The 225,156-nt window shown below is 32.6% G+C and overlaps 23 protein-coding genes, 1 long non-coding RNA gene and 3 other non-coding genes across 44 annotated transcripts; 16 read left to right on the forward strand and 11 right to left on the reverse strand.

The window, feature by feature from the left end:
- Positions 1 to 444: 444 nt before the first annotated feature.
- Positions 445 to 82,880, reverse strand: LOC143204069 (very long chain fatty acid elongase 7). 3 transcript variants are annotated; one of them, XM_076416515.1, is made up of 5 exons: positions 82,814 to 82,880; positions 8,121 to 8,311; positions 5,523 to 5,597; positions 5,328 to 5,467; positions 445 to 1,293 (listed from the first exon to the last, which is right to left on the reverse strand). In XM_076416515.1, exons 2-5 carry the CDS (start codon positions 8,283 to 8,285, stop codon positions 960 to 962), a joined length of 714 nt encoding a protein of 237 aa, XP_076272630.1. In that variant the 5' UTR covers positions 8,286 to 8,311; positions 82,814 to 82,880; the 3' UTR covers positions 445 to 959. The 3 variants fall into 3 exon arrangements, with proteins under 3 accessions (XP_076272630.1, XP_076272629.1, XP_076272628.1); XM_076416514.1 differs by lacking the exon at positions 82,814 to 82,880 and adding an exon at positions 16,641 to 16,765; XM_076416513.1 differs by lacking the exon at positions 82,814 to 82,880 and adding an exon at positions 15,459 to 15,586.
- Positions 40,663 to 41,288, reverse strand: LOC143204086 (prosaposin-like). Its single transcript, XM_076416539.1, has 3 exons — positions 41,126 to 41,288; positions 40,822 to 40,919; positions 40,663 to 40,750 (listed from the first exon to the last, which is right to left on the reverse strand). The coding sequence occupies exons 1-3, from the start codon at positions 41,166 to 41,168 to the stop codon at positions 40,706 to 40,708; spliced, it is 186 nt and encodes a 61-aa protein (XP_076272654.1). The 5' UTR covers positions 41,169 to 41,288; the 3' UTR covers positions 40,663 to 40,705.
- LOC143204087 (prosaposin) lies at positions 41,993 to 43,497 on the forward strand. The gene is made up of 3 exons (XM_076416540.1): positions 41,993 to 42,151; positions 43,250 to 43,344; positions 43,405 to 43,497. Exons 1-3 carry the CDS (start codon positions 42,109 to 42,111, stop codon positions 43,447 to 43,449), a joined length of 183 nt encoding a protein of 60 aa, XP_076272655.1. The 5' UTR covers positions 41,993 to 42,108; the 3' UTR covers positions 43,450 to 43,497.
- LOC143204084 (prosaposin) lies at positions 48,028 to 53,344 on the forward strand. Its single transcript, XM_076416537.1, has 3 exons — positions 48,028 to 48,186; positions 52,896 to 53,002; positions 53,179 to 53,344. The coding sequence occupies exons 1-3, from the start codon at positions 48,144 to 48,146 to the stop codon at positions 53,221 to 53,223; spliced, it is 195 nt and encodes a 64-aa protein (XP_076272652.1). The 5' UTR covers positions 48,028 to 48,143; the 3' UTR covers positions 53,224 to 53,344.
- Positions 53,425 to 53,496, forward strand: TRNAC-GCA (transfer RNA cysteine (anticodon GCA)). The gene has a single exon. It is a non-coding gene; the product is annotated as a tRNA-Cys (tRNA).
- Positions 58,689 to 63,287, forward strand: LOC143204081 (prosaposin). The gene is made up of 3 exons (XM_076416535.1): positions 58,689 to 58,849; positions 62,982 to 63,085; positions 63,186 to 63,287. The coding sequence occupies exons 1-3, from the start codon at positions 58,807 to 58,809 to the stop codon at positions 63,237 to 63,239; spliced, it is 201 nt and encodes a 66-aa protein (XP_076272650.1). The 5' UTR covers positions 58,689 to 58,806; the 3' UTR covers positions 63,240 to 63,287.
- LOC143204082 (prosaposin) lies at positions 70,141 to 72,442 on the forward strand. The gene is made up of 3 exons (XM_076416536.1): positions 70,141 to 70,301; positions 72,160 to 72,263; positions 72,324 to 72,442. Exons 1-3 carry the CDS (start codon positions 70,253 to 70,255, stop codon positions 72,366 to 72,368), a joined length of 198 nt encoding a protein of 65 aa, XP_076272651.1. The 5' UTR covers positions 70,141 to 70,252; the 3' UTR covers positions 72,369 to 72,442.
- LOC143204085 (prosaposin) lies at positions 82,012 to 82,783 on the forward strand. Its single transcript, XM_076416538.1, has 3 exons — positions 82,012 to 82,170; positions 82,466 to 82,569; positions 82,675 to 82,783. The coding sequence occupies exons 1-3, from the start codon at positions 82,128 to 82,130 to the stop codon at positions 82,717 to 82,719; spliced, it is 192 nt and encodes a 63-aa protein (XP_076272653.1). The 5' UTR covers positions 82,012 to 82,127; the 3' UTR covers positions 82,720 to 82,783.
- A 1,012-nt stretch (positions 82,881 to 83,892) lies between the features above and the next one.
- LOC143204070 (solute carrier family 66 member 3) lies at positions 83,893 to 85,401 on the reverse strand. 3 transcript variants are annotated; one of them, XM_076416518.1, is made up of 5 exons: positions 85,324 to 85,401; positions 84,759 to 84,882; positions 84,473 to 84,695; positions 84,299 to 84,419; positions 83,893 to 84,248 (listed from the first exon to the last, which is right to left on the reverse strand). In XM_076416518.1, the coding sequence occupies exons 2-5, from the start codon at positions 84,770 to 84,772 to the stop codon at positions 84,100 to 84,102; spliced, it is 507 nt and encodes a 168-aa protein (XP_076272633.1). In that variant the 5' UTR covers positions 84,773 to 84,882; positions 85,324 to 85,401; the 3' UTR covers positions 83,893 to 84,099. The 3 variants fall into 3 exon arrangements, with proteins under 3 accessions (XP_076272633.1, XP_076272634.1, XP_076272632.1); XM_076416519.1 differs by lacking the exon at positions 85,324 to 85,401 and adding an exon at positions 85,183 to 85,205; XM_076416517.1 differs by lacking the exon at positions 85,324 to 85,401 and having other exon boundaries at positions 84,759 to 85,059.
- A 448-nt stretch (positions 85,402 to 85,849) lies between these two features.
- On the forward strand, positions 85,850 to 97,061 carry Nup153 (nucleoporin 153). Its single transcript, XM_076416552.1, has 10 exons — positions 85,850 to 86,042; positions 86,418 to 87,021; positions 87,073 to 88,383; positions 90,000 to 90,286; positions 90,343 to 90,459; positions 90,548 to 91,145; positions 91,202 to 91,553; positions 91,618 to 92,248; positions 92,307 to 92,422; positions 94,228 to 97,061. Exons 1-10 carry the CDS (start codon positions 85,974 to 85,976, stop codon positions 94,298 to 94,300), a joined length of 4,158 nt encoding a protein of 1,385 aa, XP_076272667.1. The 5' UTR covers positions 85,850 to 85,973; the 3' UTR covers positions 94,301 to 97,061.
- Positions 96,989 to 105,869, reverse strand: wcy (WW domain-containing adapter protein with coiled-coil wacky). 2 transcript variants are annotated; one of them, XM_076416565.1, is made up of 11 exons: positions 105,627 to 105,860; positions 105,479 to 105,512; positions 104,630 to 104,849; positions 104,014 to 104,165; positions 103,227 to 103,434; positions 102,989 to 103,121; positions 102,828 to 102,936; positions 102,325 to 102,769; positions 101,019 to 101,197; positions 100,817 to 100,944; positions 96,989 to 97,207 (listed from the first exon to the last, which is right to left on the reverse strand). In XM_076416565.1, the coding sequence occupies exons 1-11, from the start codon at positions 105,665 to 105,667 to the stop codon at positions 97,171 to 97,173; spliced, it is 1,686 nt and encodes a 561-aa protein (XP_076272680.1). In that variant the 5' UTR covers positions 105,668 to 105,860; the 3' UTR covers positions 96,989 to 97,170. The 2 variants fall into 2 exon arrangements, with proteins under 2 accessions (XP_076272680.1, XP_076272679.1); XM_076416564.1 differs by lacking the exon at positions 96,989 to 97,207 and adding an exon at positions 98,857 to 99,711 and having other exon boundaries at positions 105,627 to 105,869.
- A 364-nt stretch (positions 105,870 to 106,233) lies between these two features.
- On the forward strand, positions 106,234 to 126,077 carry LOC143204093 (uncharacterized). Of its 10 annotated transcripts, none has more exons than XM_076416549.1 (12): positions 106,234 to 106,493; positions 106,696 to 106,794; positions 106,942 to 107,026; positions 107,671 to 107,776; positions 107,853 to 108,109; positions 108,167 to 109,025; positions 109,346 to 114,425; positions 114,506 to 115,180; positions 115,247 to 115,375; positions 115,433 to 124,109; positions 124,562 to 124,662; positions 125,347 to 126,077. In XM_076416549.1, exons 2-12 carry the CDS (start codon positions 106,719 to 106,721, stop codon positions 125,364 to 125,366), a joined length of 16,065 nt encoding a protein of 5,354 aa, XP_076272664.1. In that variant the 5' UTR covers positions 106,234 to 106,493; positions 106,696 to 106,718; the 3' UTR covers positions 125,367 to 126,077. The 10 variants fall into 10 exon arrangements, with proteins under 10 accessions (XP_076272664.1, XP_076272665.1, XP_076272660.1 ...); XM_076416550.1 differs by having other exon boundaries at positions 109,346 to 113,969; positions 114,051 to 114,425; positions 115,247 to 124,109; XM_076416545.1 differs by having other exon boundaries at positions 114,506 to 122,773; positions 122,828 to 124,109; positions 124,562 to 124,706.
- Positions 126,078 to 126,486: 409 nt separating this feature from the next.
- mRpL42 (mitochondrial ribosomal protein L42) lies at positions 126,487 to 127,013 on the forward strand. Its single transcript, XM_076416592.1, has one exon. It carries the CDS (start codon positions 126,564 to 126,566, stop codon positions 126,936 to 126,938), a length of 375 nt encoding a protein of 124 aa, XP_076272707.1. The 5' UTR covers positions 126,487 to 126,563; the 3' UTR covers positions 126,939 to 127,013.
- A 97-nt stretch (positions 127,014 to 127,110) lies between these two features.
- LOC143204123 (huntingtin-interacting protein K) lies at positions 127,111 to 127,676 on the reverse strand. Its single transcript, XM_076416593.1, has 2 exons — positions 127,357 to 127,676; positions 127,111 to 127,262 (listed from the first exon to the last, which is right to left on the reverse strand). Exons 1-2 carry the CDS (start codon positions 127,585 to 127,587, stop codon positions 127,134 to 127,136), a joined length of 360 nt encoding a protein of 119 aa, XP_076272708.1. The 5' UTR covers positions 127,588 to 127,676; the 3' UTR covers positions 127,111 to 127,133.
- A 162-nt stretch (positions 127,677 to 127,838) lies between these two features.
- Positions 127,839 to 133,185, reverse strand: oxt (Xylosyltransferase oxt). Its single transcript, XM_076416560.1, has 7 exons — positions 132,324 to 133,185; positions 132,129 to 132,271; positions 131,918 to 132,075; positions 131,172 to 131,863; positions 131,019 to 131,118; positions 129,826 to 130,387; positions 127,839 to 129,773 (listed from the first exon to the last, which is right to left on the reverse strand). Exons 1-7 carry the CDS (start codon positions 132,929 to 132,931, stop codon positions 129,334 to 129,336), a joined length of 2,703 nt encoding a protein of 900 aa, XP_076272675.1. The 5' UTR covers positions 132,932 to 133,185; the 3' UTR covers positions 127,839 to 129,333.
- On the forward strand, positions 132,959 to 136,299 carry LOC143203403 (uncharacterized). The gene is made up of 3 exons (XM_076415521.1): positions 132,959 to 132,964; positions 133,393 to 133,473; positions 135,943 to 136,299. The coding sequence occupies exons 1-3, from the start codon at positions 132,959 to 132,961 to the stop codon at positions 136,204 to 136,206; spliced, it is 351 nt and encodes a 116-aa protein (XP_076271636.1). The 3' UTR covers positions 136,207 to 136,299.
- Positions 133,560 to 135,184, forward strand: LOC143204114 (uncharacterized). The gene has a single exon (XM_076416582.1). It carries the CDS (start codon positions 133,795 to 133,797, stop codon positions 134,707 to 134,709), a length of 915 nt encoding a protein of 304 aa, XP_076272697.1. The 5' UTR covers positions 133,560 to 133,794; the 3' UTR covers positions 134,710 to 135,184.
- Positions 136,300 to 136,609: 310 nt separating the features above from the next.
- On the forward strand, positions 136,610 to 141,190 carry LOC143204117 (ras-related protein Rac1). Its single transcript, XM_076416584.1, has 4 exons — positions 136,610 to 136,931; positions 137,075 to 137,327; positions 137,408 to 137,542; positions 139,789 to 141,190. Exons 1-4 carry the CDS (start codon positions 136,897 to 136,899, stop codon positions 139,942 to 139,944), a joined length of 579 nt encoding a protein of 192 aa, XP_076272699.1. The 5' UTR covers positions 136,610 to 136,896; the 3' UTR covers positions 139,945 to 141,190.
- A 492-nt stretch (positions 141,191 to 141,682) lies between these two features.
- LOC143204129 (uncharacterized) lies at positions 141,683 to 142,432 on the forward strand. Its single transcript, XR_013007524.1, has 3 exons — positions 141,683 to 141,800; positions 141,856 to 141,958; positions 142,303 to 142,432. It is a non-coding gene; the product is annotated as an uncharacterized LOC143204129 (long non-coding RNA).
- Positions 142,433 to 143,043: 611 nt separating this feature from the next.
- LOC143204125 (chromosome transmission fidelity protein 8 homolog) lies at positions 143,044 to 147,857 on the reverse strand. The gene is made up of 2 exons (XM_076416594.1): positions 147,713 to 147,857; positions 143,044 to 143,407 (listed from the first exon to the last, which is right to left on the reverse strand). The coding sequence occupies exons 1-2, from the start codon at positions 147,730 to 147,732 to the stop codon at positions 143,107 to 143,109; spliced, it is 321 nt and encodes a 106-aa protein (XP_076272709.1). The 5' UTR covers positions 147,733 to 147,857; the 3' UTR covers positions 143,044 to 143,106.
- hay (ATP-dependent DNA helicase hay) lies at positions 143,512 to 147,617 on the reverse strand. The gene is made up of 12 exons (XM_076416561.1): positions 147,403 to 147,617; positions 147,131 to 147,346; positions 146,950 to 147,076; positions 146,616 to 146,893; positions 146,382 to 146,559; positions 146,178 to 146,328; positions 145,965 to 146,123; positions 145,107 to 145,229; positions 144,870 to 145,054; positions 144,327 to 144,810; positions 143,792 to 143,944; positions 143,512 to 143,724 (listed from the first exon to the last, which is right to left on the reverse strand). The coding sequence occupies exons 1-12, from the start codon at positions 147,503 to 147,505 to the stop codon at positions 143,530 to 143,532; spliced, it is 2,352 nt and encodes a 783-aa protein (XP_076272676.1). The 5' UTR covers positions 147,506 to 147,617; the 3' UTR covers positions 143,512 to 143,529.
- A 160-nt stretch (positions 147,858 to 148,017) lies between the features above and the next one.
- On the forward strand, positions 148,018 to 148,089 carry TRNAP-UGG (transfer RNA proline (anticodon UGG)). Its single transcript has one exon. It is a non-coding gene; the product is annotated as a tRNA-Pro (tRNA).
- A 26,191-nt stretch (positions 148,090 to 174,280) lies between these two features.
- On the forward strand, positions 174,281 to 190,372 carry LOC143204111 (ficolin-3). Of its 2 annotated transcripts, none has more exons than XM_076416579.1 (6): positions 174,281 to 174,469; positions 180,779 to 180,983; positions 189,101 to 189,272; positions 189,355 to 189,701; positions 189,762 to 189,995; positions 190,053 to 190,372. In XM_076416579.1, exons 1-6 carry the CDS (start codon positions 174,413 to 174,415, stop codon positions 190,250 to 190,252), a joined length of 1,215 nt encoding a protein of 404 aa, XP_076272694.1. In that variant the 5' UTR covers positions 174,281 to 174,412; the 3' UTR covers positions 190,253 to 190,372. The 2 variants fall into 2 exon arrangements, with proteins under 2 accessions (XP_076272694.1, XP_076272693.1); XM_076416578.1 differs by having other exon boundaries at positions 174,282 to 174,469; positions 180,779 to 180,992.
- A 461-nt stretch (positions 190,373 to 190,833) lies between these two features.
- LOC143204097 (valine--tRNA ligase) lies at positions 190,834 to 195,729 on the reverse strand. 2 transcript variants are annotated; one of them, XM_076416558.1, is made up of 17 exons: positions 195,680 to 195,729; positions 195,570 to 195,625; positions 195,274 to 195,457; positions 195,040 to 195,221; positions 194,689 to 194,985; positions 194,462 to 194,638; positions 194,176 to 194,404; positions 193,964 to 194,122; positions 193,665 to 193,911; positions 193,508 to 193,613; positions 193,325 to 193,449; positions 192,753 to 192,912; positions 192,408 to 192,703; positions 191,570 to 191,761; positions 191,390 to 191,507; positions 191,006 to 191,331; positions 190,834 to 190,930 (listed from the first exon to the last, which is right to left on the reverse strand). In XM_076416558.1, the coding sequence occupies exons 3-17, from the start codon at positions 195,360 to 195,362 to the stop codon at positions 190,871 to 190,873; spliced, it is 2,763 nt and encodes a 920-aa protein (XP_076272673.1). In that variant the 5' UTR covers positions 195,363 to 195,457; positions 195,570 to 195,625; positions 195,680 to 195,729; the 3' UTR covers positions 190,834 to 190,870. The 2 variants fall into 2 exon arrangements, with proteins under 2 accessions (XP_076272673.1, XP_076272672.1); XM_076416557.1 differs by having other exon boundaries at positions 195,570 to 195,719.
- On the reverse strand, positions 192,109 to 192,180 carry TRNAH-GUG (transfer RNA histidin (anticodon GUG)). Its single transcript has one exon. It is a non-coding gene; the product is annotated as a tRNA-His (tRNA).
- A 172-nt stretch (positions 195,730 to 195,901) lies between the features above and the next one.
- Positions 195,902 to 197,525, forward strand: Su(P) (prostaglandin E synthase Su(P)). The gene is made up of 5 exons (XM_076416580.1): positions 195,902 to 196,304; positions 196,359 to 196,568; positions 196,623 to 196,825; positions 196,895 to 197,162; positions 197,222 to 197,525. Exons 1-5 carry the CDS (start codon positions 196,002 to 196,004, stop codon positions 197,420 to 197,422), a joined length of 1,185 nt encoding a protein of 394 aa, XP_076272695.1. The 5' UTR covers positions 195,902 to 196,001; the 3' UTR covers positions 197,423 to 197,525.
- Positions 197,526 to 198,212: 687 nt separating this feature from the next.
- Positions 198,213 to 207,123, reverse strand: LOC143204095 (uncharacterized). Of its 2 annotated transcripts, none has more exons than XM_076416554.1 (10): positions 206,984 to 207,123; positions 202,722 to 202,921; positions 202,168 to 202,657; positions 201,836 to 202,108; positions 201,162 to 201,778; positions 200,974 to 201,102; positions 199,463 to 200,464; positions 199,102 to 199,391; positions 198,824 to 199,043; positions 198,213 to 198,764 (listed from the first exon to the last, which is right to left on the reverse strand). In XM_076416554.1, exons 2-10 carry the CDS (start codon positions 202,914 to 202,916, stop codon positions 198,384 to 198,386), a joined length of 3,597 nt encoding a protein of 1,198 aa, XP_076272669.1. In that variant the 5' UTR covers positions 202,917 to 202,921; positions 206,984 to 207,123; the 3' UTR covers positions 198,213 to 198,383. The 2 variants fall into 2 exon arrangements, with proteins under 2 accessions (XP_076272669.1, XP_076272668.1); XM_076416553.1 differs by lacking the exon at positions 206,984 to 207,123 and adding an exon at positions 206,739 to 206,878.
- Positions 207,124 to 225,156: the final 18,033 nt, after the last annotated feature.

Raw genomic sequence — 225,156 nt, forward strand, 5'->3', positions numbered from 1 at the left:
CCAACAAATTCATGGACAAAGGTTGCAATTCGGGAATGGCTTGCAATATATAAATTTAGTTTTGAGGAAACCATGCTAAAGAACTATTTAGAATAGTTACTCAGTAAATATAAATGAAATGTTTAATTGCTTATTATTTAATTTACTATTCTTGAAAAAAAACATGGTATATCAGATACTTGAAGCAATACTAACTGTTTTGCAGATATCACAAATACATTAGGAAGAATGCAGTGATTAAATTTAGTTTTACCAAGAGACATGTATACAGGTAGCAACAGAATAAACTAATGAAAAATACAGACATCAAAATGACTTGACAAGATCATTTTTGTTCCATTATTTTATTTAGATTAGAATTTAGTTATATATTTTATCAAGAATTGATGCGAACATTGCTGTTCTCGTCACTGTTTTATTGAACGAGTTTCAATAAAGCGAAAGTTTTTGTACATTCATTAATATTTATTTTCTTTACATGTATTAATCTAATAAATTATTGAACTTAATATATCTTTTTTTATTTGTTTTATTACATTAATAAAACCCTAAATTAAGTTCATGGAAAAAAGGTCAGAGACTATTCATTTGTTGTTAGGCCGTACGAAGTTCGCCTACTTTTCAAGTTATTAGTAACTATTGTTTTTATAGAGATTTTTATAGAGAATACGCTACCATTGGTTAATTAAATCATATAGCAGTACAGAATTGATAAGATTTTTAAAATATACAGTTGATTAAGTAGAGACCATATATTTAACGTAAGTTTATAGTTCACTCCAATATTTTTCACGGTCATAAAGTTAATTATTCCCTACTTAAGTTCCATAGCAAAGCAATATAAATTTAATAATAATTACCATTTCATTTTGCACCGATGTCGTAATTGGTGCCTCAATATTCAACGATTTGGGTTTCTAATTAAAATAAATTTATGTTAATAAATAAGCTATTTATTATTATTGTTTCTTTTTGTCGTCATTTGTTTTCCTGTAGGCAGTCCTGAAAAAGTCCAGGAACAACGAATAAAATATAATGCCATTCGGAATAATAAAGATGGACGTCCATTTTGGGTAGTCGCAACTAGGAAGGAATATCAAGAATTCATGAATTATCACTACGCAAAATTGGACCAGTTGTATAATGGTTAGGTACTTTTTCCACCATAGGTACTTTCTTACTTCCGGTCCCAAGATGGCCAATAAGTAGTAGGTGTAAAGGAAACAATGAACTAGCGTATTTATCACTCCAAATAGGGATCCATGTCCGCTGGGTAAATACTTTACTCCTATCCTAAAATATCAAATATCATTATAACAATTATCAAATAACAGTTCATATATAATAGTGGTGTATATGCATAAGTCCTTCCTGTTTTAGATTAAATAGTTCCACTAAAATTGTTCAGTAAAGCGGCAGCTATCTTTTAATAGATAGGTTAGACAAACAACAATAGATAATGTCAAAGTTTCAAAAAGTTTCGAGATTTAGAAAGATCATTTGAAGTTCTTTTTGAAGCCCCAACATATATGTATTATTTGGTGACGACAGTAGTTGTATATAGTTACGACCACAACACAAATTATTAAGTGTAATAATATAAAAGTAACAGAATAAAATGGGACATCATTAGACATTTATAAGACTGTAGAAAACTAGAACTAGCGGTCAACGAGATCTTCAAATGGACTAGAGACTGGAAAATGCAGCTTAATAGCTCCAAATCAGTCCGTGTTAATTTTGCGTTGCGGCGAAATAACAAAAACCTAATTATATCACTAATTTCTTAAGGAAAATCAGTTAAAAACCTCGGCATATATCTCGACGGTAAGTTAAACTGGAAAGATCATGTTAAACAAAAAGCAGAGCAGATTAGACTCAAAGTCAATCAACTGTATTGGCTAGTCGGAATATGAGCCCTAAAATAAAAAAAATTGGTTTATCAGTCAAGTGTAAAGCCAATTTGGACATTCGCAAAACATTAACGTTGAGAACTATCGACTGAAATCGACCATCGACTGTTTAGTAATTGACTACTTTTTACTATCGAGTGTTTCAGTCGCTATTTTCGGGGTATTATTAATAAGTAATAATTAAAATTGTGAATGATAAATAGTAAAAAATATTGACTATTTTTATGGAAATAATAGGTAATATTTCAAATACTCTCTCGAATTTTGTTAAAAAAATATTTCCGTTCAATAATAAATAAAACATTTACTTTATTTAAAAAAGTTCTAGTAGTTATTGTGTGACCATTTTAAATTATATCATGAATTGTTTTGTTTTCTACGATTATGTATATGTTTAAGTTCCATTGTATTGTCTATATTTATTATAGTATATTATTTGGAAATAGCAATTAACATATTAAAATACGATAAAACATTTGTGGGGTTCATTTCATAGAAAAATTCCATTCCTTTTTCCATATCCACACAACATTCAAATATAAAAGTAATTCTACTTCGTTTAAAATGAAAATTGCATATTAATAGTATTCAGTAATCATTTTTTTCCTTTTCTTTTGAAAAGTTAGTACGTGAAGGAATATGTACATCTCCGTCTCGCTCATACTGTCGTTGGAAAATATAAGAACATATAAAATCTCCGTCCTTTCATCTCTCACAATATATACAGGAAAGGTTTCGTATATATTCGTCTGACATCACGAGTAGTAATTACTATTTTCAGTCGCTAGTTTTTTGACTATCGACTGTAGCGATTATCGACAGTTTCGACTTCTTTCAATCGATAATTCCCAATACTTATATATCAATATCAATCAATATCCAATATCAATATATATATATATATATATATATATATATATATATATATATATATATATATATATATATATATATATATATATTGATATATATATATATATATATATATATATATATATATATATATATATATATTGATATATATATATATATATATATATATATTTATATATATTGATATATATATATATATATATATATATATATATATATTGATATATATATATATATATATATATATATATATATATATATATATATATATATTGATATTGGATATATGATGATTTGGATAGCAATATTCATGACCAAATACTATGTCGTAGATTAAGGATTTCAAGGAATCTAAGGAACATAGGTCAATGCAATCAAAGAGTATGATACTGAGTATGGAGAGCCACAACGAGGGCATTGGGGAAAAGTGAGACCCCTCAATATGAGAATAGGGTTGAATTTATAGTACAATATCCTAGAATAAGTCGGTATAGGATAATTTGGCAGGATCTGGAAACAAAAATAACTTGTTGCTATCTCCCATTAAGTCCCAGCTCATTTGAGTCATATTATTTAATTTGGATACAACATAAAAAATATACATTTATATTGTATGATGTGTCGATAGTGAGAGCCATTTGAAATGACGTCCTTGGCTAAGAAGTCAACCGTTTCATTTCCTTTAATACTTTCATATATAGGAATCCAGGCAAGAAAAATTTTCTTTTGATTCTTGAAGCGTGTTATGCGATTTTATGTTTAATAGATTAAAAGACAAGAGTTTGATTCAATCACATTCAACATGCTAGAGGAATTAGGAATAGAAATAGTGACGATTTTGATGTGTTTCAGAAGGATGAAAGTTAGGGGAAAAAAAGTCCTCTAAAACTTCTTTAAAACTCAGGATAGTTGGCACAATTATCCTGTATATCGATCACTTTTAGTTTGTTTACAATACTCAATATTATCATATCAAGAGACTTTTTAAACAAAAGGTGTTTTTCCAGAGAAATTCGCTCGATCATTATTTTATGGCGCATATTGACACATGAAACCATTATATTCCTATAGATTATTATATATATTATAGAATCTGATGACTAGGTTGTTTCTAAAGCTTCGAAAATTGTTGTCTTGAAGCCAATGAAGTCAGAGAAAATTTCAGACTGATTTTCTTACTATTTACTATCGACTGTTTCAGTCGTACTTTTAGTTACTACTTTTGGTTCTACTGGTGTCATTCGACTGATTTTTAACGTTCTGGCTCTGTCGTCCTAGCCAAAGTGACAAAAATGTATCCCAGTTTATACTTACATAGATTTATATGTAATACAGGTAGTTTTATGATTCTTTTGGTAGTTTTCTTGTAAATAACAACATATTGTTTATTAATACTATAGCATTTTGCTACGCTATTTTTCAAGATTGTTAATGTAATAGTATAAAAAGATTTAAAATTGGGAATGATAAATAGTAAAATATTTTGACTATTTTTATGCAAAATAGATAATACTTCGATTACTCTCTCGATTTTTATTAAAAAATATGACCATTCAATAATAAATAAAGCATTTATATCATTTCATTCAGATCAGTTTTAATTAGAATATGGATTAGTTTGTTTTTTCTATGTTTACTTTTTATATAGTATTTATAGTTATTGTACATCTTTAGTTTTTGGTTTTGTTTTAAGTTCTATTGTTTTGTCTATATTTATTATAGAATATTATTTAAAAATAGCAAATGACACATTAAAATACAATAAGACATTTGTGGGGTATTATTCCAATCCATAGAAAGATTCCATTCCTTTTTACAGATCCACAGAACATTCAAATATAAAAGTAATTCTACTTCGTGTAAAATTAAATTATAAATTACATGTATTATTATTATTAAAATAGTATTCGGTAATAATTTGTCCCTCTCTTTTTTAAAGAAAGTTCGTGAGGGAATTTATACATCTCCGTCTCTGTTATACTATCGTTGGAAAATATAACCAAATATAAAATTAACTACCCAAGCAATTATCTCCATCCTTCCCTCTCTGACAACACGAATTAAAAAAAAAAGTCGAACCGTGCATTTGCATCACTAGTCTTTTGACTATCGAATGTTTCGACTGTTTTCAGTCGATAGTTCCCAATGCTAATAAAAAATTATTCACGTTAAGCCCAGTACACGAGCAAATTCGACTCTGTAACGAAATGTAGTTATCTAGATCTGGTAGAACCTACCTACTAAAACCAGATGAAATATCAATAGAAAAACAAACACTACAACCTTTTTAAATCGAAGTAAAATTTTAGCAGGGAATCGCCAGACTGAGAGGCCAGACATGGGATATAAATTTTTCAATTTCTATCGATCGAATGTGGCACAAACCTTTAAAAACTATTTAAAAATAATGAAACCTAGTTTCTCCTAATTACCTGGTTGATATTTCATCAAAAAATCTTTTTAATAATATTTTTAAGGCTAAAAATTTAATAAAATGCCCAACAGCAAGAACTTTTACATATATCCATTATATACACTCACCAAGTGCCTAAAACCATTATGCTGTGATGCCACACGTGCAATACTGTGATTTGGCTTTGTTTCTTTCGAAATACAAAGAATACCGTATCCAGAAGATCCACTATTTTGATTAAGAAATACGCATGGCATAATCGAATTCCCTGTAAATATAATAACTTCGAATGAAAAATATCTCATAGTTAAACTAAAATTTACCCATAGAGCTTTTTCGGAGTATGAGGCATCGAAAGGTTCGCACATCCAATTATACGTCTTCCAGATCTTTACACCCTTGAATATAAAATAACATCATGTTGGATTAAAATTACGTATATAGTACAAAAACAATAAAATCTATAAAAGCATTTAAGTCTAATGAAATTAATCATTAACAATTTGAGTACTCATGGCACGGATCCGGGCCGCCTAAGTTTAGCACCCGACGCTCGAAATACGGATCCGTGTCACTTGCAATAATCTAAGAGCTAGCAACGGTTTTGAGAGAGAATTTCAGGTAATCTTTTGACATATCATCTCTTTCACATTCTCGGGCAGCACCTGGCCCATCAGGCTGCTGGCAAGGGTTGCGTATACCAGTGCGAATCGTATCTGTACATGTAAAGTAAACAATTTTTAAATTAATCCAGAATCGGTTTTTTTGTCATGACTTTTGATAGGCTTCACAGAAATATCTAATTCATTTCCGGACATTTTCATGATTGTTTATAATGCACCAGACGCTACTTTTTATTTATAAACAAAAATTCTAATTATTAATTATTCATTCAAATCATTATTAGATCGAATGTCAAAAGATTAGCTTACCTGAAATTCTTGTTTTCTCTACGATACTAGCTCCCATACTATAATACCATTGTTACTATGATTAATAAGCCAGAGCTGACAACAGAGCATCGCGTGTCGAATAGCGTGCAGTAAAAGTTTCCTGGCGTCGAAAAACTATCTTCGCTTGTTATTTTTGCTAGTGAGCCTGGGAAAAAAAACCTACCTACATTAACAATAAAAAATGAGAAACATTTTACCGGTGCTGAGTTATGGGCTACTTTAGAGGAATCTAGTAGTTATGAAGAAGAAATATTTATAGACGATGATTAGGATATATATATATATATATATATATATATATATATATATATATATATATATATAGTAGGTAGGTATCAAACTAAATTGTGTGCATATAACAGAATATAAAATACGTGTAGTACGGGGGTTCACATATGATCCAGACAAATACTCTGACCCGTTAATTAACTATTGAAAAAATTTATATTATTTGTCCTCACTAGTTACACAGTTTGTCCATCTTTCCGGAAGTTTTTTGATGCCGGTATCGAAGAATTCCTTAGACAATTCGGACACCCATGTGCGCAAGAACTCCTCTACCTCGTCGTCGGTGTTGAATATTTGATCTCCCAGGGCTTATTTCGGTGCTTCAAATACGTGATAGTCACAGGGTGATAAATCCGAACTGTAGGGAGGTATTCCAGTACCTCACACCTTAATTCCGATATTGAATCGAGCGTGAGACGCGCGGTATGAGAGCGCGCGTTATCCTGGAAAAGAATCGCGCTTCGTGCTGGAATGGTTCCCCGTTTCGAGCGATAAGCGGGTTTCGCACGTGTTTTCAGAAGGTTAGAGTAGTATGCAGCATTAATGGTACGTTGGGTGTGTAGGAAATCGACGTAGAGCACGCCCCGCCGGTCCCAGAACACCTTACACAGAACCTTACCCGCGGACCTGGTTGTCTTCGCTTTGACTGGCGCCCCTTCCTCCTTGTTCCTCCACTCTTTAGACGACATCTTGCTTTCGGGATTGTAAGAGTGTAACCATGTCTCGTCTGTAGTGAAGATTCGCGTTAAAAAACCGTCCCCCTCCGCATCGTAGAACGTCAGCAAGCGGCGACAAACTTTTAACCGCGTAAATTTTTGCTCGAAGTTCTACAGTCTAGGAACCCATCGCACCGTTATTTTGCGATATTGAAGGTGTTTGTGGACGATGGACTCTACACTACTAATACTGATACCGAGTTCTGCCGAAACGTCTCGAACATTCATCCTACGATCCTCCAAAATGAGTTGTCCTACGCGGCGAGTGTTATCTGGTATGATGCTGGTTCGCGGTCGACGATCATGCGGCTCATTCTCGACGGTTTCGCGGCCATCCTTGAATGCTTTGGCCCATTTAAACACGGTAGTTTTACACAGGCACTCACTACCGAACTGATTTCGCAAACGCAGAAAAATTTCCGTCTTTTTAACGCCTTTCCATACTAAGAAACGAATGACAATTGCGCTACGGCGGACGGCACTTGAGATTCACTCATGGCGGTAGCACGCGCATGAAACATGCGCTCCCGACGAAAAATATGCCACACTGTTCATAAGAGACCCAGCTGTCGCATACTCAATGTCCATGTTTGCCTCCATCATATTTGAACCACCCTCATAGATAACATAGGTTAAATAAATTTCCTGTTTATTTTTATTTAGATTATTAATTATTTAATTATTTATTTACAACGATTATTATGCAAATCGGTTTAATTTCTTGCTAAAAATATTTTATTTTTCTCTTTTTAGTGTTAGATATTTACCCAATATATTACGCAGTTATTTTATTTAATATTACAATGGGTAGACCAAGTAAAGGTGCAGCTAGTATGAGGAAAAGAGGAAAAAAAGGAATGAAGAAACGGTGATTGAAAATACGGAGCGCAATATGCATATTGTTGGCTTTTTGGATACCAATTTAGTGTTAAATAATATGCTAAAGAAAAAATTTAACATATACCTCTAAAAAAATATAGAAATTTACGATAATCTGAACTATGTTATAAGCGATGATGGGTTTTTTGAGCTCGTAGGGCTTCTTGTTCTTCATGTATGCTGGTCCCCATTTTAAGACGAAACCCAAGTACAAGGCTACGATTACGATAGGTAGTATTGGATTGCTCATAAACAGCAAATCTGCCGCTCGTGGATCTGGAAGAGAGGGAATATATTAAAAAAGTTTATATTTTCGGCACATTCTCAACTAAGTTCTACCATACTAGGTTGTTTAATACGTTTCGTCATTCGATAAGGAAACTTTAAAGAAGAAGCTAGTATCAAATAAGTGTATTGAAAACATTTCTCTTGGCCACTGCATCAAACAGGAGCTTTCAAATGGAACTAACAGGTCAATTGAAAAGTCCCAGGCCTACCATAGTGAAACACATTTTTTTGGCAAAATTAGTTTTTTGTTTTCAACATAATTCCCTTCAACGGTGATACACTGATATAGCAACTCTCCAACTTTTCAATAGCATTTTTGTAGTACGATTTGTCCTTTGCTTCAAAATAGGCCTTCGGTTTCAGTTTCCAGTTTCGGCGATCACCTCTTCATTCGACGAAAATTTCTTCCCAGCGAGCATTCTTTTAAGTTCTGCGAACAGGAAATAGTCGGTGTGGGACAGATCTGGAGAATACGGTGGATGACGAAGAAATTCGAAGCCCAATTCAAGCATTTTTTCCATCGTTTTCAGTGACTTGTGACACGGTGCATTGTCTTGATGAAGCAGCACTTTCTTTTTTTTCAAATGCGGTCGTTTTTCGACGATTTCGCCTTTCAAACGGTCCAATAACTATGTAATAGTCACTGTTGATGATCCTTCCTTTTTCAAGATAGTCAATGAAAATTATTCCATGTGTATCCTAAAATACACGATGCCATAACCTTGCCAGTCGACTGTGTGCAGTCCACTCGGATGACTGTCGATTGGACTTCGGAGTGAAATGATGGAGCCATGATTCATCCATTGTCACATATCGACGCAAAAACTCGAGTTTATTACGCTTGATCATCTTCAAACACTGCTCTGAATCATCAACTCTTCGTTGTTTTTAATCAAAACTGAGCTCGTGCGGAACCCACTTTGCACAGAGCTTTCTCATACCCAAATATTCGTTAATGAAATAATGTACACGTTCAGTTGATATATTTGGAGTGCCTGCTATTTTATTCATTTTCAATTTACGGTCATTCAAAATCATTTTGTGGATTAATTTAGTGTTTTCGTCGGTAACAACCTCTTTTGGGCGTCCATTGCGTTCATTGTCTTTGGTGCTCATTTCACCACGTCCAAACTTAGCATACCAATCCTTGATGGTTGATTTTTCTGGGACAGTGTCCGGAAACTCGGCATCAAGCCAAGTTTTTGCTTCAACTGTGTTTTTTCCCTTCAAAAAGCAATATTTTATCAACACGCGAAATTCCTTTTTATCCATTTTTTCACAATAACAAAAGTTGCTTCACTCAAAATGCTATAATTCACAAACTAATGATCCGACAGCTGTCAAATTTATACACGCATCTTTTTCAATTGACCTGTTACATATGTGTATCAGAACAGCTGTTGCAACAATTCGTATATAATTTTCGCAATCGTCTTTTTACGAATCAAATTCCTTTTGTATTCTGAAAATACTACAACTTAATTACTAAATCGGATTTATATCACCCGTTAGCCTCATATTTTAAAAAAATAATAAAAATAATAATTTATAAAAAATGAAACAAAAATTATTAAATTTACCTATTGATCAATTTCAACAGTTGCATCTATATTACTTCCATTGTTGGCTAATCAATAATTCAAAAATGCATCATTACGAAAAAAGAGCGAACCTTATAGCGCCATCTCTTATCGAACCTGTTTCCGATTTCTTCATAGTTAGAAACATAACATCCAATTACATGGAAGTCGACGAAAACTCTAACCTATATAATAAAATCACCAGTAATTCTGGCACTGAGTGAAAATATAATAAGGAAAGAACAAAATCCAACGTTAACTAACAAAGGAACAGACTGGGAAGGATTCACTGAAAAATCAAATACAACAAATGTACCCCTTAAGACAACCGAACAATTAAATTTTGAAGCATAAGAATTCATTGTAGATATAGAAGAAGCTGCTTGGAATAATATTCCAGAAATGACGAGTAGAATTAAACGATTTAATCATCCGAAAGGAATTAAGAAAATGGTAGTTGAAAAACGAAAGCTACGAAAAAAATGGCAACAAAATAGAATGTCTGAAAATAAAAATATTTTAAACAATATATCCCAAAGGATGCAAAGGGAAATAATGTAAATTAAAAACAAACTCATAGATAACTATCTAAGAAACTCTACAGATTACAAGGAAACAGATTATTCGCTCAGAAAAGCCACCAAATACCATCATGTTTACACCAGTTCACCTATAAGGGACCTATGTGGGTATTGGACGTGTAGACCATCTAGAAAAAATTTTCACGAACCAAACAAAATTGATATTGAGTACAAGTTGCCGGACATTATTAAAGTTAGTATTAATCCAAAGAAATTAAAAGGCTATGACCAAGAAAGAGAATTATAAAACTCACCGACTTGATCAATGAAGAATTTTAACTAAAACATGTCTCAGTAATTTAGAGAATGGCTGAAATTTGTTGAAATTAACACGATACCAAAAACTCCTATTAAAAAGAATAAAACCGATTATAGAGAAGAAAAACCTACACATAGGTTTTTTAACAAATACTCGACCTCATGGCTACATTTGCTGATGCTACTGCGATTCTTGCTGTCGGAGGCAATAGTGAAGAAACCACACGAAAAGTACAACAGGCAAGTGCCAATGTAAATAATTGAACCCAAATCTTAAAATACAAATTAACGAGAGTAAATATGTGCATATGCGGTTCGCGTATAATCAGACCACACCAATAGCAATAAATAATAATATAATTCCATATAACAACACAAGTATCTCGGTGTCTTGATGCAAAACTTCACTGGAAGGAAAATATAAAAAACTAAAGGACAGAACTGCAGTTAAAATATAGGAAAATGTATTGGTTAATTGGAAGAAAATCACAATTATCAGTACGTAATAAATTGCATTATACAAGCAAGTGTTGAAAAATATATGTATATACGGAATTCAATTATGGGATTGTTCAACAAAAACTAATATAAATACAATACAATATTTCTAGAACAAAGTCCGGAGAAGTATTATGGATGCACCGAGATACTATACTTATAGGTACACCGAGACCTTCAGATAGCAACGGTCACCCAGAAAATCAAGAGTTAGTCAATAATTGCAAGGAGACGCAATCGATTCTCATGTCAATATCGAAGAAATTGTTACATTTTTTTCGTTAATATAGCTTCAACTTTCTAAGTATATGATAGTTATAAAAAAATCAAAACTTCAATATATATATATATATATATATATATATATATATATATATATATATGTAGAGATTTTTCGAAAACTTTCGCTTCGGTTATTTCGAGTTACTTCAACAATTGAGGACCGAAAATTGTTTACAATTCCATTCCAACATCTATGTATAGCGTTGGTCTATCAGCTTCTATCTGGCATCGACACAGGACATATCGTAATTTTCCTCGCTTGAATAATTTTTGAAAAGTAACCGAATATGGATCAATGGGTAAAGAGGCACGAACTAAGTTATTTCGTAGAGATTAGGCAAGAAAATGGAAATTTCATATAAATAAATAAACAAGTGAAAATAATACACCTTTTGCATCTATCTAAGCCTTGGTTTACACCACATTGGAGTTGACTAACGTTTTCTTAGCTGATTTATTGTCTGTTTGTGATTATAACGTCTGATTTATTGACCAAGGGCTTGAATAAAATCCAACACTTCTTATTGTTTCAATATTCTTAAGAGTTAGAAATAGTGAAGAGAAAACGGCCCTGTATGACTTTTTTGATGAAATGTAAGGTATACTTTATGGCTCAGGTAGTGCAGATTGATGATGAAACCATGATGATGTCGGGTTCAGGATAGAAAGATTTTGTGAGCCACAGAGACCCTGGGTTATGACGGGGATTGTCGTATTTGGTTTAAATACCGGGGTTTATGAAGGGGTAGGGATTTGATCAGATTGTTATCGTATTCTGAGGCGCCTCAAGGGGGCGCCTCACACTGAGCATGTTCGTGAAGCCTTTTACGAACACGATGCCTGATTCTAGGTGTGTATTAGCGTTCCTCATAAACCATGGGGCATTGAGTACCGCGCAAAATTTTTTGGATTGGACCACTTGGAGTAACGCAAGTTGTCTCTCAGAGACGTACCGCACCTGTGCTCCGTAGACGCAGACTGGACAGACCAGCATTTTTTACAGAGTCGCTTTCTGGGGGATTGGGAGTTTTCTTTCTCTGCAGAGGAATGGAAATAGTAAGCTGTACACGCCATTGCCTTTGCATATAGAGTGCTGAATTTGGGCTGACTATTGAAACCTACGGTCAAATTGAAGGCCGAGATACGATACTCTCTAGAGCCAGTGGATATGGACATTTGCAATTTGGAGGCGGTATGCGCGAAAATCCTTCTTGCGATGGAAACCTGATTGAACTGGACCTGGAGCCTGTCGCGAATAGCATCGGGACTGCAACCGGTGGTGTGTGATCTGCATAAAATGCTGTGTGTGATTGCTTAGGAAGTGGGAAATCAGCCATGTGAATGTTGAACAGGGCTGGCGCCAGTGGAGTAGCTTGAGGTACTCCTGCAGAGATTGGCTTCCAAGATAGACTGCATCGCCGATCATTTCTTGAAAGGATCTATATTCCAAGTATGAATGGATCAGGGAAATTAGGTCATCCGGTAGACCTAATTGTTTTGCTTTAAATATTAGACTGTTATGCCATATTTGATCAAAATCTTTAGCTACATTTAGAAAGATGGCTTTAGCTTTGCGAGCTTTTATAAGTGCCTGATGGATGGTTGCTACGACGCGGAGGCTTGAGTGTTTGGCACAGAAACCAAATTGATCGTCAGGGATTATGTGGTGCGCATCAGTGAAGCTATTTAGAGTGAGTAATATCGCTCTTTCGGCAAGTTTAGAAGAAGTTTGTTATAAATGATATGTAATAACTTTTTTTTCAAGTCGCATAATTAAAATGACGTTTAGCGATCTATATAGACATATCGAGAGATGATTTATTGAACAGGTTCCTAGAGGCAATAACTCAAAGCAATACTGACTCGCTCACTAATCTGGACATTCGATTCGAAGCATCTGCATTCTGCTGTAAAAGTCGTTGAGATCGCTGCATTTTTTACCGCATTAATCTTCAACAAAGCGTTTGAATCTAATGGACGTCACCGGAATAAACACTGGCCTAAATGACCAGCGTTCGTCTGGAAACGTAACGGTATTATAACGGATTGATGGTGAGATCATTTTCTTGCTATGAATTATATACAATATTCAAACAAGTTCTTAAAAAACGATTTTTTCAAATTTATCTATATCTCAAAAAATAGTTAAATAATTCTACTCAAATTTAAGCAGTGTCTTTAGTACATATAACAGGTGGCAGTCCCGCTGCCATTTTGATTGCGCGCCATCTTGGTTATGTGACATTTAGCTCAGTTTCGCTTTAAACATTGTATTGCGTAGACGTCCAAATTTTATAATGAATAAATATACGCCAGAAGAACGAGCAGAAATAATGACAATATCTATTGAAAATAATCGTTCCATTATTGCCACTCAGCGGGAATTACGTCAAAAATATCCTAATCGTCCAGTACCTCAACCACAACTTATCGTTTACATGCGAATTTACAACCGTACGGTACAACAGCAGAAAGGCCTCGTTCTGGAAGACAACCGACGTCTCGTAACGCTGAAAATGTGGCTCTGGTGCGCGATAGTGTTGCAGAATCTCCAGAAACATCAATTCGAAGACGTGGTTCCCAGTTAGACATTTTTGCGCGCAGTTTAAGGGGAATTTTGAAAACTGATTTGAAAATGTTCTCGTACAAAATTCAATTAGTCCAAAAATTGCTATCGAGAGATCCTGATTAACGAGTTGAGTACAGTAATGCAATCCTAAGGCTGTTTGGTGAAATTGAAGATTTTTCGTCTAAATTGATAATGAGCCATGAAGCCCATTTTCTTCTCAGTGACCACGTCAATAAACAAAACAATCGATTTTAGGGAACATACAATCCTCAATTAATTCATGAAATATCATTGCATCCGCTTAGTCCCTTTTTTTTTAATGACCAAGGTGTTGCAATTACTGTTACTGCTGAACGGTAATAAGACATGATTCGAAATTTCAAACAAGCACTAGAGGGCATATGGCTTCAGCAAGACAGGGCAACAGCACACATAGCTCGTTCAACAATTCAATTATTGAATGACGTTTTTCTACGAAGACCAATTCGGCGAACTACGATTTAACATGGTCAGTCATATCTCCAGATTTAACAGTACCAGACTTTTTCTTATTAGGTTTTTTAAAATCAAAAGTTTATGTGAATAAACCCCAAACGATTCAACATTTTAAAGACAAAATTGAAGAAATTCAGCCTCAGATGTTCCAGGACGTCGTGAAAAACGCCTTAAAAAAAGCCGAAAGTTGCATAGCGAATCGTGGCCACCATTTAGCTGATATACTTTTTCAATTATAACGAAAAAAAATGTAAAGACCAAATAAACTTTATATGAAAACAAAGCTTACTTATCTTTCCTTTGAGTAAATGTATAGGTAATCAAAATGATAGCGGGTCTTTTGCTCCACGTTGTATATACTTTGTTGGTTTTTTCTTTACCAGAAAAATAAACCCCAAAAAAATTTTTAATAAATTTCTAAAACGTAAAAAATATGTTTTGGAATTATTTGTAACTTTAATTTAGTTCCATGTAGAGCATCGTGTCCCATAATTAAAATGGCATTTAGTTCTTTGATTTCAACTAAGCAGTGTCATGACAGCAATAGAGCAATGGAGAATGAATATATATTCCTTCTGAGTGATGTATTTTATATTATATTGTATGTATTATATTCAAACATTCACAAAGATTGTTAAAGTGTCAGTAAAAATGCCATATTATTTATAAATTATTTTCTTTTAATACTTAATACCAAAAAGAAAGTGTAGTTTCAAAAACGTAAGAGTAGCCCCCTAGAGAAGATCGAAGCAAGATGAAAATTCATTATAAACCTAATGCATTATAACATATATAGACCAATCAACTATGTAACACAACATTCTTGTTTCCTAATATTTCCAATACCTTGCCTTAAAAGAAGAATCACTTACCAGCTATTTCATTAAAAAGGTAATTCCATGTACGAACGCATTGACCCCACATTTTGCTCGATAATGTAATCGTCGTGACTGATGGTTTTTCACCAAATCGTATTATTTTATTTGACGAGAGCCGCTTTTAATGAATAACAAATTCGCGGCATGCTTAATTTTATTCTATTGTCTAAAATAACGATGAATATGTAACGATCAGTCTATTAGATAGAAATATTTCACATTATTAGCATATATTTTAAAGGATTCGTTTCAAATTTGCCCGTGAAAATATCGAATTACTTTTAAGAAAAATTCGTTTGGCGAAAACGGTTCTCCGCGAAGGATTTTTTGAGGTAAATCAAAGCTCCCTAATATAACGAAGCTGACAGTTCTTACATAATCGTACTGATTTTAGCAATAGTTTTGTTAGTATCGAGAAAAGGCAAGTAGCTGTAAATCAAGTCTTTCTGTTGATCCAAAAGGCCATATGTAAAATAAGAAATATGCTACATCAGTAAGATTAAGTCAAAATAAGTCAGTAAGTAATTAAAAACACATCAGTTTATAATGTGGTATGTAACTAAATAAATCTGTTTTTTGTAAAAACTTGATATGATTATAAACAATCCAAGAAAGGACAGTCAGTTGTATTTGTTAAAACATTAAATACATATTAACACATATTAACACATGGCCTAAGTCCCAGACGTATCAAAGAAAACGTGGTTCTTTTTGTTCAAAATTGGCTCTATTGATCACATAATCTCCATCAAGAGCCACACAATCATTCCAGTGCCGCTCTAACATTACAATACCACTTTTTAGAACGATTTATCTTTTGTCTCTAAATAGACCTATTACCAGTTGCTGTCCACTCAAATGGTAATCGTTTTGATTTCGGAGTGAGGTGATGTCACATATCGACGCAAAAATTCCAGGTTGTTACGTTTAAAAATGACCAAACACTGCTTAGAATCATCAACACGGTCTTGTTTTTTATCAACAGTGAGCAAACGCGGCACTCACTTTGAACAGAGCTTTCTCATAGTCAAATGCTCATGCAATATTAAACCAACACGTTCTTTTCATATATTTACGATATTAGCTAACTCAGGTAACTTCATTTTTTAATTATTCAAAACAATTTTGTGGATTTTTTTGATGTTTCCTGGTGTTACCACCTCATGGTGTTATCACCTCGTGTGTTCTGCATCATCGGTGTTACTACGACCACGTGTGAAGTCAGTAAATCAAGGTATTGTTGTTTCTGATGGAACGGAGCCCTTATATCATTTTTCAAGCCATTGTTTCACAGAACGGCATTTTTCCCATCAAGAAGCAGTGTAAATTAAAACACGAAATTCTTTTGGATCCATCGTCTGAAAAATAACAAAAGTAGTGTCACTCTTAGCACAATAACACACAAATTTATGGGTAGAATATCATGAAAGTTGAATAGTTTTCTTTTGAAGGTTAGGACCAACTGAAAAAGCGGTGGAAGCAATAAAACTAGCACCATCTATGTGTTCGGCCCGGGTCTTTTTAACCCATATGTTATATTAATCGGCTTAGCGAAAATTTTTCCTCCCTTTTTCAGGAGCACCCTAGCCTGGGGACGTGAACTTTAGCACGGTTAAACCATATATTGAGAAAGATTGCCTAATATAAGCCTAATATTTTCGTGTAATAAACTCTCCTGCATAGTATAAACCACAGAAATGAATAAACTATATGAAACTATATTATCTTCGGTCAATTCTTTTCGGGTCGATCGGTACGGTCGATCAGACCAAAACAACCAAAAATCTAGAATATTTAGATTTTGTGTTACATTAATAATTCTATAGTAATAATAATGAAATTGCTACGTTATTCTTGATGATTTAACATCCCGCAACTTTCTGGCGACTCTCTAAAAGCCTCGTGGGGAAAACGTCATACCCCCCTTAAAGTCAGCGGAGACAGGAACTTTTGCAGTCACCGACCGCGAAAAGGCCGAGCTCCTCGCTAAAACCTATGAGGCTCAAATGGAACGCCTCCCTCCTGCTACAAATATAAACGCTGCTGACAACAACGAAATCATTAGGAATTCCAACTCCGTTCGTTCGCAAGTGCCACCGAGTTATCTTTTAAACCATCTAGTCACTCCTAAAATACTCACTCAAATGATCAGCAAGATTCGGAATAAGAAGGCCCCGGGTTTCGATAATATTTCGATAGCCCAACTAAAAAATCTTCCCTACAAGCAGCTCGCCGAACTAAGTAATATCATCAACGCCATTCTGAGGCTGCAACACTTTCCATCCACATGGAAACATGCATTCATCGCAGTTATCCCCAAAAAAGGAGCTAAGTCATCACCTTCTGACTACAGACCTATCAGCCTACTAAGCTCCATTTCCAAGCTGGCTGAAAGAGCAATTCTTTATGCCCTCAATGATTTTACGAAGACAAACAATATCATTCCAGATGAGCAATTCGGGTTCCGCGCAAAACACTCAGCCGTTCATCAGGCCCATCGGCTGGCCGCAAAAATCAACTGTGCTTTTAACCGACGTGAAAGACTTGGAGCGGTCTTCTTGGACCTAACCAAAGCCTTTGACAAGGTTAGGCACGAAGGCTTAGTGGCGAAATGCATCCGATTAGGTCTACCTGATGACCTAACAGCTCTTATCAAATCATTTCTGTCAGGACGATCGTTCCAGGTGAAGATTAAAGATATTCTCTCTAGCCGGAAAACCATCGACGCAGGAGTTCCACAAGGCTCCCCACTGGCACCCGCTCTATTTAATATCTTTCTTTCAGATATCCCTAGGAGACCACAAGTTGAGGCTGCTTTTTACGCAGACGACACTGCTTACTTTGCTTCTTCAAGAGTAGCACCGCACATCCGAAGCAGACTCCAAAAACAACTCGATGAGACGGTCCAGTGGTTACATTTCTGGAGGTTGCAGGTCAACCCACAGAAAACCCAGGCCATCTTCTTCCACAAGAAGCGTTTTGCACCGAGCATTTCGCGTCTTAAAATCGAGAACGCAGAAATCCCATGGTCAGAAGAAGCCACCTATCTCGGTCTTGTCTTCGATCGCAAATTTAGGTGGAATTCCCACATTCAAAAGTCCCTCCATAAAGGTCAAGGTATTGTTAATTTGGTGTTCCCGCTTATCAACAGAGCCACCAGGCTTCCTCTATCTATAAAATCTCTCCTGTACAAGATGCTGGTTCGATCAGTCATTCTATACGGCTCCAGTGTCTATCTAAAATACGTCTCCCCTAGCCAGGTGGAACGTCTCCAAGTGTTTCAAAACAAAATTCTCAGGAGAATTATTAATGCCCCATGGTTCGTCAGGAACAATCAAATTCATAGAGAAACAGACGTCCCCCAAGTTCACGATTTTATATCCGAGGTTTATTCGAGATATTTCTCCACTCTTCGTCTCTCGGACAATAGATGTATTACCGAGCTGGCCGATATTTCAGGCCAATAACTCATTCAGCTCTTCGTAGCCTTATTCTATCACAGCCGACACTACCCCGTCGTGCTCTAACTCCTAATTGTCTCGACCTTCTCCGGCGAGCGATTAACTCATGTACCGCAAGCTGCGTGGTATGATAACGACGCCACGTCCTTGCCTGGCCCTTGTGCCTCTTAACGGTGTTACCGGTTACGGGCACCCTCCACATAACCAGTCCAACTCGCTTATTCTTGCGGGTCTTCCCGACCAGGTATCCGTAACAGGATTCCCCTACCCGGTTCCAGGCCAAAAAAAGAATGATTTAACATACATTGGTTTTAAAATATGGAAGAACAAGGATAAGTGCAAAATGTAAGGTTAAACTTTTAAAAGTTATAAAATCCAAACAGCATAAATCTTATTTATAGTGGGAATTGTAGCTGCCAAATTCATAACACATCATTTTCAACGACCTGGATAGGAATCACTGTCGTAACTGGTAATAATTAGACATTTATTTTAAACATAATATATTTTAGTAATGTTTTAAATTTTATTTTATAGCTAAGATGTAGCTAGAATTTGTTGAGAGTAAAAATTGAAGAATATGAAATTCAAAGAATCAGAGAAGAAGAAATTGGACAGCATTTTGCTAAAATATAAAACCAGTGTACAGTGATACTTTGAAATAATTAACTTTGCTAACAAAAGTAGACCTGGATCAAATAACCAAAATATAAAACTATCAACGACACTAATGATCTAATGATAAGGAAAATACAATGTATTATTATATAAGAGTATAGGTAATTAAATTATTGTTTTGTAAAAATAGTTATATATTAACTAAGATGTCTTGCAACTTTAAAGTACGATCATCCATTCGTTTTAGGTTAGTAAATGTACAATATGTTAATCGAAAGCTCGAGGTGGTTAATTCATTTTGTGGGTATGTGTTAGTAGCGAAAATATTTGGCGTTTTTAGGAACATTTTACTGCTTTCATATATAGTAGTGGCTTTTTCGTTTGGTTTCAATTATATTGTGTTTGATTGAAACGATTTTGGTATTCTTTATGATAATGTTTATTTATATGGTTCTTGGAGTTCTTGTTAATTGTTCAAACATGTAAATCATTTGAATATGGTGTTTCTATAAAAATAAAAAGGCGTAGAGAAATTATTTTTATTATTTCATTTCATTCTATAATTTTTTAAATAAAATGTGTTATTTCAAAAAAATTTCAATGTTTACTTCTCTCCTTATATATAGCTTCAACATTAAATCAATTATTTATCATATTGGTATATTTTAATTTATAATGAATAATGATGATGTCTAATATGATGTTTTTATAAAAATAGAATACTGGACATATATTAATTATATTTTTATTATTTCGTTTTATTCGATACTTTATTAGATAAAGTGTGTTATTTCCACATTTTACCATTTTTATTTGCTTCCTGAACCTATATATTTACCTGCTTAATATATTCGACATTAAATCTAATAATCACGATAAAAAATAAGTAAATAAAGCTGTATATACGCGTGCGCCAAACTCGGAGATGCTGTGGAGCAATGTATCAAATATTTTAGGCTCTAGCCGAGGCGCTGCCACTCCAACTCATACAGTAGATTATTCGTCGTTTCTGTTGTACGTAAATCAACTACGAACGCGAAAATTGTTTAATCAAAATCTGGCAACCTTGTGCTACAAAATGCTGGCAGGAAATTTTGAATCAGAAGAGAAAAAGTTCTACATTTTAAGCAGTGTTATTTAAGATTATGTGTTATTTTCGGCTATTCCCGTATTATTGGAACTATTAAAGAGTTACCGCAAGTTCAGATAAAACAACGATTAAGAATATTATGATTGCGTAAAATTATATTTTACATTTTTTTTAGACAGAACAAATTAATGTGTTCGCTTTACCGAAAGGTATATACAGCTGGGAAACAAAAGCCCGGCATACACGAATATTTCAGCCCAATATATCTTAACAAAATTCGAGAACAACAAAAATGGTCTGTCCTCTTTATTTACCAGATACTTAGAATCTCGAAATCTAAGATTTAATTTGATGTCTGGTGAACAGAGAACAAGTAAGAAAAAATGTTCTTGGTTAAGGACTCATAGTAATTGATATGGTTCTGGAGGCATAGTGTATTATTGTATTAGAGGTAATTCAAAAGATTATTAAGAGTTTTCTGTAAGTTTTAGTGGTACTAACTTCTGATTCATTCCAGGTTTCTTTAATAAATGTATTTCTTAACAAAGCACTAATCGAATATTGCAGCTAATAAATACTTATAATTATTAATTTGTAATAATTTGTGCATCAAGACTTAAAATGAATGTCGCAAGGAATATTAACAATTAGAAAATATCTTCATAGAATTTAAATTCCTAAGTTGTGGCAAGTATAGAATAACGTTCCCAATATTTTTGCAGTATTTTAATAAAAGTTAGAATTTTTTTTTCTTTATTAGATACGCTTGGTACAATCTTAATTTACAATTAATTGATTACTACTTTTCCTGTGTACTTGGATTAATTCTCAATCAAGACGAGTGCGAGAAAATACATCAATATGTATTCCTCAATTATAAAATTATAATTATTTATTAATTATTAACTTATAGCTATAGTTTACACTAAATTTATTCACTTTATATAAGTTCGTATGGTTTTGTTCGCTTCAATCTCCTGACATCCTGCGCGCTGTCCAGCAGTTGTATTGCTTCCACGTTAGTATGATTTAGTAATCTTTTTTCGTGTTTCAAGGCGAAATCCTGCACAACTTCGCAAATCCATTTGATTTCCAGGTCATCGTGCAGTTCTTCATTGGTTACATAGCGATAGGCATTGGTAATCAATCGAAGAACCTTGTTTTGACAGCGCTGTAGGACTAACTGATTTGAATTTTTAGTGCAACCCCATATTTCCACCCCATAGGTCCAAATTGGCTTTATAATTGTATTATAGATCAACCTCTTTGATTTTAGATCAAGTTGAGAGTATCTTCCGACTAACCAGTATAGTTGTTTTATTTTGGTTCTAATGTGTTTTGCTTGTCTAACGTGATGCTTCCAATTTAATCTACCGTCAAGATGGATTCCAAGGTATTTAGCTGATTCTGCTTGAGGAATCGGGCATCTATTGAGTGATATAATTAAGTTTTTATTATTTCGCCTTAATGCAAAATTAACGTGGACAGATTTGGAGCTATTAAGTTGAATTTTCCAATCTTTCGTCCATTTGTAGATTTTGTTGACTGCCATTTGCACATTTTCTATTGCCCTAGGCAGAGATATATCTTTTTCCATAATAATAGTGTCGTCAGCAACTAGGTTCAAAGAAGTGTTTCTTTTGTTGTTGGAATGTCAGCAGTGTAGAGCAGATACAGGAGAGGTCCTAAGACGCTACCTTGTGGAACTCCAGCCGAGATATTTTTAATTGTCGAGACTGCCATTTCGTGCGATACTCTAAATTTTCTTCCGAATAAATATGACTCCAGCAATTGACAATAGTTACGCGGTAACAATTTGCTCATCTTACAGATTAATCCCAAATGCCAAACCCGATCAAAAGCTTGTGAGACATCCAGGAATATTGTAGGGCAGTATTTCTTTTCTTCAAACGCTCTTTCAATAGTCGCAGTTACTCTGTGCACTTGATCGATTGTTGAATGGTGATTTCAAAAACCAAACTGGAAATCTGGTATTGTTACCAAATGTTTAACACGTTTAAATATCAGTTTCTCAAAAGTTAGAAAATAACAATAATATAATACAATAAAATACGAATAATATAAAAAATGAGAAATCCAAAGGTTTAATCAAAACGACCAATACTTACCAAAATAATACAAAACAGTTTTCATTTAAGTGACTTCATATTTAAAAGAGCTACATAGTATATAATAACAATAAATTATATATTTATTCCCTTTTTTAAGTATATTTATAATTTATTTCTACTATTTTATTAGTTAGTTAAAATTATTTTACCATTCATCAATCAAAATTTGTTTATATTTATCCCACTACCCCGCTATATTAATGTACAATATTATTTATCATAATATAAAGAATTATGAGTCTCCTTTTTACCAACCAGGGTTAACGTGACCAGTGAACTACAATCTTCACTATTAAGCCTGCCGGCTGGCCAGTGGCCGTCTTAGAGACCATTCCAGTAAGATATCCAGTCTTACCCAGCCTGGTTACCTTCATGACTGAAAAAATTATTCCTTAGATTATGAAAAATCAGCAGATGTTCAGTCGATATTAGAAATATGTATATGTGTGGTAATATTAGAAGAAAGAATTATTACATATTTTTTCTGCTATTGTAATTATGTTATATCATTTAAATATTGTATAATTTAAATATTGTTAATGGTGTATTGTGTAATTGAATCTATTATAATTCATTAGTGAATGGCTATAATATATTGAATGTTTATTAATTAATAATATTATGTATAACAATTAGTAGTCAACTAAAATTCTAAACCGCAATTTATTTCAGCAAATGCCAGTATTTTTAAATATTAATAATTGTCTCGGCCCAACAGGCCATTTCAGTGAGAGAAATAACAATTAAATATCACATATTTTGACGGATGAGAAAAGTTAATAGGATCTCAAAACACAATTTATGCATATATTTTCATACAACATGTAATAATGGGACATTTTTCATGAATATTCAGTGAAACCAGTCACATAATGTACTTAATATCTTAATTATAATAAATTAAATTATATTATTGGACTAATGAAATGTTTCCGAAATGTTTAATTCAAGTGCCCTCTGATGGTTAGGATAAGCAAAACTTGGTTTTGTTTTGTTTAGAGAACTAAATAAATTAATAAATTAATAAATTAATAAGTATGTAGTATTCTTGTTTGTATTTGATATATGGTTTATAAAATATTCGTCATAGTGGGCGCCATAATAAGAAAGCGAATAAATATTTCTTATCAAACTTTGACTAAATCGTACCATTGTTATATTATTCAACAAGAAAATTTATTCGAGAGTCAAATGAAATGCAATCCATCTCGTTGCCCACCTCAATAGACGTTGTCCATCATAAACGACACTATCCCCTCTCTGAAGAGGAAAAACTTTTAATCAGTGCATCTTCCGAAGAGCATATACTCTCCCACAGACCTTCAGCTCTCCATAAAACGTCTGTCTTCTAAAAAAGCTACACGTCCACAGTAAACCATCTGAAAAACCTCACTAGCAAGCAACTATCAGAGCTTGCCAATATCAGACCAACTCCATCCTGAGGTTAAAGCCAAATTTCCCAAAGAATTGGAATTGTGCGCTTGTCGCTGTCATTCCTAAAAAGAAAGCAGAGTCCAATCTATCTGACTACAGGCCCATCAGCCTGATCAGTCCACTTTCCAAACTTGCCGAAAAAGCGATATTACACGTTTTAAACAACTTCACAGACCAACCTTTGTCGGATTACTAGCCGTATCCAACAAAAAAAAATAAAAACAATTATTAATCTAAAGAGGTACTGCCATCACACAGAGTTTTTTCGGTACATTATGGCTGATATCGGTTTTAAATGCTGCTGTATAAATGCTAACAGCTAAGCCATTAGCCGGCTTCGTTGGTGCAGTGGTTAAGGCGACAGGACGGTCCTCCTACTGTTGCGATAGTCGCTGGTTCAAATACTGTCCTTATAGATAACAGTGGAAAATCCGACAGAGAATAACCGTCCCAGTCACGCCAATAACCAGGCTGGGTAAGACTAGATGTCTTCTGGGATGGTCTCTAAGTTGGTCATTGGCTTAACTGGACGTTAAACTATATGTCCAGTCCAGATAAATCACCGTTGCTAAAAAGGAGACTTTAAAGTATTATAAAAAAAGTTAAAGCCATTAGAACAGCTATTAAGAGTTGGGTTTTGAAAAAACTAAACTAGCATACCCCCTTAACTTATGAACTTAACACTAACTATATTAATATCAAAGCATTAGGCTTTATTTCCAATTATGTGACTTTTTCTCAAATTTAAAGAACATGTTTTTGTAAATAAGCTATAAAAAATAATAAATAAAAAAGAGCATCTCATTAAAAAGACATAAACTAAAGAAATATCAGTAGTGCGATAGACACCGGCCAGTTAGGGCTAGTAACTTAGTGGCTCCCACATAGGTTTTCGTTATTCTGTCAAAAATATTAAACATATTTCAGGACACTACCTTCTTGAAATTTTCTCCTAAAACATTAGCTTCAAAAGTATACCGAGTTCAATACAATTAGAAAGACAAATTCAAGAAAATATAAGTAATTCTATATTGATTAGAGGTCTACTAACGTACAAAATCTTCTAAAGTCCCTTTAAAATAATGCATTCCAAATATGCATTCATAACTAGTGCCGAAAAACTGTCTACTTCTCTGCCAACAATTTGATGTCGGTGTCTCTAATTCACCATTGCAGAACATATGTTTTGGCCTAAAAGATTGCCATTCTTCCATTTTTCAAGTCCCAAAAACTTCGAATCTTCGAATCCATAGAACCTATGCAAATTATACACCCAAAATATCAATGTTCACGTACACAAAACATGTAACGCTGTATTTTAATTTGTCCATAAATATCCATATATTTTATGAAACAATAAAAAAGATTAGCAATATTTTGCATTCAAGTATGTTATTTCATCATGGAGACACTTAATCAAAGGATCTCACAAGACCTATCCGTACCCATGTATTTGTATAAACGACATAAATCCTGTGAAATTTTCAGTAAATATATTAGGCAATAACTTTTTCTAATATTTATTTATACATATATACGTTTATACTAAAGCTGTCGGTCAATAAAACAAGTTATTTATGTTAGGACGTTGTATCAGATAATTCAAAAATCAACCGCCATATTGGCCAGATACTTCCCTTTCCATTTACCGCTTGTCCTGGTTATGTTTATGTCTGATTCTGGACGAATCTAACCCAGAACAATAAGGCACCAATTCGTTAAGATCCTAAAAATGAATAAATAAAATCAATGAGCAAACTTACATAATAAATATCTAAACAAAATAAATATCTTATAGACAAATAAATAAATAAAATTGCACATAGATAAATGCAATCCTGAAATGAAGCTATATAAGGAAATCAAACAAACAAATTTGGACAGATTTTGAAGCAAGAAATCACACCTCAATGAATCGTCAGCAGCCTGTATAGTTTTATTTGTAAATATTTCTTTTCTAAAAACATAGCAAGAGAAAAGGAGCCCTTCTTAATTGGCCAAAACTTTTTTTCCTCCTGCAGCAGGTCTCGCTGCGCCGAGGTATCTATCTTGCTATCTAAAAATGGGAAAATATCTTTGTAATAAAATGCATTTATAATTTCTTGGCCATTTCTAATAACATCTTTCGCGAGGTTATAAACCAATTTGTTCCCAGATATGCCCTTGGGGATGATAATGTTTTGTCAAGAAATAGTGAAACTCGTCTACTCCTATAAAGGACTTAGAACCATCCACATAAAGGAATAATTTCTAAAATGTTATAAATTATGGTTATGATTGATGGAAGATAAATGCCGCACCTAATATTTATTAGATTAAAAATAATATTTAAACAATGCCTTCGCCATTTCGTCAACACAGATGGAGGTCAAAATTCAAGATTAAAATTAAATTCTTAATTATAATTTACACCAACAAAAATTATAGCACAAACCTACAAAGAGAATTTATCATAAAAACAAAATGTGCCAAAAATATGTAATAACGTTTAACTGAGTAAAGTTAAAGCGATTTATTACACAAAAATACATCATACATATTGTACATAAGTACATCAGCTATTTTTTTTATTTTAAATGAATTAATGTTAAATTAAAAATTAAATAAATAATGTAATTAAAAATGAAGTTAACTCGCAACAACTTTTTTCCGCCTTACATATTTTTATGGCACCGTAGTGGATCCATCAAAGAATTTTATTAAATTTTAACAATAAAAGTCTAATAAAGAAATAATTATTAAAACTTTTATTAATCGCCTTCGCCATATTGTTTAAAAAATATATTCCATAGAATATATGGAATTAAATCGTGGTATCCGACGTGTTTTTACTTACTCATTTGCAGTAAATAAAGTAACTTCGTTGCATTTTGATAATGAAACGTTAAGAAGAACTAAAAATTAGTATTAATTATTAATTAATTATTATAAACCATTAGTTATTATAAGTACCTTCGCCAAATTATCTAAAAAAACAGCTATGAAGGAAACATTAGAACAATATAAAATAGAATACAATAGAAACCTGCGATAGCATACGACTTTATAGACATATATTTAAAAATCATATAAAAAGAAAAAAGAAGAAAAATAGGTCTATAAATCCAAAGTGAATAAATTATTTCTATAACCTTAACGTTATATAATTATATCAGTGTGTCAAATTATATTAATTATATTATTAATAGATGCTTTAAATTTATAAATGGTTTTTAGGGCTAACAGAATTCAAATTCAATTATCAGATAGCAAAGATCCCCCACGGGGCTCAGATATTTTATCTGAGTTTGGGAAGTGACGCCCCCGGTGCCCGAGTCACCCTTAAGACAAATATTACTTATTTGATCATTACTTGTCAATAACGGAGTTTACAGATTACCTCCGACACCTCTGTAGTGTTTATGTTTACTGTAGCATAGAGCACTACTACAGCGGAGCTGTCTTTAAGATATGACCATCGTAACTCTTTCTAATTCCCGTAATACGGTCGAAGAGATCCTGCATATCATAAGTGAGTCAACCGAAACAAAGTGATGACAAAGTTTGACAAATTCTTTGTAATTAAACGTCTAGAAGTAACCTATACCAAAGTCCCTCCCTTTTTAATTAAAATAGTTCTTACAAGTCAAGTTGGTGAAAATATCGAAATTAGTGAAAAAACTAAAAAATTAGTGAAAAAACTAAAAAATGGACCGAACTCGTTTGTTAAGGTAGAATCTAGAAGACAATCTGAAAAGATGCTCCAACTAACAACTTTTCATCACTGTGGTGTGGTTATATCTTCTCAATCCTCGCTTAATTTCTATAAAGAAATAATAACCAGATCAGATCTCATGAACAGTTACAGAAATTAAAAGAACTACAACAAAAAAGGATGGCGAAATTATCAATACACCAAGCTTAATATTAACATTTCGAAAAACCTCACTTCCATCTAAGGATAAGACGTTATCTTTATCTGAGGGTTGGGTCTTTTATTCCTAACCCATTGCGATGTTTCACTTGCCAAAAGTTCGGACATGTCTCTATCTCCTGTAGTAACAATCATATCAACCCTTCATGTGGCCACAATATTCATGAAGGTACTTGCTCCATCTGTATGCACAACCTGCAATGGAAATCCTTGCCAATCAGCATCCTCCAAGATATAAGTAAAGACATTGGAAAAAATATGGTACCTGGTAGACCAAAACAAGGACAATAACCCAATATATAATGAATCTAAGTCATTTTTTAGCAGTACAATCTGAGCACTGAACTTCATCAGAATCTATCTTCCGTTAATGAAAACAAAACTAACAATCTTCCCCGTCCATCTTCTAATACCAATGCTAAAACGAGGGTGTATTCACAGCTATTTATGGGTCCTCTATAATAGAAACTTATACGCTTCAAAAATCCATCCATACTCTCGGCAGAACTAACAGCTATCTGAAAGGCTCTACAGATTCTACTGGAGGTTCAGTCCGGTGATTAGTTGATTTGTACTGATTCTTTGAGCTTTATTCTGACAATTGAAGATGCATTTTTTAATGCATCTATAACATCTACCACATTCTTATTAGACAAAAGAGAAGAGGTAGGTATCAATGGTCCGGGTCTTCGGTCATGCGGGCATAGAAGGTGAAAGTAGACTCCGTAACCAATTAATCCACCCTAAGTGGCAGAGATTCCCTTGTCTCCGATACTATATGTACCTATATCCTATTATTACAACAAAAATAAATAACCTTGTTCAATTGAAATGGGACTTGTTGGAAGGTGATAATAAATTGTGGTTCATTAAACAAGATTTTTTGCTTGTGTAACATTGTTTACTAAAAGGTATAAAAAGGCATTGTAAGGTAGGTTAATGGTGGGATATTGTTGCTTCTAACATTCCTATCTTATGACGGCCGATACTCCCCCTTTGTGTGACTATTGTAGACTAGTAAATACAGTCCGACATGTTTTGCTATTATGTGAAGCTCTAAGGTCAATTATAGATATATAGAGATAAACATAACATATCCAGAAATCTCGAAAGTCTCTTTACTACAACCCACGTCAATATATTCTTAATTGTTTACATAAAATCCATTTACAATATTCTATTTAATCCAAGTTATTATCATTATTTTATATTTGCTCTTACGTTAATTTTTTATATATGTTGTCTATATGTTTATATTTCTCCACTGCGTTATATTTTACACTTAATTTTAAATATATAATATTTATTTACGTTTTATCTTATTTTATATATTGATTTATATATTTAGTTATTGTTTTACTTATACAATTTGTGTTTGTATCGTATAACTACTTTATATATACATTTTCTGTTTTGTTTTCTTCCACTAAGCATAATTTAAAATCTATATCAGAGTTCTAATTAAATTAACATACGTTTAAAGTCGCTAACTAACACAAAAGGCTATTAAAGCAGCAATCAATTTGTGACCCTGAATATCTATTGTTTTCGGCATTTTCAAACAAAGTAAAATTATATATTACGCAGCCACGTAATGAATTATCAAAATAATCAAAGGACTAAAATAATGTTTGCCGGTTTATAACCGGCAGTAACTATAGCTAATATTTTAAATAATTTAGCGTACATCTGACAACCAGACGGCGACCGGCTGTCAGAGGTATGAAAAATTCTTGAAAGCAAGTGATAAGAAATTTTAACTCTTACCTTATATTTTTACTCTATCTTGTTATTGTGGCTCTATAATTAACTGTAGTTTTTAGGTTTACTATAATGTTAAAAAAATTATATTTGATAACATTTTTGTTCAATTATTTTATTTAGATTAGAATTTTTTTGTGTGTCAAAGCCAAACTGAACTAAAACTCAGAGTTAATTCGGCAACGTTGCAATATTTCGACGTCACAAATATCCATGATGCCTTTCTAAAAAAAAACTTTGAATAGATTATATGTAATCTATGTAAGAGTATTCTAACTTAACTGTTACTTGTTATCTGTTAAGTACCGATGCTGGATAACTGTAGTTTTTAGGTTTACTACAATGTTAAAAAAAAAATATATTTGATAACATTTTTGTTCAATTATTTTATTTGGATTAGAATTTTTTGTGTGTCAAAGCCAAACTGAACTAAAACTCAGAGTTAATTCGGCAACATTGCAATATTTCGACGTCACAAATATCCATGATGCCTTACTAAAAAAAACTTTGAATAGATTATATGTAATCTATGTAAGAGTATTCTAACTTAACTGTTACTTGTTATCTGTTAAGTACCGATGCTGGATAACTGTAGTTTTTAGGTTTACTACAATGTTAAAAAAAGATATATTTGATAACATTTTTGTTCAATTATTTTATTTAGATTAGAATTTTTTTGTGTGTCAAAGCCAAACTGAACTAAAACTCAGAGTTAATTCGGCAACATTGCAATATTTCGACGTCACAAATATCCATGATGCCTTTCTAAAAAAAAACTTTGAATAGATTATATGTAATCTATGTAAGAGTATTCTAACTTAACTGTTACTTGTTATCTGTTAAGTACCGATGCTGGATAACTGTAGTTTTTAGGTTTACTACAATGTTAAAAAAATATATATTTGATAACATTTTTGTTCAATTATTTTATTTAGATTAGAATTTTTTTGTATGCCAAAACCAAACTGAACTAAAACTCAGAGTTAATGCGGCAACATTGCAATATTTCGACGTCACAAATATCCATGATGCCTTACTAAAAAAAACCTTGAATAGATTATATGTAATCTATGTAGGAGTATCCTAACTTAACTGTTACTTGTTATCTGTTAAGTACCGATGCTGGATAACTGTAGTTTTAGGTTTACTACAATGTTAAAAAAAAATATATTTGATAACATTTTTGTTCAATTATTTTATTTAGATTAGAATTTTTTTGTGTGTCAAAGCCAAACTGAACTAAAACTCAGAGTTAATTCGGCAACATTGCAATATTTCGACGTCACAAATATCCATGATGCCTTTCTAAAAAAAAACTTTGAATAGATTATATGTAATCTATGTAAGAGTATTCTAACTTAACTGTTACTTGTTATCTGTTAAGTACCGATGCTGGATAACTGTAGTTTTTAGGTTTACTACAATGTTAAAAAAATATATATTTGATAACATTTTTGTTCAATTATTTTATTTAGATTAGAATTTTTTTGTATGCCAAAACCAAACTGAACTAAAACTCAGAGTTAATGCGGCAACATTGCAATATTTCGACGTCACAAATATCCATGATGCCTTACTAAAAAAACCTTGAATAGATTATATGTAATCTATGTAGGAGTATCCTAACTTAACTGTTACTTGTTATCTGTTAAGTACCGATGCTGGATAACTGTAGTTTTAGGTTTACTACAATGTTAAAAAAAAATATATTTGATAACATTTTTGTTCAATTATTTTATTTAGATTAGAATTTTTTTGTGTGTCAAAGCCAAACTGAACTAAAACTCAGAGTTAATTCGGCAACATTGCAATATTTCGACGTCACAAATATCCATGATGCCTTTCTAAAAAAAAACTTTGAATAGATTATATGTAATCTATGTAAGAGTATTCTAACTTAACTGTTACTTGTTATCTGTTAAGTACCGATGCTGGATAACTGTAGTTTTTAGGTTTACTACAATGTTAAAAAAAAATATATTTGATAACATTTTTGTTCAATTATTTTATTTAGATTAGAATTTTTTTGTGTGTCAAAGCCAAACTGAACTAAAACTCAGAGTTAATTCGGCAACATTGCAATATTTCGACGTCACAAATATCCATGATGCCTTTCTAAAAAAAAACTTTGAATAGATTATATGTAATCTATGTAAGAGTATTCTAACTTAACTGTTACTTGTTATCTGTTAAGTACCGATGCTGGATAACTGTAGTTTTTAGGTTTACTACAATGTTAAAAAAATATATATTTGATAACATTTTTGTTCAATTATTTTATTTAGATTAGAATTTTTTTGTATGCCAAAACCAAACTGAACTAAAACTCAGAGTTAATGCGGCAACATTGCAATATTTCGACGTCACAAATATCCATGATGCCTTACTAAAAAAACCTTGAATAGATTATATGTAATCTATGTAGGAGTATCCTAACTTAACTGTTACTTGTTATCTGTTAAGTACCGATGCTGGATAACTGTAGTTTTAGGTTTACTACAATGTTAAAAAAAAATATATTTGATAACATTTTTGTTCAATTATTTTATTTAGATTAGAATTTTTTTGTGTGTCAAAGCCAAACTGAACTAAAACTCAGAGTTAATTCGGCAACATTGCAATATTTCGACGTCACAAATATCCATGATGCCTTTCTAAAAAAAAACTTTGAATAGATTATATGTAATCTATGTAAGAGTATTCTAACTTAACTGTTACTTGTTATCTGTTAAGTACCGATGCTGGATAACTGTAGTTTTTAGGTTTACTACAATGTTAAAAAAATATATATTTGATAACATTTTTGTTCAATTATTTTATTTAGATTAGAATTTTTTTGTATGCCAAAACCAAACTGAACTAAAACTCAGAGTTAATGCGGCAACATTGCAATATTTCGACGTCACAAATATCCATGATGCCTTACTAAAAAAACCTTGAATAGATTATATGTAATCTATGTAGGAGTATCCTAACTTAACTGTTACTTGTTATCTGTTAAGTACCGATGCTGGATAACTGTAGTTTTAGGTTTACTACAATGTTAAAAAAAAATATATTTGATAACATTTTTGTTCAATTATTTTATTTAGATTAGAATTTTTTTGTGTGTCAGAGCCAAACTGAACTAAAACTCAGAGTTAATTCGGCAACATTGCAATATTTCGACGTCACAAATATCCATGATGCCTTTCTAAAAAAAAACTTTGAATAGATTATATGTAATCTATGTAAGAGTATTCTAACTTAACTGTTACTTGTTATCTGTTAAGTACCGATGCTGGATAACTGTAGTTTTTAGGTTTACTACAATGTTAAAAAAAAATATATTTGATAACATTTTTGTTCAATTATTTTATTTAGATTAGAATTTTTTTGTGTGTCAAAGCCAAACTGAACTAAAACTCAGAGTTAATTCGGCAACATTGCAATATTTCGACGTCACAAATATCCATGATGCCTTTCTAAAAAAAAACTTTGAATAGATTATATGTAATCTATGTAAGAGTATTCTAACTTAACTGTTACTTGTTATCTGTTAAGTACCGATGCTGGATAACTGTAGTTTTTAGGTTTACTACAATGTTAAAAAAAAAATATATTTGATAACATTTTTGTTCAATTATTTTATTTAGATTAGAATTTTTTTGTGTGTCAAAGCCAAACTGAACTAAAACTCAGAGTTAATTCGGCAACATTGCAATATTTCGACGTCACAAATATCCATGATGCCTTTCTAAAAAAAAACTTTGAATAGATTATATGTAATCTATGTAAGAGTATTCTAACTTAACTGTTACTTGTTATCTGTTAAGTACCGATGCTGGATAACTGTAGTTTTTAGGTTTACTACAATGTTAAAAAAATATATATTTGATAACATTTTTGTTCAATTATTTTATTTGGATTAGAATTTTTTGTATGTCAAAACCAAACTGAACTAAAACTCAGAGTTAATTCGGCAACATTGCAATATTTCGACGTCACAAATATCCATGATGCCTTACTAAAAAAACCTTGAATAGATTATATGTAATCTATGTAGGAGTATCCTAACTTAACTGTTACTTGTTATCTGTTAAGTACCGATGCTGGATAACTGTAGTTTTAGGTTTACTACAATGTTAAAAAAAAATATATTTGATAACATTTTTGTTCAATTATTTTATTTAGATTAGAATTTTTTTGTATGTCAAAGCCAAACTGAACTAAAACTCAGAGTTAATGCGGCAACATTGCAATATTTCGACGTCACAAATATCCATGATGCCTTACTAAAAAAACTTTGAATAGATTATATGTAATCTATGTAAGAGTATTCTAACTTAACTGCTACTTGTTATCTGTTAAGTACCGATGCTGGATAACTGTAGTTTTTAGGTTTACTACAATGTTAAAAAAAATATATTTGATAACATTTTTGTTCAATTATTTTATTTAGATTAGAATTTTTTTATGTGTCAAAGCCAAACTGAACTAAAACTCAGAGTTAATTCGGCAACATTGCAATATTTCGACGTCACAAATATCTATGATGCCTTTCTAAAAAAAAACTTTGAATAGATTATATGTAATCTATGTAAGAGTATTCTAACTTAACTGTTACTTGTTATCTGTTAAGTACCGATGCTGGATAACTGTAGTTTTTAGGTTTACTACAATGTTAAAAAAAAATATATTTGATAACATTTTTGTTCAATTATTTTATTTGGATTAGAATTTTTTTGTATGTCAAGGCCAAACTGAACTAAAACTCAGAGTTAATGCGGCAACATTGCAATATTTCGACGTCACAAATATCCATGATGCCTTACTAAAAAAAACTTTGAATAGATTATATGTAATCTATGTAAGAGTATTCTAACTTAACTGTTACTTGTTATCTGTTAAGTACCGATGCCGGATAACTGTAGTTTTTAGGTTTACTACAATGTTAAAAAAAATATATTTGATAACATTTTTGTTCGATTATTTTATTTAGATTAGAATTTTTTTGTATGTCAAAGCCAAACTGAACTAAAACTCAGAGTTAATGCGGCAACATTGCAATATTTCGACGTCACAAATATCCATGATGCCTTACTAAAAAAAATTTGAATAGATTATATGTAATCTATGTAGGAGTATCCTAACTTAACTGTTACTTGTTATCTGTTAAGTACCGATGCTGGATTTGGATTCGAGATCTACTACAAAAGAATCATGAAACTGACATGAATGTACCCTGCTCCGGTGCATACTGTGGTTTTAGTCTAATAGTGAAAGAAATGGTTCAAACTAATTTCGTAAACTGATATAATTTTTATTATTTAATTAATATATTGTTACTAGTCGTTTCCGTCTAACCTACAATTTGTCTTTATGCTAACTTAAATCTAGGTATATAACTAGGAGGACCCATCGGCCCTAACTCAGTCTCTGGTGAAATAATGTTTATATATGTCACAGCTGAATTTTTTAATATATGCACCTCACTACACAACATTACACAAGATCAGATGGTTTGATTCTTTTGAGTCTGTGTCCTGTTCTTGTGTTATCCAAAAGTTGCAATATTTCAATATTCGTATGAGAATAGAGTCTTTCCTCATGCCCCCTTACAATTCTCTTGATTTCTTAACTGGCTGTGGGTATCTGAAGGTCTCGATGTAGGTAATCAGTCCTATAGTATTTGGGTACACCCACAATAACTCTCAGGACTTGGTTCTGAAAAATTTGTATTTTATTAATGTTACTCTTTGCTGAACATCCCCATAATTGAACTCCGTATGTCCATATAGGTTTCAATATTTGCTTATATAATAGCAATTTATTATGTACTGATAATTGTGATTTTCTTCCAATTAGCCAGTACATTTTCTTATATTTCAATTCCAGTTCTTTTCCTTTCTTCTTTATATGTTCCTTCCAGTGAAGTTTTGCATCCAGATTCTTATATCATAATTGATATAATAAAGCAACATAAATTTTGATCTCAAATGAAGAAATGCAAAAGGCAACCTTCGCAATAGTGTTCCATATAATTTAAATAATAATAATGATGCATATCAATTAAACAAATAATTTTTACAATTGTACAATGAGTCATAGCGAACAATCATTTTTTAATCTAATTGTGAAATAATATAACGTCATAGTAATAATTAAAGCACTTTATTCGAAAATCTCGATTACCGATCTTCCGATGATAAACTAATATGTTGCAAGGTAGACGGCATTCAAATAACGTTCGTAAAAATTACTTTTCGCGTATCATACTCGTACAAAAGATATTACCGTAAATTTAATTTAGTGCATTCACTAATAGAATAACATGTTTTTAACAAAAAAATTGAACCCACTTCTGACAAAAATTCCTACCTAAACCTATTTATCTATTTACAATATTATTTTAACTACTACCAACTGACTACTTTGAAGTCGGTGTCGAACCCAAAGTTATATTAATTTAGATTTCTTTGTTGGTAATTTAATTTTTAGTATATGTCACAAAATTATACTATTATTATTGTATTGTTTGGGCTCGGCGCCGAATATTGTAAATAGGTAAATAGGTTTAGGTAGGTGCTAAGCTAAATTGTGTGTATATAGTAGAATATAAGATATGTGAAATAGATAGATTAAATAAGGTTTTGGTTTATTTTTATTTAGTTATTACAACGATTATTCTGTATATATTTTATTTTAAAATGTTTTCTTTTGTGTTAAAAATCTGAGTTTGACTTTTTTTTAATTTTTAGTGAGTTCCTTATTGATTTTTTGAAGTCGGTTCAATTCTTTGTTAAAAATATTTTATTTTTCTCCTTTTAGTGTTAGATGTTTCCTCAATAAATAACGCAGGTCAAGTAAAGGTGAAGCCCATATGAGGAAAAAATAGGAATAAAGAAACAATGATTGAAAATAAGAAGTGTTTCAGGCTCCGAGGTCCGCTACCTAGTCTACATGATTTGACAAATGGTCTAACAAAACAACATCAAAAAGTTATTATCTCCGCGTTTTAAACATTACACCATAGAAGCAGTTGTTTACAGTGTTTCTACACGGTCTTATACGCTATATAACTACTAACATACTTAAAAAGCAAACTGAATGGCTTTTGCACTAAACGACTTCCTATTTTCCGTCACATCAGTTCAGCACTAACATTATACATCAATATCTGATTATTTCAAATGAAAAATATGGGAAAACTTTGCATTCTAATTAATCATTTGGTTCTAATGGAACCATCTCGGAAGTGCACTCTTTCGAATAAAAAAAAGAATTTTGAAAATCGACGCACAATTGACGGAAATATCTGCGAACACACATTAAAATAAAATTATATATATAAAAGATTACTGAAGCCTACCAAGTTTCTAGGAATGTTGCATTATACTATTGTTTTAACTAATTCTCATTCTGGTTTTTAATGTATAACCATGTATGTTCAAGATATGTTATGTAAGCTTGAAGATTTTCAAACTGAACTCTTAAAAATAATGTTATATGTTTAGCTCTAAAGTCAGAAACTAAAAAATTTAATTAAGATGAGAATACGGAGAAAATCCAAAGGCGCATTGGTTTGAACATATAACAGGTCAATTAAAAAGTCCCCGGCTTGACACACAGATGGCGCTACTAGAATTAAATCCATATGTTGTTTAGTTAGCACTAACCCTTCAAAGAAGCGTGTATAAATTTAGCAGCTGTCGGATCATTAGTTTGTAAATTATAGCATTTTAAGTGAAGCAGCTTTTGTTACTGTTAAAAAATTGGATAAAAAAAAATTTCGTGTGTTGATAAAATATTGCATTTTGAAGGGCAAAAATACAGTTGAAGCAAAAACTTGGCTTGATGTCGGGTTTCCGGATACTGTCCCAGAAAAATCAACCACCAAGGATTGGTGTAGTAAGTTTGGACGTGGTGAAATGAGCACCGAAGACGGTAAACGCAGTGGACGCCCAAAAGAGGTTGTTACCGACGAAAACATTTAAAAGATCCACAAACTTATTTTGAATGACCGTAAATTAAAATTGAATGAAATAGCAGGCACTCTAAAGATATCAACTGAACTGAGAAAGCTCTATGCAAAGTGGGTGCCGCGCGAGCTCACTTTTGACCTAAAACAACGACGAACTGATGATTCGGAGCAGTGTTTGAAGATGATAAAGTGCAATAAACCCGAGATTTTGGGTAAATATGCGACAATGGGTGAAACATGGCTCCATCATTTCATTCCGAAATCCAAGCGACAGTCATAAGAATGGACTGCACACGATGAACCCACCCCACAGCGTGGGAAAACAAAACAGTCAGCTGGCAAAGTTATGGCGTCTGTATTTTGGGAATAATTTTCATTGACCACCTTGAAAAAGGAAGGACCACCAATAGCAACTATTGCATAGCGTTATTGGACCATTTAAAGGACGAAATCGCCGAAAAACGACCGCATTTGGAGAAAAAGAAAGTGCTGCTTCACCAAGACAATGCACCGTGTCACAAGTCAGTGAAAACGATGGCACAAATTCATGAATTGGGCTACGAATTTCTTCCTCATCCACCGTGTTCTCCAGATCTGCCCCCGAGCGACTATTTCCTGTTCTCAGATCTCAAAAGAATGCTCGCTGGAAAGAAATTTTCATCGAATGAAGAAGTGATCGACGAAACTGAAGCCTATTTTGAAGCAAATGACAAATCATACTACAAAAATGGTATCGAAAAGTTGGAAGGTCGGTATATTCAGTGCATCACCCTTAAAGGGAATTATGTTGAATAAAAAAAACTACTTTTGCCAAAAAATGTGTTTTACTATCGTAGGACGGGGACTTTTCAATTGACCTGTTATATATCATTTCTGCGCGACTAGTAAATTGCCAGTTCAGTAAAAAACCTAGTATAAGTATTATTACGCTTGCATACTAAATCCGTCTTATATATATTTAGTTTTAAACTTTACATATATTTAGCTTCTCTTATCCAAATCTACATATGTGTTATGCAACATTTTTTTTTCTGTTTTACAAAGAACGAAACCTTGAAAAAACAAACAATAGATATCTGACCCGGCATTGATGCGCAGTAAGAAACAAAATCATGATTACGATTATATATATATGTATAATATTATAATCGTTAATACATTTCTGGGTATTTCTTTATCTGAAGCATTACATGAAAAAGATTTCTTAGTACCTCACCATCAAAAAAAAATCGTTACGACTAATGAAAAATAAATAGAACTAATAGTATTCAGATTTTAGTTTGTTTAAATATTTATTTAAATATCATCAATCAGTTAATTAATCATGGTGTAATATTCGAAACTTTTATTTTTTCTTGTTAAATTAAGCAACGTTTAAATAAAATACGGTCCGTGATTTTTTTACAATGGATACATTCTGATAAAAAATAATTAATTTCGGTTATATTGCATTAGAATAATTGCTGATGATATCTATCGAATTTAATACTCCAAAGTATGTATGGACTAATTTGTTAAATAATTTTATCATATCAAAATATCAAAATTATTTGAGAAACTACCGTACATTTTGGTTTTACCGTTTACAGAAACACCATATTTCTAGTTCGGATTTCGAAATCACCACTCGGCAATCGACCAAGTGCACAGAGTAATAACAGTTGCTGAAAAGTCATTAAAAGAAAAGGAATACTGCCTTGCAATATTCCTGGACATTTCAAAAGCTTTTGACTGCGTATGGCATTTGGGATTAATCTACAAAATGAGCAAATTATTACCGCGAAATTACTGTCAACTGATGGAATTATATTCTTTCGAAAGACAATTTATAGTCTAGCCTGTAGGGACATCCTCAACACAAACCTATTTATACTGAAGTTCCAAAGGGTACTGTCTTGAGACAACTCCTATATTTTTTCTATACTGCTGATATCCCAATAACAAAAGAAACAGTATTTGGAACATTTGGCATGGCAAAAGATATATATCTGTCGAGCGGTCAACAAGATCTACAAATGGACTAGAGATTAGAAAATACAACTTAATGGCTCCAAATCTGTCCACGTTAATATTGCGTTATGGCGAAATATTAACCTCGAAATCTATCTTAACGGTAGATTAAATTGGAAACACCATGTTACACAAGAAGCAAAACACATTAGACTCAAAGTCAAGCAACTGTACTGATTAGTCAGAAGATACTCTCAACTTGACCAAAAACCAAAGAGATTGGTTTATAAGTCATTCATATAGCCAAAATTTGGGGTTAGACTAAAACATCTGAAGGAATGTTCGTCAGGTTGTTTGTCCGAACACTCACTTCTATATTTGGAAGAAATTTGCACGAGAACTAAAAACATTGATTGAAGGAATGCTGGTTTATTTCGATATTGAGTGATACATGTGGTCGACGGGAGAATTGACAGGATATTAGGTTAGGTAAAGGAAGTACGGTAGCGCTGTGGAAGTGGTACTGTTACAAGAGGGTAGAGAAAAGAAAAAAGACGTCTAGACGTTAATTAATCGTTATGCTGTATGACTATGAAGCGAATTTAGTGGTATTATAAACATTAGAAATATAAATGCATACAATTTTTTTGCGAAAAAGTAATTTATCTAACTAATTAACTATATCTTTGAAATTTAAAAATTTTACGGGTTATAAAGGTCGCCAGTCTTTACATTTTATAACATTTAATATTATAATATTAATTTGCTATATTAGATATCATATTATTATATTTTATTTACAAAGTGTTTTGTTACAAAATTGACAAAAACATGTATAATCTATAAGATCACGAAGGAGATAAAAAAAACAACAAATTATATCAGAAAAAAAAATTTATTCATCGTATAAAATATTAAATTAGCCTTGTCTAGACCAAACTCTGGTTTCGCAGTATTGTAAAGTCTGGAAAAAAATTTACGTTTTTATTTATATCAATTTACACTTATGACTTATTAAATTATGATGATACTTACATTACAACTAAGTGCGTTTTCTCTACTGAGGCACCAGTAACCCGGACCTCTGGTGCATTTATTAGCGCCCAGTAGTTGGGGTGAACCGAAGACCACCACTACGTTGTAAAAATAAGGTTATTAACGTTTTTAGTTAATACTAAATGAAGAGCTACTAAATAATGGTCCGGTTTAGCATTAAATAATTATTGCATTATGAACATTATTGTTTATTACAGATATATATTAAATTTCATGAAGGAATATAATATTGACATGTGTCACTAAAAATTCTTTAAAAGAATTAAATCGTGTACGTACTTACCAAAAATGGAGAGTATAACATAGATAAATGTTAAGAATTGCATGGTGAATGTAAACTTAATTCAGAGTATATAGTTAGTTAAATTGATTTGTATTTCTTTTGTTGTTGCCCCTTATATATATATATTAACCTGCAAAATTAACGGTGTTGTCATATGTATGATTTCAGACTGGTTCATTGATTGTAGAGTATAAATGCACGTATGTACAGTAACAGTAAGCAATAATTATATTATAATCTACTAAGAATGGATAGGTCAATGATAAGGTAAAATTTTCATCTTGTGGTTGGTTCAAAAGAAATGGCAATGACAATATAGTAATCCTCATTAAAGATATTAATATGACATGGAAATGTATGGAAAGTTCGTTCATAACTCTACATTCCCATTTATTGTGAAAACATGATAATTTGTCACTCTTCCTTTATCTCCTTTTCCTCTGTACTATTTGGTCTGAAAGAGGTCAGGAAAGAGAAACAACAGAATAGTGCGGAATGATATAAGTTACGATAGTTATAGAAATAAAAAAATTACAAACTTTGGAATATGTATATTTTTTCTTATAAATACTGTACAATGCATTGAAAACGAAACGCAAAAACTGTAAATATTACACAAAAAATCTGTAAATTATCAATACTCACAATAGTTACATTTCCAATAAGGATATATAGACATTGCCACTTCTTTAAAACTAAACACAATATCTAATTTTAACTTAGAATATTAATTATCCAATCTTAATAGATTATAATATAATTATTATGTACTTTTTTAAATATATTTCGCATATGTCATCATTAACTGTTCATTCGCGTAATGTAAACATTACGGAGAATCAACCAATATACAAACAATTAACCGAACTGAAATCATACATCTGGCAACAGCGGTACTATTTCAGAATAGTATATAAAGGAAGAAGCAACAATCCCCATACCAATCAGTTTGCTGAATAGTGCTTATTAATCTTATAATCACCATGCAATTTTTAACACTGATCTGTATTGTACTCTCCATTATTGGTAAGTCTGTATACTATGTATTAAATTTTTAAATTCAACAGTTATTTTCTCCGTAAATATAGCAGTCATTAAAAGAATTATTGTCATATTCTAGATATGGATTTACAGTATATAACAATCGTCGGTCTAATGTCGTATCTAGATGAAGATGAGATTATTTAGAAGAAAACATCTCATATCAAAATTATTGCATATAATATGACCAATAAAGTATTATGATCTCTAAATTAAAAATCATTTAAAATTTCATTTTTTATCATTTAAAACTCTAAATTAAAACGTTAATTTTCGATATTTAACATTTTCATCAGTGCTTTAGTTATCACATCTAAAATCAGAATCCTAATCTAGTAGTAGCAATAAAAGAAACTAAATATCAAATTATCTGTAACTTCAAAAGCATCAAAAGTAGTACCAGAATGCCTCAGAATCGAAATGATATTTATTGAAATACCATATTTTTGTTCTTTGATTAAGCTTAAATTGTTAGCTATACCGGAGACTTCTCATCCAATGTTATTGTGATACAAAACATGAACAATAATATTTACGTTATTAATAACTAGTTCCATCAGACAAGAGCCAAAGGTCAATCAACAAATATGGAATCAATTTTTGTGATAAGTTATCTTTCACAGAAATGAAACTTTCTTCGTGTGACCCATTTAATTCCAAATTGGTATTGGTTAAAACATAAGTTGCATCAGCTTATAATATAATATAAAGAAGAGATAAAATGAATTAACAAAAGGATAAACACTGGATTATTAAAAGTATAAGATTTATAATAAATATATTACCAACTGCAAGTTTATTACAAAATATATCATAAATTCAATGCATATTCGTCAGGGAGACCAACATTAATTGCATTTTACTGTAAGACCAGATAGATTATTAATAATAATATTTACTGACAAACATTATATCCTTTTAATAATTATAGTAGACATGTAATATAAACAGCAAACTTGTGTTAATTATTTAATGACACTTATTCTGAGAAAAGAAGCAGGATCTTTAGTTAGTAGCTCAGTTAAATCTTCTGTAATATAACGATATAATAAAAATATTAATAAATCTATTTTTATAATATAGTGGCAGCCTTCGGTTCCCCACAATTGGGTGCTAACAAATGCACCAGAGGTCCAGGTTACTGGTGTCTCAGCAAAGAAAATGCAGTTAGTTGTAATGTAAGCATCGCCATGTTTATGAATCATATCAATGTAATATAAATAAAACCGTTTTTACAGGCTTTACAACACTGCGAAACCAAAGTTTGGAATAAACAGGGCTAAACATAATTATAATTTTAAATGATGAATAAATATGTTTTTGTGACATTATTTATTGGTTTTCTTTTATTTCATTTGTGATAAATATTAGGCCCTGGACCTACAGTTTAACATGGACTCCGAACCACGGTCCTCGGCATCAAGCATACCGACCGGCCGGTGACCAACTTAGAAATCACCCAGCCTGGTTACTGACGTGACTGGAATCAGTTTCCTTGTCGGATTTTGCACCCTTGCCTAGAACAATCACAAAAAATAACAAACATAAATTTACGACCATGGCCAATTCGAACACGCGACTATCGAAATAGTAAGAGGGCCGTCTGGTCGCCTTTATCACTGCGCCAACCAAGCCGCCATACTAATAAATAGTGAGCTAATTTTAGTATGAACAGATTTAAAAACACAAATGCATTTAATTTAATGGTGTGTTATACAACGAATATTTATAATTTATATAAATACTAGCTGACCCGACAGACAATTGCCTTCTCTGAATTATGAATATTCAATTCAAATTAAAAATATTTCATCAACATAGTAACATATGGCTGCAATACGCTCATGAAGATAGTGAAGGTTGGTGTAACTTGCACTTGAACAGCTCATTCGGAACTCAAGCTGCCGTTAATCATGCGAACTAATGAAACTCCAACCTGTAATCTTTCGAGGAATTTTGCGATAACCAAAAGTAAGGCATAGACAAACGTAGTCGTAGACGTCAATTTAAAAAAAGGAATTTCCAGAAACCAGGTCTGGTTCCATGTAGTGGCTCTGGTGGCTGAACATTTGGCGCCAATCTCATTTGGCCATTGACGCAACATAATTAAGGAGCTTCTTTATTAAACTTTAATAACTTGCCATGTGGATACACTCCAACAACAAAAGAAACGCTTCTTGGAACCTTTGCTGATGACACAATTATGATGGCAAAAGATATATCTCTGCCTAGAGCTATAGAAAAAGTGCAAGTAGCAGTCAACAAAATCTATAAATGGACGAAAGATTGGAAATTTCAACTTAATAGCACCAAATATGTCCACGTTAATTAGGCATTGAGGGGAAATAACAAAAACTTAATTATATCACTCAATAGATGCCCGATTCCTCAAGCAATATCAGCTAAATACCTTGGAATCCATCTTGATGGTAGATTAAATTGGAAGCATCACGTTAGACAAAAAGCAAAACACATTAGAACCAAAATAAAACAACTATACTAGTTAGTCGGAAGATACTCTCAACTTGATCTAAAATCAAAGAGGTTGATCTATAATACAATTATAAAGCCAATTTGGACCTATGGGGTGCAAATATGGGGTTGCACTAAAAATTCAAATCAGTTAGTCATACAGGGCTGTCAAAACAAGGTTCTTCGATTGATTATCGATGCCTATCGCTATCTAACCAACGAAGAACTGCACGATGACCTGGAAATTAAATGGATTTGCGATGTTATCCAAGATTACGCCTTGAAACACGAAAGAAGATTACTAAATGATACTAACGTAGAAGCAATACAACTGCTGGACAGCGCGCAGGATGTCAGGAGATTGAAGCGAACAAAACCATACAAACTTACATAAAGTGTATACATTTAGTGTAAACTATAGCTATAAGTTAATAATTAATAAATAATTATAATTTTATAATTGAGGAATACATACTGATGTATTTTCTCGCACTCGTCTTGCTTGTTAATTAATGCAAGTACATAGGAAAAGTAGTAATAAATTAATTGTAAATTAGGATTATACTAAGCGTATCTTATAAAGATGTTATAAAAAAAATGTGGATACACAACATTCATTGGTCCAAACGCTACAATTCTCTGTGAACTGTAATCGATTGATAACTGACTGCAGGTCAGTGGGGATTAAGAGCAACATTTCTACAACAGTTTGATATATTCGTATATATTCATGATTTACAGCATTGTGAATTCTGCGACATAAGTTGGTACGCGTATTTTGAAGAATCAAATTCAAGAAATAATTGATTATCAAGCAAAAATAACAATTTTCATTTACATATAATAAAAATTATCATTATTATATATCTGCACATTTGTCTAGACCGCATATTTCATATACATATTTATCAGAAATACCAACATTTACTGCATATTGCTTTTATATACAATTCACAATCAAACATAAATGTGAAGCTGTTATCAATAATAATAATATTTACTAACACCTATCAGTATTTTATTTATGTACCCTTTATTAATTATAATACGCGTATACTACAAACAACACTATTGTGATAACTATTTAATCATTATTATACTAAGAAATAGATCCTGATTTTATTTAACAGTAAATAAAAATATTAATAAATTTGTTTTTAAAATGTAATGGTAATCTTCGGATTCCCAAAACTGGATGTTGCAAACAAATGCAACAGATATTCGTACCGGTGCAAGAACACCCAAACCGCAATTAATTGCCGCATAAGTATTATCATAACAATGAACCATATCAAATTGATATAAATAAAAACGTTAATATATTTCCGGGCTTCAACATAGGTCAAATGAAAAGTTCCCGGTCTGACACATAGATCTACTAGAACTAAATCCCTATATTTCTCAGCTAGCCCTGATCATTAGTTTGTGAATTATAACATTTTGAGAGAAGCAACTATTTTTATTGTGAAAAAAATGGATAAAAAAGAATTTCGCGCTTCTTGAAGGGAAGAAATACAGTTGAAGCAAAAACTTGGCTTGATGCCCACCCGGACACTGCCCCAGGAAAATCATCCATCAAGGATTGGTACGCTAAGTTTAGACGTGGTGAAATGAGCACCGAAGAAGATGAACGCAGTGGACGCCCAAAAGAGGTTGTTACCGACGAAAACATTAAAAAATCCCCAAAATTATTTTGAATGACCGTAAATTGAAATTGAATAAAATAGCGGACACTCTAAATATACCAAGTGAACGTGTACATCATATTATTCACGAATATTTGGGTGTGAGAAAGCTTTGTGCAAACCCACTTTGCTAGCTCATTTTTGAGCAAAAACAACAACGAGTTGATGATTCGGAGCAGTGTTTGAAGATGAACAAGCGTAATAAACTAGATTTTTTGCATGAATATGTGACAATGGATGAAACAAGGCTCAATAATTTCACACCGAAGTCCAATCGACAGTCATCCGAGTGGACTGCAGACGATGAACCCGCTCCAAAGCGTGAGGAAACGCAACAGTCGGCTGGCAAGATTATGGTGTCTGTATTTTGGGATGCGCATGGAATAATTTTCATTGACTACCTTGAAAAAGGAAGGACCATCAACAGCGACTATTACATAACATTATTGTACCGTTTGAAGGACGAAATAGCTGAAAAACACCCGCATTTGAAGAAAAAGAAAGTGCTGCTTCACCAAGACAATGCACCGTGTCACAAGTCCGTGAAAACGATGGCAAAAGTCTATGAATTGGGCTTCAAATTGCTCCGTATTCTCTAGATCTGCCCCCCAGCGACTATTTCCTGTTCTCAGATATCAAAAGTATGCTCGCTGGGAAGACATTTTCGTCAAGTGAAGAGGTGATCGCCGAAACTGAGGCCTATTTTGAAACAAAGGACAAATCGTACTACAAAAATGGTATTGAAAAGTTGGAAGGTCGCTGTAATCAATGTATCACCCTTGAAGGGAATTATGTTGTATTAAATAAACTAATTTTGCCAAAAAATGTGTTTTACCATGGTAAAAACGGGAACTTTTTAATTGACCTGTTATTATGGGTCAAACACTTGGTCTTTTAATCACGATAACGCATTGTCTATCAATTCGATCTCATCCGTCGCTGCAGTCATAACTTTTGCCCCCATACGACATTATCCAGTCGTGTGTTAACTCAAGTTCACGAATCAATAGAATCGCCGGGTCCTCGTGCCCAATAACGGCTACCCGATCCCGGATACCATATCACCAAAATTAATGCAGTAACAGTAGCGATCGACAGGGGTCAACTGTGAGGCGGTTTCGGTTTAGTGTACTGGTAAGCCCAGAGGCAGTCCCACATAACCCGGTCCAACTTGTCACTCCGGGGCAAGTCTCCGCGACCAGAGATGCGTCATGCATTCCATTGCCTGGTTTTAGGCCAGAACAAAAAAAATTGGCTTTCAATTCATGTCATTTCGTAAATACCATAACCGCCCGATTTAGCTCGGAAAGCCAACCGACGATAGAATTTAACTGTTTCGAAACCCGGATATAAAAATAATAAAATAAATTCGAAGAAAATGTCTGTTTTTGGATCGCAATTGTATAATCCGTTTATATCTAGCATCTCTGGAAAAATCTACGTTATCTTTATACTAAACAATAACGTTCAAATCCAGGAAATACATTGTAAACATTTTTTTTATTTCAATGCTTTGGGTTTACGTGTTGGTATTACTTTAACTTACAGTTAAATAATAAATAATACCAGCCGGAGTTTAAAGAGACTTACAAACAATAACAATAATTATGGTAATACCAAGAAACGTCTATCTTATTATAAGCAAAATATTTATAAAGCACTTATCTAAAAAGAACAACCTAATACTATAATTCGATTTAAATAGGAAATCTGACAACGCTCGAACAAATTTCGCTAAATTATATATAAGTTCAGTTATAATTTTTAAATACCGAGTTGTCTATTGGAGTCCGAAAGGTACAGACGATTTAATCGAAAAGATGAAATTCGCTATTGTTTTAATGTTTGTTTTTGCCATCTTTGGTAAGTGTGAGATTTTATCTATATTTTTATGGGATTAAGATACAGTGCTAAGTAAGATATAAATGTGTATTTTTCGAATCAACAACTATTTTAAATATTAGTTAAGTTGTTGCAGTTTTTAATATTGGTACCTAATGGTCTCTATTTTGACAACGGTTTCCAATAAACCTTCTTATCTATGCTATCACATCTTAACAAGTGTCAAACATTAATATAGATATTTGCTTGTTACATATGGATGTTATGTAGTATCGATCAAATAGCCAGTACATTTCTTGAATCGAATTCTTCTCTATGTATTTTGATAGAATGAATTCCATATGCAACAATTTCTTTTAGTTCAATATCAATTTTTTATCTTGTCTTACTGTGAACAATCTTCTAATAGCTTCGATGTCAACAAAATATTGGATATTTTGATAATAGTGAATGATGATCCTTGCCTATAGATAATGTTTTAATTTCAACAATTCCCTGATATAACTGATCTAAATAATATCTTGGTCTTTTTCATATTCTTCATTAATCCAGTAGCTTTGTGGATGTTTCTTTGATATATTCTATATAAGTGGAAGTAAAAATGACACTGATTACTATTTGGAATATTATTTGATGCATGTGAATTGCAGTGTACTCTGTTTTTCTTTCGTCTATGCTATCACATCTTAAGAGGTGTCAACCAGCAATAATAAATGATATGCCATAGTAACTTTAGTTATTGCATATGAATGTTTACTTGTGACATATCGAGTATGTAGGAAATCGCCAATACATGTTTTAAACCGAATTATTCTCTGTGTGTTTCACAAACACTAACATATTTTAGTTATATTTGTCATGTGAAGAAAGGTGGTTGCATTTCCAAGTACTTTTAAACTGACAAAGAACTCTTAGATCTCAAAAAGTCCTGTACAAGATAAATCCAAGAATATATACATTGAAATATTTGTGTAACAATATCGTTTAATTTAGTATATATTTTATCTTGCCTATTCTGAAAAATACTCTTATAAATTCGATGCCAATAAAGCATTGGATACTATAATAGTAATGACTGTTGATCATTTGTCCCTAAATATTCTTTTCATTTCAACAATTCCCTGATTTGTTAACTAATTTTAATAATATATTGGTCTTTTTAATGTTCCTCATTAGTGCTGCAGTTTATATCATGTAAAAATAACCATTTCATGGGTGATTCTTTGATATCTTCTATATCAGTAGAATTACAAATGGCATTGATCACTCAATTAAATTATAAAAGATTAATATAAGTTTTCTGAATTTTGTTCATACATTCCCTAGCCAATACTATTTTCTATGCTAAATATTCTATTCTCATCTTTTTCTCTTGCTGTGACCATTCAATTTCAGCCTAGCATCAAGATACCAGAACTGAAGCAAATTTTTCTTTGAAATCCAACAAATGAAGTTCCAACAATCCAGTTAATGAAGTGGCTTGCATTTTAATTTAATTCTTCACTAACTCTGGGATACTGATTGGCTGACTTCTAAGAATTCCTATAGCATTGCCACAAAAAAATTCTGTCAGATGTTCAGTATCTTTAAGTGTCAAATATTAAGTGACTATTAGTAAAAATTTATTAAAATACAGTATATCGTACAAGTGTCATATCCTATATCAAAAACGCCTTAATAACACTACATTACAACCGTTCAGAAAGAACGAAATATAACTTTGGAAGATAAACTAAACCATATATTGAATGTTGATCATGAAAGACCCTAGAGAACTAATCAGTAATAATATTAAGATATATTGACATTAATTCTGTGACATCAAAGATCATTTTTAAACAATTTTATATAATAATTATTAATAACACACATAATTTCCAAAAACTGTTTCATAATAATGTGTGATTAGTGCCAGTTCAAAGTTCATACTGGACATTTTAATATATGAAACAGGTCACTGCCTAACATATTGAATATAAGTATAAACAAACCCACTATCACCGGACGTTATAATTTATATTTAAAATAACCGCAAACTTAGATATAATATTAAAATATATGGTGGTAACATTCCTAACAGTATATATTAGTCATTTTTATCAATTTAATTATCAGTATAAAAATTAGAGTGCTGTTAAGCACAAGTACATTGAGAAATAAAATCTAATGTGATAATTGGTTATAGATTGAATTTGTTAAAAGTAATATTGTAAATAAATTATGATTTTATCGCCATTTTTTCACAATTTGAATATTAATATAACGCAAAAAGCTACTTATTCAAGAGTAGTATTACTGGTTACATAAACACACATTTCAATTATAAATAATTTTGAATTAACAATACAGTAACAAAATCAAAAATATCAAAACAAACAAAAAACAAATTTAAAATACTAAGTATGTATATACGATAGATCAATAACCAAAGGTACATAAAATAAAGCAATACGTTTTTTTAATATTCAGTGTAATCTAAAATAATCCATTACTGATTTATATGGAGGGTTGCATAATATTAAATTTATATTAGATATCTATTAATACTAAATAAAATAATTTTAATAATTATATAATAATTATTAGATGATTTTTATAGTTACCTTTAAATATTTTCAAATTATATATAATATCGTATTATAATTAGAGTTGGGTATAGTCGACAAAATACGCTGTTATATAATATGGAGGGTTGCATAACAATAACGTATTATATTAGACAATTTATTAAAATCTAACTCTAAGTTTTAAATATATGTATTAAAAATGACTAGAAGAGAGAGAATAATAATACTAGGTATACAAACACAAATTTTAATGCATCTTTCAGCTAATTCATAGATTTCTCCTCTACAGAAATGTATTTTTTAAATGCAGTTAGGTACAAATTAATCTTGAATACTGATATTATCAAAGAAAGTGGATCATAATGTACTCACTATTAAATGTTTCATCTTTCATCAAAAAAGGCGGAGGTTCTATATTCGGCTGTATATAACTTTTTATGTGTGTTTGCCGATTTGTCCGTCAATTGTAGGCAGACTTTCAAAATTCTTTTTTTATTCGAAAGAGTGCACTTCCGAAGTCGGGACCTGTTAGGGGGGAAGCGGGGAAATCGAGGGAAAACCTTAAATTTCAAAGGCACTTTCAAAATTTTCACATATCATTTTATCTAAAATAATCAGATATTTGGATATAATGTTGTTGCTGAAGGAATATGACGAAAAATCGGATGTTGTCGGTATAAAAGCTATTCAGTTTCCTTTAAGTACTAGCCATATCATATGAAAAGTCCTAGAAATATTGCAGGAAACTGTTTCTATGATGTAACTGTTAGAACCTTAAGCTTACTCGCGGAGTTCGCGGGTTCGATTCCCAACGGGTTTAGCATCTTTTCTTGTTCTAATTTGGTTAGAACATTTGTTAAATTAACTAGTCTAACGGACACCGGGGTCCGAAGAGTCCCTTATTTTCAATCATTGTTTCTTTATTCCTATTTTTCCTCATACGGGCTGTATTTTTACTTAGGCTATCCATTGTAATACTTAATAAAATAACTGGCGTAATTTATTGAGTAAGTATCTAACACTAAAAAGAGAAAAATAGAATATTTTAAACAAAAAAATTGAACCGACTTCAAAAAAAAGGAACTCACTAAAAATTAAAATATAATCAAACTTACTGTTATATTTTATTATTAATTATTAACAAAAAAAAATTAAAATAAAATATGGACATAATAGTGGTTGTAATAACTACATTAAAAAAACAAAAACCCCATTTAACCTGTCTTCTACACGTATTTTATATCCTATTATATACACACTATTTAGCTTAATACTTACCTTAACCTATTTATCTATTTACAATATTAGTTTAACTACAACCAACTGATAAGTTTGAGGTCAGATCCGAACCCAAACAATACAAAAATAATAATATAATTTTGTGACATGTACATAAACACTAACTTCAAACTGATCAGTCGGTAGTAGCTAAAATATTATCATAATTAGACAAACAGGTTTAGGTAAGTATTAAGCTCAATAGTGTGTATATAGTAGAATATAAAACATGTAGTAGATAGGTTAAATAAGTTTTTTGTTTATTTTTATTTAGTTATTACAACGACTATTATTTACATATTTTGTTTAAAATGTTTTTTTGTATGTTAAAAATCTAATTTTGATTATTTTTTAATTTTTAATGAGTTCCTTATTTATTTTTTGAAGTCGGTTCAATTTTTGAACACAAAAATTGAATGTACTTGTTTAAATTTATAATCCTGCCTAGCGCATGGTTTCCTTTTATCGTTTTATCACTCTGTTTATTCCAACACACCTTTATATTTTCTTTATTAACTCTTAATCACAATTGTTATCTTACTGTTGTTTACTCCTCTAACATTTTTTGTAATACATATCTCCTTTTATATGTTATGACTAAGTCATCTGCACGTTCTAAAAATTGTACTTCTATTCTTACTCTATTTCTATCTATAATCTCTCTCTCTCTCTATATATATATATATATATATATATATATATATATATATATATATATATATATATATATAATACATAATGTATGTATCCAGGAAATGTGTACAGTCATATCGACCGTTACAAACAATAACACAAAGATGCAAGGTTTGGTAAATAGGGATAATACAATGAACAAATACTTATCAAATAGAGTAAATGATTGTTATAACTATTCACAATTTTCAGGCGCTGTTTTTGGTGCTGCGCCACGTGGACAATTAGTCGGGGCCGAAAAATGCACATGGGGTCCCAGTTATTGGTGTGCAAGTCGCCAGAATGCTGTGTCTTGTAATGTAAGTTATACATTCAACATTCCGCTAGCATTGGTACCTTTTGAAGTCTCTTCAGATATTTAATATATGTCTTTTTTGTTGTAATACCCATTGGTAGGCATAGCTCGTTCATGTATCTATATAATACTAGCGCTACAATATATGTATGAATTACAATATATGTTTGATTGTTTCAGGCCCTACAACATTGTGAAACAAAAGTATGGGGCAACAAAGGCTAAGCAGAACCGATGAAATTACACAAATGTAAAACAACATAAGAAATATAAAGTTGTATGATTTACGGATTTGATATATAACGATATAAATGTAACTTTTAAAATGAAATATGAATTAAAATAACATATTTTTTTAATTAATTATACCCTATATAATTATTTATTAATGGCTTATGTATGAGACGTAGGAAACGTTTTTCAAGTGGGGGTATAGCTCAGTGGTAGAGCATTCGACTGCAGATCGAGAGGTCCCCGGTTCAAACCCGGGTGCCCCCTCAGTAACTTTTTTTTATACAAGTCGATTTTTTTAATTTATAAATATTTAAATTTGATAACCACAACAAATTTCTATAACTCTACAAGTTAAATTCTACAACATAACTAAGAACTATCTCTTTCAAACGAAGAATAAGTCATACTAATTTATTGGATTCTACAACACATAATATTAATATTAACAAACAAAATTAAAGTTACTCTATCATTGATAAGTTCAACTATTACATTCTTAATATCCTCAAATCTCTAAGGCTTTTGATTTCTCATTCTTTCCTTCTCTCGTCTGATTTAGATTTCTTATAATTTACAAATATTACAGTAGAAATAATAAACAGAGTCAAGCAATGCATCTGGAAAATTGACTGGGCTCTATTACTATAAAATTTTAATTAGAATGGACCAAACAGCATATAGAACATCCTGTTATCAAGGCATTTATTCGCATACCACCAAATATTAGAAAGAGCTAAAGCTAAGCTCGCTTTTTCTTCTTCACTGAGTCTTACAATATTGATACTATTGATATACATATTAATCGACAATATATTCAAGAACGTAGGTATTATAATATATTATAGCTTGTTAGTCATTTTCATGGTGATCTTTGTGATCAATAAATTATACAGATTTGGTGACAAAATATATTTTTGAGCTCGAAACGTTACCGAAACATACTCGTTATTGTTATATATTTTAGCGTATTGCAGCTGCACTTTATTTCAGACAGAGGAAAGAATCCATAGAAAACTTAGGGATCATTATTCATACACTGTTAGGAAATATAGGATATAATAGGTCAATTGAAAAGGTCCCGGCCTACCATAGTAAAACACATTTTATTGACAAAATAATGTTTTTTATTCAACATAATTCCCATCAAGAGATACCATTTTTGTAGTACTATTTGTCCTTTGCTTCAAAATAGGCCCCAGTTTAGGGGATCACCTCTTCATTCCACGACAATTTCTTCCCAGCGAGCATTCTTTTGAGATCTGAGAACAGGAAATAGTCGCTGGGGACCAGACCTGGAGAATACGGTGGATGAGGAAGAAATTCGAAGCTCAATTCATGAATTTTTGTCATCGTTTTCACTGACTTGTGACACGGTGCATTGTCTTAGTGAAGCAGCTTTGTTTTTCTTCAAATGCGGCCATATTTCGGCGATTTCGTCCTTCAAACGGTCCAATAACGTTATGTAATAGTCGCCGTTGATGGTCATTCCTTTTTCAAGGTAGTCAATGCAAATTATTCCATGCGCATCCCAAAATACAGACGCCATAACCTTGCTAGACGACTGTTGCGTTTTCTCACGCTTTGGAGCGGGTTCATCGTGTGCAGTCCACTCGGATGACTGTCGATTGGATTTCGAAGTGAAATGATGGGGCCATGTTTCATCCATTGTCACACATTGATGCAAAAACTCGGGTTTATTACTCTTGATCATTTTCAAACACTGCTCCGAATCATCAACTCGTCGTTGTTCTTAGTCAAAAGTGAGCTCGCGCGGCACCCACCTTGCACAGAGCTTTCTCACACCCAAATATTCGTGAATTATATGATGTACACGTTCAGTTGATATCTTTAGAGTGTCTGCTATTGAAGTCAATTTTAATTTACGTTCATTCAAAATCATTTTGTGGATTTTTTAAATGTTTTCGTCGGTAACAACCTCTTTTGGGCGTCCACTGCGTCCACCGTCTTCGGTACTTATTTCACCACGTCTAAACTTAGCATACCAATCCTTGATGGTTGATTTTCCTGGGGCAGTGTCCGGAAACTCGGCATCAAGCCAAGTTTTTGATTCAACTGTAGTTTTTCCCTTCAAAAAGCAGTATTTTATCAACACGCGAAATTCCTTTTTATCCATTTTTTCACAATAACAAAAGTTGCTGAAACTCAAAATGCTATAATTCACAAACTAATGATCCGACAGCAATCAAATTAACACACGCATCTTTTGAGGGTTAGGGCTAACTAAAAAACATATATATATTCAATGCCTGTTTGAGCCTGAACTATGTTCCGTAATGTTTTAAGGTTGCTTGAACGATTATGCTTAAAAAATCTGACAAACTGGCAGGACAAGTTGGATCTTACAGGCTCCTTCCGCTGCTACCTGCGATATCCAAATTATTTGATAATCTGCTGTTGAAACGCATTAAACCATTTACAGAAATACCAGATTTCTAGTTTGGATTTCGGAATCACCATTCGACAATCGACCAAGAGCATAGAGTAACGGCGGTTATTGAAAAGGCATTCAAAGAAAAGAAATACTGCCCTGCAATATTCCTGGATGCGTCACAAGCTTTTGACCGGGTATGGCATTTAAGATTAATCTACAAAATAAGCAAATTGCTACCGCGGAAGTATATTACTGTTGACTTAAAACACCTCTAAATACTTAAACCTATTTCGGCTCGAGTTTCATAAGGTAGCATCTTGAGTACATTTGTAAATCTGCACTATACTGCTGATATCCCAATAATAAAAGAAACAGTACTTGGAACATTTGCTGACGACACAGTTATAATGGCAAAAGATGTATCCCTGTCTAACACTATAGAGAATGTACAAGTAGCGGTAAACAAAATCTACAAATGGACTAGAGATTGGAAAATACAGTTAATTATATCACTTGACGGAGGCCCCATTGCTCAAGCAGAATCAGCCAAATACCTCGGAATATAGCTCGATGGTAGGTTAAACTGGAAACATCATGTCAGATAAAAAGCAGAGCAAATTAGACTCAAAGTCAAGCAACTGTACTGGTTAGTCGGAAGATACTCTCAACTTGACCTAAAATCAATGAATCAATGATATTAGTTTATCAGTCAATCAGAAAGGCTTATTTGGACCTATGGGGTGCAAATATGGGGTTGCACTAAAAATTCAACCCAAAACAAAATTATACGATTAATTACCAATACTTATCGCTACGTAACCAACGAAAAGCTGCACGATAACCTCGGAATCAAATGGATGCACGAAGTGATCCAAGATTTCACGCTAAAACATGAAATAAGGTTGATAAATCACGGCAACGTGGACGCAACTTGACAGCTACTTGACAACACGTAAGAAATCAAAAGGTTGAAGCGAACCAAACAACACGAACAAGTTTAGTGTATAAGAGTATTTTTAAGTTTAGATTAAGTAGAATAATTTTATTATAATTTAAGAAATACATATTTATGTATTAATCCCGTACACGCCTTGCTTGTATATTAATACAAGTACAACAGAATACTACTAATAAATTAATTTATAAATTAAGATTGTACTAAGCATATCCAATGTAAGATATAATTAATAAAATGTAACTAAAGAAAATTTATTATTTCAATTTATGTATTTATATATAGACAGGACATGGATTTTTCAAAATGGAACATTATGACACTCTTCGAAAACTCTATAAAACTAATAAAGAATGTAAAGATAACAAAAGTTGAGGGATAAAAGTTAAAGGTAGAACAACGTTTTATTAGGTTTTGTTAGTCATAATATTTTTTAATAATTCATTGCAGATATATTATTGTTCATAGTGGAAACAGACATGGCTTCATTTATGGAACTGAATTAGTGTTTGGTTACTCCGTCAATAACATATATGTGAGCATACGCCGTTTATTGACAGTAAGCAGTTGGGATGCGGCCTCCTTTGAATATTCCAAGAAATATGGAGATCCCCTCCCCACAGCTAACAATGTTGAGCGGCCGCCAAATCAGGGCAGTCTTGGTACGAGTGTGGCCTGAGGAAGAAGGAAGAGTCCTAATTCAAAGGCAATTTAATGAGCTTCTGAGCTGGCGTCTCGAATAAACCATAATAGAATCCAGTAGTTTTGTTATAAAAACCACGTGCCCACCCTCCATTCTCACATACATACGAAGCCTGAAAAGATGCACTGCAGAAAAAAGCATTGTTTACAATAATACCTTCGGTTTGAGTATATAAGAGTATATAATTACTATTATATAAGGGTGTATAACATCATATTATCTGTAGAAAATCGTATTGTAAAGGATAAAACATTTCTTTGCATAGACATGTTTGTAATTGCTCCAAATACACGTACGAGCATTAGGTTAGAATATATGAGGAGAGAATAAGTATTAACTGTTTTGTTTATATTTCAAATATTCAATACTTTTATAAATTTTATGAAGAAAATGTAAATACACAAAGACAATAACAGAAGAAACTAAGGTGAAATACAGTGATTAAAATTATAGTCGTTTTAACACGAAACACGAGAACGAAAGAAACAAAAACTAAACGTAAAAAAGTAAATATACTTTCATTACCAGAAAAGTAAAACACATTACATTGATATATAATTGTTAATTAAATATATTAGGCCACCAAGGGATACTAGAATATAAAGAAAACGCGCCTAGAGCTTCACCTCATATGAAAATATGAGTATGAAAAGGAATAACAATGTAAATATAATAAAACAATTCTAACCTACAAACTATTATACCTGTGTCTTAATTGTAGTTTTGAGTCCTTCGTTAATGTATGCGTTAGATGTACTGTAATGTTAAACTAAATTATAATTTATAACGTTATTTTTGTTTCATTATTTACATTCGTATTTTGCCGTCAGGGTCAAAATAAACCAAAACTTAAATTTGATGCGGCAACGTTGCATTATAAATTTTGATGACGTGCACTGGCTGTTTTATTGAAAGGACTATAGATCAAATTACAGAAGTGTAAACAACTGGGACTGCCCAACTATTCTATTAATCTCGTGTAGCACCATTATATCGGATTACTAGCTTAAATCTGACAAAACTGATTCACACTGAAACCGAAAACAGTGGAAAAATTAGACCCGCAACAGCCACGATAGCGAAGCAATTCAGAAGATCTATAAATATCCGAAATGACGCTTTATTTATTAACTCGTCATAACCCAAAGTCTACAGCAATGAATCAAGTAAATACTAAATTATATAGATTTCACAGTCGATATTCGATAGTAAATATGACATACTTAAGTCTAATCACGATATAGATTAACGCTAATTTCTTCGTCTCAAGGACTATTCTACGTACACGAGAATCTAAACTACTACCAAGAAAAATAAGAAATTACTTTTGTCGCGTAGAGTAAACAATGTCATTTCGTTGTCACCTGAAGAAAAACCAGTTATTCCACAACAAAAAGAAAAATTGCTTTCCTGAAAGGTGGCAACGTTGCTTTAGACTCATTTTCACTGTATAAAAGCGTCGCAGGATATTGTATTTTTTAACAAGATAAGTTTCTGCTATTGACATTAGCTGAGCGATAAACCATGAAACTCGCTTTTGTATTAGTGATTGTCGTCGCCATTTTTGGTGAGTACCTTTTATACAATTTAATAAGTCGTATAAGAAATGATTTTATGTTCTTGTGGTTAAACACTGTATTACTGATGAACTAGTTTGATATTTGATTGCGATACCTGACCTTCGTCTATATCTAAGCTTATCATCTTTCGTTTGGTTTTTTATTTATTACGTTGTCCCAAGTCTCTAAGTTCCAATCTAGGTTTTCCTCTTCTTTATGTTCGGATAACCATTAATTGGTTATAGTGTAGTCATTTTCTGTACGTAGTTCTATCAAATTTTGTCATCCTCAGTGCCATCTGAATCCCATTTAATACTTATTGCACTTTTATAGAATATATAATTTCAATATCTTATACTTATAGGACATAATTAATAACTAAATGTTCATCCTATAGGTCCATCTATTTCAATGCATCTCCAGAGCATGGAATAATTTTTATTTGTATTGTTTCTTACTAAATTACCTTGCTCTATTCATATATTTCCATCTTTAAAAGCTTAAAAGTCTAATTTTCCTTGGTATTTTCTTATAGTTATTTCTTTCCACATTATCTTTCACAACTTCGCCCAATATTTCTAGACTTTCGTCACGTATTCTCTTCAATCCATGGTAAATACACCATTTTTTAAATAAAATAAGATATAACTTAGATTAGATATGTTTAGTACAATCTTATTTTATAAAGTTCATTTGTTATTATTGTTGTGTTGTACTTGCATCAATATACCAACAAGACGAATGTAAAATACATACATCAACATGTCCCCAAATATAAACTAAAGTTAAAACTAAATACTTATGACTCTATACATGTTCATATAGTTTGGTTCACTTCAATCTTCTGATTTCAAGTATGATGTCAAGTAGCTACATTGCTTTTACATTTCTGTGAATAAGTTAAATAACCTTATTTCGTGTTTCAAGGCGAAATCTTGGATAACTTCCGAAATCCATTTAATTTCAACGTCATCGTATAGTCGAAGAACTTTGTTTTTGGTATCATTGTATTACTAGTTGGTTTGGTGCTTTAGTGCAACCCCATAAGCCCTAATAAGCTTTATAATTGAATGATGAACCAATCTATTTGATCTTAGGACAAGTTAGGAGTATTCTCGAACTAACCAGTGCATTTTTTAAAAATTTTGAGTCTGATCTAGTGGTTTTTGTCTAACGTAATGTTAAATACAGCATTCTCAGTAAATATGTTTTCTGAGCAATATTTTTTTTCAATAATAGTACTGGCTGCGTATGGAGAAACCTTTTAATATTCATATGATATTACATTTTAATATAAAATAGAAATATTCATATATAAACAAAACATTCAGAAGAAATATTTGAGAAAACAAACAAAGAAACTTTTAAAAAAGAGAACAAGTCCGACTGATATTTACAAAAAAAAAACGCAAATTTGAATTGAAATTGTCTAGATTTAAATCCAGTAATCACTAACATATATGGTGTTAATTAAATTAATGACAATAATCATTTGTTCACTGGTGTGCTCTGTTGATTCAGATATAATGTCATTCGAGACATCTCCTTCAGAAAATAAGCAATTGAATGACCATGAATACTTAATGGCAAAAAATAGTTCGAACTCTTATTCGTTGATACACAAGAAAATATGGCTTCTGTATTTTGGGATCTTAAAGTTACTTTGAACAGATATCATCAATTTTAATTCACTAATTCATTAAATCATGACGCATTCCATCGTGTGTCATGTGGCAAGGAAATATTCCCGAAGAAAGATTGATTCAAACGGAAAAGCTTGAATGAAGAACAAACAACGTCGGTTGAAATTTGTAACAACACATATTCTGAATTATGTCTACATTTAATTCCATTTGAAATACAATGGGATCAATTGGAACGATCCTTTGAGCAAAATGGTGCTAATCTTTTCATCTCAAAAATATCGTGAGATAATAGGTAACGAAAACTTCACAATCAACTATTAGAACATGTAGTAGATATAAATTATCCACTTAACAGGTCAACTGAAAAGTCTCCTGTCTGACACATAGATGGCGCTACTAGAATTCAATCCATATGTTTTTCAGTTAGCCCCAACCCTCAAAAGACGCATGTATAAATTTAACAGCTAACGGATCATTAGTTTGTGAATTATAGTATTTCGAGTGAAACAACTCCAAAAATGGATAAAAAGGAATTTCGCGTGTTGATTAAATATTGCTTTTTGAAGGGAAAAAATATAGTTGAAGCATAAACTTGGCTTGATGCCGAATTTCCGGACACTGTCCCAGGAAAATCAACCATTAAGGATTGGTATGCTAAGTATAAACGTGGCGAAATGAACACCGAAGACGGTGAACGCAGTGGACGCCCAAAAGAGGCTATTACCGACGAAAACATTTAAAAAATCCTCAAAATTATTTTGAATGACCGTAAATTGAAACTGAATGAAATAGCAGGCACTCTAAAGATATCAACTGAACGTGTACATCATATCATTCACGAATATTTGGGTATGAGAAAGCTCTGTGCAAAGTGGGTGCCGCGCAAGCTCACTTTTGACCAAAAACTACGACGAGTTGATGATTCCGAGCAATGTTTGAAGATGATCGATATGTGACAATGGATGAAACATGGCTCCATCATTTCACTCCGAAGTCCAATCGACAGTAATCCGAGTGGACTACACAAGATGAGCCCGCTACAAAGCGTGTGAAAGCGCAACAGTCGGCTGGCAAGGTTATGGCGTCTGTATTTTGGGCTGCGCGTGGAATAATTTTCATTGACTACCTCGAAACAGCGACTACTACCTAGCGTTATTGAACCGTTGGAGGGACGAAATCGCTGCTTCACCAAGACAATATACCGTGTCAAAAATCCATGAATTGGGCTTCTTGGGCTTCGAATTGCTTCCTCATCCACCGTATTCTCCAGATCTGGCCTCCGGTGACTATTTCCTGTTCTCAGATCTCAAAACAATGCTCGCTGGGAAGAAATTTTCGTCGAATGAAGAGGCGATTGCTGAAACTGAGGCCTATTTTGAAGCAAAGGACAAATCGTACTATAATAATGGTATCGAAAAGTTGGAGGATCGCTATAATCAGTGTATCAACCTTGAAGGAAATTATGTCGAATAAAAAAACTAATTTTGGCAAAAAAATGTGTTTTACTATGGTACGCCGGAGCCCTGTTATGACCGGTTCTGCATATCCAACATTAACTTTTAAAGACTATTAACTTCTTTGGCTACATGAACATTTCTTTAAAAATTTCACATATAATGCAATTAAATAATAGTAAACTTAATTCGTCTTTAATTATAAAACCGTCAGACCTTCAGTTTTTATATATTATATGACTGAATCGCGTAAGTCTTTCGATTTTCGCAATATCTTGGCATAGAGTCGCTCTCCTTGCTCGTCGCTCGTGTCGCTCAAATTTTGTGGGAAAAAATCAAGATGTGATTGCAGAAAATGCATTTTGGGAAACATTCGAGCTCCAATCTTGTAGTAATTATGGAATAAATTGTCCATCACTTGCTGGTAATTTGGTAATTATACACAATACTTTGAAACGCTATCCATACTTTAAACAATTTATAAACTTTACGTCAGCTATTAGTTTTCGAATATCAAGTCCGACAAATATTCCTTGATAAATTAAAAACTTTTCTGCCATAACGAAATCGCGTTCATTGTTCACCGATGATGAATACGAAGTTCTTAAGACATTGTTTGCACTTGTACCTGGATAAATTGGCAATGTTGGCTGTCCGTGCCTGTAACTGGCTTCGATACTGATAATACGTCAGTATATTTATACTGTGCTATTTTTATTTTTTAATTTATACCGACGACATTCATCGAGTAAAAGTAGCAATCATTTACATGATTTTTTGTTCTCTCCATAACGTTGGTACAGAAATTGAAAAGTACACATTTTCACCAAGTGATCACTTGTATAACTTTGTTCATCATGCGTTATAAAACAGCTTCGATGCCCATGGCTTGTCAGTGTTTACTACAGCAAAACCAAAGTACATTTGTTAACTCTCTTGTGTTAACAACTCTGATTAAAAATAACTACTATCAGTGCTACCAGAGGGAGATTTTTAATCACATTTTTTATCAGTTGTAATCAATAAATTTACTGTTTTAGCTCTTACATTTGCTGACTCTTCTCCACCACTAGTTGGTGCCAACAAATGCACGTGGGGTCCAGGTTATTGGTGCGCTAGCAAAGAAAATGCGGTGGAATGCGGTGTAAGTTTATTGTTTCATATGTAAAAATGGACAATTAATTGCTTAAACGACTTAAAAGAGAATTAAGAAAACCAATATTACAGCTAGTTATTTGTTTCAGACTCTAAAACATTGTGAAACAGAAGTATGGAACAAAGCTTCTAAATTATTGTAAATTGTTCAGAAAATTATATAAAGGATTTTAATAAATGGATTAGCAGAACTTTTTGTTTTATTTAATATATTTAAAGTATAGTTCTACTAGTATATGTTATATTTTCACTTCACAAATTCTTTGAAATTTATTATTTATTACAACTTTTCATGTGAATTAACTCTATAAGAGTACATCGACGCACTTAACTCGACTTTTGACAATAATTTACAATTTGGCTGCTATTGTCGATAAGGTTATACCATACTAAAAGGGTATTCTACTAAAAGCTATTGGATTTGTTGGAGGAATTGCTGACAATTACCCAATCAGTGTAATATTAGTCCATAAAAGAGATAAAACGAGTAAAGATGAGTATATACATATGGATTCTATACATGGATGTCTATACATGAATATATATAAGTATATACCTACAGTATAATATGGATTCGCTGAATTTAGGCAAATTTTAAATAAAGCCTCAAAATAAAACATACAGAATATATATTTTTTATTTAAATATTCGAGGATAGCCTAAAGCAGAGTCTGTAAAATTTGTGTTCATCGACATGCTTGTAATAGCCCAGAAAATACAATAAAAATTTGCTACGTACACATGTTGTAATGGTTAATGTATGAGATATATGAACGAACAGAAACGAATTACTCAAAGCCATTAACCTTACAAATTGTAATTATCACTCAGGGCGCGAACCCACTTACTGGCCCACAGACAGTAATAAAGTTCCAGATCTGCTGGACATCTACATTTCAAAAGGCATCTCATTAAATCAAATTAGTACAGGAAGCTTGTGCGATCTAACATCTGGTCACACTCTAGTATTGCTAACACTGGGCGCGACAATCCTAAGGAAAGCAAAAAAGCCTAATCTTACCAACAAATATACTGACTGGGACAAATTCAGATTAATACTGCAGGAACAAATCAGTTTAAAAGACTTAAAACTATAGATGATCTTGAGCAACAAACCAAACATATAACTGAACAAATTCGGTCAGCTGCAAAAGATGCTACCCCAATAGCAAGAAAGAAATCAGAATATGAAGTACTTTACCCCCTCGAAATTAGAGAAATGATAAAAGAAAGGAGAAAAGCTAGAAGAGTATGGCACAGAACCAGAAATGCTGTAGACAAAACTACTTTTAATATAATTAGTAATCAGACGAATCAAAAGATCAAAGAATATAAACAGAATTGCTTTCAAAAGTATGTAAGTCGATTAAGCAGACAAAGAGTATTCACTATGGAAAGCAACTAGAAGATTTAAAAGACCAATTATTCGAGTACCGCCAATTAAAAATGATCGAAATGAATGGGTTCGACGCAACGATGAAAAAGCTGAATTGTTCGCACAATACTTAGCTAACATATTTCAACCTAATGATGTAGAATCTACCATGGATACATCTCCTGTTTATCAACCCGATGTAGATCTAAATCTAATTTCTCCATTGGAAATTACCACTGAAATTGATAACCTCAATCCTAAAAAGGCACCTGGTATAGATGACATTTCAAATGGATTATTGAAAGAACTGCCAAAGCAATCATCATGTTGACATATATATTTAATGCCTGTTTAAGGCTGAAGCATGTCCCGGAATGCTTTAAGGTGGCACAAATAATTATGCTCAAAAAACGAATCTTACAGGCCTATTTCGCTACTACCTGTAATATCAAAATATTTGAGAAACTAATATTTAAAGGTATTAAAAATTTTGTAATAATATCAGATTTCCAGTTTGGTTTTCGAAATCACCATTCAACAATCGATCAAGTGTACAGAGTAACTGCGGCTATTGAAAATGCGTTTGAGGAAAAGAAATACTGCCCTGCAATATTTCTGAATGTCTCACAAGCTTTTGATCGGGTTTGGTATTTGGAATTAATCTATAAGATGAGCCAATTGTTACTGCGTAACTATTGTCAATTGCTGGAGTCATATGTTTTCGGAAGAAAATTTAGAGTATAGCACGAAATGGCGTTCTCGACAGTTAAAACTATTTCGGCTGGAGTTCCACAAGGTAACGTCTTAGGATCTCTTCTATATCAGCTCTACACTGCTGACATTCCAACAACAAAAGAAACACTAATTGGAACCTTTGCTGACGACACATTTATTATGGCAAAAGATATATCTCTGCCTAGGGCAATAAAAAAAGTACAAGTGGGAGTCAACAAAATCTACAAATGGACGAAAGATTTGAAAATTCAACTTAATAACTCCAAATCTGTCCACGTTAATTTTGCATTGCGGCGAAATAATAAAAACTTAATTATATCACTCAATGGATGCCCAATTCCTCAATCAGAATCAGCTAAATACCTTGAAATCCATCTTGACGGTAGATTAAATTGGAAACATCACGTTAGACAAAAAGCAAAACACGTTAGAACCAAAATAAAACAACTATACTGGTTAGTCGGAAGATACTCTTAACTTGACCTAAAATCAAAGAAGTTGATCTATAATACAATTATAAAGCCAATTTGGACCTGTGGGGTGCAAATATGGGGTTGCACTAAACATTCAAATCAGTCAGTCATCCAACGCTGTCAAAACAAGGTTCTTCGATTGATTACCAATGCCTATCGCTACGTAACCAACGAAGAACTGTACGATGACCTGGAAATCAAATGGATTTGCGAAGTTATCCAAGCTTTCGCCTTGAAACACGAAAGAAGATTTCTAAATCATATTAACGTGCAAGCAATACAACTGCGGGACAGCGCGCAGAATGTCTGGAGATTGAAACGAACAAAACCATACGAACTTACATAAAGTGTATACCTTTAGTGTAAACTATAGCTACAAGTTATTATAATTTTATAAGTGAGGAATACATATCGATGTATTTTCTCGCACTCGTCTTGCTTGTTAATTAATCCAAGTACAAATGAAAAGTAGTAATAAATTAATTTATAATTAACATTGTACTAAGCGTATCTAATAAAGATGTTATAAAAAAAATCAGTTTGTTGATCATGTGAGACTCCCAAATTATCAACAAAGATATATGTAATGTATAATATTTTTATGAAATTTTAGCAAACCGTTTAAAATAATTATCTCGGTTTCCTGAACTCGCATATCGGCTGCACTAAGCGGTTTCTTATTGAAGAAAATCTTGTACGATTAACTCAAGTACAAGACGTTAGAGGTTGACGAATCTATCCAATAAATAATAAAAATAAACCTAAAGTTATTAATTTAAATTGAACTTAAAAAAATGAGTATAGTTAATGAATGTGACACCAAATTAAATGCATTTGTCATCTGTCATAAACAAGATATGCATGAGAGATACCATGGCGCATCAAGATAAATTAAGGTAAACCTGTTCATAAAAACTGAATAAACAGAAATATGACCTACTAACCTGATAATGATGACTCAAATGATTGAATTAATACTATTTAACATAAGAAAATAACCGAGATACATGAGCTACGACCTAGGTGTAATGTGTATATTGAAGTAATACGTTAAAAATAAGTGATTACATAATGTTAACTTTACGTACTTTTCTCATTTTATAGCATATCTTTGTTTATACGAGGGTCATTATTTATATTTCGGGAATTGGCAACACTATTGTCAAGGCTGACGGTTCCAGCGTAAAGTTTGACATTTTTGACGATATACGTAATCGGAACATTTTGTTGAAAGTTTCGTCTCGGCAAAAAATGGAACTGAATCGTGAATATCTTCGTGAGATGATTTTTTACGATTTTCGACGTGGATTATCACAACAAGAGTGCATCAATCAACTTAATTTGACTTTTGGCGATGAAGCTCCATCAAAAACCACCGTGTATCGCTGGTTTAGTGAATTCAATCGTGTTCGTAGTTCGCTGTCCGACGAGTTTCGTGAAGGTCGTCCAAAATCGGCTGTTGTGTCAGAAAACATCGATGCTGTGTGCGAAATGATTAAGAAAGATCGTCATGTCACCTATTGTGAGATTAAGGCATCCCTAAGCATTAGTTCCACCAGCATATATGCGATTTTACACGAACACTTAGCTGTACGAAAGTAATGTTCGCGTTGGATCCCACACAATTTGACAATCGCTCAAAAAAATGCTCGTGCCGATTGGTGCAAAGAAATGCTTAAGAAATTAAATCGCGGTGCTTCGAAAGACGTTTATAAAATCGTGACAGGAGACGAATCATGGATATATTCGTATGAGCCCGAAAGTAAGTAGCAGCAGTCGACTGTATGGGTGTTCCAAGATGAACCAAATACATCAAAAGCTGTTCGCGCACGAAGCACTTCCAAGAAAATGGTGGCCTGTTTCTTCGGGAAAACTGGTCACATTGCAACAGTGCCTCTAGAGGATCGTATAACACTAAATTCTGATTGGTACACAACCATTTGTTTGCCAGAAGTCTTCGGTGAAATAAGGAAAACAAACAAGAGACGCCGGATTGTTCTTCATCGTAACAATGAGCTCTCACACATCGGCTCAAACAAGAGTCTCTTTGAGCACTCAAAACATCGAATTGATGGATCATCCGCCGTACAGCCCTGATTTGGCACCCAATGACTTCTTTTTATTCCTATCCGTGAAGAATAAACTGCGTGGTCAACGATATTTTCATCGCCCGAACAAGCTATTGAAGCGTTCAAAAATCATATTTTAAAAATAACTCATTCAAAATGGAATAAATGCTTTGAAAATTGATTTAAGCGTATTCAAAAGTGTATCTATCATCATGGCGAGCACTTTGAACAGCAATAAAAATATATTCGCAGCTTAACCATTTGTTTTTTTTTTCCTATTCCCGAAATATAAATACTGGCCCTTGTACATCAATCCAAGGTGATTATTTTAGATCAAAATATATATCAAAACTTTTTACGTGCCGTTAAAATTAGAGCATTTCCCTCGATTTCCCTCCTTTGCCCACAAGAGATCCCGATTTGGCTTCAATGGAACCACCTCGGAAGTGCACTCTGAAAATCGGCTCACAATAGACGGAGAAATCGGCGAATATACATTAAAAATATATATACAACCCAACATAGAACATCCTCCATTTTCGAATTCAGCTGAAGAGTCTATAACGCATTAAAACTGACAATAAAAAGTGCATCTTCTACAATAATCCCAAACGCGAAAAATCATTGGTTAGCCCAAGAAAACCATCAACATCAAAGAATTCATGGCCATCAAATCTTACTATGCGTTATAGTTGGATTAGCAATCATCAGACATTAACAGGTCAATTGAAAAGCCCCTGCCTGACACATAGATGGCGCTACTAGAATTAAATACATCTGTTTTTTAGTTAGCCCTAACCCTCAAAAGATGCTTGTATAAATTTAACAGCTGTCGGATCATTAGTTTGTGAATTATAGCATTTTGAGTGAAGCAACTTTTGTTATTATGAAAAAAATGGATAAAAAGGAATTTCGCGTCGTCATAAAATATTGCTTTTTAAAGGGAAAAAATACAATTAATGTAAAAACTTCGCTTGATGCCGAGTTTCCGTACACTGCTCCAGGAAAATCAACCATCAATGATTAATATGCTAAGTTGAGACGTTGTGAAATGAGCACCGAAAATGGTGAATGTAGTGGACGCCAGTGGAAAGAGGTTGTTACCAACGAAAACATTTAAAAAATCCACAAAATGATTTTGAATGACCGTAAATTGAAATTAAATGAAATAGCAGACCCTCTAAAGATATCAGCTGAACGTCTACATCATATCATTCAAGAATATTTGGGTATGAGAAAGCTCTGTGTAAAGTGGGTGCCGCGCGAGCTCACTTTTTGACCAAAAACAACGACGAGTTGAATATTCGGAGCAGTGTTTGAAGATGATCGAGCGTAACAAACCCGAGTTTTTGCTTAGATATGTAACAATTGATGAAACATGACTCTATTATTTCACTCCTAAGTCTAATCCACAGTCATCCGAGTGGACTGGACACGATGGACCCGCTCCAGAGCGTGAGAAAACTTAACAGTCAGCTGGCAAGTTTATGGCGTCTGTGCTTTGGGATGCGAATGGAATAATTTTCATTGACTACCTTGAAGGAGGAAGGACCATCAACAGCGACTATTACATAACGTTATTGGACCGTTTGAAGGACGAAGTCGCCGAAATATGGCCGCATTTGAAGAAAAAGAAAGTGCTGCTTTACCAAGTCAATGCACCGTGTCACAAGTCAGTGAAAACGATGGCGAGAAATCCATGAATTGGGCTTCGAATTCATTCTACATCCACCGTATTCTCCAGATTTGGCCCCCAGCGACTATTTCCTGTTCTCAGATCTCACAAGAATTCTCGCTGGGAAGAAATTTTCGTCGAACGAAGAGGTGATGAAACTGAGGCCTATTTTGAAGCAAAGGACAAATCGTACTACAAAAATGGTATCGAAAAGTTGGAGGGTCGCTATAATCAGTGTATCACCCTTGAAGGGAATTATGTTGAATAAACAAAAACTAATTTTGCCAAAAAAATGTGTTTTACTATGGTTGGCCGGGTTTTTTCAATTGACCTGTTATAACTTATTTACAAAAAAAAAACTTTCTATTGCCATGTTTTTCAAACACCGTATTCGGAATTTGTATAGAATCTATGAAAGAATCATGAAAATTACTTCTATTAATTAGTAATTAGCCTGCATCAGAGTATATACCAGTAAATTAGAGTAAATACCTCTGAGCCAGACATAATTACAAAAGAATTATCCAGTCTAAGAAAGTACAGGAAAATGATTTAAAATATGCAACACTTAAAATCTAATTTCCTTTAATGTCGTATGTGATTCCCATAGAGCGGATTACCGTCATAGTATAATAATTAGAATTTAATCGTTTATGTTTATTTCCACACGATATTATAAACATTTTATTTGTTTACTTGTTTTGAAATAATGTTGAGGTGGCAAGGTTGTCAGTGGCTTAGGCGTATAAATTAATAGACGATCAGAAACGACTAGATACACCTACATTACAAGCTCGCCTGAGAACACACCGTAAGTTTTTTTATAGAAATGAAGATGAACATGTTGAGCATATTATTAGTCTGCCTAACACTGGTTGGTAAGTGGAACAAATATTTTTCTCATTCGTTTTCAAGTATTCCAACAGTAATTTCCTAATATTCATATTTTAAAGTTAATTAATAATTAATAATTAATAATTCATCTAAAAAATCAATTTTATCCTCATAACTAAATGCATAAAATATAATAATAAATATTTTGTTAACAACCTTTATATAACAACCTTTTATAACTAAAGAATGTTTTAGTATAATAACATGTCAATTGAAAAGTCCTTGCCCTACCATAGTAAAACACGTTTTTTGGCAATTCCCTTCAAGGGTGATACACTGATTATACAGACCCTCCAACCCTTCAAATTATTCCATGCTCATCCCAAAAAACAGACGCCTTGCGGCTTACAGGCGAACCTTTCCAGCCAACTGTTGCGTTTTCCCACGCTTTGGAGCGGGTTCATCGTGTGCAGTCCACTCGGATGACTGTCGATTGCTCTTCGGAGAGAAATGATGGAGCCGTGTTTCATCGATTGTCACATATCGACGCAAAAACTCGGGTTTATACACCTGATCATCTTCAAACTCAGCTCCGAATCATCAACTCATCGTTTGCACAAAGCTTTCTCATACCCAAATATTCGTGAATGATATGATGTACACGTTCAATTGATATCTTTAGAGTGTCTACTATTTCATTCAATTTCAATTTACGGTCATTCAAAATCATTATGTGGATTTTTTTTATGTTTTCGTCGGTAACAACCTCTTTTAGGCGTTCACTGCGTTCACCGTCTTCGGTGCACATTTCACCACGTCTAAACTTAGCATACCAATACTTGATGGTTGATTTTCCTGGGGCAGTGTCCGGAAACTTAGCATCAAGCCAAAACTTGCTTCAACTGTAATTTTTCCCTTCAAAAAGCAATATTTTATCAACACGCCAAATTCCCTTTCATCCATTTTTCTACAATAACGAAAAGTTGCTTAACTCAAAAATCTATAATTCACAAACTAATGATCCGACAGCTGTCAAATTTATACACTCATTTTTTGAGGGTTAGGGCTAACTAAAAAACATATGAATATAATTCTAGTAGCGCCATCTATGTGTCAGGTCGGGGACTTTTCAATTCACCTGTTAATATCTTATCCATATACAAATTCGATATAAAATAGTTTTAAAATAGTCAATTTTGTTGAGGTGTTTCCAACAGATAGTAGTAACAATAATTTTAATGTCCCAAATATACAGTAAATAAACCAGTAGTACTCTCATCTTCATTTATTGTAAGTCCAAAAGGATGACCATTTACGGGAGGTCTGTATTTAACACAATATATTCGGTTTGTCACATGCTAAAAATGAAAGATGACAATTTATAGCTTCAGTTAGCAAAAAAAATGGGAGCACTATACAAGTTTTCATTGTTAAACAACATTAAAATTTCTAAAATAAAAAGTCTAAAGATGTGTACCAAAAGTTTATAACGATTGATAAATTCAAGAGGGATGCTCAACACTTTTCAGGCTATTATTAAAATCTTTCTAGACAGATCTTTGGTAAATTTTAGGTTCTCGCTTCATTTTTTCATTTTTATTTTTTCGCTTTCGTTGGATTTAGTTACACTATGTTACTTATAAATGGTGACTTTGATGTCAATAACAAATAACGGCCTGGAGAACTTAAAAAATTAAAACTTATGACGTACATTGGCTGTTTTAATGAGTGGGCTATAGCTTTTAGATGGACACCTAAAACTATTATAATTCTTATATCTGGCCTAATTAATTTCTTATTGAAACTACAGCTTTAGAATCCTCTAGTGACATTTAAGTACAATACTTTTGGGACTTTTGCGGCCACAACTCATGTTACGATCGTATTGTTAAAATGTTTCAGTTGCGACTTTTGCTGCTACAGTCCCAACAATCCCAGGGAGTGAAAAATGCAGTTGGGGTCCCAGTTATTGGTGCGAAAGCAAGGAAAACGCTCTCTTATGTCAGGTGAGTTAAACAACACAAAATATATATGAAAAACAAACCTCCGACAATATTATTTTTCAGACCGTTCATCACTGTGAAGCCCACGTATGGAATAAGGAAAATTAGTTCGTTATTTGAATGCGGAAATGTACCAGTTTGTTATATTATTGCTAAATACATCGTTATTTGCTTAAATCATATATATTGTTATCATTCAAACCCAACCCAGTTCAAGAAATTGTGGATACATGATTTGTACAAATATTACTTGCTTTTTTTTGGTTGGATGTCGTCATTTCGCGACTATACAATAGTACGGTGTTGGTATAAGTGTGTATATAAAATAATAAATAAAATAAAATTAATAACACAAACAGGGAGGGGCGTATATACAATTTAAAAATGGATACAAATACAAGACTACAAACACAACCACAAGAAAATAGAGGCTCTATCCTGGCAGCATAGATCAGCACCCATACCGAAGTGGTAATGGTTAATTGGTCAGTGACACTTAGCATAGGCTAGATTCTATGGAGAAAATCGATTTCTCATAGAAATCCGAGGAGTCACTCTGTATTTTCTCCTGTTAAGCCATTTCTAAAATTTTGCAGCCCATACATAGCTTTAATCTGTAAACCGTGGACAGTCGTTCAGTATGTGGTAGACTGAAATAAGGGCGTGGTGACAAAATTTAGAGTTAGTAAGCTGGCTCGAAGTCATCAACTGACCATGCGAGAAACGACAGTGATCCAATCTCCTTCGATTCAGAGCTAGGGTATGGTGAGGAAGAGAAGGAACGCGAATAAGGAAGAAAATATCAGCTTTAACCTCAAAGTGTCTATTGTGGTTGGCCTTCTAGGCCCAATGACATTGTACCTAATTCTGGGTAAAACAAGAAACGAATGGGACATGGTCATTAGGGATACAAATATTTGTGATAGGGAGGGGAGAAGAGGCTGTCGATTTAGCCGCACTAGCTGCGCGCTCATTTCTTGGTATGCCAACATGAGAAGGGATCCACAGTAAACTTGTCCTGTAGCCATTCAGATAGAGGCTGCGAATGATTGACAATGAGTCGCTGATCAGGGGACGGTTGAACTTCTGCTCCAGGAGATTTCAGGACATTCCAGAGCATTTTGGGAATCGGTAAGGATTAGCCATTTTTGAAGGATTGTGTTATGATATAGGATGAAAGTTTGAATAACGCGAAGAATTCAGCGATCAATATTGAGAGCTTTGTTCTGTTGTTTGTTGAGAGCTTGCGGCCACGGTAAGAGTGGAGAAGTTCACAGAACTTGGACCGATTGGGTAGTGGACAGGAAGGGGCTACAACAAACCAATTCCAGCCCTGGAAAGAAGATCAGCAATTTTATGAGAGGTACGAGGTGGAATAGTTAGGGATAACATGGTCCAGGCCAGGTGCATGACTGCAAGTGGAGGTCAGCTTTAAGGAAGACGGCAGAGCAAGCGATCTCAGAGCGAACTTCTGTGAAAAAAAAATCCCAACGGCAAGAAAGCGGTGAGGTGGATGTAAGACTGCACAAGTTAATTGCAGGCGAGGATCGGAAGGCACCCAGGAAAATAGGATATATTACTCCTCAGTCGTCTCCGGTATTGGCGCATGCGCACTATCCTGTATAGAATAAACCACAGAAAAGAATAAACCATATTGTCTTCCTTTTCTAATAGCGGTCCTCTATCTAAATATATCTCTATCCTAAATCTAGAATATTTAGATTTTGTGTTACATTAATAATTCTATAGTAATAATAATTGAATTGTTGTGTTATTCTTGGTGGTTTAACATACATCACTACATAGTATAAAACAAAGTCGCCTTTTCTGTCCCTATATCCCTATGTGCGCTTAAATCTTTAAAACTACGCAACGGATTTTGATGCGGTTTTTTTCAATAGATAGAGTGATTCCAGAGGAAGGTTTATATGTATAATACATGCATAATATACTAAGGCAACATTGCTAATTTTAGAGGTTTCTAACGTGATGTCATAAATTAACCTATTTTTTTAGGCTTATTTAGCAATTAGCAAAAACGCTGCCTAACCCTACGAGTTAGATCAAATTAATGTACTACAGTATTGTACACCATAAAAAGGTCTACAAAAAAGTCCGCGATGGTATATGTTTATCTTTTAGGGATAACCCACATTAACCATTTTTATTGTTTACTTTTTACGTGAGAAAATAGCTTATTTACGAAGCTATTTTAAGCAATACGGCATTAATCCTTATCGAATTAAGTACCTTAAATACAGTGTGCAATTAATATAGATCAATATGGTTCCTTACAGCATGTAAATTAAACAAATATTTTCGGAGATATTACAAATTTAAAATTTGCGTTTAAAAATGTGTAATGTAATAAAAATTGTATGAATTTAGATATTCCAAAGATAGCAGGAAATCTTCATAGTAAGTATAGGGGAAGAGGAATTGTTTTACTCCAAATTTAATGCGTGCAGGCCAAGGGCAGTAATGAATGAACCAAAAATACTGGATCGATTTTAATCATGTTTTCATTGAGTGACATAGGCATATATATTTTATGCCCGTGCAAAGTCGGAGCGGGCCGCTATGTTTTTATATACAACGTTCATATTTTTTCTGTAGTGTATTTAATTTAGTATCAGAATTGCACCCGTGCGAAGCCGGGGCGGGTCGCTAGTTGGTATTAAAATATGGAAGAACGAGGGTAAGTGCAGAATCTAAGGTTATATTTTTAAAAGTTATAAAATCCAAACAGCATCAATTTTATTTATAGTAGGAATGTTAGTTGCCAAATGTTATAACACATTATTTTCAACGACACTGAATAAGTATCAACATACGCCAAAATTTAATTATAACAAGAACAGAGAAGAAAATGATTATTGTTGTGTCATTAATGAGATTTGTCCATCAAGATTAGTAGCAAAAATTGTAGTAACTGGTAATAATTATTTAATAATGACATTTATTTTAAACATAATATATTTTAGTAATGATTTAAATTTTATTTTATAGGTAAGCTCTGGCTATAATTTGTTGGAAGTGAAAGTCGAGGGATGTGAAATTCCGAGAAGAAGAAATTAGAGAGCATTTTGCTAAGATGTAAGTGTACAGTTATACTATGAAATAATTAAATTTGCTAACAAAAGTAGACCTGGATCAAATAAACAAAATATAAAACCACCAACGACACTCTAATGATCTAATGACAAGGAATATACAATGCATTATTATAAAAGAGTATAAGTAAATATATTATGGTTTTGTGAAAATAATGATGTATTGACTGAGATTTCTTTCAGCTTAAAAGTACGATAATCCAATCATTTTAGGCTGATAAATGTACAATAAGTTAATCGAAAGATCGAGATAGTCAATTCAATAATGGGGTTTGCGGATTAAGAATAGAAGCGATCATAATTGATCATATTTGGAGATTTTTAGGAGAATTTCACTGCTTTCATACATAGTGGTGGCTATTTCATTTGGTTTTAACTATTTTGGCTGGGTTTGATCTAAACGATTTTAGCCTTTTTATGGTAATGTTTATTTATATAGTTCTTGAAGATCTTGTCAACTGAACAATTTTGAACAAATATGTAAATAAATTTAAATATGGCGTTTTTATAAAAATGGCAAGGCATATAGAAATTATTTTTATTATTTCATATTATTCAATAATTTTTTAAATAAAATGTGTTATTTTAAAAAATATTATCTGTTTATTTCCCTCCTATTAAATCAATTATTATTTCGTTTTATTCAATAATTTTTTAAATAAAATGTGTTAGATGATGCTAATCATAGAACGCCCAAAATTACATTTTTGACATTCATTACTTTTGTTATTTGATCTTAGAAACTTATGATGATGCTTTTACGCCAAATGGTGTTTTTGATGTCAATGATAAAAACGACCTGGAAAACCCAAGCAATTCAAGGAAAATCACTTACAAGACTCATTGGACGACCTCCCGGCTTTGTTTTAACTTTCGAGAAATCCTTAGACAGCTTATTAGTTGATTAATAAACACCTATATACAATGGGTAAGATCAAAAATGTGGTATAATGGATACTAAGCCAATTGAGTGAAAATGTAATTTCACACCACTTCAACATCAGAGTTTCATTGCTTGACAGGCAAAAAAGAGGAATTTTCTATGTCCAAGAAGTCACGGGTTAGTCCGGCAGAGCGATCCACATACAGACCGAAGCAGTCATTCATGGTCATAAAGTCTTGCTGTAGTGGAATCAGCATAGTGTAATGGATTACGAGCAGCTAAAATCGAAATGAATCAACCAAGAAGTCAATTAGACAAACTGAACGAACTTTAGTTGCAAAAAAGGACCAGCAATAACAAATAACAGGTCAACTGAAAAGTCCCCGGCCTAACACATAGATGGCGCTACTAAAATTAAATATGTTTTTTAGTTAGCTTTCACCCCGAAAAGATGCGTGTATATAATTGACAGCTGTCAAGAAGTTTAGACGTGGTGGAATGAGCACCGAAGACGGTGAACGCAGTGGACGCCCAAAAGAGGTTGTTACCGAGGAAAACATTTAATAACATAAACATTTTAAAACATAAAATCCACAAAATGATTTTGAATGGTCGTAAATTGAACTTGAATAAAACAGCAGACACTCTAAAGATATCAACTGAACGTGTACATCATATCATTCACGATTATTTGGGTATGAGAAAGCTCTGTGCAAACTGGGTGCCGCGCGAGCTCACTTTTGACCAAAAACAACGACGAGTTGATGATTCGGCGCAGTGTTTGAAGATGATCAAGAACAATGGATGAAACATGGCTCCATCATTTCACTCCGAAGTCCAATCGACAATCATTCGAGTGGACTGCACACTATGAACCAGCTCCAAAGCGTGGGAAAACGCAACAGTCGGCTGGCGTCTGTATTTTGGGATGCGCATGGAATAATTTTCATTGACTACCTTGAAAGAGGAAGAACCATCAACAGCGACTATTACATAGCGTTATTGGACCGTTTCGCGGACGAAGGACGAAATCGCCGAAAAACGGCCGAATTTGAAGAAAAAGAAAATGCTGCTTCGCCAAGACAATGAACCGTGTCACAAGTCAGTGAAAACGATGGCAAAAATCTATGAATTGGGCTTCGAATTGCTTCCTCAACCGCCGTATTCTCCAGATCTGCTCCCGGCGACTATTTCCTGTTCGCAGAACTCAAAAGAATGCTCGCCGGGAAGAAATTTTCGTCGAATAAAGAAATGATCGCCGAAACTGAGGCCTATTTTGAAGCAATGGACAAATCGTACTACAAAAATGGTAAAGAAAAGTTGGAGGGTCGCTATAATCAATGTATCACCCTTGAAGGGAATTATATTGAATAAAAAAAACTAATTTTGCCAAAAAAAAGTGTTTTACTATGGTAGGCCGGGGACTTTTCAATTGACCTGTTAACAAACACAATGTCAAGTTCTGGCATAACAAAGCTCAGCCACGCGTTGTAAAAGTCGCGAACGATATGCTGAAACTCGAATGGAAGTTATGTCGCGCTCAGGGTACTGAGTTGTACGCTACGTACTAAATGCTTAAGGAACGACACGAAAATATAGTTTATAACAAAAAGATAATCATAAGAAATCACTCTAAATCGAAATCGATACTTTTTAGTAAACAGTGAATGCAAACTAAAGTCATGGAAAAGAAATTGAAGCCAATATAATCAGGCCCCCAAAAGCATAGAAATGTATAAATCAAATACCCGTCCCATAGGTCCATGGGAAAGCAGTAAACGCTTATTACAAAGTACTTCCTCGCAGTCTTCTCAGGCATACAACAAACATTCCATCTAACCTGGAGATACCTAATTATTGAACAACTATACAATGCCGTACGTTTAAATGTCAATATCCGTCATTTTGCTGATGACATTACGCTCTTTTGTTCATCGTCTAGCTCTGCTGCCAGATTATGCAGACTTGATATTATCGTTCAATCATTGGTCTGCCTTTTCAAGTTTTAAAATATCGGCCTCATGATTATATATCCATCACTTATTTTAAAATTAGAAACTGTCAAAGACATCACACCCTCATCCTGGGTAATAATTTTTTATTAGCAAAACTATATTCTAAAATATTGGGCGTCAGGATGGGACTACCATCACTCTTGGAGTGAACAGCTTGAACATTTTGAATCAAAACAGCTAAGAATCTTAATATATTTATCTTATGTTATTAAGAAAACCAGCAATTGACCAATATTTTATATTAAGAATCTATAACTCAGTATAGGATGTTTCTTATATCTTTCAGCATCTGCCGAAAGCACGAAGAACCTAGACAATACAAAATGCTGCCTTGAGAAATGCCATTTCCTATCTATCCAATCCAAATATCTATATATCTAAATCTAGGCCTATAACAAACGTATAATGCCTCCCGTCTATTGAACCACTCCAATTTTAAAAAATGAGATTACCTTTCAAACAAAATGTAATAATCATTGCACAGAGTGTGCACCTATGACTGTGACTACAGTCACAGACACTTCTATAGTAGCCATGGACTTTACCCATTATTATAAGTTGGACACTAGCGTCTTATAATAAACAAAATTTAAGTTTTCAAACATTTCAGAAATTATTCCTTCAAATCCTATTAAAGTACACAAAATATGAGGTTATATATATATATATATATATATATATATATATATATATATATATATATATGAATGGTTCTAAGTCAACTATAGAAATAGGTGCTGCAATAATATCTCATAATAAATTCTACAGGCTGTACTCTATTTTCACTATTCTTACTACTAGATGTTCGCGATACATAAGGTTACAAAAATCTTTCCCCATTTGTAAATCGTAAAATAGCTAGCATAACGCAGATTATGTGGGACCTGCTGGAAGAGGAAAAGAAGCATTGGCCCATTAAGAATAACTTCTTTTCTACAGCTATTTCTTTTAAAAATTAAATAGGCTGCTGAATGCTCACTGCCAATTTACCCATTCGTTCCTAATCGGTCCAACTGAGAAGCCTCTTTTTATTTCTAATTATGAAGAACCAGTATTCCATATTTTAACAAAACGCCGAAAGTTATTAACTATCTGATTCATTGAGAGATAGAGATAGAGATCCAACGCACCCAAAACATATTTCTACAATTAATTACCAATGCTTATCGCTACGTAACCAACGCAGAGCTGTACAATGATCTCGAAATCAAATGGATATACGAAGGGATCTAAGATTTCGCCGTAAAACATGAAATAAGGTTGCTAAATCACAGCAACGTGGAAGCGATACAGCTACTGGACAACACGCAGGAAATCAGAGATTGAATTTATGAATCAAGATTGAAGCGAACCAAACCATATAAACTTGTTTAGTGTCTAAGTGTATTCTATCAAAAGCAAAAGCAAAAAATCAAAATACGAGTATTTTTTCAACTCATAATTAGTATGCTGCTTGAAAGATATTAAAAAGGATAAAATATTTTGTATAAATTGCCAATTACTGCGAAATAACAAAGAAAAATATCAAAATCTATTTCTACACCTTATACTTCAACCATCATCGCTATAATAACTATTTCTATAACACACTGATACGATAAACTGAACAACATTGTTGTTGTTTCTTTTACATTTTAAAAGGCATATAAAATTATACAAAACCACAGAGACGACACCATCGTCAATTTATAATACATTACATGTCCATTATAACAGACACCGAAAACAATCATTTACATAAAGATTATTATCTGTTTACTAACGTTAACGTTGAAGACCATTTAGTAATTTAAATAAAAATAACAAAGACGTTATTCAATTAAAATTAATTTGTGTGCTCATTTGTCTTATCAGAATTATGTTTAACATTGTAGGTCTACGAAAATATTAAAAAACCCTATAAGATAATAACGAAATGAAATTTTAAAAAATATATAGGTTTTATATCAAATTAAACTTTTAACAAGAATTAATATGCATAACGACAGTAAATATAGTTAGATTAAACTGATAAAATTATAGTTTTAGATAACATTATGCCTATTAACCTGGAAGCGACGAAGACCCTTTAAAATATCAATAATAATATCTAATAATATTTTTCAATTATTGTTCAATAATAATATACTGCTATTATTTACGGTAGAATATACGTATAATTAAAAAATAAACTTATAAAATATATAACGTATATAATAAATATATGTATGGAAAAAGCTCTGAAAAATATCAAAATAAACATCTGAACTCAATGAAATATATCCTAAAGTAATAAGATTTTTCAATTATTGTTCAGTAATAATATAATTATTTACGGTAGAATATACGTATGATTTTGATTTAAATTGAAACATCAACACTATCGTTATAATAGAACATTCCAATTAAGAATACCAACAAAAAAGATTTCCCAGAAAAATTATAAATAATATAAATAGATATATAACGACAACAAAAACAAATATTGTATATGTTAATTAACCTGAAAAGAATGTTAAAAGCGGTTAAAGCTGTGAAAAATATTAAAACAAACGTCTGAACTCAATAAAATACATCCTAAAATAATAAGATTTCATAATAATTGTTCAGTAATAATATAATTATTTACGGTAGAATATACGAATGATTTTGATTTAAATTGAAACATCAACACTATCGTTATATTAGAACATTCCAATTAAGAATACCAAGAAAAAAGATTTCCCAGAAAAATCATAAATAATATAAATAGATATATAAGGACAACAAAAACAAATATTGTATATGTTAATTGACCTGAAAAGAATGTTAAAAGCGGTTAAAGCTCTGAAAAATATTAAAATAAACATATGATCTCAATAAAATACATCCTAAAATAATAAGATTTTTCAATAACTGTTCAGTAATAATATAATTATTTACGGTAGAATATACGTATGATTTTGATTTAAATTGAAACGTTAACACTATCGTTATATTAGAACATTCCAATTAAGAATACCGACAAAAAAGATTTCCCAGAAAAATCATAAATAATATAAATTGATATATAACGACAACAAAAACAAATATAGTATATGTTAATTAACCTGAAAAGAATGTTAAAAGCGGTTAAAGCTCTGAAAAATATTAAAATAAACGTCTGAACTCTATAAAATACATCCTAAAATAATAAGATTTTTCAATAATTGTTCAGTAATAATATAATTATTTACGGTAGAATATACGTATGATTTTGATTTAAATTGAAACATCAACACTATCGTTATATTAGAACATTCCAATTAAGAATACTAACAAAAAAGATTTCCCAGAAAAATCATAAATAATATAAATAGATATATAACGACAACAAAAACAAATATTGTATATGTTAGTTAACCTGAAAAGAATGTTACAAGCGGTTAAAGCTCTGAAAAATATTAAAATAAACGTATGAACTCAATAAAATACATCCTAAAATAATAAGATTTTTCAATTATTGTTCAGTAATAATATAATTTTATTATTTACGGTAGAATATACACATAATTTTAAATTAAATTGAAACATCAACACCATTGTTATGCTAGAGCAACTGTAATAATTATCCTAATGAAGATTCCAAGCAAACAAAATTTCCAAGGAAAATGATATTGTCGTTTTCCCGTAATATGTGCTTATTTTTAAATACATGTTTATAACATTAAAAATTATGGAATCTTAATAGAGATTTATTAATTATATATTCATGGTATTAAATTTATTATGACCTATGAAATCATTGTCCTTGAAGAGATCTGGCAACGTGGTTTACTCTTAACGTATATATAAAAGCTGAAGAATTAAGAAAGAATTACAAGAAAACTACGCTGGTACCATAAACATTTATTTCAAGATGAAATTTACGGCTTTATTTGTGTTCATCTTCGCATTAATTGGTAAGTGTAATAATATGTAAAATAATGTAAAAATAATAATATTTTTACTAATTATGAAAATTATTTTTTACTTTAATTCTTTAATATTGACACAAGTTAATATATAGTAACACAAGTGTATTATAGTTAAAACAATAGTTAAAAATATACCACCATTTTTAAAAATGCCACTAAATAAAGGAGAATGCAGTAATTAACTTGAAACCCATTCCCTAAATATTAGATCGCAGGAATGCTTATTTCAATGTATACTTGGAATGATATTAAATCAGCTTAAAATATATATTTATTACAGCAATTGTCCTATGTACTGAAGCCCCACCTGTGCTTGGCGCTAAAAAATGCACATGGGGACCCGCTTATTGGTGCGATAGTAAAGAAAACGCAGAAGAATGCGGGGTAAGTTCTAAAACAATTTACCACTACTCGATATACAATTAAAATGTGAAAATTATTTTAATTTAAAAATGTTATACTGTTTCCTTACAATAATTATTTTTTCAGGCCGTAGAACACTGTCAATCCAAAGTATGGAATAAATCCACTTAAAAATTATTTTGTGCGTCGAAATGTTATATCTCAAATAAATATATAGGTAATTAAAGGTATAAAAGGTAATTTTATTTAAAACCGACTGACATACCTCAATATTAAATAGAAAAATTCACAAAGCGTATCACTCACAAATTTTAATACTAAATTAATTTATATTAATGTAGATAACCCACACTACACACTACGTTACAATTGCATTTAGGGCTCTATCGCCCTATCGAAGGGTCAAATCGAAATATATCGATATCGATTCAATATGTATATGTATGTATATATATGTATATATATCAATATAATATGTATCGATTCAATATTGATTACTGAATCCATTAAAATATTACATGAAATGTGAAACAGTATTGAAATAATGGAAAACAAAATAATAATAAAATTAAACATGAAATTTAAAAAATGTATGTTAAGTACATAATCGAATTGGGCTAGATCTAAAATTATATATATATATATATATATATATATATATATATATATATATATATATATATATATATATATATATTATTTATTATTAAGATTAATTAAAAACTTGATAAAAAACAATTTATCAATATGTATAGGCCATTATATTTCTAAGATAATGATTACTTTAAAGGAACAAAGTCATTACTAGAACCATGCTACCACACAGATAAGAAATGCTTCAATTTCCTTATATAGCGTGCTGTATATCTACCTATGTTAAAATACTTTTACGATTACATTTAAAAATTACCAATTCTTATTTTGAATATTCATTACTAATTTCACATACCTAATACCACCCAGTTGACATACTAGACATACTTTGAACATATCAAATATAAAAAATGAATAAACTTATCATATTTTCATCATTTATAGTAGATTAACTAAATTAAAAATTTACAATTTATGCTACATTTTAATTCGCTTTATGTTATGTAAATAATTACAAATAACAGAATTTTCTCAATTTATAATAAGTTCCAAATGTGCCAATTAAGAATATAAATTATTTTTGTAATATTTAAAAAAGCTGATAAGAATATTGAAACTTGATTACCAATAAAACAAAAATATTTGAGATAATCATATCTGCTAAGACAAATACTCCAAATAATAGCTTTTAAAATAATAGGAATATAAAGCAATCCATCTATTTATATATCAGTAATAATATCCAAATAATAACGACAACGACAACATAATTATATTATAAAACAAATAAAATACATAACAAAAAATATATAATTTTTTAGAAATTTACTTAATTTAACTTGGTAACAAAAACATCACAACATATCATATGAAAATATTACATTAAAACCTCCTAAATTACTTCTTCCCAAGAAATATGTATGTTTAAAAAAGCCGATAGTTTTTTCATTTAAAAAATTAATCGGATTTCTTTGACAGAGAGTCCTTTGGAGGATTTTTATAAGCTATTGCAGCAATCATCACAGATGAACTTAAAAATGTATTTAGGGAAAAATTAAGCAGCAGTGATAAATCTGCTGACTCCATGGTGATAGTAAATACCCTTGCTATTAAAAAAATATTAGTCTAAATTTTTAAAAAATCTATGTATACTTACTAAAATTAGTGAAAGCTGAAATAAGCCATGTTAGAATACTAATGGATTGGGCATTCTTTGTTCTTAATATTTCAGCAAGCTGAATGACTTTAGAACTTGCTCCAACAGGAGTACATAACGGCTAAAATAATATCCTCTTAGGATTAAATCATAAAATTATTACACAAAACAAACCACCAAGAAGGAAAGTAAGCCCAAAGGAACCACTCCTATAAGAAAACTAGCAGCAATAGAAAAATATACCATTGATGCAACTAGTGTGTATATATTTAGAAAATCCTTATACTTTAAAACGAGAAATATTAATATGAATTCCTGTATTAAAATAATAGGGTATTCCAAATAAGACAGAAGTGCATATCCATTCCTAAAGTTATATGATATCATTACAGTGTAACTAAAACAGTTAATTTAGAAAATATGTAATCTAAAAATTTATAAACCATATGAGAAAACTTACTTGGAGAGTTCCATCAATAAACCAATAAGGTTAATACCTTTAGCATTTTTAACTTTTAACAACTTTAATATTTGAGGAATTTTTAAAATAAAACATATTGTTATTGTGATGATACTTAGAAAATCTGAAAATAATTGTAAATAATTTGTTTTAAGGTTATTCAATGACATTTTTAAAAATCAATTGTTAGTTATGTAAAAACTGCAGTAATAATTTAAAAACGGCTCAAACACATTTTATGATTACTTAATACAAATATATTGTGCTATACTGTTTTAAGGTTATTAATAGGTAAGTGTGATTAGTCTAGTTCCTTTATTTTTAGACTGCCGTTTAGAATCATTTATTAGATAAAATTAAATGATAATATCAAATATCTTCAATAATTTCTAGTAGAATCATGTTAAATAATGATTATTTATACCCAAATCTAAATATTTCTAATAAAAAACTATTTTATCAATGCAACTCATTTTACACTCTCGTTATGCTAGTTGCATACATATCATATCATTTATTTTAAAAATATTAAATCAATAATAATTTTTATTATACCGATAATTACCTGATAAAATTAACAAAAGTATTAATTGCTTTATCTAAAAATTACTATTAAAAAAAATACCTGTCGATACAATAGAGCTACCATCTTTGTACTTACTTTTGAACTATACCTTTGGAGGTAGGGGTTTCAACGTTAGGAAAAATATCGATATTACCCTATATCGATATCTTAAAAAAGGACGGTATATCGATTTCGATATTTAAAAAAAAAATATTGACATATGAAAGAAAAAATATATATATCTTTTCCAATTAATTTAGTATTTTTAAAAAACCGTTAAAATGAAATATCAAAATACACTAAACCCTTAAAATTAAGTATCATGTTAAAATGTTTATTAAAAATAATTAAATGGTTTTTATAATGTTTAAGAAATATATCTAATTTTTTTGATAAAATATGGAAAAATAGCTTATGAAAATATCGACATATCGATATATAGGCCAAAACAATATCGGCCAAAAATATCGAATTTTTTTAAAAAAATATCGATATACTAATATATCGATATTTTTTCGACATCCCTAGTTAAAGGGTCGCCATCTTTGATCCTCGTGTGGTGAAAGTGTCTGACTAAAAAAAGATGCTAAATAAGTTTGTTAAGCTTTGTCGGGAATTTATCTATATTTAAGTGTTAATCCAGTGCAAAAATGGAAAAGGACATTAACGATAGTGATTTTCAAAACTCTTCTATAAGTCGTGATTACGAAAATGAACAGGTAAGGACGTTTTTGCGTTTCAGCATTGGCGCGTTCTAGCTGCTATTAATAACTATGTTATTTTATTGTACTTTATACCCACTAGTAATTCGTAAATATTGTGTACACCTTGTTGTATAGTCGTTTTTCGTATATAGATGTAAAATTGGCATAATATGATAACCTAAATACCATAACCTTGGTGAATATAATTTAAAACGATGTTTTTGACAACGCTTTGACAACTTCATTTTCCAAAATTTAAATTTTTTTAATATTCAGGAATAATATTTAATCAGTTTCTACAATTTTTAAATTTACCACAAATTATACTCAGTTATGCAGAATGTGGTAAGTCAATTTCAGTTCAGCTCATTAACCTTCCTCTCATTTTAGTCTTTAGTTGGAAAATTCAAGAAAAACGTCTCGGAGATCATAAACAACACGCCTCTTTCAAAATGGTTTAAGAAGAGTGATATTCCATCATCTTATCTTCGAAAACGCCAGGATGATTCAGATGATGAGACTGACATACAAGAATTCCAACCTCCTACCAAACGTACCAAATTGCCACCTACTAAAGAAGCTTTAAGCATTAATGTTAGCCAAGTTTTAAGTCCCATTTCTAAAGTCAATGATATCAAGAAGCCATATAATTATTTCCCTGAACCTATAGCAGGGCCTAGCGGATACCAGACTCGTAAAATGCTGAACAGCACCTCTTTTACTATAGAAAATAGTTTTAAAACTACCAAGGATAATGAACGTCCAAATATAAAAATTAATGAGATGTTTAAGAACTCTAAAAGTATAGTTAGTGATAGGTTAGGTGCTAGTAATAACAATAAGGAAACTAACAATTCAGATAGTGAAGAATCTACTAGTGGTTATTCCAGTGGAAGAATAGGTAGCAAGGAAATTGTTAGCCAAGATAGCTCAAAACAGACCTCACCATTGGAAAATAGTCCAGTCAAAGCTAGGTCCCTATTTCAAAATTCAAGTAAGTAAAACATGTTTCTAAGAAATCATCATTTACTACATTTGATTTTAGGTACTGGACGAAGCCTATTTCCAGACCAAACCTTATGTTCACAAAAAAATACTACATTAAGTTCAAGAATGCCTTCATTTAATGCCTCAAATTCAAGATCAAGTTTTGTTGATCGGACTCTATCAACCAAAAAAATTTTAAACTCGCCTTTCTATAGTGGTCGTACTATATATGGTGGTGCTTCAGCTTATGGAAGAGCATCTGGCAGAACCCCACATGACCTGAAAAAAGTATTAAGACACAGTGTTAACATTAAGCCTGTAAATAGTAATTTGGAAAAAGTTGTTGGTGTGCCACTTGGGAAAACTGCAAGGAGAATTTTGGATACTTTAGAACAGTATAGCTCACCAGTGAGTGATGCAAAGAAAATTCCTATAACTTCAAAAAAAATGCACAGTGAAGGAAGTCTAACTAAATATATAGGTGCTAATCCATACACAGTTAGAGGACCTAGAAGTGCTTCTAATAAAGAACTTCAAGTACCAGCAGTGACAGATTTATTAAAAATGAAAATGGATCAGCAGAAAACTAGATTACAGGATAGCACAGAAGCTGTTCGACATATTGCAGCAACATCTAAGAGTGTTTTGAATGAGACTAGTTATCAATTGGCTGTCCATAATGATAAAGAAAAACGTACTGGTAAAATTAAAACAAAGATCACTGCAGTTAGACAAAAAGCACATGTGGAGGAAGCAGCTCCTATAGTAAAACTCAACCCTGTGGCATTACCTATTAAAGAAATACCTAAATTTGACTTTGTTGTCCCTCCTCCTACAATAGCGAGTGAGGTTAAAAATGCTGAAAAACTACCAGTAAGTAGTCTGTTTACGACGCCCTCAACTGTTATCGCAACGCATAATGAAGCCTTTAAATTAACCTCAAATAAACCCAAAAAGCCTGATGATTCTAAAAATAATCAGTCAACTACTAGCCCAATTATGGATTTTAAATTCTCTGCGCCGTTAGTACTCGCAGAATGCATGAAACCCATCAAAGCACTGAATAACTTTAAGTTCAGTGAACCACTAGTAAAGAAAAGGAGGAGCATCCATTCGCAACCTGAAAATAAAGAGAACGACGTTTCGGACCTACTAAAAACCAGAAAAAACAATGGCGACGTTTCAAAATTAACAAATGATGTGATTACTCAAAAAACAAATACAAACAATGGAACTCTGATGGACAAGTTTAAACCGAAGGAGGGAACTTGGGAATGTTCAGTCTGTATGATTAGAAATCAAGCAGACAAAACAAAATGTGCCGCGTGTGAAACACCAAGGTCATCGCCGAACAAAACTGTTGTAGCAGGTAATTAGTTTTTATTACATCTTGCAAATTGGTATTTTAATTGATTATTGAATGTTTATTTTGTTTCTATAATCTTTTCTAAGATTTAGACCTAAGTTATACACATGCATTCATTACGATAATCATAAAGTCTTTTTATAATAATTTTATGAGTTTATTTTGTAGATATCTGATATTTTTTGGGTTACATGATTAGTGGGAGAACATTTTTACAACTCTCCATATCAAAAAATCACACGAATTTCGTGTTTCGCCTAATTTTATAGCGCTACGATAAGGTTTCAACGGGTATTGAGATATATATAGACAGAATTTTATCAATTTCTGGATGTGCGTGAATGAATAATTTTCTTCATAAAAAATTGGAAGTTTATTACGAAAAAGTGTAGTCTTATTTTTTATACAAACTGGAACGACGATTGAAATATGTAGCTTGTGGTTAAGCATCAATGTTTATCGAATACGACTGATTATCATTTGCAAAATTACTTTGTATTTTTTACAGTACACAGTACACCGATCTACCATTATAATTTCATTTGGTTTGAACTTTCATTTCTGTCTTTTGACATTCTTTGCCTTCGATATTCGACAAGTTCTCCGTTCAACTTATTAAAACCATCCAAGATTATTTATCTCACATAAGACAGCGGTTTCTATATCCTTCTACGAGCAATCAACCTGCAGATGTGCTCAAATTGATGAAGCAAATCAAATTTTACTGCGGTCATGGTTTTCTGCTCAATATTTTCACAAGAAAAATGTATGATACTGATGCCAAAACATTGATATTTCAAGGTTATATTATTGGCAAATGTTCAAACTTACGATTACGTTTTACATGAGACAATTGTAACCAGAACATGCTGGTAGCGTCTTTGTACAACAACGGAGACATTACACGTACATTTTGTTATATGCTGTTTTTCAATAAAGGTTGGTTGAACTAGATTGTAACAATAAACGAAAATCTCTGTAATTGATTAACATAGTTCAAATGTCCGTCTCGAATTTTCACAGTAGCACAGATCCAACTGGTTCCATTTTCAATTACTGCTTCCAGATCGGTCTATTACGGCTTCAGATGATAAAAAGTCTAACGAGACAAGATCACGCAATCATGGTGACCAGTTTACATCACCTGTGTGGGAGATTACATCATGATATCCGCTCGCTGGCACACAGCGTTATCCTGTTGGAACCACATGTGGTCCATCGGTTAACATTGTTCTGCAGTGCTCTCTGTTAACGGTGATACGTAAAGTATAGGCCAACCAACTACCGAGTAGAAAGTTGAGTAGTTTGACGTTAACTAGCAGAATTGGCGTATAAGGAATGAATGACTATGTGGCAACTTAGCTCTTCACTAAAAAAATGCTCCTTGTCGCTCAAGATTATTTTTAAATTAATATTGGCATCCTATCCAGTACTCATTTTGATTATAAAATTGTTCATTTGGACATGCTGTTTAATCGTGTAACTGGCCATGATGATTTGTCACCAGTTATTGAATAATAAACAAGACGTCAGAAAAACCATATGCAACGAATTAGATTATGATAATTTTAAGTATAACACTATAATATTATTTGCTAATTATTTCTTATGGTTTACAGATCCCAAACCATCACTTATACCCAGTACGCAACCCACCACATCTTCAACGTTCTCGTTTGGTTCTACATTTAAAACCCCTTCGGACCAATGGATTTGCGATACGTGCATGATCCGTAATAAGGTGGACGTCACAAAATGTGCCGCTTGCGAAACGCCCAAACCGGGATCTGCCGGAGTCAAAGCGAACATCGCGAGCAGTTCTACTTCTACCTCTTCGTTCGGAGCGATCGTCGCGCCATCTGGTACTTGGGAATGTTCAACGTGCATGATAAGAAATAAAGAGGAGGTATTATATCAATTTGTAACGTTAGACAACTCTTAATAATGTGGAATGTATTGTAGGTCGTAAATTGCGCCGCCTGTGAAACAGCTAAGCCCGGAACAAAAGGCCAAGCCGTCACGACAACTGTTTCGTTTGGTGCGGAATTCAAGAAGAAAGATAACGAATGGGAATGCGAGGTAGGTATTTTTAATAACTAATTTAAAAATTCTTACTTTACATAGCTCAAGTCTGAATGAATTAACATTTCATATTTACTTCTTTTAGGTTTGTATGATTAGGAATAAAGCAGACGCATCTAAGTGTCAATGTTGTGAAAGCCTCAAGCCGGGTTCGTCGTTAACAAAGGTGGCACAAGAGAGTGGTTCTAAAGGACCTACATTCAGTTTTGGTATTGACAAAGCCACTGCTGGTAGTTTTACATTTGGTATTCCACCAACGGCGCAGGCCGAACAAAGCGCTCCCAAGACCAACGCTTCCTTAGTATTTGGAGAATCGAAGGTAGACGGTTCCACTACTAGCAAAGAGCCACCCAAATTTTCGTTTGGTTTATCTGCTAAAACGGCAATCGAAAAACCTAAAGATGAAAAGCCCGCCGCTACTGCTACCGCTGCCCCTAAAGCTGACACATTGACCGCTAGCGTCAAGGATAACGACAAAAAGAGTACTTCAAGTTTCGAAGTGGCAAAAACCACGCCAGCCTCCAGTTTCGTCTTTGGGTCTGCTGTTAAAAACGACGCCGATTCGAAGGACGAAAAGAAGGAAGAAATGAAACGTGTCAATCCATTATTGAAACCTGGTGAAAAGCTGCCTGAAAAAGCAGCTAGTTTAGCTACGGCCGGGTTTAGCTTTGGATTATCTAAAAGTAATATTCCACGTCTATTTTTAATGTATCATTACCTGTATACTTAATATTTTCAGCTTCAACTCAAGTAACGACAAATACGGCTCAGAAACCATCCGAGACCCCAGCTGCCAATGAAGAAGCTCCCAGCAAGAAGGTGAAACAGGTCGAGACCGTGGAACCCGTGAAGCCGCCCGCTTTTACATTCGGCGCGCCAGCTAACGGGGACGCGAATAAGTCCTTGGTCTTTAAAGCGGACCTTGCAAGTAAATCGACGTCGTCGCCCGCAGGATTCGCCTTTAGTTTTAAATCACCTGAAGTCTCAGTTAATAGTTCCGGCGTCGCCAATGCGAATGTCGTAACGTTTGGTTCTTCTACCGCTACAACTAAAGCATCTAAGACTCCGTCGTTTAGTTTTACTTCTGGAAGGTATGTTGAACTCGTTAAAGTCGTGGTTTTAAGCAGAAAAATTAATCGATTGTTTATTTTTCAGCTCGGGTGCGCCAAAGTCGACGAATGGATTTAGTTTCACCCCGGCAACTCCCGCCTTGGAAGTGAAGAGTGCTGCCGGTGCTAGTGCTAGCAATTCCGATACCAAGACTTTCGTTTTCGGAAGCGCGTCCCGCCAGCCGGCAATCAATTCTTCGGCCCCGTTGGCCGCCACGCCCACCGTCCCCACATTCGGAGCTACTCCGGTGTCCAAACCCCCCATGTTCCAATTTAGTGCGGCCGCCAGTGACAATAAAACTCAAACCAGTGCACCGCCGTCCTTCTCGTTCAACGCCGATAACAAGCCCGCGACCCCGCAGTTCTCGCTCGGTAGTTCGGCCGTGGCCCCCGCGCCCTCTTTCGGCTTCGGTCATACATCGACGCCAGCCTTCGGTTTCGGGTCCTCCGCTGCTCCGACAACCAACCACTTTGGGTCGGCCGCGAAGCCCGAAACAAACAACGTCTTCGGCGCGGCTACCGCGTCAAGCACCGCTTCAAATGGGATATTTAATTTCGGATCGACCTCGTCCAGACCGCAGAAGGCAGTGTTCAGCTTCGGGTCGTCCACCGAGACCAACGGGCCCAGCGGGAACGCGCCCTTGCAGAGCGGGTTCAGTTTCGGGTCCGAACAAAATGTACGTTCATAATTACTGGTAAAATAATGTAATGTTAATGTTTCATTTTTATTTACAGAAATCTTCAAGTTCAGGAGGGTTCAATTTCTCTGGCACCAGCGCACCATCATTTGATGCTAATGCCAAGCCAATGTTCAATTTTACCGGAAATAATGTCAATACGCCTACATTCTCGTGAGTATTAGTAATAAAATTATATTGATTATGATGATTATTGATGAATATTGATTAAATAATATGATTCAAGTAGTGTATTATCAAAAATTTGCTTATAGTCAGGTTTTGTAATTGATAGTTTATATAATGGACTGAGGGAAAAGTAATTTCGTTTTTTCTAATCTAATTGTTGACCACTTTTCTGATAAAATCATAATACCATCACTATAGCACTTCCGAGATTACATGTCTTTTCAGCTTTACGTCATTAAGAAAGTCTTACAGAGACAGGAATAAATAATAGATGGACGGAGTAAGGTCCCGTTCCAATCTCTTAATTTTTGCTGTGCCACTGGGTGATATGCGTGGTGTGGTGTGGTGTTATCCACGTTCTTCCAATTTCGCCAAACACCTGGTATCACCTTCCTTAACGTCAATACGGGCTTTGCAGTGTTTTGGCAAACTTCTCCGAGTTTCGATCACTATCTTTTTTGCATGCTATACGCCCACCATCGTTTGTCTTTAAAATGTCTCGATTTTATTTCATTTCAGCGGCGATTCACAAATGAGAACTCTGTCGGTTAATTTTTTTACTGGTAATTTATGTGGAACCCACATGTTGAGCTTGTTTTGGTATCCAGTCGTATATAAATGATTGAAAGCTGTTTTATTTCGGCAGCGATGTAGCGCGATGAAATATTGCCGGCCCACGTCGATATTTAAGAATTTCATCGACTTTTTCTAACGAAAACTAACTAACAAATTCTGACATTAACGTTCGCTTGGGTACCATGAACACCGCATAGTTTTCGATGAGCCAATGCTGCATTTTTTTCTTTTTTGAGTGTAAAAAGCAAAATATGACGAAAATAAAGCTCTGAAATGTCCAATATTAAAGCACAATAATTTTTAGTTTAATTAAAGATTATATTTATAATTAACCTTTGTATTCGAATGTTCTAAGACTGTTACCTCTCATGCGCGGTATATAGTATGGATTCATCAAATAAGTACTACTACTGATACGTGTGTAACGTCATCTATTATTAGGAAAACCAACATACTTTTTTGGCCAACTTAATATTAGGAAAAAAGGAATGAATTCTTATCAGTTTTTTAAATAATATACAAGATACTATTAATACAATATAATTTTGTACTTTATCCATCTTTCAGTCAGAATAAGTTTGTCATAGTCTGAAGTCAGTCTACGTGAGTCGTAAATTCTTGGGGTGATGGAGTCCAGTAATAGACTAATAGAGAAATAAACTGAAGAAGTTTCACGATGAGTAGAAGTTCTTGGGTTTTACTATATTACTTTGAACGTTGAACTGATGAACTTTGAAATTACTTTAATTCGTGTGGTAAAAAAAAGATATCCATATTTTGATTGGTAACGGTTCATTTTACAGAAAAACGCTAGTGGTAAACATTGTCAACTGTTTAACTAAAGCAAATAACTTTCCTAGAGTTTCCATTGCCAACTCTATAAGATTTATTTCTCAGCTTAATTCATTTTTCACCTCACCAACTATACTACCGTCTGGCTTCAAATTTTCAAGCCAGTGAACAAAAGGTCTTATTTATGGTCATTAACTTTTGAATTTCTGAGTCAGTTGGATTTTGTACGTCGGCAAGGTGAAGTCCTCGAGTATTTCTACACTTTCACGGACAGCGGCCATGTTCTCGACCACTACGGCGGTGTTTATAACATAACATAAACACGCCTACTACTGTTATAGGCAAAAATCGTCTCAGTTGAAAGACTTTAAATGTACTATTTTAATAGCACTAAATAGTTTATCACAATTTCTTTCGTTTAGGGCACCGCCGGCGCAAGAAGGAACGATGCCCAAAAGGGTAATAAAGAAGGCCATTCGAAGATCAGCCCGATAGGTCGTCGAATCGAATGGACAATGTAAATAGTTAGCGGTAGTGAGAAAGGGAGTATGAAACGGGACGAGTATGAGAAGAGTGTTAAAAGCGAAAGAAAGATGAATATGAATTTGCTGATTACTTGCGAACCGTCGGGAGACACTTTCTTTGCTTTAGATTAAATTACTCTTAGGATTAGGTAAAACTAGTAATTCTATATAACAAACTAAACTAAATCAAATTGAAACTTGGGACGATCTTAGTAAATAAAAAAGACTTACGAGAAATAATTATCGCGTTGCTGTTCTGTCCGAACTGACGCAGGAAACAATATTTGACAGCCGCCAATCGACTGTAGAAAATGTTATTTCAAACGGATTCGGGCTTAAATAATCACGATGTGCGAAAATGTAACGTTATTAGAAGTCTGATATTAAAAGAGACGACAAAACAGCAATCTTCGTTTATCGAATCTTCCAGGTTTCAATCATTCTAGGTGTTAAAGTTAGGCTAAATATTTTCATTGTGTACCATCTGTGAATATTACACTGGAATGGCGATTTATTTCGGATGTTTGTAACATAGTGTTGAACTTTTTTAAAAATTTTATAATATGACTTATTGTGGTGGGAAACTAAAACATAGAGGAAACAACATTTTGCCTCCTTTAGACTTCTTTCAGGTTAATAAAAGTTTTATTTAATGTAGTTTTACTGCGTATTTTCCTATATTTTTTTATATGCGGAAATAATAATAGTATAATGATATAAAGTCGTTCAGATTCATAGAGGCTATGTTAACTTTCCACCTATGTTTGTGTTTTCTAATCGTCGATAAGAAACCTACCGAAAGGGTAACAGCGCCAGCACAAAAATGTTCACGGATGGGTGACCTGGGGCTGCACCACCACATGTATTTGGAGACCCAGGTAATGTGCAACTCCTACATTGTATACTTGTATAGGACGGGGTTCATTATATGCAATCTTTATATATCCTGTTGTGTGTTACTCACCGGTCACTTTTGTTGAACAAAGGAAAATAGTTCATAATTTATTTTTTAAACGGAATTATTTCCTTAATTCCCATTATTTTCTGCAGATCTATCATACACTTTTATATTAATGGGTATTAAATTAACCTGATTAACGAACGAGGTAAATATATAAAGATGGCATGTTATAAACTCAAACTAAAGATTATTTGTAGGTTAACGTAAAAAAAAACAAATGGTCTGATCCATAGAATGTAGAATTTTTATATGAAACGTGTCTTCAGTTGGAAATTTTTCATCGAAATGATGAGTTCTTTTGATATTTGTATGATAAAATGTTCGGGGCTCCATGAAACAATAGGTCTGTCAATATGAGCTGTTCAAAATCAGAATAAAGCACTGGAACAATAAATATCACTATTACAGATTTACAATATATTTTTTTTATTGACATCTATATGGTTCAATACATTATAAAGGTGTTTCTTTTGCTATACCGATTCCAATCAATAGAGTTCCGAACAATCTTAAAAACCGTCGTATATGGGCTATACGAGGTTATAACCGCCGATTGTTAGGCGCTTTAACTGTGATATTCTTGTGGGTCAGGCCCATCTTACATATATATTGTAAACCGTCATTATTCCTACTATACCCCATTGTCGTTGGCCTGATTTTTTCTAAGTTTTAGTTGAAGGGACGCGATAAAGGTAGACATTTTTGTATTTTTTTTACGTACATATACATACACTTTCATTTCGGACATCATTGTTAACTTCACCTAAACTAGAAAAATAATGGGACTTTCGGTTCGCTTTTCAAAGGTTTGTCATTCCAATTAGCGCCACTAATTTGATCCAGTGAAAACGATGCTGAGACTATTTGAAACTTGACACTAAATTACGTTGCGCACGTCCATGGCTGGGAATCGATATCAAAAGAAAAAAAAATGTAAAATACTCATTAGTAATTCGAATGATCAAATATATCGGAAAGCTTGCCAATCAAAAGTAATCTCACTCCTTATAGAGAGTCTTGGAAATAGGGAACTTGTCAAATGCGGTATTAATATTCTTCCCGTTCTGTTGATCTAATAGCTATGAAAAATCCTTGCATTTTATTCCGAAAATGCCTTCATAATTTAATGATTCGTTGGGCCTCAAGTAACAATATTGAAAAGAGGAGTTAGACTGCTTAAAATGGGTAGTTTTGAGGTCCTAAAATAATTTGAATTGAGTATTTGGGGCAGCAGCTTTATGGTTCCGAATTCAATATAGTACAAAAACATGTTTTATTATTTTTTTAACCCGATATTTTTGTTTTAACAGTGGACCTTCCTAACAGTTTTGCCGCCGTAAAAGAAAGATGCCCTCATTTCGATTTTAAATACTTCTTGAAGATTATTTTAGGTCGTTCAAAAAGTACTTTAATATACTGTAAATATTATATAAGTGGATTTGTTTAGCTGGAAATTTCATGTTTTCATTTGTCTTATAAATCAGTACTAACCTAAGATGTATTTTTACTATTTTTTAAAAAATAGGAGTGAAGTTTTCAGCGTTTGTGCCTTTATTTTTTTATTTATACTCTAATATTTTTACAATAGAATCGTACAGACTTGGCCTAGTCTTTTAGCCTTCAATTATAATAGATCAAGAGTCAGTTAAGTTTTAAAGTTATTGATAGGCATTCCTAGATAAGAAAAAAAACACCGTGTTTTTGTTTAAACCGATATTTTGTTGATTCTACATGTGTTTTTGGTTAAATAAATCAAATTATGTTAAGTAAACATAAATTTTAATTGATCCTTATCAGTAGACATCTGTTCCCTGAAATAACTCCACTATCAATAACGTATACGCTTTCTCAGCTGGTCTGTAACGATTACAAACATGGTTCTATCTATTCCTGTTTGAGGGACCTAGAAAAGTACATCTGAAAATAATACAACAATGCAGCTATAGTTTCTCCATAAGTCCAATTAATGCTATAAATAAAAATGCCACTTCTTGATTAAAAAGTTTTAATGTTTGGAACATTGGATTTTTATATGTAATAACAGACATACACTTGAAAATACATGTAGACAACTATAGAAAAAAAACAGCAAAACAAGAAGTGTGTGCACTCGTAGGCATCTTTTATATTTGAATGTGATCACTTATTTATAAATTATCGATTTCTTTCTTTTCTGTCTATTTGGGTCAGCATTGTACAAAGTATTTATAATAATAACTATATATATATATATATATATATATATATATATAGGCGGTATTTGATTTATCGTCAACATTATAAACAACGCGTTTTTGTCTATTTACATAGGCAGTACTTCAAATACCGATTTGTCATTATTAGAAATACCCTGCGATTAACATAAAAATAAATTAAAATTATCTGCAGTATTCTCCCACATTCAAAACGTCAAAAAATATATTTCTACCCTAAAAATTACCGTGGTGTAATTTTGAATGTGATTGAAAACTCCATAGTTCTATAATCCACAAAATGCAACAAATGGGCTGATTACTAAAAGTGATATATATTTCAATAACCAAGATCGATATTAGTTGATAAATGATGGTCAATTAATGAATTAATGGAATAGGTACAATCGATCCTAGTTACAAAACAAAAAAGTCAACAGTGTCTTATCACAAGATAATTTGTAGCTTTTTGAAATGTTACTTGAAGGTTCTCCACCAGAAATATGATTTTCTTTTTATCTGGATAGCATTACAAGTTAGTATCTATAGAAAAACAACGGAGCATTATTTACATGAGGCGTTATATCTGATTAATGGTACAGTTTTAGTTTCGATCAGAAACAGATCTACGCTAAAATCAGAGAATCTTGTAAAGCTCCTCCCTCCCCCTTCCCACCCAAGGAAAATAAATAAAAAGGATATTTCACTATAAGAACTCACTAAACACAAGTTCCTTATTACTGATATAATATACTACGATATAAACTACTTAAAACCGAAATTAAATACTTCTAGTCATATTACCAGTTTCATGGCTTAATAGTAAAAGATCCTTTTTATCAAAAAAAAACTTCACTTAATAATTGAACATTGCCATTGTCCCTAGAACGGCCGTAAAGAAACTGTTAAGGTAAGCGCGCACATATACGCAACGTCAACTTTTTTGCGTATTTATATTATTTTAAATTTATAAAATATTATGTTCTAAAATGATTAATAATCGATCAATCGAGAAATGCTTAAGTGTATACATAAAAATATTGAACTAAAATTTCACGGGCATGTCAAAACAGGAAGGAATAATGAATATCTGATAGCTGCCTGTTGTCATTTCAAATTCGTATTTGGCGTTGACGTATGTGAGACGAAAAAGATTATTCTCTTTATTTTAAATCACATCAAGTATCGACCGCGCGCCAGTGATGGTATTCCTTAAGGGATTATGTAAAAAGAATAAAATTAGTGAAGCAGCAATCCAAATATAAAACACAATGACAAAAAGTAGGATCCGTACAAACGCTCGCTTACCTTTACACCCACCCAGGACTCGTGTATATTTTCATTCCCGGTAAAGAAAATAAAAAGTCGAGAAAATAAATAGAAAAAAATATATTTAACAATAAAATAATTACAAGTAGATCAAGAAAAAATTATACACAGGTATACTTAACTAACAAAAATTATAAATATTTTTATTATTTGGATACATCGTTGAAAACGACCAAGTGAATTGGATCTCCAGGTAAGTTATTTCGTTTTAAAATCATCATTCGATATTTATAAATAAAACTGATTCATAATCATTTGGATAAGGATAGGAATTTTTAAAATAAATGAAAATATACACAGTAAGAAAAACTATAATATTTTCTATGTATTAATTTATCTATAGTCTAAAAACATAAAACCGATATAGTACAAAGTCATTTTCTTGATTTCTAGTAGACATAGTTTCTGTTAGCTATACAAAAAAATCATAGTAAATTTTGCTCGGACACGTACTAATGAAAATAATTTAATTAAAAAAATATACACCAAACTGGGTTATTTTTATAGTATATATGAAAGTCCAAAGTTTCCCGATAAATGTCGCTTTACAAAGATCGTTTAAAATAAACTATACATATTACATACGAAAACTCTCCAGAAAATAGTCGATTAAAAACAGATTTTAGTTTGTCGAAAACAATGAACAGACTCATTCATGGTCCCAGATGGAAAATATTACTTTACAGATTTGGCAGTAACTAAAATCACCGAATAGGAAACCCGAGTATCATATGTGCTATAAAAACCATTATATTAATTGCAAAATTAATCACTAAAACATAACGTTTAGCCCACTTTTATACACTAAATTTTATTACACACTAAGAATCATCAGACATAAATGAATTTTGAGACTTCAGTTCTTCTAATTCTTTAATCTGTTGACGTAAAAACAAAATTCTGAAATGAAAAGAAATTTTATTATATCACACACAACAAATTTCGTTAAGAGAATCGAAAAACTCATCTCTCATACAAAAATACACTGTTGGGTCAGCACCAAAAATTCATTTATTACTAGGGGTCGCAAAAAATAGTTTATACTAAAATGCCGGCATTAATTTCGCAAAATCCAGGATTTTTAGCATTTAGCAAAAATATACAAAAATAATAAGTTAAACAAAATAACCATTTATACCATTTGAGTGTTCCTGTTTCTACAGAAGAGTAGTAGAATGGTGGCAATGGTAATTGAAAAGCAATTGCAAACCCAAGAGTCACACCAGCAAACGTTCAGTGAAATAACTCTTATGACAAGGGTTTTTCTAGAGTTAAATATTTTAACTTAGCCCACAAATCAAAGGTTTTACTCCTCATCAAGTCACTTATATAATCATTTAGGCATTAACTTGAATGAGAAAAGTTTAGAAATGTTATTTTACCCACATTACTACTTTACCCAACCAAATTATTTAATGAAGCTTATACTTAACAAACAGATATAATGACATTTATGAGAAAAATACATTAGAGTACTTTAATTTTTATTTAGTGATAAAAAAAAGTTCAATAAGACACAGGTCAGGAGAGCAACAAACAAACTAGTTTAGCAGTGTTAAGGGGGTACTGTTAATGTAGTAGTGCAGATGTTCACTGATGACTAGTGTGATTGTTGTTAAAATAATTGTATATTATATCAAAAACAAAGTAAATGTGGCTTTGATTAAAATTAATTTTTATACAGAAAAGAATCTATTTTATTATTCCACGGAAATAGTCCAACCACTAAACTCTCATAAAAATCGATACTTAATCACTAACTTAAATGTATATTCTACGTCATTTACAAAAATTGTTCAATATTACGACCCCTAATTATTACGAGAAATATTCATAGAATATAAAATACCCACAAATTTAAATATCAAAATTTACCATACAATCATAGCGCATTTGAAATCAGTTACAACTAAGTAAATAAGTGTAGATGGTTTGATAAAAATTAGTAATAAGCTGCAATATTGATAAGAAATTAACACCGAGCAAAACAATATCTATTTCTTACCTTTGTTCTTGTAATGTGGCTTGAATTTCTGTAAGACGTACTACAGACCGTGCAGACTTCAATTCAGCCGATACTTTGGAACATTGTATACTACCCATAATGTGTGCTTCGTCAGCTAGCTTCTGAGCCTAACACCAGACAGGAAAACATTTTACTTTTCATTCCAACCTCTTTTATGTAAATTACAGAAAATCCTGCTTACCTGCTTTTCTAAAATATCAGCAGGCCAGCCTCTTACATGATTAACTAAATCATCCCGATAATGATTGGCTAGCGAGGGTGTGATGGTTGGCCCCTGAGGTCTCAATGCCTGTAATGAACTGGATACTCCCTGCATAGGAGGTAAACCTCCGGCCGGCGGACTCCCTGTTGATACTGACACTAAAAATTAAATTCAACACTGATTTTTTAATTTTTACGCAATATTATTATAATTGTTTAGTACAGGGGTTCCAAAATTTCAAGGTAGTGAGTACATCAAATACTTTTTGTTTTATGCAACTCCACAATTTATGTAAGAACGAATTTCTTTTTTAAATAAAATATTTCAATTCCTTACTTTTAACTTTTTACTTTCTTATCTTTTAAAGTAAGGAATGAAATTGGTTCATAATTCGGTGTTGAAAAGAAAAGAAAAGAAAGTAATCTAATGTAGATTTCAGAAGTATTCAGTTATATTATATGTTAATACATATATAATATAACCAATACGTTTGTTTGTAAAAAATTACATAAAATTTAATATTGTCCTTTCTATAGAGGCAATCCCTTCTGCAGAATCACACTCTTCACACACTATTTTAACAAGGAGAACAATCTTAACAAGGGGTAGCCAACACTAAGTAACATGATCTTTACAGCTTTATCAAAAACTTTCTTTAAATCCGATGGAATTGTTTTTAAAACAATGAAGTATTATTTTCTCCGATGCACAATATTTCTTACTATTGTTGCCCAAAATTTTAGATATTGAGATATTACTTCCTCAGTTATATAGCTTTTGAAAGGTGTATATAGTATAACTATTCTTCGCTAGATGTACCGAAAATATATCTTTCAAATACAAATATCGTTGGACCAGCTACATCTATACTTTCATCAAGTTCTACTGCATATTGGAAGAATTAAATTAGTCTTTGAGTTTACCTGCAATATGGTTAGACATTTAATGAATTCTATGAGAGAACATCAGCTATTTTGAACATGGCATAGTTCAGTGGCATTTCCATTATCACTTTGCACAAATGTATGCAATTTCGACATTTCATGCATTTCTTTGGGTCTGAACAAAAATGCTTTCGCATACCCATATAATAATAACACTGAATTCTTCTCATCAAACATTGTAGGCTATTTCAAAATATTTTATATCAAACTGTAAAATTATTTAGCAATAGAGAATAGGAACCTAGGAATTTAGGAACCGCCGATTTGTGTTATCAAAAACAGATAACAAACCAGCCTTACAATGATTACACCTTCTATAGTTTCACAAAATCGAAACTCACCTTTTGAACAATCGGGTACCTCGGAATGAGTGGGAGTGGGCGGTCCATCGCCAGCACCTCCCGACGCCTGACTCGTATCGATGCTGAGGGGCTCGGCCTTTTTACAGTCGCCATCTAAACCGGCTAACCTCGACTGGCCAGCCCCCAACGATAACCCGGGTGTGTTGGACCCCCCCGACTGCGATGCTATCGGGACGTTCTGAGGAGGAGATACTCCCGTCGCCAAGGCGCTTCCAACCACCGACGGATGTGCCGTGGTTAACAAGGTAGGCATGGTAGTTGTGGTTAATAGATTTGGTTGGGCAATTAGGGTGGGTGTAGCAGAAGGAGTGCTGGTGGGGTGTGATGAGAGTCTTGGAAGGGCATTAGCTAATAGTACAGGTCCCATAACAGGTTGCTCAACAACCAGCGGAGTCTGATGAGCAGAACTTGGACCATAGGAGACCTGTAAAGTAATAAAAGCGTTAAGTTCCACGGCAAATTTGAAATCGCTTAGCTGCTACCTCTGATGTAGGTGTACTGTCCCCTGGCGAAATGTCCATATCCTGGGCAGAGGATGAGGCTGATTGCACTGAATTATCAGGATTTGAATGCCTCCTTGAAGTGGAACCCCTAAAATCACGCATGTTGATGATAAATGAAACAACCACTTAACCACACTAACCATTCGGATGAACCATCCTTAAGTGGGCCCTCGGGGGCTTCCCGACTAGAGCTGCTGTTGCTCCAATGGCGCGACGTATCTTTACTATTACCGCTACCATTTGAGCCCCGAGAGTTGGAATGTTTCTCGTGACCTATATAGACAATAAAACACATCACCGAGTATACAATAAAAGTATCTTTAAAAGAAACACAACAGACAGATATAATGGGATCCTTCATATACTTAATTCACTTACGCATATTTGATCTACTTGATCCATCCCTGTATCGGTCGTCTCTATCCCTTTCTCTACCTCTAAACCTATCTCGTTCTCGTTCAATCCACTCCCGGGGTTTCTCCCACTGGGATACTTCTGTCTTACAGTTGTAGTAATACTTTTTTCCCGAAGAACTCATATGTTCCGACCAGTCACCTATTTTCGTAACTCTATCCCTGTCATCTCTCTAGAAATGGAAATTCATTAAATCAAACCAAACAAATGGCACATCATTTAATTAACTGAGCACTTCAAGATGGCCCTTTGCATCAAGATATATATTTAATGGTAACACCTACAAAATATCCATAAGTATATATAAAATACACAAAAACTCGGGATATTTAAGAAGTTGTATCGTTTGAGAAACATTATAATTTATCATGAATGGATTATAAATTAGTTTGTACGTTGATAAAGTGGATGTATGGATGAGGTATTGGGTTTATTAATAAAATCATTTTCGAATTAACTTTTAACAACAGAAACAAAAACAATTTTTTTTTTGAGATAGAAACTAAACTGTTAAAAAAACCTAATTAAACAAGGAAAATCGATCGATTTAAGAAGAGAATGAATATACAGTTAAGTTTTAATTCAACGGTATTTGCTATTTAATAAAGATTTGCGAAAAGTGAATTAGATTGTAGAACCTTGAAATATTACTCATAATAGTTGATTTAAAATAACAATATTTCTTTAAATATCTGAAAAAATTATTTTTAATAAATGAGTTTTAATAATAAATAAAGTTAACAGATCATACCTTATCGACACAGTTGTTATGAAGAGGTTTGCGATCTCTGGATATTTGCGATACTTTCATGGGGTGTAGAATACTTTTATCATCGTTTCTATCGCTGTTGGTTCTGTGATCGGACTCTCTACTTCTTTTATCTTTAGGGGATCTAGCGCAATCTAAAAAGATGAAAATTAAATATTACCGTGTAAAATGTACATATCATATTTTTTAAGTATTTTTTTACTTATAGTTTCATTACAACATTAAAACAATGGGAATCTGTAAACAAATTAATATATATAAATAATTATTATATTATGTAAAAATACATTCACTTGGTTAATAACTCAGTATAAAACTTATATATTGTATTTTAAATTCAATAAAACCTTATTTGGTAAAATAGAGCCAGTAAAGTATTAAAATAATATAATCCATAGATGAAACACGATTTGATTTATACTTGATGAATAACCTACTATAAATATATATGAAATAGTTATATTTTTTTAATAAGTTTTACATAAAAAATTTCCAATCCTAATAGCTCTTTAAAGAAAATTTGCTATTGCTTTTGGGACTAATAATGTGATTAATTCCAGATTATATTACAAAAATTAGGCACAAATTTTGAAGCTACCTGAGTACTTATCACGTGACATTTTGTAGTCTCTATTTTCTCTCTCCTTTTCACGTATTTTCTGTAGATAGGAGTTTTTAGATTGATATGACCTGTCACGATCTCTTGGAGACTGGGAGTCTGGGCTATCTGATCTATAATTGCCATTTGGTGAATCTCGAAATTTTTCATACCTCTCACTGCTCGATGGGTAATTTTTAGATTGACTGTATTTTGAGTTCTACAAAAAACAAAGCATTAAATTATGAAGCTTGGGTTAGACTTTTAAGTGGAATTTATTATTTGATTTACATTTTTTTCTCTTGCACTGCCCTGAATGGATATTATTATTTAAAATATTTGTTTGATCTAAATGAAACTAAAAACAAAATCTTTTCGACTCCATGTCCGATACTTTAAATTATATTATGCAATAAATAAGAAATACTACCATTTAAACAAAATTTCAGACTAGTTATATTTAAACAGAACAGTTTAAGAAATAATGTAGGTTAGATCCTATATTAGTCAGCCATGTTTATTTTTATGTTTTAGACTAAAATAATAGTTTGGCTTGAACAAAAATGTTTAAACAAAGTGACAAAACGATGAAAACCCAAACGAATAGTATAATTATATTGTGTAACTGTCCTTTGATCACAAAAAATCTCTGACAAACATAAGGGATTGGTCGGAATTGCTTATAATTCCGAAAAAACTTGAACCAAAATTCAACTGTTAAGTAGTTTGTATTATTTTGTATCTGATTAAAATGTATTAATGGAAATAACTTCCAAGTTTTGAACAACAAAAAAACTGTTGCCATTATTTTAAGTACTGTCAACAGATTTCCTTTCCATTTATATTTACCTGATAGGGATGGGCTTGGTGCTTCTCGAAGTACCTAAACAAAAGAAATTAAGGAATTTTAGAACACATTTAAGAACCATTGATTTAAGATGACAACTTTACGGTCACCTCAAAATTTTTGTGTCAATAAAACTATGCGAATGCATACCCATCGCTCATCCGTTGCGTTTTCCTTGCATGCATTACCATCAATGCAAGAGTCTAGAAAATGTTTGCGGCTTTTACAATAAGCCCTCGCGTAAAATGATGTCATAAAAACAACAGAGACCTTTTAACCGCTTAGAAACTGACTTTCCTCTCAGACGCCATGTCACGTAAGGGAACAATTTTCAGCTGAAGGTAAATGCTCCTAATATTTCTTCGTAGCCTCATTGGTTGACGTAAAAATACCAACTGTCAAATAGCTATATTTCAAAAACCCTACTAATATAAAATTACTTATTGTACCTTTCTTTTGATTTATTTTATACTTAGTTTAATCACTAAGGCATCTTACTACAATACGTCTGGAATATTAACAATATTTTACGCATTTTCAAAATATAAACGCAGTATACACAAACATTTAGGGAAATTATTTGTATTGGTGGTACTTGCTCATTTCAATTTTTAACGTAGTAAATACCTACTCCATCGTAATCGATATTCGGCTATCTTTCTTTTATTAATGTACATCCATATATTTCTATCCCTTGTTACTGTTTTATGGTTGTTTTAGTGACTAAGTCTTCTTTGACGTCTGTCTCCCCGCCTTCATATTCTTACTAAAGACCATAATGGCTAACACAAATGATCAAGTGAAGTAAAAACAAGACTTTGAAACGTGTTTTAAAGCGTTCGTCAAATAAGTTAGTGATATGCAACATAACGTGAAAAAACATTTATTATTTACTGTATAATATATTTTATAAGGTTTTGTAAACTGCAATATTGTGTGTTTGTGAACGTGACGATTTAAGTGCAGCCAGTTTCTGATCTAGATTCCTCGACTATTTTGGTCGTTTCAACCTCTCAAGTGCGTATTATTGTAGTTTTATATATTTTATACGTTTTTAAATAATTGTAAAAACCGTTTGTTATTAATTTATGTAAAAGTTTTTATATAGAATGTGTCTATTTACAATTTGAACACACAAGATGGTTTAAATAATCTTGATATTAAAAGAGATTTAAACGAATATAGTGGATTTATAAAAGAGAAATAAATTCTTTTTTAGGTGTATTAACTTAAAACTTCAAAATGATGGGGAGTTACCAGTATGAACAGTCCAGAACAAGTAAAAGGAACAACACTCGACAATCATCATGTACTTCAGGTATGCAGTGGTAACATTAGCTTTTTTGTGTGTAAACAATATATTGAACTATTGTTTTTTTGTTATATAATTGAAATGTTTTGAATGTAAACAATGTTTTTATTATTTTTTGTAAATATTATAATTTATTATTAATTATTTTTGTAGATATCACAGATGAGAAAATCAAGAAAATTTTACATATGCCTCCATCTTTAGAAAATGCCAAAGCCCTTTTACAGCATATTAAGCGGTATGTCCATGAAATCATTTAAAACAAACTCTAATTTAAGTGGCCCTTGAAGATTTTACTTTTTATCCCTATTAAATGTATTCTGCATTTTGTGTTTAAATTGTCTTCGAGGGGTTATAGTAAGGCACTTTTACTAATTTTTTTTTTCTGTAAAGGATTATAAGAAAAAGTATGGATCAAGACTACCAGTTATTTAATTCTGTTTTATACATTTTGATTACTTAAGGAGTTAAAATATAGATTATTACTACATATCAGGTTTAACTGTTTTTAAATCAGCTGTAAAATTATTAGTTAATAACATTAATTGTGGATCAATGAAGATTAGAAGATTAACAAAGAAAGAAGATAATTTGAAGAAGAAACAGAAGAATCAACAACTTGGAACCTTCCACAGCTTAGAAGACCTTTGATGAAGAAGCCCCAGAATTGATTTCTGTTTCAAGAATGACATTTGTTTTGATTAATAATTTTAAATTTTTAAAATTTGATATTAAATTTTGGATATAATAGTGCATAATTTCAAAAAAATACATCAAAATGCTCAATGAATTTGAAGAAGTAAATGGTCTATTTTATATATATTTTTATTTTACTTAAAAAGATTAGCAAATATTAAAATTTGTCTTTTTAAAATCTTCCAGAAGTATATTTGAAACCAGAGATCATCTAAGAAGAACCCCAAAATTTGTTTTACGAGTTCATGATAGTATTATGTTAATACATGATTACAACTGTAGACTTGAAGAAGTAAGTTGGTTTTTTATAATTTTTATGACATCCCATGTGTTTTTACAAAGTTATATAACAACTGTTGTTTTTTTAGATAAGAGGAAGATACTATTTGAATGAATCGTTCAAGGAATTAATTCTTTTTTACATAAAATTGGAACTAGGCGTTTTAAAAAATTCAGAATATAATAATGATAGCTATTATTATAATTTGGAACAGAGAATTCTGGCCTTGTTAAAAACAATTTTTGTAAGATGTTCTACGAATACCCAAGAAATTTGGACAATGATACTAAACCTCCTTGTAGAAATTCCATATGATGTTCCTGAGTACTTTAATCAAATTATAGAGTGAGTATTTTATTGTTACATTAATTTATAAGGTAATATTATTTGTGTTTATTGCAGGCATGTAAAAGCAAAGATCTATCAGAGTACTTCCATGTTCAGTCCTTTAGACAACATGAAGAGACCCTCGCAACTAACTTGTTATAGCAAGGAATCTAATTCAGAAACACCAAACTCTTTTACACCTTTTTCAAGATATTCAACACCCAGTGCTAGAGATCTAGGTGATGTTATAATTATATTGGATGAAAATGATACAGGACAAAGAGTAACAAATACCAAATTAAAGGGGAAATTTCCCTTAAAAAGAGAAAGGTGGCGAAATCCTATTCAGAATGAACCGAATGATACTGGTCAAGGAAGCAGCAGGTTGAAAAATGGTATGCTACAACAGACTGTTCAGCCAAATGGAGTTAATATGCAGTGTACTAATGCCTCTGAGCCATATAGGAAAACTAAATCACCAACACAAGATGAACGTGATGATGATGTTCTTTTAATATCTGATGAAAGTTGTGATTCACCAATAAGTAATGCTCATGTTCCTCCATTGACTAATCACCTGCCTCAGAATATATTTCATCGTCCATTTTCAAAACACAACTACCTTCTAGAAGCAAATCCTGTGCCTAATGATATAATTGACTTGTCAGAAGACCTTAGTGACTCAAGTGAACCTGAACAGACAGATGTAACAAACAATCGTTTGACTAATAATAATACAATACAGTCAGAAATTGTACAAACTTGTGTAAATTCAGTAAATAATGTTAGTGGTAGTATATGTGAAAGTGCAAATGTGATCTCAGACTCGGACAGAACAGCTTTAGTGCAAACTAGTGCTCCATTGACTAGTGAAGTTTCTATACCAGGCATCTCAAAACAAATAGAACATTGGATAAATGCTAACATTGGCCAGGTGAGTGTTTTTAATACTTAATTGCCTTTATGCCAGAAAATAAAAGCATTTAAAACATTATTAGTTAGGGAAAACAACAAAATACTCAAGAATATATTAATAAAATTTGAAATTATTTTTTAATGTAAATAGATATTATTTATTCATTTTATAATGTTTATATCTCAATAGATCTTCATATATTTTATCTATGTTATTAAGTTTATTTATAATTATAATAATTATATTTTAGCTTTGTTGAAATATATAAATTTTGTAAGTAATTCTAAGGAAAAAAAACATAAGGCAAATGAAGGCATTAACTATAATCTTGTTTACAGATTACTATTCAAGAAGGGCCAGATAAAGTTGTGATACATTTATTAAAACATTCAGATATGACCAGTAGTGAACAAGAAACAAAAAATAGTAGTACAGATAGTAGATTAACATCAGAAGCCATCATTAAAACAAATGAAGGGTCTAATAAAACTCAAGAAAACTCAAATGTCAGGGAAAATACAGAAGGCTTTAGAGAAACCAATAGCGAACAAAATAGTGATGCTGCAGTCAGTGATAAAATGATTTCTTCAAATACATGCTATAAATCTACAGATAAGGAAAATCAATCAATATTTGACTGCAATAAAAATAAGAATCTGCTCCGGGTACGAAAAGATTTGCAGCAAATTCCCAATTCTTTGTTATTAGAAGATAAAAATAAGAATACAAGAGTACCAAGTTGTTCTTTTCTAAGTGATGTAATTAAGCAGCCTATAAAACAATTTCAAAAAAATGAACTAAATAAGGTGGGAGAAAAGAACTCATCTGTAGGTAGAAATATATCAGTTCATGTAACTAAACAAACTGAAGATCTTCAGCAATCCATAAAATCATCGGTTAGTACAAATAATGCATATCAAATGCACCAAAATAATCCAGAGGATAATAATTCCCTTCAAATTGCTATTGCAAACGAATCACAAGTGAAAAATATATCTGTTGGTACTGTTTGTGAAATTCAATCTAAAACTGATGATTTTGAATGTGAAAAAGGTACACATGTTACTATTCATCTTGGTGAACATACTGAAAGTGCTGACGGAAGTAGAGATCAGCAGGGAAATCAAATATCAACAGATACAGAAGGTGGAGTAATTGATTTGGACTCATCATCACTTTTGGACACTTCTAATGAAAGTAATGATATGGATATTGAAATTAGCAGTAAAGAAACAAGTGTTCAAATTACAGAAGGTGATACTAGTCACAATAGAGATTTAAATATTCTGATCCCCAATACCAGTGAAAATATATCATTCAAGGATAATGAATATATAGTAAATAATCATTCTAATTCCCTTCAAGTAGCACCAATTAATATTTCAAATAATGTTCAGGCTACAGCAGACATTAACAACATTGAGATACAAAACAGTGTGAATTTTACAGAACGGGAACAATCTAGCCAGAAGGATCAATTACCAGGGAGTTGCCTGGAAAATATAAGTTACTCTCATTGCATTACAAAAATAGCTCTTTCTAAAAATATAGAAACCAATGAAGAACCTGAAATAGACCGGGCAGTGATAGGCTCATTTGTAGTTACAGAAAAAGAACTGAATACAATACAAACTCAAGAGGTGACATCAGAGCGAAAACAAACCCATATAGGTAAAGAAATGTTGAGTATTGAATCTGAGAAGAAAGGTATGTTAGTACCAGAAAATGAAACATGCATTGACCAAAGTACTGAGTCCAGTGTTGACATTTACACTAATGCAGCTGTAAAACATGTATCGGAATTCCGTGATAAACTTATCACCAATAAGGAATTAATTAATAGTGGACCAAAAGAAGATTTTTCAGCTGCTATTGAGGGCCACTTGATCGCTAATGATACCAGAATTGAATCAAGAATGGTTGTCATATCTGATAGTGACCAGTCTAAAGTAATTGTAGCTGATACTCATAATTTAATATCTCAGGAAATATCCTTACATACTGAAAAAAATAGTGAAGAATTATCTAATCAGGCTTCTGTACATAAATTAACAGAAAAGTGTAATTCAAAAATTGAAATCATATCAGATTGTAAGTCTGATAAACAGAATATTAAAAAAGACCTACAGATAACGCAATTAAAATTAAATAGTCCAGATCAAGCAACACCATTGAGTAAAGATTTTAGTAACAATGTTATAAGTTCACAAGAAATAAACTGTAATGTTTCTTGTAACCAAAAGGTATCAGAAAACAACGAACATATTCCTAATTTAAACATTAATAAAGGAGATATTGATTTAGTTAATGGATCCAATATCAATACAGAAGAAATAGACCCTGACACAAGGAAAGAATGTTTAAATGAATCTATAACTACAGAAGGGAATGAAAAAATTACTTCTAGTACGCAAATCGTGAAGAATGCTACATGTGAGCAAGGCCAAAAGTCTGAAAATTATGGAGAACATACTGATCAATTTAATGGAGATACACCACCAAATGTTAAAAATACAGAAGAACCATTTTTACCAGACCGTATAGAAAAAAATATACTTTGTGATACTAAAACATATTCTATTGAAAACATGGAAAAATCAAGTAATCCTGAAGATTCTAGTAACCTGAATAACTGTAATGATCAAGAGGTTGAAAAAAGTTCTGCTGTTCTCACGTCGGAAACTTTATTTAATTCATCAGAAACTCAATTCCAACAACATGTGGAAATCATTAGTGATAGATATGAAGCTTCTGATTTCTCCACACATATTGATCAGAGTATAGAAAAAAATCTAAATCAACTATGCTATGATGCAGTTATATCTCACTCTGGGCCGGAAGCTGCTATTGATAGAGAAGTTTCAAATTGTAACATCGATTTATCAAATCCTATTCATATTGATGCTTTTAATAGTAATACTGAGGTAAGCATAGTTGAAGCAAGTCATAAGTTAAACATTATGGATAAACCTATAGAAGAAGTAGCTTCTGTTAGTAATAAGTCAAATGTCTCTCCTGGCAATATTAATACCTTCAATAAAATGAATAAGACAAGTACAGTGAACAATTTAGGCCTAATTACTAATATGGAAATTTCTTCTGCTGACAGTGATGTAATTAACAAACATAAAACAGTACAGTTAGTTTTGGAGGAACTTCTTGATAATGTATTTTGCTATGAAGGGAACAACATTGAGAAAATACAGAGTTTAGAAAATACAATTGAGATGACAGTCCAAGGTGACATGAATAATGAGTTAGTACCAATATATGATTTGACAAGTAAATTAAAAACAAACGAACAGCTTGCAGAAACTGTTGAAGCATATAATGACAATAAATATGGAAAAGAAGCCAAAGAACGGAGTTTTCATCAGGAAATTGAGACACCACAGCTTTGTACTAGTGTTCTTATTAACTCTAAAGTGTCACAATGTCAAGAGACAGAATCAGTGACAAAATGTAAATTAGATGAAGAAGCTGTTGAAGCATGTAGTGATAATAAAGTTCAAGAAGAAACTGAAGAACAGAGTTTCCATAAGGAAATTGAGACACTACAGCCTTGTGATGGTATACTTAATAACGCCGAAATATCACAGCGTCAAGAGACAGAATCAGTGACAAAATGTAAATTATATGAAGGGCCTACAGAAACTGTTGAAGCATGCATTGATAATAAAGTTCAAGAAGAACAGAGCTGTCATAAGGAAATTGAGGCACTACAGCATTGTGATACTGTGCTTAATAACTCTAAAGTATCACAGTGTCAAGTGACAGAATTAGTGACAAAATGTAAATTAAATGAAGAGCCTGCAGAAACTGTTGAAGCATGTAGTGATAATAAAGTTCAAGAAGAAATGGAAGAACAGAGCTGTCACAAGGAAATTGAGGCACTACAGCATTGTGATACTGTGCTTAATAACTCTAAAGTATCACGGTGTCAAGTGACAGAATTAGTGACAAAATGTAAATTAAATGAAGAGCCTGCAGAAACTGTTGAAGCATGTAGTGATAATAAAGTTCAAGAAGATGCAGAAGAACAAAGTTTTCATAAGGAAATTGAGACACTACAGCCTTGTGATAGTGTGCTTAGTAACTCTAAAGTATCACAGTGTCAAGTGACAAAATATAAATTAAATGAAGAGCCTGCAGAAACTGTTGACGCATGTAGTGATAATAAAGTTCAAGAAGAAGCAGAAGAACAAAGTTTTCATAAGGAAATTGAGACACTACAGCCTTGTGATAGTGTGCTTAATAACTCTAAAATATCACAGTGTCAAGTAACAAAATATAAATTAAATGAAGAGCCTGCAGAAACTGTTGACGCATGTAGTGATAATAAAGTTAAAGAAGAAACGGAAGAACAAACTTTTCATAAGGAAATTGAGACACTACAGCCTTGTGATAGTGTGCTTAATAACTCTAAAGTATCACAGTGTCAAGTGACAGAATCAGCGATAAAATGTAAATTAAATGAAGAGCCCGCAGAAACTGTTGGAGCATGTAATCATAATAAAGTTCAAGAAGAAACTGAAGAACAGAGTTTTCATAAGGAAATTGAGATACTACAGCACTGTGATGGTATGCTTAATAACGCCGAAGTAGCAGAGTGTGAAGAAAATGGATTAGTAATTCATAATCACCGTTCTGATGACCAAAACGACGTCAAATTATCACAATCTGAAGAATCGCTATCTGCTAGTGATAAAAAACAGTCTACAGAGCCAGTAACCACTAATGCTCATAAATATCCACAGGAGTTTCAAGATTTAGCGGACATTCTTGCTGAAAATGAAAAAGTCAGACCTAATACAGTAGCAGATACAGGTAATATAAGTAAAAATGCTTGTGAAACTATACCAGACAAGGTGCAAATTGGCGATAAATCTGTATCAGAAAATGAGAAAAATATAACCAACACTACAATACCCGAGATTAATAACGAATCTATGAAGTCACAGAGTGAGTTATTTTCTATCAGAACTTTTAATCATCGCTTTGAGTATGAAGCAAATATTCATAATGAAATTTTGGATTTTACAGTTAGCAAATCTAGTAGCCTGAATTCGTGTGAAGAAGTAACCATAAACAAGAACAAAACAGGAACATCAATTGTTACAGCTAATGAAAAGCAATATGTACTAATACCCGATAATAAATATTATTATGGAAACCCCACTCATTTTCTAACGGACATTGAACGGGAAAAAGGTGGATACATGGCTAGTAGTCCATTAAATTTGGCAATGCCAAAAGTATCTGAAGACGAGCATGCTGCAAATGTGCCCGTCGAAGTTCCGAATGCCGATAAATTTAAACAGGCATTCAAGGAAGATAGTACAATGGAAAATTATGACTTCAATAATACTGCTTCAACTGTTTCAAGATTAACTAATAATATACCAGAAGAGCCTGCAGGTAAAGTTTTTATATGTGTATTAAAATTTATCAGTATATACTAATGCAAGATAACGAACGTTAATATAATTTTTTTTCAGGAGTAACCCCGCTACAAATGCCGCCGATCGAAGACGATATTGAAGAAAATAAAGGCATCTGTTTATTAGCCGCCACTGCGTCTTGCCAACCCAAAATCCCCGTACCGGAATCCAGTTCTTTTTTAAAATTTTCCAAGGATTATATTTCCTATAAGGTTTATCAGAATATTGAAAGCTGTGATCAAGAATCCTCTCAACTATATAATTCTGAAGCTACAGATGGAAGTGACTCGGACGGTAAACTTCTAATCGATGGTACAGCATCTGAACAATTCGAAGATACTGAACACAATAATAATCCAGTACCACCTAGAGTCATTAACGGAGAAGTGTCGTTGCCGATTCAAGATTATCTGGAAATTACATTAAATACAGCACCTAAGAAGAGCCAACTTCATGAGATGCCCAGTCCACGACCTAAACAGAAAACTAAAGCGCAGATAAAGCAGCTACCGCCTACCCCTCCATTACTAACTTCCAGCGATTCAGACGATAATGTTCCTCTAACTCAACGGATGCTCTCGAGGAGAACACCATCGCCGCGGAAAGGAAGACCTAGACTGAATACTCCAAAATCAAAACAGGATCATAGTAAAATCACTGAAGAGTGCATACCAGATCAAACGAATATCTTAAAGAAATCTGGCCGGAAACCAAAAGAGAAGAACACAAACTGTGAGTATCGCTCTAAACTTCGTTCTCGATCAGGTAGTGAAATTGTAACTGATTCTCCAAACACAGTGGCGTTGGATTGTCCTGAGCTCAAGGAAGAGGATTCATCTAACTATCTATCGAAATTAAGACGTCGCTCCGGATCAGTAATTGATGATCATGACATAATTCCAAAAACGGCCGAGTCATTAGTTCCGGGTACTGAAAAAACTAAACCTTTAATCCCATTGAAAAATAAAAACTCTGCTTTTAAAGGTCAAGATGTAATATCTGTTCCAGTAGATGCCTCGCCAAAGAAAAAACGCGGCCGAAAACCAAAAAATATACTTCACATTACAACCGACCCACCTATTACTCTTAATAAAGTGGAAAAGAAAAAACCAGGTAGGAAACCAGCAAGAAAAAATGAATTGGAATTAAATCTAGTAGGACCAATCAACCATCCTGTTCAGACCAATAATCAAATTATATCTCCAACTAAGACGGTTGTTACCATCCCCTCTGATTCTAATATATATCCAGTAGTATTACCAACAACTTCACCCAGCACCACGCCGAAAGATAGGTACAAACAAGCTCTTAAAGCTCAAAGAAATGCCATGGCAAATGCGGAAGTTAATGAAGCACCTTTGCCATTGAAGTGGAAAACGCGATTTTTCACGAAATCAAAAAATACAATAAAAGAGACAATTGAAAAGCTGCAACCGCGACTTGGAGCGAGTGGAACTGATATTAATCCATTGGATGTCAGTATAACTGAACAAACTACCATTACACATTGCAATGGGCCAGAGATAGAGGTAAATTCAAATATTGTTGATGCAATTCCGTCATGTCAGGATTCTGCTGCCATTCCGCACACTGAATGTTCTGAAAATGTTAAAATTGACACCGAAGTTCCCATTGCAAATGAAGTCGAGGTTAAGGAATATTCACTTGTTACTGATGATATACAAAAGTCTGAAAATGTTCAGTATGTAAACTCAGAAGTAGGCTTAAATGACCCTTCTGACTCAGATTTAGTTTCTATAGCTCAGGAGGCAGCAAAAAGTGCTTATGAGGATTTTGATAATCAATCGATAGACTGTTATGATTCAAAGATTGGTAATGATAATTACTTTGAGGTTACTCAAAATTCTCTTACCACAATACATAATGAAATTTTAGTTACCACGTCTGCAATAGATAATGAAGAAAAAATTCAAGTAACAACATATATTGGTAATCCAAAAGTAGCAGATGAACAGAACATTAAGGCTGATACTGAGGTTATAGAACAGACAGCCATAGATCTTGAAAAGGATTTACCAAAGGAAACGGCAGATAACTTGTCGAGCAATGATGTCAATGGAGATTGTGAATCCAGTTGTCAAGAAGTTCAGGTAGAGCCAGATTTTCAAATTCCAGAAATATCACACAATTTAACAATTGAATCAACTGAGGATACTAAGACTGATATACTACAACATGATACTGAACAGTCCATAGACGATGACTTTGAAGCCTCTTATCATCAGCTGTCTGTACAAGAAGAAATTGTAATTAGTTCCTGTGAAAAATCTCTATTACCTAGTAGTGAAAGGGATATAGTAAAAGAAAATACACCAGAGATCAATGAAAGTAATTCACAAAATATATTAGGTAATACAATTGACAATCAGCGCCAATCTTTAGAAAAAACAGATTATTTAAATGAAAATAAAGACCACGCTGATGAAAGCAAACCACAAAATGTTATCCAGCATGCTACAGAAAGTTCAGAACCTGAGCAGTCACAACTAACCTCCAAAGAGGATTCTGAAGAAATTAAACCTTTAGAGCCTGAAGTTGATGTAAATTTACAATCTGGAAAAGCTAATGAATTGGTGGAAAAGCCATGTGGTAATCTAAATAGTTCACATGATTTATTGAGTGAACAACATGACTTAAGTTCACTTGAGAAAATGACCACTGCCGATACTTCAGCCATAGATAACATAGTTCAACCTTCTCAATCCACCGAAAATGAGCACAAAACTGAAGGGGTCAGTATAAAAAATAACAAAGAAAAACTCCGCAAAGAAGCAAAAGATCCGAAAGTCAAAGTTCCAAAAGGAGAAAATGAACGGGAATCATTATCGACGAAGAAAGAGGAGAAGAAAGTTACCAACAACGATGAAGACGTAAATAAGAAGAAAGAAAAAAACAGTAGAAATAAGCATGTATCTAAAGAAAGGAGACATACAAGTGAAGAAAAGAAAAACAAATCAGAAGATAACAGCATTAGTGACAAAAAGAAATTTGGAAAAGAAAACAAAAGGGATAAAAAATCAAGTAAAAAAGAAATTATGCCACTTGAAAATAAGAAAGTAGTTAATGAAAAGGACGAGAAAAAAGATAAGCTAGCAAGTGGTTTAGTTTCTCAAGATAGAAGTGCAAAAATATCTAAGAAAGAAACTTATTCGAATATAGAGGCGCAAAATTTAGATGATCCTGTTAAGAAAAATAAAGAATCTGGACAAAAAAATAAAAAGAGAGATAAACCCTGGACGGAGCATAATAAACATAATACAAGCGATAATGTAAATAAATCTAAACAAAATGATAGTGATAGAAAACGTGTGAGTGATAGATCAGAAAAGAGTGACCCCACCGGAACTACTGAAAAAAATATGTCTAAGCCTAATAAGGAACAGAAAAAATCGTCTAAAAAACAGCAAGATACCAAAGCAACTAAAGAAAAGAATGTATGTGTTAGTTCTACAACAGAAGATAAACACCAAAATAAAGAACCAGAAACTAAAAGGAAGAAAAAAGATGAAAAAGAAAGTACATTGAAAAATGATGAATCCAAAGCAGTAAAAGAAAATAATATACATTCACCAACAGAAGATAAAGTTAAAAATAAAGAAACCGAAGCCAAAAGGAAGAAAAAAGAAGAAAAATCAAGTGCATCAAAAAGTGATATGAAGAAGTCTTTGAAAAGGGTTGAATCAAATTTGCGCAACAAAAGTAAGGAAAATAATTCTTCACTTTTAAAAGAATTCAAATCATCGAACGCTGACGTGGAAACTGAAGAGCATATTCCAAATTCAAAAGATGGCCAAAGAGATATTAAAACCGAGAATGATTCGTCTAAAACCAGAAAATCTAGAGAAAAGGATAAACCATCACCAAAAGTGGCAGAACGACGAACCATAAGTGCAGATTCGATGAAAATTCAAGATAAAAAGGATGACTCTGACTCCAGTAAAGATAAGAACAAAATTGAAAAACGAGAAAAAAATAATAAAAGTAAAAAGGACCATAAACACCGAAATGATAGCAAATCTACAGTTAAAACTGCCGTCGCAAGAACTGAATCTTTAGATAGAATAGATTACAAACTGGAGGAAAGGGGAGATAATAAAAGCGTTGAATTAAAACATGTTCACAAAATTATACCAGAAAAAACAAAACTCAGCGTTGATGGACAGGATAATATAACTACCAACTCTGATAGTAAAGTCACAATTAATGAACTATATGTTAAATTAGATCGTAATAGTTTAGATAAAAGGGCACCTTCCAATTTACCGATTGAGGGTAGCACTAAAAATGAAGTTATGAATGTAGAATTGCCCAAAAGGGAAAACAATACTTCGAATACGACTTTATCTGCGTCACATGAAATTAATTCCGCAAATGAAAATCTAGCGACTCATAGAGATAAAAAGCGAAAATGTGTCGAAAAATTAAATTCAGTTGAAACCTCAGCTTCACCAGATGATAAAACCGATGCAGCAGTTGAAGAAACACGATCGGTTAATAAAAAACGAGAAGATGCAGAACATTTGGATTCAGTGGAAACTTCAACCTCAACAGATGATAAAAATGTTTCCGAAATTGAAGAAACAGCATCCATTAATACAAAACGAGAAGAGCAATCCTTACCAGGAGAAAAAATAAATCCAGCAATTGAAGAACCAGTTTCTAGTAATAAAAAGCCCAAATGTGTAGAACCGGCTGAGACTTCCAAAACCACTCCATCGGGATCAGAGGATAACATTAATTCGGCAATTGAAGAAACAAAATCTACTAACAAAAACCGAAAAACTATAGAACAATCGAATTCAGTTGACCCGGTTGGAACTCTCAAACCTTCTTCATCCATGCCGGAAGCAACAATCAATCCAGCAAGCGAAGGATTGGTTTTTTCCAATAAAAAACGAAAAAGTGTAAAACTGGATTTAGTTGAAAATTCAGTTTCAACAGATGATAAAAATGATTCAGCAATTGAAGAAACAGTATTTATTAATAAAAATCGAGATGTTGAGCAGTTGGATTCAACTGAAACTTCAAAAATAATTTCATCCGCAGCAGAAGAAAAAATTAATCCAACAAATGAAGAAAAGATATTTATCAATAACAAGCGAAAAATTGTAGAGCAGTCGGATTCATTTGAAGATATTATAGAATCTACCCCACCAAAAAAACATAAAAAGAGAAAAATTACGTTATGCAGAGACAGTCTTATCGAAAATATGAACAGTACTAAGATTAATAATACCAATATTCAAGAAAATTCTACCATATTATCATCGGCTGAAATTGATGAAAATCCGAAAGATATTCAGAACAATGTTTTAGACGAGGCGAACATTCCTGTTGAGGATGTTCATGACACATCTCAGCAATTCTTTCAGGACCTGAGAATTTCTGCCGAAATTGAGCTGCAGAGTGAAACCATTATTGAAGAACATATTACGCCAGATAACGAAATTATATTGGCTGATATAGGTGTTGGATATGTGGATGAGAAAGAAACTGATGATACAGACCAAGAAATTAAAATCAACGAGCCGGAACCGGCCGAGTTGTCATCAGTTTTAGAAGAAAGTGTCCAAGTGAATGAAAAGACGACTTCAATGGTAACCGACCAATTTGAACAAGAACATACCGAAAACAAATCAGAGGATAATATTAGTAGGGTCTTAAACGATAAATCAGAAGAAGAAACATCTCGCACGTGTGATGTTAGTTTCGAACATACCGAAAACAAATCAGAGGATAATATTAGTAGGATCTTAAATGATAAATCAGAAGAAGAAACATCTCATACGTGTGTTGCTAGCGAATCGTCTTACCATGAAGCCTGTGATGCAGACTATCCAAAAGATAATATTGATGAAGCATTCAAAGAAAAATCTGAACAAGAAATATACCAGACAAACGAAATTAATGAGATATCTTACAATGAAGAGCAACAAGCTACAGACTCTCACCCTATAGAAGCTGGATTAAAAATGGATACTGATAACCATATACCTAATTCTGAAGGAATAACATCACAAGACAGTCAAATTTTCACTAAAGACAGTGAAAATGAAGATGATGTCGATAAAGTACAGAGTAATAACAGGAAGAGGGTTTTATTAATGGATGGTACTGTTACAGACGATAATAACGTTAAACGTCTTAAAATAGATCCCGAAGTTTTCAACGGTGACCAACAGTTTAATGAGGTTAACAACGCTGAAACACAACATGGTGATGACCTAGAAATCAAAGATGTGAGTGAATCAATACAGATAGAAGGCCATATTGAATCTGTTACTGAAAATTGTCCTATGGAAGAATCTGAGATTGTAAAAATATTACCTTCTTCAAATAATAGTGATATGCCCAACCAAAAAGAAGATATAAATAATATGGATGATTCAATAACACCAGAAATTTTAGTTAAACCTGTCAGCATTGACATTCCTTCAGCAGAGTGTAATATTGCAGATTGTCAATCGCCAGCTTTAGGCGTTGACGAATTAAAATCTGTTGAAGTACAAAATGAATTTACTACAATAAATCAAGTAAATGAAAGTGGAAAGCAATTATATGACTCAGAATTAAAAACTACAGGAAGCCAGAATGAACCTATTGTTGACAGTCTGCCTACATATAATGATGAATCACAATCTGTCTCAGTTACATCAAGCGATAACACTACAATTCAAGTACCAGATGAACAACCAGATCAATCATCACTTCATACAAATAATCTGGACACCATTAGTACCTCGGTTGCCCCTCTTATGGAAACCACGAGCAATATTGAAATGCCGATTGATCAATCTACGATATCAGACCTAGAAATTCAGGCAAATCTTGTAGATGTGAATAATGCGCCAACCGATAACATCGAAATTAACATAAATTCCGACAAATTTCAATCAAACACAGAGAATTCTGCTGTTGGTTCCGAACAAGTCATTAATGGAATACCACGAGATGAATGTATTAACATGGAAAATATTCAGAAAGAAACTACATTACCACGTGAACAGACAGAAATTTCCCCGATGGATGATAGTTCTCTTAATACTAACAGTGATTACCCCACCATACCGACAGAAGATGTAACAGAGTCCGGCAGTATTTCAACTAGTGAACAATATCAATATTTGCAGGATAAGTGTTCTCCGAATATGTCACCCGCCGAGAGAGTGGGCACTTGTTATCGAAACCCTAGCCCTCCAACTAACACGGAAGAAATGGATTCCTGCAAAAGCTACCAAGAAAAAGCCGATGAGTTATACCTGTTCAGCATCGGTACTGACATTCAGAAAATTCCGATTCTGCCTGACTTCATTGTTAATAGAGATGACGCTTTCCTTGCTCTTGACCGACCTGAAATGGGTGTAGCGACATTCTTCGAAAACAAAACGCAATTATATAACAACACGTCGTCTGATCATTTTGGTTCCGCTCTCTCGACTGGCAGCAACAGCAGTACTTTTGGCACTCAATCTACGGTTAGTTCTGACATGGTTAAAAATGGGTTGATCGATAGTTCCCACAAAGCGGATAAAGTGGTATCCGCCGAAAACAAGAATATTAATACTAACATGAGCACTCAATATCAAGTAGACGGTTCCTGCCAAGATAATCTTCAGAAGCTTGCCTCGAATTTTTTCTCACCCCCCTTGAATAACAACATGAACCCGCCATCAGCGGTTAATTCTTCTAATTTCATGCAAAATTCCTTGTCCAGTCAAACTAATTCTGATCTGAAAGTTGGTTCTAACATTGTTCAAGTCCTTACCGATGGATCTTCTACTAAACCTAGTGACGATTCGTGTGCAAATCAGCTTACCACTGAGACCGAGCTCTGCTACGATGAACTCCTGGACGACTGCAAGTCGTATATAGAATCAGAAAACGTGCTAGCCAAATATATGTTGAAGAAATCGACACAAAAAGACATCGATAATACCGCCAGCGGTTTAGGGAGCAAGGACTCAATGGATATCAATTCATCCGGTCAGAATACCAACAAAGTTACCAATGGAGCATCACACACCAGCGATCACACCTACATGATGAACTTGCTGTTTACGAGTCAACAAGAATCTCCGGATATTTCGTCGGAGTTTGGCTTAGATCAGCCGGAGAGCAATCTCCTGGAACTAATGGGCACTGAGACTACATCCGGAGAAGTACTACCAGAGCTCGAGCTAACCTTTAACAGTGCATCCAGCAGTATATTAGGCGACTCTAATTCCTTCCCCACCGAGAATGAATGGACGTTTTGCGAAGCCACCGCCAATCCGGCCGAGATTTTGCAGAATCTTGACGGTTCATGTAAGGTAATCGTGAAACCTCAACCGCAGTTATCTTATTCAAGTTTTTATTCAGATTTTTCATCTCTGGTACCGGAAATGTGCGATAATAACTTCCCTCAGTGTCCGAGCAAAGGTAGACCGAACCCCGACGGGAAAAAACCGATTGACGTCGTCGATTTCCTGGAAAATGGCCTGGTCCCGAAAGAGAACCCTTTGAAGAAGATTCGTCTGCAAAAACCGATCGCGGATAACGACATCAAGAAGAGACCGCCGATTAAAAGGCCAAGAGGTAAAAAGCCGTCTCCCAAACCGGTGGATAACTTTACCATACCTCAAAGGAATTGGACCAAGACAAGGGTGCCCACTGTATCTCCCACGAGCAAACGTCTAGCTGCCGAGCGCGAGGATTTATCTAATATAGAAAAATTACAGAATCAACTGCCTAAGAATTCGAAGATTGTGGGTGTTATTACGACACAAAACAATGAAAACCTGCCGCAATTAGTACCACTCACTCTGGGAATCACCACAAGGTCTGGATCGAAGAACGTTACTAAGGAGAGTTCATGGCAAGTTACTCCTGCCACCCAAAGCATTTATATCAACGCCGTTAAAGTAAAACCCGACGTTCCCAAAACTGAAACACCGGCAACGGTCAAAACTCAAAATTCACCTAGAGATAACAAGCCTTCGAATGATAAATTGAATACAAAACCCGAGAAGATATCGTCACCTACCGCTGCACGAACTCAACCAGCCAATTTAAAATCCATCGGTGTTAACAAACTAGACCTCAAAGGCAAGACCGTCTTGTTGAAACTTCCCAAAATATTGACAAACTCCGATATTCAAAAAACACACTATGTCAGTACAGAGCCATCAACTATACCTACTGCGAAGTCAGCGGGTGCAACCAAAAATCCTGCGAAGAAGACGGTGCGACTGAAACCCATCCATTCGGAGTCATTTATTTCTAACACGAGGCTTGGTTCGAGAAGACTTCAAGAGATACTGAAAGAATCAGTTGATACGCAAGTGAAGAAGCCCGAACCAGTAAAACCTGTGGTTAGTAACATGAACGAGGTGTTCGATAATTTGTTTCGGAAGGGGGTTATGAATCGAAATTTCAAAACAAAAATTAATAATCAGGACAAGGTGAAGGAAACTGCGGCAACTACAAAACAACCTCCTAAGGAGATCGTTCAACAGAAGCCAGACATGAGATCTAGAGAATCTATCAGTACGGCTTCCGGAACACACAAGTCACAGAATCACGTTGGTTTGTCCTCGAACACCTGGTCACCGTATACCCCTCCCAATTTTACAGGCGAATCCTCTTCGTCTCCAAAGAACAAGTAAGTGCATCTTTTATGTTATTTTAAAATAATTCCTCCGATTCTATACTTATTATAATGGATTGCGGAAAAAGTAATTTCAGTTTGAATTAATTCTTTTCATTAATGAATGTTACAACTAAAACACTGAACCAAGCAATTTCCACAAGCCCAGTTTGAAGCCAGCTTTATACCACTTAGATAGTTTTCCAGAGGCCATAACAAATGATAATTGGGCGTATAACTTATAATAAGATGTTTGTAGTCTAACTTCTTTCTTTTCTTGCTCGCACATCATTGTCGTAATTTTACTTTCATATCGAGAATGTTCCGGTATCTTTCAGAGGTGCAATAATATAGCTTCATTGAATAAGAACCCGAACATTAAAAACCGAATTTACTTTATCCCCATTCGCGTATTTTTTGTTAAATATAATAAAATTACTAGATGTATTAAAAGTTTTTCCTTTCAGTTCTACATCAAACAAATCTTCCGATGATCAGTACTTATGGTTAGAGGACATCAAATGCAAAATGGATTCGCAGTTGCTGGTTTTACCGACAGTTTCCACAAGTATGTTACGCTTTTAGGGAGTTGTATTTAAAAAAAGTTACAGGGTAATGTTGGGTTCCGCAGTAGTTTTGATGAATGATTAATTTGACACGTTACAAATGCGCTTTAATGAATTGAAGATTTTAGTTTTTACACCAAGTTGTTTAGTGTCATTTGAAGCATCACATTTTCTATTGAACTGATAGGATTATCCAAATGTGTTTGGAAATCCTATGTTTCAATAGTTTTTTTAACTTTTGTTCTGATGCACTTGTCTAAGATATATATAATACTTTAACAATAACTGAAACTCATTTTGTTTTTATAATATAAATGCTGTGAACGTAAATTTTGGAGGTTTAAACCAGCTTTATTTAATTTAAAATTCGTTTAAGCATTAAGACATCGGATTTAGGTATCAAGTCTGCAAGATATGATTTCTAGCTTCTCTGGATGAAGATTGTCTTATATATTTTAAAGCCAATGTACATTAAACAATAACAATTTTAATAAATTAATTTGTTTTGTTCAAATGTTCAAACAATAACTAAAATATGACTGAATGTAAACGACAATTTATCAATATTCATTGAAGTATGCAAAACAGTAATATATTTATGTATAATTAATAATAGGAGTTACCATTTGATACTTTATTTATACTAATTTATATATGTTTATTAATGTATTTATTTTCATTTGCAGATAGCACTTATTCTAAATAATATACACCTTCATCACAGTCTAACTGTGAAATAGGGCAATTGGCACAACTCGAGCAGTGCCGTCAAAAAGTTGATAACAGCTCCCAACAGCGATTAGGGAGTGAAAAAATTTCCCCGGACTCTCAGCGAAACGTAGAGGATGAAAAACTAGATTGCACGGAACAAACTGTTGTTCATTTACCGCCGATAATTCAAACTGATGGAACTCAGCATGTTTTATGCTTTATTGAAAACCGTATCTTGTCTGGAGCTTACATACCATACTATTGTTATTTATCGTTGCCAGCTCCATCAGCCAACCATTAATATGCTTTGTTTTAGTGGTTTCGTTTAATACCAAATATTAACACTTCTAATTTTTAATTTTCGTCTTTAAAAACGGAAATTTACGTTACTAAGAAGAATATGTACATTTTTAAGAAAGTTGTGTGTACAACTTTATTTTTAAATATATTGATTGGTCTCATTGGACAAGTTAAGCTGTAGCAAGTGAAAATGGGTACATATTAATTTACTTTATATATATATATATAGAGAGAGAAAAAGAGTAATACTTCTAAGCTTTTTATTATGCTATTTATTTAAAATACTTTATACATTGTAATATAGTAATGTAATATATAATTGTACATATTATAGCACATAATGTTTATAAAAACAATTTGAAAATGTATTTGTAAATAGTTGAATAAAGCCATTGTTCTGAAGAAATGAGTTAACATCATACGTTATTTATTTAACCAAAGTAATTATTTAAAAATTAGCAAAATGTTGGTACTAGTATTACTGCATCCTTTACATAATCATCATAGAAAAATCACGTCTAAGAATCATATTCTCATTAATTTAAGCTTGATTGAAAATTTGTTTGAAATGTTGCATATATATCATAAAAGGAAGATTTATTTTCTTTCTGCATATATAGCTATTTTGTTTCAAAATTAAATATGTTTATGAAAGATTCTTCGTGTTACATTTACTATACTATAGAAGATTGAGTTTTAAGGGAATTTTTTTAGGATTGTGAATTCAAGATAATCGATTCTATTTTTGTATTTTTCAAGTATACGCATAATTTACAGGAACTTACAACGTCACAAATTCGAATTCTGTGCGCGTGCCAGGCCTAGCTTGTTATTTTTATAAACTTCATTTTAATAAATTAGGTTATGTTGTAGTATTTAAATCCTTAGTACAATGTCGGGGAGTTTGTTAATCGTAAATCGTTGTAACTTAGTTTTACGAAATACGTTACTTGGGAATATTAGAAACTGTTCGTCCAATTATAAGATAGTGTCTACAAAAGATGAAACTACTCTGGTAGCATGGCATCCTAAACAAGACTTCCCGTACGAATGTACTAGACCTCTTCCAGTTGAAAAAGTCGCTGAAAACCCTTCTGTCCTCAAGACACAATTGACTCCGGAACTATTATCGATATTTAATAAAAAGACCCCCGAACAAAGTAGGTTAGAATTAATGAATATTACATATACAACAAAACACCGATGGTTCCCTCGTGCCAGAGACAGAAAAGCTAAGAAAACTCCAATGGATAGAGATTACTTGTAGGAACATATGTTGTACAGTCAATAGTATTAATTTTCATGTATGGAACTAAAAATAAAACTTAAAATTTTTTAAAAATGTTTTAATATAAAATATTTCATAAATATAGTCATTTCTACTGGGTGATCAATTTTACACAATGCAAATTTTTAAATACACCATCAACAAAAGAATGTTGTCGCAATACTATTATTGCCTTTAATTTGTTAATGATATAAGAGCATTAACAACATTTCCATGGTTTTCTCTCAAAGTTCTCTCAGCTTTGGTTCGAGATATTTCCATCTCTCGAACTATGAGATCAACATCTTCTTTCTTAATAGAAACCTACAAATATAATGTATTAATGCATAAAACAATAATGTATAAATTAGTTATTACTAATAATCAGGACCATTAAAGCAGCTCATTTTGTGCTTACCTTTAAAAGCTCTTTTTCCCTTGCTTGCTTTTCTAAAGCAGCTTGATTTCTTCTGTCACCAATCGCAGATATCGCATTAGCGAAGTCCTGTGTAGAAATTTCTTTTTCTTCGGCATAATCAGTAACTTTTTCCAAGTCCGCCGCCCCACTGTCATATTTTGCCTGTTTCTTTTGTTGCGATTTTTCCGAATTTTCGTCTGAATTTCCATTTATGGGATCCTCATCGGCCATTTTCGCAATTTTACAAAAATGTTGAGTTTTTCAAAGAACGCGTTTGATCGACACAAAAATTCGGAATAGGTTAGGGTAGCCAGGAAATGTCAATAATATTTATTTTGTATGACTGGTTGACTGAATATGAAGTATTAATGAATACCAGATATGATCAAAAAATAACTATGCACGTTCTTTATATTTTGTAGTTACAGTTGAAACTACAATTAGGAACATGACCAATACTTGATTAAGTAAAACTAATTAAATTTACTTTTTTCATTTGTATTTATTTACAATAGAATTACAATGGCATACAATACAATTAAAAGCTTAATTTTACTTGAGAATGAAATAAATTGATAAAATGCTTTTAAATCACATTGATTTAACTAATTTACCAATGTATTTTTCAAAATAGATAAATTATGTGCATGGTATATTAGATTCCTGTAATAAATGGTAATAAACATGATTAAAAAAATGTACAACAGTCATCTTGAACCACCTAGGTGTTTCAAAACGTTTGAGAATAGTTATTAACTTAAAAAAGTACAGTATACATTTAATAAAACAAATGTTAATTGCTGTAAGTGGTCAGTTGAAAAATAATTGTTTTTATCTCAAAAAATATGTATATACAGTTATTGATTTTAAAATTTAATTGATCTATAATGACATAATTAATCTAGACAACTAAAATCAGAAAGACCAAAGTACTAAAATTCATTAAAAATAATTCATATAAATTAGTACTTTAAAAACTACTAATTTAATAAAAGTGCAAAATAATGTTAAGAAAAATATTAACAAATTGGATATTATTAACATTACTTCACTTCTTTAGTAGTAGACTTGAAATAAAAAATAGTTTGTATTTCAAGGCATGTCGTAGGAACAACAAAAACAAATAAGCATCTGCTTATAAATAACACTAATTTTCTAAATAAGCTAAATAAGAAAAGGAAAACCATATGGAATGGAATGCTTAAAAAATCAAAACGAATATTGAGCTTTGTTATCTAAAAATTACCCTAAATTAAACTGACGTCATATCCATTAATCTATATCAGACTTAGTTTTTAGGATTGAGCACCATGTTGTATCACAATTTCTCTTACAAGTTATAAACGATATTCTTTTATCTGCCACTTAAATTAGTACATATTTTTAAGTAGATGAAAATAAAAATATCACATTCAACATTTAAATATCATACAAAATGTTGATGTAAACAGACCACATAATTACTTAGTCAACTATCATAGGTAAAAAATATTATTGACGTATATTGTCTTGTAAACGAAAGCGCGCACTTGATCGCACAGGAGGAATGGTTTTTTTTGTCATAGTTGTACTTTATATTTAGTCTATATATGTTATTCATTCACTATAATCCCGGAATATCTTAAGAAATTTAAAATAAAGCGAATGATTAACATCAAATATATTATACATACTAATCGTAGAGGCCGAATGTCAAATCCGATACATATGGATATGGAAAAGCCCCTTAAATACTTTTGACATTTTTGTCAAACTCTGGGTTCCATTCGATGCGTACAAGTGCGTGATTTGCTCAAAGATCTAAATTTGTAAGTTAAACAAAATAAATACAATAAATAATTAAAATTAAAACAATACATGTGAGTATTCAGCTTTACATATTTACCCTTATTATTTTCATACCAAAACATTTTGGATAACACTTTGTAGGATATTATTTAAAATTGACTATAATAGTTATTATTTTTCATACACAACTTACCATATATCAAACATACCAGTGGTCTCATTTACCTTTTCAATGGCACTTTTTGGATCAGGCGATAGACTGCTCCAAGCAGTAACTCGGCAAGTACTAACAGTACTTCCACAAATGTCTTCACTAAATTTCGAGTTCACACACATCTTTTCGATTGAAAAAAACGAAGCGACCAAGGAATCTATCCATTGTAACAGTGAATCGCCTTGTTTTTGAGAGTTCGTTAACGCGTCCTTTTCTAGCACTTCCCTTTGCGAAATATTTGGCAGGAATTTAGCGTAAGCGTCTACGACGTTCGAATTCAACGTAACGCCCGTATAGATGGACGATATTTCGAAGTTGGTCACGCCGTTACGATGTAGATACTGCATTGGCATAATAAGAAAGGAGACCTGGGCCAAGAAACTATCTTTATAGAGTATTTTTGCTTTCCAAACACCTGTAATACAAGAAAAGTTAATCGGCGGTTAACGGAAACCTTTAAAACTTACCAGGTAAATGAGGTTGCTTCAGATTTGGTTTAACGAAACCGACTAACGACGCTTCATCCACCGAGAACGTAGAAACATCATGAAGTAGCCCTATAGGGTCAATCCAGAGGCAAGTTAAATTGTATTGCTTGTTGGTCTTTAAGGAACTAAATCGGTATATCAGCACTGGATCCGAATAAGGCGAAAGCATTCGCAAGAAGTTTCGAGATAGTTGTTCTTTTTGATCATAATCGGAGTTAACAGCGAGTGTTACAATATTTTCCCCTAACGGATTCGGTTTGACCACTATAAGTTTGTTAATGGGCTTGATGGCTACTTCAATGCTAATACTATTTAAAGAATTGTTATAAAGAAACAAATTATACTTATGGTTGTCTTTGTAATGAAACGTGTGAACTTCCAGCAGTTTTACTAAGTCTAAGGAGCATGCAGTTCCATTAGATAAATTTTGGACAGCTTTTCTAGATATGCTGTTTGTCAAAGTCATTAATGTATCGTCAGGAGTCGTTCCAATATCATAATGGTGATAAAGATTTTGCCAATACGAATACAAATTTTGCACCTAAAATAATAAGTATATGAATTAACAATCATATGAAAAAAAAATGAAGTTGAGAAAAAATAATTTCAGTTTTGGATGGCCTTAAAGTCGCATATTTCTAATAATAATTAAAGAACTTGATCATCTTAGCCGGTGAATCGTTGAAAATCTTAAAGATGAACAAATAAACATATTTCATCTCACTACATCAAAACACAGTTTTTCGAAAATGATACTAAGACATTGGTAGAATTGGAAACGAATTTTCGAATCTAAATAATCATTATTTCCTATCACAACAAAGAAAGGTCATACACATCTTTAGTAACTCAGTAGAAATTAAGAAAGATTAGCTGTGAAGTTTTGATGCATCCACCCTATAGTGCGGAGCTTGCCCCGATTGACTACCATTTGTTCTGGCATCTGCAAAACCTGGATTTAAAGAAGCCTGGCGAAAATTACTTTATTGAGTTTTTCACAAAAGAAATCTCAGAAGGTCTACAGTAATGGAATTATGGTTTTATCAAAAAAGTGACAAAAAGTTATTGATCAAAACGGCATGAACAGTGTTTGAATATAACTTATATGAATAAATTTGTAAAAAATAAAACAAAAACTACTTTTTCCATAACCCATTAGAATTAGCACTTACCTGCTTAGAAGGTTTGTCCAAATTATGCAGCCATAATTCTAACTGCAATATAACCAACTGGTTAACAATTGGTTCAAATTTTCTGGCAAAAAACAGAGGCCTAAAACCAAAACTGTAATTAAATATCATAATATACTGAATTGATATGTATACCTTGGCAAAGTATTTAAAATTTTTGACCAGTCCTCAGGTCTAAAATCATTTGGGCTACACCCACACCAGTCCACTACATGCTTGTACTGACACTTACAACCTAATTTTCGTTTCCAATTGGTTACATGAAGGTTATTGTCTACATAGGAGTTACAAAATTTAGAATTTCTTAATACTGTATGAAAAAAACTTTCTGCCGGTAATAAAGTATGTTTAAAGATTTTTAGAAGCCCTGTAACTAGATCATCGGGGTTTGGCGGTGCGACATACTGAACAAAAGAATGTGAAAGAGCTATCCAGTCACTGCCTCCATCAACCTGAATTCCAGTAGGTAGTTTTCTATTTCCCACTCTCCACATTCTATATTCACATTCTATGAATGTTTTATCCAATCCCTGTTTCTGTATGAATCTCTGTACCTCTCTTCCATGAGATTTTACAAAATTCTTCTGTCTGTTTCTACTGAGAAATCCTGTTAACTTATCAATACTCTTAACAGGGAAATCAGATTCACTCAGATTCAATACAAACTCCCAATTCCAATCTTTCATTTTGAGTAACTCATACATACACGATCTTAACATTTCAAGTAGTGAAGCACCACCCCAAATGGTAGCAAATCTAGTTCTAGTTAATCTAATATTGGGATAGGTCTCTAAAGCTAATAGTTCGCGAAAAAGGTAATCTTGCCTCTAAAATGATCGAATATGAATATCTTAAATTTAAAATATACCTTACTTCCATACCACATCAACATGTATATAATAGTAATGATTTACATGATACAGGATTTTAATTAGTCTTTTAACTTGTCTCAGTGATCTACCATTTAACGTTAAAAGAAATACTATTCTAACTGATTTACCATAGGGACCTGTATCATTTGCAACTTGAGGTATAAACTCTGAAAGTAGTACATTTTTAAATTAATGTCCTCCCAACAAACAATACACTTACTTTTTATGCCTGTCTGATAAATATTAATAGTATAATAACCACCACAGGTTGCATGAGGATCTCCAGGACATTTCATATTACAAGAAGAGTCTGGTATTTTGGAACTCAATACAGGTTCCTCAGATCCACAAAAACATTCGGATCTGAAATTAACACCATCAACTTATTTAATTAAAAAAATTATTTAAATCTAACCCATATTGCACTCCTGCATATGGAAATCCAGATTGTAAACAAATATTAATGCAATAACTTGGGGAGTTCTCATTTTTATTAACTCCAAAATAGCCATTAAGAAGTCTAAAATTCTTCTCATCTTTGTAGCAACCTAATTGTTTTCCCCGAATAAAACTACCAGAAGGACAACTAGACTTCAATTCTTGAGGGTACAATTGATTTTCATATGAAAGACATGATATATTTGCTATCACTTGTTTACACCTTTGAGTTTTAGCTCTATTTAAAGCTGAAAGGGCCTGTTTCTCTGTAATATGACAAGGCAAATCAAAATTAAGGTCCTCTAATTTCAGTTGAATAGAGGCATTGCCACTTTTCTTAGTTTGCGGCGCAAGTAAATTGGTTTCATCATCATCACTTCTCCTTGCTGAATTTAATGCTTCGTTATTGGAACCAGAATCTCTATCAGAATCTGAGGGTTCCCATTTCTCAGGTTCTTCAGTTGTTTTATTTTGAGCAAAAAAATTTGCTACTAGTAGAATGTGAAATGATAAAATTACTATTCCTATAATAAAACATGTTCGGTACCTCCGGAGGTACTTATTTTTAGTATTATTTTTAACCATTTCACTAAATTTGGATTTGTTTATATGATGTTTGTAATATATGTACAAACATAACCTTGGCTATAGGAAGTTACCAAGCACTTAAATAATATTAAATTAATATAATTTTAATACTGCAATCTTAAATCCATATTATTTTTGATGTAGTTAAGAGAAAAATACATTTATTTAAATCGGCATTTTGACAAAACCAATACATCTTAAGATTGCCATTAAGTTAGGAAATGATCCCGGATTATTAACAAAACTCAATTGTCAAAGTAATAAGTCTACAGATTTAATTTAATTAGGACTACTTAATAACTATAAAAGTTTTGAATTATTTTAAATTATAGGCAATATTTTTATCTATATTGAACATAAATTTATATATTGTATGTATCAATTTAGCAGTAAAATTAATATATAGTATTTCTAGCATTATAGTTTTCTATACATGTTAGTTCTTTTTATGTCAATAGTGGCGCTCTAGAAATTTAAGTCAATCAAAAAGTCGCAGCCATTTTCTTGTAAGCTACAAGGAATTTCTGGATAAAAATAAGGTAAAATAGTCTTCTAAGCTTCTGTAAATTGTTTATTTGTAACAGTAATTGTTTAATTTGTATTTATATTGTTTGTTGCGTAAGCGTATTTTATTTATGAAAGTATATTGTGATTATTCAAACGTCATTGATTCATTGATTATCTAATACTGTAAGTACTATTTGATCGATCGTGTTCTGTTCTGTTTTTGACATAGTTGGGTTAAATATAATGTACACCTATTTATCTATTAAGTTCCCAAAAACCAGCAGTTTAGAAAATTTTGTATGGTTTAGCAGTATTTTTATACCTGGAAAGTTCTCTTGTAGGTTGCGACACAGATGAACCCATCATCTTCAAGTTCTTTATGGAACAATCCGCCCCCTCCAGGCACGGAGTTCGACTCTCCCGAAGACGACAGCAATTTATCAAGCCACAAAAATGAATCACCTCCAACTAGTGATAAACCTAACGATCATACAGATAATTGCATAAAAAATATTGCTGTTGAAAACCGCGAGGATGATCGTTCCTCTGATAGAAACAGGTATAAGTCACGTAGTCGCAGTCCTCATCACAAGCGCAGAAAACGTTCAAGGTCACATTCTAGAGATCGTCACAGGCATTCGCATTCACATTCTAGGAGGAGACGCAGAAGATATTCTTCATCTCGTTCTAGATCTCGCTCTCGTTCGCGTAGCTCCAGCTACAGACATAGACGACGAAGGGGGAGCAGACGACATTATTCCAGATCTAGATCTAAATCGCATTCGAGGAGTTATTCTCACTCGCGATCTCATCGAAGCGATCGAGATAAAAAATATTCTCGTTCCCCCAGGGTAAAACGGGATTATCGAAGTAGCGAGAAACGAATGGTCGACGATCTCATAAGAGACGCAGACATGAAAATAGAGGAAGTTGAGGAGGAGGAAGTGGAAGAAGAAGAAGAAGAACCTGAACAACCTCCAGTACCTTTTAAAAATGATGGATCGTTTTTGGAAATGTTTAAAAAAATGCAGGAGCAGAAAGTTAAAGAGGAATCATCACAAAGTGAAGCAAAAAAGCCAGTATTACCAGTTTTTGGGAAAAGACGCGGTGGAAAGGTTTTAAAGACTGGTATGGTACAGAAAGTAAAAAGTGTTGATGAAGAGAGAAGTGATGCCCAGGATGCCTGGTCAATTTACATGAACGAAGTTAGAAAATACAAGGAAGCTTATTGTAATGATGATTCTAAAACAAGACCACTGCTTAAGTGATGTCATAAATTCCTAGTATTAACAGTTATGTGTATGCAAGTATATTTCATGATTTATAATATATTATAAATGTATAAGTTTGAATATTTTTCATATTTGTTTTCTAATCTACATTGTGATCTAATTAAATATTCTTGACCTTCAAAGCTGAAATTCACTCTTTTTGCAGAAGTTACACTGACAAGTGCTTACTAAATATGTAAACTATTTAGAACATTTTTATGGTTAAAAATTAAAGAAATTATTATTAATTATTTTATGAGTAGATATATTTATTTTCTTAATTTAGATATGATCTGTAAAAATGTAACTATATGTAGTTTACAATATCCTTTTTTGTACACATTTAAATTTAGATTACTACACATTTTAATTATGAAAATAGGTCTTAAGTTAATATTGTTATTTCTCTAAAACTACCTGCTGGGACTGCTATTGATAAGGGGTTATGTCATAAACTATGTCAAAAATAGAATATTTCTCTGTTGTTTTATTCATCATACCTTTGAATTTAATAATTTAAAAACTACAAATAATACAAAGTAAAATTGTATGATTTAAGTTTCTTTTAATAATACATATAATAACAACCTTTAATTTAAATTTGTTTAATTATAAATATCTAGGATAGCACAGTTTTTTTGTTCTGAACTAACGCTTGTTTCACTTGTTATTTCTGAATTCATTTAATGTTTTAATTAATTTACTCAAATTAAACTCCTCAAACAATTTTATAACTTATGTGAAGTGTGTTGCATTTATGTACGTAACTAAAATATATTTATGTATATTTTCCACATTTGCCTTATATTTATAATAGTCTAGACTACTGCTGTCAATATTGCTGCAGCTGGCTTGGTTGGCGCAGTGGTAAAGGCGGCAGAACGGTCCACCTACTGTTGCGATAGTCGCGGGTGCGAATGCTGCTGGGGCATGGTCGTAAATTTATGTTTGTGATTGTCCTAGGCAAGAGAGCAAAATCCGACAAGGAAAATGATCCCAGTCACGCCAGTAACAAGCTGGGTAAGACCGGATGTCTTCTGGGGTCACTAGCCAGCCGGCAGGCTTAATGCCGAGGACCGTGGTTCGGAATCCACGTTAAACTATAGGTCCAGTCCAGATAAATCCTTGGTATTACAGTTGTAAAATATTTAGTGTTTTATTGACATTTAATTTTTTTAGTGGGTTTAACAACCATGTCATGAAACGTTAACAGTCATTTATCTGTTTCAGGCATCATGTCCACTTTGGAGGAAATTAAAACTATTCCATTTGACCCACGTTTCCCGAACACCAATCAAACACGCCACTGCTATCAGAGCTACGTGGATTATTATAGATGCCAAAGAATCAGAGGATCCAACTTTGCCCCTTGTGACTTCTTCAAGAAAGCATTCTTGGCTTCTTGCCCAAACTCATGGGTTGAGAAGTGGGATGGTCAAAGAGAAGAGGGTACATTCCCAGGAAATATTTAAAATGCTGTTTAGTACATATTAATTTTAGAATTTATTGTAGATTTTTTGTTAATAAATAATCTAATGGACTTGTTCTTAAATGTGGCAGAATAAAGTCATTTGATGAATGAAATAATAGTTTCCTACCATCATAAAGATAGGCATGTCCCTGTAAAGATCGTCGTGAAATATAAATATTTTGAGACTCGATGAATACTAACTCTGCGGGAACAAAGTTATTTTTGTCATTTTAATTCCCTATTAGGCAACTAATTATACAAATCTATAATTGTTTCAATTTTGTCCTTTACTAAATGAAATTAAGTTTTTAATTATCTTCAATAATGTTTTATACAGTTATTAATTATAAAATTAGTGTTATTTAATCTAAGTATTTGTAAAGATATATGTAGAAATTTTGATTTCTAGTAGTGAAATCTGTTGGCATTTAACCTGTCAGCTGTCATAGAAGAGCCCTGTGGTGTTCGTCATTGTGGCGACTGTAAAAACAGGGAACGGCGTGTGTAATTAATCTTCTATATTATTATTGAAAAATAATTCAAACAGTGGCAGTTTTGGACTCGTGTATTGACAGTAACCGAGGATATATGTGTTCCTATAGTACTATAGTGTTAGAGTTAGGTTGTCCTTGCTTTTGACGTTACACACCCAGGTTTCTTAAAATCGTACTATTTAATAATCGTTTCGGGATAGACGTCAGATATCAGACACAATGCAAGCTATAAAATGTGTAGTTGTGGGAGATGGGTAAGTATTATACTCACAGGTTAAACTTTGTTTGGTTGTTTATATATTATCATTTTTGTGCATTTTTAAAAAAATATATAAGCACTGAAGTTACCTGGGTTTGTAAACAAACATACCACACTTACACAGCTTTTCTTTTATAGTGCTGTTGGTAAAACATGCCTTCTAATTTCATATACAACAAATGCTTTTCCTGGGGAATATATACCAACTGTTTTTGACAACTATTCTGCTAATGTAATGGTCGATGGCAAACCCATCAATCTAGGACTATGGGATACAGCTGGTCAAGAAGATTATGATCGGCTAAGACCATTGTCATATCCACAGACTGATGTCTTTTTAATTTGTTTTTCTTTAGTAAATCCTGCTTCATTTGAAAATGTTAGGGCAAAGGTAAGATATTTGCTATCTCCAAAAATTCCCCTATCTTTAAATATAATATTAGGACTTAGTATTGTAATATTTTGTTATAGTGGTATCCTGAAGTGAGGCATCATTGTCCAAATACACCAATCATTTTAGTTGGAACCAAATTGGATTTAAGGGAAGATAAAATAACAATCGAACGGTTAAAGGAAAAAAAATTGCAACCCATTACTTATCCACAGGTAAGAACTATATTTAATTATATTTGTTTATATCAAATAATTTTCAGCTATTGACATTTAGTGTTTTATTTCCATTATTATTGCAGTTTACTTTAAATTATTCATAAAATAAATTTTGATTAATTTCATGCACATAAATAAATTGTGTCTCTTTTATGTACATGGGAACCTTGAAATATGTTTTGATTTAGGTAATCTATATAGGACTTTATTATTGCTAAAGCCACTGAAGATCAAAGAACAAAAATTGATTAATTTATTTTGTTAATGTTTTTCTTCAAACTATAATAGTAGCTCTTTGTTGTATTTATGTCTTTTTTGCAGTGTCTAGTATCCTCTAAGTATTATTACATGTCCTATATATTTAATTTATATCAATGATAATTATCATTATTTCAACTGTATTTTTAGTTTTGTTGATGCACACAATTTAAATTGCTGTCAGGACACCCACATGTTTCTTAAGTTTTTATATTCTCCAATTTGCCAAAATAACAGCGTCAGTGGATATTATGCCAATGAATAGGTCAATCTGAACAAATCATATATGTTTTGTTTAGAATTATATAATCTATAACTGGTTTATACTATTTTAATATATAATTGTGTTGTTCAGAATTAATTCATTGTAAAGTGTTAGAGAAAAAATACTAATTTTATTATATATGGTTCATAGGAAAATAATGATGATAAATATGATGCATTAAAAATTCATTAAATAAGAAACGTAAAATTATAAATCCATTATAATTTTGGTATCTATGTATGGTAATGGTTTTGAAAGCTGTCATCAAACTAATTTTTCTTATCGCGTGTTATCTCAGTATCAATGCTGAAAGTATCGAATGAAATTTACGATTGCAAAATGCCTTATCTCCCACTGGTGCTGCTTTTTTTCCGATGAATTACGGGTCTGATACTATTTTAGCAATATGCGTCACCTTTGAATACGCTTTTACGTTTATATTAGCCCATTCTGTTATTGTAAACAGTTTATTTTTAAAATATTTTTATATCAAAAAAAATCGAACGCTTATAAGTATGATCCGTAAAATAAAAAAAATATTCTACAAAAGGGGACATGCAAAAGGAAAATAATAAAAATGATACGATCATATGACAATCAACAACACATGTTATGTTTTACTGAGGGATAAACTTAATCATTAAGCAAGGCACAGTTAAAATGCAGTATTGGATTTAGACAGCACGTCGTCTTTTTTTCAATTTCCTGTTTTTTTCCTTCTCTAGCATTATAAAAAACAAGCATTAATTTGGCGCTTTGAGTACAAATCATATTATTCCATAATTATTAAAATTTTAAATTAACTATACTAATACAGTTTCTGATTAACCAGCTGAGATTACTTATTAAATAAACGTTTGGGAAAGCGATTAGTAGGAACAGTAGATAAGAAAATAAAACTAGCAACCAGTGAGGTATATATAGATTTAAAAAATTGCGATAGACAATCAGATGTGTGCTTCCTTATCTCGCCTAAAACAATATTAATTTACCTTTAAAGAAGATTAATCTTATAGTCGTATAATTGTAAATAATTTAGTTGTTTAATTTGGCTTATACTGAATTGTTAAACATCATTCAGACCAAGTTCATTGAAATTTGTTGAAGCAAATTTCAAAAGTCTACTTCCTTTCACACGATTATATTTTATTACGAGTTTGTTTATAAAAAATAAATGTCATAATGGGTAAATTACTCATTTTTATGTGTACTGATTTCATATAATCAATGTTTTTTTTGCTGTTTTGAATTATGACGATTAATCTACTTTTATTGTAATGTTTATATATTTATTGTAATGCTAGATAATACTTTTTTTACTGTGTATATTTAAGGTATTCGAAAACCTTTGTGTTTTTAATATTAGTGTACGAGGTTCATTCAAAAGGTAATACATCGGTCCGACCTGCACGATTTTTTTTGCTGTTTTATTGAAATATGTCTATTGCAAGTATCTATAAATTTTGTTGAAGGAATAACACGTGTTTTGATACCGTTGGTGATTATGTCCATCTAATGAAACTGATTACAATGTTGATGTCGCAAAACTGCAACAGTCGTTGGTTTTCACTAAGCGCATACAAAATTCCCCGAAGACATTGATCTAGTACAAGTTGCTGACAGTGTTGACATATCAGTTGACTCATGGCATTAAATTTGTTTAGTTATTTTGTAATTTTGAAGTACTTAGGTATATTAACGATTAATTGTTGCTGTTTAGGGTTTGGCCATGGCGAAAGAAATCAGTGCGGTGAAGTACCTAGAGTGTTCCGCTTTAACCCAGAAAGGACTAAAAACAGTGTTCGATGAAGCCATTAGAGCAGTACTGTGTCCTGTGGCGCCACCTAAACCGAAACGTAAATGTGTCATGTTGTAATCTATTTAAATAGAATTATTATTATATTTCTGTTAATGTTAACGATTTTCTTATATATATATATTTTTAAAAAAACTTCTGCCTTTTCGAATTATGTCCATGTCATAGCTTTCTATTATGACCAGCCTACAGTCTCTAGGGTTCTAGGTATACAGTAAATCGACAAATGACCATACCATTCGACGCCTCTGGTATATAAATTCAAGTGTGAATACAAAATAATTCGAAAGGACATCGAAGAAGCACAACTTCCTGACTAGTACTAATTAGTCAAAAACAAAAAAATAAAACGTGCATAAATGTGATTCAATATTCATATGTGACGTTTCAAAGCCTTACCAAAAGTCGCCTTTCCAGAAAAAAAGATCATTTTGGTACCGTTTTGAAACACTTTGTATTGTGCTATCATTTTGATTGCAAAACGAGTTGTTTTTGTTTATATACCCATTCTGCATTTATCCATAATCTTTCTTTTTGTATAATTTTTTTTACACAACTTGCCATACTACAAATTAACGTAGTTAATTTTAACAGGCTAAATAAATTGACTATAGACATAATTTTTGTTATATGTGAATTTTTACTATGGGCTTATATCGTTGTTAACAATTTCGTTGAATCAGAACAATTATCAGTTATTGTTCGTTATGGAATACATTTAAAGAGCTACGCTTTAAAACCCGCTGTTGTTTTCGTTCAAATTTGTTTCCGAATGATTTTTCTTGATGTATTATCAGTGTAACACTAATATAATATATTTTTAAGTATATTATTTTGGAGTTTATTAGGGCAAGTCAGTACTAGACGGTCACCAAATATTACCATTCCTTGGTATGATGCAATATTCTGAGTAAATTTATGTACGGAACAAGGTGGCTCTTAGTGCTGATATACGGAGTTGTTTATTGGTTAGTTGCGAGGTGACTTGAAAGCTGTAATATCGTTAACACGTGATAAAGACATTTGTGTTTTAAAGTGCGCGCACACCCCCAACAACTCTGTATTTTGTATGGGTTTTGTAAAATATTGAACTCTATAATAATAATACCTAACTGCTACTGGTATCATCTATGATAATTTTTTTCTTTTTTTATATATTTACTTTTTTCATATAAACGATTTTTTTTAAATAATAAATAATGAAGATATAAATAAATAAAAATACAGATATTAAGTTGTAAAATAACTTGTAAAGAGAAAAATTTATAACAATTATATTGATTAAATAAAATTTAGTTGTATTTTACTTTACATTTTATTCACTTATTTCCCACCCTATACACAGCATGTCGTTCAATAAGTTTTGTGTTCCACAAGAAATGTTGCTCTTTTATTCATCGTTTTTTAAGGATAGCATATAAAAGCGTGCCTTTGTATTCATGGAACAGATCGTAAGCTTAATATATTATTAGAGGAGAATTTTCCCTCATATATCAATAAGATATGTGAATTATAAAGTTGTACATATTCTATTCGTAATATTTAAACACACATTCACAAAAATGTTAAGGCCAAAGTTTAACAAAAACGCCAACATTGTTTAAACGAATTTCCAAGTAACGTAATCCACACTTGTTGAATTTGACTTTATCTATGTAGTCCTAGATGGAATTATACCTTTAGAGTCCATCCGATACACGGATAATTCTTGTCTATATTTTGTGATTTTTTATATATCGCAAGTAGCATTTTAACAGAGCGGGTTTCAGAAAACTGTGCTAATAATGCTGCCTTAACTAATGGAACACAGACATATTTTTTGTATATTGTTAATATTATTGATGTTACTAACGATGGATAAAACCAGCATGATCTTGAATCAAAATTAGAGGGGTGACTATAGAAATCCAAGAATGGTAAAACAGTAAGTTCAGATTATTATATTTGAAACTTATTGTGATACATCATCAGAATAGACCTGGCTTGATGACAATAAATTATTTTTCATCAACCCTTCCACACAGCTGAAACCATCACCAAAAATTGGGGAAGTTAAGAATCTACCCTATTTATGGTATGTAACTTTCTCCGACTTGGCTATTGTTTCTTGGAATTTATTTCAAACCATAAAATCGCCACAAAACATATATATTTGTACGGGTGCGTTGGTTATCTCTTATTCAGTTGTCATTAGTGGTTCAGTAATGCATTGTAATTAGTTCTTATGGTATTTCCGCTGATAGTGTTTCGGAATGTTTATAGAACAAATTTTTCGAATGTTTTTTTTACAAAAATATGCACAAAAGCTACTTTATTATAACGCAAATAACAAGATATTACACATAGTTTATGTATGATTTATTTTCAGTAAACATTCCAATTGCAGTCCGCAATTACAGTATACTTTTTTAATTTTAGTAACACTGTAAAGACTGTTAAAGGAATATGTATTGAGAATCTTCATCAAAATAAACATAAGATATTACTAATTGTATATAATTAGATATACTGTCAAGAAGTCTGCTCATCGATATTCGAACCAAGAAACTATCACTAAATTATTAAATCTTAGAATGTTTAAAGTCAAACAAAACGAGACCTTTAGAAGAATTAAAAAAGTTCCACCACCGCCATATGTATCAACCTTTGCTACTGGGGACAACAGCGTAAATGCTGCCAGAAAACTGCAACACGCAAGGACGATTAAAAATCAATGAGATCAAATTAGTGTATCTTGATTCAAATATCCCTTATAATGAGTGAATAAAATTATAACTGAAAATTGATATATAAAAAATGTATTTGTTAATTTCCATAATTAGTACATAAAAAGTTGCTGTTATATAAACACGTTTTAAAATCTATATATAATACCGAATCCAGTTATGGAGGTGTTCCATTCTCACAGTTTATAACATAATACAGGTTTTTCAGAAAAAAGTTCTAAGTAACCAGATACCGCAGCAATAGTATTTACATTAAGCGAGACATAAGGAGAGACTAATTCCTCTTGTTACCGAAGTATTTCAATTCTGGATAGTTCTGAAATAGGACGAAGCAGACATCAAAACCCAAGCCATTTCGTGTAGAAAAAGTCTAGTTAATAGAAAATGCACAGTTTATTATTTAATTTAAATACTGTGAAATGAAAAAAGTGGATATTCAATAAAATTTTATTATAAACCTTACAAAATATTTCAGTCGACATATATATTTCTTATTTCACACACCAACAATCGGTTTAGGTCTAGTTTTAAAAATAATCTTCTTCCTAATAACGCATTTGATGGTATAATCGGTGGAGTCGTTTTTCTGCTTTTTTTCTAGTAGGGCGAATGGCTTTTCTAGTTTCATTTCCTTTCCGTACATTAAATGATGCCCGATTATTAGTAGGGGCGTGCCGGATTTCGTAAAATGCAAGTCACCGACAAATTTCCCATCGAAGGCTGTTTCCGAATGCGATTTCAGGTCACCCTGTAGTTCAATGAAAGCGTATTCTTCATTGATAACGCCGTCATCGGGTCTAAAAATACATCGTTATATTATATCCGTGAAGAAATTGAAAGTTGTGAAAGGAATGACTAGGGTTATCTTAATTTAAAAATCTGTTGTGAAATAAAACTGCCATTTAGCAAGGGGTATATATTAATATCGGAATTTTTTGAATAATGGGTGCTTATTGGTGTTTGCCGATTTCTTAAATTCATAATAGACTGCGTCGTCTGCTCCGGACATCGATCCCATGTGACCCACTCTGCGACTGCCGCTGGAACCGCCTCTAGAACCACCTTCGCCCGGCATTTTCTCGTCTTCGCAATCAATATCACTGGCAGCTAAGACCTAAAAATTTATTCATTGTCATAATCATATTAGATTATAAAAACGACGATAAAACTCCGATATTTACTTGTTGAAGTAATAGTCCCTGTTCCTCTCTTGTCTTGTACATTAGATCTGGCTCCTTGTCCATGCCCGCTAGTTTAGTGATCACTTTGTAACTGTAACCTTGATTCACCAAGAATCTCTGACGTTTTCTAGAATAATTCATTTCCATTGTATCCTAAAATAGTTAAAAAATTATGCTTAACAGCAAAAAGTAACTGGACACAAACAATTGAAAGAGAGCTATGACGTATAAGAAAAAGAATTTGGCAAAATGTCTAGCTAATTGAGAAGCATCAAACTGCTAGCACGAATCATTAAAACCTTGCTACTATAGCTCTTTAGTAGCGGAACACTAAAGATTTAAACAGGGATGATTTACGATGGATCAGATTTCAAATTATTCAGAGCTGAAGTTATGAAGAAAATCTAGACCATCTTGTATGTAAATTAAAATATAAATAATATATATATATATATATATATATATATATATATATATATATATATATATATATATATATATATATATATATATATATGTCCTCATGAATACAAACCTGCGACACTAAAGTATAGAAGAACGCGTTATACTCTTCAGCTATCGCGCCTTTTTTTGCTCTCAAAATACGACCCAAACGTTGCGCTTCCTGTCTTCTGGACCCGCCATGCGAAGATATTTGAATAAGCACGTTGGCTTCGGGCAAATCAAACGATGTATCGGCAACTTTCGAGACAAATATGGTGTTGACTTTAGGATTGAATTTGAAATTCTGCAGAATTTGGATCCTTTCGCTTTGACTAGTAGGCCCATAGATGTAGGGCTTGTTCATTTTGATAGCGTAGTGTTTAAGGGCGAATACATTATCTGAGAAAACGATGGTTTTGTCTCCACGTCTTTCATGGTAGCGTATGAGATATTGGGTAGCGCAGAATTTGTTTGGATTCATAACATACAGAAGCAGCCTCTTGCTGGTTTTGCAGACTAGATATTCTCTGTAAAATTCTGGAGTCATTGGACACCACACTTCCGCACACTGTACTCTGAAATATAAAATATTCTACAGATCTGGTGACTCCGGGAATTTATGACATGTTCTTACCTTGCAATAAATCCTTTTTTCTGTAACTCCAACCAGTTGGCTTCATACAGCTTTGGTCCTATAAGGAAATTTAAATCCGCAATTTTGTCATCTTCACGAAGCAATGTAGCTGTAAGTCCTAGTTTACAATGTGACTGTACAATAGTGAGTACTCTACGGAACATTTTTGCTGGAATGGTGTGTACCTAAAGTTATTAAATATAATTAATGCATCTTTATATTTGTATATATTTGTACTTCATCTAAAACCATTATGCCCCATTCTTGTTCTTGCAGCCACTTCATGGTTTGTTCTGCTTCCCATGACCTTTTTTGGGTATGAGTAATCATAGAATATGTGGTTACTAATATGCTACAACCCTAAAATAAACATGAACATTTTGTTTAATTTCTACATATTACTACAGATAATTCCATATTTGTCTCCTCAAAACGGGGAAAGTAGTCAATGGATTGCTTTACAATCTTTATACAACGTTGTGTTTTAATAGAATAATGTTTCTATATGTAGTTTTTATTCCGACATGCCAACGGAAAATCTAAGTGTTTTAGGTTTATTTATAATTTTTAATTTATTATGTTAAACGTCGTTATGAAAAGAAAATTATTATTACTATTTCAATTTAATATTAGTAAGATAAAATTCTTTTCAATAAAAGAACTTCAATAAGATAATTCAATTGGATTAAAAATCAAGTTACATCTGACAAATGACTATATATCTATTCCCACTCATTTGTTTTTAGTATGTCAAACATGAAAATGTCAAATTAGTGATTATATTGTGAAGTGAAGTGATCATATTATTTGTTACTGGAAAAATAATGGTGAGTTAATTTCATACAGAACTTTATAATGTATTTAATTTTTATTTGGAAATCATTCAATTGTTAGTATTTTCTCCGGAGTTTATATTTGCCATAGGTTAACTCATATTATATGGAACCATTGGAAAGCATTACAGATTATAGATTGAGGTAATTTACACAATATGTAATAGAATTAAATGCATATTATCTACATATTATTCCTTTGAATTAATTACTAAGATACTACAGAATATTTTCAAAGGAATAAAAAATAGGCACACATTACCATTGGTTTATCTTTGGCTTCTGAAGTAAATCTACAAATCATGCTATCATCTGCTGTAGACCACATTTTAAACTGTTGCTTCCATTGTTCTACTGACACACCTGAATTACATAATACTAAAGCTCTTTTTCTCACTGTACAACATGCTGTTACACCAACCTACAAAAAAACGATACATAATATTCTATAATAAAGTTTTATGATAAATCCTACCAATGATTTGCCAGCACCACAAGGCAGCACTATAACACCAGATCTAGCCCTTCCATTACCAAACATTTTCCTCAAACTTTTTTCTTGATAAGGCCTCAAAACTGCAGATGGTCTTAAATCTATATTAATGTCTGCATTAACAGTATCATTCCTAAAATAAACTTTTCATAGTGTTTTTAAACAAGTTAAGATGCTTATAAATACCTAAAATCATATTCAGCTAATAAAGGATATTCCAATTCAATACAACGTTTTTGTATAACTTCAATTTTCTCCTGATTTACCTCAAATGATACAGTTTGAAGACTGGTGTCTTCTTCTTCTTCTTCCTCATTATCCATTTTTTCATAGAAGTTTGTTATATCATCAGGAACAGGTGTACCTGATGGACACAGGAGTCAATTGCATAAAAATAACTCTATTTGATTTATAACCAACCTTCACTGTTTGGATCAGTGGAGGTTCCGGGTTTAGCTCCAAATGATGGTATATTTTTTTTGTCTTGTACCTGAGTGATAAAACCGTCTCCTTCCTCTTCAGCTGTTCTTCTTAATCGGCATTCTTGTATAACTGGATCCTTCAATAATTTCTGAAGAATCTCTGGATGAGGACTTTCAACAAAATATTTATTATGCTTTAATACTAATTTAACTTTGCCATATGATAAGGTACAAAGCTTGATAAATTCAACAATACCATCTGGTACACTTGTTTTACTAAAATATAGAAATAACAAGAACAACATATTTATTATAATTTTGGTATAACATACCTTAATCTTTTCAAATATTCAACAATATCATTTGTTTGTAAGCCAACACTGACAGCAGCATACAGTGAATAAGCTGTTAGTTTATACTCATGTATATGTTCTGGCCGACAAACAGGCTCAGATATAGCTAAAAAATATAGGTAAAAATGTAATAATTCATTTTATTTAAAATATTGTTTACCAATGAGAAAATCATGAGCATGTTTATACACAGGTGAAAAGGATTCCAAAAAAATGTGCCCGTTAGGTGCAACCCACAAAGGTCTAGAATTATTATCTGGTTTTAATATCATTTGCGATCTATAATCCTTCGAACCAAATTCATCTTCTTGTATTTTATCGTCATTTTTTTCTGCATCACGAGCTGCAGCTCCCGGAACTGTAGCTTCTTCCCCTTCTGTGTAGATGTAATAATTAGAAGAAAATTATTACATATTTTATAGTTTTACAAACCAGCAACATCATCGTCTTCAGGAATCCACGTATTTTCTTCTTCCTTCTTTCGTTTTTTAGAGGACTTATCACTTTTAAAACCGGGTCTTTTTGGGGGACCCATCTTGCAACCGTGTTATTTTGCAACAAAATTGTTGCAAAATATTGCATATACGTTGCGCTAGGTTATGTTAGGTTCATTGTATAGAAAAAGTTCATTGTGACATATCGCGTAGGTTATGTCGGAATTGCAGTACAAAATAAGGCGGCAAATGTTTATATTAAAGCAAAATATAGTGGTATTATGTTAGCTATGTGTGTAAATACTTACAATTTAATGAATATTGGCATATTGTTGGTAAGTGTTTCTAAAGTTTAGGTATTAAAAAATATTTAATTAAAATAATACCTAGTAGAAAAGATACAATTTAAAAATTTCACAAAATATAACCATTAATTAAGTTAACACTGCCATCTTGTAGATACTTCTAGTATTATATTGTGGTATTAAATATTTTTGTAGGTTACTTACAGCATAGAAATCTGTACGTCCTTTAATTATATATAAATTTCTCAATAGGAATGTATGTTAATTGAGTTGGCTAAATATACACATATATACAACGTGTTTATCGAGGCTCAGTGGTCTAGGGGTATGATTCTCGCTTTGGGTGCGAGAGGTCCCGGGTTCAAATCCCGGCTGAGCCCAACTTTTGTCGTTAAATATTTAAGATCATATTCATTTTATGTCACATTACTCATCATTTTTCATGAATATCATAACTGAATATTTCGAAGTAATATAAAATATGGCAATAATAATCATTACTCTAAAATAATGATATAGAAAATTACGTTATCGTATTTTAACAAAAACTGTTACCGAAGTTGTCTAGTAAGATAAGGAACAAAACAAAAGTAAAGGTGAAAAAGGCATCGATATTGAAACTTGATTTACTTGTCTGTAGATATTGTCCTTTATCATGAGAACTTTTACAAATGTTTTTCAAGTTTGATCGTTTATTTTCTTTCAAATTGGTATAAAGAAATATGGTTAAAGTCAAAACTAAATGTTTTCTTAATAGTTTCTCATCAAGTGTAGGGACAATAAAACAAACACAGGCAAAGAACGATGAAGGAGTCACGAAATTCTCATTAGTATTACTATTTTTTTATATCTACTTCAAAACTATATTATTTTACGTTTATTGTCAATAACCTTTCGAGGTTATTATTGTCGTTGTTATTTCTTAATTATAACGGTCCAATTTTTATTTTTTAAATTCAGTTTTCAATTTTTTTTTAATTTAATACTTTAGTATTGAAGTCGTAAAAACATATTATTGAACATATTTTAAAACGTATCATTATTGTTTACTGCATCTTCTGGGAAGTTTGATTATTTGGTTAAAATAATTCGAATAAGGTATTTATTGTATATCTTATTCGAACTAATTTGTTATTTCTCTGTATATTAATATTGTAACATGAAAGAACCGCTTGATACGGATAAGCAGTCCGAAAAATATATATTATCGAAGGTATTGAAGCTTGCACTATCATGATGGGCGTTTTTATCTTTGTCAAAAACAGAAATAGAGATATATCGATTCTAGTAGATACAAGAGTTGATGTTTCTGTTCCCAGAAAGTAGCTTCTTGGGATTATCGCTAGGACTATTGCTTATCTGTACACCTAGTTAGAATTATACACTGGCCAAATTATAATTTGAATAAAAGTAGGATATATATTATACTTTAATAAATAATTTGTATTTCAAATAGTTTGAAGTACTTCTTAGACTCTTACATTATCAAAACTATTGTTTTTAATATTTATTTTTGGAAGCGATACGTAATCATTGTTATCTTTTGAATATTTCATGAATTTTATGACGCCCTAGTGATACCAACATTTATTGTAATAAGCATTTGTAATTGTGAAACATACTAGACGATGTCTTTCTTGGTATACCACCTCAAGGTTGTTTATTCACTTCAAAAGCACAACACGAGGTTTAGGAATGAATAAACTATTTTATCATAGATAGAGATCTGTCCACAGTCGGTGGTTATAAATTATTGACTTGCTATTATCACAACTATCACCATTTTAGTTATTTCTTATGCTTCATATATTTAATTTAATATGCCTAGGCTGTTTTTTAAATTCTTTATTATTATATTAATTAATTTACGTTATTTTCACGTTTTTTTAACACGATATTGAATTAAACAATTGTTACAGCTTTTAAAAATACTTTCCAATTTTAACGCAAGAAAATTTAAAGCAAACACATAGGCAAAGTATTGAATTTATTTGAAGTCATAACAAAAACTACCAGTGAAGTAAAATATGCTATGAGTTTTTTGGTTCTTCAGTTAAACGTGTAGTTGGTAGTCTAAAACCTCCAATTTGCTCTGAAAAAGTTTTGACTTTTGAAGCTTCAGAAGGATTTCGACGTGTAGAACTTATTAATATATTGGCAGTTTATAAGGAATTTAAAATGTTTAAAAAATTTTTATGATAATTTAAGAACAAATTAAAAGGAAAATGTAATAAATGGTGACTAGTGTTAAAACGATAATCACAACGACACATATATTGGTCATATTACTGATTAAGATTTTAAAAAATAATTAATTTACTTTCTCTGCAAACATTTATATTAGAATGCTTGCTTGTATTTTGGTTAGCGGTATTTATTGGTGAATATAAGTATAAAGGTAAGCAATTGTTAAGCAACCTATCCCAACTATTCAGTTAGACGATTTTGGCATTTCTCAACATAGAATAACAGTTTTCCATATCATATTATTCGGCTATTCAATATGTATTATTAGCGTCTAAATAATGGAAATCACTAAATTGCATTTTCGACTTTCATTATTTTTCTTTAATTCTAAAGAATCCGCCGCCAAAGCCTATCAAATACCATCATATCCCAATTGGTGGTTTTGGTTAGTGATAATTTTGATAATAATCAAAAATAATAGCCTGGACGACCAAAAAAGTTCGAATAAAACAGGTCAATTGAAAAGTTGCCGGCCTACCATAGTAAAACACATTTTTTTGGCTAAATTATTTTTTTTTATTCAACATAATTCCCTTCAAGGGTGATACACTGATTATAGCGACCCTCCAACTTTTTGATACCATTTTTGTAGCACGATTTACCCTTTGCTTCAAAATAGGCCTCAGTTTCGGCGATCACCTCTTCATTCGACGAACATTTCTTTACAGCGAGCATTCTTTTGAGATCTGAGAACAGGAAATAGTCGTTGGGGGCCAGATTTGGAGAATACGGTAGATGAGGAAGCAATTCGAAGCCTAATTCATGGATCTTGCTGAAGTAGCATTTTCTTTTTCTTCAAATTCGGCCGTTTTTCGGCGATTTCGTCCTTTAAACGGTCCAATAACACTATGGAATAGTCGCTGTTGATGGTCCTTCCTTTTTCAAGGTAGTCAATGAAAATTATTCCATGTGCATCCCAAAATACAGACGTCATAACCTTGCCAGCCGACTGTTGCGTTTTCCCACGCTTTGGAGCGGGTTCATCGTGTGCAGTCCACTCAGATGACTGTCGATTAGACTTCGTAGTGAAATGATGGAGTCATGTTTCATCCACTGTCACATATCGACGCAAAAACTAGACTTTATTATGCTTGATCATCTTCAAACACTGCTCCGAATCATCAACTCGTCGTTGTTTTTGGTCAAAAGTGAGCTCGCGCGGTACCCACTTTGCACAGAGCTTTCTCATAGCCAAATATCCGTGAATGATATTATGTATACGTTCAGTTGATATCATTAGAGTGTGTGCTATTTCATTGAATTTTAATTTACGGTCATTCAAAAATTTTGTGGATTTTTAAATGTTTTAGTCGGTAACAAACTCTTTTGGGCTTCACTACATTCATCGTGTTCGGTAGTCATTTCATCACGTCTACCAACTTAGCATACCAATCCTTGATGGTTGATTTTCCTGGGGCAGTGTCCGGAAACTCGCCATCCAGCCAAGTTTTTGCACTTTAACTGTAGGCCGGGGACTTTTCAATTGACCTGTTATTGCATGACTCTTTTTTCTATTCTGTTTTGTTCCATATATAAATTACTTCTTTTTTTTTCTGTCTGTTCAGTCTTCTTACTTCGGCCGGGCTTTTCCTTCTTTTCTGAGGTATTTTACTGATATATTCATCCCAGGTTCACTTAGGTCGCCCTTTGATTTTCCTCCTCTCCATCTTTGCTTCGTATATTCTCTTTACCTTTATTGTGTTCTCCGTGCTATTTATATTTGACAACACCTACGTCTTGCAACCGAATGTTAGGGTTCTGTAAATCACACGTGGCTTTTGTAAATCTTGTTCTGTAAATCTCCTGGCTTCCACTATTTTCTGTTTCTAGATACAGATAATTAAATACTTTTACTTGTTCTATTTTTATTATCTATGTTTTTAATTTGGATATATTCTGGTTCTTCCCTTACCCTGAGTTGTATATGTTTATACACGTACAACCGTTTTATCTATTTAACATCTCTATTATTTTATCCATTAATATTATAAACATAGTCGGACTTGAATTTCCGCGTTCTAGTGTTTTCTGTAATGACGATATTGGTATTTATCCTGTATACTTTTGGAATGATTCTTACAATTTTATTATTTACATCAGTTTGTTGCAATATAACCTACAGTCTTTCTCTTCTAATTCTATCAAATATCTTTCCCAAATCAGGAAAAGCTGGATATATTTTTTTTTTGGATTTTAAATGATTTTCTATAATTTGCTCGTATATCTTTATGGTTGTGTACAACAGAGTAATCTCTCTATAATTACTACAGTTTCTTTTATATACCTTTTTATGCATCGGAATAAGAAATCCTGTGGTAGTTGTTCCTCTTTCTACTCTCTATTGTAAATATCTTTTACTTTATTTTTCAATTCCCATCTCCTTTGTGGTCTCACTTTCTTATCTTGCTGCTTACTATATTTTTTCGTATGTTACTTCCAGTGGACAAAGCAATTCCTGAAAGTATTCTTTCCAGCTCTCCATTATTTTTTTATTTATCTTCAGTTACTATGTCTCTTTTTTATCTTTTATGTGTTTATAATTATATGACGTTTTTTTTTCTGCAAGTTTTTAAAACTGAAAAAAAGTTTTTGTTCTTCTTTACTATTTGTTTCGCCAAATTGCGCCCATGTTTTCTTTTTTCTCTCTTCTATCATTCGTTTTATTCTTGCTCTCCTTTTTTTTATTACAACGTTTATTGGGCGAAGAACTCGCTCAAACTATGAGAAAACCGTCAGCTACAGATAGTATGATAATGGCTAGCAATAACGAGTAACAGTCATCCTCTTGTTTGACCATGTTCGACCACATGTTGCAAGATTTATGGGGAATACACTGATGCAGCTGGAATGGAAAGTTCTGCCGCACCTAGCGTACTTACCAGACTTAGCACCTTCTGATTATCACTTGTTTAGATCGATTCAGTATGGCACATGGTTTCGAAACGCGGAAGAAGTACAAAAAATCGATAATGTTGCCATTTTGCCGAAGGTAGGGAAAGCAATTTTTATCGATAATTGCTTTATTAAAGTTAAAAATTTATCAACATACATGCTAGCACCAACTATCTACGAATATTGGTATATATACGACAGAACCGATTTTTTTAATAGCTATAAAAACTGTTATGTAAAACGATATGACATTTATTGCCTCATTTTTTAAATTTGCAACAGATTTGTTTTTAGAATTCCTACCAAGAGCGCCACATCTCTGCCTAGACTCGGTTCCTGATTAATTACTAAACATCCTTAAAAAAAATCTTGTTAATTTTAACAATAAAAATCCCATATGGTCGGTACCGTTTGTGAGATTTTTGAAGGCTGCCTGCAATGAACGAAGTAACGCGAGACGAGTTCAGATGTTAACAACGCCATTTTAACCATCCGATATTCAAATTAATTTGTTTGTTCTATAAAATATCGGACACTAAGGATTTTACTGTTAATTTTGTGCAAATAAACTATTTGGAGGTTCTGGGAATTTTAAGAAACACCAGACATAGAAAGGAAATTATGGATTCTACATGCTTTGAATCAATAAATAGGTTTTATTTACAGCTTCATATTTAACAGTTAGGTGTTCTTAAAAAAATACAAATGCACGTGTATATTTGTTTTTTTAATACTGTTAGTTTGTAATATGTTACTACTTCCGTATACATACATTTACAATAATACACTCCTGTTGTGTGTACAATCGTGTATTTGAAACCATATGAATGATGTACCATGTGGTATCATTAAGTCATGGGAATTTTGTCTATATACAGACTAGTTACACTAATATTTAGGTTTTGGTCATGGCACCATCAATAATGATACTCTATATTTTTATGGGTTTAGAAAATAGTTACTGTTGGTTAGGATCTGATTGCCATGATGCCAAATATCAACTTTTTTCGTCATATTTAGTTTTATTTAGTATAATTTAGTAAATATTTTATTTAGTTGCCATAATCTATTTTTTTTTAATTATTTGTAACTAGTCGTTGCTGACCAACCTACAACCTACAACATACAATTTGTTTTTTACAATAACTTAAGGTCATTCAGCAGTGACATGTATAAACATTATTTCACCAGAGACTGAGAAACTTAACCGCCATAATTCCATGGCTGGATAACGTCACGTACCTAGGTCTTCACTTCGACCGGCGGTTCGGTTGGCATTCCCAAATCCAGAAAGCAATCCAAAAAGGTTCGGGGATAGCAAACCTGCTATCTTCTCTGATCTGCCCTTCTAGCAGACTTTCCATCTCCATCAAATGCTTATTTTACAAGATGTTAATTCGATCCGTACTTCTCTACGGTTCTAATGTCTACTTCAAGTTTGTTACACCCAACCAGGTCAAACGGCTTCAAGTTTTCCAAAATAAGCTTCTCAGGAGAATATTAAACGCTCCATGGTTTGTCAGAAATAATCAAATACGTAGGGAAACTGACACTCCAGAAATCAAGCACTTCATATCTCAATCATTCCACAAACAACAACTCAGCTCAAGTTCTTCTGTCTGGTCGACATGCTGGGAGCTTAGCACCGCGTCACCGCTAAGCTCTCCCCCTTTTCCAGGCTGAAACGACCTCATCCGTCGCTACAGTCATAACTTTTGCCCCCATACAACAGTACCCAGTTGTGTGTTAACTCAGGTTCGCCGAATCAATAGAATCGTCGGGCCCTCGTGCCCAATAACGGCTGCCCGATCAGCGGGTGTCATATCCCCAAATTTAATGCAGTAGCAGTAGTGATCAACAGGGGTCAACTGTGAGGCGGTTTCGGTTTAGTGTATTGGTAAGCCCAGAGGCAGTCCCACATAACCCGGTCCAACTTGTCACTCCAGGGCAAGTCTCCGCGAGCAGGTATGCGTCATGCATTCCACCGCCTGGCTTTTAGGCCAGAACAAAAAAAAACCAGAGACTGAGATAGGACCGATGGGTCCTCCTAGTTGTATACCTAGATTTAAGTTATTATAAAGACAAATTGTAGGTTAGACGGAAACGACTAGTAACAATGTATTAATTAAATAATAAAAAAAAACAGTAACTTAAGAACTGCGTATATATCTAGTCTCTATAGTAATAATGTTCACGTATTAACACTGCTGTTTTTTTTCCGCTAAATATATTTTACTGCATTACTAACAAGTCAATTGAAAAGTCTCCGGCCTGACACATAAATGGCGCTACTGGAATTAAATCCATATGTTTTTTAGTTAGCCCTCAAAAGACACGTATATAAATTTGGCTGCTGTCGAATCATTAGTTTGTGAATTATAGCATTTTGAGTGAAACAACTTCCGTTATTGTGAAGAAAATGGATAAAAAAGAATTTCTCGTGTTGATAAAATATTGCTTTTTGCCGAGTTTTCGGACACTGCCTCAGGAAAATCAACCATCAAGGATTGGTATGCTAAGTTTAGACGTGGTGAAATGAGCACCGAAGACGGTGAACGCAGTGGACGCCCAAAAGTGGAAACATTAAAAAAATCTACAAAATGATTTTGAATGACCGTAAATTGAAATTAAATGAAATAGCAGACACTCTTATCATATACAGTCATACGAGTAGATTGTACACGATGAACCCGCTCCAAAGCGCGGGAAAAGACAACAGTCGGCTGGCAAGGTTATGTCGTCTGTATTTTGGGATGCGCATGGAATAATTTTCATTGACTACCTTGAAAAAGGAAGGACCATCAACAGCGACTATTACATAGCGTTATTGGACCGTTTGAAGGACGAAATCGCCGAAAAACGACCGCATTTGAAGAAAAAGAATGTACTGCTTCACCAAGACAATGCACCGTGTCACAAATCAGTGACAACGATAGCAAAAATCCATGAATTGCTTCTTCATCCACCGTATTCTCCAGATCTGGCCCCCAGCGACTATTTCCTGTTCTCAGATCTCAAAAGAATGCTCGCTTGAAGAAATCTTCGTCGAATGAAGAGGTAATCGCCGAAACTGAGGTCTATTTTGAAGCAAAGGACAAATCGTACTACAAAAATGATATGAGAAGTTGGTGGGTCGTTATAATCAGTGTATCGCCGTTGAAGGGAATTATGTTGAATAAAAAAAAATGCCAAAAAAATGTGTTTTACTATGGTAGGCCGGGGACTTTTCAGTTAAACTGTTACACACAATTTAGCTTAATACTTAGCTAAAGCTACTTATCTATTTACAATATTACTTTAACTATTACCAACTGATCAGGTTGAAGCCGGTGCCGAGCCCAAACAATACAAAAATAATAATGTAATTTTGTGACATATACACAAAATTTAATTACGAACTAAACAAATGTAATTGCTTTCTTTTTTTGTTATCGTGTTTTGTTTAATTTGTTATCTTTGATTATCAAACTTTCACACTTGTACGGCAACTTATATTCAAATTCACTTCATTGCGTGCCCAACTGTACGAACATAGTCTGTTACAGAGAATAGTCTGTTACTCTTTCATCTGTTAGGCGTCCCAGATAGATTTATGGATTTATTCATAACTCCAATATTCATAATTATTCCAGTTAACTTCATCTCTGGTGTTCCGGTTTTATCGATATTTTTTCGTAATTTTCGATTTTTCAATAATTTTCCTGCTTCTTAATTTATAATTATTAAGTTATTTTAAAATAACTGTTCGATTTCGTTTGCTGACTTGCCGGTTTAACCTTTAAATGTATCGTCTTTTAATATTTGATTGACCAGAGTATTATTCTGTTGATGAAGACGTGTTTATTATATCGAAATTACTTTTGAAACATTATAATCAATATTTATAGGATTATATAACAGGAATATGTCGATTGAAAGTTGTCAGCAGGACTTGGCCACTTTCAGTAAAAGTTTTTTTTTTCATTTGGCATGATTGAAGCTTAGAAAAATATGTTTATACTGTGTAGATAGCACATAATGATATGTAAAACCTAATTATGGAGATTTAGGCAGGTATGCTCTCTATGGGCAAATTAAGTCATTCATTATAAAACATTCCTCCAATATTACGTATTTTTATATTAGGTTATATATATTTTTACAATATATTTTTATTTTATTTTTCACCGCGTAAAGCAAGAAACAGATAGTAACCTATGATAGTATCATATGAATTATATTATTTGATGTTTTAACAAACTGAAAACAACATTAAACGCATTTTCTGATGTTGTCGCAGTTTAAACGAAATTCACTTATCGAAGAAAAATAATGGTTTCTTTATTACTATTTATTCTTTAATTATTTTTGGGGTTACCACGGTTTTTTTTTGTTTACTGAAGATAGTTACCAGATATGTCATCTTTTTCTGCTCTATAACATATGCGACTATCAGTTTGTATCTATCTCTGTGTGTAGAATTTGTGTCGTCAAGTTAAACCATTTCTTGATGTTATCTAATAATGATTCGTAATAAAGAGTGTTTGTTGGTACATATCCTAGATATTTGCATGCTCTTTTAATGATTACTTGTAGAGATTTTTGGCCAGTGTGCAATTTAGTCAGGACTTGGGAGTTGGTTATCTTCTCCAAGAGATTCTTAGCATCCGTCTATGAAACCATAATTCAAAGGATTTTGGTTGCTGTTAGTGTTAATGTCCTAGACCATGCTTGCTCAGAGTCGGTTATCAGTGCTGTGTCGTTGGCATATTGGCATATAATAGTATTCGAGAAGATTTTAAAAAGAATAGGCAATGATGGACAGCCTCGTTAGATGTCTTTCTGATTCAAATATGATCAGACATGTTATTGTCATATTTGAGTTTTGCGATTTAATTTAGTTACAGTATAGTTGTAATGAATTTGATATCTTTGCTGTTAGGCCCGATTTTCCAACGTTGTGCATTTTCAAGTCTTTGCAGAAGCAGAATTGTACGTTCACATATGCGCGAATTTTTTATTGTATAACCTGAAAGAAAACTTTTTCATATAACTTTAGTGTTCAAACACTGACAAGAAGTTAGTAGAGACGTATAAGTTAGGTTTCAAGGATTTGAAGCATTTGAATTTGAAAAAATCGATAAAATGTGTTTAATAGAAAGTATTGTCCATCGATAGCCGCTACTTTTTCCAATCTTGATGTATCTTTTGAAGCTATCCACGAATAGATCCATTTTTTGACATCTTTATAAGAAGTGGGGCGGTGCTTAGATAGGTGACGACTTATATGTCGGAACAAGGCGTTACATACAAGGCATAAGTTAAGCGGAGTAGCATTTTTCATTTAAATGTTTTCAAGTATGTTTTCATCAGTTTTTCAATATGTGGTCGAGCATTGTCATGCTGAAAGATAAAATTGTCGTGTTTTTGCTCGTATTCTGACCCTTTTTCGTGCAGTGCATCAATTGTAGTAGATAGCCATGATAGCTTGATTGTTTCATCGAGAAATGTCTTCTTTGTCTTATATTTTGTCTGTATTATGTCAAAATTAAAACGTCGAAATCAGTATTCACCTCTTGAAATATATGGAGCATGGTTGTCATAAGCTTCACACAGCATTCGCTGATCTTCAGCCGCCTTTTTCTTCAAAATGAATTAAAAAAGTAAAACTTTCCTCAAATGCAATTTACTCGCCACAAATTCAGACATTTTCGACGTACTGAAAAAAAATTGTTCAAACTTCTACCGAATAACACATACTGAAAAATGAAGCCTGTCAGTAAGGCTTCAACATGAAGTTGGTTACAAATGCGATTAATAGTAACACCATCTGTTGTAAATCTTTTAAAATTAATGTATAAGCGTAATAACTATGCTGGAAAATGCCTTATGAACTATAATACGTAATGCCGTATATCTGCTTAATATTTTCATCTACTTTATAACAAAAAATAAAGTGGAGATTTAGTTTCTTTTGTTTCAGGTCATGTTGATGCTTTAAAAGGTTTCTTTAGAGCAAGCTCAGAGATTCTTAGTACCACTATTCCATTTAAGAGACTGCGCCACTTTGGGGCCATGTTTCATTTTGTTTGTGAACATAGAAGCTTTTAAGGAGTCGAAGAATGAAGGAAGAAGAAAATCCAAGAAGTTTCCGATTGCTTATAATAAGTACTTCCCGAACAAGGTTTGTTAACAAGGTTGTTTGTTTTGTTTCAGGACTGGTTAATGATTTAAAAGGAAATCTAACATTGTTGTATGCTTTATATTAAGAATAAAATACGTTTATATGTTAATTAAGATAGCCAGTGGTAAAGGAAAACTTAATAAATATGAAAAACATTATACGCTTTTTGATGATAGAACCTTTTTTCAGGTTGACTGGATTTTGTTTTGATTATCAGCAACCTGAACACTTGCAGGTTTGCTTAATTTTTATTAGGTTTTAGCAAAATTAGGAGTCAATCCTTTTAATTTTAGGCGTTAAGTATGCTCAATTCTTCTTTTCAGCGTTTTTTATTTTTTAATATCTTTTATTTATAGGTGTTTATAGATGTTTTCAGGCTCGTGTTGAACTGATATTTAAAAGTTTCATCACAATATTCGTAATTAAAACATTTATATCTTATTATATATTGTTAATATCTTTTTTTGCAGGATTTTTTATTTTATTTTTTTGATAGGTTTGATAATTGCTGATTAATAATTCTCTTATTTTGGCTGCGTTTTGTGTTAATTTACATCATTGTTAATACCTAATATTTTGATTTATAGGTATATATGTATACGATATAAGTAGCAACACATTTTTAACGTTTTTTTTCCAGTGGTTTTCTTATTTTTTAATAGGTTTCGTCAATATTTTTAAATTTTTTTTATTACATTGACTATTGAGTTACTGAATCATTTTAATTTTGAGAAATTCATGTCGTACATTCATCTAATTATTCATTCTTTTCATTTCAGGTTTCTGTGTTTTAATATCTTTTATCATTATTATTTAGCAATTATATTTACTTTCTTACCATATATATATATATATATATATATATATATATATATATATATATATATATAGGTGGATATATAATGTTGTTTCAGGACTGGTTAATGATTTAAAAGGAAATCTAACATTGTTGTATGCTTTATATTAAAAATGAAATACGTTTATATATTAACTAAGATAGCCAGGGGTAAAGGAAAACTTAATAAATATGAAAAACATTATATGCTTTTTGATGATAGAACCTTTTTTCAGGTTGACTGTATTGTGTTTTGATTATCAGCAACCTGAACACTTACAGGTTTGTTTAATTTTTATTAGGTTTTAGCAAAATTAGGAGTCAATCCTTTTAATTTTAGACGTTAAGTATGCTTAATTTTTCTTTTCAGTGTTTTTTATTTTTTAATATCTTTTATTTATAAGTGTTTATAGATGTTTTCAGGCTTGTGTTAAACTGATATTTAAAAGTTTCATCATAATATTCGTAATTAAAACATTTATATCCAATTATATATTCTTAATATCTTTTTTTACAGGATTTTTTATTTATTTTTTTTTGATAAGTTTGATAATTGCTGATTAATAATTATCTTATTTTGGCTGCATTTTGTGTTAATGTACATCATTGTTAATACCTAATATTTTGATTTATAGGTATATATGTATACGATATAAGTAGCAACATATTTTTAACGTTTTTTTTCAGTGGTTTCGTAATTATATTTATTTTCGTACCATATATATATATATATATATATATATATATATATATATATATATATATATATATATATATATATATATATATATATATATATATATATATATATATATATATGTATAATTTTGCTGACAATAATATATATATATATATATATATATATATATATATATAAGCAAAATTATCACATTGCCATGTTAATTTTAAGGGAATAAACGTTCTTAACATTCTTTTTCAGTTTTTTAAACAGTTTTTAATGAGTTTTGTTATTAGTATTGTTTAATATTTATGTCATTTGCCCAGTATTTTTCTATTTCAGGAATATTAACATATTTTAATTATAAGATCTGTATACGACATATGAAGTGATACTTTCTTTTTTACGCTATAATAATGTTGTGGCAATACCGTTTAATATTTTTTCATATACACTTAATGTTTCCAATTTCAAGATATTAAATTTTCCAATTTTTTAAAGTTTTTAAAACTTCTCCATAGGTTTTGGCAGTGTTATTTAACACTTTTGTAGTATTGCGTGTGTAACAGCAAATATTTTTAATATGAGGAAATTCCGCGTGTAACTAAATATTGGTAAATTCCTTTTTCTTAAACTGTTTACATTTTCTTTTGCTTTTTAACATGATTTCGGCTATGTTGTTTAATATTTATGTTATTTTACCGGCAATTAGAGTTGTTTTTCGACAATATGAACGCTATGAACTGAAGTTAAATATTCTCACTGTTTTATTTCTCATCATTTTTAAGTTTCATTTTAACTTGCTCATGCATTAGCATATTTTTCAATCAATATATTTTAATTCTGCGAGACTTCTTTATTACTAAGAGGTTTTTAACGCGTAAACAATTACAAGGACGATGCTAAGTACTCGTAATACAAGTCTGCACAGATCATCCTTGAAATGATTTACGGGTTATTCGTTTAACTGACTTCCAGCACTCCCAACACACAAAAAAAACAAAGAAATATCGATACTATCGTTGGAATGTTCAATATAGTATCGGAATTAAGCTTATATTTTATGTATATAACTGTATTGTGTTTTTCTTAATTTAGCATACATATCGTTTCGTTTTTAAACAATTGTCATTGTCATCTTGGGAGCAAATAAAAAATAATCGAGTCTGATTAACTGACAGTTCTTAATTTGTGTTTAACGATAATCTTAATTGGTTGCCATGATGACGAAGCCTTTTCGCAGGAATTAGGACACCAGAAATAGTTGATACGTATTAATTATTATCGTATTAATTAACATCGATAAGAAACGTGTAACAAATAAGAAACATGTACATATTGGGGAGCTTTACCGAAACGTTTGGAAGCAATACATTTCAGGTTATTTCGGTGTTAGTGATTACCGTGCTAGGGTCCCGTACGAATCGATTGCAAATTTAATATTAGTATTTAAATAACTTCAATTTAATTTTAAAACTGCATAGATTAGGACGGTATTGAATTAGGACACTATAGTCTATCCAAAGTTGGTATGAACATACGTCATCTAACAAACTGTAGTTAATGAGACACATTACAGTACATCTAATTCATATATAATACACAATAATTTATAGGTTAGAATTGTTTTATTATAATTACGTTGAACTCTTTTCACATTATCCATGAGGTAGAGTTCTGGGCGCTTTTTTATGTAGTGGTATCCCTCTGGACGCCTAATCTACCTAATTGATAATTTTATATCCAAGTAATGTGTTTTACTGTCATTAGAGAGTGTATTTACCTTTTTACTTTTAGTTCTTGTTTCCCTCGATGGTGTGTTTCCTTATCAAGTCATTTTGATATCACTATATTTTTATTTCTTTTGCTACTACGTGTGTACACCATTTCTTGATAAAAATCACTTAATTATCTCTAATGCATTTGCCATATCTGCAAAACAATTGATATTTTACACTCCTCGCACATTTCAAGCAAATACTCGTGTATATTTTGAAGAATTACACACATATCTAATGGACATACATTTTTCACACACTTAGAATACGATTTCCTACAATTATCTTATATTAGTTATATATACACCATTAGTTGTTTCCACTCTGATCACCCGGTCGTGGAAATAATCAGCATTCAATCATCCCATATTCAGAAGTGAATAAATGAGCTGTTAATTTACAATCTATCTAACATTTGTTCACAATTCCATCATTTGTGAATTTATCTTCAACGTGTTTGATCGAGTTCATCCAAACCGAAGGTGTTATTAACCATTCCTGTTTCCAGCATGATGCACAATATATCTGCAATGAATTATTAATAAATGTTATGACTATACAAAACCTATAAATCAATTGTTATTCCAACGTTTACCTTTTTCCATTAACTTTTGCCATCTTAACACTAGTTTTATTATCATCTTGCCATGAGTGGCCATTGGGTATATTGGTCCCATTCTGAAATATCCATGTCTCATCTAAATACAGAAATTGAAATAGTAAGTTTTTTATTACATGCTTTTAGAAATTGTTTATTCTTTTAAAAGCAATGTCTGGAAGTTCCATTAAACTTCTTCGATACTTTCCAGACTAATAGTTTCCTCTGAAATAATTGTATCAAATTATGTTTATATTGAAAAAACTACTCATTGTTTTTATACATGTCATGCATTTGATCTCTGATAGTGCTAACATCAAGCTGATCTTGATTCGTCATCCGCTTTGTATAAGGACGGTTTTTTTTTCGATGAATCTAAAATTATATTTTGCATTTTTGAGATATTTCTGTGATTGTGTGCACACTAATGTTCAGTACAGCTGCAATCAGAAAATAGATAGAATTCAACGTTTTGTGTCTGCAACACGCTAAAAAGCAAATTAATATTTAAGATTGAATATGCTTACCTCTCTAACGAATTTGATAGCAAGAGGGGGCCTCCATTATTTAGTTCCTGTCCGAAATAACTGATTAGAAACGTAATTTGTTCTGTCTAGCGTCGCCATTTTTAATCAGAGTAATAATAAGGAGCAATTTGAGATTTATTAAAACAAGCAAAGCGTTAAGACGACGTTTGCCGGTTTATAACCTCTTATTACTATTGTTTTGAAGAATTTTGCATACGTTTGATAATTGGATTACTTTGATAGGCTGGTTCGTTTACGTGCTCGAACGTATCAGACAGTATTGTATCTCTTTTTATCTAAAATAAAATGAGAAGGAAAATATTGTCTGATTCTAAAACGAATTTACAAATTGCTACAGGCAACACATCTGACGATATCATGACGTATGTACAAAAAACTTTGAATAGACCATATCACTACATAGTATAAAACAAAGTCGCCTTTTCTGTCCCTATATCCCTATGTGCGCTTAAATCTTTAAAACTACGCAACGGATTTTGATGCGGTTTTTTTCAATAGATAGAGTGATTCAAGAGGAAGGTTTATATGTATAATACATGCATAATATACTAAGGCAACATTGCTAATTTTAGAGGTTTCTAACGTGATGTCGTAAATTAACCTATTTTTTAGGCTTATTTAGCAATTAGCAAAAACGCTGCCTAACCCTACGAGTTAGATCAAATTAATGTACTACAGTATTGTACACCATAAAAAGGTCTACAAAAAAGTCCGCGATGGTATATGTTTATCTTTTAGGGATAACCCACATTAACCATTTTTATTGTTTACTTTTTACGTGAGAAAATGGCTTATTTACGAAGCTATTTTAAGCAATACGGCATTAATCCTTATCGAATTAAGTACCTTAAATACAGTGTGCAATTAATATAGATCAATATGGTTCCTTACAGCATGTAAATTAAACAAATATTTTCGGAGATATTACAAATTTAAAATTTGCGTTTAAAAATGTGTAATGTAATACAAATGATATGAATTTAGATATTCCAAAGATAGCAGGAAATCTTCATAGTAAGTATAGGGGAAGAGGAATTGTTTTACTCCAAATTTAATGCGTGCAGGCCAAGGGCAGTAATGAATGAACCAAAAATACTGGATCGATTTTAATCATGTTTTCATTGAGTGACATAGGCATATATATTTTATGCCCGTGCAAAGTCGGAGCGGGCCGCTATGTTTTTATATGCAACGTTCATATTTTTTCTGTAGTGTATTTAATTTAGTATCAGCATTGCACCCGTGCGAAGCCGGGGCGGGTCGCTAGTGTGAATATAAAGTGCTTATTATGACATGTGAGAATCGTACTTAATAAAAGAAAAAATAACCAAATTCAACTGTCAGTTTCAACAACTGAATATTGGTTTAGATAATATTAGCTGTGATTTGAATATAGAATATATATTGCAGTTCAAGTACAGATGCAAGAACAACTAATAAACACGCGTGAGCCCAAAAATCGATTATTACAACTGATACATTATTTGGTAGGAAGATGTATAGAGATTTTTCCCATCGAATTGTACCTAGTATCGAAAAATTCGCATTATCATTAAAGTCAACATCGACAAAGGTTGAAGTAAACATTAATAGTGCAAATATTATGTTGTGAGTTCAGTTAATTCATAATTTTTTAAAATTAGACCTTACTTAATTTATCAATACTTCGTACCTCTACTATCGTTCTTCTGTCCAAATAGGCTTCATAATTGACAGATAAATCAATCTTTTTGAATTTGAATGAACTGCTCTGCTTTTATGCAACGAGATGCAAAATTCAGAAATGCATTTTACTTTATGAGCTGTTGAAACGTGTTAAATAGTCAGTTAAACAAACTTCTGAGATATTCCTGGATGCCTTATTTCACTCTTTATATATAAGACATATTAATTGTTTGTATGTATTGTAATAATTTTTCTCTATAAAAACTCATTTACTGAGAAAACTTATATGAGATATAATATCTATCAATCAAAATGTTTTCGATGATTCATTCATTCAAACTGTCGTAGTAAATCCATTTTTCATCGCCAGTTACAATACACCACAGAAAAATCTTCTTTTTGCGTGGAAAGCAATGAAATCGCGACACTGAAACTTTGAAAAATACCATTTTCAATCAATTCGTCATGTAGCCATTTTCTCACCTTTTGGATATTTTGATTTTATTCTTTTATGAAAGTTTGAACTCGATTTTCGTCCAATAAGTCTTGCAATTAATAGTATTCGAACCTTTTTGATCCTACAAGCCTTTGGTTTACAGGTTCTTTGTCATTGTCATTAAAATCATCACGATTAAATCGTTGGAATCAAAACCGACAATAAGAATACTTTAAGAACCATAAGTTTCTTAAAGTATTCGATGGGCTTCGGTAGCAGATTTCTTCGAAACAAACAACAAGAGTAATAAATGTTAACGATGCATTTTTGAGCGTTTTTTATTTGGTACAAAGTCTCCATATTGTTTCTCAAGCTACTGCATGATTTTTCCTATTAAAAAACAATATTTAATCATTACCCAAAATTACTATTTTTATATTGTTTCGAAATTAACAAAACATTTTCGGTAAAACCACTGTAATTTGTAAAATAATATTTAGAATGTGCTTACTGGCTTCGTTTTTTTTTTTCACTAAAAAAGGCATTTATTGAGAAAAATTGTCATATGTATTAAAATAGTTTTGCGACCTGTGGTTGTGCGTTTTTTTTGCCAGAAGATAACTTTACGTTCGTTAGTTGCTATTGCTGGTCTTTTTGCAATAATACGTCATTCAACTACTTCAATTAACACAGTTAATCATCTTCACTAACAGCTTCATTCGGTTTTAACATCTTATAATATACTACATCATCCTGATCCCACCATATGCGCAGCAAGGTTTGATAACTCGAATATTCCCCTTCGAAAGTTTCGAAATATCATTTTCAGTCAATTTGTGTGGCACATTTTTTTTTGGAACTTTACCATTGCATACAAACATCTGAAAACAGCTGATTCATCAGTTATTGATCTGTCTAATAGTTTTTTAAGAGATTATTTTTTTATTAATTACCTCTTACATTCGATATGCTTAGTACAATCTTAATTCATAAATTAATTTATTACTACTGTTCTGTTGTTCTTGCATTAATATACAAGCAAGGCGTGTACGAGATTAATAACATACAGCAGTATTTATTTGCCAAATTAGAATAAAACTAATCTATTTAGCTAAAGTTAAGAATACACTTATACACAAACTTATACACTTCGTATAGTTTGGTTCGCTTCAATCTTCTGATTTCTTGCATGTTGTCAAGTAGCTGCATTGCTTCCACGTTGCTGTGATTTAGCAACCTTGTTTCATGTTTTAGGGCGAAATCTTGGATCACCTCGTGTATCCACTTGGTTCCGATTCTTTTCATTTCGTATCCGGTCATGGTGCAGCTTTTCGTCAGTTACGTAGCTTTGGGTTGAATTACTAGTTGGTTTGATGTTTTAGTGCAACCCCATATTTGCATCTGCATAGGTCCAAGTAGGCTTTATGATTGACTGATAAACCAGTCTCTTTGATTTTAGATCAAGTTGAGACTATCTTCCGACTAATCAGTACAGTTGCTTTACTTTGAGTCTAATTTGCTCTGCTTTTTGTCTCACTTGATGTTTCCAGTTCAACCTACCATCGAGATATATTTCGAGGTATTTGGCTGATTCTGCTTAAGGAATCGGGCATCCGTCGAGTGATATAATTAAGTTTTTGTCAATTTACCGCAACGCAAAATTAACACAGATAGATTTGGAGCTATTAGGCTGTATTTTCCAGTCTCTAGTCCATTTATAAATCTTGTTGATCGCTACTTGTACTTCCTCTATAGCCTGAGACAGAGATACATCGTTCGCCATTATAACTGTGTCGTCAGCAAATGTTCCAAGTACTGTTTCTTTTGTTATTGGAATATCAGCAGTACAGAGCAGATATAGAAATGGTGCCAAGACACTACCTTGTAGAACTCCAGCTGAAATAGGTTTAAGTGTTGAGAATGCCACTTCATGCGATACTCTAAATTTTCTTTCGAAAATATATGATTCCAACAATTGACAATAGTTAGGCGGCAACAATTTGCTCATATTACAGATTAATCCCAAATGCTAAACCCGATCGAAACCTTGTGAGACATCCAGGAACTTTGCAGGGCAGTATTTCCATATGTCTTGCAATTAATTTTGGCTCTTCAGTCTGTTCTATATCATTTGTGTCAAAATCAGCGGTTTTAAATCATTGTAACCAAAACGAACAATTGGAATATTATGAGCAACATCATCACAAGCTTGCAAATGTGTTCAACATTAACTGACTATCGAACACTAAATAATGAATGTCGAAAGTACAATTTTGAGCGTTCCATTGTTAGCGTCTGTATACAATGTATACTATTGGTATTTTCATAGGATTCTTTGAGTCTTTAATTAAATAGATTATGTGTTACTGTGTATTTTGTAAGCAACTTCATGTTGAAGTCTCCCTGTCAGGTTTCACTTTTCAGTATGTGTCATTTCGAGGAAGTGTGAACAGAAATTTTTTTTAGTAGACCGAAAATGTCTGAATTTGCACCGTGTAAATCACATTTGCGGGAAGTTTTACTTTTTTCCAAGTTTCAAGTTTTATTTTGTTAGATTTTGTTCATGTGAAGCTCATAGCAACCATGCTCCGTATATAAAAAATATGAATCTTGGAGATATCTATTTAATACGTCGACATTTCCACAATAACAACGTTTTATGATAGCGATGTGTTTGTTCGTGTTATCGTATACTAATTTTTCTTCGACGCTGCTTTATTTATGTATTTAATTGAATATATTGTTTATCAACAATCATAACAAACATGATAGTGCACAAAAAATGTACTAGAACTTAATTTAACTTCGATTATTAATAATATATAGAATTTAATTACAAAGTATTCTAACATATAACTAAATATTCTCATAACCCCAGAGAAAACAACACCGTGTCAGATCGAATGATCCTTGGTGGCTATATAACATTGCAGGTTTTTGCATCCATGAAATATGTTTTGTGTTTTTTAAGCTCCATTTGCTTTCGTTCCTGTAGTGTCGGAAATCCATATTTTAGCTAAATACAAGGTATTTAAATATTTAATAAACGAGTATTTTTAAATTAGCTAAGTTCAAGTTGTTATGAGGGTTGACTCATTTAATCTCATAATAATGAGTTCTAGCTCTTCACCAAAATTTTCACGCTTCAAATGCTCGTGTGTAAGCACAAAGACTGAAATTCACTGTCAAAGATTAAAATTGTTCTATATGGCGAAATATACAAATTTATAAATATTTTTCGGCGCATATCATTTTTACGTAATTTCAGGAATTTCCTTTTATCAGTACCATACATCATTTTTAAAATGAAACTTTTTTCTTAATAAACACTTTGAGAGATATTTACTCTTGGATAGCTTTATAGGAGGAGTTTTATTTTTTCAACGTGGATTAAATACAGTCAGATTAATAGGGGAAGAAATGTTGAATAAGGAGAGACAATACTAAGTCGCATATACTTATTCTTAATATTAATGTTTAGATTTTATCTTCTTTGGCATTTGGAATATTATTTGCCTAAATAGTTTACTTTGTGAAATAGTAATAACAGGTCAATTGAAAAGTCCCTGGATTGACGCATGGATGGTGGTACTAGAATTAACTCCATATGTTTTTAGTTAGCCCTAACCCTCACAAGAAGCGTGTATAAAACTGACAGCTGTCGGATCATTAGTTTGTGAATTATAGTATTCTGAATGAAGCAACTTTTGTTATTGTGAAAAAAATGGATAAAAAGTAATTTCGCGTGGTGATAAAATATTGCTTTTTGAAGGGAAAAAATACAGTTGAAGCAAAAACTTGATTTTCTGGACACTGTTCCAAGAAAATCAACCATCAAGGATTGATATGCTAAGTTTAGACGTGGTGAAACGAGCACCGAAGACGGTGAACGCAGTGGACGCCCAAAAGTGGTTGTTACCGACGAAAACATTTTAAAAATCCACAAAATGATTTTGAATGACCATAAATTGAAATTGAATGAAATAGCAGACGCTCTGTGTGCTCTGTGCAAAGTGGGTGCCGCGCGAACTCACTTTTGACCAAAAACAATCACGAGTTGATTATTCGGAGCAGTGTTCGAAGATGATCAAGCATAATAAACCCGAGTTTTTGCATCGATATGTGATAATGGATGAAACATGGCTCCATTATTTCACTCCGAAGTCCAATTGACAGTCATCCGAGTAGACTGCGCACGATGAACCCGCTCCAAAGCGTGGGAAAACGCAACAATCGGCTGACAAGGTTATGGCGTTTGTATTTTGGGATGCGCATGGAATAATTTTCATTGACTACCTTGAAAAAGAAAGGACTATCAACAGTGACTATAACATAGCATTATTGGACAGTTTGAAGGGCGAAATCGCCGAAAAACGGCCGCATTTGAAGAAAAGAAAGTGCTGCTTCACCAAGACAGTGCACCGTGTCCCAAGTCAGTGAAAACGATGGCAAAAATTCATCCATCTACCGCATTCCATCTATTTCCTGTTTTCAGATCTCAAATGAATGCTCACTGGGAAGAAATTTTCGTAATTACAGAAACTGAGGCCTATGTTGAAGCAAAGGACAAATCGTACTACAAAAATGGTATCGGAAAGTTGGAAGGTCCTTATAATAAGTGTATCACCCTTGAAGGGAATTATGTTGAATAAAAAGAACTAATTTTGCCAAAAAAATGTGTTTTACTATGGCTGGCCGGGGACTTTTCAATTGTCCTGTTATAACGTATAAATAAAAGATTAGACATGAATAAAGTAGCATTGTTAAAGTTTCCTCGTATTCCAGAAATGGGGATCTAGCTATTTTTATTTTAGTCATAAACAGTTGCTTTGGGTAATCTATAACAATTACCGGGGTTTATATCCAACAGAACTAGTTCAGTTTAGACCGACGTCCACTTTTTTCATTATTATTATTTAATTAATGCATTGTTACTAGTCGTTTCCGTCTAACCTACAATTTGTCTTTATGCTAACTTAAATCTAGGTATATAACTAGGAGGACCCATCGGCCCTAACTCAGTCTCTGGTGAAATAATGTTTATACACCTCACCTCACTACACAACACTACACAAGATGAGATGGTTTGATTCTTTTGAGTCTGTGTCCTACTCTGGTGGTATTCAGTAGTTGTAATATTTCAATATTCCTCATTTCCTTTTTCCTTTCCTCATGCCCCCTTGCAATTCTCTTGATTTCTTAACTGACTGTCGGTATCTGAAGGTCTCGATGTAGGTAATCAGTCCTATAGTATTTGGGTGCACCCACAATACCTCTCAGGACTTTGTTCTGAAAAATTTGTATTTTATTTATGTTACTCTTTGCAGAACATTCCCATAATTGAACTCCGTATGTCCATAGAGGTTTCAATATTTGCTTATATAATAGCAATTTATTATGTACTGATAATTGTGGTTTTCTTCCAATTAGCCAGTACATTTTCCTATATTTCAATTCAAGTTCTTTTTTTTTCTTCTTTATATGTTCCTTCCAGCGAAGTTTTGCATCGATATTCATTCCGAGGTATTTAGCGTTGTTGCTATATGGAATGATAGTGTTATTTAATGTTATTGGTGCTTGTACGGTCTGTTTATAGGTGAACTGCACATGTACAGATTTACTTTCATTAATTCTTATTTTGCAAGCTTGTGTCCAATTATTTATATTATGACTTGCCTGTTGTAATTTTCGTGAGGCTTCTTCACTATTGTCTCCGACAGCTATAATCGCAGTATCATCAGTAAATGTAGCCATCGTGATATTTTCCATTTGTGGTATATCACAAGTGTAAAGTAGATAACGCATTGGTCCCAGTACACTTCCTTGTGGTACACCTGCTTTAGCTTCTTTTATTGTAGAGTAAGCTTATTCTTGTTTGACTCTAAAGATTCTGGTTGTAATGTATGATTTTAATAGTTCGGTGTGTTGTTTTGGCAGCATTTTCTGTAGTTTATGAACAAGGCCTTCATGCCAAATCCTATCGAAGGCTTGTGCTACATCTAAGAATATAGCTGAGCATACTTTTTGACTTTCGTAGGCTTTTTCAATAACATCTGTTATTCTGTGGACCTGGTGTGTTGGTATTAGGTTTTTTGTCTCTATGATCGGTTTTATTCTTTTCAACAGGAGTTTTTCAAAAACCTTAGATATTACTGGCAGCAGTGATATAGGTCTATAGGATTTTATTTCGTTTGGTGACTTCCCAGGTTTTGGGATCATTATAATTTCCACCATCTTCCAAATGTCTGGGATACGTTTTAATCTAAATGCTGTATTGATTAAGTTGGTGGGTTTTACAAATCCCTTTCTTGGTAGTTTTTGCAGTAATTCTCCTGTTATTAAATCGTAGCCTGGTGATTTCCTGGGGTTAATGTCAGTTTTGATAACTTTGGTTAACTCTTTCGGCGTGACTAATTCAATCATCGAATTTTCAGCTTCTATGTCCGGCAAATTATGTTCAATATTAGTTTCGTTTGGTTTTTTCTAGATATTCAGCAAATGCTTCTGCTTTTTGGCGATTGTCACGTGACCAGTTCCCACACAGGTCTCTTATAGGTTGAATATCTACTACGAATTTTTCTGCATCAGGATGATGTCCACTATTGGTGTTTGTAAATTCAGCATATCAGCTATTTGTATTTCCATTCTATGAGGAATCGCGCACCCGTCAAGTGATATAATTAGGTTTTTGTCATTTCGCCGGAACGCAAAATTAACCTGGACAGATTTTGAGCTATTAAGCTGTATTGTGCAGTCTCTAGTCCATTTTTTTAAATCTTGTCTGCCAGCTACTTGTACTTTTTCTATAGCCTTAGACAGATATAATTTTTTTGCCATTATAATTTTGCCTGTCTCGCCAGTAAATGTTCCAAGTACTGTTGCTTCTGTTGTTGGGATATCAGCAGTATAGAACAGATATAGGAGCGGTCCCAAGGAACTCCAGCTTTTTAAATTCAATGTATCTTATTGTAAAAATTCTTTGATTTCCAATTAAAAACACAATGCTTTTAAGGTTATCTAAGTAATTTTCGGGTATATTTATAAAAAATTAATTACTTCTCAGCCAAATCCAGTAGCATCCATCGAACAGGAATTACGTATTTCAAATTTTGTACCTTTATGCTTATATAACAATAGCTTCTTTCAGTTGTAATCAGTAGTGGTCCCTCTTAATAAATTTGTTACGTACAAGACTTTTAAACTAATACTCGGGCCTTTTTATGATTCATTTATTATGATTAACATAAAATCTTCATTATTTAAAATAGAGTAGGTACTCAGAAACTAAAATTGTGGCTTATATAACACACATCGTGCATTTTTACCCATGCTTTAACGCTCAACACAACTCACTTCAACTTCTACGTTTTGTACCTGTGGAACTCTGCCGAATATTATAAAAATCTTTATGAGTCAATACATCTAGTCTTTTCAAATTGCCAAAAGTGCTATAAGGACTCCGCTCCATCAGAAACAACAATAAAACGTTGGTTTGCTGACTTCAAACGTTGTCGTAGAGACACCGGTGAAGCATAACGCAATGGACGTCCAAGTGAGGTGATAACACCAGAAAACATGTAAAAAATCAACAAAATCGTTTTGAATGATTGAAAAGTGAAGTTGCGTTAGTTAACTAACATCGTAAAGATATCCAAATAACGTTTTGGCTTTATGTTGCATGAGCATTGAACTATGAGAAAGCTCTGTTCAAAGTGGGTGCGGCGTTTGCTTACTGTTAACCAAAAATAAGAACGTGTTGATGATACTGAGCAGTTTTTAGCCATGTTTAAATATAGGAAACCGGAATTTTTGCGTCTATATATGTGACAATGGATGAAATATGGATCCATCACTTCACTCCGGATTCAAAACGTCATCTGAGTGGACAGCGACTGACGACGGCCTATTTTGAGGCAAAAGATAAATCGTTCTACAAAAGTGGTATTAAAATGTTAGAACGTCGCTGAAATTATTATATGGCTATTCATGGAGATTACGTTGATGAATTAAGCCAATTTTGAACTAAAAAACGAACGTTTTCTTACCCGGGTGTTTTCAGCTCATGTGTTAAAATCTTTTAGGGTATGTTATATGGCTCGGTGAATGGAGCTAGAACGAAATGAAACAGTGGTGTTTACATTATGTGACCGTTATTTATTAGCAATATAAAAAAAATGTGAAAAATACAAATAAATGAAAGGTATCGGCGCTGGGTTTATCTGTAGACGAGGCTTGGGCAGTTGATGGTGGCACGTCTGAACTGAACTATAGTCAGTGACTGAATGACAAAAGTACCCTTCAGTAACATCCCTGATAAACGTCTCGGGGTAGCCAGATAATCGTTATCGTGTCATAGTTGGCGCTGCTAGCACCCCGCCCGTGTTCAACATCTGGGATTATTTTTCTGATTATTTTGTAGACAGTTATTCCGTGATGTAAAATTCGACATGCCTCAAGGTGGCTACAATCTAAACTGCAGTTTATTTATTTACATAGTTAGTAACACTATATTATCGTTGTTGTTGTTGATGTTTACTGCGCTTTCTATGGGATATATAAAAATTACTTGTTTCGTTTACTTTGCGTCGTCATTACCACAACTCGGACGTAACAGATTAGTAATAATGACGCCTGACGTTACGATCGAATGTCTTTTTAAGTGATAAATAATTAAGAGGTCGTACCTGGCCAGGTAACCAGTCGGTTTGGCAGTGTCGCGAATGGTGAGCGAAGATCTTGATAAAGCGAACGAGACGGTATGCCCCTAATCTATATTCGTGGACCATTTCGTTAAAAATCATTAAACGTTTGAATGGTGCGCATCGTGTGTCGTATTATTTTACGTACCGCTGACTGGTAAAGATGAACGCGCGCTCTCTGGGCTTTACGGTGATCCTGGCTTTGCTCCAAATCCGAAACGTAAGTAATTCTGTTGTGTGCCATTTAAATTATAGTGCGGTCTTAAAATAGTATTGTTTACGATCGGATCAAATTCGAAAATTAAGCCGAAATCAAAATATTTTCCATAACAGATAATGTTTTGTTATACAGAAATACTTTTAAAAAGTTTGGATGTTTGAATTTATCTTTATTTCGATTATTGAGATATAGATCAAAATAGTTATTCGAAATGTAATATTAAACCAAAATATTTGTCAGGAACATAAATATTTTCAAGAACTTGTTTTAATTTTAGAACATTTTAAATCGAAAATACTTTTAAAATCCAAATATGTTTTATTGAAAATGTTCTTCTATTTTATACTATTTAGTTCAAATCAATTTTTAATATTAAATTAAGTGAACTAAATTCAACACGACGAAACTGATCAAAATATACTGAAACTGTAAGAAGAATTATAACACTTAAAATTCACTATAAATTTTGAAAAGTACTTTCAATTATTGTTATTTTCAATTTTTATTTATTTTAAATATGTTTTTAAGAATATTTGTATCTTTTCTTTGTTTTGTTTAACCATTTTTTTATAAAGATTTTAATATACTAATTAAATAAATTTTACTTAATTAAGCGCAAATATAAGGTTATCATAATATTTACTACATATATTTACTTTTTTTAAAAACATTTTGTTGTTCGTTATTATTTTATCTACACAATAATTTATATTAATGGTGTATTACTGATTACTCTTTATTAAGAAAACTAAATATGTGTTAATATATATATATATATATATATATATATATATATATATACTGAATATTATAGTCTACGAATTTGAAATAATAATAATAACACGACAAAACTGATCAAAATATACTGAAACTCTAAGAAGAATTATAACACTTAAAATTCACTATAAATTTTGAAAAGTACTTTCAATTATTGTTATTTTCAATTTTTATTTATTTTAAATATGTTTTTAAGAATATTTGTATCTTTTCTTTGTTTTGTTTAACCATTTTTTATAAAGATTTTAATATACTAATTAAATAAATTTTACTAAATTAAGCGCAAATATAAGGTTATCATATTTACTACATATATTTACTATTTTTAAAAACATTTGTTGTTCGTTATTAATTTATCTACACAATAATTTATATTAATGCTGTATTACTGATTACTGATTATAAGAAAATTAAATATGTGTTAATATATATATATATATACTGAATATTATAGTCTACGAATTTGAAATAATAATAATAACACGACAAAACTGATTAAAAATATACTGAAACTCTAATAGGAGGATCTATAGAAAAGGCCTACACCAAATTTCAGGCAAAACACCAAATTAGAACGAAACTAATTTAAATTTTGAAAAATTCTTTTAAAAGGGTATATTTTTAAAAAATAAGCTTTGAAAATATATAAAAAAAAACTATTTTAAATTTCCTACTAGAATGCCCCATTAACCTTACTTAAGTTAATTAAATTATTATGATTAATTAAATTCTCTTGCTTCAATTGTTGCCATAAAACGTTATTATATAAAATTACTATAATTTTTGATATTTTCATTTACAGTATATTAATAGTATATTACATATTATTCTTTATTATCTAAATATTATCTATACAACTACTACTTGTTAAACTTTTTTGTTTTTTTTTGATAACATCTTTTACATCATTAAATACGCTTAGTACAATTTTAATTATAAATTAATTTATTACTACTTTTCATTTGTACTTGGATTAATTCACAAGCCAGACGAGTGCGAGATAAATTCATCAATATGTATTCGTCAATTATAAAAACTTATGGCTGTAGTTTACACTAAAGGTATAGACTTTATATAAGTTCCTATGGTTTGGTTCGTTTCAATCTTCTGATAGCCTGCGCGCTGTCCAGCACTTGTATTGCCTCCACGTTAGTATGATTTAGTAATCTTCTTTTCGTGTTTGAAGGCTAAATCTTGGATAACTTCGCAAATCCATTTGATTTCCAGGTCATCGTGCAGTTCTTCGTTAGATACGTAACGATAGGCATTGATAATAGTTGATTTGAATTTTTAGTGCAACCCCATATTTGCACCCTATAGGTCTAAATTGGTTTTGATTGTCTTATAAATCAACTTCTTTGATTTTAGATCAAGTTGAGAGTAACTTCCGACTAACCAGTATAGTTTTTTGTTTTGGTTCTAATGTGTTTTGCTTTTTGTCTAAGATAATGTTAAACTTATAAATTACATATTTTTATTACAGTAGGTATTTTTTATTGAATAGTAGGTATGCTATTTTATGTTAAATGACTTTTTATTAAATCTCATAGTTCATTGCTGTCTATATCTTACTGTTTTGATCGGTAAATTCGAATTACATTATTTTTCGTCGTAAAAAAAAGGACGTTGTTTAATGAATAGTTGACTGAAGATAAGCAGTGCAGTGTTTAATTAAATTTAATAATGCGTGTTATACTGCGTTAAAATTATCGGCTGCAATAGTTTCACTTCTTCAACTAATTACCAATCAAATTTAGATATAAGGATGCCTTTTTTGTTTTTTTTTACCAGTTACTAAAAATGTTTTAGTAAATTTTTTGAAACCACTTGCTAGTTTTTTTTTAAAATTTACTTATTACATTATTATTAGTCGTTGCCGACTTACCTACAATTTGTCTTTACAATAACTTAAACCTAGGTTTATATGTAGGAGGACCCATGGGCCATATCTTAGTATCTAGTGTAATAATATTTATGTATTAACACTGCTGTTTACACTACACAAGATTAAATGGTTTGATTCTTTTGACATGTGAATGGAGTCTGTCCGCATGTCTCCTTGTATTCTCTTGATTTCCTAAGTGACAATCGGTATCTAAAAGTCTTGGTGTAAGCAATCAGTCCTGCAATATCTGGGTACACCTATAATACTTCTCAGAATGTATTATGTACTGATAATTGTGTTTTTCTTCTAATTAGCCAATACATTCCTTGTGGGATCAAGTGTGGATCAATCCACTTTGTCGATTCACTTTCATTCAACCAGTTTAAAAAGTTTATCTATAGCTTCTCACATAAGACTTAATGATGTAAGTTTTTAAGATTTTCATCAATACCTCTCTTATATCCTTTGTTATATTCTATATAGAAGTCATCACTCGTAAATTTCTTGAAACATTATTGACGTACTAATATCGACAAAGGTTCAACTTAAACCTTAAATGTTGTTTTCTTTAAGATAATTCAATATTTCAACGTAATAATAAAGTTATTGGCTTTTATTGTATTGCTGGTTTAATGTTTTTACTGATATTGTATATTCATATATTTAGAAAATCATCGTTCATTAAAAGTTCAACATTGTCGTAATGATGAAAAGTTATTCGGATTCAATGAATCTTACTTAATTATACATTGTTCGAAACAAAATTGAAACAATTTAAGGTCATTGTCAAGTATGAGTAACTTGAGATGACAAAGATACCAAGGACGTGAACCATACATTTTTTGCTTGGGTAATTTTCGTGACCGATCTTCGATCAAAAGAAATCAGTTACAGTTACGATTATTCGCCGAACACTGTTGGGACACCGGTTATTTTAATGTCTTATTGTTTTTACGTACAGTGCTGTGAAAAAAATATGGACACGAGACGTTTAAAACATTTTAAAGATATCAGTAATAGGTTCCTTGCGATTTTAGAGATAATTGTTATCATTTATTAGTCAGTTGGTGAGAAAATTGATTAAATTTTCGAATATATCGAGGTATATACGTATTTCATCTCGCGCGATCTGTACGAAACTAAACAATCGACCATAACACAATTTTAAACCGTATACATAAGACTGAAGGCCAAAAGAAACTTAACAGATCGGGTTTCCATTTGTGTCTTGCTACTGAAAAGAGCCTTATTGGAACGCATCAGTATGGGCGATAAAAAGCACGCGAAAAAGGCAGTGACAGAAGTTCGAAGAAGCTTCAGAAACAGTTGTAAACGCATCACGATAACTCTAAGCTCGACTATCATTTGCAATATTCTTAGGAGGGTAAAACTGGCTTAAAAAGAGGATCGTGAAAATCACTTGACTATTTGAATGTTTTCGGTCAAAAATCTCAGAAGCTTTACAGTGAAGGAATTATGGTTTTGTCATTAACAAGAGCAAATGGTCATCGTCGATCAAGATGGCACATATGTAATTGATTGGTGGTCGAAATTGTATACAAAAATTCGCATTGAGAAACATGAAAAAAAAAACGAAATAACTTTTTCACCAATCCATTATTTAAGGAAAAGAAATTGGATAGGCGATTTAAGATTTACCTGAAAAATAGTTACCCTTCGAGGTCTTTTTAGGTCGAATGAGCTTTACCATTTATTAAGAACTATTACATGATGTTTTACTGTCAACTCAATGAGGATATTTTATTATTATCCTTATCCATAAAATATCACTCCCGTACTCTCATACGCTGTAATCTTTATAAAAATAGTCTTCAATATATCAACATTCCAGTAGCCATTTTACATTTCGGATCTATATTTTGTATTTTATATTGTGATTTATGTGTTTATATTTGTATGTATTCTTGTTTTAAATCACAATGAATTATATTACATTTCTACATCATTTATTCTGTTTTGCAAACATGAAATATAATTTTATAACAAATGAACGTTTTTTAGTTGGCAAATAACACAGCAAAATAGCTGTAGCTATAAAAATACTTCAGTATACCAATAGTGCACATAGGTTACTTTTATTTTATTGATATTATAATGTTTTACCATCGTTCATTGATAGTTCAAGATAGTAGCAATGATTAAAAGTTATTCAAACTCAAAGAATCTTACTTAATTATACGTTGTTCAAGACATTTTGCATTCATCATATTTTCATTTTACATTTAAGATGAATCTGATGAATGAATCTGAAACATTAAATATAATTTTATAACAAGTAAACATTTTCAGTCGCTAAATAACACATAAATATTACAGTATACATACAGTGCAAAAAGGTTATTGTTGATCATTTTTACAACAATAACTCGTTCAATTTCTTCAAATTGTTGTCTGTAGATATCTGCAGTAATAGTTTCATTCAATTTTATCACATCATAATACACCACACCTTGCCGATCCCAACATATGTACAGCAAAACTTTATTTTTATGAATATTTCACCTCGGCGTTGATATAGATGGGCCTCTTGGACTTGATCCATGACTTTTTACATCTGGGATTGTCGTAGTAGATTCACTTTTCATCGTCAGTCATACTACGCTTCATGAAACTATTTTTCTTTTGCCTGGCAAGCAACGAAACTGCCATGTTGAAGTAACATTTTCTGTCATTCGTCTGGTAACCATTTTCACTTCTTTTGGATCTTTTCCATCTTAACTAAACGTTGATTCATCAACTGCTACTATGTTTCTCTCCAAAAAACTTACAATTTATTGTCTATGTACATTTTTGGTCCTTCAGGTGTCTCTTCGTCGTTGACATCAAAATCGTTTTTCAAAACAAATGAATGTCGAGAATGCAATTTTGAGTGTTGCCTGTTTAACGTCTTGAATAGTCGTGTATAGAATAACTCAATAATACTAAATGGACCAAAAAGAAGAAAAAATTATAAAGCAAAAATAATTATTTGAAAGATTTAAATTATAATATGAAATATAAAAAAACATTTTGATTCTACATATTTTTACAGCTTTGCATCATGAGAATATGTCTTATTCCTTCAAATACATCCTTCACTACACATCTTGTAAATTAATTACTATTTTCTATTCATTAGCATGTAAATATTACAATATTCAAATTTAAAATTACGATTCTTAATTGATTATTGTGTTTTTGCATTGGCTCGGCTTCTTATAATAGAAAATCAGTTTTAATTACCATTTAAATGCAGTTCTCTTAATAGAAATATGTTAATTTTGCATTTGATTTGATCATTGTTCGGCAATTTGATAAACAAACTGTACCGTGTACGAGATCGTTTAAATACTTGAACTACTGAATATGAAAACAATCGAATACATTACGTCTATTGGCATTTTGTTTATTGTCATTTTCCTACATAAAAAAGGCCGGTCGTGATATATGAAAACATGTTGTGTAATAGGATAATAATAGAATAGCCAGAATTATCTCTATATGACCGAATATTTGTGTTAATCAGTATTGATTTACATACAAAGCGCAGACAAAATATGAGACTTTTAGATTCATAATTTTAAAATCAATTCTATTGTTAAAAAAAGCACGATAACGTTTTGTTAATAAATAAAATTGTTTCTCAGAGCCAGTCAGTTGTCGCCAACCAAACAGTGCAATGTAACTTAGACCAGATCGAGTCGCGAATACACCGACTGGAGTCCATTCTGCTGGAGCAAGTGAGAAACCTAAAATCGGAGTTTAAGGATAACTCCAGGACTCTCGAGACCCAAAACAGGGGAATCAGGAATGCCGTGGAGGAATACAAAAAGGAGTTTCACAGAGTAGTCGGTACGAAAGGTAACGAAGAGTGACGAAGTTATAGTTTGTGAAAGGGTACTAAACATAAAATCTATTGTTTTACTTAAAAAAAACTGTTTTATTTTATGGAAAGAAGAGGCGACTTGTTATCTATTAGAAAACAGACCAAACCGTCTCACTTGTTCACCATTCAGATAGTTTTAAACCAGATGGCCATATTAACAGGTCAATTGAAAAGTCCCCGGCCTATCATAGTAAAACCCATTTTTTGACAAAATTAGTTTTTTTTATTCAACAGAATTCCCTTCAAGGGTGATACACTGATTATAGCGACCATCCAACTTTTCGATACCATTTTTGTAGTACGATTTGTCTTTTGCTTCAAAATAGGCCTCAGTTTCGGCGATCACCTCTTCATTCGACGAAAATTTCTTCCCAGCGAACATTCTTTTGAGATCTGAGAACAGGAAATAGTCGATGGGGGCCAGATCTGGAGAATACGGTGTATGAGGAAGCAATTTGAAGCCCAATTCATGGATTTTTGCCATCGTTTTCACTGACTTGTGACACGATGTATTGTCTTGGTGAAGCAGCACTTTCTTTTTTTTTCAAATGTTGCCGTTTTTCGGCGATTTAGTCTTTCAAACAGTCCAATAACGCTATGTAATAGTCGCTGTTGATGGTCCTTCCTTTTTCAAGGTAGTCAATGAAAATTATTCCATGCGCATCCCAAAATACAGACGCCATAACCTTGCCAGTTGACTATTGCGTTTTTCCACGCTTTGGAGCGAGTTCATCGTATGCAGTCCACTCGGATGACTGTCGATTGGATTTCGGGGTGAAATGATGGAGCCATGTTTTATCCATTGCCACATATCGACGCAAAAACTTAGGTTTATTACGCTTGATCATCTTCAAACACTGTTCCGAATCATCAACTTGTCGTTGTTTTTGGCCAAAAATGAGCTCGCGCGGCAGCCACTATGCACTAAGCTTTCTCATATCCAAATATTCGTGAATGATATGATGTACACGTTCAGTTGATATGTTTAGAGTATTTGCTAGTCCATTCAGTTGCAATTTACGGTCATTCAAAATCATTGGGCTAACTAAAAAACATATGAATTTAATTCTAGTAGCGCTATCTATGTGTCAGGCCGGGGATTTTTCAATTGACCTATTATGCCTGTAGTGTTTATTTGTACATTAAGTCGTCTAAAGAATTTAGGCAGTATAAGGCTGTTTGAACACACTTTCTTCTTTCTTAGATCATTGTAATTAAACGAAGAAATTATATATTTTCAAACATGATCTGGCGATTGGTGGTGATATTGAATTTGTTGATCTCGGGTTTTTTTACTGAGGCTTAAGGATAATGATGAATTTAATGAATTATAACATTATTAATAACATTTAATATATAGTCAGTATAGTTATAATTCAATAGTTTGTTGAATTGTTGATGTTGATGATCTTTGGAGTTGTTACAACGATTAGATTGTCTGTTCAGTTCCTTTAGAACATCTTGTAGAGATTATGTCCATTGTTTTCGTTCCAGCATTATACAAGTAATAACTTATTAATAGTAGTATTTTAATTTTTATGACGCATAACCAAGGGAAAATTCATTACGAAAAAAATAAAATTGTTTCTTCACCAATATTTCAGGAAAAATTCTTAGGTAATATTATCATTCTGTATGTTTACACTAACACCAGATGTAACTTTTCAATTGTTATTTCTGTATAAAACAGTTTTAAAATAATATTACTCTAGAACTACATCCTGTTCATTATTTTAGCTTGCCAAACATCGTTGGCTTTGTATCTTACATTTTTTAAATTCTAGGATAGTTGAAAATAAGTGTACTTTATATAAACATATAATATATTAAATATTTGACATCGCTGATGTTTGGTATGTATATGTTATTATTATATTCAATCATTGTCTTTAACACTGATTGTTGAGTTGATAGAAATCTCTACTTTTTTCTGACAAGCAATAACATCTCATCTAAACATCCGGAAACAGTTAGTTCATCAACTACTAAGACGTCTGGAAGTTCTTTGGGGGTTTGCGCTGGGTTATCGTTCAATAATTCTTGAGATGTATTGTCTTCGAACATTTTTAGTCATGCAGATCGTTATTTGTCCTTGACCTTGAAATCACCACTTTTAAGTATAAAGAAGCAGCATCACCATTAGCTTCTATGTGCTCACTGGGGGATTTCAGATCAAAAAATGAAAGAAATGTCAGAGCCATCAAACTTAACTGTTAGGTTAGGCTGTTTAACAGTTGTTTATATTGTACCATAGAGTAATAGAGATGTAACTCAATAGGGGACTCTGGCGCAAAGTTTTGCTTTGTCCAACATCGAGAGTAACTTGATTGGCCAATTTAAATCTCCATTATAGGCACCTGTAAGAGAAATATTTTACTGTGAAGACATTTGATTGGCTCATTAGTAATGTTTGACCCGTGACAGCCTTGACGTCATGTCAAATTTAATTGACCAATGAAATTTAAATAAAAAAACAATTTTGTTTCTGAAATAAGTTTATTAAATAAAATATAAATAAAAATATAATACGTAAAAATAAATAAATATAAATATAATCTATAACAATAAATAAAAATAAATATAATCGAAAAATAGCTATTATTTTATTGGAGCTGCAACTATTGATCCAAGAAGAGAAGTATATAACCATTTTCGTAGATTTTTTCGGAAGGGGGTTAATTTCTAAAAGTAAAAAAATAAATATTTGATATTTATATATATGAATAAACTTACCCCAACTTACAACAACAAAACATACTGTAACGATCATAAATTTTCTTTGATACTTAATCCAATCGGTTTGGGATTTTTAACATTATCAACCACTTTTAATGACAGCCAAATACTTCTTCGAACGAAAACGATTCTGCATTTCTCTACTATCTATGCATCCAGGTACACAACACTTCCTAGACCGATAATTCACTTTACTTTTTGTACTACCTATTTATATATACTAATGAACTAATAATTTAGTCTCTAAACGCACTATGCCATATGTCAGCCATACTGAAAATGGCGCTCAAAATAAATAAACAACAAAGGTACCATAGAAACGAGATGAGCCAATTAGATCCCGTCGGGGCTTATAGCGTAGCGATTAAAGCAAGAGTAAGTTAAAAGTAGTGACATCTAGATGTTGGACGTCGCGAAGCATTTTCCCAGGATTTCCTATGAAGTTAAATTTCTATTTCTCTATGATTGATACTTCCTATTTTTACGTAAAAATATCCGTGATAAAAATATATGCAAGCACCTATATATAAGTTATATTCACTTCAAAGCTGTTATAAAATGATTAATTGTTTTTTTGTAAAGATCAGCTGTAATTATTTCACTAGATTTTACGATTTAATGAGCCAATCGGTCATCTTGACATCGATTCTGATATCAATAGCGGCTAGCCCTTTTCTTTATAAATGTATCAAAATAAAAGTGTTTCGTCAGCGGTTTTATAAACATAACTTCCTTTGTAAATATAATATTTTATTTTTAAAATATTTCATAAGTTACTCAACGTTTTTCCATATTTCTTTGTGTAAGACCTTCTAGTATTCAATTTTCTTCCGTCTGATTCACAATCATAGTTATTAAAGGCTATAGTTATTCATACTTTTTGTTTAAATATACATAATGTAATTAAAAATGTAAAGTATTCGTAACGTCGTATATTAAAAATTCTATATAATTAAGTAGTATAAGTAATATATAGATTTACAAGAGATCTACACTTAAGAAGAACTTATTTTTGATTTTAAAAATCTTATTTTTTTTTAAATATTTATTCTGAAGGCCATTCAAACTCCTTCGATGGTCTGTGACCACACACGACCAGTTCATCAAAAGATAAAAGGTAGTTCCCATGTCGTTGGGACAGCTTTTCAGAATCCACAGACTGCTGATTCATTAACCAGTCGGTTAATTGCATTTTCTTTAGTAAAAATTTACTGGTATCTGTTCCTGTTTCGATGAAGTGGATTGCCATTACCATGACCATATTTCGCGTCATTACCTTTAAATATGACGATGCTATAATGCTATTTAAGTGTCAATTTAGATAACAAGAAAGTAGCTTTATGGGTAGATAACAAGTCATTTAATGGCTTCAGTGTGTAGTTGCATTTATTGAGTAATAACTATTAAAATAAAAATAGTCATAGTGTGGTTTTGTTAACACATACATTTGGTTACTATTAATCTATTCAATTAATAATATTGATTATGTCATATATAGGGAGTAGAAATTTATTTTCTTATTATTTCTTGTCAAGAATTGAATATTTATTGGTGAAGAAGATAAGGAAGTTTATATTTCATCAAAGAAATTGTAAATCTCTAGTCACTACTTATTCCCACATTTTTGACAGCATATGTTAAGTACTTACACGTATTCTGATGATTGTTTCACTTTCACATAAATGCTTTATTGAAAGACATTTGTACAACATATATTAATCAAAATATTTTTCGTCATTCTCTACAACTTCTTCCCATATTTCTGTCAACATTCTGAGCTGTATGTAAGAGTGTGTCCTTTTATAACTCTTGCAACGTCTGTCATGCAAAAGAAACATTTGCAGCTAGCTGATTGGCAGCAAAACTTTATATGCTTGGGTTTGTCATAGTAGATCCACTTTTCTTCGCCAGTCACAATAAATCTTTTTTTTGCCTGACAAGTAATGAAACTGCAAAGTCGAAACGGTTCGCGTGGTAGCCGTGTTTCTTCCTTTTGAATATTACCCATCGAATTTAAAGGTTTGGAAAAAATTAACTCAACAACTGTTAAGCTGTGTAAAAGTTCTTTGTCTTACAGTTCAATGTCTTCGAGTTCGTTTGGTGCTATGACATCTGTCATTGACATCAAAATCGGCACTTTTAAATCGTTGAAACTAAAACCGAAAATTAAAATATGTCGGAGCACCATCACCATAAGTTTCTAAAACTGTTTTATGCGCTTTACTATCACTGTTCTTCAAATAAAACAACAAAAATAATGAAATGTAATGAATAACTCAATAATACTAAATCAAAACCGTTATTTTATATAGGGAAATCTCAAAACTGTTGTTTAACAGTTGTTTACATTGATAATTCGCATCGATATTCGGTCCAAGTCTGATCTGACTGTAAAACAAATGTTACATTTTTCTAAACTGAAATGAGCACTGTATTCGACGTCATCTATGACGTGCATTGGCTGTTATACTGGACGGATATACTACTCATCGGAATAATTAAATTAATAGTACGGATCGGTAAAACTGATCAGTATAGCCAGACAACAAAAAATTATTTATTTACGCCATATATGAGTGGTGCAGATAAACAAATGCTTACCGAACCATTAAAAGTTGACACAAGTACCTTGACCGACTAAATACCGTGAAATATTGTATACTATGTCACGAAATAACATTATCTATACCTTATATGAACTTCAACCTTATAAAACTTTATGTTATTGGGCGTGTGGTTAACTATTGCACTCTTTTAATGCACAGAAATATGTTTGATATACCAAAGCAATCGATGTTGAAGATAACAACTTTTTGTTCAGGTTTTAAGAGCAATAACGATAACAAAAGCCTATGTCATTAGAAGAAGCAAGAATATTTCTAATTAAATCGTTATTTGACCAAAAATAGTCAGTACACAAGGTCAAAAATAAATAATAATGGCATGAAAAAATATTTGAACTATAAATAAAATTATAATTATATAAACACTATGCAATATATTAAATCTTGTTACATGCTGTCAACACTGCTACCGTGTATGCTATATGCCGAGTTTTGTATGTTATATTTCAGTTTGATAATACCAAAGCAATCGATGTTGAAGATAACAACTTTTTGTCCACGTTCTAAGAGCAATAACGATAACAAAAGCCTATGTCATTAGAAGAAGCAAGAATATTTCCAATTAAATCGTTATTTGACCAAAAATAGTTAGTACACAAGATCAAAAATAAATAATAATGGCATGAAAAAATATTCGAACTACAAGAGATAGACAAAATTATATAAACACTATGCAATATATTAAATCTTGTTACATGCTGTCAACACTGCTACCGTGTATGCTATATGCCGAGTTTTGTATGTTATATTTCAGTTTGATAATACCAAAGCAATCGATGTTGAAGGTAACAACTTTTTGTCCACGTTCTAAGAGCAATAACGATAACAAAAGCCTGTCATTACAAGAAGCAAGAATATTTTCAATTAAATCGTTATTTGACCAAAAATAGTTAGTGCACAAGATCAAAAATAAATAATAATAGCATGAAAAACTATTCGAACTACAAGAGATAAACAAAATTATATAAACACTATGCAATATATTAAATCTTGTTACATGCTGTCAACACTGCTACCGTGTATGCTATATGCCGAGTTTTATATGTTATATTTCAGTGTATTATACGATTGGTTCTGGTACAGTTAAAACAAGCGATCGGTGAAATGTGTGATATCTCAATGATCATTTAATGTTTCACGAGCGACAGTATCCACAACAATGACATCATATGCAAAACATGGTAAAACATCATTGGCGAAAAAGAATTATGAAATTAACAAGAAGAAGTCTACGATCCAGACTGCCGGAGTCCTACAGTCAAGCATGGAGGAGGTTCCGTTATGATTTGGGCAGCATTGTTGTGGTATTCAGCTGGTGTTTTCATTCACATCACTGACAGGATTACTGCGATTGAATATCTCGGCATCCTCAACGGTGAAGTTCTTACTTTGACTAGCATATTGCTGCCAAACTCTAGTAGTAGACTTGAGTAGTATCAGAATATCATGAAATATGTTCCATGACCAACAAATCTCAACATAATTGAAGAGTTATGGGGAGTTTTAGAACAGACAGTAGAATTCCATCTCTAACATCATTAAAGCAACTGGCAGATGTGTTTTGGTACAAGAATAGAACTCTATGAATTAATTCCGCAAATAATTGAAGCTGTGTCAAAAGCAAATGGTGGCTTAGTACCCTTAACAATTAAATATTGTGTATATGTGACGTGTTCATTTTTCGTCCAACCCCCGTATATGACGAATCAAGTAAACCCACACATTTAACCCTTTCATTCTTTTGACAGATATGTAAAGGTGTTATCATGTGGTAAAACTCTTTTTGGTGAACTATATTAATTTTGACACAATAGATATATATTAAAACTTGCAGTGGCAGGATGCCTTATTATTTTTCTTGGAGATACAATAGGAAAGCGCTCCCAAATCCCCAGACAAAAGACCCTGTGAGTATGAAAAAGTATGGATAGGAGAATGAATAGGGAAGTTGATAAATTCAATCTTACAACACTGTACGGATACTGGCTATAACATCCAGTTCGTTCGTTGAGGTTGTACCAACTCCACAAGGCTATTTTAAAAGAAAACATCGAGAAGGTCATGATATTTATAGACACCAAATCAACTTTAACAAAGACAAGTGCTATGAGGTGATTATGAGAGGGAACAACCATTTTAGTTACGCCACTAATGAAAATGAGTAAGGCCAGATGCCTTGTCTGGGATGGTCTTTAAATTGGCCACTCGCCAATTAGTTTGTGTTACGTATTACGTTTACTTTTAGTTCGGGATGGGACGGAGTCAATAGCACCACTTGTGGCTTTGGAAAAAGAGCCTACCTTTTTGAATACCCACCCGAACCAGACTAAAGCGCCCTCTACTAGTTATTCTTTCCTACATATTGGGAGTAAGCTCATTTATCGATATAAAATAGATATTTAACAGTTTGCAGTTGTAACAGCCTATGAAACATCCAGCATAACTCTGTTTTATTCTAGATCTAATCTAATCTATCAATATTAATACACAAAATATTGTTTTCTTGATATTATCCATGTTTCTCACGCAATAGCGAGGGTAATGTAAGGGTAATAATAATAATAATATATGAAGTAATAATGATTTCCCTTACACTCCATATCATAGACACTGTAAAATATCTGTAACATTTGTAATTCATCTAACAAAAGTAAGAACTAGAGATATTAAGACTATTGAAAAAGAGCATTAAAAACATTTCTTTTTTTTTGTTTTGTTTTCAGAAAGACCTCGTAGATATGATACTAACCAACGCTCCGTGAATACCCCTGAAGTTAGTGAAAAACTAGACGAAATTATTAAGGGCGTCCAGCTGAATATTGTAACTTTACGTCTGATTGATTGGGACATAACGGCACTGAAGAAAAATGTAACAGAATTTATCAATAAAACAAAGTAAGTTGTTTTATATTAAACAGATTCCAATATATCGAACTCATTAAGAAATATTGTATTATATTGTTTATATATGTTACAGTTTAATACTGGATGATATAAACTTAAAGAACAGTATCGACGATGTGTTTCAAGCCACCTCACGGAACACCGAGCAACCTCCACAAATTCCTACCGCAAATTGTGCGGCAGTCAGACAACAAAATACCACTCTACCTTCTGGTATCTATCTGGTAAAACCCGACGTTAATAAACCCGCCTTTATGGCTTTCTGTGATATGGGTACCCAGAATGGGGGCTGGTTGATAATTCACAACCGGTATCACGGAACACAAGACTTTAATCTGGGTTGGCAGGATTACAAGAACGGTTTCGGTAATATCGCTGGCGAATATTGGTTGGGACTTGAAAAACTGTATCAGTTAACAGGTGATGAAGACACAGTTGCAGGTTAATTAACGTTGAAAATCTCACGGATCAACATTTTAGGCAACCAGATAAACGAGTTACTTATTGAACTTGTGGATAATACCAAAATCAGAACCTTCGCCCACTATTCCTTTTTCAGTATAGGGTCAGAGGAAGAAGGCTATGCCCTTAAGGTTCTCGGAGGCTATCAAGGTACCGCCGGAGATTCCTTCATATATCACGCGGGTAGTAAATTTAGTACAAAGGATAAGGATCAAGATTCGTGGCTTGAGGGAAATTGTGCACAATCACATGGTATTGAATCAACTAATTTAACGTAAAAGTAAATGAATTGCTTGTTTTTATTGTTAGGTGGTGGCTGGTGGTACAAAAGTTGTGATAAGTCAAATTTAAATGGAAAATATCTTCCTGGTGACCTTCCCGAACAATTACTGTACCAAGGAATGTACTGGGGCGAATTTCGAGGACCACAAGTGGGTCTGCTACAAGCTCGAATGATGATCAGACCTGCCAATCTGTACTCTCAACCTGCACTGCCATATGAAGCCTGAGCCAATATTTTTAATTGGTCAACATTACTGCCACATTATATAGTATTGTATAATAAAAAATATTTTTGTAATGCCTTTTTAAAATACTTTTCAATAAAGATAACTTCAAATTTTAAATAATATTGAAGTAAGTATAAGTTAATAACAACAATAACAACTCTTCATGTTTCCTTTCATCGTTTGTAGGAATATCAAAAGAATTGAATGTCTTAGTTTCAAAAAAATAAGAAAGAGAAAAACCAAATAGAATTTTTGATTCAAGATTAGAAATAGTGTAAAAGTGGACAGCGCATTCGCCTTTTCTTAACTATAATTTAATAATTTTTTAATAAACAGTCTTCCCTCATCATTTGCAGGAATGCCGAGAGTAAAGTGATCTGAATGTCTAAGATGAATAAAGAAAAAAAAATAAATCAAAAAAGTTAATTAACGACCAAGTAGACATATTGTCCTTGGTATATTTAACTGTTTTTCCATTAAGTAGTTCTTTAACACATTTAATTATTAATTACATATTGCAGATTATATTGGATTTATATTTAAAAAAGATTTGGACCTAAGGTTTTAGTGAAACGAAAGTGTATTTTATTATATTTATTTTTACATACATTCTATGATCTACTCAGATAAACTTTGAATGTAATTAATTCGCGTCAATTTTTCATTAAGAGATGCCACCTAGAAGTAAAATTATATTAAAATAAAATCAAGAGTACCTGGTATAGTGAAGAATAATACTTTATGAGTCTTTACCTTCTTAGAATGAAATTCTTGTTCTTGAGCTGATGCATTTTCTTTATAACTACGACCGCTCATCATCTTGTTAAATTTTTCAAGTTCCTTTAAAAGTTTTCCTTTCTTTTCTTCAAGTTTGCTGTTATCTGATTTAAAAGCTTGTTTCAACTCATCTGGGACGTAGAGATATATTTTTGTATTGTCTACAGTATCTTGAACTAGATTTATATTATTCTGAATATCGTCCTCACTTTTTATGATCTTTAATGAATACAGATTCGAGAGATCTTGAATAATCGGTGAAAATTCTTGAATGACTTCAACATTATTCGCTTGCAGATATACTGAAAATTAAATATAAATGTTATAAAACATATGTTTTGGAGATTAATGATACACTACCTTCCGGTTTGTATTTGTAAGTAACATTAAAAATTTTTTTCAATCTCCTAATAGCCACCACAACTTTCATTATGTTATCGACATTTTCTTCTAATGATTCATTTCGTAGAGCTAAACTCTAAAATGCTCATTTATAATTAGTTATATACAAATTCATCATAATTTTAACCTTACATGTACCTGAGGAAAAGATGTATCTATTCCTATATTCCAAATTCTAGGTATATGCTCATGTAAGTGTTGGGCTAATACAGGCATAAAAGGAGCCAAAACTCTCAGCCCTAAATCTAGACAAGACAAAAGTGTGTAACAGTGTATTTTGCTCGTGTTGGGATCGCTACTGCAATTTTTCAAATTTGTTTTAATAGTTTCCTAAAAAACACAATTATATAAAAACAAATTTTAAATTATTTTTATATGTAGAGTTTAGAATAAGCATTAGAATAAGACTAATTAATTAAGATAATATTTTATACAGAAGATTGCTTAATGAAGTGATTTTCTACATGCCATGTATATGTAATATAGACATAAGAAATACTTATTGCCAATAGGGCAGATTGTTGACTCACGAAGAGTAATAAAAAATATATATTTTTAAATGCAAAATATTTAAATTATAATAATTTTATATCTTTTAACTTTAAAAACTATAATTATGATTTTTACCAACAAATAAAATTTAAAAAAGTATCCCCACCGTGACAATGTTTGCACATTGCCGTGACCAGGATTCGAACCTGGGTTACTACGGCCACAACGTAGGGTCCTAACCACTAGACGATCACGGCTAACGGAGATGTGTTAGAAGATGCGTAGTTAACGTAATATGTAAAGAATTATTACTTAATATTGAAATGTATATATTTTAAAATAAAAGATTGAATATAATTATATGTAAAAATATAGGTAAAAACTTTATACAGAAAACTATTTCAATTTGTTTATTCATTATTTAATATTAGGTAGGCAGGTCCGGATCAAGTAAAATAATATAATTACTTTTTAATGAACTTACCAAATATATATCACAGAATTCATAATAGAAAAATTGTTTTAATGCAGCTGTGGCTATGTAGAAGTCATAAGATTCGATAGAATCATTAACTGTACTGATTAAGTAGCTCAATCGACTTAATATCCATTTATCCATAATGCTGGCATTTTCAGTAGAATTAATCATGTCCTGATACGAATTACATTCCATCGAGACTTTCTCATGCCACATTAAAGCAAATTTAGTGGCCTGCCAGATTTTGTTGCAAAATAGGCGGTTGGTGTGACATTCATTCACATCAAAATTAATCACAAAGTCTAAAAAAGTATTAGAAAATATTTAATGTATGTTAAGGAACTGACTTACTTTTAACATTATGAGAGAGTAGGGTAAACCTTAAAGAGTCAGATCCACACTCTGGTATGCCATTGGGGAACATTTTTTGTTGCCCTTTTAAAGCTATTTCTAATTCTTCCTTGGAAATGATACCGTTGTTATGACTTTCCTTTAAGTTTTGTTGTAACTCCTACAAAGTATAATATTTAGTATAATAACGGTAATTTAATAAGCACACTTGATCGGAAAAATATTCTTCAAAGAAATATAGAAAGAACAATAAGGCATCAATTTAGTTTCAACCATGAACACGATTTTATTCTAAAAATATGTTTGATAAAGGATCAATATGATAACATAATGTTGGGGTAAGAGAATGTGTTGAAGAACAAAGAGAAGTTACGCAAAAAAAGACAGAACAATATAGAGTGCGTTGAAAACTGAAAAAAAAATGAAAGAAATAACATACAAACTGAAAAAAGAAAATAACAATAGGGTGTCAAAAAATAAAATAAGGATAAGAGAGACTAGGATCTACGAAGCTTCTTGAGAAGCACCAATATCCCTCCCATTGAAAGTTTAACGTAATCATTCATTCATACCTCAAGGCTTGCACCTCGAATAACATCTTCTGGTGCAATAACATTCCCAAGACTCTTGGACATTTTCCTACCTCGAGCATCACATATGATCCCATGCAATAAGATTTTGTTGAATGGTAAATTGCCTGAAATAAAATTAATTTGAAGATTTTCATCAAAATTAACGCTTTTTTTTTAATTAACCTGTTAGTTGTGTTGATAGCATAACCATTCTAGCCACCCAGAAAAATAATATATCATGACCAGTTTCCATCACTGATACTGGAAAGAATTTTTCCAACTCCTTGTTCTGAAAATTGAGAGTTAGTAAAGTAGTTATTGATAATATATTATTGAAAACCTTTTCTGGCCACCCCATCGCTGATAAAGGTTGCAGGCCTGAAGAAAACCAGGTATCTAAGACATCTTCGTCCTGTTGGCTCACGATATCGCTTTCCTGGCAGTTTAAAACCGTGGAGGCTTTTAATTTCGCTTCTTCTTCATTCCTGGCTGCTACCCACACCGTCTTACTCTCCTCGTCCGTTTTTGAACAGAGATAGGCGGGGATTCTATGACCCCACCACAATTGTCGTGAAATACACCAATCCCTAAATAAAACCGTGATAGTTATTGAGATGTTTTACCAGTTTGAACACATACCGGGTGTCTTCTAACCAATGAAACCATACTTTTTCAAAATTCAACGGAATGATATCGAGTTTTCCAGTTCTGACGTCTTCAACTGCTCTTTTAGCCATGGGCGAGCATCTTACGAACCACTGCGGTTTGATTAAGAACTCTACCACATCTTTCGAGCGACTGTAAAGAAAAATGTTTATGATGGAGGGTTTAACATTAAAAAATATTCCTACCTGCAAAGGGGAACGATCATATTGTGATCAGTATAACCGCGGTACAGCTGCCTCTTGACCAACTCCTCCACGATCACTTCCCTGGCCGTGAACCGCTTCAAACCTCGAAACTCCTCATGTATATCTGTTAGACACCCTCGCCCGTCAATAACTTGCAGCGCTTTCAAGTTATGTCGCTTGCCCACATCAAAATCAGTGGGATCATGACCAGGAGTAATTTTAACTGCACCTAGGAGAAAAAATGCCAGATAAAGCCACGATAAACCACAACCCTGTTTGTATTAACCTGTTCCAAACTCTGGATCAACAAAATCATCAGCGATCACCGGTATCAAGTCGTCCCTGAAAGGATGGTGCAGATATTTCCCAACATATTGGGCGAACCTGCCATCTCGAGGATTAACTGCTACAGCCACATCGCCCAAAATAGTTTCAGGTCGTGTTGTCGACACAACAATTTCATCTGGAAATAGAAATCAAAACAACTGCCTCACAAGTTTTAAAACCACTTACCATTGGAATCTTTCACTTTATAAGAAAACTTGTGCAACTGTCCAAATGTGACATTCTTTTCGTATCCAGGAACGCTGATTGGTGTAGGTCCCGTAACTGATACGTGTTCAACCTCTATATCAGATATAGCAGACTGAAGCACACAAGACCAGTTGATAAGGTGATCGCTTCTATATATAAGACCATCTTCAAACAGTTTTATAAAGGCTTCAATAACTATAGTCGTGCACTTTTCGTCCATTGTGAATAACTCCTTCTTCCAATCCAAAGAGACATTCATCATTCTCAGTTGCTGAACTGAAATAGTGTCATCGTTTAAATGTTGCAGAGAATGTTGTGATTTAACTCAACCTATAGTTGTGGATTTTTCTGCCATCCATTTCCATATTTCCTGTTCGAAATTTTTACGGCCTAGATCATGTCGCGAAAGTCCCTTTTCTTTCCACAATTTCTTCTCAACTACAACTTGCGTGGCTATACCTGCGTGATCCAGCCCAGGTATCCATAACGTTTCGACTCCTCTCATTTTATGCCTGGATAGCATCATTAGTTAAATATTGTATTACCTTAATTATTAATCCTTACCATTTTATTAAAACATCTTGTATAGCCGCGGTTAAAGCGTGCCCTAAATGTAATGTTCCCGTTATGTTCGGTGGCGGCAATAGTAGCATAAAAGGCTTCTGGTTTAATTTAGAGATATTTTCGAAGTAATTTTTTGGTAATTCATATTTTTCCACTTCATGTGGTTTATAACCAGCTAGTAATTCTATTTAAATAAAAAATATTAAATACGGTTCTGTCGCAAAAATACATAGAGCTCCATCTATCGAGCGTTTCTTTAACTTGTTCCTTAGCTATACGAAGATATTTTAACCTACCTGTCTTTGTAATAGATGAGTTATGGCATAAACAATTATTAATTACCCGAAATGAACTGAAAATGATAGTATTTTTATTACGAATGTATCCGTGTTTTAAGGCACTGTACATTTTATTTAATTAAAACAACCATGTATATGAATATCTGTTTTCTAGGTTATATTTTTAATACTGGTCATATCTGATAGGTGTCGGTGTTTATGTTGCCATGTATAAAAAAATTAATTTCCTAATTCAAATATTAAATTTATATTAATTCATAATAGGTTGCACATCAATGAATAACCGTTAAGGCGTTATTTATGTTATTTTATCGTAAAGCATTAGTGCTTTATTTTTAAAAATGTCTCCAATAACTTTGGAGTTGACAACGTCTGTCAACTAAAGTTATTGTATGAGGTTATATCTCAAAACATTTAAAAAGTTTGAAAATGAGTTATTTAAGAAAAATATGCATCAATTTACAACGAAACAAAGTTTTAATAAATGAAAATTTGATTAGGTTTAATAGAAGCAACACATATTTTCAGCCAATTCGTTCCAAGAGTACCAGTTCAAAACCCAAAATGAAGTCTATTTTTTTCAAATTAGGCTTAACTGGTATTACTGTGGGAGCTCTGGTTGGAACTGGATATTCAATTCATAAAAAAAATAAGCCAAGAGATCATATAATTAACGAACAAACATTTATTGAACCTGTTAGCCATTTACCAAAAATTAAACCTAGTCGAAGAGTGAGTGCTAACAATTCTGAAAATTAATTAACGTCTAAATTTGTGCTTTAATAGGTTAGATACCCTAATGATAATAGTGGTTTAAAATTGGTATTATTTCAATATCAAACATGCCCATTTTGTTGTAAAGTACGTGCATTTTTGGATTATTATGGAATTTCATATGATGTTGTAGAAGTAGACCCAGTGTTGAGACAATCTATAAAATGGTCTTCATACCAGAAAGTACCGATATTGGTTGCAGAAACTGCAACAGGTTATCAAGTAAATTATATCTTATAAAATATGATATTGTTTTACATTTGATTTTTGTTATAGCCTTTAAATGATAGTACAATGATAATATCAGCCTTAGCTACATATTTAAAGGATTCTGACAAGTCTCTTAATGACATAGTAAAATGTTTTCCATTTATAACATTTTATGATGATGATGGTTCCAAAAAGAATGAAATTATGAATAAATACTTCTTAATGTTAAGCACTACCCAGCAAAAAGTTGATTATGAGAAAATTGCCAGGTAAGTGAAGTCACACTAACATGTTTTTTATTGGTATTAAAAAATAGTTTATTTTATTCCTACAAAAAGTGAAGAAAGAAAATGGAGAAAATGGGTTGATAATGTATTTGTACATACTCTCTCTCCTAATGTCTATCGCACCACAGAGGAGGCCTTCCAAGCTTTCAATTGGTTTTCTGAAGTAGGTGAATGGGAGAAAAACTTCCCATCATGGGAAAGAAATCTCATTATTTATGTGGGAGCTTCTGCCATGTATTTAATAGGTAAAAAATTAAAGAGAAAATATAGTTTAAAAGATGATGTTAGGGAGAGTCTTTATGATGAATGCAATATTTGGGTAAGTTAATCATAAACCAAGACTACAAATAATGTTTTATTAATTATTCTGTATTATAGATAAAAGAAATTGAGAAACAAGGCTCCAAATTTCATGGTGGTGACCAACCAGATTTAGCCGATTTGGCAGTATACGGTGTATTAAACAGTATTGAGGGATGTTCAGCCTTTAAAGATTTATTACATAAAACAAGAATAAATAAATGGTATTCTCCAATGAAAGAGGCTGTATTAACACATCAGGGGGCAAATTTTGTATAAGCTCTTGCCTGGGCTTTAAACATGTGATATAAATTGATATATCTATTGTACAGTACAATTTTATTTGTTATTGATGATAATTGTAAATATATTATTACAAAAAAACTGTTATTACTTGTTATTTTCCAAATTTGAATAATTGTTTATTTCAATTTATTAATCAATTAGTAAATCTACCTTAAGATATTTTCTTTATATAGGTTCATTTTTCCTCTAGTCTCTTTGAATATATGAGAAATATTATATTTGATATGCTTAATTGAGAAATTTGCAAAAAAGAATATTTGCCACAAATATACTTTGTCTAATTTTTATTTTTTAATTCATCCATGACCTATCTAAATTTAACATTATTATAATTACGCATTTTAGTTAATTTTACACTAACTATATATTTTGATCAACTATCTCTAATATAATATATTTTACTTTCCTAAATTTTTGTAAGTTGTTTATTTTAATCTTATATTTGTCAGTCATTTGGATGAAACCACACAATACGCTGCTATCGTCAACCTCAAAGTTATTGAAGAGTTCTTGAAAATGTATCCAAAGAGAACTCAGGTTTCCGGTTGGAAAATTGGGTGGAAAGTAATTTTTCGGTTTTTCCTAATAGATGGATTTAAAGTCCCACTTCTCTATCTATACTGTCCATTGAAAGCATACTATAATGTTGAAAGGTAACTGTTCATAGAACATTTTAGGTATAAAGAAAGCGTCATCCGTTTAGTTAGTGTTATTTTACTTCCGAAAAAGAAAAAAAAACCAAGCAATTAAATAAAACTGCGTATTTATGAACTAAAGTATTTATTCAACAATCTGTTCATTTTAAATAATTTATTTTATCACAACGAAGTATTTATAAATCCACTATTATTATTTATTTACATCTTACGGAATAAGTTAAGGAATAACTTAAGTTTGACCTACATTTCTATAAATAAATTAATATGGTAAATAATTAATATCTTTGTGTAACTTGTTTGATCCAGTCTAGGTAGTGGGCTACTCGCACGTATACTCCGGGCACTCCGGCTTGTCCGCAGCCGATACCCCAACTGACAACACCTACCACTTGCCAGGTACCTCCTCTTTCGCATACCATTGGACCACCTCCGTCACCCTTGCAAGCGTCTTTGCCTTCTTCTCCTCCTGCACAGACGAAACCTGGATGGAGTTTGAAGTCGTAGCCTAGCCGTGTGTTTTGTAGTTGTCTTTGGCATTGTCCAAAGTTCACAATTGGTACATCGACCTCCTTGAGGATGTTCTGGTATTTTCCAAAGTCACCGAAAGCGTCTTTGCCCCAGCCGGTGGTCCAGCATCTTGATCCGGTATAGTCATCCTGTTGGAAAGAAGGATTAATTAATTTTCGTGTATGTTGACTGAATACAAATTATTTACCTGAGGATGTGGAAGACAAGCTGGCGAAATATGAGGATGTTTTGACAAGTCTACTGGACTGCTCATTCTGAGGATGGCAATGTCGTTGTAAAGTGTTCCAGCGTAAAATTCAGGATGAACGGTGAGAGCAGCCACATCACGTTCAATGTATGGATAAAACTCAACGTCATGATTAACGTCCCATTCTCCAAGACGAACTCTAAGGTCAAAGTTGGTATATCTGTAAAAATAATTTGATTTTAAACAGATTATAACACCCTCGCCTTCGAATGTCTTACTGTTTAACACAGTGAGCAGCGGTGATGATGTGTAATGGATCAATAAGTGTTCCTCCACAAACATAGACGCTTTCTTTAGGATCCCTCTTCAGGATAGCCACCTGCCAAGGATATTCGCCGAATTCGGAGTCACCATCAACGTACACTGGGTTCTTGATACGACCGTTGATGCCTTGAGAGTGTCTGGTTCCACATTGGTTTCTCTGTGCGGTTTGTGCCGGTCTGTAGGATCTGCGACAGCATACGTGTCTGGGTCCGCAAGTTTGTGGCCTTCCGTAATAAGCTTGGCGCTGTGGATATAATGGAAAATTATGTTCATGGGACACTGTCTAGGCGTAAAACATTGAGAAGCAGTGGTTACCTTCTCGTTTTTACTTCTACCTTCACTACTATCATTGTTTTCGTCTTTGTCAGTTAAGTCACGTCGCTTTCTGCTCGTAGGAAACTTAAACGTGTTTGATTGCTCGCCCAGGTTAAGACTCTTACCCCCACGGGTCCCGTAACGCCTATCGTCGTCGAAGTGTGTTGTATCGACCGAGTTTGATTCGGACGCGTCGAATGTTACTTTATTTCCGTAAAACGTGTCTCCGTTAGCGTACTTCTGTCGATATAGTTCTAGTAAATTAGAACCTGGCGAATAGGAAATGTTATTGGAAGATCTACCGACGAACGAATCGTCGTGATAACCGCCTCCGTAATTCAAGGGATTGTCGTAATAACTCCCGTATTTCTCCGGGTAGAAGTCCGGACCTGGACCACTGGGACCTTCGAACTCCGGCTCCGGATACGGTGATTTATAAATGTCCGGTGGGTTATCGTAAATTTCGGGACCATGATAGCTGGGATGAAAATCGGATGGGCCGTGATGAACGTGAGGTGGTTCGTGATGAATGTGGGGTGGCCCGTGATGGATATGTGGTGGTCCATGGTGGAATTCCGGCGGTCCTGGATGAAAATCTTCGGGATGCTCCCTGTAGGGACCCTCGTATCCGAAATGATCATGCGGCACGTACGGATGATGAACGTGATAATGCTTATGTTTGTTGAATATCACGCCTTTCTTATAAGAAATGAGGTCTTCGAATTTGTTCACCAAGTAACTGTTGGGCGTCACGTGTAGGTTAACGAAAGGTTTGATGACCTTGTTGCCGTAGTCATCTTTGGTGACCTGGATGGACACCAGGGGATTGACCGAGATCAGACCGAGATTGACACCCGTAGCGTCTACGGTACCGTGGTGGGGGTAAATGCCGTGAGGGGAGAAGGGATATCCACCGCCACCCTGATATGGCAGACCGAACGAAACACCGAAAGTGGGTTTGATCTTCTTCATGAATTGTTCGTATTGACTGGGGTACTGACGCTGCAAAAATCACAGCTGCTTTTAGAGATCCACTGTCGTTATACGTGGGCTGGCCAAAAAGGTTTTCAGCCTTCAACTCTGGCCGTATTATTAACAATGTGAAATAGTAAAGGAATTTTCCAAAACTATTAGAGACCATTAAATCTTACTGACCAGCCGATCGTATAAATATTAATTTTGAGGCCGAATTGTGGGTTAAAGGGCAAATTTTGCTCCAATATCGTGGTTAACACAGAAGAATGGGATCGTCAATTTGTTTAAGGGGCTTGTTAAGGGTAAACGTCAATACTTTCAACCCAGGAAGATGAATTAAGAGCCATATAAGAAGGCGATGGATATTATCTGATCCTTTGTTATTCCTATATCTGTTTATGTTCACTGTACATGTTTTATTTGTTGTTGTTTTTTTGGTTTGGTGTGAAACATATAATTTGTTATTGAAATTAGTTATTGTTATTCGTTTAGTATCATTAGAAGTAAGTAAGATTTAATAATAAATGAACACGTACCCCTTCGATTTTATGATCTTTGTCGTCACTGTTGTCGGCTGATGCTTGTGGGGCTTCCCGTTTGGATACTTTTTTAACTTCTTCGGCCTTTTCAGTTGCATTGTTGTTGACATCTTTTGGAACCCTTACCTATATCATATAATTATGTTGAATGTTATAATTTACATTACCATGTGCTGAAGACTTACAACAGTCATGGTACCGTTTCCATCGGTAATGACTCTGGTTTCTTCGTTATCGGCGATGGCTTCGATGTCGCTCTTCAGGTTTCTTGGGTCCAGAGCCAAGAACAGGTCGTCCTTCCTGCCAATGACTTCATGGGTGGGACATTGATCGTATGGCACGCAAACACAGTCGTAGTTCTCGGCTCTTCCAGACTCGACGCCCAAATATTTATCAGCGTAGTTTGACTGGAGATAGTTGCTGTTGCCTGAATTAACGTTGAGTTCCTTCTTGTAAAGACCATTGTCGAAATAGGACGAGGAACCGAAAGATCCCAATCCGGAAGAGGATGAACCACCGAATGTTTGAGCGCCATAGTTTTCTGTGATTGGTTTTATGCCACCGAAGCCGGAAGACGAGGAAGACAAGCCTCCATAGTTAGCGAGAGTTTGGCCTCCGTATGAGGCGGTGTTGAGACCACCAAAGCTGGAACTGCTGCCGGACAGAGGCAGGGATCCTGTACCTACTGGTATAAAACCGTTGCTGTTTAGGCTGGAGCTAGATGAGAATGAATTCGCTTGGTTTAGGGAGTTGAGTGATGTGGTCACTGCAGCTGCGGCAATCGGTACTGGGTTGACGACAACTGTTAACAGATCATTTTCGTTAAAGGCTGGCGACAGGAAATGGTCGTAAGCACTACCTGTGGGAGTTTTGCTGACTCCATCGGCGTTGTGGTGATAGTGATGATGGACGTGTTCGACAAGACCTTTGTTAGCGGCGTTGCCAGCACTGGCCAAACCTCCTTGAGCGTTGACGGTGATTTCTACTCGCTTGTCTTTCTGAGCGCTGGAGTGAGAAACTGATTCGAACTGATATGGAGAGCCGGATACTGACAATCCACTTGGAGGTTTGTTGAAGTAATCGAGACTCGGTGGTTTGTTAAGGAATTCGCCTTCAGCTAGAATTTCGCCGTCTGGAATTATGATATTTGAGTCAAAACTCGTCAAGGATGCTTAACGAGGGCAACCTTACCAGATAGGAAAGGTGGTTTACCGATAGGACCGCCGAACTGTGGAGGTTTGATTCCTCCGATAGAGTTAAAGCCACCGTTTACCGGACCATATCCTCTTCGTGGTGGTTTGGGAGGTCCTCCTGGGAATGGTGGATATTTAACTGGTGGTGGTCCGAATTTATTTCCCGGGGGGATGTTGATGGGTTTAGCGGGACCGTATCCTCCACGGACGCCTTTAACAGGAATAGTTGGGATGGGACGTCCCACGGGGTTGATGGCTACCGGCTGAGCGTAGATGAGTTCTTCGGGAGCGATGTAGGGTCGCTTGCCTTCGATTTCCTCGTCGCATTGCACCAATCCCAAGTAGCACAGCCTGTCCTTGATGATATTCCTCGCCTCACCCTCGTCTCCTTTTTGCAGCACTTCCTGCACGTTGGGGTCACTGTAGATCTCGTCGTATCCCTGAAGAGCACGTCCCTGTCTCGTCGAGATCAGGATGTCATCGATTACCTGTAATTTTATGAGTGTCCCATGAGTACTTTCAGTCAGAAAATCTGGTAAAGACCGAACAAACCTTATCGGTGTCAGTAACGTTAAGTTGGACGCTTTGTTGTACGTTTTCGCTGGCGGCTGGTTTTAAGTCGAACGATTCGTCGGTGTTGAGGGCTTGAGCCTTAGTACTATCCTGGTTCCAGGACCATTGCTGTTGGCCAGACACGGTACAGGAAAGGAGCAATAATAATGCCCCTGGGGCGAATAACAATCTCATGATCTCTGCAAGGAAAAATATAATGAACATAAATTCGCGAAAATAAATAATAAAGTCGTTTCGTAATTATAGGCACAAATATTAATAGGTTTCGAAAACGTCGGGTCATCGAGGACATGGCTAGTTGTGAATATTAATAATTATCGGGCGTATAACAATAATGTTATATAAAAAGTCGAAATGGACGACCTCGGCTAATAGATAAAATATTATTAGGTAACACCGTGTCGGAACATCGTTCGGACGGCGTGAATATTAAGCAGCCATGTGAAGAAAGCACATCGGTGTCGGAAGAAAGTAAAAGTGATCGGCTGGCGATTTTATTGTTGTAGCGATAACGTGCTTTATTTTTAATAAAATCCATTGAAACTAACTAATACTTGAGCTGGTGTTAATTATTAACTAGATTGGTGATTGGTGAAGAAGTGGATCTGCTACGACAGCCTCAAGCGCAAAAAGTCATGAGTTAATCCAGGAGGACTATCTACATAAACACTGAAACGGAATATTCATGGCTATAAAGTCTTGTGGAGCATATGGTAGGATCAGCAAGGTGTGGGATGAGTATTAGGAGCTGCTAAACCCTAACGAAACGGTTTCTGACATGTCTACCGACGGCAATTAAACAAATTGAACGACATATCTTTGCAAAAAAAATCATCAACAGTTATTTAAAATACAGTGTTGCGTCTAGAATGGGAAGTTCTGATTTTGATATAGTAATCTGCCCGATTACCACTTATTCAGATCGATCTAGCACAATCTTTGGAGTTGCTGAAGAAGAGCTAAAACGCATCCATGATGGACATTGCTATATTGCCAGGAAGATGAAAAAAACTTGTAGTAAATGATGAAAAATATTTTGATTAATATATATTGTACCAAGTTTTCTCAATAAATACTATTTTAAAGTGAAAAAATGATGATACAGTAACAATCCAATCAACAGTAACAAAAAGTAATCCAAGCTATGTATAGTCACAAGGGAGAAGTTTATTTTGAACTACTTTAATAAATCAGTTCACATTACAGTTATTAATTTTTAGGTCAAATAGAATCATACAGGCAAAATGGTGGAGGCGATCCTCGCATAAAATGGCGAATGCGCGGTTTATTATTTATTATCTACGTTGATATTAGCGTTAAAAACAATAAATGAATTATATTTTTATTATGAAAGTTATATAGAGACATAAATCACTTAGTTAAATAATATATTAAACGATTTGGTCACGGAGTGAAATGACGAAGACGGTTTTATTTTATTTAATATCTATATAAGTTAATATTAGAATTAGAATATTTGAAATTAATTTTGACTCTAATGTAACAAAGTCTTCACTATATATCGCCTGTAAAAATAACATTAAGCGTCATCGATAAAAGTAAACAATAACAACAGAAGAAAGTATCTCGAAGGAAGAAAGTAAAAGTAAACTTGAAGGTTGGCGACCCGGTTTTTGCGATGGCTCCCGATACGGATGACAGAAACACCCACGACGACGTGTTGCCGAATACATCGAAGACGAAATAATCGGCAGGGCGTAAAGAGTTTTCTCGACCTGTTTTATGTTCAATTTCACTTTTTGCACGTACGTACATGGAGCGGTCGTAGGATTCGCGAAAGTTCTCAAATATTACGTTATCTTGCGTCGTAGATTGCTCCGTGGGTAGCCAGTCGACATTTCGCATAGGTTTTGCTTGTTATTCTTGGAATTAATTTGTATTACATGCCGATTCGGAACGTTCGGTATATATCTTTGTTGTTACTCGAGTGAAAGCGATCATGTAACTTGAGTTTTCTAATTTTGTTTCCTGATATTTGGTTAAGAAATGTTCCTTCAATCGAAAATAACAAAAAAGGTAAAAGAGGTCATACTTGACTAATTCTATTTTTAATCAAATAGTTAAATTGTTATATAATTACAATTATTCAAACTATTAAATTACTTATTCATAAAATATTTCTTATTATAGTATAAGCAATAATGTTATTTTGCCAATGAATGGCGAAGGAGATTTATGATTGAAACAAGTAATCATGTAACACAAGTTTCCTGATATTTGATTAAGAAATATTGTAATAATCGAATATAACACAAAAAGGTGGTATCCAACTAATTATATTGTTAATCAAACAGTTATCATTCATATGAGTTGAAATAAGTTGACCAAGACCGTTTTGGTGGACAGTATGAAAGCAATTATATTATTTTATCAAGAAATGGCGAAGGTGCAATCGGCATTTTAATAATTACCATCTGAATGGTTTCAAGAACGACAAAACAATGCCTGGTAATGAAAAATTAAGGTTCCAATTAAAAAGAAACCGGCACACTCCGACCAGAATAATTGTCTGTCTAATTACATCGGGAACGGACCATGTAAACAAAACTTTTTATCTTCGGAGACATTCACAAAAACATTTCTATTAAAGCACTTTCACTCAAATGCATGGCGGCGGCCTTTCTTAAAAGTCGCGGTCATAATATTTACATACAATAGTAAAAGTTATTATCTTCAGAAAAATCCCGTGGGGGTCGTTCTGGATTTTATTTAAACGCGATTCTGATTATCAATGTTTTTATATTATTATGTAACAAAATTGTTTTCATTGCGTTTAAGCACTATAATAATTTTAAAGCTGCAAAATATATTTATAATAGCAATATTAGAATGTAAAATAACAATATTAGATTTGGCACTTAATAATAAAGTACTTGTAAAGTTGGCGCTACTAATATTTAATGAAGTTTTAGTGAAACTGACAGTGTAAAGATGCCAATAGAGTCTGCCAATAAACTTGTAACAATTGTACTATAGATTCAGACACTTGGCACTTGTGATATATTGGTTCAAAGATATTGTGCTAAGTATGTTTGACAATGAAGGGTATATTGAATTATCAAATTTGGAGTAAAATAGTTGATAGTATTAGTATTAATAGCAAAAATTCCAAAATATATGTCGTGTATTTTTTGAACGATGAAAGACTACATGTTACCATCCAAAGTTATTTTTGAAGGCTTGCTACCCTACTTCATCCATTATATTTTACCACAGATCCCTCATTATTACCTTAAGAAATGGTAAAAAATGCCAGTAAGTCATAGAAATGGATGGAAATTTGAAATAAAAGTAATTCCAATTAAAAATTGTTTAAAGAGAAATACTATACCTAATGAAATACGCACATTTCCTCTTCTATACCTTTTTATATAAATAATTAGTACTTTTAGTACAATATCATTCATTATTACTAAATATTTTTATGAATTAATCCAATTTAGGTATCAATAATTTTATCAAATTATTTAATTACTATTAAAATATTATAATTCTATCTTTTTTATGATCATAAGAATAACAATTAATAATTAGTGTATAGGTAATAAATTACAATAAAGAAATCTTGAAGAAAATTAGAATATTAATGAATATTTTCATATTGGTATAATAAGAAGTTTTAATTTTTAATGAAAACAAATTAATTAAATTGTAATATTGTCAAATTTTATATTAAAATATTTAGGAAAACTAACTGAAAAAGAATATTTGAACATATTCAATGTTATATATGTTTAATAGAAGTTAGATTTCTGACAAGATAGAATAAAACAAGAATCACTTTCATTTTTAATATTTTTAATTTTGTTGATATATTGCTAGTAGTGTTTTTTATTATTATTTTTTAGAATTTTGTTTTTATGTATTTTAAAGGATTGAAACATTATTTAAGTATGAGTTTGATTAATGTTGAGAAAATATTTACGGCTTTCTTGGATCAGTTGATTAGAAAAACAATTGAGACATAATACTCACTAACTAGATACGAAAGGAACCAATATAGATGGTCGAGACACTTAAGAAGAACCACCAGAACTGACGAATTTCACTCAAAACTTTCGTTAATATATCAGCCCCACGCAAATACGAACTTTCTTCAAGAACGATGGTACCCGTGTTATGGTAACTGTTCGATCACTAATTTTAGTCTCTGAATCACCGGACGTTTCTTCAGATTTTTAGTTTTTCATCGCACCGTCAGTTATAACATCGTTACTTACCCAAGTGGTGGTTTATGGGCTCGAATCAATTGTTGTTGTAATGGATGGTTGTTTGTGATGGAGCGAAGAAAACTGAATGTCCATTGTCGGCGACGTAGTACTTTATATAATCAAAATTGTACAAGTGTTCTAAACGGCACATGGATGGGGGTACCGGATTTTTGAGAATTGGTGCGTGGCACACGGATCTTGAAGGAATTATGTAATTTTGCAATTGGGTTTTTCTGAATGAAAATATTTTTGGTGGTAGGGGGGTTGTAGTACTACGTTTCGTAGGTTCATTAATTATCTTTTGTTATTATTGCAATTCTTGTAATACGTTATAATATTGTTTATTATTTATTGTTTTAGAATATTAAATATTAAATTAAATGTAGATATTAACTAATAAAAACAGTTCATTTATTTGTTATAATATTTCTTATATTTCTTATATATATATATATATATATATATATATATATATATATATATATATATATATATATATACCTCAAATTTCAAAGGCACTTACAATGTTTTCACATATTTTTTAACTGAAACAATTAGATATTGGTTTATATTGTTATTATAGATAGTTTGAAATCGCTGCCGAGCCTAAATAATACAAAAATAATAATATAATTTTGTGACATATATAAAAAAATAAATTACGAACAAAAATAATCTAATTTGTTGTTCGGTACTGACTTCAAACTGATCAGTTTGTAGTAGTTAAAATAATTTTGTAAATAGATAAATATATTTAGTTAAATATTAAGCTAAATTGTGTGTATATAGTAGAATATAAAACATGTAGTAGAAGGGTTAAATAAGGTTTTTCTTTATTTTTATTTAGTTATTACATCATATACGTATTTTATTTTAAAACGTTTCCTTGTGTTGTTATCGTTGAGTATTGTTCACCTTTTAGTGAGCGTCTTATTTATTTTTTGAAGTCGGTTGAATTTTTTTCTTAAAAATATTTTTTTTAAATATAACATATTAATTGGATTTTGTATTTATTCTATGTATATATTCACAAGCAAGACGAATACACTTTCCCCAATTAAAATTAAATTATGGTAACTTAATAACTTAAAAAAACCAAATTTAATAGTAACACTTGATACACATTCGTGTCCTTCGGTTCGTTTCAATCTTCTGATTTCCTGCGCGTCTCAGATCTTAGAGATGACTTAGTGAATCCATTTGATTTCGAGCTCATCTTGCAATTTTTCGTTGATTGAAATTAATCGAAGAACTTTGTTGGCTTGGAGGTTTAGTGCAAGGCTCGCTTGATATATCAGTCTTTTTGATCTTACATTAAGTTGATAGTACAATTTTAATTTTGAATTGGGCATCCCGTAAAACGCTCAATTAAGATGGACAGATTTAGAGTTATGAAGCTGTAATTTCCATTATCTAGTCCCTTTGTTTGGATCTTCTGTGATTTTCAGTACTGTCGTAATTGTAGTTTTTCTATTGCTCGAGGTAGAGATGTGTCTTTTGTTATAATGACTGTATAGTCGGCAAAAGTTCTAAGTACCGTTGCTTCACTTGTGGGAATATCAATAGTGTAAAGTAATGGTTCCAAGTTATTACCCTGTGAAACACCAGTCGAGAGATTTAGAATATTGATGCCCTTTTATGCGATACTCTAAATTTTCTTTCGAAAATATACGACTCCAGCAATTGACAATAGTTCCGCAACAACAATTTGCTTATCTTATGGATCAGTCCATAGATTTTATTGAGAATTTAAAAATAGTTATAGAGACTTACGTCTATTATATTCCTATAGGCCCCAGCGCTTGCTTAGGTCCAGTATCAGTTTTTTACAGTGCAAAAGAAATAACACATGAGCTGAAAAGTCCCCGGACTAACACATAGATAGCGCTAGTTTTATTGCATTCATCCCTTTTTCAGTTACTCTAGTCATAAGTTTGTGAGTTATTGTGCTAAAAGTGGCACTACTTTTGTTATTTTCAAAACAATGGATCAAAAACAATTCCATGTTTTAATTTTACACTGCTTATTGATGGGAAAATATACCGTTCAAGCGAAGCAGTGGCTTGAAAAGTGTTATCAGAAACAACAATAAAATGTTGGTCTGCTGACTTCAAACGTGGTCATAGAGACACCGATGATGCAGAACGCAGTGGATGTCCAAATGAGGTGGTAACATCAGGAAACATTTTTAAAAATCCACAAAATCGTTTTGAATGATCTAAATGTAAAGTTGCGTGAGTTAGCTAACATCGTAAAGATGTCAAACGAACGTGTTGGTTTTATATTGCATGAGCATTCGACCATGAAAAAGCTCTATTCAAACTGAGTGTCGCGTTTGCTCACTGTCCAAAATATCAAAAACAAGAACGTGTTGATGATTCTGAGCAATCTTTGGCCATGTTTAAAGGTACAAAATAGGAATTTTTGCGTCGAGATGTGACAATGGATCTATCACTTCACTTCGGAATCAAAACTATCGTCATTTGAGTGGACAACAACTTATGACAGGCCTATTTTGAGACAAAAGATAAATCGTTCTACAAAAGTGGCGTTGAAATGTTAGAGAGGCGCTGAAATGATTGTGTGTCACTTGATGGAGATTACGGCGATGAATAAGGCGAATTTTGGACAAAAAATCGCATTTTCCTTACGGCGCCCATGACTTTTCAGCCCATGTGTTAGTCTGTGGGTTACCTATTTTTCAGGACTAATAGGTACAAATCCATATGAAATTAAAAGCTCTACTGATTTTGTAAACAATATACTCTCTGAACCAAGCCAGGTGACATATAGCAGTTTAAGTATTCGCTATGAGACTTCAGAGATAATCAAAAATCAAACAATCCCATACCTCTTGTAAAACACTCTTTCATTCACATTTTTTTCAACCCCAGGATATGTATGATTTATGAATAAATATCTGGCACCACTATGGATTTTCTTATATCTCCTATCGTAGCCAATATCTTCATGAAACAATTTGAATATAAGGCACCTGCCAGTGTTATATTAAACCTTCCGTCAGTTTAGGTACGTGAGCGACACCTTTATCATTTGGAATTATGAAATGGAAATACTGAACAGTTCCTGACTCACCTGAATGTTCAACATCCAAACATTCAATGGAGACCGAAAATAATTCCGGTATTCCTTTCTTAGCCGTTTTAGCTAGACGAGAGGATAATGGGTTTACAGAAAACCAACATATACATACAGATACCGTCACATCCGAAAAATTGTCTGTCTCGAATTCCTTAATGTATGGGGCCTTTACTACATCCCACCCAGATTATTTTAAGATTGAAATTGATAACCTCAGCGTGTCCTTTCTCAAAATAGATACAGTTTGAGATTGATTATATTAATATGGCCAAAGGAGGAACAGAAGAAGGTAGGACCGAAAAAGTTTCCCTAGTTATGGTTATGTTTAAACTGCACCGAAAGATTTCTCAAGTGCTACCTAATGCCATAGCGAAAAATCATCTGATAAAGCTGACAGGTGTGAAACTGGAAAGAACTCCCTAGTCAGCATTGGCTAAGCATTGGATGGATATTAGCCATAATATTCAGTTCAATAAGTGAAGGTTTTAACTATTCCTCAAAAATACTTTGAGAGAAAACATTAAAGAGGTTTGAACTCTGTTGCCCTGTTTTTGATTATTCAACGAAAGGAACCATTAGGATCCTTATCGACTAATTACTTAATGTCAGCTATAAGTTTAGCAGTAAGTCAGTTAATTCATAAATCAGCAATTGTTGCACCCTATTCTCCAGAATTTGCTTTGGATGTTCTCACTTTAAACCACAGTTGTAGAAAATAATATTTATGGAAGGAAGGGACTATGAACAGTATCTCTTTAACTATAAAATATTTATTTTCTCCTCAAATGATAAAATGTATCGAATAACTTAGTGTATACTAAGAAAATGCGAGCCTCAGATGCGAATTTTATTTTCTTAAGAACTGTTATATAATGAATTCGTTAATGATTCATTATATAATTAATAAGTCTGCGATAAAGTGATAAATATATCAGCTATATAATTATTTATTAAATCACATTCGCTAATAATAATTCAGGAATTTAAAAAAGAAAACAACTGATGCATAACGTTCAGACCCGTTTCTCCTTATATTATGTTTGAAAAATCGTTTGGATTGTTATTTACTATAAAATCAAGAGATCAAAACACATATAACCAAGAAAAATTCATTTTAAACCACGCTAGAAAACTTTAGTTAAGATTCGTCGAAAATGTTTTCTGTTTACGATGTAGGTCAAAGCCATCGCGATTCTACCGAACGTATGGGTTTTTTGATTAAGTAATAATCAAAATAATACCTCTGTACATGCACAGGATTTTTTTAAGCCAGTGACAGACAATAGGCTTGGTGTCCTGAGCGTGTCCTATATCTGTAATTTCTTTTTGTCTATTTTAATTTGTATTTCCATATGATTCATACCGATGGTATCATGAATATAGTGAATACATTATAATTTAATAATAGAATTTTATAAATTGAATAATAAAAGTTTTTTGAGTAAATAGATAATCGTCTAAAATCAGCAGTAGATAAGTCGCAAACAGAATCAGGGAGTGCTCACCTTTAAAAAACATATATATAATCTATCCAAAGACGTTTTATACATACGTCATCTAAATTTGTGACGTCAAAACGTGGCAATGTTACCATATCAACCTTGAGTTTTAGTTCGGTTTGGCTTTGACATACCAGAAAATTCTAATCTAAATAAAATATTTAAACAAAAATACTGTTGTCAAATATAATTTATATAAAATTATAGTAAATGTGATGCATATATTATCGATGGACTTAAAACTACAATTATGTACGCTGTTATTATATTTTGTAGGTTAGGGTTGTGTTTGATTGTATTTACATTGAACTCTTTTCCACATCACCTATGAGTTAGAGTTCTAGACGCGTTTGTAGTTGTATCCACTGGAGGCGTAATCCACCTTATTAACAACTGTATAACCAATTGATATATTTTACTTTCATTAGAGAACATATTTACTTTTTACGCTTAGTTCTTGTGTCCTTCGTTACATTGTTTCCTTGTAAAGACATTTCTATATCACTGTATTTCTCCTTCGTTTGTTCTGTCAATACCTGTATACATCTTTCTTGATAATACTAGATTTAATCCCTGCATGCCTTTAATCTCCTTAATGCATTTGCCATATATACAGTTACAATTCTTGTTCTCCTGATAAATTTTAACGAAATACGTATGTATATTCTGAACAATAACACACATATCTGTGTAATACATCTTTTACACTCTACAATAACATTTCCTTCAGTTTCAATATATTAATTATATATTCACCTTTAGTTGTTTCCACTCTCATCACCCTCTTTTAGAAATTGGCAGCGTTTAATCATATCATATTAGATTAATTAAGATATCTAACATTTGTTCACAATTTCATCATTTGTCAATTTCTTCTTCAATGTGTATGATTGAAACAAAACCGAAGGTGTTATTAATTGGTCCCATTCTGAAATATCCATGTTTCATCTAAATACGTACATTCAAATAATAAGTCTTACTCAGTTAGGGTTAAACAACGTTAGCCGGTTTATATCCTCATCACTATTGTTTTGAAGAATTTTGCACACGTTTGACAACCGGACGACTTTGGCAGGCTAGTTCGGTTACACATTTGAAGTTATCACATGGAATCGTGTCTCCTTTTACCTAGGATACAATGAGAAAGAAAATATTGTATGGTTTTAAAACGAACTTACAAATAGCGGCAGGCAATACATTAATCATCTTGATGACATATGCACATATCTTCTTTAAATAGACTATATATAGCACGTTCAATAAAACAGTTAATTGACGTCATCTAAATTTATGACGTCAAAACGTCGCAATGTTGCCGCAGCAACTTGAGTTTTAGTTTATGTTGGTTTTAACATGTAACAACATTCTAATTTAAATAAAATAATGAAACAAATATAATGTTATCACTACATAGTATAAAACAAAGTCGCCTTTTCTGTCCCTATATCCCCCCCCACATTAACCATTTTTATTGTTTACTTTTTACGTGAGAAATTGGCTTATTTATGAAGCTATTTTAAGCAATACGGCATTAATCCTTATCGAATTAAGTACCTTAAATACAGTGTGCAATTAATGTAGATCAATATGGTTCCTTACAGCATGTAAATTAAACAAATATTTTCGGAGATATTACAAATTTAAAATTTGCGTTTAAAAATGTGTAATGTAATAAAAATTGTATGAATTTAGATATTCCAAAGATAGCAGGAAATCTTCATAGTAAGTATAGGGGAAGAGGAATTGTTTTACTCCAAATTTAATGCGTGCAGGCCAAGGGCAGTAATGAATGAACCAAAAATACTGGATCGATTTTAATCATGTTTTCATTGAGTGACATAGGCATATATATTTTATGCCCGTGCAAAGTCGGAGCGGGCCGCTATGTTTTTATATACAACTTTCATATTTTTTCTGTAGAATATTTAATTTAGTATCAGCATTGCACCCGTGCGAAGCCGGGGCGGGTCGCTAGTCAAATATAATTTATTTCGAAGAACTTTTAGTTTGTTTGTAGGTTAGCGTTATGTTTAATTATATTTACATTGAACTGTTCCACATCAGATATAAGATAGAGTTTTTTCTAGGAGCGTTTTTTTATATAGTAGTATCCCCTGGATGTCTTATCCACCTAATTGAAAATTGTATTGAATGTTTGATATCACTGTATTTCTCCTTACTTCCTTCTGTTACTACATGTTACTGTCATATTTGCAAAATAATTAGGTAATTATCTTCTCATACATTATAACTAAATCGTCATGTTTAGTTCAGCCAAAGCGCTGGTGTTATTGTAGACAATGTTTCTTTCCGCATATCCAGCTAGTTCTTGCTTGCCACTTCCCATATGAATTCGATTGGATTGACTACGCAGTGATAGGGAGAAGGACGTAATACTCTGTGTCCATATTGCTCAGTCATATTAAAAAAAAAGTATATTACATAAAAATCAATTAAACATTTCATTTATGTTTACCAAGTAATAATTTGAGAATAAAATGATAAGGAAAATATAGTCGGATTTTAAAACGAATTTACAAATTGCGATAGGTAATAAATTAAACATCTTGATTACGTGAGTTCACTGTTATTTTGAATAGACTATATCTAGCTTTCATTGGTCTGGAAATAGGACTATAATAAATGTGTATAAAAATATGGAAAAAAAGATCGTTAGGAGCATTTGCAGAAAATGTAATAATAAAAACTAATAGGCTAGACCACATACAGAAAATGTTGATCACATCATCAGAAAACAAACGGCATATGGTACTAAGAGAATATGTAATAATAATGTATAAAAGCAAAACTAAAGTCATGATGATGGGAGGCCAAAAGTAATAAATATCCTAATTGAGGATATAAAGATAGAGGAAGTAAAATGCATTTGAATATCTGGGTACTGAATAGAAAATAATGGAAGTCAGCAGATGGAAATGAAGATCGGAACTGGAAAACCAACGAATTTGTACTTTGCTATAAATAGTAAGTACATTAATAAAAAGGAAATACCAAACAAAACCGATATGGAATCGTACAAAGCAGTTTAGAGATCATTCCTAACATTCGGTATTGTCAAAGAAAGATAAAAGTAAGATAAAAACATGAGAAATGAAATACGTCAGTATAGAAATAAAATAAAATAAAGAAAGAAAAAATTACCTCAATGGAGACAACTCGGTTGGTGAGGACACTTAACATACAGTGTATGGAGGATACAAGGCAGGTAAAGGGAATATGGGAAGCAAGGACAGAGAGGAGCAAAATCTGAGGACGGCCCAAGCGAACCTGCATTGAATTTATCAGGGAAATATTTCCAATAGAAGAGGAAAAACCACGACCAAGTGAAGAAGACTGAACAGAGACAGGAAAAAATAGAAATAATTTAAACATGAAACAAGAATAAACAAGAAAATATAGATAATATACCATAAACATATCCCACCTACACCACTGTGTGGTACAAAAGGAGTATCTATATTTTATAACAGTTTTATCAAATTAATAGTTGGTGGTGATGTCCGTTCCTCCACGTGGTGCCACTGGAAACTACCTGCCACATGACAGGATGAGCTAAACACGGACCTTGGTGATACGCTAACGTAACCAATAAAAAAATCAACCATATGTTACGATATTTACTTACAATAACATTAAATTACTAAAATGGGAGTATTAAAGGCTTATTTCTTAAATATCCCTTACATTTTCTCGGTAAATATTCTTGTGTAATTCTTTCTCCGATGTGCTATATCTTGTTATTCTTCGTAAACTGACCCACATTAATTACTCATGATGCTGACTATTCATCGTGTCCGATCTCGTTTCTTCACCTTATTTATGTTCTGATTTATGACTGATTTCCTACATTTTCAGGAAAATAGTTCAGAAGGTTTTGTAAGAAGAGATGAAAAGGAATCAAAAATCAATTTACGAATATCATGTCCAACAATTTTAGTACTACTCACACACTACAATCTAAATTTATTACTATCATTCTGTTGTACTTCCCAAATGTATTTCCCAAATTACAATAAAACTAATCTATTAAAGTAGTAGTAGTTTAATGTTTGATGTCTTATTGCAACCCCATATTTGTACCCTATAGGTCCAAGTTGGCTTTATGATTTACTGATAAACCAATCTCTTTGATTTTAGGTCAAATTGAGAGTATCTTCCGACTAACCAGTACAGTTGCTTGACTTTGAGTCTAATCTGCTTAATTGATTTTAGTCTAACGTGATGTTCCCCGTTTAACCTACTATTGAGATATATTCTGAGATATTTGGCTAATTCTGCTTGAGGAAGCGGGCAACTGTCAAGTGATATAATGAGATTTTTGTTATTTCGCTGCAACGCAATATCAACGTGGACAGATTTGGAGCTATTAAGTTGTATTTTCCAGTCTCTAGTCCATTTGTAGATTTTGTTGACCTCTACTTGTACTTTTTCTACAGCCTTAGACAAAGATACATCTTTTGCCGTGATAAGTGTGTCGCATGCGCCCTCTCTAAATTTTCTTTTGAAAATATATGATTCCAGCAGTGGACAATAATTCCGCGGTTGGAATTTGCTCATGCCACACCCGGTCAAAATATTGTGAGACGTCCAGGAATATTGCAGGGCAGTATTTATTTTCTTGGAATTTTCCTTCCTTTTTACAACAACTGTTACTCTGTACTCTTGATCGATTGTCGAGTGGTGATTTCTAAATCTAAACTGGAAATATGGTATTTATATAAAGGGTTTAATACGCTTTAACAGTAGTTTCTCAAATAATTTTGATATTGCAGGTAGCGGCGAAATGGACCTGTAAGATCCAATTTGTTCAATTGTTTGTCAGACATTTTAAGCATAATTATTCTATCAAGCTTAAAACATCAATTATAAATAAATGTATTACAACTTTTCATATATACTTGGATTCAGAAGCAATATTCCAATAATGGAAATCTTTATAAAATACAATAAACCTTTTTGGACTTTTTTTGGAAATCTTTTTTGTTGATCAATGAGTATAGAAACAACTTTTTCACAGAGCATTCAGTTATGATCTGTATAGTTAATTTTCCGCGACATAATTTTAACGTTTTCGTAAGTTTGCGTAAGGTGTTGAAGTATGTTGTTACTATTATTTTCTGAATCAGAACAACTAATAATGCATCCCATTCGTCTATCGTTTGTTTCAGATTCTGTAAATCGGTGTTAATGGTGCAAAGCTGACTTCAAAAGAGGTTTGTGAAAATCATATATGTACTTTTGCTACTAGAATAAGTTATTAGTCGTCTTATTTAGAGGTAATAACAATAAACGATAAACTCGCTCACAATAAACAAAGTGTTATATAAGACGGGAATTCCAAATCGTTTCCAATCGCGAATAAGGCAAAACGTGCATTGGGTAACACAGAAAAGTCACCAGCGCGTTGTCAATATAAATGAGTTTTAAAACTACAAGGAAAACGAAATATTTTCGTATTAAAACACAAGAACTACATTTAATGAAAGGGAAATTCATGGATTGAAAATATTTTTAGTTTATTACTCTTATGTTATAGTGGGTGAAAATAAAAAACGTAATCGAACTTGCCAAGAAAAAGCATCACAAGTTTGAGCATGGATATTTCAGAATGGGACCAATATACCCAACGGTCATTCATGGCAAGATGATAATAAAAATGTGTTATGACTACAAAAGTTGACGGAAAAAGGCAAATGTTGGAATAATAATTGATTAGGTTTTATTGTCATAGCATTAATTAATCATTCATTGCGGATATATTGTACTTTGTGCTAGAAACAGGAATGGTTAATAACATCTTCGGTTTGGATGAACTCGATAAGGCACATTGAAGAAGAAATTGACAATTTAACAACTTATTTATTCACTTGAGTGAAACTTTCTGAATATATTATGATTCAATGCTGCCAATTTCTAAGACAGGGTGATGAAAATGGAAACAAGTAAAGGTGAGTATATACTTAATATATAATAACTGTAGGAAATCTTATTGTAGAGTTTAAAAGATTTATGTGCACAGATATGTGTGTAATTGTTCAGAATATACATGAACATTTGGTTAAAATGTGTCAGGAGAGAAAGAATAGAAACTCTTCTGCAGATATGGCAAATGCATTAAGGAGAATGCAGTGATTAAATCTAGTTTTATCAAGAAAATTGTATACAGGTATTAACAGAACAAACGAAGGAGAAATACAGTGATATCAAAATATCTTTATAATAAAAGTAAAATATAATGCAATTGTTTTCCTGTATTAGGCCTCCAGGTGATACAACTACAAACGCACCTATAACTCTAACTCATTGGCAGTATAGAATAGAGTTCAATGTAAATATAATCAAACACAACCCTAACTTACAAACTATTAGGACTGTGTACTTAATTGTAGTTTTAAGTCCTTCGATAATATATGCATTAGATTTGCTATAATGTTAAAATAAATTATATTTGATAACAGTATTTTTGTTTAATTATTTTATTTAGATTAGAATTTTGTTGTACGTCAAAGCCAAACTGAACTAAAACTCAGAGTGGATACGATAACACCATTGCGACGTTTTGATGCCACAAGTTTAGATGACGTATGTATAAATAAACTTTGGATAGACATAATATACCATATTTCTACATATTATACCGTTATTTCGTTCTTTGTACTTCAATTACTAATTAAAAATTTAATTTGTAATTGGAATTTGAAATACTTATGGCCTCAAATGCTATTATACAATCAACATCTTTTATAATATTGCAAGAACATTCTTGATGATTTTGAAATTAAAATTAGCTATATATATTTAAAATTTCCTGGAATTTCGGAAATACCGGTAATAATTTAATATATAATGCAAAGGTACAACAAAACAAAATAACATTCTCGTCCTCTCGGGTGTCTGTGGTATAAGACGTTTATTGCATATTAACGCTTTGTTCATAGCCTACCAAGAATATGAACTAGTTTTGGAACTGGAATATGAAGTGATTTATCTATTGATATATATGGGATAGTTCAGCAATTCTGAATTTTGTGTGTGTTACATACGTTTTCATAAACGATTAATAAATATATTAAATGCAAAATAGCATAGATTTATTCATAACATTTAGTAAAGCATTAGTTAGATATTTAGTATGATAGCATGTTAACCGTCTCGAAAAAGTTATTTCGAAGAAAACGCGTTTAAAATTCATGGTTTCAGTTAATAAGTTAATTTTTTTAATTAAATTACTAAATTTCTCTTCTTTGGTATTTTATCTGTATGTGATGCATTTAACTGTTTTGTATAGTTATCAACTAATTGTTGATCATCCACCATGTTGATATTTCACTGGTAGCAGCATACTTAAGTTATTTGAAAAAAAAATGAGTTATAGAGAGTAAAAGCCTAATACGTAGACATCAATTTGGGTTTATTCACAAACATTCAACAATTGACCTTTGGCCATTATTGAAGAAATCTTTGAAGGTAAAAAGGTATATTCAGCTATATTCTTAGATGTGCAAAAACTAAGGTATAGATAATATGAATAATAATAGAAAAGGATAAGTTATAACATGACGGAACTTTATTCATAAACTACAGAAAATATTACGGGACAATATAGCTGAAATGAACATGTAAAAAAGAAAATGAAAGATTGGTGTTCAAATATAGGAAAATGTATCGGTTAATTGAAAGAAAAACACAACTATCAGTACATAATAACTTGTTATTATACAATTAAGTGTTGAAAGCTACGTGGACATACGGAATTCAACTATGGGGATGTTTCACGAAAATAAATATAAATACAATTTAGGTCTTCCAGAAGAAAGTCCTGAGAAGTATTGTAGGTGCACCCAGATACTACAGCACTGATTATTTACATTGAGACCTTTAGATATTAACTGTCATGCAAGAAATCAAGAGAATTGCAAACATAAATGATGACAGGCTCGATTCTCATGTCAACATCGAACTAATTCAACTCTTGGATAACACCAAAATAGGACTCAAAAGAACAAGTACATTTAATAGACAAACAGTATTTAATATATAAACATTATTACACCAGAGACTAAGATAGGCCAATGGATCCTTTTACATCTTTTATGCCCTAAAGAGACCCTTCCTCTTACTCTACTCTCGTTTCAACTACATTTTGAGGAAAAATGTTAATAATGTTAAGAACTTGTCCATTATATTATCAACAATAAATTTACAGTTACAGGCTTTATTCAAAAACTTAGTTGGAACTTCTTTAGATAATAAATTTGACTATTAAATGTCCACACATTATCCATTCCTAAACCATATAGTTTATTTTTGTAAGATTATCTAAGATTTTCATAAGTTTCTTTTAAAGGACTAGGTATATTCTTCGATATTTCCATTATGTAACAATACATAACACTTTTTCCATTGTTAGTCTGTATAATTTTCCAAAATCAAATCACCTTTTAGCCAATGTATATTGTAATAGGAGGTTTCAAACAATCTGTAGAATGTATGAGCTACACAGAATGGGGACATATAGAACTCGTAGGCTAGCAAAAGTGTTTATTTATTTCAAGAATTGCGTTTTCTCTCCTATGACATTTATCGTTTTTTTATTTGGTTGTGAATAATGTGATTATGCAACTAAATTGAACTAGCCATACAGTATTACGTCTATTTTGTGATCGTTTATTTTTATCAGATTACTGCATCTGTACCATGTCTTCGACTACTTAATTATTATTTATCAATGAGTGTTAATGCATAAATGATGTTAACCAGCACTGTAATTTATTCTGATCTAATCTAACTTATCTATGGATCAAATCTTAAAAAATTAAGGCCACTCATTAACGTAATCCAGGATGGGATACTTTAGTCACGCTAAAACTGTCGTGTTAAACTAAATTATACAAAGAACATGTTCTGATTCAACAAAGAACAATACCATACATTGTCGAGTCTCTTTATTCGATGTGAGTTTTCGGGGAGTTGGATAGCATCAGTATTTAAATGTTTATAAAGTCGTTGTATTTTAATCGTTTTTCCTTCAATTCATGATACAGCTGAATAAATTGTAGCCATTGACAATACTCATTTAGGTTTTTAGCAGTGTATAGTATATTATAACTCAATAATTCGTTCAAATAACATACACAGAATCTCTCGCGTAAATGAGTTTGTAACAAATAATAAATTATTGTTATTTATTCTTATATCCTTATATTATTGAAATAAATTGAATTGAAGACTTAGTAAGAACTGTTTTGTGGATAATAGATAATGTAGCTTACTCTCTAATTTTTATACACCATGCTTGACAATCTTCCTCTGTACTTTATTTCCTTAGTAGCTACCGCGAATAGTGAGAGGGTAGGGCTTTATTCATCGAATCTGCATATTGTAAGGCACTAAGGGGGAACCTCATACTGAGTATATTGATGAAGCTTTTCACATGTTCACGTTCCTCATATAACAGGTAGGTCAAAATTCCCGACACTATTTTGATTGCGTGCCATCTTGGTTATGTGACTTTTAGGTCAGTTTCGCTTTAACCATTGTGTTGTGTAGACGTCCAAATTTTATTATGGATAAATATACGCTACAAGAACAAGCAGAAATTGCTATTGCCATTCAGTGGAAATTGCGTCAAAAATATCCTCTTTGTCCAGTGCCTCACAAAACCACAATTTATCGTTTACATGCGAATTTTCGACAGTACGGTACGACAGCAGACAGGCCTCGTTCGGGAAGACAACGGGCGTCTCAGAACGCTGAAAATTTGGTTCTGGTGTGCGATATTGTTGAAGAGTCTCCGAAAACATCAATTCGGAGACGTGGTTTCCAGTTACAGATTTCTGCCACGCACTTCAAGGCAAATTTTGAAAACTGATTTGAAAATGTTCCGGTACAAAATTCAATTAGTCCAAAAATTGCTCCGAGGGATCCTGATCAACGAGTTGAGTACAGTAAGCAACCCTAAGTCTGTCTGGAAATTGGAGATTTTTCGTCTAATTTGATAACGAGCGATGAAGGCCATTTCTCAGTGGCCACGTCAATAAACAGAACTGTCGGTTTTGGGGAACACGGAATCCTCAATTAACTCATAAAATATCATTGCATTCACTAAAAACAACTGTGTGGTGTGATATTCATGCTGGAACATCATTGGTCCCTATTGTATTGAAAATTGCCAAAGTGTTGCAGTTACTGTTACTACTGAACGGTATCAAGACATCATTCGAAATTTTCTTATGCCTGAAGATGGGGCCACAACATACACAGCTCGTTCAACAATTCAATTATTGAATGACGTTTTTCCACGGATACCAATTTCGCGAAGTGGCGATTTAGCATGGCCAGATAGATCTCCGGATTTAAGAGGCACCATGGGATTTTTTAAAATCAAAAATGTATGTGAGTAAGCCCCAAACGATTCAACATCTTAAAGGCAACATTCATTTATCCGTCACGAAATTGAAAAAATTCAGCCTCAGATGTCGCAGGATGTCATGAAAATGCCTTAAAAAGAGCCGTAAGTTGTATAGCCATTCGCGGTCACCATTTAGCCGATATAATTTTTCAATCATAACAAAAAATACATATAAAGGCCAAATAAACTTTTTATGAAAACCAAACTTTGAGGACTTTTGCCCCACGTTGTACCATGGGGAATTGAACAAGGCGGGGACTTTTTGGATTGGAGTACTTGAAATAGTGTAAGCTGTCTCGTAGAGACCATAGAGACAGAGTGTTCAATATATGTTTCTGTCCATACAACATCCAATTCCTAAAATGTAGAAAAGAAGAAGAACAACAAGTACAGGGAGGGCATTGTAATTTGTCTAGAGACTGTTTAAAAATAGTGTAAAATACCAACGATGTAAATAAGGTTTCTCTTTTGTTCCAAAGCCATAAGTGGTGTTATTAAGCCTGCCTGGTCCCGAATCACAAGTGATTGGTAACATAGACTTACCGAAGCAGCAATTTGTAATGTGTTGCTTTCTGTGGGATTGGGAATTTGCTTTTTCTGCGGAGTGGTGGAAATAGAATGCTACACACATCATTGCCTTTGCAGATGGCGTGCTAGATCTGAGATGGCCACTAGAACCTATGGTTGAAATGGATATCGAGATATGTGACTTTCAGGACCCAGGGCGAGAGAGACGTTGTCGTGTCGATCGTTTATCCCCGGAACCGCAAGGTACAAATCATCTAGCGTTGCCAATCTTAGAATGCAGCGTGGATCTATTTACGGTGGCCTAAAGAGTTGTGGCGGTCGCTACCCATCCCAGCCCATCCACCACGTAATAGAAAACAGTGAAATAAAGCGACATGATAAAAAAAAAGTATGAAAATATAACGTAATATCGACTAACGAAAAAAATACTTTTACTTTTCATCCGGAACCTCCCCGAAGAAAGATGATATCATATATCAATAACGATTACCTAACCGAGATAGAAGCGATCTTTTTTTTCATACTATACTTCAAATTCAATTATCGTCGTCGGTTTCAGCAGGCGCCGTTAAATAACAGTTTAAGTCAGCGAAGAATGATTTACTTAAAAGTAAAATTACTTCACCGTCGCGGTATCAAACACGTAATCGGCTCAGTACCGACCACTTTCTCCCAGATCCGGGTCCGGTTCGCTGCCATTGAACCTTCCCTCGGATGCAGTTTCTTTCTTCGGTACCTGCAGATGATATTGTGTACGAGAGCGTCGCGCGCGTATCTAATTGATGAAGCGTTGCGACAGATTCGTATCTCGACGTTACGGATATAAGGGATTGCATGACAGCTTAGTCACTTATGAGTTTTGTTTATTACGTTACATTAGAAAAACTCGGCACGTTTATTAGTTTGGTGATAAGTAGCAGTCAATAAGATCTACAAATGGACTAGCGGCTGGAAAATACAGCTTAATAACTCCAAATCTGTTCGTGTTAATTTTGCTATGCGGCGAATTGACAAAAACTTAATTATATCACTTGACGGACGCCCGATTCCTCAAGAAGAATCAGCTAAATACCTCGGGTTATATCTCTATGGAACTGGAAACATCATGTAAGAGAAAAAGCAGAGCAAATTAGACTCAAAGTCAAGCAACTGTACTGGTTAGTCGGAAGATACTCTCAACTTGATCTAAAATCAAAGAGGTTGATCTATAATACAATTATAAAGCCAATTTGGACCTATGCTGTGCAAATAACAGGTCAATTGAAAAGTCCCCGGCCTACCATAGTAAAACACATTTTTTTGGTAAAGTTAGATTTTGTATTCAATATAATTCCCTTCAAGAGTGATGCACTGATTATAGCGACCCTCCAACTTTCGAAGTTCTTTGCTTCGAAATGAGCCTCAGTTTCGGCGATCACCTCTTCATTCGACGAAAATTTCTTCCCAGCGAGCAACATTTTGAGATTTGAGAATAGGAAATAGTCGTTGGGGGTCAGATCTGGAGAATACGGTGGATGAGGAGGCAATTCGAAGCCCAATTCATGGATTTGTGTCATCGTTTTCACTGACTTGTGACACGGTGCATTGTCTTGATGAAACAGCACTTTCTTTTTCTTTAAATGCAGCCGTTTTTCGGCGATTTCGTCCTTCAAACGGTCCAATAACGCCATGTAATAGTCGCCGTTGATGGCCCTTTTATTTTCAAGGTAGTCAATGAAAATTATTCCATGCGCATCCCAAAATACAGACGTCATAACCTTGCCAGCCGACTGTTGCGTTTTCCCACGCTTTGGAGCGGGTTCATCATGTGCAGTCCACTCAGATGACTGTCGATTGGACTTCGAAGTGATGGAGCCGTTTCATCCATTATCACATATCAACGCAAAAACTCGGGTTTATTACGCTTGATCATCTTCAAACACTGCTCCGAATCATCAACTCGTCGTTGTTTTCGGTCAAAAGTGAGCTCGCGCGGCACCCACTGTGCACAGAGCTTTCTCATACCTAAATATTCGTGAATGATATGATGTACACGTTCAGTTGATATCTTTAGAGTGTCTGCTATTTCATTCAATTTCAATTTACGGTCATCCAAAATCGATTTGTGGATTTTTTAATGTTTTCGTCGGTAACAACCTCTTTTGGGCGTCCACTACGTTCACTATCTTCGCTGCTCATTTCACCACGTCTAAACTTAGCATAACAATCCTTGATGGTTGATTTTCCTGGGGCAGTGTCTGAAAACTCGGCATCAAGCCAAGTTTTTGCTTCAACTATATTTTTTCCCTTCAAAAAGCAATATTTTATCAACATGCGAAATTCCTTTTCATCCATTTGTTTCACAATAACAAAAGTTGCTTCACTCAAAATGCTATAATTCACAAACTAATGATCCGACAACTGTCAAATTTATACACGCATCTTTTGAGGGTTAGGGCTAACATATGCATTTAATTCTAATAGCGCCACCTATGTGTCTGGCCGGGGACTTTTCAATTGACCTGTTATATCAAATGTATTAGTTCATCAGGCACAAATCCAAATCATCATTAGATAACAAATTATTCCCGTGCGAATTAATAATTGGATCAGGTGAATTGTTCAGATTTTGTTTGAATAAT

The sequence above is a fragment of the Rhynchophorus ferrugineus genome, unplaced genomic scaffold (genome assembly GCF_030347505.1).
Source record: "Rhynchophorus ferrugineus isolate W39M unplaced genomic scaffold, kcgeb_rfMv2 rfM10, whole genome shotgun sequence".
Classification (NCBI taxonomy): domain Eukaryota; kingdom Metazoa; phylum Arthropoda; class Insecta; order Coleoptera; family Curculionidae; genus Rhynchophorus; species Rhynchophorus ferrugineus.

What these genes read in the sequence shown, in the direction of transcription:
- LOC143204093 (XM_076416541.1), top strand. Translation starts at nt 106,719, where the DNA reads ATGATGGGGAGTTACCAGTATGAACAGTCCAGAACAAGTAAAAGGAAC. An exon ending in TACTTTAATCAAATTATAGA is followed by an intron (nt 108,110 to 108,166) that starts GTGAGTATTTTA and finishes TGTTTATTGCAG; the next exon opens with GCATGTAAAAGCAAAGATCT. An exon ending in TATACCAGAAGAGCCTGCAG is followed by an intron (nt 114,426 to 114,505) that starts GTAAAGTTTTTA and finishes ATTTTTTTTCAG; the next exon opens with GAGTAACCCCGCTACAAATG.
- LOC143204117 (XM_076416584.1), top strand. Translation starts at nt 136,897, where the DNA reads ATGCAAGCTATAAAATGTGTAGTTGTGGGAGATGG. An exon ending in TGTGTAGTTGTGGGAGATGG is followed by an intron (nt 136,932 to 137,074) that starts GTAAGTATTATA and finishes TTTCTTTTATAG; the next exon opens with TGCTGTTGGTAAAACATGCC. An exon ending in AACCCATTACTTATCCACAG is followed by an intron (nt 137,543 to 139,788) that starts GTAAGAACTATA and finishes GTTGCTGTTTAG; the next exon opens with GGTTTGGCCATGGCGAAAGA.
- LOC143204086 (XM_076416539.1), bottom strand. Translation starts at nt 41,168, where the DNA reads ATGCAATTCTTAACATTTATCTATGTTATACTCTCCATTTTTG. An exon ending in TGTTATACTCTCCATTTTTG is followed by an intron (nt 40,920 to 41,125) that starts GTAAGTACGTAC and finishes TTTACAACGTAG; the next exon opens with TGGTGGTCTTCGGTTCACCC. An exon ending in AAAACGCACTTAGTTGTAAT is followed by an intron (nt 40,751 to 40,821) that starts GTAAGTATCATC and finishes ATTTTTTTCCAG; the next exon opens with ACTTTACAATACTGCGAAAC.
- LOC143204085 (XM_076416538.1), top strand. Translation starts at nt 82,128, where the DNA reads ATGAAATTTACGGCTTTATTTGTGTTCATCTTCGCATTAATTG. An exon ending in GTTCATCTTCGCATTAATTG is followed by an intron (nt 82,171 to 82,465) that starts GTAAGTGTAATA and finishes TATTTATTACAG; the next exon opens with CAATTGTCCTATGTACTGAA. An exon ending in AAAACGCAGAAGAATGCGGG is followed by an intron (nt 82,570 to 82,674) that starts GTAAGTTCTAAA and finishes TTATTTTTTCAG; the next exon opens with GCCGTAGAACACTGTCAATC.
- LOC143204087 (XM_076416540.1), top strand. Translation starts at nt 42,109, where the DNA reads ATGCAATTTTTAACACTGATCTGTATTGTACTCTCCATTATTG. An exon ending in TATTGTACTCTCCATTATTG is followed by an intron (nt 42,152 to 43,249) that starts GTAAGTCTGTAT and finishes TTTATAATATAG; the next exon opens with TGGCAGCCTTCGGTTCCCCA. An exon ending in AAAATGCAGTTAGTTGTAAT is followed by an intron (nt 43,345 to 43,404) that starts GTAAGCATCGCC and finishes CCGTTTTTACAG; the next exon opens with GCTTTACAACACTGCGAAAC.
- wcy (XM_076416564.1), bottom strand. Translation starts at nt 105,667, where the DNA reads ATGGTAATGCATGCAAGGAAAACGCAACGGATGAGCGATGG. An exon ending in ACAGTACACCTACATCAGAG is followed by an intron (nt 102,770 to 102,827) that starts GTAGCAGCTAAG and finishes ATTACTTTACAG; the next exon opens with GTCTCCTATGGTCCAAGTTC. An exon ending in CTGATATTTTAGAAAAGCAG is followed by an intron (nt 100,945 to 101,018) that starts GTAAGCAGGATT and finishes GTCTGGTGTTAG; the next exon opens with GCTCAGAAGCTAGCTGACGA.
- hay (XM_076416561.1), bottom strand. Translation starts at nt 147,505, where the DNA reads ATGGGTCCCCCAAAAAGACCCGGTTTTAAAAGTGATAAGTCCTCTAAA. An exon ending in GCATAATGGTTTTAGATGAA is followed by an intron (nt 145,055 to 145,106) that starts GTACAAATATAT and finishes TAATAACTTTAG; the next exon opens with GTACACACCATTCCAGCAAA. An exon ending in AAAAAAGGATTTATTGCAAG is followed by an intron (nt 144,811 to 144,869) that starts GTAAGAACATGT and finishes TTTATATTTCAG; the next exon opens with AGTACAGTGTGCGGAAGTGT.
- LOC143204069 (XM_076416513.1), bottom strand. Translation starts at nt 15,510, where the DNA reads ATGTGGGGTCAATGCGTTCGTACATGGAATTACCTTTTTAATGAAATA. An exon ending in ATTTCTATATTTTTTTAGAG is followed by an intron (nt 5,598 to 8,120) that starts GTATATGTTAAA and finishes TTTATATTCAAG; the next exon opens with GGTGTAAAGATCTGGAAGAC. An exon ending in ACTCCGAAAAAGCTCTATGG is followed by an intron (nt 5,468 to 5,522) that starts GTAAATTTTAGT and finishes TTATATTTACAG; the next exon opens with GGAATTCGATTATGCCATGC.
- oxt (XM_076416560.1), bottom strand. Translation starts at nt 132,931, where the DNA reads ATGGTTAAAAATAATACTAAAAATAAGTACCTCCGGAGGTACCGAACA. An exon ending in TTATCAGACAGGCATAAAAA is followed by an intron (nt 132,076 to 132,128) that starts GTAAGTGTATTG and finishes TACTACTTTCAG; the next exon opens with AGTTTATACCTCAAGTTGCA. An exon ending in ATTTTAAATACTTTGCCAAG is followed by an intron (nt 131,119 to 131,171) that starts GTATACATATCA and finishes TTTTGGTTTTAG; the next exon opens with GCCTCTGTTTTTTGCCAGAA.
- LOC143204081 (XM_076416535.1), top strand. Translation starts at nt 58,807, where the DNA reads ATGAAACTCGCTTTTGTATTAGTGATTGTCGTCGCCATTTTTG. An exon ending in GATTGTCGTCGCCATTTTTG is followed by an intron (nt 58,850 to 62,981) that starts GTGAGTACCTTT and finishes TTACTGTTTTAG; the next exon opens with CTCTTACATTTGCTGACTCT. An exon ending in AAAATGCGGTGGAATGCGGT is followed by an intron (nt 63,086 to 63,185) that starts GTAAGTTTATTG and finishes TATTTGTTTCAG; the next exon opens with ACTCTAAAACATTGTGAAAC.
- LOC143204123 (XM_076416593.1), bottom strand. Translation starts at nt 127,587, where the DNA reads ATGGCCGATGAGGATCCCATAAATGGAAATTCAGACGAAAATTCGGAA. An exon ending in GGGAAAAAGAGCTTTTAAAG is followed by an intron (nt 127,263 to 127,356) that starts GTAAGCACAAAA and finishes TTATATTTGTAG; the next exon opens with GTTTCTATTAAGAAAGAAGA.
- LOC143204111 (XM_076416578.1), top strand. Translation starts at nt 174,413, where the DNA reads ATGAACGCGCGCTCTCTGGGCTTTACGGTGATCCTGGCTTTGCTCCAA. An exon ending in CTTTGCTCCAAATCCGAAAC is followed by an intron (nt 174,470 to 180,778) that starts GTAAGTAATTCT and finishes ATTGTTTCTCAG; the next exon opens with AGCCAGTCAGTTGTCGCCAA. An exon ending in AAAACTGTATCAGTTAACAG is followed by an intron (nt 189,702 to 189,761) that starts GTGATGAAGACA and finishes TCAACATTTTAG; the next exon opens with GCAACCAGATAAACGAGTTA.
- LOC143204125 (XM_076416594.1), bottom strand. Translation starts at nt 147,732, where the DNA reads ATGCCAATATTCATTAAATT. An exon ending in ATGCCAATATTCATTAAATT is followed by an intron (nt 143,408 to 147,712) that starts GTAAGTATTTAC and finishes ATGTATTTTTAG; the next exon opens with ACCCGATGACGGCGTTATCA.
- LOC143203403 (XM_076415521.1), top strand. An exon ending in AATTTCTGGATAAAAATAAG is followed by an intron (nt 133,474 to 135,942) that starts GTAAAATAGTCT and finishes TATCTGTTTCAG; the next exon opens with GCATCATGTCCACTTTGGAG.
- LOC143204114 (XM_076416582.1), top strand. Translation starts at nt 133,795, where the DNA reads ATGAACCCATCATCTTCAAGTTCTTTATGGAACAATCCGCCCCCTCCA.
- LOC143204084 (XM_076416537.1), top strand. Translation starts at nt 48,144, where the DNA reads ATGAAATTCGCTATTGTTTTAATGTTTGTTTTTGCCATCTTTG. An exon ending in GTTTGTTTTTGCCATCTTTG is followed by an intron (nt 48,187 to 52,895) that starts GTAAGTGTGAGA and finishes CACAATTTTCAG; the next exon opens with GCGCTGTTTTTGGTGCTGCG. An exon ending in AGAATGCTGTGTCTTGTAAT is followed by an intron (nt 53,003 to 53,178) that starts GTAAGTTATACA and finishes TGATTGTTTCAG; the next exon opens with GCCCTACAACATTGTGAAAC.
- LOC143204095 (XM_076416554.1), bottom strand. Translation starts at nt 202,916, where the DNA reads ATGAGATTGTTATTCGCCCCAGGGGCATTATTATTGCTCCTTTCCTGT. An exon ending in GAAACGGTACCATGACTGTT is followed by an intron (nt 201,103 to 201,161) that starts GTAAGTCTTCAG and finishes TATATGATATAG; the next exon opens with GTAAGGGTTCCAAAAGATGT. An exon ending in AAGATCATAAAATCGAAGGG is followed by an intron (nt 200,465 to 200,973) that starts GTACGTGTTCAT and finishes TGATTTTTGCAG; the next exon opens with CGTCAGTACCCCAGTCAATA.
- LOC143204082 (XM_076416536.1), top strand. Translation starts at nt 70,253, where the DNA reads ATGAAGATGAACATGTTGAGCATATTATTAGTCTGCCTAACACTGGTT. An exon ending in AGTCTGCCTAACACTGGTTG is followed by an intron (nt 70,302 to 72,159) that starts GTAAGTGGAACA and finishes AAAATGTTTCAG; the next exon opens with TTGCGACTTTTGCTGCTACA. An exon ending in AAAACGCTCTCTTATGTCAG is followed by an intron (nt 72,264 to 72,323) that starts GTGAGTTAAACA and finishes ATTATTTTTCAG; the next exon opens with ACCGTTCATCACTGTGAAGC.
- LOC143204070 (XM_076416517.1), bottom strand. Translation starts at nt 84,928, where the DNA reads ATGTCATTGAATAACCTTAAAACAAATTATTTACAATTATTTTCAGAT. An exon ending in TTATTGATGGAACTCTCCAA is followed by an intron (nt 84,696 to 84,758) that starts GTAAGTTTTCTC and finishes TAACTGTTTTAG; the next exon opens with TTACACTGTAATGATATCAT. An exon ending in TTCAGCTTTCACTAATTTTA is followed by an intron (nt 84,249 to 84,298) that starts GTAAGTATACAT and finishes TTTTTTTAATAG; the next exon opens with CAAGGGTATTTACTATCACC.
- Nup153 (XM_076416552.1), top strand. Translation starts at nt 85,974, where the DNA reads ATGGAAAAGGACATTAACGATAGTGATTTTCAAAACTCTTCTATAAGT. An exon ending in TGATAAGAAATAAAGAGGAG is followed by an intron (nt 90,287 to 90,342) that starts GTATTATATCAA and finishes AATGTATTGTAG; the next exon opens with GTCGTAAATTGCGCCGCCTG. An exon ending in TAGCTTTGGATTATCTAAAA is followed by an intron (nt 91,146 to 91,201) that starts GTAATATTCCAC and finishes TAATATTTTCAG; the next exon opens with CTTCAACTCAAGTAACGACA.
- LOC143204097 (XM_076416557.1), bottom strand. Translation starts at nt 195,681, where the DNA reads ATGTACAGTGCCTTAAAACACGGATACATTCGTAATAAAAATACTATC. An exon ending in AGAAAAATCCACAACTATAG is followed by an intron (nt 194,986 to 195,039) that starts GTTGAGTTAAAT and finishes ACACTATTTCAG; the next exon opens with TTCAGCAACTGAGAATGATG. An exon ending in CGATGGGGTGGCCAGAAAAG is followed by an intron (nt 193,614 to 193,664) that starts GTTTTCAATAAT and finishes CTCAATTTTCAG; the next exon opens with AACAAGGAGTTGGAAAAATT.
- mRpL42 (XM_076416592.1), top strand. Translation starts at nt 126,564, where the DNA reads ATGTCGGGGAGTTTGTTAATCGTAAATCGTTGTAACTTAGTTTTACGA.